General features: G+C 44.9%; 1 protein-coding gene across 3 annotated transcripts; it reads left to right on the top strand.

The window, feature by feature from the left end:
* Nucleotides 1-21,628: 21,628 nt before the first annotated feature.
* Nucleotides 21,629-209,554, top strand: TBP (TATA-box binding protein). Of its 3 annotated transcripts, none has more exons than XM_069235022.1 (8): nt 21,629-21,764; nt 51,217-51,471; nt 96,337-96,665; nt 141,978-142,065; nt 144,462-144,553; nt 180,858-181,025; nt 187,535-187,629; nt 208,986-209,554. In XM_069235022.1, the coding sequence occupies exons 2-8, from the start codon at nt 51,421-51,423 to the stop codon at nt 209,063-209,065; spliced, it is 903 nt and encodes a 300-aa protein (XP_069091123.1). In that variant the 5' UTR covers nt 21,629-21,764; nt 51,217-51,420; the 3' UTR covers nt 209,066-209,554. The 3 variants fall into 3 exon arrangements, with proteins under 3 accessions (XP_069091123.1, XP_069091124.1, XP_069091125.1); XM_069235023.1 differs by having other exon boundaries at nt 21,634-21,662; XM_069235024.1 differs by having other exon boundaries at nt 21,661-21,764; nt 51,275-51,471.
* Nucleotides 209,555-288,358: the final 78,804 nt, after the last annotated feature.

The raw sequence follows: 288,358 nt of genomic DNA on the forward strand, positions 1-288,358 counted from the left end.
GGTGGCCCGCTGGAGACAGCAGACCACCATATCCGTGACTGCTTTTAAATAAAGCAGTTTTTTTTTCTTTTTGCAGCCCGTTTTCCTTAAAGGAAAACGAGCTGCAAATAGAAAAAAATACCGAAACCTTTTGTTTCTTTTTTTTTTCAGAGTAGGCATTGGTCCATAGGACCACTGCCTGCCCTGAAAAAATAATTTTGTGATCATTCACAAAGGGGAAGGTGTCCCATGGGGACCCCTTCCCGTTTGCGAATTAGTTACCATCCACTTCAAGTGGATGGTAACTGTGAGTTGATTTGCGACCGCGATCGCGGTGCAAATCGCAAATAGGAAGGGAACACCCCTTCCTATTTGCGAGTCGGAAACACATTTTACGAGTCGGTTCCGACTTGCAAAATGTGTTTCTGCATTGCGTGAGGGCATTAGCGCCTCGCAAACGGCGTTTTTCGCAGTGTGCGAGGCGCTAATGCCTTGCTACATCTGGCCCTCAATCCTGTATTTTTCCCCTGAGTCCTGTCTCACCGGAGCTCCAATCGAAACTACCAGAAAACCATTTGCCGTGGTGTCACACCACCTTTAAGTACCTGGGCATACAGATATATCACTCAATGGAAGACATCAGAGAAGGTAATATAGACAGAGTTCTTCGCTCCATATGGGGCTCAATGCCCTTTTGGGGGGCACTCACTTTGTCGCCCATGAGCAGAGTGGCTATCACCAAAATGCTCATCCTACCTCGATTCCTATACTACTTTGCAACACTCCGAGTTGTCCTGCCTCGCTCATTTTTTTAAGTCCTTACAGGGTATAGTGACAGATTTCTTATGGAGAAAATACAGACGCCTTGTAGCTTTGACCACGACACAATACCCACAGGTTGAGGGGGGCTTGGGTATACCCAATTTCGAAATGTATTATGCAGCCGCCCAGCTACAATGGCCAGTGGCTTGGTTAGGCAAACGCCACACCCCAGAAAAAACAGTGTTAATGGACACGCTAGCACCGTTGCCAATGCTGGCTTGGTTGTTGGATAGGTCCTGCCCCACGCCACGTGGTAATGTCATGTTGGACACTGTCAAGACATGTTGGCTGCGATATTTTCACGGAAGGAGCTCCAATGCGCAATACTCATCTCTGATTCCTCTGAGGCATCTACCCAAGGCCCAGGCCCTGCTAGTGCACCACAACATGTGGAGGGAGGTGGGCCACGATCCGTTGGTGATTTTTACTCAGATACTACACTACTGACATTTGGCAAACTGATGGAGAACATGAGGATACATGCCAGCAACTTTTTGTCATATTGCACAATATGGCACCTACTGCGTATCACATGTTGTGCGGGTGACGATGAACCCCCGACGTCACAGATCCTCACGTTGATCCTCTCTATGGTTGGCACAAAGGGAGCGATATCACAGTTATACTCCATATTATCGTCTGGGTTTGGAGCACGCGAGATCCCACTGGGATGTGGTACTCCCTGCACCTCTACTGCAGGCGGCCTGGATAGTTGCGCTCTCCACTGTCAAGAATGTTTCTCGGAACCCTAGACTCTGCTACACCCAATTTAATTATTTACACCACTCCTACTTATCCCCCTCCTGCATAAAATGCATGTTTCTCGCGTTGGATCCGATGTACTCCTGCTGTGCGAAGCCATTAGCTCATTTCTATCACATGGTGTGGGAGTGCCCGGTTATCTATAGCTTGGCAACGCATCACTGATACAGTGTCTGACATTACTGACCATGCCTTAAAGGCGGCACCGGAGTCCTGCTTGCTGGGACTGCGTCGCCGCGCCAGAGGGGACAAACAACTACATAGATTCATAGACCTGGCCTTCATAGTTTTTAAATGTTTAATAGCAACCCATTGGAAGGCTACACATACCCTCAGCTATACCAGATGGTTGTGTGATCTACTGCAGTGGTCCTCTGCGGAGGCCCAAACTTTACACTACTTACAGTACAGAGGGTTAACACAGGGAGGCTTTGAAATTTGGGATGCCTTCATTGTCCGCATCGAAGCTAAGGACGACACACGCCCACCTTAAACATTGCTACACTAGATGGGCACATGTTCCCTCTGCTATTGGGTCTTTCAAGCCCTGTTGATGTAAATCTCTTGGCTACATCGGGGCGACTCGCTCTGTAACTACAGAGCACACCGGAGTCTCGTAAGATGGTGTTGGGTGCCCCTTTCCCGCCCCAGCCACACATGGTGTAGTTTATGCTGCTCTCATGTTATTATTGTTCAGCGCCACTCAGAAAGCACAATGGGCAGCTATCGCACGCTCAGGCACCTTGGGATGACCTCCCCACTTGGGTTCAGGGATTAGCATTCCACCCTTGCATAATGCATTGTATCGCCAATTCTCGTTATGTGGCACAGTTAAGTGTTGTTGTTTCAGTTGTATTTCTGTTTGACTGATATAAATCATGTCTCTGTGACTGTGTATCTGGTTTGTTATCTCAGTGTCTTTATTGAAAGTAATAGAGATTTTTTTTTTTAATTGTGTTTTAGGATAACCCACTGGTAATCCTCCACTATGTGTGCTTTCTCTTTGAAATGAGTGGACACTTTAGTCGTAGCCCGTCCACATCTCAGGTTACTATGGTGTTAGCAGATGCAAGTCTTAACCTTGCGGGGTGTTATCCCCACATAATGTAGGTTGCATGGACAAATTATCATGTATTCTGCTTGCTGAATGTTACAATTGGAGAAGTATCTAATGTCTCATGTTGTACTGTCGTTAAAGGTGACATTTTTAGTGACCTTTGTTAGATGGCACACACTACAGTTCCCACGTGGATAATGTCCATTGGGTAGTGGTGGGTAGTTGATATCTTCTGGTTTACTAAGAAGATGGTATGGGCGGATGCGTACATGCATGTCTCTAAGACTCTTTCCCCATTTATGTGAAAACATGAAATGGGCCACTATTGAGGATGCGCCAATGTTTGTTGATGATCTTGCTTACCTGATTGGAGGATATGTTAAATGTTGTGATACATATCGGTCTTTCCTCCTTCTCTTTTTGGGGAGGGGTGTCCAGAAGGGCTTCTCCGTTGTTATTGCTAGCTCGCCTCATGGCCCGGTTGATTATTCTTGGGGGATATTTCCTGGCCTCCAGTTTAGATGCTAGACTCTAGGCTTGTATTTTGGAATCTGATATCTCTCAGCCATTTCTTCTCAATTCGAGATATTGTCCAAACTGTAGGTTCTCTCTCAAATGGCGGGGTGAGCACTATCAAACAGGAGTAAACAGTTTTTGGCTGTTGGTTTTTCATGGGTGGTTGTTTTAAGAGCACCAGTGATGGCTATAATGTTTAAATCCAGGAAAACCAAATGTTCGTGCTCATTGTGTGAGTGAAATTCAAGAACTGGTCCTGCCTGTTTAACCACTCTAAAAATGTCACCGCTTGTGTCTCATGCCCTTTCCAGATAACCAATATGTCATCAATATATCTTTTCCACAATACTATGTTGTCCCTGTATGGATTGGTGGGGTTTAGGATTCTCTCTTTCTCTAGATGATGGATATAAAGACCGGCCAGAATACATTCCGTGGTGTTTGGTAGTCCCAATCTAAGTGAAAGATAACCTCCTCAATTATGTGTAATGTGTCAGGGTGAGGAAGACTTGTGTATAGGCTTTCCAAATCCAGTCCTGTTAGAATCTCATTTGCTGGATCAAAAGGTCTGTCTTTCAAAGGACACAGTACATTCTTTGTATCTTTAAGGAAGGTATCTGGTTTGGACTATGGGTCTTAAAAACACATCTGCAAAATGGGACAGAGGTTCCAAAATAGAATTGATACCAGATACGATGGGTCTAACAGGAGGTGATTCAAGGTTTTTGTGAATTTTTGAGATAGTGTAGAAATAAGGAGTTACTGGATTTGTATTAATTAGAAAATGTCCTTATTTCTGGGAAATCCAGTTGTGCGCAAAAGCTTGCTCCACCATGCTGTGGATCTTCGTCTTTAGGAAATCAGTAGGGTCCTCCCTGAGTTTTTCGTAGTTACGAGTGTCACCCAATAGTCTTAAACATTCTTTACGATAGTTTTAGTTTTCTGCGGTCTGGATTACGATAGCGCCTCCCTTTTCTGCTGGTTTTATTACTATGTTGTTGTTGTTACCTAGTTCCTGTAAGGCTTTTTAGTCGTTCTTGGTTGTGGTATGGAACACCTTCAAAGTGACAGGATTAATCTCGCTGATACCCTTCAGAACCACATTTTCAAAGGCGAGGATTTCTTTTGGGATAGAAGTGTTGGGAGGTGTGAAGGACGACTTTTTGCGTAGACCTGTGTCCCCCAGTGCTAAATTGTCTGCTGGTGGCTGACCTTCAAAAAATAATCTTAGCTTGATCTTCCTAATGAAATCATTTACTTCAATGCACAATCTGAATTTGTCCAGGGGGACTGTTGGGACAAAACCCAAACCCTTCTCAATGGTGCCTATCTGTGCATCAGTCAATGGAACGTCATTAAGATTTTCTACTACACTGTGCGACTGCTTGGGCCTGCTTGATTGTCCGGACATGGTGTACTCTCTATTGTCATGCTCCATGTCGTCATCCTGCCTGGATCTTGGTCGGATGCCCACTGGACCTGGGGTTGTCTCTTTGATTTGCCCCTTGTGATCTCTGGCCTCTTCCTAAAAAAGGAGGGCGGAACTGTGGTAACTGGTCACCCTGGGGTTCCCAATGTTCAAAATGAAGAGAATACATTTGAGGTGGTGGGGGCCTAATGCATAGGGGGCTGGATATATAGAGTAGGTGCCCCTCCCTCTCCCTGTTCTAAAACCAGCTCCAGTGGGTGGACTTGCCAGGTCGAAATAGGCAGTTTAAAACTGCCTACACAGACACTACAGGGGCAGGTCTGAGATATGTTTAAGGGGCTACTGGTGTGGGCGGCACAATCAATGCTGCAGGCCCACTAGTAGCATTTGATTTACAGGCCCTAGGCCCCTATGGTGCACTATACTACAGGCTTACTAGTAAATCTAATATGCCACTCATGGATAAGCCAATTAACAATACATTTTAGACAGAGAGCCCTTGCACTTTAGAACTATTCAGCAATGGTAAAGTGCCCAGAGTCCTTAAGCCTGCAAAAATGTAATGCAGCACACAGTCAAAAATAAGAAGTCAGAGGCAAAAAGTTTGGGGATAACCCTGCAAAATGGGCCATTTCCAACAACAAGTGCATACGTTCTTTAAAGATTCAAAATCAGGATTGAACAGCCTAACACCACGAAATGCTTCTTTAACGCCAAAGCTCTCCGGGCTTCGTCTGTGTTCCAGTCCTTCAGGTATTTTGTACCTCACTAACACAGAAGCCCCACTAGCTAGGGCTGTTGATATCACTACATCAAATGAAGCACCTCAGAAGAAGAGTACTCAGTGTACTATGCTCTTTGGTTAGTCAGAGCACTCAGAACCATCCTGAATAGCCTTAAATAAGATTTCAAAGTCTAAAATCAAAGATTGAGCTGAGCAAGGTCTATAGATGGCAGCCAGTATAGCCAAAGGAGAAACAGAAAAAAATACTTTTCAAAGCGGAATCAGTCTTATCTGTACTGTCTTTAATAATGTTCTCTTCAGACATAAAAGAACTGCCCACCAAGCTTGCCATAGCAGAATTTATATGCAGAGTCAGGCAAAGATGAATCTGTATTCTCCAATGGACATTATTGTGTCATAAATCTTGGTACAGAAATCTTGTGTTGATCTTGTCATTCCTATTTAATGACTTCCACAACAAACCGATGAATAGGCATGCACAATTTAGAAAGTCTCTGAAACTGCATCATACGAGTCCCATCCATAGTACCAGGCATCTCCAATGTAGCCATGTCTCCCTTAGATGGAATAGAGCATCTGATACGAAGTCCAGGTCAGATAGAGGATCTTCCAATCCTGATCCCCTCCACTTTGGAACTGTCCTTTTTGTGCCTAGCTAAAGGTTCCAAAACAATCCTTGTGATCATTTCCTCCTCATCCTCACCTCCTTTCTTTAGCTTCTTAGGAGAGTGTGAGGTTGACATAGGACAGTGTGATGAGAGAAAAGATGCTGACGGCCATGGAGAGACATGTATCCTCTTGTTTGTATGTTTCCCATTACTGCTAGGAGGGAAAAGGACAAAGACAGGCACCAACAGCCAATATGAAGCTAAAAATCAAAACATTAAGTCTGCGAACAGGAATTAAATTCTCCTTATTTAGCCAGCTGAAGAAAGATACAGACAGAAAAAGTACACATATCCTTCGCACAGAAAACGAAAGGATGGAGACCATTGTTCTGGAAATTTATAACCTCAATACACTGACAGCATACCACCAACAACATAGTACATATGCTGAGGTCACAAAATGGTTGAGGAAATTGTCAAACCAAACCCCATTACCGGCTGCTCGCTAAAAGGATTGATTCCCACCTCATGGGTCATGCATGTGGGGGAAACAAATCCCCAACTAGGTTCAAGTCCAGCAAAGACTTTCTGCCTTGTTTCTCATTGCAGTGCTGTAGGAGGCAGGCCTAGTTTGTAGTGGGTACCAAAAGTACTTACACCTTATACCAGGTCCAGTTATCCCTTATTAGTGAAATGTAGTCAGTGTCCAGAAGCCAGGCTGTCTAGAGGTAGCTGTAGGCAGAGCAGCCAATGCTGAACTAGGAGACATGCAATGCTCTTGCAATATCACTATAGTCACACAGTACTTACACACATGAAAGACAATACTTGGTGTTACAAAAATAAAAAGATACTTTATTTTAGTCACACAATGCCAAAAATAATTTGGAGACTGTATTCCCTTAGGAAGTAAATAAATTACACAATATGTACACTAGTAATCAAAAACAGGTCAGTACACAGTAGGAAAACAGTGCAAATAGTGAAAATCACAATAGGTTACAAAGGGCCTAGGGGGAACACAAACCATATACTAAAATAGTTGAATGCGAAAGTCGGTTTCCCACCCAGGCAAATGTAGTGTGTAGAGGGGTGCTGGGAGTGTAAGAAAACATCAAAGGTAAGTAAAATATCCAACCCCAGAGCTCAGGAAAGCAAGTTTCCTAAAACACACTAGAAGTCGTGATAGAAGATAATGGAAGAACCAGAAGAGACTGCAAGACACTAATGATGGATCCCTGGACCTGAAGACCTGTGAAAGAAGGTGACCAAGTCCAAGAAGCACTGAAGAGTCCAGTGAGAACAGGAGCCCCTGCTAACCCGGATGAAGGTGCAAAAGAAGAACCACCGGTGAGAAGACAAAGTCAGTATTGCACCAAGGAAGACAGATGCGGGTTCCTGGTTGGTGCAGATGTACCATGCCGGATGGATGAATGCAGTCTGGTTTGCATCCTGGATTCTGCCAACACGCCTTGGCACACGCAAAGTTCACGGTTAGCGGAAAGTGGCGCTGCCCGGGACCAGGACCAGGACCAGGACCAGGAGGGACCTGGTGGACTCTACCCAGGAGGAGGAGACACAGGGGGCTCTCAGAAACTCAGATAGCCCTCAGAAATCCAGGCAGCACGCACAAGAGTCCCACAGCACGGGGACAAAGAAGGTGCAAATGAAGGCCCACGCAGCACAACACAAAGGAGTCCCACGCCCCCGGAGAACAACTCAGGAAGTTGTGCGTTGCAGGATGGAGTGCTGGTGGCCTAAGCTGTGCTATGCACTAAGAACTTCTTGGAATGTCGCAGACAGGCCTTGGCAACTGCAAGTCACGCGGTGCTTGGGGGGTACTGTCTTGCGTGAGGAGGCAAGCTCTTACCTCCACCAAAGTTCGACAGCTGCACGTTGGGACTGCCAGAGTCACTTTAGTCCACCACCCGTGTTGCTGGATCCACACCTGTCTCAGGAGAGCGGACCCAAGCCACCGGTTGTTGCTGCAGAGAAGTGCCTGCTGAAGCAGGGAAGTGACTCCGTCACTCCACTGTAGATTCCTGCGGTTCTTCTGGTGCAGGCTGAAGAGAAGCAGTCCTCGGAGGATGCACGACCTGGAAACTGTTGCAGTTGCTGGCAGGAGCTGTAGATACAATGTTGCAGAAGTCGTCCAAGCTTCTTGGTTGCAGTTTTGTAGAGTTCCTGGAGCAGTCAGCGGTTGATACGTCGGTAGAAGATGAAGTAAAGGATGCAGAGGATTCCTTCTGGAGTCTTGCAATCCAAATCTGAAGAAACACCCAGAGGAGAGACCCTAAATAGCCCTAAGAGAGGGATTGGTCACCCAACCAGGTAAGCACCTATCAGGAGGGGTCTCCGACGTCACCTGCTGGCACTGGCCACTCAGATGCTCCCAGAGTGCCCCACCACCTTAGAATCCAAGATTTTAAAACCCAGGCACACTCTGGAGGAGCTCTGGGCACCACCCCTGGGGTGGTGATGGACAGGGGAATGGTCACTCCCCCTTTCCTTTGTCCAGTTTCGTGCCAGAGCAGGGACTGGGGGTCCCTGAACCAGGGTAGACTGGATTATGCAGGGAGGGCCCCATCTGTGCCCTTCAAAGCATTTCCGGAGGCTCTGGAAGGATACCCCTCCCATGCCTGTAACACCTATTTCCAAAGGAAGAGGGTGTAACACCCCTCTCCTAAAGGAAATGCATTGTCCTTTCATCCTGGGATTGAACTGCTCAACCCGCAGGAGGGCAGAAGCCTGTCTCTGAGGTGTCAAGAGCTGGGGCTGCCAGAAAAACCTCAGAAGGCTGGTATGGCAGTACTGGGGGTCCACAGTGGAGCCCCCAGAGTGCAAAGAATTCTGCCACCAATACTGGAAGAGGTATTGGGGTACAATTCCCAGTTGTTAGAAACCTTACATGGCTATTGTAGGAAGTTGGCTCTGTATGTGCTATTTCAAAGTAAGGAATAGCATGCACAGAGTCCAAGTGTTCCCCTTAGAGGTAAAACAGTGGTAAAAAGAGATAATACTAATGCTCTATTTTGTGGTAGTGTGGTCGAGCAGTAGGCTTATCCAAGGAGTAGTGTTAAGCATTTGTTGTACATACACATAGACAATAAATGAGGTACACACACTCAGAGACAAATCCAGCCAATAGGTTTTGTTATAGAAAAATATCTTTTCTTAGTTTATTTTAAGAACCATAGGTTCAAATTTAACATGTAATATCTTGTTTGAAAGGTATTGCAGGTAAGTACATTAGGAACTTTGAATCATTTCAATTGCATGTATACTTTTCAAGTTATTGACAAATAGCTATTTCAAAAGTGGACACAGTGCAATTTTCACAGTTCCTGGGGGAGGTAAGTTTTTGTTAGTTTTACCAGGTAAGTAAGACACTTACAGGGTTCAGTTCTTGGTCCAAGGTAGCCCACCGTTGGGGGTTCAGAGCAACCCCAAAGTCACCACACCAGCAGCTCAGGGCCGGTCAGGTGCAGAGTTCAAAGTGGTGCCCAAAACGCATAGGCTAGAATGGAGAGAAGGGGGTGCCCCGGTTCCGGTCTGCTTGCAGGTAAGTACCCGCGTCTTCGGAGGGCAGACCAGGGGGGTTTTGTAGGGCACCGGGGGGGACACAAGCCCACACAGAAATTTCACCCTCAGCGGCGCGGGGGCGGCCGGGTGCAGTGTTAGAACAAGCGTCGGGTTTGCAATGGAAGTCAATGAGAGATCAAGGGATCTCTTCAGCGCTGCAGGCAGGCAAGGGGGGGCTTCCTCGGGGAAACCTCCACTTGGGCAAGGGAGAGGGACTCCTGGGGGTCACTTCTGCAGTGAAAGTCCGGTCCTTCAGGTCCTGGGGGCTGCGGGTGCAGGGTCTTTTCCAGGCGTCGGGACTTAGGTTTCAGAGAGTCGCGGTCAGGGGAAGCCTCGGGATTCCCTCTGCAGGCGGCGCTGTGGGGGCTCAGGGGGGACAGGTTTTGGTACTCATAGTCGTAGAGTAGTCCGGGGGTCCTCCCTGAGGTGTTGGTTCTCCACCAGCCGAGTCGGGGTCGCCGGGTGCAGTGTTGCAAGTCTCACGCTTCTTGCGGGGAGATTGCAGGGTTCTTTAAAGCTGCTCCTTTGGATAAAGTTGCAGTCTTTTTGGAGCAGGTCCGCTGTCCTCGGGAGTTTCTTGTCGTCGTCGAAGCAGGGCAGTCCTCAGAGGATTCAGAGGTCGCTGGTCCCTTTGGAAGGCGTCGCTGGAGCAGAGTTCTTTGGAAGGCAGGAGACAGGCCGGTGAGTTTCTGGAGCCAAGGCAGTTGTTGTCTTCTGGTCTTCCTCTGCAGGGGTTTTCAGCTAGGCAGTCCTTCTTCTTGTTGTTGCAGGAAATCTAATTTTCTAGGGTTCAGGGTAGCCCTTAAATACTAAATTTAAGGGCGTGTTTAGGTCTGGGGGGTTAGTAGCCAATGGCTACTAGCCCTGAGGGTGGGTACACCCTCTTTGTGCCTCCTCCCAAGGGGAGGGGGTCACAATCCTAACCCTATTGGGGGAATCCTCCATCTGCAAGATGGAGGATTTCTAAAAGTTGGAGTCACCTCAGCTCAGGACACCTTAGGGGCTGTCCTGACTGGCCAGTGACTCCTCCTTGTTGCTTTCTTTGTTCCCTCCAGCCTTGCCGCCAAAAGTGGGGGCCGTGGCCGGAGGGGGCGGGCAACTCCACTAAGCTGGAGTGCCCTGCTGGGCTGTGACAAAGGGGTGAGCCTTTGAGGCTCACCGCCAGGTGTCACAGCTCCTGCCTGGGGGAGGTGTTAGCATCTCCACCCAGTGCAGGCTTTGTTACTGGCCTCAGAGTGACAAAGGCACTCTCCCCATGGGGCCAGCAACATGTCTCTAGTGTGGCAGGCTGCTGGAACTAGTCAGCCTACACAGACAGTCGGTTAAGTTTCAGGGGGCACCTCTAAGGTGCCCTCTGGGGTGTATTTTGCAATAAAATGTACACTGGCATCAGTGTGCATTTATTGTGCTGAGAAGTTTGATACCAAACTTCCCAGTTTTCAGTGTAGCCATTATGGTGCTGTGGAGTTCGTGTTTGACAGACTCCCAGACCATATACTCTTATGGCTACCCTGCACTTACAATGTCTAAGGTTTTGTTTAGACACTGTAGGGGTACCATGCTCATGCACTGGTACCCTCACCTATGGTATAGTGCACCCTGCCTGAGGGCTGTAAGGCCTGCTAGAGGGGTGTCTTACCTATACTGCATAGGCAGTGAGAGGCTGGCATGGCACCCTGAGGGGAGTGCCATGTCGACTTACTCGTTTTGTCCTCACTAGCACACACCAGCTGGCAAGCAGTGTGTCTGTGCTGAGTGAGAGGTCTCCAGGGTGGCATAAGACATGCTGCAGCCCTTAGAGACCTTCCTTGGCATCAGGGCCCTTGGTACTAGAAGTACCAGTTACAAGGGACTTATCTGGATGCCAGGGTCTGCCAATTGTGGATACAAAAGTACAGGTTAGGGAAAGAACACTGGTGCTGGGGCCTGGTTAGCAGGCCTCAGCACACTTTCAATTATAAACATAGCATCAGCAAAGGCAAAAAGTCAGGGGGCAACCATGCCAAGGAGGCATTTCCTTACACAACCCCCCCCCAAACGAAAGAGGATGAGACTAACCTTTCCCAAGAGAGTCTTCATTTTCTAAGTGGAAGAACCTGGAAAGGTCATCTGCATTGGCATGGGCAGTCCCAGGTCTGTGTTCCACTATAAAGTCCATTCCCTGTAGGGAGATGGACCACCTCAACAGTTTAGGATTTTCACCTTTCATTTGCATCAGCCATTTGAGAGGTCTGTGGTCAGTTTGAACTAGGAAGTGAGTCCCAAAGAGGTATGGTCTCAGCTTCTTCAGGGACCAAACCACAGCAAAGGCCTCCCTCTCAATGGCACTCCAACGCTGCTCCCTGGGGAGTAACCTCCTGCTAATGAAAGCAACAGGCTGGTCAAGGCCATCATCATTTGTTTGGGACAAAACTGCCCCTATCCCATGTTCAGAGGCATCTGTCTGCACAATGAACTGCTTAGAATAATCTGGAGCTTTTAGAACTGGTGCTGAGCACATTGCTTGTTTCAGGGTGTCAAAGGCCTGTTGGCATTCCACAGTCCAGTTCACTTTCTTGGGCATTTTCTTGGAGGTGAGTTCAGTGAGGGCTGTCACAATGGATCCATATCCCTTCACAAACCTCCTGTAATACCCAGTCAAGCCAAGGAATGCCCTGACTTGAGTCTGGGTTTTTGGAGCTACCCAGTCCAGAATAGTCTGGATCTTGGGTTGGAGTGGCTGAACTTGGCCTCCACCTACAAGGTGGCCCAAGTAAACCACAGTTCCCTGCCCTATCTGGCATTTGGATGCCTTGATAGAGAGGCCTGCAGATTGCAGAGCCTTCAAAACCGTCTTCAGGTGGACCAGGTGATCCTGCCAGGTGGAGCTAAAGACAGCAATATCATCAAGATAAGCTGTGCTAAAGGACTCCAAGCCAGCAAGGACTTGATTCACCAACCTTTGGAAGGTGGCAGGGGCATTCTTTAAACCAAAGGGCATAACAGTAAACTGATAATGCCCATCAGGTGTGGAGAATGCTGTTTTCTCTTTTGCTCCAGGTGCCATTTTTATTTGCCAGTACCCTGCTGTCAAGTCAAAGGTACTTAAGAATTTGGCAGCACCTAATTTATCTATGAGCTCATCAGCTCTAGGAATTGGATGAGCATCTGTCTTGGTGACAGAATTGAGCCCTCTGTAGTCCACACAAAACCTCATCTCTTTCTTTCCATCTTTGGTGTGAGGTTTGGGGACTAAGACCACTGGGCTAGCCCAGGGGCTGTCAGAGCGCTCAATTACTCCCAATTCCAGCATCTTGTGGACTTCCACCTTGATGCTTTCCTTAACATGGTCAGACTGTCTAAAGATTTTGTTTTTGACAGGCATGCTGTCTCCTGTGTCCACATCATGGGTACACAGGTGTGTCTGACCAGGGGTTAAGGAGAAGAGTTCAGGAAACTGTTGTAGGACTCTCCTACAATCAGCTTGCTGTTGGCCAGAGAGGGTGTCTGAGTAGATCACTCCATCTACTGAGCCATCTTTTGGGTCTGATGACAGAAGATCAGGGAGAGGTTCACTCTCTGCCTCCTGATCCTCATCTGTTACCATTAACAGATTCACATCAGCCCTGTCATGGAAGAGCTTAAGGCGGTTCACATGGATCACCCTCTTGGGGCTCCTGCTTGTGCCCAGGTCCACCAGGTAGGTGACCTGACTCTTCCTTTCTAGCACTGGGTAAGGGCCACTCCATTTGTCCTGGAGTGCCCTGGGAGCCACAGGCTCCAGAACCCAGACTTCCTGCCCTGGTTGGAACTCAACCAGTGCAGCCTTTTGGTCATACCAAAACTTCTGGAGCTGTTGGCTGGCCTCAAGGTTTTTGGTTGCCTTTTCCATGTACTCTGCCATTCTAGAGCGAAGGCCAAGTACATAGTCCACTATGTCTTGTTTAGGCTCATGAAGAGGTCTCTCCCAGCCTTCTTTAACAAGAGCAAGGGGTCCCCTTACAGGGTGACCAAACAGAAGTTCAAAGGGTGAGAATCCTACTCCCTTCTGTGGCACCTCTCTGTAAGCAAAAAGCAGACATGGCAAGAGGACATCCCATCTCCTTTTGAGCTTTTCTGGGAGCCCCATGATCATGCCTTTTAATGTCTTGTTGAATCTCTCAACTAAGCCATTAGTTTGTGGATGGTATGGTGTAGTGAATTTGTAAGTCACTCCACACTCCTTCCACATGTGTTTTAGGTATGCTGACATGAAGTTGGTACCTCTGTCAGACACCACCTCCTTAGGGAAACCCAGTCTGGTAAAGATACCAATGAGGGCCTTGGCTACTGCAGGGGCAGTAGTCGACCTAAGGGGAATAGCTTCAGGATACCTAGTAGCATGATCCACTACTACTAGGATGTACATATTTCCTGAGGCTGTGGGAGGTTCCAGTGGACCAACTATGTCCACACCCACTCTTTCAAAGGGGACCCCCACCACTGGAAGTGGAATGAGGGGGGCCTTTGGGTGCCCACCTGTCTTACCACTGGATTGACAGGTGGGGCAGGAGAGGCAAAACTCCTTAACCTTCTGGGACATATTGGGCCAGTAGAAGTGGTTGACTAACCTCTCCCACGTCTTGGTTTGTCCCAAATGCCCAGCAAGGGGAATATCATGGGCTAAGGTCAGAATAAACTCTCTGAACGACTGAGGCACTACCACTCTCCTAGTGGCACCAGGTTTGGGGTCTCTGGCCTCAGTGTACAGGAGTCCATCTTCCCAATAGACCCTATGTGTTCCATTTTTCTTGCCCTTGGACTCTTCAGCAGCTTGCTGCCTAAGGCCTTCAAGAGAGGGACAGGTTTCTTGTCCCTTACACAGCTCCTCCCTTGAGGGTCCCCCTGGGCCTAAGAGCTCAACCTGATAAGGTTCCAGCTCCAAAGGCTCAGTTCCCTCAGAGGGCAGAACTTCTTCCTGAGAAGAGAGGTTCTCTTTTTCTGACTGTGTTGCAGTTGGTTTCCCAACTGACTTTCCTTTTCTCTTGGTAGGCTGGGCCATTTTTCCAGACTCCAGCTCTACTTTTTCACCCTGTGCCTTGCATTGTGCTCTTGTTTTTACACACACCAGTTCAGGGATACCCAGCATGGCTGCATGGGTTTTTAGTTCTACCTCAGCCCATGCTGAGGACTCCAGGTCATTTCCAAGCAGACAGTCTACTGGGATGTTTGAGGAGACCACCACCTGTTTCAGGCCATTGACCCCTCCCCATTCTAAAGTTACCATTGCCATGGGATGTGCTTTAGTTTGATTGTCAGCATTGGTGACTGTATAAGTTTTTCCAGTCAGGTATTGGCCAGGGGAAACCAGTTTCTCTGTCACCATGGTGACACTGGCACCTGTATCCCTCAGGCCCTCTACACTTGTCCCATTAATAAAGAGCTGCTGCCTGTATTTTTGCATGTTAGGAGGCCAGGCAGCTAGTGTGGCTAAATCCACCCCACCCTCAGAGACTAGAGTAGCTTCAGTGTGACCCTGATTTGCTCTGGGCACACTGTTGATCCCACTTGGAGACTAGCCATTCCAGTGTTACCTGGATTGGAGTGGAACTTTTCTTGGGACAGGCCTTGTCTCCAGTTTGGTGTCCAGACTGACTACAGTTTCGACACCAGGCCTTTTTGGGATCAAAGTTTTTACCCTTGTACCCAGGATTGGTTTGTGAAGAGGCTCTGGGCCCACCCTCCTGTGCAGGTTTTTGGGGGCCTGTAGAAGACTCTTTACTATTTTTATTTTTGGCTGTCTCACCACCTTTCCCCTGGGGAGGTTTTGTGACCCCTTTCTTTTGGTCACCCCCTGTGGAAGTTTTGGACACCCTTGTCTTGACCCAATGGTCCGCCTTCTTTCCCAATTCTTGGGGAGAAATTGGTCCTAGGTCTACCAGATGCTGATGCAGTTTATCATTGAAACAATTACTTAACAGGTGTTCTTTCACAAATAAATTGTACAGCCCATCATAATTACTTACACCACTGCCTTGAATCCAACCATCTAGTGTTTTCACTGAGTAGTCTACAAAGTCAACCCAGGTCTGGCTCGAGGATTTTTGAGCCCCCCTGAATCTAATCCTATACTCCTCAGTGGAGAATCCAAAGCCCTCAATCAGGGTACCCTTCATGAGGTCATAAGATTCTGCATCTTTTCCAGAGAGTGTGAGGAGTCTATCCCTACACTTTCCTGTGAACATTTCCCAAAGGAGAGCACCCCAGTGAGATTTGTTCACTTTTCTGGTTACACAAGCCCTCTCAAAAGCTGTGAACCATTTGGTGATGTCATCACCATCTTCATATTTAGTTACAATCCCTTTAGGGATTTTCAACATGTCAGGAGAATCTCTGACCCTATTTATGTTGCTGCCACCATTGATGGGTCCTAGGCCCATCTCTTGTCTTTCCCTCTCTATCGCTAGGATCTGTCTTTCCAAAGCCAATCTTTTGGCCATCCTGGCTAACTGGATGTCCTCTTCACTGGAGCTATCCTCAGTGATTTCAGAGTTGTTGGTCCCTCCTGTGAGGGAACCAGCATATCTGACTATTATTTGTGGAGTCAGGGCTTGAGTAGCCCTGCTCTCCCTAAGTAGGACTGGAGGGGGGGAATTTCCCTCCAAGTCACTATCTTCATCCTCTGAGTTGCCACCCTCAGAGGGATTGGCCTTTTCAAACTCTGCCAAAAGCTCCTGGAGCTGTATTTTGGTAGGCCTATTGTTATTTTCTTTAGTTTACAGAGTGACCTTAGCTCTCTCATCTGTAGATGGAGGTAAGGTGTGGTGTCGAGTTCCACCACAGTCACATCTGTGCTAGACATTTTGCTTCTAAAAGTTGGAATACTTTTTAAGAATCTACAACTAGTTCTAGGTTCTAATTCAAACTTTTAAACTCTAAAAGAAATGCTAACAGGGACTAACACAAGGCCCTAGCAGGACTTTAAAGAATTTAGAAAACTTTTCAAATTGCAAAAATCAATTTCTAATGACAATTTTGGAATTTGTCGTGTGATCAGGTATTGGCTGAGTAGTCCAGCAAATGCAAAGTCTTGTACCCCACCGCTGATCCACCAAAGTAGGAAGTTGGCTCTGTATGTGCTATTTCAAAGTAAGGAATAGCATGCACAGAGTCCAAGGGTTCCCCTTAGAGGTAAAACAGTGGTAAAAAGAGATAATACTAATGCTCTATTTTGTGGTAGTGTGGTCGAGCAGTAGGCTTATCCAAGGAGTAGTGTTAAGCATTTGTTGTACATACACATAGACAATAAATGAGGTACACACACTCCGAGACAAATCCAGCCAATAGGTTTTGGTATAGAAAAATATCTTTTCTTAGTTTATTTTAAGAACCATAGGTTCAAATTTAACATGTAATATCTTGTTTGAAAGGTATTGCAGGTAAGTACATTAGGAACTTTGAATCATTTCAATTGCATGTATACTTTTCAAGTTATTGACAAATAGCTATTTCAAAAGTGGACACTTAGTGCAATTTTCACAGTTCCTGGGGGAGGTAAGTTTTTGTTAGTTTTACCAGGTAAGTAAGACACTTACAGGGTTCAGTTCTTGGTCCAAGGTAGCCCACCGTTGGGGGTTCAGAGCAACCCCAAAGTCACCACACCAGCAGCTCAGGGCCGGTCAGGTGCAGAGTTCAAAGTGGTGCCCAAAACGCATAGGCTAGAATGGAGAGAAGGGGGTGCCCCGGTTCCGGTCTGCTTGCAGGTAAGTACCCGCGTCTTCGGAGGGCAGACCAGGGGGGTTTTGTAGGGCACCGGGGGGGACACAAGCCCACACAGAAATTTCACCCTCAGCGGCGCGGGGGCGGCCGGGTGCAGTGTTAGAACAAGCGTCGGGTTTGCAATGGAAGTCAATGAGAGATCAAGGGATCTCTTCAGCGCTGCAGGCAGGCAAGGGGGGGCTTCCTCGGGGAAACCTCCACTTGGGCAAGGGAGAGGGACTCCTGGGGGTCACTTCTGCAGTGAAAGTCCGGTCCTTCAGGTCCTGGGGGCTGCGGGTGCAGGGTCTTTTCCAGGCGTCGGACTTAGGTTTCAGAGAGTCGCGGTCAGGGGAAGCCTCGGGATTCCCTCTGCAGGCGGCGCTGTGGGGGCTCAGGGGGGACAGGTTTTGGTACTCACAGTCGTAGAGTAGTCCGGGGGTCCTCCCTGAGGTGTTGGTTCTCCACCAGCCGAGTCGGGGTCGCCGGGTGCAGTGTTGCAAGTCTCACGCTTCTTGCGGGGAGATTGCAGGGTTCTTTAAAGCTGCTCCTTTGGATAAAGTTGCAGTCTTTTTGGAGCAGGTCCGCTGTCCTCGGGAGTTTCTTGTCGTCGTCGAAGCAGGGCAGTCCTCAGAGGATTCAGAGGTCGCTGGTCCCTTTGGAAGGCGTCGCTGGAGCAGAGTTCTTTGGAAGGCAGGAGACAGGCCGGTGAGTTTCTGGAGCCAAGGCAGTTGTTGTCTTCTGGTCTTCCTCTGCAGGGGTTTTCAGCTAGGCAGTCCTTCTTCTTGTTGTTGCAGGAAATCTAATTTTCTAGGGTTCAGGGTAGCCCTTAAATACTAAATTTAAGGGCGTGTTTAGGTCTGGGGGGTTAGTAGCCAATGGCTACTAGCCCTGAGGGTGGGTACACCCTCTTTGTGCCTCCTCCCAAGGGGAGGGGGTCACAATCCTAACCCTATTGGGGGAATCCTCCATCTGCAAGATGGAGGATTTCTAAAAGTTGGAGTCACCTCAGCTCAGGACACCTTAGGGGCTGTCCTGACTGGCCAGTGACTCCTCCTTGTTGCTTTCTTTGTTCCCTCCAGCCTTGCCGCCAAAAGTGGGGGCCGTGGCCGGAGGGGGCGGGCAACTCCACTAAGCTGGAGTGCCCTGCTGGGCTGTGACAAAGGGGTGAGCCTTTGAGGCTCACCGCCAGGTGTCACAGCTCCTGCCTGGGGGAGGTGTTAGCATCTCCACCCAGTGCAGGCTTTGTTACTGGCCTCAGAGTGACAAAGGCACTCTCCCCATGGGGCCAGCAACATGTCTCTAGTGTGGCAGGCTGCTGGAACTAGTCAGCCTACACAGACAGTCGGTTAAGTTTCAGGGGGCACCTCTAAGGTGCCCTCTGGGGTGTATTTTGCAATAAAATGTACACTGGCATCAGTGTGCATTTATTGTGCTGAGAAGTTTGATACCAAACTTCCCAGTTTTCAGTGTAGCCATTATGGTGCTGTGGAGTTCGTGTTTGACAGACTCCCAGACCATATACTCTTATGGCTACCCTGCACTTACAATGTCTAAGGTTTTGTTTAGACACTGTAGGGGTACCATGCTCATGCACTGGTACCCTCACCTATGGTATAGTGCACCCTGCCTTAGGGCTGTAAGGCCTGCTAGAGGGGTGTCTTACCTATACTGCATAGGCAGTGAGAGGCTGGCATGGCACCCTGAGGGGAGTGCCATGTCGACTTACTCGTTTTGTCCTCACTAGCACACATCAGCTGGCAAGCAGTGTGTCTGTGCTGAGTGAGAGGTCTCCAGGGTGGCATAAGACATGCTGCAGCCCTTAGAGACCTTCCTTGGCATCAGGGCCCTTGGTACAGAAGTACCAGTTACAAGGGACTTATCTGGATGCCAGGGTCTGCCAATTGTGGATACAAAAGTACAGGTTAGGGAAAGAACACTGGTGCTGGGGCCTGGTTAGCAGGCCTCAGCAAACTTTCAATTATAAACATAGCATCAGCAAAGGCAAAAAGTCAGGGGGCAACCATGCCAAGGAGGCATTTCCTTACAGCTATATTCGAAGGTAACATTGTGAAACTGTACATAGGTATTTACCTATGTGCAGTGCACACTTAAAATGGCGTCCCCACACTCACGAAGTCTGGGAAAATAGGCCTGGACAACGTGGGGGTACCTCTGCTAGTACAGGGGTGCCCTCACACACAAGTACTTTGCACCTTGCCTTCAGGGTCTGAAGGCCTGACATATAGGTGACTTATAAGTGACCTGGTGCAGTGAAAATGGCTGTGAAAAAGTGCATGCTATTTCATACAGGGTGCAACGGCAGTCCTGCAGAAGCCTTTGTATGGGCTCCCTATGGGTAGCAAAAGAAATGCTGTGGCCCATAGGCATCCCCTGGAACCCCAATGCCCTGGGTACCTATGTACCATATACTAGAGACTTCTAATGGGGGGCCAGTATGCCAATTTGGAGTGAAATACTGGGTTACCAGTATACAAGGACAAATTCTGAGCCATAGAAGTAATGCCTGACCTCTGAATTTTCATTTCTACAGATCTGGCTATGTTGGCTAGACTTCTTCGGGGTCAGGCCAGGCGGTTAGACTTGTGAATTCCAACTAGTGGTTGAAGTGAATTTAAAAAAAGTATGGAAACTATAATGTTGTGTGCAAAGAGGGTGGGGTGAGGGAGCAGGGTCAAATGTTTGCCTAAAAACACAAAATATTCTGTGGCGTTTTTCAGTCTTTCACTTTCAGATAGCCACTCATAAAATAAGGCATAGCTTAAATGAAAAATTAATGCAAGTAAATTAATTAATGGGAAATGTACTATAGAACATCAAGAAACCACTATTAGTCAATGCATTTAAGAGGTCAGTGTCTGTAACCAGGCAGCCACAGAAGTGAACCTTGGTTGATGAAGTGGAGAATAGTAACTTGTAAATGTTTAGTGCTATAAGGTCCCAGTCTGTGACAGAAAGCAACGTGCATGTGTAAGTCATTATTTTAAACTTACAGTACACAAAGTAAGAAAGGCTACTTCAAAATGTGCAAAAAGTACTTCCAAAATATAGATTTTAGTAATACCCAGACTTACATAATGCAATTCTGTTTATAACTGTCCATTAAAAGCACACACCGCAACTCAGCTGGGAACCCCCCTTGCAATACCATTCAAAAAGAATGAATCTGTATCAGCAGGCAGCTTCTACTGATTCCATCAATTAAAGCCAATACCGGTTTCCAGTCGCCCTTTAGATTTGCAATTTAATCATATGTACACATTTACATTTCTTTCAGGCAAGCAGGCAGCTAGCTTGAAGGTTTGTTTGGTGTCTGCCGCTCCCTCAGTTTCTCATCCCAGGAGGCTTTTTGCCTTACATTTCATCCGAAGCACTTCAACTCTCGGAATTAATCGTCCCGCGACGGTTCTCTTTTCACAAAAAGTAGGGGAGCTGATTTTCTTAAATTAAAAAAGGGTGAGCGTGTCTTGCTCCTGAGATCCTGACCACTGTTTCAAAAAGTCTATGAGCTATAACTACGAAAGCCGCGATTGTGGTGATGCGCTCGTTGTAGGTCCTACTGCAGCTAAGTTTCGGGAAGAACTTTGACCACACAATTAAATAAAAAAAGTGGACTTTGGAGGGTATTTACCTAATCAACGGCAAGGGCATAGATAAAAAGGCGGGATAATGCTAAAATATTGTGCATACTCCACAAAACAAAATAAAAAAAGGACTTAAACTAAGGGTAATTGGTGGCCATCTTCGTGTGGGGTGTTTACGTGATACATTTTGGAACATTGATATAAAATACCAAAATACCTTTTGTAAGCAGAATAAAAAACAATTTCATCAATATAATACACACTGTTTGATCATACACTTCTCTTCAATGATTACTACACCTGCAAATGAAGTTTATCGTGCATCTTAGGGTTACTGATAGGAGCATGTTAGTTTTTAAATGATATGGTGTGTCATGTGTCGGGATTTAACCTTTATTTAGTGGTATCTTGCGCTTTTATCTCCGTCTGCACTCTCACCCAAATCTATATACATATGACTGCATCTCAGTATAAAACTCAAAATAAAATAAATAAATAAAAATAGAACTAGAATTAAATAAATAACAGTCTAAAATCAAAAATGCAACATTTTAAAGTAAAAAATAAAATGACTGGCTGCAAGTCCAGTAAGTGTAGAGTATGAATCCAGATACACACACATGTTTCGCATAAGTCCCGTACTTTGAACACTTGCACATCACTCTCTTAGCTTGCATGCGTTTTACTGCCATATGACTACTTTGTGTAACATTATTACCCATCTTAAAGCACTTTCGTGGGTTAGTGTTGGGCGTGTTTTAGTAGAACGTGGTCGTGTTTTGGGCTTCTTTTAAAGGGGGGTTGTGCTTGTTTTTGGATTTGAGACCCGGCAACTCTGGCTGTGGTAGGGTTTGCTTGTTGTGGCATTCAATTTCACGTTGTTGTCAATGGTGGCTGGCGCGCGCGGGTTTGTAGAAAGGAAGCAGTGCAGCTAAATAGCTCTCTGGTAAGAGCCTTCATCTGTCTTTCGTGATTCACTAACTGTTTTCACGTTCACGTAACTGCTACCCGAACAGGGGAAGGGGCGGGTAGCAAAGTTCCCCTTTGATCTCACCGCTCTGTCCGGTTGGGGTGTTATTGGCTCTGTTGCCCACTCTCTGGATGTGCTGCGAGTAGTTGAGCTTGTTGTGGTTGCTTCTGGTGGCTTGCTTTTGTGAAATGTAAAATAACTGGAGCTAGGTTTCTGTTAGCTGAAGGTACGCCTCAATCACGGCAAGCTGTGGATAGTTGTGCAATAGCACGAGATTCCTTTGCCCCACCTCTCCCAGTAAATCCTATTGTCTGGGTAACCTTAAGTTAACATGCAGGTTTAAGTGTAAACCTTTTTTCTTTGAAACTCATTGTGTTGAAAGGGTTCTTTAAGGATCACGCCGGAAAGGCCCATTGTAATTTTCTTTACAAAATTATGGGAGTAAAGAAGTTTGGACCTGTAAACCAAGATCACTTGGCCACTATAAGCAGTCTTTACTTTTCAGCTTTACGTTTATATATTTCTCTTTCACGTCACTTGCGACAACTGTTTTCTGTACGAGTAGGGGTAAAAATGCATATTTTCTCATCTTAAAAATGGATAAAACACCCTTTCGGTTTCTTAAGATGTTGCATGAAGTGTTTATATTTCTGTGGGGCTATGTTTGCCCAAATAGGGTGTTATGCGTACCGTTATACGTGGTGTTTATAGATCATGCCGTTGAAGCGACTATCGTTTGAACAGTCTGAGGTTATGTTTTTAGTTTGATTGTAGTATGTACATGAATGTGTTCACGTGGCGAATGGCTCCTTGACAGTGCTGTTTACATTCCATTTTTATATAGCCTTATTACCCTTGATTAGGCTTTCAAGCGCTGTACGGCGAGTAGCACGTTATCTGGGAGCCCAAATTAGTTAGTGCGTTATCTGGGAGCCCAAATTAGTTAGTGCGTTATCTGGGAGCCCAAATTAGTTACTCCATTAGTTATTGGGGTTAGTTTTACATGCTCATTCCATGCACTTACTCTAGTTTCACTGTGGTACTTTATTGACATAGATGGACTCATTAGAGGGGGTGGCTATATAAGAATCAAAGGCAAGTTGGGAAATGATAGCAGTTGTTTTGGTTACCACAAAAAAGGTTAAGGCAATCAGTTCAGTTCAAATACTTTATTCGCTGCATTTCTGAAGCATAAAAGTACAACATAAATATTACAAATACATATAATTTAAAAACCACAAATAATTAGCCCAAACAGGGTACATAGTATAAAAACCTTAAAAAGACCATAATAAAAAGTGAGCAGCTTGGTAAAATAATTGCAATAAAATACAGACGTATTCTGACCTAACAGTTTGACAGACTGCGTTTTAATTTTCAATACTTGCCAGATACAATTCGCCACTAAGTAGCACACAAAGGGAGACTGTAACTGTTCGAGGAATAACAGTGCAGGTTTACAGTGACGAAAGTTACGTTTTTTGTGAAACAGGAGTAATACGAAATTTCCTAGCTATCGTGAAGGAAAGTTTCAATTCTATTAAGGACACGGAGGCGAGGATTATGCAAATCTTTCTTCACTCTTTATTCAACAGCAAGTTCAAAGTTAAACAAAACATGAACAGAAAAACTACAAGTTCCATGAGCCCGCCGCCATGGTAACGAGTATCCAATGAGGTGCCCTCCTTCACGTCAGTATAAATGGCCCGAGACACGTCACACTTCCTCGACTTCACTGCGGAAGGAATCCTGGTAGAGTCAATTGGTCGTAGTTTCGGAACCTAAAAAATAGGTGTAATTAGATGCAAGTCCGATAGAACACAGGAAACCTACCAAAGGCAACAAAGTTATGAACTCCAAAACACATATAAATGAAAAATATATCTGAATCAAGTGTTTTCCTGAAAAATTAAAATATGAGCAGAATAACCAATAAACAAAGGCATAAACGCAAGTATACCACCTTGCTACGCAGATAGATGTAATCGGGAGGGAACATATCCGCGAAATGTATGTGGGTGGGATAATCCTCGCCTCCGTGTCCTTAATAGAATTGAAACTTTCCTTCACGATAGCTAGGAAATTTCGTATTCTATCACAGGACCGGAGGCGAGGATTATGCAAGTTCAAAGCTTACTTACCACCAGTGCGGCTGCGTCGTGAATTGGTTTAAAGTAAAACGTCTTAAAAGTAGACTCTGAAGACCAATCAGCAGCATGCATGATGTCCTCCAATCTGCCCCCCACCTGTATGGCTTTGGAAGCCATAGCTCCCCGAGTAGAATGAGCCCCAAAAACTCGAATATCTATACCTGCCTCAGAGAGAATCCACCGGATCCATCTGGCAATGGAGGGAGAAGAAACCGCCCTAAACGGCTTCTTAATAGAAATCAACAATTGAGTCTCACCTGGGGGTCTACAAGAACTGGTTACTTCCTCATAGACTTTGAGACATCTAACCACACATAGCCTCGGGGAATCAGGAAAAACGGGATAGGACACCGACCTGGTATTATTCTTTGTCCTCCTTGCAATAGTAAACGTGACTCCTTCTGGAGTAAAGACTCGAGCGGAAACATCCAGTGCTCTGATATCTGACACACGCTTACAGGAAATGAGGCAGAGAAGCATGGCTAATTTTGCCGACAATTCCTTCATCGACAAATGTTGGTTGTCCCGCCAAGAGGATAAGAGATTAAGAACCAAGTTCACATCCCAGAGCTCCGAATATCTAGGTTGTGGAGGTCTGGAGAGTCTAATACCCCTAAGAAGTTTACAAACCCAGGGATGTCCCCCAATCGGGAGATTATTCAGGGGAGGATGGCCCGCAGAGATGGCCGAGCGAAAAGAATTGATGGTGCGATACGCTAAGCCGGATGCAGCTAATTCCGCCAGGAAATTGATGATGTCGGCAATGCTGGCCCCCATGGGATCGCAGTGTTTGCCCACACACCAACTAGACCACCTATTCCATGCTGATCTATATCGTTTGCATGTACCAGGGGCCCAGGCCTGTGCGATGAAGTTATTAGCTTCCTGCGAAAGCCGGTTGTTTTGCCAATGATGCCGGAAATCTTCCAAGCTATGAGGGGAAGATGACCTTGAAGGATTAGAGGGTGGCAGCACCCCGACGGATCCAGGAGTATCGAGGGAAAATCCGGGAGGCGAAGAGGACACTCGCACGAGAGTTCCAGCAGAGTCGGGAACCATGCCTGTGATCTCCACCAGGGGGTTATTAGAATCACCGTCGCCTCTTGGCGGCGAACTTGAGCAGCAACCCGCGGGATAAGAAGAAACGGGGGAAAAGCATAACCCTGAAGCGTGCCCCAATGTTGGAGAAACGCATCTACTGCCATCGCTCCCGGATCCGGACGCCAGCTGAAGTATAGGGGAAGCTGGGCATTCCAACGAGACGCAAAGAGATCCTGGAAAAGCGCAATAGTTGTGTTCAGATTGAACATCAACCGAGACCTGGACTGATCCATCAAAAGGATGTCGTCCAGATAAATTATGAGGCGAATGCCTTGTAACCTCAGAGTTTCCACTACTGGTTTGAGAAGTTTTGTGAAGCACCACGGCGCCGACGACAGGCCGAAGGGGAGTGTGGTGAATTCGAACACCTGGTTGTTCCATAAGAATTGCAGGAATCTGCGATGGGGTGGAAAAATAGGGACCGTGAGGTACGCGTCCTTGAGATCTAGACGAACCATCCAGTCCTCCTGTAAGAGGAGGTCGCGGAGCAAGTGAATACCCTCCATTTTGAAATGTCTGTAAACCACCCACTCGTTGAAAGCACGAAGATTGATAACGGGACGAAACCCTTTGTCCTTCTTGTCCACCAAGAAGATGTTGCTTACGAAGCCTGTGGGGTGAAGGGTAGTAAAGGAAATGGCACCTTTGTGAAGAAGGGCCTGAACCTCTAAATCTACGAGTTCTGAGTCGTCTGCCGAGAACGCGATGGGCTGAGGCAGTTTCTCCTGAAATGGGGTACCCCAGAATTCTATTTGAAAACCCGAGACAGTTTGCAGAACCCATGCGTCGGAGGTAATGCGCCTCCAATCGTCCCTGAAAAACCTCAATCTCCCGCCAAAATTTGTTGGGAAAAAAGGGATAAGCCTCACCCGAGGGACCTCCTGGGGCATTATATGCTCCTCGTGCATTTCTGGAACCTCTGCCTCTTCCCCTGCCTCTGTTGGGGAAGAAGGATCCTTGTCTGCCGTCCCTCCAACCGTTGTTGCGGAAGGAGCTGGGGCCTTGCTGGAAAGGACGGCCGGAAGAGCGACCCCTGCCTCGCCCGGCCCCGCCAAAAACCTTGTTGGGGAAAACCTTCTTAATCGAAGATTGCGCTTTATCCAAAGCTGAAAACGTAGCCACAAATTTTCCCAACTCTTTCACAAAGGGATCGCCAAATAAATTGCCTTGGGCAACAGCCCCTGCCTCCGAGTTAGACAGTTCCCCTAACTTGGGGTCGATTTTGATCAATAAAGATCTGCGTCTTTCTGCAGAGATGGCACAGTTCGCGTTGCCCAGAAGACAAACAGCTCTCTGAGCCCATCCCGCAATGATGTCCGTCTGAAGGGGAGTGTTTGCTTGCTTGGCCCGCTCCGCCAATTGAATAATTTGTGTGAGGGGACCTAACACATCAAGAAGTTTATCCTGGCATGCCCTCCAGGAGCGATCAATCCCTTTCTTGGGATCCTTGGTGTACTTGGAGAAAAACGTACACATTTTTGGGTCAATAACTGGCGTGAGAGCGACCTTATCTGATAAAGACGGGCGTGGGCACTCCGCCCGTAGACGAGCGCGCACCTCTTTGTCCAGAGGTTGCCTAATTTTACCGGCGACATATTCAGCCACCTTGAGGTCTGGACGCCACTCCGAGGAACGCGGATGGTAGATACCCTCCGGCTCAAACATATCGGAGTCAGAATCGGCGTGATCCGAAGGATCTGGTAGGGTAGCACCCGGACGCCAAGGGCGACCCGAGTCGTCATCTAGAGATGATGAGTCCTCATCTGAACCTCCCATGAAGCCTTTGGGGGATCCCCGATCAGGGTTCCATAGGTGGTGAAGCTTGTCACCCAGTACTCCGGGCAAACGGTCCTCCCGGGAGGGTACGCGCTTATGCGCGCGTGCACTCTTGGGATTGGGAGAAAATACCCCATCCCCCAGGTGCCCCGCGTCGCGCTTGCGCATTTTCCTGGGGGCTGAAAGGGTAGAGGAGTCACCCTCTGCTCCCGTCACACCAAACATGCCCGTACCTCTGGATACCTGTTCAGTAAGCTTAGCTACAGTATCCCTAAGAGGGGCCAAAGCGTGAGAAATAGCCTGGGAAAACAAAGTGTCCACTCCGGGGGGAAGGGTACGGTGAGAGGGACCCTCACCTGGGGACATGTTGGGAAAAGGTTCATTCTCTTGGGAGGAATGCATAATGAGGACTATGACAGAGTGTACACCCAACAAAAAATATACAATATATAGGGTAAAATCCCTACCCTCTCTGTCACTGACAGTAAGTCAAGAAAATAATGCCTTCCCTAATGGGGTAATTCTTACCCAAACGGGTGTCAGGGTAGGGAAGATGAAAAAAAAAAAATGCACCAGGGTGGCAAACATGCAATAGAGGAGAAACCCTCAAACCTGGGAAGAAAAGCAAAGTGGTTAATGCAGATATGCCTGCTAAGAGACTGAGTGTGTCATCTGGCAGGCCTGGAAATCGAACCCTGCTTGTCTGGGTGAAAGGCAGGAACCTAACTCCCTGGACACAACAGGTTTCCCCAAAAAAGCAAACGCGAAGCGCGAGCCACGCGCTGAAAGAAACGCGCTCTTCGAGTACGAAGAACACAGCGCGCGCTCCCTCTGGTGGGCCCGACGTGTATTAACACGCCGAGGGCCGAAAGGAAACTAAGCGCTCGAGCGGCCCGTCCGTTCCGGACCGCTCGTGGCGAGAAAGCGGCTACAGAAAGCCCCGTAAAACAATTGAGCGGCAGCGCGCCAAGTTAAGGAAAACAAACTCCCAACGGAGGCAGAAAAAGCACTTATCTGAGCAGTGAAGAAAGAGAAAGTGTGACGTGTCTCGGGCCATTTATACTGACGTGAAGGAGGGCACCTCATTGGATACTCGTTACCATGGCGGCGGGCTCATGGAACTTGTAGTTTTTCTGTTCATGTTTTGTTTAACTTTGAACTTGCTGTTGAATAAAGAGTGAAGAAAGATTTGCATAATCCTCGCCTCCGGTCCTGTGATAGAATAGCTTTTTCATAGGTGTTATGCAAAAGGAACAAAAGAACGTGTGTGTGATTGACTGACTGGGTGGATTTACCATCACAAGGACAGCGGGCAAGTTCCAAAAAGTAGTTACACTTCGCCTGGTAGGCCACAATTAATAGCATATAGTTAAAATGAAATCTGGTGAGAACCAAGCAGTGCTGATGATTCTGAACTATTGACAAATACATTTGGATCCCTTCCTAAGGCAATAACATCCTGTGGATGTGTACTGTCGTCTTACTACAATTGGCAGCTTCTCTCGCAGTCAGCGATTTCCCCATATATATTTTTTTCAAGCTTGATTTAGTGCAGCTATTACACGTGTTAGGACGTAGGAACAGCTCCTGTAACCCAGTCTCCTCAAGTGTCACTTTAACATACTCAAGCCTGAGAATCTCCTGGGCTTCAGACAGGTCTAGGTGATCTTTAATGACCAGACGAGTAAGACTCCCTTGCCCAAATGGCCTGCCATTACAGAAGTGAGGCTAATTTAATATTAACCTCTATGTAGGGCATGCTGAGCACCTTGTGACACAAAGTGGTGGTACACCATGTGGGATGCCTAACACATTTCTAAAGAAGGCATTTTCTACCTTCTGCACCCAGCCAATGCCCACCGTTCCCCACATGCCTACCACATACTTAGCAATCAATAGTAATTTTGGTGCGTAGACAGAAACAACCTCTTTCATGGGTTTCATGCCCAATTCTTTACAAAAATTCTGCAGCCCTACTAAGGACTCTTCCATAAGCCTCACTCTGTTTTCCACCATTGGCTTCCAGGAGAGTTTTTATGATCAAAAAGAACACCCAGATAGGAAAAGGTCTCTGCCTTCTCAATTCTGGCACTGTTAATATAAAAGAGTAGGATTTTCTTGGGGTGCAACCCACACCTCATGATAAATGTTTTTTTTAGGATTAACTGTTGGTCAGGTTCCATCATAAATCTAATATAATCATTAATGAGGCTCTGTAATGCTCAACCAGTCTTTGCAACCAAAACAGCGTCGTCTGAATTGAGTAGGATGGGGGAGGGGGGTACCCACATAAGCGGTGCCTCTTGGCCTAAAAGTAAGAGCTGCCTCTATTTTATTAGTATAAAGTGAGAAAAGAAAAGGGACAAGGTCACAGCCTTGCCTAACACCTCGCTTAATATCATCATCATCACACAAGCTTTATTAGGTCATAAGTAACCATCAAATCAATACAAAAAGCACATTAATCCAAAGTTTAAAATCTTTTTTTTAAAAAGGGAGTTAAAATCATAGGTATACATTTGCAATAAGTTAAGACCATTCATTTCTTATCCTATAATATACATATTTCCAGATTTCTAAATATTTAAAAGACGATTGCGTATGTGCCATGCAGCCACAAGGAACTTGCTAACTGCATAGATTCTAGGAGTCGAAATGTCTTTCTTCAAGGTCCTTAAGGCAATAATTGTCTTATGTCCAATTTCCAGCAAACTGAACGAATCCACTTACGTTGGGGACGGGCATACACTTGGCAAAAAAACATAAAATGATCAACAGATTCAGAAACGTCATTACAGCCAGGACACAAATCGGATGTTGATGAAAATCTCCAGCTTCCGGTTAAGGACAATAACTGTAAACATGCAAAACGAAAACAGGCATACAGACTCTTTGCGAAATGAGTCAGGAATAAGATCTAGATAAGATTCAAACTGGGGATACCACTTAAAATTCAGAAATTGGTTAATCAGTTGACCGTAAGCTATACAGATTAAGTGATTATTTCGTACATAAGACCAGTAGGCGGATTTCAGGGATTGTTTCTGGGCCTTTCCTAAATTCTTGTGGGTTCTCCCAATAGCTCTCAAGCCCCAAAGTGCAAAACCATTTTGACACATGCCTAAGCCATGGAATAGAAACTGCATTAGGTCTTTTTAGGATGTCAAGAAGGGAGTTCCTGTAGATGGCAAGCTCTGGAGTAGTCCAGATCCTTACCTAGAAGAGTAGGGCGTCTCAGAGCTATCAGATCATAAATGCGGTTAAACCCAAGGTCCAAGAAAACCGGGATCAAGGGTGTACTACGTGGGCATGTATTGCTCTAGCAAAGCAATTTTCACCCACAGACAAATGATTAGTATTACAAAATCCCCACACCTCAGCACCATAGGCAGCAGCACCCTGCGCACTTGCCAAATAGATCTTAATAGCCGGAAAAACAGTTTTTGTGGCACTACTTTTATAAAAGCACAGGATAGCACCTGACCTATGTTGAAGAAGTGTCACACTTTTGCTAATCTGATCTTCCCAATGAAAGTTGTTTGAGATCCTCACTCCCAAATAATCTATTGAACTAACCTTGCTCAGGGAGACCCCATCTAAAATGATGGTACATCTCCTTACTGTCCAGAACTAAACACCATTAATTTGGTTTTGCTAGCATTTAGTTCCAATCCATAATCTACACAGAAGGATTTAAACCTGTCAATAAGAATCTGAAGACCCATTGGGGTCTTAGAAATAAGGAGTGAGTCATCTGCAAAAAGTAGAATAGGAATTTTGTGTCCGTTCAGGGACGGGGCATCGTTTTGACAGAGGGACAGCTTGTACCACCTCATTTATAAATAGAGTTGGTGCCAGGACACATCCTTGGGGAACCCCTTGTAAAATAGGAATATGATCTGTTAATTCTCCCTGGTTACCCCGTCGCACCTGAGCATAGGTGTTCTCATGTAGCCATTGTAATAAGTAAATTATATTGGCAGGAGTACCCATTCTATGCAGGACATTCCATAACTTTTCTCTAGGGACTATATCAAAAGCGGACCGAAGATCCACAAATACATATACATTTTGCTTAGCAAGGACTATATATTTCCAGTATAAGAGCATCAGCCTGAACCTGGTCCACCGTACATATTTTCGGGCGGAAGTCCGCCTGAAGTGGAGATAACACCTGATTATCTTGAGCCCAATCAAGTAGCTTGTCCAGAAGCTGCTTAGCAAAGGTTTTCTGGAGGTTGTCAATGAGACTAATAGGTCTATAATTAGAAGGGGAACTTGCGTCACTTTTTTATGGATAGGAATTATTTTTGCCCCTTTCCAGGTACTGGATATTGGGCCCCCAGCTGCTATAATGTTTAACATCGTGTTTATGTACCAGGACCATATTACTGGTTCAGATCTATAAAGATCCCCTGGTATCTTATCTGGACCTTGGGCTTTAGCAGATTTTAGGGAGTTGATTGCAGCAGTAGTTTTCCCTATCATGAAAACAATTGGGTCAGCAAGATTAAGAGTATCCTTCCCTTGACCATCAGGGAGATGACATGTTTTAACCATCTGCTGGAGGGTGGGGGGTGGTTGGGGCAAATAATTATAAGGTTGCTAGGTGGAGCATATAGTTTGGTAAAGTGATCCACCCAGCTCTCAGGTTGAATATGAGTGCGGATTGTACTCTTGCCCCCTCTATGTCTATAATACAGTAACTTCCAGAATGTTACATTATCATTATGCTTAATTGCATCAAGGAGGTTCTTCCAGGTTTTATCTTCCCAGCTTTTTTGTGCCTGTGTTGTGGTCTTATTATGGGTAAATCTGGCTGATTTTATTGCCCCCCTGTGAACGGGACATAATGGCTGATTTTAGTGCTAATTTGGCATCGGAACAATCCTTATTAAACCACTTGCTAATTTTATGGTTATCATCCAGGTACTTGATGGTAGTCTTCTTATAGAAAATATTTTGCAATTCCCTCATCATTACTTCGTGGATACTAAGAATTAGAATATTGCTGATTTCAAACTCCTCGTAATTAGCCATAGCATCAACAAACAGTTGGTAAATATCCTTAATCAAGTAAGGATTGGACATTACTTTAGGCCAACTGACGCGAGTATGACTATTATCCAAGAGTGGCTCCGGGACCTCAGTAAGGTGAATTTTCTGTGATCTCCTAAATGCACCACTATTTAAAGTGAGAAACAAGGGATTATGATCGCTCTCGTAACGAAAGTCCACCTTCATGTCTTTTAAGGATGGCCATAGCCTGACATCCACTAGAAAGTAATCAATAACATTTGAGGACTGACGTCACTTAAAGGTAAATGCAGTGCACAAATCGGAGCGAGTACGGCCATTACAGGCCCTGAGTCCATATTTAAAACACAAGGATGTCAACTGTAAGGCAACACGGGATCGAGTACATAATCGCCTGTTCATCAATTGAGGGATACCCCAGAGTTCATCCTCTTCAACCGTTCGATCACTGCTTAAACAAGAGGGTTCAAAGGTGCAACTCATATGCCCTGCAACCACTAATTTGGTAGAGAAATGCAGGGTATCCATATATTCAGACAGTTGAGCTAAAATTTGTGACTCTAAGCCCCGTGAAACAGACATGGCATATACATTAATTATAGTCATCTTAAAATCTCGATCAAATATAAGCTGGATGCCCAATAAATCAGGAGAATCTATTTTTAGCGCAAAATAGTTACACCGTAATTTTGTGCAGGCTGGGCTGCAGCGTAGTATGATTAAAAACCCATCTAGGGAAACTGGGTCCTCTTCCCATGTCTCCTGGAATAAACATATGTCCTGTTTGTTTATATAATTGACCCATTCGGGATCTCCCAGCTTCCTGCCTAACCCAGCTAAATTCCATGACATAATAGAGAGTTCAGAACTAGTTGTCAGTACTCTCGGCCTGGGACACTGAACTTCACTATAATTTTTTATCTTATCTAACACTCCTAATTTAGCCTCAGGGGTCCGAACTAAGGTGATCTGATAGGGATCAATAAGTAGTCAATCATCCTTGGGTAATGTCTGAGAGAAGTTTACTGCCGGAGTCAAGGCACACTCCTGGATATAATCAGACTTCCTACCAGCTAGATCACCATATGATATACATGGACTGCCAGTAGAGGGAAAATGTTTGAACCTAATACCAACCCCTGTATAATTCCTAAGATAGCAATTGCGTAATTCAAAATCAATTAGTTTATCCACCAGTAGCCTGTCCACAAAACAAATAGAAATAAAGTCGAAATTTGAACCAATTTGACTGTCTGCCCACCTCAAGAATATCTGCGCGAATAACTGAAAGGCACTTCCCCTGAAAACGTAGCCAATAGATGACCTTATTTAACAAGGAATCATGGGTTTCCTGAGAGTCAGGGGGCAATTTAGGCACCTCAACCATATAAATGGTGCCTCCCTTGCTCTGCAGGACTCGGCCCGATTCTTTACGGACTGACCGGCTCATGTCAGCCTGACACAAGTCATCGTCTGATGACGTGATGTAATGCTGTGAGTGAGTAGTTACCCCAGCAGGTACCGGAGTGCCAACGGCCCCTCAGGAACCCTTAGTATGATCAACAGGCTTAGCTTTAATAGGCTTCTCCAAACCAGTAATATTCCTGTCCTTTATAACAGCTTTATGCTTCCGCCTTACAGTTGCAGGTGCAACCAAGGATCCCTCAACATACGATGGAGGGGAGCTCTCGGGAAGAGACATTGTAGAAAGCCCTCAAGAATGATTGCCAGCTCAAGGTCTAGCTGCAGGCACATTAGTAGCAGTGGGCAAACCCCGCCCCCCAAGCATTTGCACACACACACTTCTGTGCCAGAACCCCTGTTAATTGGTTCATTAACAGCTGCACCAAACTCTTGACTTCATCCAGCTTCTGAAAGATAGAGGCCAAATCGGATTCCCCACAAGACAGAGGGAGTCTACCCATATTCGGAGACAGTTTGGCCACAATGATATCATCAACACAGACTTCAGGTTGTAGATGTGTAACACAATCATGGGGCCTCCCCTTCTCCGCCAGAGGCCCATTCTGGTTCTAACACGGAATATTTGGAATCACCAGGACTTCAGGGCTGAGTGGTACATAGGGGACCTCTTTCCCTGCAGGAAAACAGTCTGTGTCACAGAATGCAACGTCCAAGTCATTGCGCAGAGTGGAAGTCAATGCAGTAGATGAATTGAGTCTAGGAACTTGGGGTGCCATGTTTAAACCTATCTCCACAGCGGAGTTGTGTGGCTGCATCTTTCTCTTAAATATATCTGTAATTATTTTAGCAGAAGTACCACATTTTATAGGTGGTAAGTTAGAGTTATTGCTCAGAATAGCTTCCACCACTTCAAAGAGGATATCAATCTCTCCTAAGGGATTATCTGTTTGTTTGTCTGACCTTCCCTTTTTTTTTTTTTTTTTTTTGTAAAGTTTTTGTAATTTTTTTTTTTTTTTTTTTAGTTTTTTGTCCCACTGGAGTGGACAGGGACATTCACTGCTTTATGCTTCCCCATCTCTAGCAACAGATGATATAAGTAGACCAATAAATAAAACTCGTGATCACTTCCAGAAAAAAGTGGAAAAACTTACTTCACAGAGGTCAGAGGGGTGCACCCAGCCCGGCCACTATTGGGCAAAGACGGGCCCATCTTGGCCTGGGCGCATGCCTGGCCACGTCCTGCGCTGCGTGGATGCAATAGCGCTTATAAGCGCAGGATTGAAGCAAGACGGCCTGGGGGATGTGGTCCCTCCCCAGGCAAGTGGTGACTGCAGAGTCCCAGGAGCAGTCAGCACATCCCCCGCTTAATATCAAATGGGTCCATACACTTCCCATCCCTACCATAGTGGACCAGTGCTTTCGCTTCTGAATAGAGTTGCCGACTAAAAGTAACAGTATCTTCACCTATACCCATCTCAGACATAAGTGCCCAAAGCTTAGAGTGCGTGACACAGTGAGAAGCTGCTAAGTCCATAAAAGCCATCAACAGAGTACCATTATTATCAACAGTGTATTAGATATAATCAAACTGTGATCTATCGTGCCTATTCCCTTCTTGAACCCATATTGTGTATCTACAAGTATGTGATCGCTGTTTTCCCACTCCTCTAACCTGTGGAGGAAGATTTGTTCCATTATTTTGGCTGTAGAGCCCAGAAAAGATACAGGCCTGTAATTAATTGGGAGGGTCCTATCTCCCTTTTTATGAATGGGAACAATAACAGACTATTTCCAGGAGCGGGATGGGCCAACCTTTGCAAACGCATTCAAAACGTTAGTTAATTATGGGCTCCACAAATCCTAACAGTCCAGATAAAGGTCCACCAGGACCCTATCTGGGTCCGGGGCCTTCCCTCTGCAGCTCCCCCTGAGTACCGTCATTACCTACCCAGGTTAAAACACCAGAGGTGTTAACACACCCAGGTTAATCGTAACCCCTCTGCAGCTCCCTGCTTACATGAATATATATTAGAGAAGTGTTTAGTCCTTTGTACCTCCTACACAAACACTTCCGTAGAGTAGTCAGACCATTCTTTAAAGTACAAGGAATTCAGAACCCTCCAAAAGGCGGCACTATCCTTGGTTTGACTCCCCACCCTGCGATCCTCCCATGCCTTGACCCTGATCTCTCTAACCTGCTCTCCCCTTGCTTTCCTTTATTTGGCCCTGGCCTTCTTAATCAGGTCTCTGTCCCTCGGCTCAGCTTGTAAAACAGTATGAAGTTCAGCAAAGGCTTTGGAACATGCTGAGTTAAACCATCCCGTAGGGTGCCAGTTCGTTGAGTCAGTTACTGTTGTCATTTGTTAATTGAATCTGTAATGTCCCTAAAGGCCTCCTTAATCACACTGGGACCTGCTTCCATGTCAAGGCATAAGGAGAAAGCTTGTTGTTTGTCACGTAGTAAGGAGGGCATAAAGATGACCATATCCACCTTGGCCCACTTAACGGTAAATCAGTTTTTCCCACTAAATATTGGACGGTACCCTACCTAAGTACGGGGCTTCTTTGCTCCCGTCCCTTTCACACTGCAACAGGGGATTGCATGACACCAGTGAATTTAACCTGAAATCTCCCCAATAAGGCTGCTATCAACTCTGAACTGAAAATGTGATAAATAGTGGAAGGACTAATCCTGCCTCAAAAGGTTGGTGTCTTTTAAGGTTGTATTTTACAGCGAAACGGTTGAGGGCATTACCGTACTCATGCCTGAAACATCCAATAAAATACACTGGAAAAAAGGGGACTCATTAAAATACACAGTAACTCTCCCCTAAAAGGACTTTGAAATAAACGAAACCACCCCTCCCCCCCTCCTTGGCCCTGCCTGCCTTAGAGGGTCTTGCAAGTAAAAAATATGTCCGATACCCATCCTTGCCACACATATCAGTTGCCTACGTCTCCTAAAGGCAGATAATTTGGTTCCTCACCCCGAACTCGGACCACTCGGGTCGGACAACTTCTTACTTAGCCCTGTGATATTCCATGAAAGAACCCAGGCATTTAGATTAAAAGTTGTTTATATACAAGAAAGGCACACAGAAGTTAGAAGGAAAACGGAGGTGCATAAAAAAAGTAACAGAAGTGAAACTCTGATACTCAATAGTAGCATTGGTTGAGCATTCCCAGGCACTTCGGGAAGGAGGTAACTGTAGGCTGAACACAGGCTCATAGCTCAAAAAGACATTCAGCAGTCCCAATAAGTGATTATTCAGTCAAATACTTGGTTCTAGGTAACAAATAGTATTTATATACAAACACAAAGTATAATAAGGCACACAATAAATAGTACATAGAAATGTCATACGGCGTGCATTCTAGCATCGCCTGGGTCAGCTCTCAAGTCCCACTTCCTGTTCCATTGAACATGGTAATTACCTGTTTATGTGTGGTGACATCTAAGATGGGCCCGCTAGTGAGTTCAAGTCTTATAAGTTCTACGATGGTTTTGCAGAAGCTAAAATGTCACCATGCCACAGGGCACCCGTTGGAGCAAGTTTGCCTGGAGACCTTGAACTCCTTCTTACCTGCTCTTGCTGGAGTGGCAGTTCAGAGTTCTTGAGCCTGTGTCTGTGGCCCTGCAGTGAGCAGACAGCTGGATGCTGCAGTCAAGGCTGTGTGCATCAAAAGCACTGTTCCGGTCAGCAGTAAGTCTATCTCTGGGTCCAGCAGCAAATCTTTGGGGGCTCCTAGGTTTGCTTAGTTAACTCATGGCTTACTCCACAGGTCACAGCCAGCTCCTTCATGGCTGCACGCTGCTGAAGAGCGATGGCCCTTTCACTTCACCACGGCTTCCATCTGGCATACAGGGTTTGCGGACTACACTAGCAAAGCTACGACCTTCTTAAGGTCATGGAGCTGCACAGGGTGACAGCCCCACTCTTTCTTCAGCACAGCATTAAGGATGACCACTTATTCCGCATTGTGGCCCCCTGTCATACGAGTGTTACAGACTATGCACGTGGGCAGGCAGCTGGATGGGTGCGACAGTCCCGCAGGCAGCCCAATTTGTAGGGTGGTCCTGACAGACAAAAATCTCACACTGTGCTCCTGGCATCCACTTGGCAGAATCCCCACTGACCTTGCTCCCTCCAGGCCACCTCCTTCTCCTTGCAGTGTTGACTGGTCTTAGGTCAAGGCAAGGTCCTGTGTTCTTGATTCTCCTGGGTGATGTCCACTCGCTGAGAATGGGAGACTGGCCGACCCATAGTTTCCAGTCTTGGTCTCACAGTAGATAGAACTTGCCAGAGCTTCTCCATGCTGATGTACAGATTCAGTTTGACAATCTTGGGTTGTGGTGGTGTAAGGGTAGGGGTAGTGCACTCTACTATCTCCACACATTTCTCCCAATAGGCCCTGGAGCCCACAAAAGAGCAACCCCAGGCCCTCATACACTGTACTACTTAACAACAGCTACACATCCCTTAGCACTGCATGCAAACATATATGCATCCCTCTGTATTCTGCACCACTCTAGGGCCCACTCATAAACCAGCGAAATGCACACTAACCCGCACACACTGTCTCCATATACTGTAGGTCTTATAGTTGCACACATATACCAGTGGAGTGCTTTTCTCATTTACTGTAGTGTCTAAAGGTTCACTCAGATACCAGTGCAGTGCACTCACAGACAAACCCTCTACCCCAAGTACTGTAGCACACACAGCCTCATGTACATGCCAGCGGAGTGCACTCGCACATGCTATCCCCACATCTTCCCTGAAGTAGGCCATGGATGAGCTGAGCACACAGCAATGAAATGTCTGAGTGGACCAGTAGGCACCACTCTCATGACACTGGTCAGAAGGACTGGACTTATTACTTGATCCCTTACTATAAAGTCTGTATGCTACCACTTCACTTCTGCAGCTCAGCTCCCGTTGAGGATGGTAGCCAACCCACCAATATGAGGGTTCTGAATAGTGTGCCTCGCCCGTTCTAACCGGACCACAAGCCATGAGACAGGCCTATGTCATGGGGCATGTGCATGATCTTGACCAGACCACGTTACCAACAATTGATATATTACCACAGCTGGGGCACCCGGGTAGGGGTTCACATCTGTTACCATGCAAGGGGCTTTTCTATCGCAACAGAAGTCAATGATTGAGTAGCTGCAGCCACAAGGTGGGAATATTTGATAAAACAAGGAAGAGCCAAGATTTGCAATATTTGTTTTAATTTTTATAAAGCCCATTCCTCGCCTAATTCTCAACAGAAGTAAATGTATCCTAGTATTCAGCACATAAGGCAATGAGAAATTGTTTAAACTATAAATAACATATGACGTAGCTAAGACAAATGCCTTTTAGAGAACCAATTGCTTATGCTTTGATGTAAAGTCATAAGTGTCGGGGTAATTTTGAAGGATGGCAAAATATAATTCTAAGGCCTAGTAACAGATATATAAGATACCAAGTTGAAAGAATTTTAAGCATGAGGGTGTTGATGGTATCTTTTTTAACCTATAAAGATAATAAAATAAAGTGCCTATGTAGGATTGATGGCAGCGTTATCCTCAAGAATATATGAGGTAATGTGCCCCCAGCAGGATCAAATTATCAGTAGAATAAGTAGCATAGTTGGTTAATTAACGCTTCTTGAGTCTGATAATAGATGCAACCAGCCATCTCTAACAAATAGCTTGTGAGCTGCTGGTAGCTCTCCTATGTGTAGTCCAACCTTGTAAACTAGAAGTTTTTGCTTGGTTGAATTAATATATGTATTCCAAAAGAGACCCATTACTAATTACTTGTTACAAATATTATTTCCTTGATGCCAGAGGCATTGCAGCTATTTCTGTCATGTATTAACAATGTAGAAGCAGTCCAAATTGATAAAGACTTTTTCGCATTATGAATGGCAACCTTCTCTGATGTACTGAGGTGATCACTGTGGGTAATCTTGTGTGGAGTAGCTACTAGTGTAATCTTGACTGATAATGACACTGTTACCAACCTAAAAATATTAGTAGCTTGGTATGGTTTTCATTGAACATAAGTCGTCTTATTACAGAAAAGGCTGGTGACACCTAGTTACAACTCATGAAGGTTTATTCAGTTGTTCAAAAAATTTAAAATATTAATTGGCAAATAGGGAATTAGCGTACAGTCTCATTAAATGAAGAAATCAGTAACCAAAATATAGTCTAGAATTAAGCTAATAGATGTCAAAGAAGAAACTTTATTTCGGCTACAAGAGCCATAAAAGCGCATAGCAGCAATAAATACAAATAAATACACAAGGTAATAAATATAATGATACATATAATGATAAAAAAATGGAATAAAGATAAAATACACTCACACAGAGCGATGGGACAGTCTTGTTGGAATCATTAGACAGATAAGAATTTCCTTCTGACAAACCAGCTAGCTCTGAGGAACTTGGCAACGGCGATCACTAGCGTTGGCCTAGTGTCTGATATGAGGATTCGCAGGGCGATTTCAGAGCTGGGGACTCCCAGCAGTCTGCATGCCGGGGCCAGCCATTTCCTACATGAGGCGGTGTATGCGGGGCAGGCATAAAGGACATGAGGGAGATTCTCGACAGGGGCTTTGCAGGCTGGACAGGCGGTTGATTCTTTGTGTGACCAGCAGCTGGTGAAAAGTCTTAATGGTAGCATTCCAGTGCGGAGCTGAAAGTACAATTTCCTTTCCATTGGGACTGTGATTATGTCCCAAAAAGCCTCATACTTGCATGTCTCATTTAGATTAACAAAATCAGAAGATAATATAGTGTGAAGTGCGGCCCCTATATCTTCGTGATCTGCCATTTGCCAATATAGTTTCTTTAGTTCGCTTTTCGAGGGAAAGACTGAGGTGGTTGGTGAATTTCAGAGTTCACTGAGCCCGAGTGAGTAAAGTAACCCCTTGATGTATCGTAGCCAGTGGATTCTGTGAAGATGATCAGCTTTTAAAATAACCTGCAGGGCTTCAGTATAGGTTTCAAGGTCTGGGGTAGTCCAGAGACGCCACCAATGCAGCGGAGAGCGTAGGTGGGCTTTATGACCGATGCGTTTCATGGCAAGATCCTTAAAAAGGGGGAACAGTGGAGTGCTTGGCAGAAGGGACACAAGGTTTCTCAGGAATTTGTTCTCAGTGATGGTTATGTCTTGGATTTTGGCATAACCCCATAGTTCAGCCCCGTAAAGTGCTGAGGTCACAGCCTGGGCTTCGTATATATCTGTATTGCTGGGCGAATTGGTTTTGTGTATGAGAGGTGGAAGTTTTTTGATAGTGCCCCTGTTGTTTGCTTTAGTTTTAAGGATTGCTTTCCTATGTGTGATTTCCAAGACATGTTTTCAGTCAATGTTATACCCAGGTAGCTGAAAATGCCCACCTTCTCAAGTGTGGTGCCCTCTAGTGTAAACTTCCCTCTAAAGGATCTATGGGGATTAAGGGTCATTAGTTTTGTTTTAGAGGCATTGATTTCAAGTCCCCGCGTTGAGCAGAATTTCTCAAAGCACGTGAGGAGTTTCCTTAGTCCGCTAGGGGTCTTGGATATCAGGACAGTATCACCTGCAAAGAGCAAGACAGGGATTTTTTGTGTGCCAAGTGATGGTGCGTCAGCCTCCACTCAAAGCAGGGAAGTGACGATTTCATTGATATACAGAGAGAAGAGGGTTGGGGCAAGGACATACCCTTGCCGCACACCCCTGGATACCTGGATTCTATCAGTTAGTTGCCCCTTGTTGTCCTCGTGGAGCCGTATCAATATTGCTAAGATATGCTCCGGGAATCCCATTCGGGAGAGAGTGTCCCATAGTTTGTTGCGAGGTACTAGGTCAAAAGCAGACTTTAGATCCACAAAAGCAATGTCAAGGCTCCCTTTACCAATGAGAACTGTTTTCCAGTATAAAAATAGGAACCTGAGGGCTTAATCAGTGGTAGATATTTTCTTCCGGAAACCGGCTTGGAGGGGACTAAGGATATCATTTTCAGTCATCCAGTCTTCTATCTTTCCCAAGAGGCAGTGGCAGAAGACCTTTTGCACACAGTCAATTAGACTAATTGGTCTGTAGTTGCAGGGGAGTGATCTGTCGCCCTTTTTAAAGATTGGGATAACAATAGCCCCTTTCCAGGACTCAGGGATAGGCGCCCCAGATGCTATTGCGTTCACTATGATGGTGAGGAATCTTGACCAGGATGCTATGTCGGTTGAGAACAGGTCTGCTGGGACACCATCCGAGCCAGGGGCCCTGCCACGTTTTATGGTGCCTAGGGAATAAGTTATGGTGCTTTGAGAGAACAGCTGGGGTACTTCATTGTGGGTGCTATAGAAGTATTTAGGCAGGGGTCCATGCAGACAGGAGTGGGGCTATCATGGTCATGGGAGTACAGCTTGCTAAAATGATCTACCCAGTATTTCGGGGCGATGTTGGTTGTAATGTCCAATCCACTGCTTTCTGGGCCTCGCGTTGCCAGGGACCAGAACAGACTACAGTTCCTCTCGCACACAGCGTCACTAAGTGCTGTCCACCACTTATCGTCTTGGTCACGCTTGGCTTTGTGTATGGCTGACTTGTAGGACTTTCTAGCTAGGCGGACGGCATCCTTAGATTTAATAGCTAGGATTGAGTGCTTATTTAGGGACCGACACATTTTATTGAACCAGCGGTGCCTACCTATGGGTCTCTTGCCATCATGGGCTGTGGATACTGAGAAGTGGGCTGCGATATCCCTGAAGCATGAGGTGTGGATTAAGCTTATTTCCTTATAGGGGATTGCGGGACCCACCTCTAGGTTCATTAATGTAGTCTTTAGGGTTTTATTGGCTGCGTTGATGAGTGCGGGCCGAGCCGCAACCTTGTCCCACTTTAAGTGTTGTTTGTCGTTAATCAGGCTAATACCCTCTGGTGCTGCTACTGAGGAGTTAATCATGGGCAAGAGGTTGTCCAAGGCTAACGTGTGAACAGAGAGAGGATTATGATCACTTTCAGTTCTTTCAACGATCGTCGTATCGATGACTAGGGGCCATAATCTTATGTCAAATATACAGTAGTCAATTCTGCTGGTGTGGTTGGTTTTGTTGAATGTGTGATGGCCTTTGGCATCTAATTTGGTTCTGCCATTTAATGCCCTGAGCCCGAATTCCATGGTCAGTGACTTAACTTGGACTACGACCTGCGTCCATCTTTTAATGGGTGGAATGGACAGGGCGGGGATAGACCAAGCTTGATCCTCCTCGTCTGTGGACCTGTGATCATCCCAGTCTAGAGGTTTGAGCGTGACATTGAGGTCACCTGCCACGATGGTTTTATGATGGCTGGGGCAGTTTTGCAAAAGGGCTGCCAGGACACAAAGGGTTTTGGAGACTTGACCCCCTTTCCCCCCCCCCCCCCCCGCCCGCCCCGACCCCTCTGGTGTAGATATTGAAAAAGTTCACAACAGTGTCAGGCCCGAATGATAGGCGGATACCTAACAGGTCGGGAGAATCGGTGGGTAGCTGTAATATGACAGTTAAGTGATGTTCTGATCCAAATAGTCAAGCCCCCTGAAGGCCTGCCTCTAGTACTGGGCACGGCAGGGATGTAGAAGTTTGAATAGCCTGTTAGAAAAAGTGGATTGGTTGACCATGTCTCTTGAAGAAGACATATGTCATGTTCATCAATAAAAGAGGTGAAGGATGGAAGAGGGAGAATAGATTTCAAACCTGCCACGTTCCATGAGACAAGTCGTACCCCAGTGAGTGGTTGAACTATCCTGTCTAGTTGCCTGGTATTTACGTGATTAGCTGCCAGAGATTGATTTGGCAGGTATGGTTGAGTGGCAAGAAGCAGATCAATGCCAATGTTGGTCAGTGAGACCTGGGGTGAGTGGTGATGTTCCTCTAGTGGAGCTGACCTGGCCCTGGTGAAGGAAGTGCTTGCAGGCTTGGCTATCGGTTCTTGATTTGGTGGGCAATATTCCTGCAAGATGAAAGGTGCAGTATTGTCATATTTGCACACTAAACTGTCAAAGGTCTTGGGGAATATGTGATGAATGAGAGAGAGAATACTTGCACTGGCAGTGTTAGGGATTGCAGCAGGCCTGGGGGTGATTGATATTAGTTAGTTGCGTGGTTTATCAGCGTAGATTTTAGATGAAGCTTTCAGTCAATCGTTCTCGCCAAGGGTAGATACATTTTTTGCTGGGCAGTAGCTCGGGCAATCCCCGTAGTGTGTAGGCGGCCTAGGGTATTTGAACTGGATGCGCGAATGTGCTGGTGGGCTTGTTCTAGCATCCAGGGCCACCACATTGTCCACCATGGTCCAGTCCTTGAGTGTCAGTTTTAAAATGTCAGTGTGTTCCCGGGTATGGCCATCTTGCTACATTGATTATGTCCCTGCGTATTACAGAGCGACAGCCTCTTACATGGCGTATCCAATGGATTGCCTTGTTTTTAAGAGTCTGCCCCTTCCTTATGTGTCGATGTGTTTAACTTGGGAACGTTGACCATTAGAACTACATTGGTCTCCATCAGGTAATCAATGGCAGGCTGTGCAGAGTATCTTGGGGCAGTATTGCTCATGAGTTTGGGGACTTTGTGATGGTCGTCTACTGTTTTCCCTGCGCCTAAACTGTTGTGCGAAGGAGGGTGGATTAAGTTCTTGGTCTTAGCACCGACTGGGAGGAGGGCATCACAGCTGGGTGCTGAAAGAATGGACAGATTCGTCATGGTGCCTGGTAGGGTTGGGCTTTGGGTAAGGTTCATGGTGGCCGTGCCATCTGCAAGAGTTAACTGTTTTACTATTGCAATTAAGGAGTTAACCATGAGCTTAAGTTCTAGTACTTCCTTTGTTAAATCTTGTATGCATTGAGTGTGCTGTGGGTTTATGTGGGCTGAGTGTGTGCTTGCGGCTGCTAGCCCATCCACCCTGATACCTGGGTCGATGTCATCCTGTGATTCTAGGGCGTTAATTAAAGGATTAAAGCGGTTGCTGCACTGGATGAAATCGTTGGAGCCCAGTGGTAGCTACTGCACTAGAGATGGAGCAGTGTGGGTGATAACATTCCTGCCCTCACCCTGCCCTGTAGTGGCTGTGTCTTGTTGCCCACATTCCACAAAAATCTCAGAAATTTTCTTTGGGCCAGCCCTCCTATTGGTTGGGGAGTGCTCCCCCACAGTGCCGTTAGAATTATTTCCCTGAGGAGTAGTTAAAATTCCCTTGCATTCACCCAAAAGAGTCAATTCTGTCCATAACGCAGTTACTATCTGCATGCTTGTGTCTTTTTCGCTTAGCTTTTAGCACAGCCCCTGCCCCAGCCTCTATTGATTTCCTTTTACCCATCTGGGACGGTTATTGGTGATAAAATGTTCTACAGAGTATCAGTGTAATGAAGCAACATACGGGATGCCTCAGTGTTGGCAAATAGTGCATAGAACTAAGATCAGTGATGCCTACTTGAATGGTCAAATGTTAGGGGGGTGACCCAGACCAGCCTCTTCCGGGCTCGCCTTTGCCAGGGCACGGCCTTCAAGCGTCCCACTCAGCGAAGTGCCCCCACGCGCTTTTTCGCGCTCGGTGTCAAGTGGGTGCAGGTGCTTGTGAAAAAGGCCGCCTCCTGAGGCCTCAAATCAGCTTGGGATATGTAGTCCCTCTGGAGTCTTTAGCGCGTCCAGCGCAGCGAAGTGCCCCAACGCGCTTTATAACGCTCGTTGGTGTCAAGTGGGTGCAGGTACAGGTGAAAATGGCTGCCTCCTGGGGCCTCAAAGCAGCTTGGGATATGTAGTCCCTCTCGAGTCTTTAGCACGTCCCGAATATATGTTGGTTGTAATGTTCAGAACAGCCCCTTAGCTGCCATTAAAGGTCCATTCCAGGTAATTGTGCTCCTTTTGATATTACTCTAATAGTGAATAATACCTGTCCTCCTGCTTGCTTTTCCACCACTGCCCCACACCCAAGCTCCTTGAACAGAAACCTTTAAAAGGACACTTTTGTGACTGCACATGTGGCCATTTGCCATCTAGTCCTAAATATACATTGCAGCGACTAATACTGCTACCTAGCAGTTGATGTGTCCAGGGTTACAGTAGCCAGAATTTTATCAGAATTTTATCAGCAAAGCGAGTATTTTTCTTTGAGAAAGGGTGGTAACACTAGCACTGTGTATTTATTCAATTAACTAGTAGGTTCTACCACTCTGTGGGTATCCACCATCCACATGCTTTACTGTCACGTGATTTCTTCCTAGTGTGCCCACAGCCAAAGGTAAACAGAGTTCCCAAACCGAATTCAGTGTCTGGAGATGAGGAAGCGAAAACAGGCGAGTGTCCCGAGGTGAGGAAAAGGAGGCGGCGTCGGAGGCACTGGACGCTGTCCTTAGAGTCCCAGTCCCATCCCCCTTGTCCCACTTGAAGTCTGTGGCTGTCAGCTGGTTCCTGTCGATCCCCTGGACCCTCCCCGCCTGGTCCGTGGTGGAAGCGAAGCGGAGGTCTCGCTTCACAGCAGCAACACAGGTGTTCTGAAGCTGCTGCAGCCTCACGGGCCCAAACTTGAACTCAGCGCCTGCAGTTAACTTCCGGGTAAGGGGGCTTCACCCAGCTAATAGATGTAGCAAGAGATCTGTCAAATTGGAGTCGGCTCTCACAGAATTAGGAAAGCAACTCTGGCTCACCTACAAAATGAGACCTTTATCATAGGAATATTCACAGCGAAATCGTACCGGGTAAGACGTACAGTTTTTCAGCTGTTATCCAAACCTCATTGTGACCTTTTGTACAACCTGCTGTTTCCCACCATTTCTTTTCATCTTCTAGTGCCTCTTCCCGAAGATCACTCAGTGTGAAGTGGAGTTAATAAGTAACAATTTACGCTGTCATTTTCAGCTCTACATTGCTTTTGTTTTTTAATTGATTGTGACAGATTCAAAAGCTGTTTTTTTTTTTTTTTTTTTTTTTTTTTTTTTTTTTTTGCGACCTCATCCATATATTGATTGTCTGAGGTTATCATTCCATTTCCACTTTTGTGAGCAGCACTCTTAAACACTAACATTTCTTTAGGTTGCTACAGTGCTTCCTTCAGATCCAAACTGTATGCAATTCTGGATTGTGGTACTAGAAATTGTCATAAAACCCCTTTGTGACCACAGTTGCCTAAAATCTGAAATCGTGGACCACTCCAAAGCCATGCTCGATGGCAGTGTAGATTGAGTGTTACAATCTATCAGCTAAATAGTATGCTCTTGTGAAAGCAATTCATTCTGCCTTGTGTGCTGAATTTACATTACAAAGGGATGATGCTTCCATGATATTGGATATGGCGCAAACTGCTTATGCTGCCTTCAGTGTTCCTTGATGCTTCCTTAAATAAGAGCCATCTACTAGCAGAATCAAATCAGCCAGTTCAGGTTTTATATCCTCTATGTCTGGTCTTGGTTTGGTGCACAATTTAATCACATCATTAGTCGTGACCACAATCCTCATCATTAGCTATATTTGCAGTTGGCAAAAGTGTTGCAGGGTTTAGGGTATTGCATTCTCTGGTTGATATATTCTCAGCCACTAGGATCACTTGTTCATACTTAGTCAATTGGCTGTTTGTCAAATGCTGAGATTGGGTACAAGTCTGCAAAATGTCAACTGAATGAGAGAGCAACACCAAAAGTGTAAAAACCATCACAATCTCTTTGCTGAATTACAAGACAAACCACTGCTTCGATTTCAGACTACCAGGAAGTGCTGCAGTTACTGAATGTAACTTGGTAAAAAGTAGGCCATAGGCCTCTTTATTTTACCATGTTTCTATATAAGCACTGAGAATGCTCACCCTTCCCTTTTTAAGGCAGAACAACTAAAAATCGTTTTCCCAGTTAGGCATTCCTAGAGCGAGTGTGATATTGAATTTGTCTGGGTTCGATGAAGGCATTTGTCATCAAACAACATCAGCTCACTTACATTGCTATAAGTCAGCCTCAGTAAAGGGTTTAAAATCAGGGCAAAGTTTGGAATCCCCTGTCCATAGTAGCCAACCTTTCCTAAAATATCCTCACTCGTCTTGGAGGACTCATTGTCAGAATGTAGAAATGCAGTCTTGAGATAGTTTCCTTGCCCTTTCTCAATAAGATGCCCGGAATGGATAACCTCTTTCCTGACCTGTATCAATTAAAAATGACACAAGGTAGCCATTCACTTCCCCACCTGTATACGGGCCTCTCTGATCGACCTTGAGGACTGCACCAAGCATGCAATCCTCCTCCCACATCAGGCACAGTCACTGACTTATTCGGTCCAGTAGGAATTCCAAAATTCATTGTAACCCTAAGGAAGTCCTTGTTAATTAACAAAGGACTTTGTGAAAAACTAGAATTCTTTTGGAAATTAGGCGTTTTGTTTTGAATATTTTGCTGCATCACCGAACCTACAGGCATATTTATATTGATTTGCTTTGAATTTTCATTCTCTGTATAGAAACTAGTTGGACTGGGACTATTGATTGTAACCATCAGCTCTGTGCCATTTGATTTACATTTGCTGCATCTTGGTAGAAAAATAATTTTGAACTAGATGTGAATCCTGTCTACGTTCCTGCTTTCCGTGTCCAAGACACCCACAATTGGTACAGGGAATACTTTTTTCAGCGTGTTTATGTTTGCATTATTCCCATCTGAATAATTAACACACCTTCTACTTTGTGGAACAACATTCCCAACTTGCGCATATTGCACATTATTTCCCTGCTCACTTAACCAACCTGCTCCTTACATGCCAGCCTTTACACTGGAATTCACATTATCACCACCTCCTGTTTAATCTATTGTCGGTTGCTTTGCTGGCATTCTCCACCAAACCTATTAACACAATCTTTGATCATCTGTTAAGATAAAGCCCATGCGGAGATTCTGAGTGTTATCCTCAAGAATGTATGAGGTAATATGACCCTAACAAGATCAAAATCAAAGTAGTAAATAAATATCATAGTTGGGTAAGCCTTCTACCTAGCTCCATCTCCTAAATGAATAATTAGTCCCCTTTTGCCCTAATGTCTTTGGATGTTACAGTACAAATACAGTTACACAGAAAACAATGCCAGACATGAAATGTAGGCCTACTCGGTTTCAGGCAGGAAGAATGGAAGAACCTTGAACAGTTACATTTGAGAGGAAAGCTTCTCCCAAGTTACACCGACATCAAAACATTTCATTTGAACACATTTGAATATGTGAAAAGCGAGCGAGAGAGTATATAAAAATATAGTCATGCTTAGAATTCAAAAATGAGTCTGGCTTAGTTTGGGCCTGCTGTGGCCAACCTTAGGAAAACACAGCTCTTTAAAGTGTAGTAGAATCGTTTTTGATGCAAATCATCCATGTCGCTATGCAAAAGGTATTAACCAGACACATCTCTTACAAGAGCTTTCAGTTTGGAAGACTGCCGTACTTCATGGTATACAGACCTTAGGAGGTTTGAATCTTTGCAGCAAGCTGGTATAGTTGGTGCAAGATGAGGCTTAGTAGGTAAGACTAGGCAGCCTAATTTGCATGCAGGCTTCAATGAGCGACCTGTGTAAAGATGGGAGTTGCATGCTTAAACCTTTGCTACCCAAGATGAGCCTGACAACAGATTGTAGAACTGTGCTCAAACCGGAGCAAGAACTGAAATTAAGCAAGTTTGTCTTTCTTTTCGCTGTGTGCTTACAGTTTTGGTTAAGTAGCAAGCTAGACACCCATAGTTTAAGTTAACCAACAAAGGGATAGGTAACTTTTAAGGTAAGAGTAACAAGACAATACTTGATATGGAGATTCAGTTACTGGTAGAGAAGCGAAGGTGCCCTATTTGGCTTGGACTAAATTGTAGGCTTTTCGACTCATCCAAGCTCATTTGCAGATAGAACACTCCACAGGCTGAACATCTGCTATAGATATATATATATTTTTTTAACATCACTTTTTATTGCGTTTGACTGAATCATTGCCATTGAAGTTGCAGTCAATGCAAATGTTTTTTTTTGTTTTACAAAGAACAAACAGTGGTCAAGCATTGATTCCCTTTCCCCTCCCCATTTGTACCCCATACTGATGGTTCTCTCTAAATCAGAGCGGTGTGACAGCTCCAGGATCAGAGGTTCTGACCCCGAAGTCCCTGATTTCTTCATCCAGCAGTCTGATTACAGAGCCTTTTGGTACCAGGGAAATCCCCTGGCAGTCTGCCCATGCCTGCCAGATTTGGTATATTTTCTGGGGCATCCCCAGGCTATATATACTGTATTCTCAATTCCCGTGCATTGGTCCTGGCCATCGTTCCATTCATCAAGAGGATGTAGCGTCTTCATCTTCGCGTTCTGTCTCTTAGCAAAGGTCTGTATGATGCTCCATTTACAAATAGTTGAAAGGAATATCCTTCCTTCTGACCAGTATTAGAATAAAACCACAAAGGTTTATTAAATATTTAGGGACATTACAGAAAGCAAATAAGTGGCAAAGTCACGTATTCATTCCTCTAAAAGCATGAGGCACGGAATAAAATGCAATTCATAAAATGGCAGAACAGATAATAATGCAGGTCCGTAAATAGATCATGAATCGAGGATTGGACCTACAGTATCATCTTGTAGAGATTAGGGGAAAGTGAGCCCAACACCTTCTGGGTGAAGCTCATTTATTGGGTAACCTACAACAGAACCCACACATTAGGTGTGAACGTGCAAAGACCCATATTTCCCACCCAATCATATTACAGAACGAACGATAGTTTGAAATCATATTGTCTACACCGCCCACAGTCTTTCACAGTACAATTCCTGTACCTGGAGCTCCTGCAACACCTAATGTTTAGTGAGTGTTGTTGCAATCTAGGTCAAGTTCTTATGAGAATTACATTGTGGTCTCAGTAGGTGAGGCCTTGAGAAACCACCCGCTTTGCTAACACAGCACGAGAGAATGACATCTTATTCAAGACATTGTGTACAAAATATATACGCTACTACACTGTATTAAATGTGAGGAAAAGGAATGAATGACGCCTGCTTGCAAGAATAGGATGCTGACAGGCAGCAGCAATCATTTTGAAATCGAGGTCTACATTATGCATATTAAAATCAACACACCTTCGTAAAATCTCAAATTCCTTATGTTAATCCCTTTTTGTTAGTATAAATATGCATCTGTATTAAAGCAATAATGTTTCAGAGTTATGTGAGAGGATCGGTATGAATCCCGAGATACGCCGTAATTTTTTTAATTTCTGTAACTGTCACAACTGTACACTCCATTACATTAAAACGTTTCTGTTGCTGGAGTGGCAATTTCTTTTGATTAATGAACAAATTAGAACATGTCACCTTTCGAGGTTTTCATTTAAAGCATAACGGTTTAGTATCCATAAGGTATAACGTCAAACGCATCATATTTTAAAAAAAAAATATAGAAAACATTGTTTTTTAAACATGTGAATATGGTAGTAACTCTGCAGTAAAATAGTTTAAGTTGAAAACAAAGAAAAAAAATCTTATTTTTACGTACTCATGCACACAATTTTTGAACCGGCTTCAAAACATCCAGAATGAAAATAAACGGGTATATTTAGGGAATGGGTCAAATGGAAAGGGCTCTGCCCGCTTTTCTCTTTTCCTAGTAGTTGTACGTTTTAGGGCAGATTCGCAAAAACATATAAAGGAGTGCTACTTTGCAGTGCATTTATCAGTACAGAGTGAGCCCCAACATGATTTAATATTTGTACGTAAGATAGCTATCTATACATGTACCTGAAGCATTGTTTGATGTTGTGGAAATATTGCTGTTATCCAGAAAGTCGAAGTGTTTACCACATTTTAGTTGTGAATCCATTTTGAGGATATTTTCAAATTTATGTATCGGAGGTTGAAAAATATCATTGATTTGTTTCAGTTGTGTTGTGCCTTGAAGACCTTATTAGAATAAACTTTTTTTTTTCCCCTTTAGGTTTTAATTATAAATTGGTGCCAAAAATATACACACTTTTTATTACATCAATGTTTAGCCCGAATGTTTGATGCGGACTGATGTGACCAGACTAATGGCGGAGATGCTTTATTGGAATGTATAGACGCCAGCACTGCTGCACATCCGTGGTACAGTTACTGGAAATCGTGGTAGTCTCTCTGCGTGGGAGGTAACAACAAAAGCATGGATCAGAACAACAGCTTGCCGCCTTACCAAGGCTTGGCATCCCCACAGGTATGGAAATGCGTTTTGGCATCATGTTTTTCAGTGGGACCTATGGCTCTTTTGTTTGAGACATGAATGACAATATTCGTGTTATTGTGAAGACATCCTGGAAAATTTGACATTGTTTGAGTGTGAGGAACAAATCAAATCTCCTTTGCTAACTTATAACAAATGTGCCTTGTGTGCTGTACCCTTAGTTGAATCTTGGCTTTTCACAGGGTACGGTATTGAGATTTATGAACATTTGTTTGTTTCTTCTTTTTAAAATATTCCCTAGAACTCAAATGGTTTCAGGTTATATCTTGTTCGTTGTCCATTCTTTAGATTTAGTGCAGAGCACCTTAACATTGACAGTTCAAATCCTGGATTACGTTGAACTCTTAAGTTGCTGAAGCTTTTCCAACCCAAGTACACCATATTTTGGCTGTTTGGGGTACTTTGCGCTTCTGCTCCCATAACATTTGTCCACATAAGGTATCCACGCCAAATTTGCATCCCTTTCTTTTTTTCCACCAACATCATGGGGACTCTAAAGGTACCATAGGTCTGTGGATCCCCATTGAGGGGACCTAGAAAAGTGCCAAAATATAGCAAATTTGGAATGATTTTCTCACCTTTTTTGGGGAAAGAAGGTGTCTGTGTTTTTTTTTTTTTCTTCTCTTTTTCAAAAATGTTATTAACGCGAACGGTTTGCTGTTCTAAAACCACAATCTTTCCTAGCTTTCAGGAATAAGAGCTGTATCATTTTTCGAACAGGTAGCCCAGTTTCTTAATTTTTGTACTTTAAATGTACTTCCAGTTTGTGGTGGGGAAAAAGGTGCAGAATCTGTTTCTAATGCCGGAATGCTATACATTTCTGAAAAGTAGACGACATTCTGAATTTAGCAATGGGTGATCTGTATACACCTCAAGATTTTCTCAAAGAAACTAACTGTTGAAATAAAACAAATGTGAAAATTGAGTAAGAAAAACTGCCATTTGTGACATTTTCAGCTGTAACTTCTTGTCACAATGGCTGATTCACAAAAGCAATACACTGGTGCGCCCGCTAGAACCTTCTGGGTGTGGGGACATATAGGATTTGTAGGTTGTCCAAGAACCCGAGCTACCCAGATGGAGGTATTTAGCAACACCTTACAATTATATTTCATTGTATACCAAGTATAAAGCAATTCATATGGTAACATATAACAAGTGAAAAATGGGTATGAATGAAACCTATCTATTTCTGAAATGTACATCAGACGCTGGGTTTAGGAGTAGTGGTTACCTGTACATCTCTGAATTTGTGGGTGCCCATACCAGCATGGGATTTAGAGGGCATTTTGCAAAATGTCTTCTTTCTTATGCTCTGGTTTACATTTGGAAGGCTCAAATGCAGAGAGTTCCAAATGGTCATAAATGTTATGCTGTTTTGTGTTCCGAAGGGTCTCCCGATTGAAGTGGTACCCCACTTGTGTGGCTGCGGCTAGTATCTGTGACACAGTACACCCCAAAAACGTGTCCTGAAGGCATCATATTTTACCCAGCAGAATCCATTAGTTATTTTTAATATTTTAAAAATATGGGTAGTGACCGATCCGTTCCTGTCATGGGCATTAGGCCCAGCCGCACAAGTGGGGTAGTGTTTTTATTGGGAGAAGTGGAATAATGCTGGATGTTGGGGGAATAGCGATTCTCCAAATTAAATGACAAGAGAACCTGAATTTCAGTAAGACACAGAGGCTAACATTATGCATTATTCCTTTAATGCACTGAACACAGCACTCGAAAGTATAAACATCATAAAAGAAATATTCTAGAACAGAACATGCATCACAAAATAATAAGACCATGTTAACAACAATCTGCCTCTTTTTAAATGTCAGTCCCAGTCAGATCCATCACAGTCGGACAGAGGCAAGGAAACTCTTGAAATTAAACTTCCCAAATAATAATCTTCTTATGCCAGTTAACCATTATGAATCTTCTTATTCAAATTAATGGTTATTCTCTGGAAGAGAGAAAACATTGCTAAAGTATCCAATAGGGTAGGAATATTAAAAAAACAAGGCAGTAATAAGCTAACAATAAACTTAAAACTCAAGCTCTAAAACACAGAATAAAGAAAGTGCAATCATTAAACATGTTATTTATTTGTTTATATTTTTAATTTTTTTATGCATATGCTTAAACTATGTCTTCTCCTCGAGGGTTGGGATAATGTTAGCCTCCGTGTCTTTAATGAAAATCAGATTCTCTTATTTAATTTTGAGAATCCCTATTTCATTACAAGGCTGGAGGCTCCCATCATGTATGTCGGTAGCCCCTCAGCATCACATCTGACACATGCTCAATTGGTTTTCAATAAACTTAGCATATATTAAAGCATTAGAGCAGTCTACAGCTCTTAAAATATACTCTAGCCTACCATCTTCAAAAAATAATTTTGCTAGCCATTGCATCCCTCCTAGAATGAGGCTAAGAATCTCTGTAAGTCAATGCTGGCTGATTGCCTAGACCATTTCACCCATCTAGCAGTAGTTGCTGTGGTAACTGCTTTAAAAGGCTTGACAAAGGAGATTAAGAACTGGTCTTTACCGTGAAGATGACATTTGCCCATTCTGTTATTGTATTCCTTCATGCAATCCACTTCACATAGCATTTTGCAGTAGTCAAATCTTGGATGAAAAATGGAATTAGATATAGTTTTAGTTCTTCTTGTAATCTCAAAGGTAGCTCCAAAATTGTCATAAACTCTGTTACTTACCTCCAAAGTTTTGACGTCGTGCACTCTTCTACACGAAATTCAACAAAGTAGAGAGGCTAGCTTCATGGAAAGACTTGTTAAATCCAGAAATATGAAGCCAGGACCTAGGTTAACATCCCATAGAATATCATACCTAGGTTTAGGGGCGGAATCTTCTCAACCTGATGCTTTTAAGCACTTTACAAACTAAGACATTTTTACCAACCGTTTTGCCACTGACCAAACTATGACCCATAGAAATTGCAGACCTATAACAATTTAGTGTTCGGTACCCAAAGCCTCTATCAAACTGCTTTACGAGGAAGTTAACTACCTCCACTATAGATGCTTCCACAGGATCCAGATCCCTCTCCAAGCACCAGCAAACCTATAATTTCCATATCCTTCTGTATCTATGTGGGGTACCTGAAGCCCAGGTTTCCTACTGGAGCTATTCAGTTCTTCCCATAAGGCCTGACATTTCTCTAGAGCTCCTGACTCTCTCCTAGCAAGAAGGTTCAAAGTCCCATTCAGCTCCAGAGGGTGTTCCTGTCCATCTGCATTTAGTAAAAGGCCTATCTCTCCAGGAAGCAAAAAGGGTATGTCACAAGCTAGTTCCAGAGTCATTGGAAACCATGATTGAGAAACCCAAAATGAATGTATTAAAGCAAGTGAACTCACCTTCTGAAGAACTCTCAGAATCGTGGCAAACAGAGGAAACACATGTGCTTTGGTTCCTTTCTGGATCTGAAGAAAAATATTCACTGCTAGAGCACCCAGGTCTGGTATACAACTGAAGTAACTTCAGCTGGTTGGTCAGTCTGCTCGCGAAACTGTCTGTGCGAAGGACCCCAAAACTTGTTCAGTTTACAATCTCTGAAATCTCGTAAAAATCTTGGATTCCAATCCACAGTAACAGTTGCCTTTCCAGCCAAATAGTCTGCTCTCAGGCTGATCTTGTGTTCCAAACAAAATAACCTAACTTTGAAAGGTCCAGGGACCTTGTACCTCAGAGCAATTTATATACGCCACGTCACAAACATTGTCCATTTTAAAACAATACCGCCCGGCTTTGCAAACAATTCTTAAAACTCATTAGGGCATAGAGTCCTGCGGTCAATTCTAAATAATTTATATGATATATTTTTTTTCTGCCTGAAACCATAAGCCACCATTCTCTTAAAGACCAAAATGTGCACTCCAGCAGCTAAACTGGCATTCAATTCCAAAATTGTCTGGAGAACAACCGAAGTTTGCCCTGCCATTCCATGCATCTAGATTCTCCAACCACCAAGACAATTCTTCTCTTGCTTTAGTGTCCAACAATCTTGTCTCTATATCAAAGGCTTTTCCCCTTCATCCTCTGTTAAGCCCGATAGTGTAACGAGCGCCTGAAAAATTGCCTGAATGGATGATAAGAAGCCAATAGTCTGACAAGTTCCCTCAATGTCAAAAATTGTCCTTTGAGGACATAACGTGTCTCTTTCTGGATTGTGGTAATCTTTTTTAGGGGTAATAACAGAAGCAAGTTCACAGTATCTCTTGTGAAGTCCAAGAACTCTAGAGACCTGGATGGGGTAAGAACAGATTTCTCCTTGTTTACAATAAAGCCCAAGCTCTCCGAAAGAGACTTGACCATCCCTGGATCCTTCAAGGTTATGAGACATAATGAGTAAGTGGTCCAAATAAACAATCATTTGAACCCGTCTTTCCCTGATGTAAGAAGCTACAGCCCTCATAATCTTTGTGAAGCGCCACAGTGCTGATGAACGACCATACGGTAGAGCCTGAAATTGCTAAAGCCGACCTTGCTAGGTGAATTGAAGGTAGGGTTGGTTAACACTGCCCATGGAAATGGTGAAATAGTCATCTTTTGAGATCTAACTTTACTAACCGATCTCCTTTTTACAACATGTCTTTTAGAAGATGGATCCCCTCTTTATTGAAATGCCTAAACCACAAATCTGTTCAGTTCTCTCAAATTTATCACGTGTCCACCCCCATTTACCCTTTTTGTTTTTTTTTCCACCAGGAAGAGAGTGCCTACACAAACCATGCTGTCCAGAGGGGCTTGAAGGATGGCACCTGTCTGCAGCAGTGTTTTTACCTCTTCTACTATCTGTAGCTGGGCCCATTTCTTATGGGAGGGTACCAGAAAAGGTTCCTGCCAAAAATTCATCCTGAAGTCAGATGATTTCTAAAACTCAGGGATCTTGTATAATAGATTCCCACTTTCGGAAAAAACGTTTGAGGTGACCTTGCACTTTTGCTGGGGAACATAATGAGGAGAAAATACGGTATTCACCATGGAATCCTGTTTTGCCTTATACTGGTTCTCTAACCCCACTTCCTCGCGCACCCCCTCTCTGGGGTTAGAAGTTTGATAGAAAATCTGGCTCTGTAACAACCTCTCGGGGTTCTGTAATAAGAGTATTGGGACTTCTGGAAGCGGTAGCTGGCAGAAAGTCCCCTTCTGCAGGCCCATTCAAAAACACCTGTGTTTAAAAACTCCATACATATTATTCTGCACCTTGTCTAAGGTGTTAAGGGTTGACACACATTTACTTAGTGTTTTAATCATATCATATCCTATACAACAAAGAAGACTTTGGGGTTTTCCAAGAGTTCTTTTTCTGCCAGATCCCAAGTTTGGGGTTTATTTTCAGCAAAATGACCCTACGTCTCATCATTAAGCCCAGCATTTGCATTGCCAAGAAGCACGATGACCCCCTGGCTCCAACCTCTAAGCAGATCGATATCTTTTGGAAGATCGTTAGAATAAGCTTCCTCAGCCATGTCTATAATCCTAGCCAGAGAACTAATGACATCAAGAAGGCAATCTTGACAAGACCTGAGATACCTCTCCAGGCCCTTTCTAGGGGCTCTAGGCAGCTTAAATAGGTCCTGGACATGAAGCATTCCTAAGTTTGGTGTAAGACATCTTATCTTTTATTGCTGGCCTGGAGCATTCGGCCCTTATCACATTATGTGCTCCCTTACCAAGGGGATTCCGAATCCACTTCTTGATAAACTTGGCCACATGATCAAGGGGCCACCGCTTGGAGCTCCCAGGATGTTTAATCATGTCTGGGGAAAACGTCTCTTCCCCCAAAACGTCTTTGTGAGAAAGCGCAGAATGCAGTTGACTCTCGCAATTAAGTTTGCCATTTGGATCATGTGCCCCTTCTGCTTCAACCCACCACAGCATTGGGCAGTGTATCAGTCTGCCTCAAGCAATGATCATTACTTGTAACATTGACATTTTACACTCACCCAGAAATACATATATAATTGGAGAAATCTGTGCGCACATTGGAGCCATTTATCATTACCATTGTGCCATTCACATGATCATTCTACTGTGCGATGCATACATCACGAGTCAGTGGTTGAATTCACTTTCACCACTGCTTAGTAATTTTGCTCGAGCACACCACAGGGCAGTGAGCTAGCTCACCTGCATCAGCCTCCTAAATGATGTGGCCGTGACGAAATGTGAATGGCTGAATAACTGATGAGTAACTAATGTGGGTTTACAGAAAAAATGGGCATCAAAGTTTGACCTCCACCCCACGAAGGGAAAACATCCATGTTCAAAAATTACCCGGGAGGTGGGGGTGAGGTCTACTATGCCAGAGGAGGGGTGACCCTCCACTATCCAGCCACTCCCCCACCCCACGTAAAACGAGATATCCCTGTTGCCTAGTGTATTCCCTGCTTGTGGTTTGTCATCCAGTAGCGATTCAGGAGCAGGGATCTAGTTCAATAAAGCACAGCTAGAAAGTTGAAGCTCTACCTTCTCCAACTATGCCTTTACACGTTTATTTGTTGCCCAAGAAATCTTGCAAGGCCACGGGCAGCACAAAACCTAAAAATCAATATGGCCCTCACAGGGAAGGAAAAACAAACTGTTTAAACGGCAACTAGCTTTTTAGGGTTTGCTAGTAACTTCCCCTATTCTGAAAACATTAAAATAAAATAATATAAGGGGAAAGGGTTGGGATACTCTGCTCTCAGCCCTTTTTGAGGGTGGGGGGTTGAGGAGGACTCAACCTGGGGCCAAAATTTGAAAAGAAAATTACTTTTTGCCAGGATCCAATGGGCTCGCATAAAAAAAAAAAAAAAAACAGAAATTGGCAGGTGTTGTTTGGTTTTGTTTTGTTTCGGTATGACCTCCTTGGAGTGAATCTGGTTGTCAAACCATATCTATTTAAATGAATAAAACAAGGGTGGAGAGATGTTCCTGGGAATCCCTTCCCAGAGTGGATAACAACCCTGGGACACCAACCTCAGAGCTGATTACAGCCTCGGGACCCAATCGCTGGGACCTGATATGCGCAGCCCTCTTCCCCTTGCCTCAATGTAGCCTTTTAATTATATTATGGGGAGCATGGCATGCAGCCAAAGATCAGCCCCTGGTATCCCATCCCCTGAAACCAGGTCCAAGGTGGGACCAGTATTCAACAGAACACTGCTGTTTTCTCCCAGAGGGAGCGTGCAAGCATACCCTGCCTTCAGTCTCCTGGACAGAACACAGAAGTTTGCACCTCCCCTGGTGAGTGAAAAGGAATGGTGCCAGCTCCTGCCAGCACTCTGTATGGTGCTGGCTGGGGAGCCGACTGGATCTGTGGCGGCCTTGTGGCTCCTCCTGTGGCCCCAAACAAAAATGTAAGATTTTGATGTTGTGGGTGGGCACTGGTACAAAAAATACAAAAAATGAAAAATAGACAAGCTTCAGGAGTCGCTCATTTCTTCACAGCTTCTTGCCAGGAGCACTCTGTAATTATCTGCAAGGGCTTATAAAATATATTTTTTGGAGCCTGGTTGTGTACCTGAAAGGAACAGTGGATTCACCAAGCTTTTAAAAAAAAAAAAAAAAAAAAAAAAAAAAAATGTTTTAGGTCAAGCTTGCAAGCACTCTGGCCTGTTGTAACCTATTTGTGGGCTTTTAACCACTCCCATTGCATGCCCATCACTGTCACTCATTCATGGGCTTGCCTTTCAAAAATCCTGGATCATCGGTAAATGCTTTACGTTTCCCTCCTTGGGGAGGTTTTGTTACCGCCTTGGCCATCGTCCCTGTTACATGGATAATTGCACGTTTGTCGATACGTTTGACTGTGAGTGAACTTCTTTTTCCTTTTGTGTCTCTCCTTCGTGCCCATGCTTATGGCGGCTGTGGTGTTTTGAATTGGCTTGCCTATGTCAACTGTTTTACTTTTCATTTCCAATTTTTATGGCAAATAAAGTCCAGTTAATAATTTACAACAATAAAAGCTGTAACTCGAGCAAACGAGAGACTCATTGTATTGCAAATGCTTGTTTTATTTTTAACTATGTGAGGGTCAGCAGGGAGTGCAGTAGCTCCCCAGCAACATTACAAAAACAGAAAAAACAGTAAGCCTCCTGGGTCATTAAATCCATGAGCCCAGGAGAGTTTACTATTGTTTTAAAGCAGGGCTCTATGCTTTTCCTCTGGAGTGCCAAGGCCCCTTGTGGTTGATATTAAAGCTGCACTAGGAGTCTCTTTTTTTTATTTTTTATTATTTTTTATTATTAAATAAAAACTTATTGCAATTAAAAAATGACAGTCACTTTTTAAAAATATTGCACTAAGAGAATGAATGATTCACATTTTATTATTATTTTTTGTGATTTTATGTTTTTTGACATACACAACCAGTATGCTTGATATAGGTTGATATGCTGACTCCCTTCATAAAGGCAATATGCTCTTTTGGTATTTTGGTGTTCTGATTCATTGACAAAGTCAGTAGGTCATCCTTACTTAAAATGACACTCTTTTAAATTGTAACATCACATAGTCCAGTGTGCACACCTGCAGAAGTTTCAGCGCCGGGCTCTGTGCTCATCCACTCCCTACCGGAGACCATGCCCTGCAGTCAGTACCACATTGGGGTTTTGGTACCCACATAGGGTTGCCACAGTGAGTGGCCAAAGCCCTCGCTTAGTGCCAGTTGGCTGTCTGGTCGGGGTTGATGTAGGGGCTTGGCCTGAGGCCCTGTGGCCAACCCCACGCTGTGCACATCCAAAGGCATGCAGGAGTTTGGGCATTGGGCACCTGCGTCTAACAGGCAAACAACCCCTTGTGGCTTGGGGTTGGCTTTACATCTGGTAATAAAACATAGCTTTTGCATTTAAAAAAAAAAAAAAAAAAAATAGAAGTTCATAAATTTACTTGTCCGCTAAAATAGACTTGTCCTTTTGGTGCCATGGAGTGTGGCTTAAAATTAAGACCGCAATCTCCTCATATAAGAGCTCTGATAACAGCCTCTCTGATCATGCGAGGGCTAATACTATACTCGGGATTGAAATCTAGCAATTTCCTTATTTTCCCACCTTTTGCTGATCCACTTACTGAGGCTGGAGGAAGCAGTAAGCACTAGTTCCAGGGTTGGAATGCCTTTGCGTATTTGCAGACCTACTAGCTCGACTATTATAACGATTTTCCCCAGCTGTCCTCTAATCTTTTCCCATACTGAGAAGTTGGAAATTTAATCCTGATAAAGGCAGAAGTAGAAGTTCTTCCAAGGTTGGGAAATGTGGTGGGAAGTAAAGCAAACTGTAAAAGCTCAATAGATTTTCATTTGAGCACATATACATATGCGTATTTGCTCTTGCTAAAAGACAGTTCACAAATATTTTCTAGGTGTATGATTTCCTGGTCTACTAGGTAAATTCTTGTGACTTCATGAAAGCCATAATTCTGCACAGTTGCAAAGACGTATACCATGGGTGCACTTTTGCGACTCTAAGAAACGGGCCCCTAATTAGGTCTGACATTAACCAAGAACTTTTTTTATTAAAACCCTGTTTCGCGCTCTATCCATCTATCATCAGGCTTTACTGTAAGTAATAGCATTCTGTTCTTTCACAAGGAGCATATTGGCACACAATGTCGTTTTGTTCAGTGCCAGGAACTACTGTCACTGTGCTTTTTTGAAAGCAAAAATATTTTTGCTAATATTTGTTACAATGGTGAGAAACTTGCAGCTCCTACAACAATGTTTTACAAAAGCCATGTGAATGCAAGGCGCATACTCATGAAACCAAAAGAATGACTAACAATTTCGGATTGATTGGCTTTGCCAGTGCTTGTTTATTTTCATGTTTCCCATAATCTTGTTGAAACTGGTTAGGCTGATTTTCTATTATGAATATTTTTTGGAAATACTAGCATATATCAACACATTTTAGTAAATGATACTTGAAAGAAATTGTACCCAACATTTCATAGCAAAACTTTTTTACCCTAGTTGCAGTGTTTTTCTCAACATTTTATTATTTTAATAGTCCTCTTTAGAAGCTTTTGCAAACATTTGCATCTAATGGGAGAGTATTCTGGCAGAATTATACGTTGCCTCTTATTGTTAAACTTTTCAAGCGTGGGTACCCTTTTTTTTTTTTTGGAACCACTGATAGTAGTGCAGTCCGAGCTTACAACATTTCTTTACAGTGCTCACACTAATAAAAGGCTTTGCATTAATGAACCATCAATACAGGTTCGAACATCATTAACATAGAAGCTAAAAGCACAAATATTAACTCAACTGCAGACAGTTCACTTCCCTGTAAACTGGCAGGCAAAGTGTTTGTGCTGCAGAGGATTGGAGCCTACATGTCCCAAGGGCAAACTAAATATGAAAACCTGTTGCCCTTGACCCCCAAACAGTTTGTCCTGGGCATTGGGCTATAGGAATTCCACACCCCTGTTCCCTCAACAGCACCCACAGGAGGACAGCTTGTTGATGTCCTCTGCATTCTTCAATGCATCGTCCTCCGCACTTAAGAGGTTAACAAATGCAAAACTTGATTATTTTAATTTGGAAATCCTGCTGTTGTCTAGGGTAATGTTGAAAAGAACTTCCATGTTGTATTTACCTGAGCACAAATCTCTGCTGCAAGCTCACAAAATTCTATCCTAAACGTCTGTAAAAAACGCAAAAACATGTTGTGTACTGGACATTTATGTACGTAAACTAGACTACTTTATTCACCAGACTCCCACTATTGAGACGCCATTGGATAGGAGCAGGAGCACGGACCACGTTTACAACAAAAAGGGAGTAACCTGAACCTCCGATATCGTGTCATAGTGCGTAAAAGGTGCGCTGTTCCTGTGCAGTAACAGTGCTTCTTATATATTTTCGCCCACGACCAGAGGGGGATGCCTGTTATGCACACCTAAAGGACCTAAAGTGATTACTATTGACAGCAATTTAAGGAGTGCTCTGCTCCCAACTCTTCAACTATTGAGAAAGAAACCAAAGGATAATCAAAGATGTTACAATCCCTACATATTTTGTGGCCATGGAAATCCACACCACATAGCTTAAAGGACAGACTTGTACATGATGTTGAGAAGCAAAGTAGCATCCACTGATTCGCCGTGCTTATGCCCATGTGTGTGGGGAGTGCGTGCGCATCCCAACAAGCTTCTCTGCCTTCTGAGCCTCTTGTTACCCTCTGCAAGATCCCTTGCACCCTGTCTGTACTGACTCCCAGCCCCTCCACACCCCTGTGTTCCTCCCCTTCCTCTATTGTAACTCCAGCCATGTTTGGCTGTGTTCAGCTGTGTCCCTTTCGGACCTCTCCGGTTTCTAGTGAGCTTGCTGGCGTTTCCATGACCTCCTAAGGATGAGAGGTGAGGAAGGGAGTGACAGAGGAATTGGTCTCCTAGAGGGCTACCGCCCACCTCTTCCTCCAGTGAGACCATTGGTGAGGTCCTTGGTAGGATTCTGTACATTCACAGTATCTGGATTTGGAAAGCACAATGAGGAGAGACATTTAAATGAAGGTTAATGGAGCATATGTGAGTAGTAGGTGGGTGCATTTGTGAACTGTGATCTTGTAGGTGGCCTCTGCTGGTGTTTGGGGTCATGTGTTGTGGCTGTGGCTGTTGTGCACTAGGGAGGCTCGGAGTGGCTTCGGAGAGGCCCTGGATCTTGACTGAACCCTAAACAAACTGTTGGGTCAGGTGAGCTGGTTGACAGGTTTAATGGTAGACAAACTCACCTTCTCTCCTTTCATGCTGTTGGCAGCTTGCCATCGTTTTTATCGTGATATTTCCCTACCCCTCTTAAAATTCCTTATTGTTGAACTATCCCTTAAATGGAAAGGAGATAACAAAAGATCCCTGCTGAAAAATCTAAAGTGGCAACGTGATAGCACTTACACCATCAGGAAATGCTGTGCAGGATGTAACCACAGTTCCAGCAACCTCAGAGCTCTTTGCTTCTTTGCATTACCACTCAAAGGCCTTTGGTGTTAAAGACCAATGTCTGATCAGGGGTTGCTTTCAAAGAGGGATAGTCTCCTCTGCAAACGTTGGGCCAGCTGACTTGACCATGATTGATTTTTACAGTAACTGTAGATCTAACCTCACCCGTCTCTGGCACTTCTGACACAGGGTCTATTCTTCCTCCTTCACTATATGAAGTTACTACTACTGCTTTAATCAGGAATATACCTTGAAAACCAGGGGTGTAGAATTTATTAAAATATCTACTTGTCTAGGGGACAGGTTGCTTCTCAAATCTACTTGTCCTGTAAAAAGATCTACTTGTCCCTTTGGTGCCATGTAGTGTGGCGCCAAATTATGGCAGCAATCTCATTATGTAAGAGCTCTTATAATAGCCTCTCTGATTATGCCAGGGCTACTACCATAGTAGGGCTTGAATACTTGCAGTTTCAATCCCTACTGTAGCAATTTCCTTATTTTGCCACCTTTCTGCAGATCTGCATACTGGGGCTGGAGGAAGCAGTAAGCAATAGTTCCAGGGCTGGAATGCCTTTGAGTCTGCAAACCTACTAACCTGCATGTTTTAAAGATTTTCACCAGCTTCTCTCTAATATTTTCTCATAATAAGAAAGGTTGGACATTTACTCCCGACAATGGCAGAATTAGAACTTCTTCCAGGGTTGGGAAGAAAGTGGCTGGAGGGAAAATGAACTTGCAAATGCTCAATAGATTTTCACATGAGCAAATCTACACATGCGTATTTACCCATGCTAAAATACAGTTCACAAATATTTTATAGGGGTATGACATATACCATGGGTGCACTTTTGTGACTTTCTTTAAGAATTTGGGGCCACATGTAGGTAGGTTCAGATTTGCGACCCGCAAATTGCGAGTCGCAAATCCAAATGTAGGATGGTGTCCCTGACACCATCAGTGATTCGCAAGGGCTTCGCAAATGCCCACCTCATGAATAATCATGAGGTGGGTCGCAATTTGCGGCCCCCTTGCGAATGGTGGCCCTCACAGGGCTGGTGGCCTGCTGGAGACAGCAGACCACCATGTCTGTGACTGCTTTTCAATAAAGCAGTTTTTTTTGTTTGTAATGCAGCCCGTTTTCCTTAAAGGAACGTTTTCGTTTCACTTTTTCAGAGCATGCAGTGGTCCGCAGAGCACTGCCTGCTTTGAAAAAATGTTTACAGTGACATTCACAATGGGGAAGGGGTCCCATGGGGACCCCTTCCCTTTTGCGAAAGTGTTAGCACCCATTTGAAATGGGTGCAAACTGCGATTGGTTTGCGCCCGCATTCGCAAAACAATCCTACATTGCACTGCGAGTCGCAATTAGGAAGGGAACACCCCTTCCTAATTGCGAGTCGCAAACCCGTTTTGCGATTCGGTAACCAAGTTACCGAATCGCAAAACTGGGTTTGTGCATCACAGTGTGCTTTTTGCACGTCGCAAACAGCGAAAGTCGCTGTTTGCGACATGCAAAAAGCTACCTACATGTGGGTCTTGGTCCCTAATTAGGTCTGGTGTTAACAAAGACATTTTGTTTTTATTAAACTTCTATTTCTCTCTCTTTCGGCTGGCTTTACTGTGAGTGATCGCATTCTGCTCTTTCACAAGGAGCATATTGGCACACAAAGTAGTTTTGTTCAGTGTCAGGAACTACAGTGGCAATTAGTGACATAACAAACTGGAGGGTGCCCCTTTGCAAAGAACATGGAGGAGCCCCCTCTCCAGACTCACTCAGGGCAGGTGCTGTGCTGAAGGGGCCCCCTGGAGGGCGGCTGCGGGGCCTTTGTTATGCCACTGGTGGCAACGTGTGCTTTTAGAGTTCAAAAAGTTTTTTTTTTTTTTTGCCAGTGTTTGTTACAATGGTGAGGACCTGGTAGCTCCCACAACAATAAAGTGTTACAAAAGCCATGTCAAAACAAGACACGCATTGATGAAACTAAAGGACTTATAAAAATATGTCAGATCAGTTGGCTTTGTCAGTGTTTGTTTATTTTCATGCTTACAATAATCGTGTTGAAAATGGTTACACTGATTTTCCATTAGAAATATATTTGGGAAATACCAGCATGCATCAAAACATTTTACTAAATGACACTTCATTTGCATCTAATCAGAGAGCATTCTGGGAGCATTATACTTAGCCTCATAGCCTAAACTTTTCAAACATGTGTATACACTTTTTTTTTTTTTGTACTGGAACCAACGTCAGTAGTGAAGTGTGACCTTAAAACATTTATTTACAGCACTCACCCTAATAATGAAGGCTTTCAAATAATGAACCATAAATACAAGTTCGAACAGCATTATCTTTTGGAAACACATTACCTCAACTGCAGAGAGTTCCACTCTCTGTAAACAGGCAGCTAAAGGGTTTGTGCTGCAGAGGGTTGGGCCTACTTGTCCCAAGGACAAAGTAGACATAAAAACTTGTTGCCCTTGACCCCAAACAAGATGTCCCGGGCGTCGGGCGAATTCAATTTTGACTTCCACTCCATGTTTGGCGTAGACCCACAATTGGCAATATCTGGTAAGTCTGAGGGCTTAGTTAAAAAGATACAGAGTGATTCACCTGGAAATCACTCCTTTTCTAATTTATTGAATGACCCCCAGCTTGCTATCATAACTGGCAAACCTGAATGAGAACTCCCAAGGAAATGGTACTCCATTCTACCAATACATTACCACATAAAACAACAACAAATATTTCTGCTCTGCAGGAGGTTAAACTCAAGTCATCTACACCTCTGGTCTACCCAGTGTTCAAGGCAAGCAAAGGGGCAATTTTAACAACTTGGCTAAAATGGCTGCCGAAATAGATAATTAACTGGCTTTGCCAAACAAACATCTTCATTGAAGGACATAAAAAATGAACTGTATATGGTACACAACCTTCAGGAGAATTGTTCCAAAAACGTTTGGACAAACTGGAATCCTGTTTATCTAACCAGATGAGACTAGATGACATAGTCCACCAACAGCATGTGTTATCAGAAAGACTTCAAGTAGTCAAATTTGATGCTTTATGATCACATTCTCCCAATCCACAAAATAAGCCAACAGCAGAGGATGATGAATTTGTTAGCAAAGAGGAGAGTAACACGGCTAACTGCCAATCCAACTCATGCGCTTTTAATGATCAACTGACCTCCATCCTACACCAAACTGGGCGGGATGACACACATTCAGAATAACTGTAGAGGCAGAACGTAAAGAAGTCTCAAATGCTTCCATATCAAATGTGACCAAGGTTGACCCTTTCGGGCGTACATCTGCAAAAACTGGTTAAAGAAAAAGTTAAATTAAAACCTGTATTCTGTTTTGTTACCAATACATCGGTGGCCCTTATGTCTAGTAAAACAAAATTTATTTCCCATGTTCAATCAAAAAGAGCACCTCCATTCCAAGAGGTAGAGTAGAAGAATGTCACACTAGAGAGTGAACCTAGCAAAATCGACTTCTGCCTCAAGCAGTGACAAAAATGGACCATGTTTAATATTTCCCCAAACCTTCACCCCCAGACTCCACTAATGACAAACATCACAAGAAGAAGACTCTACAATTCTTGCCAAAACTATAGCGTAGGACTTTACAACTCTGGTGTAGGTTCTCTTGACTGTACCCACAAATAAACATATGAATAACAGTTATCAGTCGCTACCAGCCCCTCAAAAATATCCCCAAGCTCAACAAATATTGGCTGAGTCCGAGGAAACAAACGGTGATTGTGCAGGACAGGATAAGATGCCTGATGTTATAGTAAGGAACCTTTCATCCTCTTCATGTATACCGAACACAACATTGTTGTCCTCTGTGAATTTTGATATTACTATCCTGGATTTCATCCCAGAATATATCTCACATGGATTTCATGACCTTCTCAATCATCAAAATATCTTGAACATATTACTTTATTTTCCAGGCCTGAGAGACATATCTTTTGCTGATGTGATAAGTGTAAGGTTCTTTTAAAAAAAAAAAAAAAAAAATAGCACTCTAACTCTGTTTACTCGAACAATTTGGTCAAATGATCTAGTTATACAAAAGATATTAGAAGAAGAGGCTGAGCTTACATCATGGGGTTTTCAAATATCAAAACCTTCCAAACTAAAATATCCATTTATATTACAAGAGTAACTTGTGCATCAGGTGCCTATCAACAAAATACGTAATTTCCAAGGTCTTCATGTACCAATCAGGATTTAACTTTAGGAAACAATTTTACCAAATACCCAAAGGCTGAATGTACAGTTATTATTGCCAGAGTATAAATGCATCATGCTCCTCAGAACACAACCACACAAACTCTTACCTATCCATGGGAGCATTAGAGCTTTAATCCTAATTGAAGGGATGCTAGTTTGCTCCTGGAACATCAGGCATTGAAAGGCATTTAAGTCTTGAGGAGGACCTAAGAAAATGTTTAAATCAATATCAACTGATGTGCTTTCAGGAAATCTACCTTATGAAGCCTCGTCACTTAACAAACTAGTTCACATGAAATTCAAGCCACTGCAAGTTCCATGGGCCGTTCATCGGGTGGGGCTGGTTGTAGTCATTCATAATAGTATTATCTTGAAAAGCTCTGTAATCAAGACAATCTGCATATATGCTAATAACAATATCAGGGGACAATATACAAAAACAAACTTTGATAGCAAATATTTATTTTTCTATCTCTTTAGTGAATAATAAAAATACACTTGAAGCAGCACTGGATTAACTGAAATGAATTCTTAATCAGAACACCTCAATGATGGTAATCATAATAGGAGATTTTAACAATTTTTATAATTCGATCTCTGTTTCTTTCCTTCTCAGCCTGGAATATTCCAGAACCCTTTGACGGCCAATTTGTGGAAAAATACTGAGCCCAAAAGTTATAATATGTGGGCACTTTTCTTTTATTCAGGTTTCCAAGCTTTAAACAAGAGGTTTCCATCAGACCAACCAGACAAACACACCTTTTTATCTGCCAAGTCCTAAAGCATTATTGATTTTACTCTTTTATACCACAGCTGTATTTCCCTGGATCAGGATTATGGAGGACTACCAAGAAAAGGAAGTGATCATAATCTGCAAAAGATAACCTTGGCTATCATATTTGGAAAGGGGGAGGGGACAAGAACAACTTTTAGTTTGTGCCAGCTCTTCAACTAATCCAAGATCAATTAACTGGAGTACCAGTTGTAATCTTATATTAGCTCCTAAGTAAACACAGCTTTATAAATTCTTATTTTTCACAGAAACCTACTGTTTGGTGCAGTAATTGGATCGATTTGTTTTCAGATATAATTTATATCAATCCATAAAACGAAGACATTGTTTATTTGTCCTAAACACCAAGATTGCTTGATAATTTTAGCCAAAAGAAAGCATCAGAAGCAAGTGAGAGCAATCGTAAAGGAACTGATAACTGCATGAAGAGATATTGAGTTAAACAAGCAAAATAATTGGTACCGAAATGAGATTCAGGAAATCCACTGAAGGAATCTGGCTTCTGCGGGAATGAAACTGCATCACTCTATTAAAACCTGTAATATGAAACTATTCTGAACATAGGTCGGTTCTCTTGAATCATGTAACAACTTCTACGTATCTTATTATGCATGCAACCTGCATGTAGACAAACTCTATGCTTACAGTGGCTCCATGACTTTAAAATTTCCATGCTATCACAATTCTTATCTTTTGATTTCCAAAAATGAAATAGTGGTGTTAATAAATAAATAAAAAATAATCAGGTCCCCCCTTACGCATCGGACCCCAATGGTATACCAATTGAAAAAACAAACCCTTTGCTATGGGGTGAATTGCTTTGATTTATTCACATCTGTCTTGGAATAGTGCATTTTGCCATCTTCATGTAAAGGAGCTATTATGCACCCCCTCCCGGCATTTAAAAAAAATAAATAAATAAATTCAAAGCAGGAACCAAGTTATTACGGTCTAATTGCTTTATTTGTATCGCAAAGGAAAATTCTTTTTGAAATTCATATGTGCTAACCTGTTAAAATGGGCCCCTGATTTTAATCTAATCCCTATAGAGCGTTTGGTTTTTAGACAATGATGTTCAACGGTTAATAAAATAATTGTATTAAAACTTATGACAAATTATACCTTGAGTAGGATCTGAGTTTACATATGCTATGTTGACTGTGACTTTGTGGCATACTGACAAACAAAGTCAGTCAGAAAAAACTATGGGAGAAATTGTCCAAAGGTGGAATTAATTATACTATTCTACAGTTTTTTTCCTATCTGTGCGTGATAAATGGCTTCAGTGTCTGTTGACAGAAAATGCATGCCACCAAAAATTCCAGCAGTAAATGGTCTTAAACAGGGCTGTATATTAACACCACTTTTTAAAAATTATACATTGCAGGTTTGTCAGTTTCTTCATCATCCATAGATATTGTCTCCAAAGCTAGGTGGTAAACCAATAAGTTACTCTGCATATGCTGGTGTTCTTATTCTCTCCCTCCCCCATCCCACCAATCCCCTGCCAAGTCTCCAATTACAGATGTTAAACTTAAAAAATACATAAAATAAAAATAAAGCAATGTTAGATGTTTAATGTAATCTTAAAGTTAATTCTAGTAAAACAAAAGTTATGGTCTGCAGTAAACCTCAGCCCAATGTTAAAAGAAACATCAATCACATTCTGGAAGAAGTCTCACTGCATAATTATTTGTGCCTAATGACATATAGTAGGCTTAGATGGTCGTATCTTCTTTCAAGTTTGAAAACTGAGGCTCATACTTTTGCACAACCAGTAAAGATTTATGAAAGTTCCCTTTGGATATGCAATTTGTCTGTCTTTAAAGGTAATCAAATTTAAATTAGCCCCTGCCTTACTAGAGGGAGCAGTAGCCCTTCCAAGAAAATATATTATTGATTTGGATAAAATGTATATAAAGGATCTTAGTGTTTTTTTTTTGTTTTTTTTTAAATTCTTTTTTTTTTTTTTTTTTAATATTGAGTCTTCACTCATCGATCACACATTGTCATTTGAGACTGGAACTATCTCTAAATTTGCTAACTGCAAGACATCTTTCAGCAATGTTAAATTACTATTGTGACTGCGCAGTTGCTAACAAAGATTTACTGAGAGCGGAAATGAGGTCCCAAATAAGGGTGAATTGACCCCTGAATTGAACCTAGCAGCAATTAATAGAATAATTACGGAAAATAATCTACAGCTATTATCAACCTTATAAAATTGCTGCGCCAGGAGCACAGGAGGCTAAAAAGGCAAAATATGTGGCGGGTGCCGATAGCTTTTCAACATTACTAAATGCTGAATGTAGCCATGTTCATCATATAACAGTGGTATTTTGGTGTAAAATGACAATACTTGGGTTGTAACCTGGATCCAAGATGTAAATTAAAATATTTCAGATTTTGTTTTGTGTTGAATCCAGTATCTCTATTTGAAGGGTCATGGAACACTAACTGCTCACCCTAAAAAGTTTGTCTCCTATATAATTATGAGGAGGAGTTAATCAAGCATTTAATCAGTTTGTGTCCTACTTCATTAGAGTTGAGGAAGAAATATATGAGAAATGCATTTGTAGATCTGTCAAGGAGGATGTTATCTATTGTTTTTCTGCAAAAGACTGTCAATTCAGTAGAACATTGACCAAATTTTAAGATCTTACCTACCATCATCTTAAGGAATTGTAAAACGTTTTATTTAAGTTTTTATATAATTTGTGATTTCCTTAAATGATGATTTTGTTGTATTTTATTATTTTAAGGAATATTTTAATAAAATAAAGATTTATTCATTCATCCTTAAAAAAAAAAAAAAAGTATTGTAAAACAGCTGTCATGCTATTCTGTAAGATTGTCATAAAGCTTAAATTGGAAACCCATTTTCCCTTTTGGCTACAAGAATATTGGAAACCTTTCTTGGTTTTATAGCTTCCTTTTTTGGTGTTCAGAATTGTACACCTTTTTTTATTTTCTCCCATCCTCCTTTGCCATTTCTGGAGAAATGCATTTTTAAAGTAATAGTGTTGAGACAGGATGGTACCTGATTAATGATGAACGAGCGCCCCAATTGCAGCGACATCTGGATCATTGGTACCAATTGTTCATCCTGGGTGAACACAGATTATGCATGAGTGCCATGACATAGATCTGTCTCACGGACTGAGGGGCTCACCAAATGTTACCCTTGTAGGGTAAAGAAATAGTACCCTCACCAGGAGTTAAGTACCTTGAATGCAGATGTGGCAGCATACTATTTATTTTATAATGGTGATCAGTAGAGTGAACAAGCCTTTTTAACTGTGTCACTAGAGTGAGGCTTACAGTCTACAAGCCCACACATGTAAAGTTCTGCTTCTGTGTAGCTAACTCTCCCTTGGCATACATCATTTTAGGATGTTGTGCTGTGCAGCACACTGGATTACCTGTATATGCTGTAATGTATGTGGTACAGCACATGGAGGCCTGTGGATTCCAAATTGAAAGGCATGTGGAGGTGGGGGAGCTGTACAAGACAGAAATATGGATTGTTTGCATTCCTGAGAGTTGGCTGGGACACACACACTGTAGGAAGGGGAAGTCTGGCTTTCATGTTCACTTCAAAAGGATTGTTTGATTTTTGGAAAGATCACGGGTCAGTGGGGCCTGGCCACATCCCTGGTATGTGATGGGGCTGATAAGGGAATGATAAGGAGTAGGGGGGGGGGGGGTCGTTGTAACCTTTTTCTAGGCATGTATCAGTGATGCCAAAATCCAGGTGTGATCTTCTAGTCACTCTCATTAGCCTGTGCTGTCTGGCTATTAAGTTTGAAGTCGCTCTTGCTCTGTCAGACTGCTTCCTGGACAAAGGGCAAGCCAGAGGAGTGAGCATTTCATCAGCTTCAAAGAATAAGACTATATTACATCTGTGTCTGGAAACAGTTTATTAACAGGGGAGCTTGAGTCTCCTAAAACTGTAGATGTGCATCAGAGTGGAAAAGCTCAGCATGACTATTGCCTGTTGTGACCAGTACTGAAGGCCCAGGCCTGCTAGTTTCCCTCCTGGGTAAGGGGACATTACCCAGGACACTCAAGACCCCCTGCACCAGAGCACTAGCATCTGCTTGCTGGCCGAGACCAAGAGGACCAAGTGAGTAGTAGGGAAATGCCCAGAGGGAACGAGGCCCAGTTAGGTTCCTGTTTAATGGATCTTTAAAGTGGAGTGTGAGGTTCCTGTCCACATCTGGTCTTCCACATTGTGTGCCATTGTTTATGACCCCCCATATGCCATGTGCGGGGCGTGGTGAGGAGTAAAGGCCCTCACCCTGCTACAGTGCTGTGACTATAGATCAGAGGTCTTCAAACTGGGGGGCAGGCCACCGTAGGGGGGCCTCATGTGGTCCCAGGATGGGGGTTTGGGGGGGGGGGGGTTGGGTGCCAGACGCTTCTACAGCGAAGCATTCTACAGATAACAGGCCATTGTTTTAAGCAGAAGCATGTCATTGCATTTTTAAAAAGGTAGCAGTACTTAACTGTAATGTTAAAATAGGTCTAGACATGTTTAAACATTGACATCTTTATAAAATAATTGTGAAAAAATTGTGAGGGGAGGCAGTGATCTTTATTATTCAACTGGAGGGACGCAGCCACCTTGTTTAGTGTCCAGACTTCTGCTCATTGCTGGGGCTGCTGACGTTCACCCAGGCCTTCCATACCGTAACTCCTTTGAGAATGAGTGAGACTTAATACCCAGACTGTCAGGCCTCTGAGAGAACTTGCTTTTGACTGAAGTACTAGGACGCTGAGATACTTAGACTTGCCTCAGTGACTATTTTATTTTTTTATTTTTTTTGAAAGGTCGAAGACTTGTACTCGCTAGCAGGACATAGCCTGAATGTTGCCTGGCGTAAACAGGGAGTAATCGCAGTTCTTAGACAGGGATGTGGGTCTCACGATCTAGATTCCTTGGTTTGTTAACCTGTGCCACCGCTGAGACTAGCCTGCCCAAAGGGTGGTAATTGGCCCAGTTCTTATTGTAGGTTGATCCACCGAACTTCAGCAGTAAAAGGCTGCTACCCCCATGGTTGGGCCCAGTAGCTCTTGCTTGCCCCCGTTGCCCTCTGAAGGGGGTTCTGGCAACTATATGGAAACAAATATTTTATTAAATATAACCATCAGATCGGAGTCTTCTGACAGTGAAATCTTGCCTTAATTTGTGATTGCATGTCTCCCATTATGGAATCAGAGCAACCTTTTGGGCTTTCATGTCTACCATTATGGAACCAGAGCGATGTTTTGGGGCCCTGGTACAGGCCTATTTTGGCGCCTCTTTTGGAATGTAGATGTATGAAGGCTGGAAAGTACATATCTAAATCTACTATTAATGATTTGTATTAAATTTGTCATTCTCTTAGACCTCCACCAGTCTGCAGAAATGATCCCAGCAACACATTCATTGAGTAAACCTAAGATTTCATCAGCACCTCATCTATGTTACCCAACAACATCTTTCTCTTCATCCTTCTCAACATCATGAAACTAAACAAGCCGTTGAGCCAATGGGAGCAAATTCAATATTGTAAATCTCGTCTTCATAATCCTACACTCATCCAAATTACACTGAATTGTTGCTATTCAGACAATCATACTTATTTTGCCTCTGAGTAGACAGTCTTCTTTCCCGGGGTCATACTGTGGCAAACTATGCCAAAGAGCTTATGCTGCAGAAGTTTGGCTCTACTTCTCCAGTGGACAGAGTAAACATGGATACTTGCTGTCCTTGACACCAAACATTATGTCCTGGTCATGGAAATTCCACACCCCCTGACCAGCGCCTTAATAATACATACTCCACTGGGCGCAGGGCTTTCTGTTGTGTACACCTTTCAGCTGGCAAGAGTTAGTCAGATATTTACTCTTACTTGAGTCTTCTGTTTAGAAAATAGCTGGTTTGTATATAGTTGCTTCGGTTGGTCCAGTGGGTAAAGAGTTTATTTGCATTGGAGGTGCGCTGCTGAGCTTCGAAGTATGTAGCAAAAAACTATTGCCCTACAAAAGCATTTTTTTTTTAGTACTGGGGTCCACAACTTGATTTCTGATCTCAAGTAAGTGGGAGTCTACTCTAGTTTTAACTGTTTTGCTTGAAACAGTAATTGTCTCAAATTCCTCCCTGCTAATGCAAAAAAATTCATAAGGAATTTAGCAATGATTTTAAGTTTCTTTGTGTTCAAATAGGCTCCAGGTTTTGAATTTCGGAAATACTTTGATAGGAGTGCTTTGTGGTCCTACTTTAACAGTTGTTAGTTGGCGTGTGCAGGTAAGTGCCCTTTTTGGCATGGTTACCTCCCCACCCCACACTTTTTGCCTGACATTGATGCTGATGTGAGTGTGTGCCGGGATCCTGCTAACCAGGCCCCAACACCAGTGTTCTTTCCCAGAACCTGTAGCATTGCTTCAACAATTGGCACACCTCTGGCACACAGTTAAGTCCCTTGTCGAAGGTACCCATAGTACCTAGGGCCCTGTGGCCAGGGAAGGTCTCCAAGGGTTGCAGCATGTGTTATGCCACTCTGGGGGACCTCTCACCAAGCATACACACACTGCTATTGCAGCATGTGTGTTCTGGTGGGGAGAAAAAGACAAAGTTGGCATGGCACCCTTCGAGGGGTCTGTGCCAGCCTGCCACTTCCAGACGAGTTTTTCACCACATGGGGTGAACGCCTTTGTGCTCTCTGTGGCCAGAAACAAAGCCTGCACTAAAGGGAGGTGCTACACACCTCCCCACTGTAGGAACTGTAACACCTGGATGTGAACCTCAAAGGCTCAGGCCTCTTGTTACAATGCCCCATGGCACTACAGCTAGTGGAGATGCATCCACCCCCCTACCCCAAGACAAAGCCCCACTTTGGGCAGCTAGTCTAATGAGATGATTATGGAAAAGGAGTGACCACTTCAGCTGGGACTACCCCTAAGGTGACCAGAGCTGAAGTGACCCACTCTTTGCCAAATCCTCCATCTTGGTTTGGAGGACAGGGACCGATAGGGTTAGGTCTGTGTCCCCCTCCCCGAAGGAAGTGGATACCGTAAAGGGTGTAGACACCCTCAGGGGCAGTAGCCATTGGCTCCTGGACTGCTGGAACGCCCCTAAATCCAGAATTTAAGGGCTCCCCTCAACCCAGCTTGTCCGATTCCTGGTGACCTCAAGAAGAAAGAAGGACTGGTAAGCTGACCCCCAGCAGAGAAGACTGCATACACCAACTGATTTGGTCCCAGCCCTACTGGCCTGTCTCCAGCATCTAAAGCCCTGCTACAAAAAGGGGACTCATCCGGCTGGACCGGCGACCTCTTAGAAGCCTCAAGAGGACCGCCTGCACCCCAGAGGACCACGATCTCCTGTGGACAGCGGCCCTGTCCAGGAAGAAACTCTCCAGCCAAGGACACCAGAATCACCCTGGATTCATGAGTCCTGCCTACTCTTAACCCAACGCCCATGGCCCGTGTCCAGATGGCCCAACCAACTAAAGCTGGTCCCCAGGCGATTCTGACCTAGTGTCCACCCTAAGTTGATCCCTTCTGTCCAACACGAAGCCTGCAGCCTAAATCTGGAGGACCCCCCACAAACTGCGAGAGAACAGGATGAAGATTTCTGACGCCTAAAGGTACTCCTGTTTCTGCAGGCCCTTGGCCTTGGGGAATCTGTCCACCGGTCCAGCAGCGTTCGGCAGCTGGCCCTCCTCCTTGTCCAACCTGTGGTTTTCCACAATCTACACCCGACCTACCTTGCAGCATCATTGTTCTCCGAGGATGTGGGTACTTACCTGCAAGCAACCCTGATTCCGAGGACCCCCAGTCTCCATAGAACTCTATTTGAATCCTGCATCATCTTTCACCTCTGCACCCGGCCGGCCCCATGTTGCTGGTGGTGGGTGTTTGGGGTTAACTTGAACCCCAACCTCTGAGCATCCTAACCCCCGGAGACTGGAACTGTAAGTCTTGTACTTACCTCAAAATCATACTAACTTTTCTTCCCCCACCCAGAACTGTTCTGAAAATTGCACTGTCAACTTTTTTAAAACAGATATTTGCCATTTTCTTGAACACCGTTAAAGTTGCCAAATTGAAACCCAGTGGTGTTGATTCATATGCTTGATACTTACTTAGTTACAAATGTATTTGCCTGCAAACTGAATCTTGTGGTTCTAGAAATAAAGTAAGAAGACATTTTTGGTATACAAAAACAATTGGCTTGGGGTTAGTCATTGAGTGTGTGCTTCATTGATTTTATTGCCTGTGTCTCCAACAAATGCGCTGCACTACCCTCTGATAAGCCTAACCTACTCGATCACTGTACCACAAATAGAACATTACTATTATCTCCTTTAGGCTCTGTTAAGCCTCTGGGGATCCCCTGGACTCTCATTTTGATATAGTGCATACAGAGCTAGCTTCCTACAGCGTGGCTTGCAAGCAATTGATTAGGCAACTGGAAAGGGGATCTCCTCTGCCCCATCCAGCTCCATTCTGATAACCCAAAACTGGGGGTAAACTGTGGAATCGGCCCAAGTGCGAAGGGGAGAGACTACAGGCACTGCCGAATGGAGTCCAACAGCAGCATAACAAATGAGCTGAGAGTGTACTGAAGCTTGCACATTTCAGCCCAATATTGTGGAGTGGAGAGCTGCCCAACTGACCTGAAGAGACGAGACTTGCTGGCTCTAAAAGTGACCCAAGCGTTGGCTACTTGGGCTCACTGGACCTCCAAGATGCTGGCAGGTAGGGGCTGACGACACACCCCAGCGCCCTTCCCTCTTGTGAGGTGTGCCCAAAGGCCCTGTGGGAGAATGTATGAGGAAGATGGTTCAGCACTGGGCCAAATGTTAACATACTGCCCCGGCAGAGAAGGCAGATCAAGGGGAGTGATTACGCTGCGGGGGGAGGGCACTAGCGAGGCGCCAGCGCGAGCACTAGCAACACTGAACCAGTTGGGATGTCCTTCATGGCCTGGGCTGCGTAGCAGACCATGGAAGGCCCAGAGTGCCTGCCTGCCTGCCTGCCTGCGACATGGCTGTACACGAGGTAAGGCCCTGAAGCCTAGGCTATCACAGAGCTCCCGACTAGAGGCCCTTGACACACTGGAAAGCCCCAACTGGCCATCACAGGACCACAACAGCCTATGGTGTGCAGCGCTTCCCCCAAGATAGCTCTAGCAGGCCTACTTGGGGGGCGGGGGCCACTAGCTGATCCACCTGTCCATAGGGTCCACGCACCAGGGGACCCCCGACCATCACTCCCCATTGAAGGGTGCCAGGACTGACAAGTGAAGAGGAGACCCGGGAGGTGGTTTGAAAGTGGACCCCCTTCCCTATGAGTGGCACCCTCTCCAATAAGTGGCACCCTTCCCCCCCCTCCCCCTCCCCCCCCCCCACGGGAAGGATAGGAGACAAACCACGGAACGCATAAGAGGGAAGAGAGTCTGCCTCCCTTCTTAGACTACTGAAAGTAGGAGGAGTACTGCGTGGAGTAGCTTGGAGGCGTGCCCATGAGTCCTCAACACAGAACTGCTTGCTGGGCTCTGAGACTTTGATGGTGGGGAATGAACCGCCTGCAGAAACCCTGGATCGCCACAGCCTCCCTTGTTAACCGCGAGGCCAAGCTGCAATCTTGTGACAAACAGAGCTTCCACCCTGAGTTACTACTTCTCCAGAGCTACTACCTGGAGCACCCTTCCACATCCGTACGAACAAAGCATTTCATACCCACCCAGGGAATAGAACCCACCATGGTCAAAGCGGGAAGAAAGCGAGATAAAGACGCTGCAAGTCTGACGACCGAAAGGTTGGGAGACAACCCGGCAGACCTCCTGCATGAATATGCTTCCTCTGAGCCTGCCTCAAGCCCACCAGGGAATCCTATTCTCCAGGATATTCAGCAGACCATAGCAACCTCCAGTGAGGTCCTTGAAACTAAAAATTATTCTTTAAGAGCATAACTGGAGTGGATGAAAAACGCACTCCAATGGAATCCAAGATCTTCAAATTAGAACTCCAAGCCGGAGATGTGAAAAACAGGTCCTGCCGGAACAATATTCGTGTGGTGCGACTATTGGAATGGATTGAAGGAACTAGCATGATTAACTACCTAAAGATCTGGCTTAAAACAGTACTGCTGGTGGATTGCCTGTCACCATTCTTTGCCCTTGAGAGGGCCCACACGGTATCTGTGCGGGCACCTGCCCCAGGAGCACCACGACAAGGGGTAACCAGGGTATTATTTTATAGGGACTGAGACTAAATACTGAACCAAGCACGCTGAAAAGGTGACATCCTAGTGAACAATAGCAAAGTGCACATCTATCCAGACTTCTCCCATGAAGTCCAGCGACGACACGCTACGTTTCAGGGGGCCAAACAGCAGCTCGGACTGCAATATAGAATGTTATTTCCAACAAGGCTGTGAGTGGCTATGGCAGAAGGCACCCGCTTTCTCATTTCCCCACAAGAAGCCTGGAAGTGACTTGGCCACCACTGCAGCTGAGAACGAGCAGCAAACCTCAGTCACAAAGGCACCACAGACCCAAGAGAGGTTGCAGTAAGAGTACCCACAACCCGGTTGCCCCAACCCAAGAAGAAGCACAGTTGGAAAGATGATGGGCGATGGAGGTGGCGGCCTCTCAGCGGCTCCGGCACGGCCCCGTCATCCCTGGTGGTCAGTGGGCCTGTAAATGATTCTGAACTAGACAGCATTGCCGACTCCTATAAAATTATCACTTATAAAATTATCACTTGGAACATCCGAGGGATATGCTTCATGCACATAATGTACAAATTCGACTCCTATTTACAACGGAGAGGAGTGCAGATCGCAGAGGGGTTGGCCTCACTGTGCAGGTGGAGAGGGCGGCTCTATTACTCAACCTACTTGGCTTATGCACACGAGTGCCCTAGACCGAATATGGTCTAGGGCAGGAATCCTATTTCAGCACACTGGCCAGATCGTTGACCCCCGCCGGTTGCTACGTGATAGTGACTGGAAGACTGGATGGCTGCGATATTATATTGGCAGCATTTATGGCCCGGATGTCAGCCAGTTGAAGTTCTTTGAAGAGCTGTTCCATAAACTCGCTCCACACCTGATGAGTTCTGTACTTGCGGGCGGCGACTATAATTGTGTTGCAGAATTGGAGCTGGACTGCTCCCACCCCCCTCTTTGGGGAGCGCCCAACACATGAGTACCCAGCTGTTCGCGAGTTGAAAGTGGGGTCTGCTTGACTCCTGGAGACAACAGCACCAGCAGTACTGCGACTACTCCTTCCTTACTAGTCTCCAGGGCCTCTTCGCCCAGCTCGATGCTCTCCTATGTACCTTGACGTGCATGCGCTGGTGACTAATACTGAATATTTACCCTGCCCGATCTCTGACCACAAACCTCTGTTGATGTGGCTACATTGGGAGAGGAGACACCCCGAGATACCCACATGACGCCGGTGCCCGGGCTCCATGGACGATCAGGCTTTTAGAGACCCGATCTGAATAAGCATAATACAATTATTTCAAGGACAACACCGCTACTGCCGAGTCCTTGTTATCAGAGTGAGATGCCTTCAAGGAGGTCCTCAGAGGCAGAAGGAGTACAATGGATTCTGCTTCGGGAGACCTTGGAGGAGGAGGGGACCCTTAGGTTGCCTGAGAGGGGTTGCCCGGGGCATTCGGATGTACAATCGGAGTTATAGAGAGGCGACGAAGACGGAAAGGCTGTGGTGCTTTGTTTATCGCTGTTACATGATACAAACGTGCACCGAACATGCCCGTACTGGTCCACTCATGGGGTGTCTTGCGAACCCAGCAAAGCAGTGGTATGTAATTGTGGAACTGACAGCTGACAACTGCTGCAGGATGACCTCAACAGGGAATTCCATGACTAAACTAGACAGCAGGGTGGTGGACCCCTCTGCAACTCGACTAACTCGGCTTCTAGCCCTGCTGCATCTGCCGACTCACCTGAGAAGACGCGGATGCACTTGGGGAGGCAATAACCCCCCCCCCCCCACAGGAGGTCAGAGTAGCAATAAAAGCTATGTCCTGGAACAAAACACCTGTAATGGATGGATTACCTATAGAAATTTATGCTGCATATTCTGAAACATTTACCCCTAAATTGGTAGACATGCATAATGCCGCCAAAACTAGATGTCTCCTCTCGCAGCCCACTCGGGAAGCCCTAATAGTCCCTCTGTTGAAACCAGGGAAGGAGCCTCATTTAAGTGTGGCTACTGACTATCCTTGCTTGATACAGAGCTATTGAGCAGAATCTTAGCCATGCGCCTCTTTCCACACGTCGACCCCAGTGCTTAATTTGAAAATAAAAACGTGCCAGTGCCCAAAGCCATCCTCTTAAACATGTGGGTGCTGCATTTAAATATGCGAGCAAGGAATACTGAGGCAGTGTTAATCCTGAAGCCATCTCTGGCCTCTTCTGTCCATTTAAAGCCACTCCCTGCTCCTTCAGCTCACTTTGGCAGCTTTCTACCTTTTGTGATGCTTTTTCATTTTTCTCCGCCTTTCCCATATGTCTTTTGCTCGCAGCAAATGCTTGAGGCAGAATAAGCGCCGGCCCTCAAAAATAAGTGCCGGTGCTGAGCACCGGAAACAATAAGCACAAATTAATCACTGGTCGACCCCCATCCATAGGGATCAGACTGGCTTTATCCCGGGGTTCAATACAGCCCTCCATATCGGACAGTTGTGCATGATCATGGGAACTAATACTCGAGCTGCGGGGAGAGCATCAGTAATATCAATCGATATAGAAAAAGCCTTTGAAATCCTGGAGTGGCACTTACTTTACAACGTTAAGAAGTGGATGTGCCTGGGTGGGAATTTCATAGTGTGGATGCGTCAGCTGTATGCTGGCCTGGTGGCTAGAGTCCGTACAGAGCAGCCGATTTCGTAGGACTGGGTGGTAGAGAGAAACCAGACAGGTTTGCTATCTCTTGCCCCTGCTCTTTCCTCTTGTGATGGAGCCCCTAGCATGTTTGGTCTGCACTGGAACACTACCAGGGGCTTGGAAGCTGAGAGCCATACCCCTCACATAACGCTGTATGCGGGTAACCTGCACTTGTTCCTCTGGGGTAATCTGAATGCCTTGAGGGGAGACCGCCATATGCTGGACCAATAAGGATCTCTGTCAGGGCTTAGGGCTTAGGGTTAACTGGTGCAAGTCTTGCCTGTTCCGTGTCGAGAAAGCCCCTGGAGGACTCGTGTCCTCTGATGTGGGAACCTGACTCCTTTCAATATCTAGGAGTCTGCATCTTCCACAACTCGGATGACTTGCTGGAGGTAAATACTGGCAGAGCGATCGGGTCTCCCAGGCCCTGCACAGCTTTCTAGGCACTCTCGGTTGCGGGCCAGGTGACCTTGCTGAATATGGTAGTGTTAGACCCCATATGTTTTACACTGCTCGCAGTTTAGATTCTGGCGTCTTACTTTGGTGACATTAACAAAATTATCATGGAGTTTGTCTGGAACTGGGGCCGACGCAGGTTGGCTTTGGCCACCCTGCAGCACTGTGTGATGGAAAGAGGACTGGTGTTTCTCGATTTCGAGGCATACCACCTGGTGGCACAGCTGTAGTGGCTTATGCAGTGGGTGGCTAGCAGGCAGACACCAGATAGTGGTTCCACCATTGGCCCTGGGGGTGTCTCCGCTGACCTGAACTCTGCTTGGCCTTTCATTGCCCACAGCCAGGGACCCCATAGAGTTTCAAGTGGTATGGTAATGCTGGACTTGCATTCTCCGTAAGGCATGAATCGGGGTTCCTTATTCGCTGGATATACTGCTCAAATACGTTGGGGCATTGCCCCATGGGGGAACATGGAATGGGTTGATAGCCTGGCGGGAAGCGGGAGTAACCACGAGGGGGCCCTCTTCGAGCCGAGGGTGCTCCTTTACTTCAAAGAACTGCAGCTAAGATATGACCTGCCCCAGGGACACTTACTGTTACACAGTGTGATCACGGCGGCCATCCACTAGCATTGGGGATCTGGTATAGCAGAATGTAAGGAAATGCCTCCTTGGCATGGTTGCCCCCTGACTTTTTTGCCTTTGCTGATGCTATGTTTACAATTGAAAGTGTGCTGAGGCCTGCTAACCAGGCCCCAGCACCAGTGTTCTTTCCCTAACCTGTACTTTTGTATCCACAATTGGCAGACCCTGGCATCCAGATAAGTCCCCTTGTAACTGGTACTTCTAGTACCAAGGGCCCTGATGCCAAGGAAGGTCTCTAAGGGCTGCAGCATGTCTTATGCCACCCTGGAGACCTCTCACCCAGCACAGACACACTGCTTGCCAGCTTGTGTGTGCTAGTGAGAACAAAACGAGTAAGTCGACATGGCACTCCCCTCAGGGTGCCATGCCAGCCTCTCACTGCCTATGCAGTATAGGTAAGACACCCCTCTAGCAGGCCTTACAGCCCTAAGGCAGGGTGCACTATACCATAGGTGAGGGTACCAGTGCATGAGCATGGTACCCCTACAGTGTCTAAACAAAACCTTAGACATTGTAAGTGCAGGGTAGCCATAAGAGTATATGGTCTGGGAGTTTGTCAAACACGAACTCCACAGCACCATAATGGCTACACTGAAAACTGGGAAGTTTGGTATCAAACTTCTCAGCACAATAAATGCACACTGATGCCAGTGTACATTTTATTGTAAAATACACCACAGAGGGCACCTTGGAGGTGCCCCCTGAAACTTAACCGACTATCTGTGTAGGCTGACTAGTTTTAGCAGCCTGCCACAAACCGAGACATGTTGCTGGCCCCATGGGGAGAGTGCCTTTGTCACTCTGAGGCCAGTAACAAAGCCTGCACTGGGTGGAGATGCTAACACCTCCCCCAGGCAGGAATTGTCACACCTGGCGGTGAGCCTCAAAGGCTCACCTCCTTTGTGCCAACCCAGCAGGACACTCCAGCTAGTGGAGTTGCCCACCCCCTCCGGCCAGGCCCCACTTTTGGCGGCAAGGCCGGAGAAAATAATGAGAAAAACAAGGAGGAGTCACTGGCCAGTCAGGACAGCCCCTAAGGTGTCCTGAGCTGAAGTGACTCTAACTTTTAGAAATCCTCCATCTTGCAGATGGAGGGTTCCCCCAATAGGGTTAGGATTGTGACCCCCTCCCCTTGGGAGGAGGCACAAAGAGGGTGTACTCACCCTCAGGGCTAGTAGCCATTGGCTACTAACCCCCCAGACCTAAACACGCCCTTAAATCTAGTATTTAAGGGCTACCCTGAACCCTAGAAAACTAGATTCCTGCAACTACAAGAAGAAGGACTGCCCAGCTGAAAACCCCTGCAGCGGAAGACCAGAAGACGACAACTGCCTTGGCTCCAGAAACTCACCGGCCTGTCTCCTGCCTTCCAAAGATCCTGCTCCAGCGACGCCTTCCAAAGGGACCAGCGACCTCGACATCCTCTGAGGACTGCCCCGGCTTCGAAAAGACAAGAAACTCCCGAGGACAGCGGACCTGCTCCAAGAAAGGCTGCGACTCTGTTTCCAGCAGCTTTAAAGAACCCTGCAAGCTCCCCGCAAGAAGCGTGAGACTTGCAACACTGCACCCGGCGACCCCGACTCGGCTGGTGGAGATCCGACACCTCAGGCGGGACCCCAGGACTACTCTGATACTGTGAGTACCAAAACCTGTCCCCCCTGAGCCCCCACAGCGCCGCCTGCAGAGGGAATCCCGAGGCTTCCCCTGACCGCGACTCTTTGAATCTAAAGTCCCGACGCCTGGGAGAGACCCTGCACCCGCAGCCCCCAGGACCTGAAGGACCGGACTTTCACTGGAGAAGTGACCCCCAGGAGTCCCTCTCCCTTGCCCAAGTGGAGGTTTCCCCGAGGAATCCCCCCCTTGCCCGCCTGCAGCGCTGAAGAGATCCCGAGATCTCTCATAGACTAACATTGCGAACCCGACGCTTGTTTCTACACTGCACCCGGCCGCCCCCGCGCCGCTGAGGGTGAAATTTCTGTGTGGACCTGTGTCCCCCCCGGTGCCCTACAAAACCCCCCTGGTCTGCCCTCCGAAGACGCGGGTACTTACCTGCAAGCAGACCGGAACCGGGGCACCCCCTTCTCTCCATTCTAGCCTATGCGCTTTGGGCACCACTTTGAACTCTGCACCTGACCGGCCCTGAGCTGCTGGTGCGGTGACTTTGGGGTTGCTCTGAACCCCCAACGGTGGGCTACCTTGGACCAAGAACTAAGCCCTGTAAGTGTCTTACTTACCTGGTTAACCTAACAAATACTTACCTCCCCTAGGAACTGTGAAAATTGCACTAAGTGTCCACTTTTAAAACAGCTATTTGTGAATAACTTGAAAAGTATACATGCAATTTTGATGATTTGAAGTTCCTAAAGTACTTACCTGCAATACCTTTCGAATGAGATATTACATGTAGAATTTGAACCTGTGGTTCTTAAAATAAACTAAGAAAATATATTTTTCTATACAAAAACCTATTGGCTGGATTTGTCTCTGAGTGTGTGTACCTCATTTATTGTCTATGTGTATGTACAACAAATGCTTAACACTACTCCTTGGATAAGCCTGCTGCTCGACCACACTACCACAAAATAGAGCATTAGTATTATCTCTTTTTGCCACTATCTTACCTCTAAGGGGAACCCTTGGACTCTGTGCATACTATTCCTTACTTTGAAATAGTGCATACAGAGCCAACTTCCTACACAGAACCAACGGGGGCAGCTTACTACCGATACATTCTGACGGCACCAGGGACATACAGAGCGGTCACTTGTCTAAATAGATGTTACCGGGGAAATATCCTGATTTCGCTAACTGCACTGAAGGGCATGTGGGAGGAGGTACTTTAACTGGCCATGGATGAAAGGGACTGGGAGAACATCCTATACAACGCCACTAATGCGACCAGAAACACCAGGTTTAAGCTTGTCAACTTTTTTTGTACTACACAGAGCATACCTCACCCTAGGAATTTCAATAGGTATTTTTTCACCAATAGCAAATGGGGGGGGGTGGCTGTGCAGCAGCAGCATCACAGAGACGCCATCCCCTAGTGTAGAGCGCGAGGTCCCTTGCTAGCCTAACACGGTCTTCTGGGGTGGTTCCGGCACACAGTTAAGAACAAAGTTAGCAGACACTTCCCGGACCTGGTGTTCGTCCTTGCTAAGGGGGAGATCGTTAGGCATTGGAAGAGTTGGAGAGGCCCTAGCTTCCATGCATGGAAACAAGAACTTAAAAAATGGGCGGGTTATAAGGCAGAGGTGAGACTCTGGGATGCAAAAAGGGGGAAAGGATCCATGGAGGCAGCGTGGGCTTGGGGGTGGGGTCATTGGTGGATTCCTTGGGGGAACCAGAGATCTAAGGACTAGATGAAGATTGAACTTCTCCATTAGGCAGGCTTCTGAATATAATAAGGGTAGCAGACATCGAGATACTAATGACAATTGGGGAGAAGAGAAAGGGGTTTTTGAACACCATGTTAAAACCATCTTGAAAACGCAGTTTGTTTTTGGAAAAGAGAAAAAAAAAAACTTTCATAGCTGGTTATATTAGCTCCGACGGACAAATTGTATTAACGTATTACTAACTGGTGTGCAATATTTCGAGGAGCATGTCCTCTTAGAAAACCATATTATCAACTTTTTTTTAATATAATTTTATTACATTTTCCAATAAGCAAACAATAATAAAATGTGACGTTTCCCATATAACAAACCATAGTGATGTTTCACAGGGGTCCATGGATACCTCCCACTGCTCTCCATCTAAACACCCCTAATCCCACATTCCTGTTGTGATATCTTTTCCGATCGTACACTTCCCTCCCCATGTGCTGTGTCATGCCAACAGCCCAAAGCCGTTTCTGGGCTTCAATTCAGTCTCTGTGCATAAAGAGTTCGTGGACAAGAACGGGCCAGGAAGTCCAAGAGAATATAATCCTTCCACGGATCAGGTAGCCCCCAGTCTCTTCCTCATGTCATGGCGAGCAGATAGTGTTGTCATTCCCTAGGCCATAATACATCAAATTCTTCTCAATCAGTTTGAAATATCTGGTGTGTATTGTTTCTTCCAATGTGCAGCTTATTTTTGTTTTCCCGCCAGGAGCATCTGTGAAATAAATGCCGACACACACATTGAGAAGCCCTCCCAGTGTGGAGAGTGAAGGCTTTGGATCGCGATCAGAGACTCTGGCAGAATCAGGAACCTATTACCTACTTTATGTGACTCAAAACCTTTCAGCATATTTCAATCTTGGTTTACTACCACCATACATGTAGTTCCATCCCCTCCAACACATACCATCAGTTCGTGGCAGTATTTGTTTGAGTTTACTTGGGGGTAATGTGCCAATGAAACATGATTTTATAACAGGTTTCTTGGACCTGGAGGCTGTGTTTCAGCCCACAGTTCCTCCAATTCTTCTTCTGATATGTCGTTTCCCACTGCCCTCTTCTTTTTATCTTTGTAGGGCTGTATAGGATTAGTGGACATGGTCTTGTGAGTGGAGTTTATTGATGACAGAAGGGCCTTGGAGGATTCATAATGTGTTTAATTCCAGGTTACTCTGCAGTGGAGTGAATCGGGAAAAGAAGGTGTTGAGTTTTGTAGTAGGAGTGCCTGATAGCTCCATATTCGGCCTAATCTGAAACACGTGCTGCAGCTGGTCTGAATTGTACATGCACCTACAAGACCTCCCATTGTCTTTCCCGAGATCCTCTCTTTGGTTAAGCTTAGTATCGCTCTCTTTTTTTTCCGCAATAACCATACAAAAGCCACCCACAATTGTGCAGCAATGTAGCCATACCTCTCGACTTTGTCCTACTGTGTATGACCCTCTGAGAAATGCTGGTTTTACTATTTAACCATATACATTTATTGCAAGCGGCTTCTAATTCTATTACTTCGAGATTAGAGACGACCATCGAGCACCTGAAAGAAATACTGTAATCTCCAGAGGATGTTTATTTTTAGAGCCGCCACTCCACCCCTCCAGGCGATAAATGGGGAACCCCATTAAAGCTTTTAATGTTTTTAGGAGTCTTGGGTAGCTAGCTTTATAGCGATCTTGGCGCGCAGGTGTATTTCCTAAGTTTAAATATTTAGTGCTACCCTTTTCCCATTTAAAAGGGGAAAGTGTCTCCGTCCTGCACTTGGTTGTTTGGGTGATCTGGAGACCCGTCATTTCAGGTTTATTCAAGTTATCCTGGAAGTCCCTACTTCTCACTGAATGGTGTGCATGACAGCAGGTATTGAAAACCCAGGGTTCATCAGTCTTAGGAGGATGTCATCTGCGAATACATATACTTACTGTGAGAGCCTACCAAGGTCCATGCCTACAGTCTCCGGAGTGTGTCTTATTATTCAGACTACGGTTTCAACTAAAAGAGTAAATAACAAAGGTGAAATGGCGCACACCCCACGGAGTGACTTGTGCCGATGGTGCAGCATATCGTGACCAGATACCTTTCTGCCTTTAGGGGGCTATTCTGATCCTCCGCAGAACCTGATGAAACACCACCCTTTCAGTGCAGTTGAGAGCCTCTTCTGCACCGACTGCCAGAATTATGAACAGCAAACACTTCTCTTAAGATTTTTGATTAGGTGCAGAACATGGCAAATGTTAACCCACAAATGCCTATTCCAGATGAACCCGGACCCAGATAAGGCATGTAGCTCTCCAATCTACTGGCTAAAATGATTAGGTAATGAAGATCTTAGTTGAGCAGCGATATACATCTATAAGTTGAACATTGCTCATTGTTTATTAGGCTTATTTCTGCTTCCCCCATCATACCTGGGACTCAAGCTAACTCTTAAATGAGCTGAAGAGGATTGCTAACTGGGGAGCCACTAGTGAACAGATTCTCTTATAGAAAGTATGCATCAACCTACCTGGGCTTGTTGCTTTATTGGAAGATTTTTGATTAATAATTATATCTCCTCTGTCAATTACCCTCTTTAACTTCCTAGTTGATTCTGGGAGTGTGAGGTGGTGTATAAATTCCAAGAAGTCCGAGATCCATTTTGAATGCTGACTGGTGTATAGACGTTACTAGAATGTTTAAGAAGCATCCCTTTTGTGTTTTTCTTGTCTGGGTATGAAGCCTTTCTGTAATGGCTCTTTTAATATTTCGGTAGCCATTTTGGATTGTTGTAAATAATGTACCTGCCTTATTGGCTATTTCGTACTATGTTTGTTAGTCACCTTATAACCCTTCTCTAAGTGCTTAGTCGATAACCAATCTATCTTACTCCTCAAGCATGTCACCTCCCTCATTTAACTCGAGGGTTTTCTTATCCTTCTTTCTCTAATCTCTGCCTTTAGTTTGGTTTTAGTGAGAGACCAAATATGTGGCTGATGTGCCCGTATCACGATTGCTGTGCCCCGAGTCGTGACCTTAAATGCATCCCACAGAACTTTAGGAGGGGGGGTTTGTGTTTGATTGATTTGAAAATATTCCAGAATTTGGTCCCTCAGTTCTTTTGCATATATTCTATCTTTAAGAAATTGTTGGGTCGAAGTGCTATTTGGTTTTGGACCTACAGATACCCCCCTCAAGCAAAGTCCTGTACTATAAGCGTGTGGTCCGATATAGTAATAAGGCGTGTGTTAATTTTAACTGTTTGGGCTATTAATGGGCTTGTTCGCCAGGCCAGGGCAATTCTAGAGTTAAAATCTGTGACTTTGTAAGAAAAAAACAATATTCCTTCTCGTGGTGTTTAATGCCAAACGTGCTAGGCCCATCTTCTGTAGTGGCTTTTAAAGATACCTGGAAATCACTACTCATGAGTATTATCCAGCAGATGTCAATCAGATTTGGGTCATGCACCAAATTAAAATCTTCCACCCAATTCACTTCTCCAATAGCCTTATCATTGATAGTATCTGAACTGTGTAGTATAACACGCGCTTTCCAATGTGCCTCTGACGCTGCCTGAGGAGGAGGGGCTGTTCCTGGGCTGGGAGCCCTTTAAAATCTGCTTTTGCGCTCCCGCTCGCGGGACGCACTTTCCAACGTGCCTCTGACGCTGCCTGAGGAGGAGGGGCTGTTCCTGGGATGGGAGCCCTTTAAAATCTGCTTTTGCGCTCGCGGGACGCGCCCGGGCCAAGGGCAGGCCCGTCCTTGCCCGTCATTGCCAGGAAGAGGCAGGGCAGGGCCCCCCCGATATTCCTCTAAAGACTCTGGATTAGGCAGCTCATAGGCGTGTGGCTGCCTGAAGGTACAGTGTTGGTGTTTCTTCTAAATTTCTTTGTTACCCTGTGATTGGTTTTGACTTTTTAGTACTTAGCAAAGTAAAGTTAAATCTGCAGCATTTTGCTATTATAATTAGGACAGGTTGAACTTTGAACTATATCTGCTGTGGTACTTATATCCTGCTTCTCCCCTTTTTCCTTCTGTGACAACAAACTTGAGGTTCAACCACATACCAAGATAGGAAAGCCAGCAGCAATCCCACCGAGCAGGGAGGGGAAAAGAAAGTCCCTAGACATGCTGCCGAGAATTGTACATTGACTCAAATTGACGATCTTATAGAAGAAGTGGAGAGTTTGTTAGCTACTAAACCCTCAAACCCCATAGGAAAGATGCTACTGCTACTAGGAATGACATAAAAACCTTTTTTGCCCCTGTGAGCAGAGAACCACAGATACCTATATCTCGGGGCTCAAATTTAGAATCTAATAGGTCAGAAAACACAGATAATTTAATAGAGAGCCCCAAACCTAGCCTGCCTAGTCGACAAGGTGGGGTGTCCCCCCCCCCCCTTATAAATTGCAATAACCGTTTTGCACCTCTTGCCCTATTGGCGCCATTCGAATAAGAGAAGATTATGCCAAGGGAAACAGAGGAGTTAATACCATCTTCAGCTACACAGAAGGAACAGTCTGCTGAATCACAGCTAGTACAGATTAGAGCCAAAATTTAGAGTCTTAGAGAGTACCTTACATCCTTTAGCCATATGATATATGAGAAGTTGGATGGCATATCTGCAGTAATTGGAGATATAAGGCAGTCATCTTCAAAATCTGACTCTAACCCTTTGGCAAAGCCAACTCTATTAGCTGAAACATCCATGATAGGGAGGTGTAGGGGAAAAAGGGCTGAAGTGGTAACCTGGAATCCTTACGGGGGTGATAGTGTACCTCCTGTAGTGGGCGCCTTCAACATATGTGACAAAAGCTTGAATAAAGGGGCTAACTGTGAGGTGCACAGAAATGAACTCTTAGAAAAGAGGACTATATGCCCTTTGAGAAATGCCCCTTCAAGTCAGATCAGACATAGTGATTACGATATATACATGACAAGTGTCCCCAAGTTAAGTAATGGACAACAAGAGCAAGGGGATTCTCTTAAAAATAAAGTAATACATTGGATAAGGGGAACAAAGAATTGCAGGTCTATTATAAGAGAGGATATAGTCACCGCACAGAGATACACAAGAGTAGGATCGACAACAGATCTTATAGGGTTTAAACTGACCAGCCAGAGTCTAGTCAAGGGCCTTCTGGCACTGGATGCTAGAGTGAGACCCGGTGCCTCATCCCAAGTGTCACTTGCCCATAAACTCCCTCAATCACTGACAAATTTGGTTCTCCAAGAGAGAAATAACACCTCAACGGCCCAGCATATATGTACTCACAGAAGGGATCAAAAGAATAGCCTAACATCAGCCATTGTCTGACGTGAAGCCCCTATGGTGAAGGTTGGGAGAGACGGTGTATCCAGTCGTGAACTCCTTATGTCAAGTAACCAGATACCGTATATTCTGGGAGCAGAGCCAAAAGTATATTGCAGTGACTTACTAAAGGAGAAGGCCCTGGGAGCAACGCCTCGTCTAAATGAGACTGGAGAGAAGCCACCGGAAATTGGGGATGGCTTAGATCTACCGATCAGGTTTTTATCTTGGAACGTGGCAGGGCTGCTTCACAAGACCACTAACCCTGATTGGTGCAGCTTTATAGATCAACACCATATTATTCTATTGCAGGAGACATGGGCTTCATCTGCAGTTAATAGAGAAGGTTTTTGGACCTTCCAGAAGACCGCGCTTCAATCACCATCTGGCAGGGCCTCAGGGGGTCTGATAATCTGGCTAAAACATGATTTGTTCCCAAAGGTGAAGGAACTAGCAACCCCAATAAGGGATCTATTAGCTGTTGTGGTTTAAATTAGTACTACCAGGGCCTGCTAGTATAATAATTGTAAATATATATGTCAGACCTGGTTCTCAAATGACGCAGACTGTTCTGATGAGTATGCTAACAGACTTCCTTAATTGTCTTCCCGGAGCGCAGGGTTTAATTGTCGCAGGAGATTTCAGAATGCAATTGAATTGTAGAGACGACAACCAGCAAAGTGTAATCCAGTTTGCAGATCCATGGGATAGATCTGGGTCGGTCCAAGTTATATCAAAGAAAGGAGGAGGAGCACTAGACCTACTTGAAAATCTAATAAAAATAAAGGGACTAAGAATAGTAAATGGAAATACCAGATCAGATACCCCGGCGTCGCCTCCATATAGTAGAGGTCTATATTCTAGCCATCTGGACTACATCTTAGTAGATGACGCTCTCTGGAAATCTCTTATTGACATGGTTGTCCTCCCTCGTAATGACAGTGATCATCAAGCTCTGAGTACCTCCTTTTCTACTATCCTATTTAGTTGTAAATCATTGACAACATGGGCCCAAAGTAATGTCTTAGCTATGACCAATGATTATAAAAATGTGAAATGGGAATGGGTGGAAGACGACATAAATTTCCAGCTATCAATTTATAGAATAGTGGTAACAACGCTTTCCCCACTGAAGCACATAAATACGATATTGGTGGATTTGATCTATCTGCATAGTATCTTGATCACCCGGCTAAAACCACATTTTCAGATAACAAGGAGGCGAACAGAGACTAGGACTAGAACATTGAGGTGGTTTTCAAACTCTTGCCGTCTGGCTAAAATACAGCTATTGGGAGCACTTAAGGCAGGGAACTGCAGAGAGATTAGAAAATCCAGGGCTGCATATAAAGTTGTACTTAAAAACGCAAGAAAAGAGTGGGTAACTAAATATTGGAATAGGAGGGTTGATGCACTTCACGAGAAAGATTTTAAATTATTCTGGAAATTAGTGGCAGATAAAAGTAGTTCTCAAGGTGTGGAGAACTTCCCCGTAATTCAGCCAGAAGCTTGGGTGAATCATTTTTAAAATGTATACAGAAAACCTCAAATTAGTAGCACTACTATTCCTACCTTAAAACCCATTGAACTTTTTTACAATACTTTAATGGACGGGAGAGTTACACCATCCAAATTCGACCTGGCTTTCTTCTCCCTAAAAGAAACGACTATGGCTCTTCAATCAATAAGGAAGGGGAAGGCCCCTGGTCTTGATGGCATTCCAGGTGATTTATATTTTTCTCGACCGACAACTTGGTCTCTGTATCTAAATGCGCTCAGTAATGAGATACTGAGGGGGGGGAGGACTTCCTACCACGTGGCATGGAGCTATTATAGTCCCTATCTATAAGAAAGGGCCAAGGGAACAACCTTCCAACTATAGGCCTATTAGCCTAATTGATGTTAGTCAAAAGATATTCAGCAAGCAGGTACTGAATAGACTACAGACACGGATAGAGGATTCTCACATTCTCTCCGATTTCCAGGCAGGTTTTAGAAAAGGAATGAGTACAATAGATCAGGTATTTAGGTTTAACCTCCTATGCTGGAAATACTTGTCACTTAACAAGAGCCATCTATATGTGGCCTTTATTGATCTAAAAGCTGCCTTTGATATGGTACCTCGGGACCTAGTATGGAATGTTATGGAGAGTTATCAACTTGATGGAGAACTACTAAGATTGATTAGGTACTTACATGAAGGGACTTATGCACAGGTACGTTGGTCACAAAGTGGTGATCTAACGGCAGCCATACCTGTCAATAGGGGGGTAAGGCAGGGGTGTATTTTGGCACCAACATTGTTCAATCTTTACATTAATGGTGCGGCGGACCAACTGTTACACTGTAACCATGATGCCCCAAGGCTAGCTGGATCCCCTGTCCCCATTTTAATGTTCGCTGACGACACTTTATTAATTTCAAGAACACCCATGGGCTTACAAAATGAATTGGATGCTTTTTATAATTTCTGTCTTACTAGAGGGCTTGAAATAAATCCAATAAAATCAAAGTTTATGGCCTTTAACCCACATAAATTGTTTAGGGGGAAAATGACCATAACAGGCCAATTTGACTAACTGGGGATCAGGTTAAGTGATGACCAACACTGGTCGGCGCAGATTGGGAAGAGTCTGACAGTACTCAGGCAGAGGTCAACAGCGATAGGAAGGAAAATTGCCAATACCTTAGAAGGGGAGATATCACCCGCTATCACTGTTTATAAAGCAGCAGCAGTTGCAGCTTCAATCTATGGCGCTGAGCTTTGGGGATACACTAATTCTAGGTGTTTGACTATGGTAGAAGACCGTTTCTTGCGGAATTTTTTTGCCGCTACCAATGAGCACCCCTCTCACCCCCCCCTTAGATAACGAAGTTGCAATAAGACCACTTATGTACTGGGTCCGGTCCGTCTTTGGACTTCAGGGGATTTGTCCACCCTCCACGTAGTATTAGATGAGTTTCTCGTAGGCGACTGTGCATTAAAGATCCTTGGTTTAGACACATCAGAGACATGTGTAAACTCCTCAAGATGGAGGAGGTGTGGAGTGCTCCTCATAATTTGACCAAGGAAGTAAAAGAGCGTGTAAAAAGGTGCTATTTGGAGAATATCTTGGTCCAAATCTTGTCTAAGAAGCAAGGAAGTCGGACCCTACAGTTGCTAGACCATAAATGTAGCCCCCCTAAATTTGAGACCTATATGGATAATGTAAATCCTCCCTATACCAAAACACTATTCATCAAATTTAGATTAGGGATTCTCCTGCTTAATACATTTACAGCACGATGGAGAATGGAGGATAGTAACTCAATATTCTGTCATTATTGTCAAAAGAAAACAGAGTCACTTGCGCACTTTATGTTTTTTTATCCTAGATATTTGGTTCCTAGGAAGAAGTGGATTGCGCCGTTATGCAGGGCAGTGGGGATAAGGGAATGTAACACAGCATTACGCCTTTTGACAACCAACACAAATGATAAAATAGTTTTCCAAGTTGCAAGATACCTGCAAAGTGCATGGGCTATAAGAACCAGAGAACTATTATAATTGTGTGTTTTAACATATTGGTCTTAGATTTTATTTAATTAACATAACGGGTTTTAACTGTTTGGAGTTAAGATATAATGGCCTAAAAATTTTACATTTAATGTTTTAGGATTTTAAGAATAATGGTTGTTTTGCACTGTCATTTACAGTTATGTGATATTAACTTATTTAGTGCTCTTAAAGTATAACTGTGGGGTTTCTTGTCCATTATTTTCTTGCTTATAATCTATATGCTGTTCAAATATGGTGTTTTATTGTTAACTTTTTTTCGGCTAAAAGCCATAAAAGTAATTTGGTTTTGGTGTAGTATAAGAAGTGTGTAGTATGTGGGGTTCTTGTTGGACTTTCACAATTTAGGAAACTACTTTTATGGTCCTTGGACTCAATACATAATAAAGATTTAATATCCCACTTCTTGTGCATCTGGAATTTGTTCGGACATGCCAATCTGACATGATCGGGGGAGGGTTCTCCTGACCCTTCCTACATGCCCTCTAGGAATAGGGTCCTAACCCCCTATGCATTTCTGTACTTAGTGAGCATATTGTAGCTCTACTATGGAGCATAAACTTTCTCTTTCTCCCCCCCCCCCCCCCCTTGTTTGTGCTTTAAATAAGACACTCTTGTGGACAACTACTCCACCCTTGTCTTTTGAGATTCCTAAAACGTAGTGTACTTGTAGCTAACTAGGCACCTGTGAATTTTTTCTGCTGAGAGGGTCAATTGTCATTTGAATTATGTCTTGCCTCTGCCGCGTTTCTTGTACCCATGAGTTATTAACTGATTTGAAGAGACCTAATCCTTGCTGATAATGCCTTGTTATCCTAAACGAACCACACACAGGAACTTGAATGTAACGTGTAGTGTTAACAATGATTATTTATCAGGAACTTGTTAGATTAACATTTTCTATCTTGTTCGTACATCTTGGTGTCCAAGAATGTAATTTATCGCATTAACCTTAAGGTGACAGTAAATTTAATATTTGAATATCATTGGTTAAACCAAAGATGAAGCTCCAAGCACTCCTCTGACCAACCGAAAATTGTAATTGATCTTTTGCAAATCAGATGCACCAATCCAGATTATTCAATATCTCATTTAATACAAAGCCCTCTGTGACCTGGTGTAACTAGGGATTGATTTCAATCGTATTTATGCCCTGCAAAGTTCTGAATTACAGCAGTGTTGAGCACCCAAAAATATTCACTGAGCTATCGGGTTTTTTCACTTAATGCTCTTACTCTTCCGGCTTCAGAATTTTGTTGGTCTTCATTCCATGCATCTATGAAGTAAAAAATGATGCTTTTTAAAAGTATTGTCAATCGGTGTGATGTAGCAGTTAGATCTGACGAACGCCGAGTAAGAAATAGGACTTTTAAGAAATGTCCGTACAGAAATGTATGCACCTCTAATGAGACTGAAATAAAAAATCATTCCGTCCATACTGGGTGTCCCCACAGGACTCAGTTTGCTTCACATATTTCAAGAATATGCCATATTTTAACGGCCACAGTAGTGGGTGTCCCTCTAACAGTGTTAAGCAGTGCATGACATTTTCAGCTAAATGTTTTGAATTGTACAGTTATGTTTTTTGCTAATTTATGTATTAATTTTTTGCTGTCGTTTTCAGGGTGCCATGACTCCTGGAATCCCCATTTTCAGTCCAATGATGCCCTATGGGACTGGATTGACTCCACAACCTGTTCAAAGTACCAACAGCCTGTCATTACTGGAAGAGCAGCAGAGGCAGCAGCAGCAGCAAGTACAGCAGTCAACATCACAGCAAGTAACACAGGGACTCACGGGTCAAACGCCACAACTTTTCCATTCACAGGCTCTCACTACTACAGCCCCGTTGCCAGGGACCACGCCACTTTACCCCTCACCAATGACACCCATGACTCCAATAACCCCTGCAACACCTGCATCCGAGAGCTCTGGGATTGTACCACAGCTACAGTAAGTTCTTTTAGTGAATGGTATTTGCATGGCTGCGCAGCACGTGATTCTTAACTACGTTGGAAAGTTTGTGTACACCACTTTCTTCATGGAGAAAAGAAAAACATTGAAAATGAACAATGTTAACCATTGTAACTTTGTGAAGGAATTCATTTGTTTATCATGGTTTTGGAGCATTCGGATAATAGTAAAATTCCAAGGTTCTTATAGGAAAAAATATAATATACCAAACATTCGTCTTCAGGTTTGAATGTGCTGCCAGGATAGTGCAGCTGTGGCAAATGTTGGGGGCTTTGTGTAAAAGCTGCATGTATGTCAATTTCAGTCAAGGGATAGGTTTGAAACTTCTCTACCATGTCTGCCCTCTGAGTTGAGGGAGACATCTTAATTCTGGTATTATGTGAATCTGACAAAATTCTTAGTTCCTGAAAAAATCTGACGATGTTCATCTGCCATAGTGAAATTGAAGAACCACTTAGCGTTCAATAAAATTACTATGCCCGACGAGAAAGCCAACTATTTGTAAAATGAAAAAAAGTAAAAAACTTCATTTGGGACAAAATCAGCAAAGTGGGGTGGGGGGGGGGAGTAAAGCAGCACCATATACGCAGAGCAAATAGAGGGTGGATGGAAAGCAATTGGAGATGAGACATGAGGTAAGCAGGTGTGGTGGTGAAAAGGACAAATGTGGGAGCAAAGGCTTATGGGATTGCCAACTTCAAAGTTAAAAAAATAAATAAATCAAATTTGCTACACGAGTCAAGTATGAGGTGGTTTGGGGTGGATTAGAGGGAAATGAGCAGAATGGGCTGTAACCAAAACTTGGGAAAATGTAAACTCACGGGTAAGATTTGAGGTAGGAACACAATGGGCCCCCTAGGGAAAGGGAAATAAATGGCTCTGGTCGAAAAGGGTGTTCTAAAAGTGTTCTGAAGAGGGGAAATTAGGAGTACCCGCCTCACCCTGTTAAAGTCAAAATGTTTGAAGTAAGCATGATTACAATGGGGAAAACATTAGCAGGAAAAAGAAGTTATGCGTGCATCACACCCTTTTTGCCTTGTAAACGTTTTTACATACTGTAAAATCCATTTTGGCAGCTGAACAACTGAGTAGAGAAATCAATTTATTTCTGAAAGATTAGTAGTTTTGCTACATGACCTCCTTTATCTTGGGTTCAGGCTGGATTTTTTAGTAACTAGCGCCATTTTTTCTGTTGACTGTGATACTAGAAAGATATGCCTGTGAGCCATCTGTAACCTTCCTATTGCCTTCTTTACGAAATAGCTGCCAAGTTCTGTGGATCCACTTTTTTTTTTAGTACGGTACCACCCGGTGTAGTTTTCTTCTTGCATTGTAGAAGTCTTTAAAGAGTAACATCTTGCTGGATTGTAGGTGGGTGCAACATGAGATTATACGTTCATTCATTTGGTATATGACATTCGCTCAGTATGACTCCACATAAGTCTGCAGTGACTGAAAAGGTATTTGGTTTTACATACTTATATATAGTCGATGAATTTTAAAAGGTGTCAGTGTGCTTTCTATATGAAGATAAATACTGCAGCAGAGGAGGCTGGAAGATGGAGTGCCCTATCTGTGCAGTTCTTAGCTTATTTGTTGCCCTGTTGTAAAATTGAAACACTATCGTATTCAAGCCACCATTCACTGGGGTGGCCTGAACCATACAACTGGGTAATTGTTGCTTCTGACATTCAATAACATTTCTTGCCATGAAGGACGTGAATGTTCAAAGGGATATAACAACTGTGATAAGATGTAGGTGTTAAAGCCGTCTAGCAAGGACAATTTAACGTTCTCTTAACTTTTTGGTAATACCTGTAGGCAGTGGTTCATTATTCATGGCCCAAATATTTGTAGTCTGTCTAGACGAGTCGAAACACTGTCTCAGTGTTGGTTATATCATTGGAGCTATATGACACATATCTGCAAACACTGAAAGTTGCTATGGTTTTTGATCTGCCAGGCATTGAGTGATACAGGTGTTCTGTGGTAGCCGGTGATGCAGATGAAATTAAGGTAAAGAACAGGGTGTAAAGGCTAGCTCCATTTTTATGGGGTATGGGTTGGAGAGTATCTAGTTAAAGCAGAATTAAGCCAGTAGATCTTAGGAAACGTTTGGATTTATGTTAATAAAAAGAGGGGGGAGGCAGTGGAGAGGGGGCTGCAATAGAAGTGATGGCTTGCACTTCATCCTTCTATTTCCCTTTTTTTCACATCCTGCACTCTGTGATCAGAAGTGAAATGAAAGGCCTCTAAAAACAGATCGACTGCAAAATAATAGACAAGCCTCAAAAGGATTCTTCTCTATAGCCTGACTGACCACCAAGAAGATTGGGTACAGGAGCGAGAACACTTTCGTCAAGAGGGTCACTCTCGATACGTGGAACAGAACAACATTGAGAAGATGTCTTCTCTTTGGTTCTGAAACAAACCCGGACAGAGGGAGCTAATCATGATTATGATGATGCAACTGATAAGTCCCTAAGCAACTTGTGACTTCTAAAAATGTAAGGAAACCAACAATGACTGTTGGCATGCAGGAAGAAAGTCTGAAAGCGGATTCATATATAACTTGAACAGGCATATTTTGACTCAGAATCCACTTCAAACATTTTTTTTAAGGTCTTGCCTGCACAGCAAATGCACTATTGCGACAGAACATATTGTTTACAGTTCAGTGGGATTACATCCTTCCCACAGCATATTGTTAGTTGTTTTCTTTGCCATTCATTTGCATTCCTTCAATTGCTTAGCTCCTATAAGCTTCCTTTACTTTCTTGTGTTGGCTCCTCCCTGGAGCATGGACCAAGTACATGAGTTCTTCCTTGCCTTTTTGCAAGGCACTATTTTGTTTTATTATAAATTTTTAAGCAGTTCAGTATTATTCCTTTATGTACAATTAGCTTTCCTACTTTTCACAACCCGGTACTTACAGCCACAACTTCACTACTCTACACCACTCCACTGTATACCACTCCACTGCACTCTACTCCGACCAGTGCCACTGTACACCACTCAACGGCACTCAGATTTACGACACTCCACTCTACTATACGCCACTCCATGACACTGTATGCCAAGCAATTCCAAACCATTGCACTCTATTATCCGCCATTCAGCTCTACGCTGTATGCTCCTCTACTCTGAGCCGTTGTGCTCTACCCTACACCCTCTCCTCTAGGCCACACCACTAACTTTTAGCCATGCTGGACAGCAGGCACACTGTTTGGCAATGTATTTTAGCCATGTGTACAAGGACATGGCAAAAAGACATACACAAAATCCATTGGCTTGGCTAATGCTCGTTTCACTAGACCAGCCATAATAGAAGAGAACAGTTGCTTTTAACCCATTCGCTGCCAGGCCTTTTCCCCCTCAGGTGCCAAGCCTTTGTTTGGCCATTTGGGGCAGTTCACGCTTAAGCCCTCATACCTTTTTGTCCACATAAGCTACCCATGCCAAATTTGCGTCCTTTTTTCCAACATCCTTGGGATTCTAGAGGTACCCAGACTTTGTGGGTTCCCCTGAAGGAGACCAAGAAATTAGCCAAAATACAGCGAAAATGTCATTTAAAAAAAATAAAAAAAAATAAAAAAAAACAGATGGGGGGGAAAAAAGGGCTGCAGAAGAAGGCTTGTGGGTTTTTCCCTGAAAATGGCATCAACAAAGGGTTTGCTGTGCTAAAATCACCATCTTCACAGCTTTCAGGAACAGGCAGACTTGAATCAGAAAACCCAATTTTTCAACACAATTTTGTCATTTTACTGGGACATACTCCATTTTTACTATTTTTTTTTTGTGCTTTCAGCCTCCTTCCACTTAGTGACAAATGGGTGTGAAACCAATGTTGGATCCCAGAAAGCCAAACATTTCTGAAAAGTAGAAAAAATTCTGAATTCAGCAAGGGGTCATTTGTGTAGATCGTACAGGGGTTTCCTACAAAACATCACAACTGAAATAAAAAAAAAAATATATTCAAGTTGAGGTGAAAAATAGGCCATGTTTCTCCACGTTTTACTCTGTAACTTTTTCCTGCAATGTCAGATTTTTGAAAGCAATATACCGTACTGCTGGACTCTTCTGGTTGCGGGGATTTATAGGGCTTGTAGGTTCATGCAGAACCCTAGGTACCCAGAGCCAATAAATGAGCTGCACCTTGCAATGGGTTTTCATTCTATACCGGGTATACAACAATTCATTTGCTGAAATATAAAAAGTGTAAAATAGGTATCAAGAAAATCTTTGTATTTCCAAAATGGGCACAAGATAAGGTGATGAGAAGCAGTGGTTATTTGCACATCTCTGAATTCCGGTGTGCCCATACTAGCATGTGAATTACAGGTCATTTCTCAAATAGACGTCTTTTGTACACACTGTCTTACATTTGGAAGGAAAAATGTAGAGAAAGACAAGGGGCAATAACACTTGTTTTGCTATTCTGTGTTCTCTCAAGTCTCCTGATACAAATGGTACCTCATTTGCGGGGGTAGGCCTAATGCTCGCGACAGGAAACGCAACTTGGACACATCACATTTTTATATTGAAATCTGACATGTTTTTTGCAAAGTGCCCAGCTGGAGTTTTTGGCCTCTAGCTCAGCCAGCACCTAGGGAAACTTGGCAAACCTGCACATTTTTGAAAACTAGATACCTAGGGGAATCCAAGATGGGTTGACTTGTGGGACTCTGACCAGGTTCTGTTACCCAGAATCCTTTGCAAACCTCACAGTTTAGGCAAAAAACACCTTTTCCTCTCATTTCGGTGACAGAAAGTTCTGGAATCTGAGAGGAGCCACACATGTCCTTCCACCCAGCATTCCCCCCCTAGTCTCCCGATAAAAATGATACCTCACTTGTGTAGGTGGGCCAAGTACCTGTGACGGGGAAGAGCCAAAACATGTCGAAATTGAGGGGGAACCAAAGCGGGTCCAAATGGGCAGTTTGGGGAAAAAAACAATTTTTAGGCTGACCAGTGCAGCAGAAGTTTTATCGGTATAGATGAGACAATGTTAGGTGGTGGGAATTTTGTGGATTCCTGCAGATTCTGGAAGGTTCCATCACAAAAATGTGGGAAAAATGTGTGATATCCAGCAAAGTTGGTGGTTTGCAGGGCATTGTGGGTAAGAAAATGGTGCAGGCACATGTGACGCACACCACCCTGGAATCAACCAGATGTTTAGTTTTAAGATGTGTCTGGGTCTTGTGGATTTTTCTACATGGCAGCGTCCCAAAGTCAAAAAAGTGCAGCCCTCACCATTCCAAGTGAGACGATTTTGAGAGTTATCAAGCTCTCATGGCCCAAATGTAAAACCAAAACCCAAAATAATCAAATGTCTTCTTGCATGCTGTGGGATAAGATGTTTCAATGTGCGGGGGAGAGCTGAAAGACTGTTACCCCTTCAGTTGGGGTGGGGGCATAACCAGGCCCATACTGGTTGGTAGCCACCACCCCACTATTTTTGGTTTTTAATTCCATGCCATCTAGTAGACTTGCTGCCCCCCGGGGTGTGGATCAGGGGTATTTGCCCCATCTGCCCACTGGTGGGCAGAACATCTTTGGCCCCATTATTTGGGGTGGGGGTATGGCCCTTGGGGGCAGATGGGCCTTCCAAAAATAGGCCAATCTGCCCTCAAGGGGGGCAGATATGGCCAACAGTAATGTGCCTCTATGGGGGAGTGACCCTTGCCCAAGGGGCAGCCTCCCCTAAAGCAAAACACACACATGCACACACACCAATCCCTGGTGTCTAGTGGTTTCTGCCCCCCTTGGTGGCAGATTGGCCAAACAAAAATAGGCTGATCTGCCTAAATACAACTTGCCCCCCAGGGGAGCGACCCTTGCCTAGGGGTTCGCTCCCCATACATAAAAACCTAAAGTTAAAAAATATATATGTGTATGTATGTGTATATATATCTGTGTGTGTATGTATGTATGTATGTATATATATATATATATATATATGTATATATATATATATATATATATATATATACATATATACACATATGTATGTATGTGTGTGTGTATATATATATATATATATATATATGTATATATAATATATATATCCCATTCAGCCCAAGACTATTGAATGGCTGTTAGATATGGGAGACTGGGGGGGCCTTCGTCGCATTCTGTGGGAGAAGAGAGGGGTCATCCCAGTGAGTCACCCCACTGCTGAGATCATGAGCTGTGTTGCATAGCTGGGTAAGGCATCGGCGTTGCGTTGTATCGTATTTACTTCCATATAGTGCTTCGTATCCCTGGTGAGGTTCCGAAGCACATTAGTGGACGAGTAGCAAGTGTCACTGTGTGGGTGCCGGGGCTGGGAGAGCCTGTATCACTCATCACCAGAGAGCCACAAAAACAAGCAAATTTGTGGTGCAAAAAGAAGCAACGTGTAAGTATATTTGTTTACTCAATTTGCATGCTGGTGACTTGTTTTATTGACTTTTGTAATTTTTGTGCAGAAAATGAATTATTCTTTTGGCTGTAATGAGGACAGAGGCAGGGCCTCTTGAGAAGCCTGGGGGCAGGAAACTCCCACATCAGCTGCTCGGGCAAGACGGGTTTAATTGCTTAAACTCACGACAGGATGGAATTAATTCCGCGCTTTACTAGAAATATTGTGGCGTCCGTTCAATTTGGACCTCGAGGAGAGCGTGTGTGCCAGTCTTCTGCATACTGCAGATGGGCAGTGTCGGAATATCCCCGATTTTGGGCTGTGCAGTGGCCACATATGGTTGATAATCTGGAACTGATAAGGTCTGCAGCGTTGTTTGTCCCCGTGAGCGAGTGACAGCCTCAGGCGCTACAGCACCCCCGAACTCGAGACGTCATATCCGGAAGTACCATTTCCTCTTAGCGTGACTTACTAACAATACAGAAGTGATGGCGGAAATGGTTCTGTCGATCTGACTTGGGAATTATTCTGTGTAGCATTTTTATTTCCCTTGTGCCACTACAAAAGAGGTGTACCAACCAGCTTTGGAATGTCCCCTAGACAAGGGGTGACCCAGTGAGAAAAGCAAACACGTGGTAACTATAAAACATTGAATTGGCCTTACACAATACACATTTTTCTGGTAAAGTTTCTAATTCGATCTTAATAATTAATGATATCAGATGGGAGCCCATTTCACAATAAATCTGCAGTGCAGTATCTGCTCATTTGACAGATACTGGGCCTTTCCTTCCAGAGTTAGTGGATAGCCAGAGGTTCTAGTCTGTGATGTAGCGGGAGCTGTGGTGACTTGACATGGCCCATTGAATGCCTGGTCATCAAATCCACATCCACACACACACACACACTAAAGTATACAAAGAGTGATGGATGGAGTGCATGAATTAATCTCAACCACTGGTAGTCCCACTGCTGCATCCCAGTCCATCGTTATTTTGCACACCGTGCCACCTCAATTTGGACCCAGCCATATGCAAATCAGTCTTGACCCTGCTCCAGTGGGAACTGTGCATCCAGAACTGCCAGGCCAGGACTGGAATGCGGCCTGAGTCATTATTACTGTCTGAGATTAATTCAGGCATTCCATCCATCTCTTTTTGTATGATTCAGTGTGTCTCCTAAGTGCAATGGATATGCCAAGACATGGGTATTGTGCTCCCCTTGTCACTGGAACCAAGCTATACCTGTCTGATGAGCCTAATCAAGGTGAAACCGGTCCTGGTTTGCTTTTCCATTTCAGGGAGGACCAGGCCTGGCAATTCAAGCTGGACTGCTCCCATTGGGGGCACGGACAAGACTGCTTTGCAGGTGACTGAATCCATAGAACCCGGAGGCCACCAGAGAGCCCTCACCACAACACCTGCCACACACAGACCGACAAAAACGTATTTGTTGGAAGGAATTTTATTTATATATTTTACCAATTATCTCATAAAACACAAACAGTAATAATTCACCTGCAAAACAATCTTCAAAACATATTTATAAAAACCATTTACAAAAACCATTTCAATAAGGTTTATTCATCAACCATAAATCAATGTGACAGGATCCCTTCCTGTCCTGAACCTCCTTTGAACCACACAGATGATCTGTACCTCACCTGTATCCCTGGGGGGGGTGGGGGGTGGCTCCCCCGACTTCACCGTTCCTTGTCCTCATGCTCAGGGTTCCGCCACCTCCCCAAACACCAATCTGCCGAGGGGGTGTAATGGGGGGCCAGGAGCGGGAGCCCCATGGCCACCCCCGCAATATGGGCTCCCTACCCCTGAAGCTGATGTATACATCCGCAGGTTGGTTCAGGACTTCAGGATCCTACCTCTGGTGTTATCCTGGGGCCCCAGCCTTGGGGACCCCTCTGTTGGTTATGGTGACTTTAGTACTTCCTCGCCAACCTCAAAAACATCGGAGTTGGCGGGTGGGATAACGCTGGTCCCGGTGCTCCGACCGCCGTCCGTACACAAAAGGCAGAGCCTTTCTTGGGGAGGGGGGTACTTAAATAGCCCCCCCCTCTCCAGTGTACGGCGGCTGGGCCCGAAACTGACGCGGCCCCTGCGAGCCCCCAAGTCTATACTTCCGCCCCCACACCTCGTGAGGTGTAAGGGCGGAAGTGCCAATGGCAAGTCCGACGAACAACTAGTGTGGGAGGTTGGGCCACGGCGGCCCGAGTACTAAGGGGCTGCGCTGCCCCCTATTTTGGGGGGGTGGGGGCGATTTACCAAACTGAGGGGACATGGTGTGCAAAATACCAATGGGATGCCCATCTAGTTATCAGTGGCTGAGATTAATTGAACCATTCAATCCATCACTGTTTTGTGTTCCTTCTTGCCTGTCTTCCATCTTGTTCTTTTCCACTTTGTGTCTTTCCCGTTGAGTTTTTGTTTGTTCGCTTCCTGTTGTTTTTCATCTGTTCATTTTCCCATTGGTTTCTCCATCTGTCACTTAACAGTTGTTCTTTCTCTTGTTCTTTCCCTTCTGCTTCCACGAAAAACCTTTAACAAATCCAATAGGCAATGCGCTAACACATATACAGTATACAACACGTATATACCCAAATGCAGTTTGTGGCCTAGCATATTGAAGCTAGACCAGTTGACTTTGCAGATGTCTGCTTCCTAAGGAAAACATTCCCTTCTAATTGAACCCCCGTTGCTTGTTCTAACCCAGCAGGTTGTTCTTCATATCAGCAGCCCTGCAGAAAGACAGCCTGGTCCCAAATCCAAGTAAGGGAAATGGCCGCCAACACCCTGAGTTGGGAAGTAGAAAAACGGCTATAATTGGAGCTCGTTGAGCCTTGAAACCCCGTGCCCCGTTGGCACTGTACCCTCTGCTCCGTGATTGCTCTGCCCGGGGTATCTTAGGCTCTCCGTGTTCTAGTCTCCGTCCTCTCGCAGGACTTTGCACACTGGGCTTTTACTGCCGCTGCTTCTGAAGGCAGGGGAGGGTACAGCTCTTCACTGATGCTTGTTGCGATCATGCACAACTCATCGGTGTCGGTCACAGCTGCCTGTTCCCTCTTTAAAGTAGGGTGGGGAGATATGTGCCCGAGGCCTAGGTAGGAGGATTCGCTACGGATCAGACCGTCAAGCGGAGAAGCACAGAGTTTTAAACTTGGATCCAGAGCTCTGGCCCCTAAATGTATCGTTCCCTCTATTTGCTGTGTGTGTTTCATGGTGAACCACGTATCCAGGGCCAGACAGAACCAAACCAGCGCAGCGCACCACACCTCGCGCATCCATTTGGGAAATAATGATAACTTTAGTGCACAGTGAGTGCGGGGGCTCTCCCGGCGTGGCCTCCTGCCAGGAGACGTGGGTGGCTGCTGGATCGGGCGCCTTCAGATGTTCAGGCGGTGAACGGAGTCACCGCCAGTTGCATGTGTTGTGATCCTTGGCAGGTCACTTTGGCACTGGGTGTCAGCTCGGGAACCATGACGCACACACCTGATAGTCTCTCGGGAAGCCTGGTACTATTCAGCCTCGGCACGGTCAAGTTCCTGTTGCGGGCTCCTGCTCCCCGTCGTTATTCCTCCCGCCACGTTTAGGCCCCAGCTCCCTTCATGCAAACGAGGTGAGAGTCCAGAGTTCCCAGCTGGTTCTGAGAGTTCCCAAGAGGGGAGGGAGTCGAGGGGCACAGACCATGGGAACTTTGAGCCGTGAGCTCGGAGTCACAGGCCCTGAGAGGATGTTACTCGTCGCGGACTGAGCTTCTGAGGGTTCCCGGGCGTGGCATGCCTTAGGACATGACTAAAATGACCCAGATTCTCCGCCTCCAACTCAGGAAACAGGGTCTGCAAGCTCTTGAGTCAAACTCTGAGACGTGCCAGTAGTAGGCTACGAGGCGCTGGCCCGTAGATTGTATTGTACGAACCAGACATTAAGCATTATAAAGTGGGACCTCGGTGTCACAGATCATGGAACCTTCGAGCTACTGTTTCGCAGACCCAGACCCTGATACTTACATCCTGTTTGTTACAGATTCTGAGTTTTTCCATCTGTGGGTGTGAGTAACAGACAATAAGATTTGCATCCATGTTGGCTGAAGTCCCTCCATTAGCAGTGGAGGGCTTGGAGTCACGGCTGTGTGCTTGATGACCACAGACTGAGATTTACCCCTTCTGGGCTCTCTCGGTCAATCTCCAAGGCAAAGCATTTACGTATCCCAACCACAAGGGTTCATCCATCTAGCTTTGAGTCCTTTCTTCAAATCAGCAAGCATGTTGAGTATGCTAAGGACTTGCTTTGTATTCCCACCTCCTGGAATGTTGATCCTATGTTCCCCTTGTTCCTCCTCTACTACTTTTTATTCGTAGCTTCTGGAATGTCGAGCCATTGTTTTCTCAATATGTATTCTGCCACTTTGTATATTCCTAAAATCAGGAATGCTGAGCCGACGAGCTCTCGGTTCATGCTCTTTTACTTTTCATTCCCGGATTCCAGAAGCTCGAGCCCGTGGTCCATTCGTTAATTCTCTAGTACTTAGTCTTCTGAACTTATGGAATGTCGAGCCCATGTTCCCTTTGACGACTCTCTGGTACTTTGTTTATTCCGAACCCTTGGAATGTTGATCTCATGTTTTGTAACTTGTTCCCCGCTGCTTTCTTTTCCAGCAGGTTGATCTAGTTTTCCTAGTTGAAGCCATTTGCCTCCTTTTTGGCTGCTCGCTGTTGAATCATTTGCTGTTTCCTATCGGCGTGCCTGTACTGTAATTTTACCACGTGTGTTGTTTTTCTCACCTTTTACTTGTTCTTCTTTGGAGCACTTCTGCGTCAGTGCTTCCTTTACGGCGTGCTCAGTCTGAGTGACTATCACAGCGACTTGCCTTGTTGTGCTTTCGTTAATCATTTACATGGCGTCTTCTTCCAACATCGTCAATGTCTTTGCGTCTTTAGACACAACAAGTGCATTTGTGCAATTAAAGTAACAACACTTCAACCTTGAATGGAATCCACCGTCCTCGGATTCTTCAGTCTCCAAAGGGCACGTCCCTGAGAGGGAAAACACATTCTGCCAGCAAGGAACACGATAGCCAAGCGGGATAGACCAGCATTCCTAAGAAGTGCCGGTTATATAGCGCATTGAGTCTAGTTCTTCCTGCAGGAACGGGCATGTAACCGGCTGCTAATGGCTGGACTCCCACCCTGGCCAATTAAGCAGTTCATACTAAGGAGCTCAATGATATTGTCACCGAGTTAGAAAACGTAGCACGCGCCCATTAAACTGATCACCTACTGTAGCAAACACTCCACAAAGCCCAGGATAGTATGTTACACTCGGAGGTGTCGAGTACTAATTTCCAACCGGCTGACAATTGCACCTATTTTTCTAAAATCTGTGAAACTGATTATTAAAAAAAAATAAAAAATAAAAAATGTTTTCGCTCAACTCTAGACTTGCCCCATCCCCAACCTCTGGCAAAATACGCCGTAGAAACAAAGCCTGCATATGATTGTGCTGTGACAGAAAATGCCCAGGAAGTCACAAAACCATTGTCAAGGATAACATCCTGCTCATTAGTGACTGTTCGGCGGGCCTGCCGCGTCTCCAGCTGATTAGTCACTCGGATAGGATTAAGAAGTTTCCTTGCAGAGTCCTGAAAGGCATTGTTTGTTCTCTTCTGTTCCTTTGAGATTTTGATGTGAACAGTACAAAGGCTCTGCACCTCGCTCTTAACTCGCTGAGCCATCTTGCTAGCACACAGTACTTGTATTCAGACTATCTCATACTGTTGGGGTTTCCTCCGCATTGTCTAAAGCAGGAAGGGATCCGTGACACATTGTTGTGCTGACACTCAGTGCATTTACATCAGAGTGAATCTAAGTGGAGCTTACTCACACAGTCCGGGGTCCTCCTGAAAATCTCCATTGGGGCCTACCTACCCTGCTGGATCCGTGTTGAACACCCGTAGTTGGGGGTTGCTTCTTTGTCTACTTTTGTATAAGTGGTTCCACCAAATACGAAACCAGTGTTTAGAAAATGTTCCCATGATACCAGAGTCTATTCTTATGTTTTGTTGCAGATTTTTTTTCTTCCCTGTTCTAACCATGAACTCACTTGTGTTCTTTGGCTCAGCACCCAGCCTGTAAATTCTCCATTAACTACATAGATTAGTGTTGGTTCTCTCGGTGGACTTGTGTTTTCAGTCTTCCCTGTAACCTGAGGTACCATCTTGTGGTCAGTCTCTGGTATTCATCTCCAGGAGACCTGCACTCCATTCCTTGAGGTTCTTTCGGGGCCTGGGTCTTCTCCCCATCGCATCGGGCAGAGCTAGACCTGTCATTCGAACATGGATCTATTTTCTTGATCCTCTTTATGTGGATGTGGTGAAATGTCTGCCTTCCTTGCGCCCATGCTCTCCAAGTAAAGTGGACACAGAGGCCACAATCCTCCATCTTCTGCTGTGATTGCAAGCTGTAGGACTTTCTTTTCTTTTGTAGGTATGCGGATGGTTTCGTTTAAAGTTCAAACCATATTTTCTAGGTGAAATGTAGCACACATTATGTTTTTTGTCCTCAAATTCATTAGGGAGAACGTTGCAGATGAGAAATGTTGTGAGGGGACCTCTTTCCACATTCATGTTTTGTCCCTTTTTTCCGTTGAAACATCCTGAACTGTTGCATTCTTGTTTTTCCCTTTCCTGTACTGCCTAGACGTTCTTGTGTTTTTAAATGGGTAACACACGGGCAGTTAGCGATCTCCTTATTTTGGGGTCCAGGCCGTAGAATCCTTACAATGTCTAGACCAAAGGTGCCACATGGGAGTCCCTGACGTTTGTAAATTCCCACATGCTGCATGCCCGGCTGGCCCCGACTTCTTCAGTCACTGCACTTCAATGCCAGCTAGCTTGTTACCTCTCTGTACCGCCCATGGCTGGGGCAGATTGCCACTCACATTGAACCAGACACTTCACATTGAACTTTAACCAGCAGCTGTCATTTCCCACAGTATCTTCAGACACGCAGTTGTCTCTTCACAATAGGATGCCAATCTGGGGTTTGGTGAAGCAGCCCCTGAACCACAGCACGCCCACTAGCCCTACTGCCTTTCTTCACTTCGGTGCTGTAAACACCAGTCACAAGGTGGCATCTCCCTTCTGAAGGTCCACTCTTCACTTGTGGCTGAGCGAGACTCTTAAGATTAAGATGAAAGTAGGGAATAAACTGCAAATCTCACACATTTTTTTTCCAAGTAGCTCTGCATCATGTGTCGCTCTTTTTCATGCTAGTTGAACACAAGAGCACACTAACTTTCCTCACATTGGAGGATCTGTTACCAGCTCACCCCAGTTCCCTCATTGTGGGTAACTGCACTTTACCTTTTGATGCCAGCTGATGTAATGCCAGCGACAAACCTGTGGACTGCCTGCTGCCAAAGACATCTCATACTTTAGAAGCACACGGTTCCGGAGGCAACAATTACGTTAGGAACTTATTTTTCGTATTGGTCTTTTTACAGCGTTTATACAATTTCAACACTCTTAATATTGATGTTGCTTATAATCTGCATAATGGTACTCAATTTAACAATTTCAGGAAGACAAGAAGTTAATCTGGATTTTGTAGAATTCAGACTTGAGACTTTCTGGTCCTTAGATTAGATTCCAGTGGCACTAAATTCTGATATTCAGAACACCACCTAGTTTGTGTCTTTCTCCACATACTTTAAGCCATGAGTGGTGGATCCATGCTAGATTTTAGTGATGTTATCCTGAAAACCTCTATTTTGGTCCTAACTTGCTGGACCTTTGTAGGACTCCCTTAGTTCTAGGGATACTCCTTTCTCTACTTTTGTTTGTAAAAGTAGTTCTCTGAGATATGAAATCAGTGTTTAATAACCAGGTCCATAATACCAGAGGTTTCATGTTAATCAATCCAGCTTCTAGGCTGTCTTATGCCATAGACTGGTGCCAATGCTCTGATGGTAATGTGTCGACCTGAGGCTTCTGCCAAAGTAAATATTATTTTTAATGCTTGGGTCATTCTCCTTGTCTCCTACTCTGGTACCTTGGTGCTGGTTGATTCTAAATATCCCTACATCCTAATTAAATGCACCAAGTTCTTCAGTGAGGCTTTCCACCCATCAGTGTTGCCATAAGGATTCCACTCAAGGTTGATCAAAGTTTTAACCAAGTCAATTGAAATCTCACCAGTTGACTCATTATGTTGGTTCTTGAGGCAGAGCAGGCAGTGTCTAGAGTTTTCAAAGGCACAGTAACTATACAAGTAAGTGGTCACTGTCAGATAATTTCTTTGATCCAGAAGTTCATAGTGTTGCTCAGTTATCCATTTCCTCCGTCCTACCAACGTAGAGACTGTGTGGCACCAGCTGCTTACTTTCATCTACAGTTCTAGTAACTGGATACAGATCTGCTTGTTTGATACGTGGCCTCAGTAGTCATTACTTATACTGCTGACTCTTTGATGGAATAATCAGTAATTGTCCATAGCTCCCTTGAGATCATGAAAACACTCCTCTGAGCATATTAATTTCCAATGTGATGGCCCTTTTCTGAGCTAGGACCATCTGGTCTTAAAATAATTTCTCTTTGGATAACTGGCCGTTCCAGTTTGTCCCTCAGCTCATTCATCTAAAAGCATGTGCCATTCATGCTCCCCAGTAGTGCTCCCATGCCTCGCTTTACGATTAGAGTAGAGACATGCAGTTGCGTAATGTTTTGTGAAAATCGTGCAACAATGATGCCAAGTAATGCTAATGGCTCGCAGTGTAGCTTGTTAGGTATCTTTTGTTGAGACATTTTCTGCTCGAGTCCATCGGCCCATGAGTAAAACATGATACAAAACGTACTAATGTGATCTTTTGTGATTTTTTTTTTTTTTTTGTTGGATATTTTACACTACTCAAAGTAAGCAAATTTCAAAGAGTAATTAACATTTTTCTCAGGCCTGCTTGCAGCCTGTTGGCTTCAGATTTATTCTAATTTCTAGCCAAATATGTCAACTCTTTTACGAATCTACACGAACGTCTCCTACACTATGGAAGACTTTATGACCTTGATAAGAAAAGGACAAGGGTTTCTCTGCCATTATCCGGTTTCCTAATAAGTTTATGATCCAGAGATGTCTGCAACAGCCTTTCAATGAGTTTGGAATGTTTGATGGTAACAAATTATTTGCTGACGAATATTTGAACAAATGGTTGTGCTTTAGCAACGCATCAAGGCTTCTCTGTGTAATGCTTCACTCTGAATAAACACATCTCCATGAAGGAACTCTTTTTATATCAAAACACATTTAGCTGGTATAACTTCTACTGTACCTCGTTTTAGTACATGAAAATTGTAATGCATCCATTACATTGACCTAATCATCATACTGCAAGGCAAGTATATAATTATAATTTTTTTAACACCGCCTATAATAACGTCCTACAGTAAGTACAGGAGGAGTTATGAACCTTAATTATGTGAGCTTGCGAAGAAGTGTTGGCTCATTCCGCAAGCGAAATTTTGAATGCTTCCATATTTCTTTTTTTGTACAAATTCCAAGGATTGTAGCAAATTCCCTAAAACAAAACATGCGTTTTAAATTATTTTCACTGAATGGTCACTTTGATTGCCACAGCTTTGGCTGTCCCAGTTCTAGAAATGTATCCTCTACTGAAACTGTTCAGGGTGGACAATGAATGTTCTGGGGAACAACGCCCAAGTGGCGCACTGCATGAAAACAACTGGGCTATGGGAATCCCGTTGGACAAATGGCTTGGCTGCCAACGGACACTATTTCAGTAGACCTTTCCAGTCTTGAATTCCCTACGAAAGAACAATGCTCTCTTTCAATTTCAAATGCATTTTTTAAAATTGAGTAAAGAAAGTCCAAGCCTTTATGCGGTTTCAAAATCAGGGTTGCCATTTTCTAACCACTTTTTCATCAAAATTGGGAACTATCTGGGGGTTGGGCAGATGAAGAGTTTTGTCCTGGATCCAGGTTTGGAGCCAGGATTAGAATTCTAGTCTTCTGGTTTCATTGCAGACATCTTGTCTACCCGACCACAGTGAGACCAAGGAGGTTGCGAGCACTTGCAATAAATATTTTTGTTCTGGAAACTAACGTTTTTTCTTTGAGTGCAAAGAACCATATGACAAGCAGCAGCCCTACTCATCAGTGTCCAATACTTAATCAATTTAAAAGCACTAAACGTTCTGCAGCCTAAGATTGGCTCCATTTTATTTTTTTGAGACAAAAATCATTTTGGGGTTAATCTCGAAATAATTTGGGGCAAAATATCTTAAGCTGTCCTCTTTACCTGTATTTTATCTGTTTTTCAGAATAAGAGATATACGTGATCTTCTTTATCGTGTTTTACAATGTAGAGCCCAGAAATCTAACCTTAATGTTTTATTGTTTTATTTTCTTAACTCTAAACTTAACACTGAATCTATCACTCGCCAACTAAAATCCCAATTTATACCAAACTCTAACATTGCCCCTTTACCAATCACTCGCCCTATACATTATTCTTATTATTACCCCTTACTTATCCTTAAATCAACCCCACATTTTGGCTCCATGTGATTGACGTTAAACCTACTAAACATTCAATCTACCTAACCTTAATCTCCCTAAATTTATATCTACGTAATGTTAAACCTACTTAAAATTAAATCTGCCAAACTTTAAATGGATGTAACTTTATATAGACCTGATGTTAAATTTAAATTAAAACTTGGCTGACTTTAAACCTAACTCATGGTGAACATACCTATTTTTTAACTCTCCCATCTCTAAACCTCACTAACTTTACCCCTGCATGACTTTAAATCAATTATTAAACTTAACTTTAAACCTAACTTTCACAATAACTATGTAACCTAGCACATGTCTAATTCTAATCCTATCCAATCCTCAAACCTATCCCGAACAATACAACTAACCCTTACCTGGACCTAGCTCCAGGGTTTTTGCCTTCTTCGTTTTTGAAATATTGTTTGTGCTCCAAAATAATTGAACTCCCCAAAGCTTTTGTCACCAAAGATTGGCACATCCTCCAGTCATCTGACACCACAATTGGACTATAATGGAATTACAGCACAGTTGAAAGATTTGGGGCATTGGTTTGTGGTTCATCATAACGGCATCCAGGATTTTATTTCCTAGTTACTCATGCTCACTCTTCGTCTTAAGCAGCAGCCAACAAGCACTTGGTCTATCCATCTGACTTTTCCTGGGGACCTTGCACAGCTCTTTTGTGTTATTAAATATAAACTGAAAGTGTGGTTAGCAAGGTTTCGATCCCTTTTAATGGAAAAGGAACTCATCATGGGCTGTATGACCAATAAATATTGTTCAATGTTAAGCATAATATGTGACTGATTAAATGTGTTTGTCCAATGCTGTATTTGCCCTGAATTTTATAAGGGAACAGGGGTTCCTTGGATAGAGGGTCTATAGATTTAAATACCACATAGCCACATAATTACCAGCTATGACATGGGTTCAAAAATGCCGATGTTAATTGCCTGTAATAATTGGTTTGCCCGGCTATTTTCTAGACTTTGTTGGTTCTGATGGGTAAATCTGGTAACTCGTTTTGCCCCAAGGTCAGTTGGTAACTCGCATGCTGCACAACTGGTTCTATTACTGATAATTTGGTAGTAATTTTTTATTTATTTTTGTCTCCAGTAATTACTGCTAGTTGCCCATTCAGGGCCTTGATTGAGGCTCTTAACTACGGTCGATTTATTGAGGACTTCTTAATTGACAGATGTACCTACAAAGGTTTATTCTGGTGGGTTGTACCATTAGAACCCTCCTGCTGCGCTACTCACTGAGTGATTCGTATAAGCATGGAATGACTTCACAGCTTCATGGCACATAACCTTGCATTGGTGTACTCATACAACAAAAAGTGATTGGTTTGTGTAAGCAGCGATTGGGCTCACTTTTTTGAGACACCGGTGTCTATATACGTTGGTCCTGATTCCTTACTGTTCTAGGACACATTGTGGTTTACTAGCTTCAGTTATCAACCTGATACGAGTGTTGGTACAACATGAGATCCTGCATGGCAAATCTTTTCTGCATGTGATGCATGGTGTGGCAACACATTTATATAATATTTTTTGACATATAGCAATTTTGAATCAATTTTTTATTTTATTTTTTCTCAAGTTTTTTTCTTTTCTCCTTTTTTTTTTTTTTCTTCCCTTGCTTTTAACAGTCCTTGGTTATATAGTCTGCGACTATCTGTGTATCTCAGGCATCATTTTTATGTCTTGATGATGATCCCAACAATCAAACAAGAGATTGAAACATCGACCTTTAGTACTTGGACTCTGTACAATAGGATATGTTTTGACATGAGCAAGAATACTGTAAAATTGTGACTTTAACTGTGCTTTTTGTGACACGGGGTATGCCTGAGCAATTGTGATTTTATGGTTTCCAAAACATTTTTGTTTTCCCACTACACTGTTTTCTTACTTTCGTTTGAAATAAATATACTGATTTATTGCATGTTTTCCATAGGTCTCATTGTGATTTTATGTGGTATTTGAATCTATAGTCCTTTTGTCGGAGGGACCCATGTTCCTTTATAAAATACTTGCCCCAGGTCCCTTAGTACCTGGGGGTTGTCCCTTGTGTGTTTTAAAAGTATTTGCCAGGTATGCACTCATTGGCCAAACTTGTTCCTAGTTCTTGAGTGTGATCAAAAATGTGGGCGGGCTCTAAAAGGGGCGTGGCCTAAAAAGCATAACTGTCATTCTTCTACATACGGTTGACCATGACACCCTAACTCAAAGACTCCACGAAGCCGGCATACAAGGGATTGCTCTCGACTGGATTACTTCCTATCTCCAAAAAAGAGCGAATATCATCCACTCGCCCCCCTTCTGGTCCGGACCCTACCTCACAAAAGCAGGGGTCCCCCAAGGGTCAATCATCTCACCTTTGCTTTTCAACATCTACATGATATCTTTACCAGAACTGATCAATGATTTCCATCTCACATGGTACAACTATGCAGATGACACACAAATACTACTTCAATTAGAAGACCCCAAAAACATTGAAAACTCACAAATCTTCAGTTGCCTCAGAGCCGTTGATCAGTGGATGACCTGGAGCCATCTCAAACTAAATACCTCCAAAACAGAAATACTCATATATGGTGACTGGAAAAATCATGACCCTCTGTGCGTCTGGCCTGACAATCTCGGACCACCTCCTCATTTATCCAAGGAAGTTAAAAACCTAGGAATCACCATGGATTCCAAGCTAACTATGAATGCCCAAGTAGACAAATTAGCACGCACAAGTTTCATCACCTTTAAGACTTTACGACGCATCTTCCCCCACCTCGGATTTCCATACAAGGTGCAAGCTACTATCTCGCTTGTACTATCCAAACTGGATTATGCCAATAGCCTCTACCATGGATCATCTCTATCTGTTATGAAAAAACTACAACGTATCCAGAATTCCGCAGCCAGGCTACTACTACATATAAAGCCGCAAGCCCACATCCCCCCTGCCTTGAGAGCACTACACTGGTTACCCGTTGCCAGAAGATGCACTTTCAAGCTGCTTTGTATCACCCACAAAGCTATACATGGAACAGGACCGCTTTTTATCATAAAGAAAATTACCAAATACATCTAACAAAGAACCCTCCGCTCAAGACCGGCACCCCGCCTTAGAACACCACCATACAAGAAAAAGACTGTAGGTGGTAGATCCTTCTCCGTCCAAGCAGCCAAACTATGGAATTCATTACCCCCAACTATAAGAGCCACAGATAACTTTCTTGTCTTCAGAAAACTACTCAAGAGTTGTCTCTTTCCTTCATAACCACCTTTTTCAAACAACTATGAACTGCATATGCCTATGTGGATAAATATTTTTTTCAGATTATATGTATATTTCTATTTATTTATAGTTTCTTTGGAAAATATGTATTGCTACTGTCATAACAATAAAATACACACACACTCTTTAAACCTGTCTGACTAAGTATTTTTTTACCCATGATTCTAATTATGCATTGTATGTGTGTATTCGTGTGTGTGTGTGTGTGTGTGTGTGTGTGTGTGTGTGTGTGTGTGTATATATGTATATATATATATATGTATATATATATATGTGTATATGTTGTTTCTGTGCTTGGCATGTTCGTTCATTGCATGGCTCCTGGTTTTTGGGTTGTTATACTAGATATCTATGAATTCCTGCTCTCATCTTATCACACTTATCTACTCATCACTCTTATGTCATGTCTCTATCAAACTATCCTCCATTCTCACTCTGACTCATCCCAAATCCCTTCTACCACTTTCATCTCCTAAATATCTCTGCCTAAGCTCTTCCCTCCACCTCCACATCTAACTCACCAAACCTCACTCTACCTCTGTGACCTCCCACACAACCCTACTAAATTCTCCTGCATTCATCTCACCCTGCTACTATGCTCTCCCTAACCCTTCCACATACTCTTCCCCCTCCGCCCCCCTTTATTCATCCCAAGCCTTTGGGTTGAGTAAATGAAGGATATACTCCCAATTAACACTTCTGGATTTCTTTCCTCCTCCACCCCTCCATTACTCCAGTCAATCTAACTAACAAACTCTCATATCCGTGGCTCAAATTAACTCATAATAATGCTAAAACTGTACTCATTATTAAACAATACTAATTCTTGTTGGGTTCCGGAGTAGCGTGCTACTCATTGAAAAGCGCTTCGACGCCTCGTCAGGGGTAGTAAGCGCTATATAAATACGATTACAATATATATTAGTGTGTGTATAATCTATCTATTCCTGGTGTCTAGAGGTTTGTGCCCCCCCTGGAGGTGGATCAGCCTAATTATATTAGGCCCTATCTGCCTCTGGTGGGGCAGAAAAGGCCCAAAAATATTTTGGCCACCCGGGGAGAGTCCCTTGCCCCTTATGCGTAAGTGTAATAAAAAAAAAACCTCCCTGGTGTCTAGGGGTTTTCTGCCCCCAGGGAGGCTGAAATTGCCTAAAGATTATGTGCCCCCCTGGGGAGTGGCCCTTGCCCAAGGGGCCGTTCCCCTCATGTCCTTTTCAAAGAAAAAAAAAACAAAACCTGATGTCTAGTGGTTTAATTATATTAGGCCGATCTGCCTCCGGGGTGGGGTTCAGAAATGGCCTAAAAACAATTTGGTCCCCAGGGAGCCACCCCCTGCTGAAGGGGTCCCTCCCTACACAACCTCCCCCCCCCCCTTGAAATTGAGTAAAAATTATTTGCCCCCCTGGGGGGCGGCCCTTGCCCAAGGGGCCACTCCCCTTATGTCCGTTTAAAAAAAAAAAATAATAAATAATCCCTGGTGTCTAGTGGGCATTTCTGCTGCCCGATCTCATCGCGATCGGGCAGCAGAAATGCTTGCAGAGACATGAAAGGAAAGGCCTTTCCTTTCACGCCTCTGCTGGCCCCCTCCCGAGCGGAAGAGAAATGCTGAGCATGCTTCCCTCGAGGGGAGCACTAGCACTTCCCCCGGGGGCTGGTAAATGGACGTAATGGTTACGTCCATGGAGCCTCACAGGCGCAGCCATGGACTTAACCACTACGTCCATGTCGATCAACGGGTCAAGGAGGCTGTTTGAGGAAATTTGAAAATATGCTGTCCCGAAGTAGTAAAATAAATGAAGAAATAAAAAATCACCCCCAAACGCCACCACAAGCTCAGAGCACGATTCACCAGTCAGAAAAGGTGAACTAAGGAAGATGATCGTCCAAAAGGTAAAAGTGAATTCATAGACAAATACCAGGTAAATTGGTGTAAGGAAACAATGGATATCTATCCAGTTAACACTTCTGCCGCCTTCAAGATCTCAAAGGACCATGCAGATATACAAAAGAACACATTTTATTTTGTTTTGGCAAGTAATAGATATTTTCTCATGGAGACTTTGTTCAAACCGGAAAATAAGCTAATTGGTATCTCCCAAAGTTTTCAAATCAACAACTGTAAACTTCGTGTTTTAAAGTAGGGTTGTTTTTTCTTTTTATTTTCTTGTGTTCTAAAACACTTTATGGTTTGTTATTCAGGGCACAAACACATGAGCCTTCAAAAAAAGGAGGGTTGTTTATGGTTTCCGGAAAATAACAGTTTTACAGCATGAAACAGTTTCTGGATTCACATGCTGTGTGCATTATTCTGGCGTCTAATGGTTGAGTCCGAAGTCGTCTTGTTAGTCCTTTCTCCCTCTTTTTTTTTTTTTTTCCTCCTTTCTTTCTTGGCATTGCCTGTAGCCAGTTGGTACTAGTCTCTCCTCCTGTGATGTCAGACGTGTTCCCCAGGAGCTTCTGTTTTTGAGTGCCATCGGCATGGAAACACACAGAGATTAACGCCTTCCTCAAAAAAAATACAAGGTGGACCCAAAGGACCTCAAGAACTTCCGTCCTATCTCCCTGCTCCCCTTCCCGGCAAAAGTCCTCGAAGGCCCTCAACAGACAATTCACCCTCTTTCTAGAGAAGAACTGCACCCTGGACCCTTCCCAATCCGGATTCCGCAGCAACCACAGCACCGAAAACGCCCTCATCGTTGCCACCCACGACATCAGAACCATACTGGACAGCGGCGAAACTGCGTCCCTTATCCTTCTGAACCCCTCGGCCGCGTTCGACACCATCTGCCACCACACCCTACGCTCACGCCTCAGCATTGCTGGAATCTGTGACAGAGCCCTGGACTGGGTCACCTCCTTTCTCACTGGCAGAGTCCTGAGAGTCCGCCTCCTCCCTTTCTGCTCAGAGGCCACCAAAATCATCTGCAGCGTACCCCAGGGTTCGTCCCTCAGCCCGACCCTCTTCAACGTCTACATGCCCCCGCTCGCTAACATCGCCCGATCCCACAACCTCAACATCATCTCATACGCCGACGACACCCAGCTGATCACTCCCTCATCAAGGACTCTGCCAAGTCCTACCTCCACAACGGAATGAAGGCCATCGCCAAATCGATGAAGAGCAGCTGCCTCAAATTCAATTCTGACAAGATAGAAGTCCTTATTTTCGGATCCACCCCCTCCACATGGTATGACTCCTGGTGGCCTGCCACTCTCAGAACCGCTCAGACTCCCACCGGCCATGCCCTCAACCTAGAATTCATCTTGGACCCCTCACTATCCATGACCCAGCAAGTCAACGCCATCTCCTCCTTCTGCTTCAGCACCCTCCGCATGCTCTGAAAGATCTACAAATGGATACCCACTTGGTTACCTTAGGGAGTGAGGAATTTATACATGGTCTTACAATACATAGCCAGACAGTAATAATTGCAATAGATATCACTGCAATTAACCTAGAGCTTCAATGCATTTTGTGAGCCACTATAACAAATAGCTGAAGACCATGCCCTGATGAAAAGAGAAAAGCCGGACAATGCCAGACCAGATGTCCTGTAGAACAGGGCAACTGGCAAACATATGGAAAATGTCCACCACATGCAAAACACACTTTGGACAGTAACTCTTATTGGAGGCATGGCTAGTAACCCATTAACAAATTCTTCCTGGAGAATAAAAGAGTATACAACTAGTTTTAAATTGTTGGAGCATTAAACTTTCAGAGAGGACAGAGCGATTAAATATCTCAAAAGCACCAGTAATCCTTTGTGTGAATATCCAACTTAAGCCAAGTACTCAATTTATAAGCCAACATAGACCGATCATCCGCTCTATAAGCACCCAGAATCTGATGCAGTGGCCTGATCGACAGCTTGCCTCGTGAGGTACAAAGTTAGGCCAAAATATCACAATCCTCCAGGGCTGTACAACTTGCATATTTATGCAGAAAGAAGTTGCGTATCTGGAGGTACTTGAAAAAAGAATGTTGTGGAAGGTCATATAGGATTTGTAGAGTGGAAAATGAACAAAACCCATTGAGATCCAAAATCTGCCTGGCCGTTTTTTAACCAGTGATTATACAGACATTAGCCACAGGATCGTGGAAAATAGCTGAATGTAATAAAGGCTCATAATTCATTTGGAAGATGCTGTCAACCCCAGCGCCAAGCCCGATTCCCAGATAAGTGGCAGTTGAGACTGTGCATAGAATTGGGCTCACCAATTGAATATTTAGTTGAACATGGGTCTTAGTAAGATTATGCTTACATTCAGAGAGAGCTCTAAACGTTGTAGCCTTGTTTGACACTTGATCAGTAGTAGACATGGGATCTGAGGTGTAAATTGCAACATCATCATTGTAAGCACTGACTTTGACCTTGATACCGTTGAACATAACAGGCTGAATGAGTTAATTGAGGGTAGCAGATCTAAAGTAAGTCTCGATACAAAGGGCACATAAAAGAGCAGCCAATAAGCAACCCTGACAGGTGCCCCTAAAGATCTTAAATATTAGAGAGCTATGACGATCCAAGACTGACCTAGTTATAGGGTGTCTATAAAGACATTGAACCTTTTGAAAAAAGAAAAAAGTCCCTGACTCCAAAAGCTCTTATCATTGACCATAAGAAAAATCCCATGTAACCTGGTCGAAGACATGCTCCGCGTCTAATATCGTGCCAGCCCTACTATCCATTTGCTCTGTTACGTCAAACACTGCAACTGCTGAGTTTGTATGATTGGTAGTGTCTCTGCTGGGTACAAAACCGTGCTGTTGCAGTGAAACCAAATGAACCAAAGGTTGGCAGCCGAGAAGTTAACATCTGGGCAAATATTTTCGCATCGGATTCGGGGAGATAGGTTGGTATGAGCCTCTGTCATCCTGGGGCTGCTCTTTCTTTAAAAAGACACAATATTAGTGAGATTCCAAGAGGCAGGGGGATCTCTCCACCCTTATAAATAGCTTCATACATTCCGGATAAAAAATCTCACCAAATGTTTTATAAAACTATTGAGGGATATCTTCCCACGCTGCCTTCCCCATTGGCAGAGCTCTAACGGCCGCCTCAGCTTTCAAGATAGTTATCCCCCTCCAGAGCTAAAACCTGATGTGGATCAAGGCAAGCAAGCCCTCTGCAGATATTCATTGACCTCAGGCTGTCTGATTAGTTATGGCTGGCCGTAGCTGCCTTATAAAAGTCACTAAACTGTTTCCTATGGCTTGGGAACCATAATGAAAAATACCATCATTGTCCTTAATACACTGTATTACGTTTCTGTATTTTCTTTCTGAAATCTGATTAACTAAGACCCGGCACACGTACTCCCATTATTTATATTGGAGTACCTTATTTTTTATAGCAGCACCCTTCTCCCTAAATCCTAAAATAGATACCTCCTCCGGGCTTTTGACCGAGGCTATTGGGGTATGCTGATACTCAAGCTCCTATATTTTCTGACGCAGCTTAAACACATCCTCTTTCTCTGACTTATTATGAAGTATGAACTGCAAGGTAATGCCACATACGTATGCCTTCATTGTGTCCCAGACAATATTAGCAGGGGCTGAACCAAAATTCATGGTCTTAATTGCCCTAAGCAGCCTGATAAATGAGTTCTGTAAGCTAGATTTGAAAGGATCGATCGGGGGGAATGTGAAATGATACCCCTTCTTGTTGTATTGAGTAGCATCAGTGTCGGCAAGACCAGAGTATGACCTGAGGTGATCTTAGGGCAGACCTCGATTTTAGCCTATTGAATTAGCTGAAGCTCAATGAAGATCATATTGATTCTAGAATACTGCTTAAGGGGTGAAGAATAAAAGGTATAGCCAGGACTTGGAGGGTACAGAGGATTCCATATATCGGTTAAACCATGCACACAAGCAAATTCGAGAATAGAGGCCATTGTTTTGACCATGTGAGGATAGGCAGTGCAGTTAGTAGTATCTATCATGTAATTCATTATACTCTTGAAGTCACCAACAAGTATTAGATCACCCACCCAGTATAATAGTTCTAGGTTCAGCCAGTCGACTAAGCCTGGCTCGTCAGTGTTTGGGCCGTATACAGTGCAAGGTGGGTTTCATTTAAACACAGCAGCTGAGGCTTGTACAGAGCTATTTAGTCTCTGACCAGCTGTCGCTTAAGAGAGCGGTTGATGCCACCCACATTCCACCACATTAACTTGAGCTGAGACATTGTAGACATCTTAGTACATTCAATACCAAGCCAACACTTCTGACTGAAGCAAAGCTAGCCACCCAATCAGATACATCCTTGTGATCATTCCAACTCCGTTTTCCCTGCTCCCTCCCAAAGCCCGATGCACCCCACCCAATAAGATAGCCCTGAACATATATCAAAATTAGAAGGCAAAATCCACCCCCAAAACCTGACCTCTGCCCTCTTCCTGCTCGGCTGCCGGCAATTGTGCCTGGAGGTGGTGGAAATTATCCCTCCATATAGCTCTCCTGTAAACCCAACCCCCTGCACGCTGCCACCGCCCCTGCAGAACACAGAAGAAAACAAAGCCCCTTTCTTACAAACCCGTTTCTTGAGCCCTAAAACAATATGAGCCAAAGGAGAGTCAGCATGCAAAGAACAAGAAAAACCCCATTGGATATACACATCAGTCAGCAGAAAAAAATGTAAGAGGCCACCATTGAGAGCTAGATTAGGTTGGGGCCATTAGCCCTTGCCATTGACTGAGAATTCAGGCCTTGTCTGAATCATTATAACATAACTTTCAGTCCATCCCAAATTATCTTGTACCTGGGCTGGCTCATGAAGAAAGATTTGAGCACCACAGCTCTCAGTGGATCGATCTGACGTAGTTTCCAACACCGATTCATTGGTAACTTGCAGAGAATTGATCGTACAAATGGGGACAACGAGTTGACTGAGATTGGTGCTGAGGGTGGAGCTTTCAAGGAGATTGCCTGTCTTAATAAACAATTATCCACGTAGATCAGTATTGGGTGGGGGTAAGGTTTGCTGCTTTTATTCACATCACAAGACAATGGTCAACGGTGTGCACGTTGAATTTGACAGTCTGTGTCCCATTCCACTAAGTCAGGGAAGGCTCTATACCCAAAAAAGTGACAATACAAACTGCAACCAATTTGGAATTTGAGCAGGTTAACAGACTGAAGCCAAGGTGACTACATGTGGCTGACCTCTAGAATCCAGTCATAATGTGCCTTTCGGGCCAGAGAAATCGTGCACCTATCAAAGAAGACCCTTTTTATATAAAGGGGACAAACTGGCCTTTGCAGTGAGCTACATTCTTGATACCTTCAGTGAAAGAAATGTATATCTCACTATCCTACTCTGAAGCCAAGGGTCATCCGTTACACCCTCCTGGAACTGGCACAATGATCTTAACTCTAGACGGCTGGACACACAATTTTATGAACCACTGTGAATTGGAAGTCTTCTGGGACATGCTTGGCCAAACCGAGATGGATCAGACTTCAACACTGCAAGCGAGAGACTGTTACTCAAGTGTTAACCAGACTTCTGCATCAAGGTAAACTGCTTAAGTTTTATCAGGAACAATTTCAAATCCCACCCCTAAAGCCTTAAGTGGCAGACACTAGCTTGTGCACCACCACCATTGTGCAGGCTGCTGCAGAATCTTTCATCATTGCATAAAGATGAGCCTTTTCTACATCCGATAGTTTCTGAGCGGAAGACACCAACCCTTTGTTCATATCAGGTAGTCCTTGATATAAGCGAGCAGCTTTTTTCCTCTCTTCAGGAAGCCTATACTGAAGAACATTAATTTATAGGGGTGTGGCCAGATATACATTGTACATCAGTGACACAGTTTGTGACTTAGGCAAGGAGAGATGAGCTGATCAAAAAGTGATCTTTAAGGGTCAGGAAGCGATCCATGTTGTACAAGCAGTTAACTACAACAAGAGATTTAGGATATTACCAGAACATACAGCTCGGTACCCTCAGCAGAGGCACACTCTTTACTTATAACTAAAAAATCTATAATGAACATGGTACACTTCAGCGAATGACCTGAACATAATACTGTGAACATAGAGAGAAGGCTGGTAGTCTCTTTGCCTTCCAAATCCAGAAAAAGAGCAGTACGATCTAATATACTGGCCCTCAACACTAAGGATGACCTGCTTCTCAGCAGCCCTATAGCCATAGTGTCCGAATTCACCTTTTTGTATGCAGCATTGTATACTTTAGAGCAGCCACCAGACACAATGGCTCACCAGAAATTTTTCGAGGGACTCAAAATCCCATGACTCACACCAGAGAATTGAGCTGAACCAGGTAGTGTCATAACTGTTGATGAAATAGTGGCAGTGATCAAGAGTTTGCCATCAACAATGGCTCTCTTCGATTATGCATATCTGCAGGTTTTGATAGGTTATAAGCAGCGTCTGCTGTTGGAGCATATTATTCTAGAACATAGTCTCCCCTCTCTCCTTCTCTACCTGGAGGCCCCGTAGCAGAAAACAATTATCCCTGCATCTTCCTTATCACCAAAATGGGAAGAGACCACAAATGATGTGAAAACTATTGGTCGACAACTCTGATATGAAAATTTTGGCCAACAAATTGGAACATTTGATTCCCTTACTGGCCCTCTAAAACAAGGTGCAGTTTGTTCTAGAATGCTCTCGTCTGAATAATTTTTGAATGCTATTGCACCTGCTATGAAACACCCAGATGAGTGCTGAAGAACACTTGGCCCTATTCCTAGACGCTTACAGATCGCTTGACCGATTGTAATGGGCCTATCTGTTTCATACAATAGAAAGAATGGGAATTTGACCTGGCTTGCTACAGCTATTTGCAGTGGCTTTATCACCTGACTGCTGTGGTAAACTGTAATGGATTCTTGTCAACGCCAATTAAAGTCAATAGGAGAACTAGGCATTGATGCCTCCTCTGTTTCCTTTGTTCTTCCAACTCGCTTTGGAGTCTCTGGCCATTGCCGTCTATTCCACCCCTGCGATAGGTCATTCAAACACTTGAATATGAAATAAATGTTTTATGCAGACAACATTCTGACAATGCTGATCTCTTTTGACACTTTTATTCCAACATTCATGGTCCTTATTGCTGCTTTCTCCATTTTCATACCTTGAAGCACAGTTAACATCTGGACTGGAGAAAGGACTGCCCTGGACCTGCGAAGAGAGATTGCATCAGCCTCTAGGCTGCACATGCTGCATCTTGGGATAGCAAAGAGAGGACTGTGCCTGTGGTGCCTTGCAAGTGGAAAAGACTGTCCTGAGCCCCAGACAGAAAAGGTGAAAGGTCAGCCGGGTTACTCTCTTTTCCTGCACCAGTTTAGACTGGTTGGTAGCCACTTCTTTAGAGTAGACTGTAACTACTGTTGTGCAGCTAAGAAGTCCGTGCCTCTTTGCTCAAAAGTTGCACCCGAGTCCTTGCAGTGCAGCTTGGTTGCCCAAAATGGGCACTAGCCTTCGTTAAAGGATACTTCTGGACATGCTGTAACCAGAGACCAGTAGCCCTGTTGTGACTGGACTTCTGCTGGCTTGGAAAGGACTGACCCCAGTGGCCAAAGTTGTGCCACCTCACCCATGGACCGAGGAGTGACCCCCAAGAAGATCCCAATTGACCGCACAGCACTCAAAGCACCTTTTTAGCATCTTTATCATCCTGCATCCTCCGCTTCATCATCACTCCATTAAAGTCTTTCTATCCTTGTGTAAAGCATGGAACTGGACTTCAGACTGCTTTGGTGACCAGGTTACTGTCCAAATACTCCTCAGCAGTCCCTCTAAACCTCTCCCCATCTGAATTAGCCGCACAGTCAGGGCAGGAGTAGTCAAACAAAACTCTTTTAAACGTTTCAGAAGGTTCCAAACTTTATGGTTTCCAATGCTTGTTTTAGCTTTGGATTAGAAAGCTGAGTTTTACGTTACTTACAAATCTATATTACAAGAAGTCTTCATTGGACTCTGCTCATATTGGTGTCAAAGTTAATAAAAATATCTATTTTTATAAATTGGTTTTGGATTTCTTGTGTTGCATGACTTTCTTATTCTGTTTTTGATGCTTCAAAAAGCTTTACACTAGTTCCTTTGTTTAAACCTTGCTTCTCGAAGCCATATCCACACAGGAGCAAGAGGTTTTACAAACGAGTCTGACTGAACCCAAGACGTTTTCGTGGGTGTATTACCAAGTGAGGTCGCACAACCACACCATAAAATATACCAAAATCCTCTTAGTATAGACAGCGAGAATAAAAAGAGGGTTCTGGACAGGCTGGTCTGTTTTGTTCGGTTGTGAAAAGGTAAACATGGAGGCTGATTCAAAGTAAAAATCTAAGGGTCGTTAACAGTGGGTGCTAAGGGTGAGGCCCTTTGTTGTAATTATGGGGGCTTGTCTTTTTTTGTAAGTAAACACCTAAAGGGCTTCCTTGAAACAAGAGGTTGTGTGATTTTTTGTACCACACATTGTCTGCACTTCTACTAAAGCAAAGCTAAGTTCACCAAGTGTGAAAGGAAATGTTTCCATTCTGAGTATTCGCATGGGTCCCATGGCGAACATCAGGTCAATAAGGAGGTCATCAGAGTATAGGGGAGGGATATCTGTAGAGACAACTGTGCCTAATGATTCTATTGGGGTATCAATATCTAATTGAATATTAAAGATTTTAAATTAAGTTTTGTATATGAATGCAGAGTGATAGAACATGTATGCAGTTTTATAACTCGTAAGGTAGGTCCCCTTGAAATAAGTTGCAATTCCAACAGGGTTGTGACTCAGTGAAGATTCATTTGTGGAGTTTGCTTGGGATCCAAGGGGCATTGTGCAAAATCCAGTATCTGCACTGTGCAATTGCTGTTGTGATTCTATTCATGAAGGGGGAGTTCCATGTCTTCCTCCAACAGGTATCAGGGATATCTTGATCGGAGAGGGAACTCTTTGTGTTGTTCCATGCAGACAGTTTTGTGGGCACGATGTGGTGATGAGGATGAGAGTAGAGAGTAAATCTTTGAGGCCACGTAGGCCTCACCTTGTGAACTTTCTTAGCACTGTCTGGAAGTCTAGTTCAGGAATTTTCCCTAGTTTCCTAAATGCAGCTTCACGTTTTAGAATGTTTTAGAAGTCCATATTGGAAATGTTGTAAGTGTGCCGTAAAACCACTTCCCTTCAATCCTGCATTTGCCAGTTGAGTTTTTATTGAGTTTACAAGGTTCTTCAAGTGTGCTGGCAATGATAATTTGTGAGTATTCGATTTGTAGGAGCAAGAGGCTGGAAGCTGTGAGCAGTGCTTGAAGAGGGAGAGGCAGAAGGAGAACTGACCTTATTATGAGGTAAACTGGGACCTTCTGTTCTTTGGGTGTAAACCACTAGGTCGCTTGTCTAACCAGAAAGGCTGACTGATATTTCATATAGTCCGGTGATCATCATTTTGATGGTTTCTAGCCTACCTCTCCAGGATATGAATTTTGGAGACCACTGTGATAACTCTTTCACCTTGGTTATAGCTTCTCCTAATTGGCTACTGTCTTTAAGACCCTTCCCAAACCAGATGGCATTATAGTTTAAGGTTTTTTTATTGCCACTTTAAGCCAGTGTTTTTTGTTCAACGTTGTAAAAGCAGTGCATGTTTAACTAAAATACCCATACATGGGCTCCACAGACCGCACGTTGAAGCAAGTCAACCACAAAAAGCAAAGTCTGGTGCGATTCAAACCATGCTCCAACCCGTCACAGGAGCAGTCTCTGGGGCTAAAGGGTCATGACTCTAGTCCTCGTCAGTTGTCCAGGGGAGAGTGTTGAAGCATCCTAGTGCTGCGACGCCATCTGAACTCTCATCCACAGTTGCACCTTACTTTGTTTTCGTGGTTGACTCGCTCCAACATACCGTCTGCAGAGCCGATGTGTGGGACTGCGGCCTCAGGATGGAATGGGACTAGCTTTTAGACCGGCTCTTGAACTGCAGCAGTGGGCTTACTGTGGGCTCCTCTTCTGATGCTCTGGAGTGACGTGCTTTCCAGGACCTATTAGGTCATCCTGTTCACTTGGTGCACTCAGCTTGAGGAGCCCGTCCATCCGGACCAGACTCTGAGATTCCCTTCAGCTGGTGTATCTGGCTTTGCTCAAAACAGACTGTCTCGGATCCACTGCCCTGGGGAAGCAACACCAGGAGACTCTGGTACCGGCTCTCACTGTCTTTGCTGCTCAAGTGATGCTGACATGAAACTTTACTAAACTGTGGTGGCTGTCTAACAAGAGGTATTGTTTCTGTTGTTACAGTGCTTCCTTGCTACCTTGTGGCCATCGGGGAAACACTGGCAGTACTTTCAAGACATCTCCCAACTGTTGTCAGGTTTAATACAACTACTTGCTTTTTTGCTGAACTTAATCAAGCAAGGCCGGTCTCTGTGTTTGAGGCCTCAGATGAGCATCTGTGACTCAGAAGCGGCGGTCATTTTGTTCCTCTGGTTCTGCTGATATGCCTCCTTAGTCATCTGCCGGAGGGAGTGTAATATCATCTAATGCTGGCTTATCAGTCAGGGTAGAAAGAAAACGCAATGTGGCAAGAGGGACATCGGCATAGCCCTCTGCAATAAGAATAATTCTGCCATGGGCCTCGCTGGGATCTGTAGGAGCAACAAGTGGGGCAGGTACTTCCTTCTGGACTCACTTGGGGCAGCAACCAGGCACAAAGACCAGATGGTACCTCTGCGGGGTCTGTGCTTTTTGGGGTCGTTCGGTCCTTAGAGGACCCTGGACAAGTTTAGCCCTTTCCAACCTGGCACTATTTCCAAGGGAGACAGGCACAAGGTTTGCCTCCATGGAGAGTCTGCTACCTGCCCAGATGTTACTGACAGAGGTTTTGTCTGTGTCGCAATGGTGCTGTGGGCTCAGTGCAGTTCCACTCTGATTCTGATAGATTGGGAGACAAGCAGATGCAACCTGTGAAGCTGATATATAGAGTTACTCTGATGAAACCACCCAAGAATTTCTTCTGTCTGCCAGAGTCTGGGAGGCTCTCCGAGTCAGGTTTCTACTCGGATAATTTTGAAGTTCTTCAAGGTGCCGGAGCATCTGTATCTGGGACCCAGCCTTTAAATCACCGCTCAGATCTCTGGGTGATCTTAAACAGGAAAGGGTATGAGGTGTCTGATTCCAGCACTGCAGCTCTGAATATTGAGCACATTGGATCCCAGGTACCAAACTTACTCCAAACAATTCATTTCCACCAGTCTCAGATCTCACTGAGGCTCTCACAACAGCCTCCATTTCTACACTGGTGATATCTGGGGAATAAACCACCCCCACCAGCCCCCTGCTTTTATCATCAGTTCTATCTGCCATCTCTCTTACTGATAGGGCTACATCCAATCCCCCTACTCATGTTTCCATCTGTAATGTTTTACTGCAACTCAGGGAAGAGTACCAGAAGGACTCGCTGGAACTTAAAACTGTCCACTTGGAGACACAAGTGGTCTTAAGGAAGCTCTTGAAGAATATGGACACTCATCTCTTGACTTGAGAAAGCGCAGGAAAGCCTTCAAACCACTTTTGGTACAGTTCAGACTCTGATCTCACAACAGGAATCTCAGATGACCACTCTCATCAAAGGTTGAAGATTTGGAGAACCAGTCTCCCTGGAATTATCTTAGGTTCTTTGGGTTCCAAAAGGGGCAGAGGGAGATGATCCCAGTAGCTATATAGTTCTTGTTCAGGGAGGCCTTTCCTATGCTGGGAGCCTGGGATGTGGTCAGCATGTTTCAGAGAGTCTGTTGCTATCCATTTTGTTATCCACAAGAGGATAACATCCGCATTACCCATGGGCCATCTTGATATATATGGGTAATTTCCTTTTCTGACCAGATCTGCTTGCCCCAGATCACCAGTGAAGGCGGCCAGAGTATATTGCTTTGTCCAATTGGATTTCTGTCATGAAACTGTGGTTCGGCGATAGCAGTTGAGAGAACATACCCCAGCACTCAATAGTTGGGTAACTGGGAGCCTCTGTTTCCTTGCTGGAGCCTGCAACTCTATGTATTCGATATGAGGGGCAAACATATTAGTGTTTTGAAGCTTTGAAGGTCGAAGAGCTACTGACCACGAGACAAGGCTGAACAAGGGGACCAATGGACTTGGCTGATTGTCATGTCTTCTTTCACAAAATAAGTTATTGGGAGGCTAAACAGTAGACTCGCCCTCCTGGTCCTGCCGAGTACTCTGCTGTTAATCTATGCCCTGCCTCCTAGTTTCCCTTTCTTTTTACTATTTTCTGGTTTATGACTTTACGTTTGGGGGCTGGTAGTTTGATATTTTAGATTGTTCAGGCTTCATCAAGGTCAGGTATCATGATTAATATTGGGATGTATTGGGCCATTGGGGAGGTCTTGGTCCTATTTTTGTATTTGTCTGCTCACTTCCATCCTCGTTTTAGGGCTTGCGGGGAGGGAGGGGTCTGCACTCATGACTATGGCAGTGCTAGTGGCTTCTCTCCGTTTGGTGGGTGGGTAGCCCTTCTTTTGGGCTGTGTTCTGCGTGACGGGGTTCTTGGGAAGACTGGGAATTGTGGGTTGGTCGGGAGGTCTGGGGTGGAGTTGGTGTCACACTTTTTTTTTTTTTTTTCTTTTTTCTTTTTCATTTGGTTTCTTTTTGGGGGGATTTCCGTACAAAATGGCAAAATGTAGGTCTTGGTTGACTATCTGCAGTTGAGAGAGTTGGGGCCAAATACAATATTATGTTGGTATCTCCTAATAGGGTGGATTGGATGTCTGATTGAGTATATTAAGACCTATTTTCTGCGGGGGGTCCTTGACAAGTGAATTTACTTCCTTTCTTGGAATATTAACATTTTGATGTCATCCCACAAGTGTACATTAATTAGAGAAGAACTACACTTTCTACTCCCACATTTAGTTGACCTTCAGGAGACCCATCTCTTGAAGAGACAGGCCTCTCTTTTGGACGACCTGGGGTATCAGGTCTTGGTCTCGGCCTGTTTTTCTTCTTCCCAGAGAGGGCTCGCCCTATTGGCTCCGGATACAGTTGGGAACTTATCGACCGCTGCAGTGTGATGCTGGTGGGTGATGGCTTGTTGCAATGGTTGGGACGGGCCAACTGCACTTTATGGTATGCATACTTTATGGGGCCAACACTGACGGCCCTGTGGTCTTTAACTGTTTGCTGTCGGAGTTACATCAGTGTCTGGAACCTCATATGCTCTGTGGCCACTACTATGTTTAAACCCACTTGTGGATTCTTACGATCACGGTAGGTGGGGGGTAAACTTCCCTTGGTCAAATATTCATAGTTCACAGAAACGGGCTAGGGACGCCTTGTTACAGGTAATGGAATCCTTTGCTGTAGTTGATTTCTGGCGTCACTCTCGGCTGAGCGAACATGGGTTTACCTATTTTTTTTCCCCTCCTCACAAGTCCTTTACCCAGATAGATATGTTCCTTGTTAGCCTCTCTCTTCTGTCCAGTCTTCGGATCTCCTTGAATCCTAGGGTTCTCTGACCAAAATTCACTGTCTTTTTATCAAGGTTGAGGGTGCGCTGTTCAATTTGAAGCCATGTCCTTGGACATTTGATCGGAAACCTCTCCTGGAAGATGCATTTATTTACTCCCCGTGTAAGGAGGACAAGTTCTTTATTTGGAGTGAACTTGGACTCAACATCTGTTCCTATGATTTGGGGTGCTTTTAAAGACTTTTGAAGGGGTCACACCTTACAATATTCTTTCTTCCGCTGAAGCAGATTGCCAAGGCTAGTATTCGGTGTACCCTTACTTATTTAGAGTCCCTTCAGGTCAGCACTGCAATTGCCCAAGATTGGGGGTTATTTGCATCCTTGATTGATCAGTTTGTGATAGCCCAGGCTTCCATTTGGGACCTTGCGCTTATTACTATTAAGAAGGCTCGGGCCAGGCAATTGACTTTCTTCCAAAACAGTAAGGAAATGGACCAAGTACTTTCTTTTTCGGTTTGCAACAGAACTTAAGCATCTGTTATCTCTGGAATTAAGAATTCCTAAGGTAATATTGTGACCAATCCAGCCCTTATTCGAGATGAGTTTCGTAGTTTCTACCAAAAACTCTGAGTAATTAATACCTTCCACGGAGTGTATAGCCCACTTTCTTCGCGTGTATCATCATTGGAAACTGTCCACTGTACAGCAATCTAGGCTAGAATATCTGCTACATAAGTAGAACTCGCAATTGGACATCTGGCACGTGGCAAGGCCTGTGGTCCGATCAACTCCCATTAGGATTGTATGTTGGATTATCGTACGTTTTAGTTCTAGTCTTCTGTGAATTATTCAACTCTTCGAGCTATTGGGGCAGGTTACTGGGTCATGGACTGAGACTAACATTGTCATTTTCCCTAAGAAAGGGAAAGACCCTTCGTCCCGGGTTCATTTCGGGCCATATCTCTCAACATTCTTGACAATCAGCACGGTTTTGTCCCAAGGCTGGACACTACTGCTCAAGTTAAAACTGTCATCAATGTCCTAAAGGCAGGCCGTGTTCAGGGAAACCCCGTCAGAGCGATAATGTTAGGTGCCGATAAGGCCTTCAACCTGGTTTCATGGCCTTTTCTCTGGGCCACCATGGCTTCAGGTTGTGGACCGTGCTGCATTGCTTGGGTTCAACAGCTTTGCCGGCATCTTATGGCTAGAGTTTAATGTCTTGGTTTCTTGACCAAAATAATTCAGATTAATTGTGGTACCATTCAGGGATGTTCACTTTTACAGATGCTGTTTGCGCTCTATATCGAACTATACAGTAAAGCCCTGATGAGATGTAGGAAGATTGATCTGCTGCGGATTCACCAACTTGAGCTTAAAGTCGTCACTTACACAGACCATTTCAATATCTTTACTGCTGCCCCAGAGGATTCTGTAGCATCTATCAAAAAATGGGATGTGTGTATAGGGCAATCTCTGGGTTCAGTCTTAAGCTTGACAAGACTGTGGTATTAACTAATGTTGCTCCTTCTAGGATGACTCACTGTAAAACCTGACAGCCTTAGGATGGTAATCCCCCAATTTTATTCCTGCCTCCCTTCACTGACACTGTTTTTGCTGGTTTTAGGACTCTGCACACTTTACCAGTGCTAAAGTGCATACGCGCTCTCCCTTAAACATGGCAACATTGGTTCATCCCCAGTTGGCATATTTAATTTACTTATAAGTCCCTAGTAAAGTGCACTACATGTGCCCATGGCCTGTAAATTAAATGCTACCAGTGGGCCTGCAGCACTTTTTGTGCCTCCCACAAAAGTAGCCCCTCAACAATGTCTCAGGCCTGCCATTGCAAGGCTTGTGTGTGCAGTTTCAGTGCCAATTCGACTTGGCATTTATAAGTACTTGTCAAGCCTTAAACTCCCCTTTTTTTACATATGTCACCCCTAACCCTAGGTAACCCATAGGGTAGGATGCTATGTAGGTAAAAGGCAGGACATGTACACGTGTTTTAAATGTCCTGGTATTGAAAAACTCCTAAATACGTTTTCCACTACTGTGAGGCCTGCTCTTTTCATAGACTAGCATTAGGACTGCCCTCATACACTTGTTGAGTGGTAGATTCTGATCTGAAAGGGTTAACCAGGTCATATTTAGTATGGGCATAATGGGTATAGAAAATCCTGCTTATTGGTGAGGTTGGATTTTAGATTACTATTTTAGAAATGGCACTTCTAGAAAGTGAGCATTTCTCTGCACTTAAAACCATTTGTGCCTCACCGCCTGTCTCCAATCAACATCTGATCTTTGCTGGTTGACGGCTACCTCGTGCATTTCACCCAGACAACCACAAACACAGGGCACTCAGTCACATCAGAATGCATTGGATACTGAATGGGTCTTCCTGGACTGGAAGGGTGGTGGGCCTGACAATGACATTTCAACGGCCAGTGGCCTGCCCTCACACAAAGGACTTATAATCCCCACAAGACTGGGCTGAAAGGGGAACTTGTGCACTTCAAATCCACTCTTTGAAGTCTCCCCCACTTCAAAGGCATTTTGAAGTAAATAAACTGGGTCTGTGACCCCACCAAAGCAGACCCTTCTAGACCTACACCTGCACCCTGTTAGATGAGCTGCCTGACTGCCCAAAGGACTCATCTGGACTGCCTTGCTGGAAAGGACTGCTGGCCTTTTCTTGCCCTGCTGGCCTTTTCTTGCCCTGCTGGCCTTTTCTTGCCCTGCTGGCCTTTTCTTGCCCTGCTGGCCTTTTCTTGCCCTGCTGGCCTTTTCTTGCCCTGCTGGCCTTTTCTTGCCCTGCTGGCCTTTTCTTGCCCTGCTGGCCTTTTCTTGCCCTGCTGGCCTTTTCTTGGCCTGCTGGCCTTTTCTTGGCCTGCTGGCCTTTTCTTGCCCTGCTGGCCTTTTCTTGCCCTGCTGGCCTTTTCTTGGCCTGCTGGCCTTTTCTTGCCCTGCTGGCCTTTTCTTGGCCTGCTGGCCTTTTCTTGCCCTGCTGGCCTTTTCTTGCCCTGCTGGCCTTTGACATTGCTGGAAGGACTCTGGCTTCTCCAAAAGTGCTCTGCAACAGCTTGGATTGATTGATCTTGCCTCCTGTTTCTGAAGTCTGAGGGCCACCAAAGACTTCACCTCTTCCTGAAACTCCTTGTGCATCGAAAATCAACGCATAGCCTGCAGAAATCGAGGCAAAGCCTGCATTGTGGCTGAGAAATCGCTGCACAGCCAACCAGAACGACACAGCACCAGCTTCCCAACTGGAAATATGATGCAGTGCTTACCTTGCGATGAAAAATTCAATGCATCGCATACCGGATCTATCGAACGCCTGCTCCTTTTTCCAGCACATCAAGGATTTTCAGTGCATCGTCCCTGGACGTCAAAATATCCCTGCATCCCAGTGAGGCACCCAGACTGCATGCTGAAAAAAAATGAAAATCCCTTGTAGCGTGGAAAGAAACTATGCATCGTCTGTGCCACATCAGAAAATCTGACACAACACTTTTTTTCCACGCATCTCCTCCTATGCGGTCTCCTGTGCGTCGTTCATTGTTATGCATCCCAGGTACTGTGTGTAACAAAGAGACAACTGTTTATTTTTAAGGATTGAAACTCTTTTAAACCTTTTAAAAGTGATATTTCAACCTGCGCTTTTTGAATCTTTGTCGTTTTGACCTTATTTTATTCACATAAATATCCTCTATTATTTTTTTTTTTACATAGATTGTGGCCATGTGGCAGAAATGCATCTTGGGGTATAAAACGCACAGGGCTAGTATATGAATGTTGCAGAGGCCACGGCTGGAGGGTGGACTTTTGCTACCAGATTTTCAAGTATACTTCCTAGCAGCATTCATGTTCCGATGAGCTTCAGTGCTGGGGTGTGGACCATGGGGGCTAGGACAGGTGTTTCCACGATATGTTTGGGGGAGGGGGGTGCAGGGGAACATCACTACATATACTGGCAATATCGACACGGTCTACTTCAAGAAGACTCTATTTAAGACACTCAGGGGTTTTTGATTCTGTCTGGGCCTTCCTGAAAATACATATTCGGGGGATTACATTATTCACTCTATATTCCTACTTGGGTTATAATCCCATTTTTCCTCCACAAATCCACAAAAGCTTTGACTGCTGGCAGACATCACACCTATGTGCACAGGGCTCTTTTTATGAGGGAAACTGTTTTCTCTCCTTCAAGACCTTTTCCCAGTGTTATTCTCTTCCATGCTCAGGTTTTGTAAAAAAATGTTTTATTTTTTTTACCACCTACAATTCTGGCACTTCATCAGGGGTCTGCTGGTCTCGGATGTTGACTGTTCTGTCAATGCCTTCCTTGAATACTTGTGGAGTGGTCCATCAAAGAAGGGCATCAGTTGCGTTTATAAAATGATTTTGGCCACCGAGGTTTCACAATAGCTGGATACCTTTCAGACTATGATAAGTGAAGTTGACACCTGTAGGTCTTTGTCATCCCTGATGAAATTAGATGCACAGTTGTCTTCTCACATACAGTTTTGAATGTCTCTCTGGTTAAAACTAACGGGTTCAAATTTATAAATGATTTCTACTACAGTCCATATCGTTTATCTATTATGAATCTGAGGCAGAAATTGAAGTGTTTCTGATGTTTTGGGTACCTGGCACACTCAGTCCATATTTTCGTCACCGGTCTGTCTATCTCATATTATTGGGAGACAGTTTTCAGGAAGCTGAATCTACTTTGCCCGAAAACTCTGAGGATGAATTCTAAAATAATTGTACTGGGTCACTCTCCTTTTATACCTGGCTATTTAAGTGGTATCTATTTTTTTGCTATTGCTGTAGCACGACTGATTCTGGCTCACCACTGGTTAATGGCTCAGGCTCCTAATCCTTTGTTTTGGTGGTATGAATTTATCAACACTGGCCTCTTCGAGGGCTGTTTATAGATAATGACAAGTGGCGTGCTTGGCTCAGGAAAGTCTGGGAGCCGTATTGGAGAAGTCTCTTGCAAATACAGTCTGGTCATGACTGCCCATCTGCTTAGTCTAAATCATCCTGGTTTCTTTCCTCTTCAGTCCCGCTCTGCCTTCGGCATCCTCCGCACGGTCCTGGAGTTGTTCAACTTGTTTGCGCAGTTGTATCAACATTGAGTCGTGTTCTGCTTGCGCCGGTAATAAGGTGGCCAGTGCTTGCTCTGTCATTTTGTCTATGTGATGTATTCAGCTACACCCTCATGATTGTCATTTTTCTTTCAATCTTTGCATTATTACGGATTTGTATTATCATTTATGAACTCAATGATTAATTTTAAAAATAGGAGAAAAAAAAGAAAATACCTTGTTTTTTTCCTTCGTTTAGTACCCTGGGGCCTCTGAAAAAGGATTGATCACATCTATGATATACGGGATTGCTTCATCAGCCTCCTCTGTGATAAAATAACATTATCTGTGTATTCAGCTGCTTTATGTGGGACAGTTGAGAAGGAGATCCCCTTTATCACCGCTGGATCTTATTAAGACAAGGAGAGGCTCAGTGGTTAATAAGAAAAGGAGAGGAGGCAGTGGGCACCCTTGTATATTGTGCTTTTTTATTTTAAATGATTTTGATGGGCAACTGTTAATTCCAACAGAAGATTCTGGACTTGGGTATAAGGTCGCAGACAGTTTGATAAATCTTTCCTCAAAGTAGAAATGTGAAAATCCTGAAGAGACTCTATTGAAGGCCTTTTCTCAAGAATGGTTGGATAGCTTAACGTGTTCTATTATAGGGTTGGATATGCGATTAATGAGAGTGTTATTGAAAAATAATTAAGGAAGAAATTGTGAATGTGTGAGAAGGTGTAATCGCAGCCTGTCAAGTAGTGAATACACCAGACATCTTTAAGAAGGTGCTCTTTACAAAGACTGATTAATTGTGCATGGTATCTGTTAGATCAAAATCTTACAGTGGAGATTGTATCAAGATCCGCATCCATTTAGGTAGGAAATAGTTTTGTTAAAAGATAACTAAAACTTGGGTTAATCGTTTATTGGGGCATAAATATTTACCATATAAAATTCAATATAGGTTTTTTTTTGCCAGTTATTAGCCTTCACCCAGCTTTATCTTTTTGGTTGGAGATCATGCTAATATGGGTTTCTTTTAGAAATTAAAGTTATAACCCCATTTTTCTTTTGCTGAGTGGGAGAGCTTGTACAATCAGTGATCCAATTATGATTGCATTTTAATGCCTCTCTGGAGCAAGTCCTTGTTTCTCATAAGACAATCATGTCACTTTTGAGCTCGTGACAATATTCAATTCTTTCTTTCTTTTTTGCAGGATGGTTTAAACCCTTAGTATTTAAATGTATACCTTTTATGTTCATGCTCCTACTGGAGAACGAGTCAAGCTGTTATGTGTAATGTGTTACGTTACCTCCATTCATGATTGGAATGAAGTGTGATGAATGCAGAATCCACCTACCTATATGGGATTTCATCCAGATCCAGAGACAGGAGAATGGGAAGTGAGAGAAGGGAAGTGAGGCAGAGAACAGTAAACATAGGGAGAACCAACATAAACCATCCCAACAACCCTGAGGAGCAACATAACTCCCTTTCCCACCCCATCTATCTAGAGAGGAGAACATAAGCACCATTAGCTGGGCTCCAAAACCAACTTAACAGTTTAATGGGTAAAGAATTACAGGAGAACTATATAGGAGTTTAAGTAACTTATTAACCTAGCCAAACATTGATAGGGAAAGGAGCCAAAATTATATTGGAAACAGCATGCACGGATTATATTTAACATTAAGGATAATTCTGTGAAGTGTGTTTGAAATCTGTGAGGTTAACAGAAGTTTGAAGCTATTTGGTAATAAAATCGACTTAGACTAACGAACAGCAAGATTAAGCATAACATACCCAACTTATTTCGGAACCATAGAGTTCGAGATCGAATGGACTAGTTTACTACTTTAATAATTGGTGAATCTCGCAAGTATGTTGGGGTCTAAAAGCTTTAGCAGACCACTCCCACTGAATAATAATTGACACAAAACTACCCACCAGTCAATAATTAGACTTTTCTTACAAACTTTGATCTTAGTACAGTTAGAAGCAGAGGAGTGCATTGAAAATGTACATACTACGGTGCATCAGAAACCAATAACTTAGTGAATAAGAATTGGAAAGATGAACAGAGTGGCATGAAGAGAGTAGTTGTGTAGACACAATCCCAAAATGTATGGTTCATTTCTGTGTGGCTAATGCTAGTGAGGAAAGTCTGAAGTTTCTCTGTCTCATTGAATATAATTTCATTATCATTGACAGTGAGTTTGGAATGCAATGGACTGCAAAATATTTGAATAGCAAGTTCACAAAGTTTGTTCCTGAGCAGTAGTAACCCCTTCCTTATTATAAACATGTCTTCGAAGCACTGTTAGTTTTTGCCTCTACCCAATATATGAGCTGGACCCTTTTCATGTAATTGAGAATTTCGTCTGTGAATTTATATCCCAAGGATTTCAATATCAGGTCTCTAGGGTGTTTCATTGTTTTGAGATGCATCTGAAGGTTTTCCTGAGGAGATTTTGTGCTCCTTTTTGTCTTAAGGTTTGTGTGAAGGAGAGACGCAGGCCCCACGGAATCCTCGATTCTAAGAATTCTGTGCAAGAGTTAAGCTGATCTTCTGAACCCTCTAGGAGACCAAAGATCCTTAAGTTTTATCTGTAGTTATGGTCTTAATACTCCATTATTTATTTATACAAGGTTTACATTTCTGCAAATCGAGACTTTGAGTTTAGGTTTTCTCATCTTCAAGCATGAGGGTTCTTGATTTGGCCTCAGATTCTTCTGTCTAGCTCTTTAAAATGTTTCCGCCTGCATTGGACACCTTCATAATGTCCGTATTAGTCTTTGTTGAGGCTGGTCATGTACTAAAGAAAGTCTTTCTAAAATGAGTCATGATGGCAGAATGGTAAGGTTTTTACTTTATTGGGAAGTTTGGAATCAGAGGCTTCGGTATGGTTCTTTTCTGGCCAGCTTTAATGTCTTTAGCTTCTTTTGTATTTCCTTTTTAGACTGCCAAAATCTAAGGATTGTTTCAGATCCCTTGTCTAGATATGAAATGAAATGTCTACATGGCAGACAAAAACACTTCAGAATGTACATTGAGTGATTCAAGGAAGTAGGTCTTAGATGCCATGTAGGACTTGGGGCCATATGTACAAACGCATTTACCCATAGACACAGAATGGGCAAAACTGCTTGCTACATCTGGCCCTTAGTGCTGTAGGTTGTCTTCTGTAGTTGGTGCATCTTCCCAAGAAATTTGTCCTGAGGCGAGCATGGGACTGATAAAATTAGCAACATGGCAAAGACCATTTACGACAAAGAACATGGAGGCTAGAGAAATGAGGGACAAACCTATGCCTGCTAGTCTCTAAAGGGATTTGATAACCATGGCCATATTGTGGATCACCTGGTGCATTCGAGATAGTCAAATATTAACTTTAACCAAGTCTTGCTATGCAAGTTAAAGATTCAATGGCATTGTTTTGTCAGAGTAGCGTGGAATTCTAAACAGAGTAAATGACCCAGCATGGGGTTTATTGGGTACTGTAAAACCAAGTTGGGAGAGTAGAACTCTATGAAGAGCAGTGGATCATCAAATCAGGACATTGCTTCTTCATAGGAAAACACAGTGGGGGGCTGGTGGCGGAGTGGGGCATAAGATGGTAAGCAAAACCTTTTTGGTGCCATTGATCATGCATAACAGGAACTGTACAGTCCTTCTGCCAGGTCTTTGGGACGGGATCTGGTGTTCGCCGCCATTTTGTGTGTCTCCCTGTGTATCTGACATTCAGAATATGTTAGGAGCTCTCCTTTAAGGCAGGCAAGGCTGCGAGTTGCCAGAAACTGAAGGTGCTCTAGTGATCCAGAGAGCCTCTTTGGATTCATGTGATCTGGCCTTGTTGAGTTTACGAACTGGGCTGTCCGAACTGCCTGGTGGCAGCAATTTTCCACTGTACAAGGCTTGAAACACTGTGAAAGCTCACTGGACGTAGGTTGAAACGATGGGTCAAACTGCCATTCCAGCAAAATTCCTGCTTCAACCCCAGTTATATGTTGCATATATTTAATGTACATGCACAATGGCACATTTTTCAGTTTTTGGGAAAAATAGTGCATTGTGGATTTCAGTGGAGGGTAAGAAAGTGCACACAAGAAACCACAACGACACAAGCCGCAAACTGATTGTTATAGGGAAGGGATATACATTGATAGGTAGAGATGAATGGAGTCGTGATAGGAATGTGTGAGCTACAAAATACCCTTTTGATCCCACTACTGGCTTATTAGGAGCTACGGAATGGCAGTCTACTGAATGGAATTGTTAGCATGATACTAGATTTATTTTGTGTTGCGTGTTGATTAGTAGCAACCCTGTATTTTATCCTTTTTTTCAAAGCAAGTTTTTAAAATTACTGTCTGCATAGGTTACTGAGGAATTTTAGGTAGTATATTTTTTACTGTATGGTGATCTTGATATTGATTTCCTTAAATTATTTTCTAGGAACATAGTGTCCACAGTTAATCTTGGCTGTAAATTGGACCTGAAAACCATTGCACTTCGTGCTCGAAATGCAGAATACAATCCCAAGGTAAGATTTATTTATTTGGGGGGGGGGGGGAGAGAAACAGGTGGTCAGCTGCAATAGGCATTGATGGAGGTTGAATAATCATATGGTTAAAATATAAAGAGTATTCGTTTGTGAGAACTGGAGACAAGCATACATTGGGGATCCATTAAATTAAAAAATAAGAATAACTGAATGAAGTGTGAATCGCGCTATTTAGTTCACAATTATAAGTTACTTAAGTTTGCTTTGTCTCGATAAAACATTTGAATGGAAAAGTTATTTAGAACAGTCTATGCACCCAAGGACATTTCAAATAAATTTATGAATGAACATTATTTACGATTTTATCCAAGTATCCTGGCTCTGTGAGGCAGATGCAGGAAGCTAGATCAATTCTCTAAACAAGAGGGTTAGAGCTGAAAAGGCAAACTTTTGAAGCCCTTCCAAAAAAGCAAAATGGTTGGGGCTGGGTTTCAAAAAGCAAGATGATGAAGTCTGTTTTTTGCCCATTAGGTAAGAAAGAGTGTCCTCTTAGTCTAGTGCCTCCTAGTGTGTGGTCTGGCAAAAATAATCTGACCAAGCTGGAATTGAGGGAGCAAAAAAATTACTAGAGATGAAAGGATTTATGTTGGATGGAGCTTGTGACTGACACCTAGAAGCTTAAACAAAATGTAAGGTAATGTAGCCACTGTGAGATGGCACAAAATGTGTACTTTGTGAGGAAGCCCAAAAACGGGTGAAGCTGCAGTGTTCCGGATCGCTTGAATATAAAATCTACATTTTAATGTCATAATTGATGAAGATGGGATTTCTTTCTTCTAAGTTCTCGTGACCATAAGAGAGGACAACATAGGTTTTTCAAACTGGAGTTCATCAAGGGAATGCAGTGAGGCGCCTCCATACGGAACTGGTAAAACACAGAGTAGAAGGAAAATAAAGCAACTTCTTGTTCTCATTGCTCAGAAAGTCTGTGTATTACAGGGCACTTTTTCTCCGCCGAAACCCCATCAAGCAATTGAGCAGGATAAGATGAGACATTGTCGAGAAATGGAGGACCAGTGCTGCTGGTCCATCAGCATCAATAATGGCAGTGTTAATCCAATAAGGCTATCAGCACAGACCCCACCCTTTAGGTGGGGCTGAATAAAATCTTACTGGGTTGAAAATGAATTGTCTTCCAGGTTGATCGAAGACTTTGACAGATTCAGGGATCCTGTGTGTCCAAGGGAGAAAAGGCAATTAATGGATATGGCTAAAGGATCAGCATTAAGTTTGTTTAAAAGAAAAGAGACTAGGCTTTTGGTACAAGAGTAATGACTAGTCAGATTACAAATCTCTGTAAGAAAGACTATAGCAGTATTTGGTGGGTCACTGGAGAAGTCTTCTAAGATTGAACTTAGCTTGCCAAAAATAATATCTTGTGATAAGTAAAATTAGGTAAGAAGCAAATGATGGCATAGTACGATTCTTAACAAAATAAGTGAATAAATTCAGTCTCCGCCGGCTTACATTTAAGTTTGAGCTGTTGTAGGTCAGTGTTAACCTAGTCTGCTTGGGCCAGGTTCTCACTTCAATTAACGTGATGCAATGGGCAGCAGAATTAAATGCACAGTTAATCCCGTTTATGTCGGAGGTTGTGCTGGGATCAGAATACAAACGATTTTATTGAATACAGGTAAAGGAAATATTTTCCAAGAATAATTTGGCCCAACGTCTTTAAAGTGAACTGTGCGAAGATGGCAAATTGGGAATTGCTATGTAAAAATAATGTCCATAAATCCTGGCCTCGTCTGAAAATGGTGGACAGGGACTCTTAAATGGTCAACAACTTATTGAGACTGGTTTAGATATGATCCAGTATGTGACTCGCAAAGAGAATGTTTAGTGACCAGCTTTATCAGTATGTGTGAAGCTGATGCAGCTAGTTAAGTAGATGAATCAGAGTACCGTATTTCTCCACCTATTGAGGAAAAAAGTAAGACAAGTGCAAACCACAAAACCAGCAAATACGGGGATAGACTACAAAGGTGATCTTGTTATTTGCACGCTAACCTGTACAAACCTTATCTAAACTTAACAAAGATAAAAAAAACTTTTCTTTCCTTACAACCAAACACCATCAAATAAACTCAGTTGATTGATGGCACACGTTTATCTGTGCAAAAGACACCAATTGACCAATTTGACAGTGCACTACAAAATCTTACTTTGCAGTAAGCACTGTGCGAATGCCAGTAATATAAATTGACTTATGGATGTGGTCGGCTGAATGTTTCTCATTGCAAGTGGATTTCCCCAGCTTTGTTTACTTCATTATTGGAGGTACATGTTCTTAGTAATGTGCATTGCTGAATTGATCATCATTGATTGCAAGGTGTTTACTGGCCTTTTTTTATTTTTTATTTCTTTGCTTTCAGCGTTTTGCTGCTGTAATTATGCGAATAAGAGAACCACGAACTACTGCACTTATATTCAGTTCTGGGAAAATGGTTTGCACAGGTGCTAAAAGGTATGTCAATGCAAAAAGGTATTATTGCTTATTATTATACCCCTTTGTATTAGCAATTTCATTGTCCAGGGCTGTAGATTACAATAGGTTTGTAGGATTTTGATATTTTGTGGCTTCTGCCACCAGCACTACCTTCTTATGTTTATCGAATTACTAGCCTCCTTTTGCAGTGTATAGGCCTTGCTAACAGTTCCTTTTGTTTTTTTTCTGTCAATGACCTTGTACTATCGACAAATTCCCTATTCGAGCACCAGCATCACAAAGCAACATTTTCATTGACTAAAATGATGGGTAGCTGCCGCATTGAACCATCCTCTCTTCTGTAACCAGAAAACTGCCCTTTTCCTTTCAGCGACCACCAAAAGGTGTCCCTTCATTGGCTATGACTTTGACAATGCATACCTCATTGTTGCAGTGACTAACCCTATAATTCAGAACTCCTTGACAGTGAACAAGCTTGATGTCTACACCCTCGTTGTCAACATGCCAGTAGAAGAAACTTATGTCCTATATCCTTCCATGAGTCTTCCTAAAGACTGCTCCAGATACCATTGATAAGGATGATCTCTTGATAGAAGAAAGAGTGCAGTAGAACTGCACCAAATAAGTGTTGGTTTTTGAATAAGGAGAGTAGTGGATTTTCATAGAAAATGGGTTCTACGTCATCTTCCAAATAAAACTGCTGACGGTAGCGCCACCACTGTCTCTTCTAACCTACCCTATAGTGAGTCACTCCACCTACTGAATCACCTCAAGTATCTCCTACTACAGCAGCACCATATTTTAGCTGGATCAATGCCAAAAACCTAGCTTTGACTTCTTATCAAACATTTAAATTGAATACTGATTTGATTTATAATTAGAACATGGATTACGGTTTTGATGGGGCATCTTTCTGCCCCTTCAGCAGGGGTTTCTTCGAATTGGGGAGGGTGGAACCTGAAAATGTGAGGGGAGGGTGCAGAGAAACAGCAGGACGTTGACTGGATACCAGATTTGTATGTGATGTAGGATTTCAATAGTTTTGTTTCAGACCTTATTGAGGATAACTGTAACTAAGTTTGGACTACATTTGGAACAAATTAAAGAGGCATGAATGTGTTATCCCATCCTTCTGTTTATTTTCTCAAAAAAATACAAATAAAAAAATGTTTACTTCAAATGGCTGCAGTAGAAGTAAAGGTATTACCTTTGTCTTCCCTCAAGTATTCAATTATGAAAGCCAGTGCTTTCAGGTATGCGGTACCTGAACTTCTTTAATTTGAAAGGGAGCAATATAGTCACTTCTCAGTAGCAAACAAGTGCTCTGGGATAATCAGTATCTGCACTGATAATTCCATTCAAAACTCTATTGAAAACGGTATTTCTGCTCTGTAGGATCTTCATCAATAGTCTCAAATTGTTGAATGATTCTGCACTGCTGCATGGACCGGAATTACTTTAACATAGATATTTCACATAGCATGGGGTACCAATGACCAATTTACCCTAAGTTGAATTGCCCTCTTTAACTAAATAAGACTGGATTTTATTTTCTGGAATTAAGAAACACCTTTATTATAGTAGCCTTTTAAAACTGCTCTTCAGCATCATAGATGTAAGAGAGGGCTAAAATGTCAAGGATGTAAGAACTGGTACAGCTTGATAAACCTATATTGTAAACCGAAGAAAGAGCCATATCCACTTACGAGTTACAGGAGATTCTTCTACCCAGAATGAACTGTATTGGCAATTTACCTTACGCAGTGAGTTCTTTTTTTCGATCTCTGAGTTTTTCTATTTTTTTTTTCCCTCAAAATAATATTTATATTTTTTTTGAGATATTACTTAGCTTCTACTCAATGTTTTATACATCTCCCTTACAAGTGGTTGTACCACTATATTTGGACCATGTTTCCTCACTGAATGCCTTCTCTGTTTAAGAGGTGTCCTTCTGGTGGGAGAAAGGAACCCGTTACAGGTCTTCACAAGGTCAGGGTGGTATGCTTTCCTCCATCCCATACTATAAAAGACTGCAGTATTTGCCAAAAAACTCTCAAAGACCGAGAGGGCATCTGGTTTTGAGGGATGCTTCAGAACATGAAGACAGAGGAAGAAAGGGAAAACGAGGAAAAGGCTGGATGAAATAGCCTCCCAGGTATTTCCTCCTAAGAAGGCGCGCTTTGGCAAGGACTCCCAAGAGAAAAGGCAAGGAGTTTATTGTCCATGTCCTCGTTCTTGACATCATTCGATGTTGACGTCTAGACTATTAGCATCGAGACCCCCAGTCCCTACATGCTCGCCTTCATCAGTTAGTAAAATCTTCTCACCATTGTCATAAAGGCAAGGGTAATTGATCTCCAGAGCTTACCACATAGTTGATGTTAAAGACACCAGTATTGGAGGTACAAAGATAGTCCTCTACTTTGCAATAATGCTGCCAAACTCCTTTCCCTTAGGGATCCCAAAGTCAAACCTTGTTTAAGTTGAGAAACTACAATTCAACATCAATTAAGCCATAATCGCTGTCAAGACAACACCCCCTTCAACATTCAAACCCCATTAAACAGAGTCTCCTGAATCTCCTGAGATTCCAGTGGGTCCACCACAGTCCGTTCTTAGCTCTTTCATTCTCTATCACCAGATATCTAGGTTTCAAGGTTTCCCTCTCCGATGGTGTTCTTTTAACTTCCACACATTCCTCAACAGCACTCGTGTACCAGGATTGCCAAATTCACCACTACTGAGGAACTCTACTTTCATGCCACCATGTTTATCCTGAGACCCTATTTTCTCTCAAGGCTTTCAGGCCTATCATATCTTTTGAGGATCTCTTACAAGAAACTCTTCGTCTTCTACAATGGTCTCCTATGAGGATGGTCTCCAAGAACATCTCGATGTCTCTATGTCTACTTTAGCTCCAGTCTCCTTCACCTACAAGGAAACCTAGACACACTCCAGAAAGAAAACAAGCTAACACTTCAACATAAAATAGATATGATTGTTGTTGGATATGGATGGTTCGGACGCTTCATATATTCCAACCTCGCCAGCAGCTTCTCCAACTCATGTCTCCCCTCTCAAAAAAAAAAATAGACACCTTTTATAATAAAGTATTCTGCAGCCAGGACACCATCGGATTGCAGACTAAGAAGTGTAACAAAAGGAAAAAAAAACAAGACAACAGGGCTTTTCAACCTTTGAAAACTGGATCTGTAACAAAGTCCCCGTATCAGTTAGGTCTGCTTGAACACTGCTTCAGTTTAGGAAAGACCTGAAAACCCACCTCTTTGAAGAACACTCCATAAAAATGCGTTAACCACCTGCAACCCAGCTTTGCTGCTGTTTGGCTATGATTTCACTAAAGAAATAACCTATATGCACATACATACATTCCTGTAGAAATTTGACACCAGCAAGACCTCTACACCCAGGTTATAAAAAAAATAATACGTGAAGGTTTACGTCAAGATCTAGACTTTTGAAAACCTGATCTTAACCATGCATCCGCTCCAGAGACTGTTGTACCCCCAGAAAAGTCAGAGGTAGGACTTAGCTGATAATGTGTGTGACACAGCTGCAATTTATTTAAAAATGCTCATGCCAGTGCACTTTAGGGAAGATACCAGAGAGATTATGGACTCTATGAAGTCCCTTGTTGATGACTTGCCCAACTATAAGCGACCGTAGTATGTGGAACAACTGAACGAGAGCTCACAGATATGTCAGTCATCAGTTGTGCCACTGACTGAACCTATCTAGCCTAAACTGCTTACTGCATTGATGTGGCTTTTAGAGCATCATCCTGGTTTTGCATTACATCTTTAAAGTTGGAAGAATAGCTAAAGTCGACAAATATTACATTTACAGACTAATACCTGCTCAGTCAGCATCTGGATGACAAAATGCTGAAGATGAAAACGCAAGAAAGAAAACCCGCATGCAGTGGCCTGAAAGAGAAGAACGAGTTCTTTAAGCAGCAATTCCAGGGAAAGACAAGTTTGCCTACAAAGGGTCCTGTCCCCTTGCTGGGCTTGCGAACATTCCAGCACTGTCATCAGCTAGAAGAGTGGTCTACCCTCACTAAGAGAAAGTGGGTGCGCTGTATTGTATTTCATAGATATTTTCTTCATTTAAAGGTGATTTCACCTTCTCCGCCCACAAAACCATAATTGAAACACCAACTGTGAATTCTAATAGAAGAAACATCTGCTCCATTACTGAATAACAAACTATGGAAATGGTTCCACATAATCAAAAAGGTCAGGGCATATATTCAAGATACTTTCTAGCAAAATAGACAAGTCCAGCACCAGACTTCATACCAATTGCTGGCTTAGGACTACTAAACAAGTTTAACAAAAAAGGAAAATTTAGACTTTTAGATTGTGAATTATTTCTTGTAAATGCCAAAATAATTGGATGGGCTCATTAAGCCTCCAAGACTCCTGCTGTCACATCCCAATAACCCCACATCACAGGATGTTCTTGAGGTTTGTAGCACAGAACCAGCATTACCTAAACACAATCCTCCCCTCATGGATGTAGTCAGTATCATAGATATTTTCAAAAATAATAAAGCCTTACTTAGGACAAGGAATATACATTCATCTCTATGTGGACAACTGGCTTTTCAAGGCAAATGAATAAAGAAAGGTGAAATAAAACCTTAAATGAAATTGCAGTCTGTAATACAACCAAGGATTTCACATAAACTACCAGAAGTCAAGCCTGGAACTAGTCCAAATATTTAAATACCTGAGCACAAAGATAGACACTGTAAAAGAATGAGTGTATCCTTTGGAGATAAGAATGTTATCGATTCGGAAGAAGTGCAACATTCGGAGGAATTTACTTTGATCAACTGCAGGAGAGCACGTTGCTCCTGTTTTTGATGACATCTTGTACCTTAATTGTCCCAAATGCAACGTTACAGACGAGTCCACCCCAACAATGTCTGCAGGATCAAATGCGCCGAAATATGAAGAAAGCTCCTAATGAGTGCTAGATGACAAAGTGCTCTACAACATCTTCAAAAAGTGGAGTACACTTTCTATAGACCACATTGCAAATGCTTGAAATGGCAATCGCTGAAGCTTCACAACTGGGCAACCAGAATGTCTGTCAAAAGGCAATGCCATTTTGATAATTTAGGGCCAGATGTAGTAAAGGGTTTTACCCATTCTGTGTCTATGGGAAAATTCGTTGGTACATATGGCCCTTAGACACAAGATTTTCTGTATGCTTTCCTTCCTTGACCACTGATTCACTGGATTGGCAATCCAGAAATTGCGAAGATCTCCAAGGAAAATGATAATAGCTTTGGAATGGTCATGTCAGTTTTGGAATACAAACCTTCTCCAAATGTGCATCAAACCACACAGGAAGCTTCCACTTGGGCCCAATCTATTGTATAGACTTCTGGGCCAAGCTCTTTACCTGAACCTAACTGTGTTGAGTTTAGTGGCATAGCTCCTGGTGTCAGTCAGAACGATCATCTAAAATTGTCCTCTGCCTGTATGGCAATTTTAAGAAAAGCAAAACTTACTTCCACCAGCCTGTGTTAAACCATAAAGTGTAAACGCTTTTTCATATGGTGTCTGAATAATAGAGAAAATCCAATTACTTGTCAAGAAGACATTTCACTGTCTTATTTGCTTAATGTGGTAAAGTTCAAGTTACAATTTTCTTCATTTAGCTGTCATTCCAGCTTACAGAATGTTTCATAATTAGATCTTTTGCTGCAGGATTCCTGTGATCGGAAGGTGGCAGCAGTGTTCTAGGTCTGCTCCCATGACCCTACAGGTATTTCCTGTCATCCTGCCCATCAGCAACTTATACCGACTCCCCCGTTCTCTCCTTGTTGAAGGGGAACATGTGGCGTTCAGTGTTTTGTGCACTGAGTGGGGACGCACAGGACCAGTGTTGCAGCGATTTCTGCGAGGAGAGAAACGAGAGGGCGGCCACCCTTACACCTGGAGCCGAAGGTGCAGCGTAGGTCCTACGAGAGAAGGCACATCAGTGAGTGAGGTCTGTGCTGCGTCGCCTAGTACCGACAGTCCCTTTTGACATTGAGACCCCTCTCGGGGAATTGGGCAGCCCTCTGCTTCAGGCCTGAGAAGAGGCGTGCCACATTTGAAGCACTGTGGGTTGCTTAAATCTACAACAAACCTCCTGTCTCACAGTGGCTGTGCGCTGAGGTATGTGTGGCGACCACAAATCCATGCAGCTGTGTTTCCCTTTACCTGCAACTATTGAGAGCCTACATTGCCCTCAGGAGTCCCTCTCCTCCTGCCCTGCCCTGCTATGCTCGGTGACCCTTGCCTTTCTGGCTGGAGATGAGGGGAGCTGGGGGGAAAAAGGGAAGGATCCTCTGCTCCCTTGATATATAGGGGGGTGCTTCCTTGAGGACTGCAAGAGGGGCCTAGCTTTGGCCTGTTCCTGGCTAGGGCAGAGTAAGAAAATGTGCGGATGATATGGCGCATACGCGCCCAACCCCCCATTTTTTTCTTTCTTTTTTTACACTTTTTGACCTACCTCGTGACTGGCAATCTAGTTGAGTGCCCTAGGACCGGACTCAGCCAGTCCTGCACCCCCATAATTGGGCTACATTGGAAACCCGGAAGGGTGGCTGTCACAAATAGAAAATGCCTTTCTATGACTATCTAGCGGCATTGGCTGCTCGTGCTGCCCAAAAAGGGCAAGCGGACCAGTGGTGGCTTGATAGTACTTTCTTGACCCAGTTGCTTGGTTCATGCCTGGAGGAGGGGTGAGACGAGACCCCACTGCAGACACCGTTGCAACCCAAATGGCCCAGTACACCACACATACCGCTGGGGCCCAAGGGAACACTAAGGTGCCTCTCCCCACAAGTACCCTCTCCCACTATACAGACCTGCTGTCATCCTCCAGGCCATTTAAGAATCTAGAGAAGCAGTGGAAACCAAGGTAGATGAAGTTCGCATGGCTGTCTTCCCATTGCATGAAGACCTCCATAATGTGGCTGGCAGGGTGAAGGAGGCCAAATCGAGCTTCTCTACGGTGGAGGGTGAGGTGACAACCCTTAAACTTCAAGTCTCAAAGCTGTTCTCCATGACGGCGCCATTGGAATAGAGGGCTGAAGACTCAGAAAATCGATCCTGTGGAAATAACCTTCACTTCATTGGATTTTCAGAGGGAGTTGAGACTTCTGGCGCTGACTGTCTGCTGGAGAAACAGCTTTGTTCCTTTCGCTCATCTGAAACTGTTTAGCTGCTTCATGGTTGACACACTTGGTTCCTGGCCAGACGACTGCCCCCGGACTTTCTCCTTGCCCTTTTATAGTCCGCATCCTTAACCACTGGGACTGGGATGTCATCCTCCGCCAGCCCAGAAACCAACAGGATCTGACCTTTCAAAACTCAAAGGTTATGACCTTATGGACTACACTCAGGAAGTTCAGCAGCACAGGCACCTTTTTGAGGAGGTTAAGCAGAAACTTTAGGCTCTTCAGCTTCAATATATGCTCCTCTGCTTCAATATATGCTCCTCTGCCTACTACAAATGAAGGTGATATTCCACTTGTCGACCTATTTCCTTGACACGCCGGAACAATCCTGTGGGTGAAGAGCAAGGGGCACTCTGTCACCGTGGAGTGTTGGAGGGGGCCGGGTCACGGATGGGAAGTCCATCGCTGGCCGCTCATCTAAGCCACCCTTGAGGAAGAGAGCCCCCCCCCCATGGGGAGGGCGATCTGGCCAACAAAGGGAACAAAGCTCACCAATCCCACCCCAAGATGAAAACACTGCTGACACTCCAGACCTAGAGGTTTTGCTCTTGGACACCCCCACCCTTTTCAGAACCCTGGGTGACAAACCAGGCACACTCACATAATTCCTGGTCAGATGTGGTGAGCAGAACTGCTCCGGTAGAATGATAATAATTTCCATACAGATATTTTGTGGTATCTTGCTAATTACAGTTGTTGATGCTCTGTTTGGGTAGAGGAGGGAGGGTGGGGATTTTCTATTACTTTTTTAAGATAAATGGAGATCGCTGTTGGGCGCAGCAATCCTTATGTGGGGGGAACAGGGAATCTTGTATGAATTCCGGGGCTCCTTCTTGGTTTCTTTGTTTGGAATGAGGCGACAGATGCTTCATGTTTGGAAGTATCTGGTGGGGGTAGTTGGGGTGGGTGGGGGAATGGGTTTTTGCTTTGCTTTGTTTTGGCGTTATGATTTAACTTTACACACAATGGCCATACTCTTCGCTTGCCGTACACACCTGCTTGGACACATCACGTTTACAGTCCCGTTACCCTTGACCCCCATGGCCTCTCTCTGAGGTAAGAGAAAACCCATTGACTCTCCTGTCCATCTCAGATGGTTGAGGTCCTTTCATTGAATGTTAACAGCCTTCTTGACCATATTAAGTGGTCAGCTGTTTTGTGCTATGTAAAGCGTTTCCCACCCAGAAGTAGTCATGTTCCAGGAGACCCACCACTTAGGTTCACAATGCTCCTTTCTTGGTCGCTTTGGCTATGACTGAGTGTTCGGTGCTGGCTTCTCCCGAGGTTCAGGAGGGGTGGCAATTCCGTTGCACAAAGCTTTTCTGTTGGTGGTTGCCACCTCTTATTTGGACTCCCTGTGGAGATACATAGGGGTTTAGGGCCGTCTAGACACCGGAGACGATAACTTCATATTGGCCTGTGTTCCCCCAGCAGAGCTGCAGTCGACGTTATGAACGCTTTGAGATCTACCAGTGGCCTTTCCTCCAGGAACTACTTTCATAGGGAGGGTGTTTAAAGCGGTCCCCAACCCTATGTCTGTAACTCCTTGGCAGGGCGTCCTCCTCCCAATGCTCATTGTAGGCTAATTTGATGGGTGTATGGGATGCATGGAGAGTGTGGCACCCCTCTGGACGAACATATGCCCATGCATCCCCAGCACATAAAACAATGTCACAGATCGATCAGATATGGCTTCCAGCCTCTGACATTCATATCACGCGATGAGTGCAGATCCTCCCTGAGGCATCTCCGGCCACGCCCTGCTCTTCCTAGAAATGGGACCCCTTAGCGCCCTTTGCAACTTATGTGGTGCCTCAATCCCTGGCACCTTGTGGATCCCGACTGTGCCGATTTTATAGAGGAGCAAATCAAGGCATTTTTTTTTTTTTTACTTCATTGCAATACTGCTAGTTCTGAAAACCCACCCTTACTGGCCTTATCAAGGTCTATATTAGGGGCAAGGAGGCATGTCAACTGGCACAGGTGACCTACTTGGCAATACTCTTTGGGTTGTGCAGTATGTTCCCACCCTTCCTGAGCTCTTGATCACCAGTTGGTACTAACGAGATCTACACGAAAGCAGGTTTCCTTAGAAGAGGCTGAGCACTGTTGGGGCATTTAACCCAGCATGTCTATGAACATGGAGACAAATCTAGTCAACTCTTATACTGGCTGGCAACTAAAGAAGCCTTTTCCATGATCGTATGGTCCATCCGTGATGTTCATGGCGACCTCCATTAATGCACACCCAAGATTAAGTCTTTGTGGATTATTACCAAGCACTATATGTGAAGACACCCGTGCCTCCATGGAAACTTGAATCTCCATTTTTAGAGGAGTTCCCCCGCCTTTGATTTTGGGTGGGTTCATGCCAAACAGGAATACCCGCCACGGTATTTGTAGCGTACAACTCACCCTATCTTGAGCACATCGTCTTAACGCCCAACAGCTTTGCTCCTAATTGATTTTGAGAAGGCCTTCGATAGTGTGACATGGGCTTATTTGTAAGCTGTGCTGAGGCACGTGGGCTTTGGGCCTTTCTTCCACAGACTCACTGGCCTCTTATGCACTACCCCTACAGCTCAGATCTGGGTTAACAGAGTTATGTCCCCACCCTTCCCTATCTGCTGAAGCACCCGAGAGCGCTGTCCCCTGTTATTCGCATTGTCGATTAAACCGTTGGCGCGCCTCATTAGATGCAATGTTTGAATATGCAGATGGTCCTGGGGGGAGGCTCTGAGGAGCTCATAGCTCTCTATGTGTATATCTTCCTACTGTTTCTAGGAGATCTGAGTCATCAGGCCCAAGATGCCTTGATATCCTTAACCTCCTGTGGGAAGGCCTCTGAACTGTGGGTGAATATGGCCAAGTCTTGGTATCTGGCGGGGTTCAGGCATACGTTCTTGGCGGATACACTGTCCCTCCATTAAGTACCTAGGTATTTATATTTGCCGCCTCTCAAAATTGGCATGGAATCTTAACTTTCAGCCCCTTATGACCAGACTGACCAAGGACCTGGCAGAAGTGGGGTCAATTGCCCCTAAACCCCCTAGCGTGAGTAGCACTGTTTAAAATGGTCTCTCTCACGATTCTTATATGTCCTTGCAACCTTTCAGCACTCAATTCCTCAAAGGTGGTTTCAGAAGCTGCAATCGAAAATCACTGCCTTGTTCTGTGCAGTTGGTCACCACCGAGTGGCCTTTAGCAATGGCAGGAATGTTCTTTCTGATGGAGGACTTGGAATGACAGACCTCTATGGCTATTATCTCGCCACACAAATCGCAACAATAAATTATTTGTTTAGTGGGGCATGAAATGACCCCCCTACAAGATAGAGATGCACCTATTGGAACTAGACTGTCTCCAAGACCTGCTTTACGGTACTCAAGTTCCTCAATCACGCCCTGTCTGCACCTGGGTAACCTTGCTTTGCTGGAGGGCAGCACTCAGTTTCGTTAACTGGGATTACAAACTCACCGGGTTGACACTGTTATGGCATGGCACGGCACGTGGTTCCACCAAGTGGCAGGCTTTCACAACTTTACAACCTGGGGCAAACTAGGGATTACCTGTCTTCCGGTCATTTGGCATGGGGGTGTGCTGATGGCGTTCCAAGTCATGCAGGAACATTACCAACTTTCCTGTACACAATTTTACTGATATTTTCAGCTACACCATGCCCTTTTTGACCAAATCCCTGGAGGTACCCATAACCCAGTCTTTAACTGCCTCCAATCCAAGATCTTTTTGGGGAGGCTGGCCAAAGGTGCCATTTTGGAACTACCACTTATTGATCATCAATGCTTCTGACCGTTTCTCTGTCTAGTGACAGAGATAGGTGTAGTTGGTGGGGCAGCTGGAAGGTGACGACTGGCGCAAGGCTGAGCTGGCAGAACACCTCAGGCCTGATGTGCTTAATGCTCCTTAATTGAATCAGAATTTTGGCATATGGTTTGGACTTGTCAGGCACTGATCCCTTTTGGGGGGAAAAGTAGGGTCCGAACTTTCTATGATTCTCAGCTGTCATGTTGACCTTGACCTTACCCCAAGGATTGCTTTGCTGGGTCTGTTGGATGAGGTTAGGGGCTGAGGTTGGAAAGGACCTATATTGTGGTGGCTGCCTTAGTGGCCAAAAGAGACATTGCCCACAGCTACAAGTCGACAGAACCCCCTTCACTGATGTGGAGGCAGAGGAGTGTGGACTGGTGTGCTCACCAGGAAAAAAACAATCTATGAGGCACGGGGATGCCCCTGGAAACAAGATCTGGGGCAAGTGGTGGACATGTTATGTGCTGGAAGCTTTGCCTTTAGAACTCTACACAATTTGTCACACTAGTAGGGTAATCATGAGGACAAAATCAATCTTTCCTTCCTAAAGTAATTTGATTCCATCATAAATCAGACCATAGCGTAACCCACATTTTTTCTAAATCCTTCAACTGCAGGAGAAGGATCTTTTCATTCTTTACATTTTCATTCAAACAAAAGCCATAAGAAAGTCTGCTCAGCTTCCAAGTAACTGTGGTCACATTGGACACAGTTTTTCTAACTCAGAATGGTACATTGCTAGATGGAAAGTTGTAAGTATTGCAACTTGCTATAGGCTGTCAAACGAGCCCCTTCCAGATAGATCTGCAGCACACACTGTTAAGAGCTACGGCTGCCACTACAGCTTGGATGAGAAATGTTCCGAATGCTAACATTTACAAGGCAACAATTTAGAAATCAGTTGACATTTACAAGATCTTATTGCCTTGAGATATATATATATATATCATTATTTTCCCTTTGCCCAGCTGCCACTGTTTCTTCCTAGAGCTTGCTATTCAAGTGTTTAACTTTCAGTAAAGATAATACAATGTAGAAGAAAGTTACTTAGTTGTAGTCCTGTTTCTACATCGTAGGTTCCTTCATTGAATTCATAAATAATCAACTCGCCTTTCCGGCATTACGCTAGTGGGCATTGTAAAATTAGATTTTATTCATTTTTCCCATTGGTTCAAAAAGTTAATGGGTGAGGCAAATTGTCAAAATAGTGCATCATGGCTAGAGGAATTTCCCAAAGGGACAGGACTCTCTGCTCTGTTTAAAGTGTAGGTCCATCAGGCTGTAGGTTTTTCTCTAACACTTTACATCTTAATCCTTCTTTTTATCTGTATTGTTGCAGTGTACTTTAACAGTGCTGCTAAGATAAAGCTCTTTGTCAATGCCAGAAAGAATATCTAGGCTCTGATTCAGAGTGCCACCTATCTTATGGGTATTGGCACCCTATGCTGTATTCTATGAACAATACATCTATGCTAAAGCGATCCGAATCCATTCAGACCACACACAATCATTTCAGCATTTCTGGTTTCAACGAAGATTCCTACGATGGAGAACCAGGACTATAAGTAACCTTTTCATACCTTCTCAGATGGACTATTCGAGTTAATTTTATTGGCAAAGCCTTCAAATCAAGTTTTTGTACCCTTACTAGGAAGCTGATAGCACATCAGCGTAATTTGTGTAATTTTGGGAATTCCTCTTTACTCCCTGTAGGGACTTAAAAGTCCCTCATATGATGATGCATGTGTACCCCTGCCTGGAGTGCTCCAGCTGCGGTGATGTCTTGATCTCTGTGTAAGAGGCTGGCTCTTTATATGGTATATCAAAAAGATATATGTTGTGTAGAGAGTCCAGGGGTTCCCTTACCAGTGGACAGGGGCTTGCTCTAGCAAACCCAAGGTGCTCTTTTAAGGGGCAGTGTGGTTAAGCAGCCTTAGGCTTATCAGGGAGGAATGTTAGACATCTGCAAATACACACACAGTCAATAAATGAGACACATGACTCAATGAGGAGATTCATACCAATTTACAACAAGCACTGGCAAAGCCAAGTGGTCTTGGATATGTTGTAGCCATGTTGTATAGCAGCATGGCTGAAAGTCCTTAAAATGCTATGACGTAGCGGGGTTCTGAATGCAGAAATGTACTGTATGTGGAACCTGCAGAGCACAAAGGCGTAGGAGATATGGGTGGTCAGATCAGCATTGAGGTTGGTTATAGTTTTCATCAGGCATTTCCTGCTTAGATAAGAGGAGCAGGCACCAAGAGATTTTTGGCTGGATGCTTGCAGTGTGCCATGCTGGAAAACCAATCAAGACGATAAACCTTTTTGGACACTACTGACTTTGAATTTTGCAGAACAGTTCAAGTTATAAATACTTAAGCACCATTACCAGCTGTTGTGATTGCTAAAGTGGGTTTGAGAGAAATTGTCTACGTATGGTGCATCTTAAAAAATGGATTTGTATTGTCTGTGAACTCCAATGTATAAAGTGTGTGTATATGTGTGCTCGCATCCAAGTGAAAATGGTAGTCACTGTGTTTGTATACTGGTGTGTGCAGGGGACTGGAGCATGTACATATACAGTATATCAGAGAGCTCAGTGCTGATGCCTGTTCTCCGGTGACATTAAAAATCCTTGATGGAAGATGGGTTATGTGACAAATGCTGCAAATCTTTAACTATGCTAAAATCACCGCAGCCACACAATCTCATAATTCCAGTGATCCTGATTATAATCCTGGAGGCAGCATGCCTCGGTAGAAGACACAGCTGCTACGAGAAACCGCTGCCTGGGAAGTAAGCTTATGTACTTAATGAATTCTGTCATCCCAACCCCTTGGTCAAACTCTTGAATCGTTTATTTACTTTTCTTGTATCTGAAGCCTTTTGGTAACACATGCAGAGGGCTCCAAAATGGGGATATTAATGGATTTGGTGAGATAGCAATCTTGTGTGTGACAAATCATAGATAAGTGGAAATGCTGGTGCTTGATCTCCAGTAAATAGTGACTTCACAATGGAACACTAGTGGAACTGCTGCCACTTGATCTCAAGTGAGCAATGACTTTACAATTGAGCACAAGTAAACCTGGTGCCACATGATTTTGAGAAAACAGTAACTTCACAGTGGATCTGTACTGGAATTGCTGGTGCCTGTTCTTTTAATGTACAGTGGCTTTACAAAGGAACATCAGTGGAACTCCTGGCATCTGATCTGAACTGTACCAAAGCTTCACAGTCAAACACCAGGGGAAACACTGTCACCTAATCTCAAGTCAGCAGTGACTTCACAATGGAACACCAGTATATCAGCTGTCGTTTTCAAGTCAGCTGTGATGTCATCAGTGAACACTACAGGAACTGCTGCCATTTGATCTCAGTTAGCAATGATATCACAAAAAGAGCATAAAAGCTGTTGTCACATGGGTCTTAAGTCCTTAATGGTGTGCATAAAGTGCGCAAACAAAACTTGTCACTTTGCCTGAACCAAGCAATGACATCACTTTCACGGACCACCTAAGACTTGAAGATGCTCTAGTTTCACCACACAAGTGTGGTATGATCGTGACAAACCTCAGATCCGACAGTCAGACCGGATTGGTGAATCCACAGGTAAAACCATTGTCTGCTCGTTGTGCAGGTGCCAAGGTCACAAGACATGAGAACAAATGCTCCAAGCACTGTGTAAAAATAGATGCACAAAAGGCAAAATACACCATTAATCAACACCAGATCTCTCAAGGAGGCGGATGTATTGTTTGGTGGTGACAGAGGCTACAGATTGGAGTGCAGATGCCCTGACAAGCAGGTCATTGCTTTTGACCTACGCACCATAGGGGTTCTCTTCTCAGCACTTCAATTCCTGCTCAGGTATCAAAGGTACAGTGTATGTAGAGTAGCCTGTGGCTGTACATTAAGAGTAGGGATTGTGTGCAGGACAGACCGCACTAATCCTACCTCGCCCTCGTGGACTGATCTCCTCTTAGAAACAATGGCTCCAGGAAGCTTCTTTTGCGCTACTGCAGATGTGTACAGTAGTTGCCCTTTTGTTTGCCGGCGCCATCACAAAACTCTACACACCCTGCCACAACCTGTTATTTCCACATGTCAACAAAGTTGTAAAGTAAAGATGACATACTTATTTATGAGAATACCTACAGGAGCCGTGCTGCAGAAAGCAGACATTGTCACTGGCCGAGCATTCCTTGGGCACTACTTCGTGGACTGGGAGTGGTGCATGCACTCCACGCCCCCTTCTGCTGTGGCTGCCTTGTGCTCACGGTTGGGCAACCTGCCTTCCACAGGTTGTGGTGCCCCGGTTGCCAAAGTGAAGTCCTAGTGACGACATAGGATCCCCCTCCCAGCTAATGAGTTTGCTGTAAAGGCATGTATTTCTAGTCATGGGTGTTGTAGTTGTAAACAAGGCGACGGCAATCAGAGGTCATGCAGCCTGGCGTAGTGGGGGTGGGGAATAGTAACTGCTGCACCCCCACAGAAAAAAATAACCATAGCAGTAGCTTTATCAACCATTAGAATCAACAGTGTAAGAAAAAAATCACACTTTTTTTTGCACGCTAGTTACGGGGACACAATCAGACCCAGTCTTTGGGTCCAACACAGGACCAATAGCGGGGGACGCTCTAAGTGACCAGGGCTCTAGGGGAGCTGACACAGCTTTCCCTGATTTTTTTTTTTTTTTGTTTTTTTCTCTCTTCTGTGCAGTGAAACAATAACAAAACAGCACATAACATACTCCTACAGTGAAACCATTCCACAGCCACCATGATCCATTGTCCCTGTCCTTCCAATGGTAGACAATAATGTACAGAGCAAATTAAATGCAGGACAGACTACTAAAAAAGACCAAAAAAATGTTGCCCGGCACTGGAGTGAGTTAAAACCACAGTGCTCATAGCAAATGAAATGCAGGTCAGTCTAATTTTTTTTAAAAAAACCTGCACATAGTGCTGTAACGAATGAAAACGGAGGTGCGCCTGAGGAAGGCTTGTTAACAAACAAAGAAAGAAGTCACTAAAATGGCCCTAAAAGGAGGGATTGTGGAAGGATAGTGTAATGGGTCGCTGCTGTCTAGGAGGAGTAAACTCAAGAAGATGAATGATCAATGCATGCAATGGACAAATAGGTAGACAGAAAAGGACAGCGACGATAGAGCCAGCCAATGATAACCGCTGGGCAAGTCTGCACCCACAAAAGCAGATACAGCATGTCTCTTCAAGACTGCACATGCGCGGTCTACAGCCAAGACCTAAAAATAACAAGTATCTTTATGTATGCTTAGGCACTATAATCAATACGATCAGGTAAGTGTGTTTTGTAATAAAAATATTTACAGTTTTGAAAAGTCAACATAGTGCAATTTGTGGAAGCCGCAATGTTATCCTTTGGAGGCAAAACAAATATGGCAAACGGGTATAGTACAGCGATTTACGGGACCAATCTCCTGGACTTAACACAAGTATTGGGCAAGGGTCAGGACCACACCAACAGGTCACACCAGACAGCCCTGAGATGGCTGGGTACTGAGCTGTAATATGGCACTGGGTGCCCAATGTTAGTCAATGGGGATTGGTCCGATTGAAAAGAGGCTGCAAGTTTGGACAGGGAGTCTAGTAGATGATAACTAATAAGTGGATTCAGGTCTTCAGATGCTCGGGAACGCGGGGACACCCTGCGTTCTCTTCTCTGTGGGCCAGGGGCAATGGGTGCCAAGGTGTCCTGAGATGTTGGGTTTTCTTGACCAGGTGCACTCTTGAGTTGAGGGGGCTTGCTGGCAGCATTGGGGAGTCCACGGTGGGCAAGTCCAAGGTGGGCTGTGACTCTGGAGGGCTCACGCTGGCACCATTGACTCACTTCAACTCTGACTGGGTGGCACAGATTTAGTGGTGCTTTCGGGTGTCCGGTTTTACGGCCCAGAAGCCTCTCAGGTCTCTTGAGGTGCCTGAAAGATATGGCGAAGCATTTCTGCTGTTCCACAGAAATTCCTAGGTCTTTGTTGAAGGCAGGCAGTCCTCCCAGGCTTTTGGAGGCACAGCAGCTTGGATGACGAGTTGACTTTGGTGCAAAGCGGAGGAAACAGCAGACAGCCTGGCACGGTTAGGGCAAAGTCAGGTGCTTTTTCCTCAGACTTTGCTTTCAAGGCTCTTGTGTCGCCTTCTTCGTAGGTCAGCAGGGATCTGATTTCCTGGTGCCAGGGCATCCCCTAAATGCTGAATTTAGGGGCATTTTGGGGTGTGTTGAGTAGTAGCCAATGGGTTACTTACCCCTGGGGTCACTACACCCCCTCTAGGACCACTTGCTTGGGAAGTGGGCCTAATCCTGTCCTAGAGTTCCTAAATCAGCCAACAAGATGGCAGATTACTAAATGTTGTGTCCACGTTAGGCAGCTGACCTGTGGTGTGACACATCTCCTTGACTACTAATTTTCCCACCTGTCCAGGTGCCAAACGGGCCCTGGGGCGGGGGGGCGGGGTAGGACTGGCATCCTCTCCTTTGAAAGAAGCCAGATCTACATATCAAGGGTGTTGAGCTTCTTTGCAGCCCCTGGCCTTGGAATGCAGATTCACAGGTCACCCTGTTGAGAGGGGGGTGCTAACACCTCTGCCAGAGCAGACTTTGTTACTGTCCACCAAGAGCAAAGTCCCTCACCCATAGGGGGGTCAGAAACGTGTCTGATGGTGGAAGGCCAGTTTAAACTTATCATCTACCAAACGGGTAACTGGTAGGTTTTTCAGGGGGCACCTCTAAGGTGCCCTCGGGTGCATATATTAAAAAATCCATCACTTGCATCAGTGAGGGTTTATTAATATGAGATGTTTGACACCGAACATCCCTATTTTCAGTGAAGCCATCATGTAGTTGGGGGACTCCTATTGACCATTGTCTAGCACTTGTACCTAAAATGGCTTCCCTGTCTATTCAATGTGTTTGAGAATCGACAAAGACTTAGTTGGGGCATGTCTGTTCTTGCACATGTAATATAATACACCCTGCCTTAGGACTATAAGGCCTGCGGTAGGGGTGGGTGACTTCTATATAGTGCATGCAGTGTTAGGAGACATGGCACACAGCCTGTGTGCCATGTTGTGTTTTCACTTTCAGCTGCACCATGACACGCAGCCTGCAGTTGCAGTCTGCATAAGTTGGGTGAGGGGGTCCCTGAGTGTGTCACAATAAATGGTGCAGCCCTTGGGAACTCTTTGGTATTTATGCCCTAGGTACCCAGGGGTACCATTTACTAGGGACGTATAAGGTGGCCAGAGGTACTGCCAATTGGGAAACAATTGCACAGTTTTAGGGAAAGAGATCTTACACTGGGGACCTGTTTAGCAGGAACTCTGTGCTCTTTCAGTCAAAACTGAATCATGTACCAGACAAAAAGTGGGGTTGAAAAAAGGGGCACTTATCCACACTCTGATTTTTGTTGTCATGGGCGAACATGGATTGTGTGTATGCCATGACAGGCCTGTCTCATGGATTATGGTCTTGTTGAACCGGAAGGGGCTCACAAAGCACTACCCTCAAGCTCATGAAAGCTGCAATCTCCACCCGCATAAACAGTGCACCCAACCTTTCCATGGAACTCTTCAAATTCATCAACAAGGTTGCCAACCCTACAGCCAAAGAAACCACCATCCACCCCTCTCAGGAATTCTGTGACTCCCTATCTGACTAATTTCACAACAAAATTGCCACCATCTAAAACAACTTTGGCCCCCAAACCAATACCCCTGACTTTGATTGCCTGCCGCAAGCTCAGCCTCAGTCCCCCAAACTGACGTCTTGGACCCCAGTCACCACACAGACCACTGCCAACCTCATGGCCTCCACTCACTCAGGGTCACCCACCAACCCCTCTGCCCCACATCCTCTTTAACGCCAGAGCCTGTGCTATCAGCCCTGTTCTTACCATCATCCTTGTAGGAAAGTACCCTCTTTCTTGGCACGGTTACCCCCATTTTCTTCCTATTTTCAGTATGTTTGACTGTATACTGGGTTCCTGCTAATCAAGACCCCAATAGTTTTGCTCTCTCCTCTAAATTGTACCTTTTTCTTCCTACAATTGGCATACTGGTCCCCCCCATGTAAGTCCCTAGTATATGGTACCTAGGGCACTGGGGTTCCGAGGGATCCCTGTGGGCTGCAGCAGTTATTCTGCCACCCATAGGAAGCCCATGCAAAGGGTTCTGCAGGCCTGTCATTGCAGCCTGCGTGAAACGGGTGCATGCACCAGTTGTCAATACAGGTCACTACACCAGATTACTATAAGTCACCGCTGTGGTAGGCCCTCTCAGCCCAGAGGGGAAGGTGCAGGTACCTATGTGGAAGGGCACCCCTACACTAGCAGAGATGCCCCCACAAACTCCACATCCATTTTTCTGGACTTTGTGATTGGGGGGTCATCGTTGAACGCATCTACTGGACATATGTCACTACTTATGTCCAGCTATGTAATGGTAACTCCGAACCTGGGCATGTTTGGTATCAAACATGTCAGAATCATACCCCAATACTGTTGCACGTATTGGAAGTATGATTCCATGCACTCTGGGAGCTCCTTAGAGGACCCCCAACTTTGCTACCACCAGTCTTGCAGGGTTTTCCGGGCAGCCCAGCTGCTGCCACCCCTCAGACAGGTTTCTGCCCTCCTACTGCTTTATCTGATCAAGCTCAGGAAGGTAGAACAAAAGATTTCCTTTCTGAGAGGGAGGGAACACCCTCTACTTTTGGAAATAGGTGTGACTGGCTTGGGACGGGTAGCCTCCCCAAGACACTGGTTTGCTTTGAAGGGCACATTTGGTGCCCATGTGCATTAACCAGTCCACACCGGTTCAGGGACCCCCAGTCCCTGCTCTGGTGTGAAACTGGACAATGGAAAGGGGAGTGAAAACTCCCCTGTCCATCACCACCCCAGGGGTGGTGCCCAGAGCTCCTCCGGAAGGTCCCTGGGTTCTGCCATCTTGTTTCCAAGGTTGGCAGGAACTCTGGGAGCATCTGAGTGGCCAAGTTTAGCCGGTGACTTCAGAGCCCCTTCCTTATAGGTGCTTCCCTGGTTAGGTGACCGATTCCCCCCCTTTCAGGGCTACTTAGGGTCTCTCTTTGGTCTCTCTTCAGATTCGGCTTGCAAGATTCCAGCAGGTCTCCACTGCAAGCTCTGCTTCGACTTCTGGCCACTGGAACCTCTAGGAACTGATAAACTCTGCTACAACAAAGAAGACTCTTCTGCAAATTTGTTTCAACGTCTCCTGCCAGCTTTGCAACATATACCTGGCCGTGCATCCTCAGAAGACTGCAACTCTTCAGCCTGCAGAAGAAGGAAGAATCTCCCTTGGAATGAAGGAGTCACTTCCCTGCAACTGCAGGCACCTACAGCAAGCGATGACCTGCTGCATGAATCTCCTGTCACCTTGTACTACGTGGATCCTGCATCCGGTTTAGTCCTCTTGGTCCTCTATGCCATCTGTCCAACTTTGGTAGAGGTAAGCCTCTGCCTTCCCACTTATGACAGTACCCCTGTGCACTGCGTCTCTTGCAGGTGCCAAGGCTTGTTTTCATCTCCTCCAAGGGATCTTTAGGTGACGTGTAGCTCCAGCACTAGATCCTGCATAGCACAGCCTCCTGCGTGGTTTCTTGCGATGTGGAATGCTCTCTTGTATTGCTGTGTGGGCTTCTTTTGCAACCTCTGTGTCCCCGTCCTGTGGGACTCCTGTGGGTGCTGCTTCGTTCTTGTGGACTCTGTGATGCTGAGGGTCCCCTGTGACTTTCCCTCCTGGTTTGAGTCCTGCTGGGCCTTGCTGGTCCCCCGAACCAACCCTTTTCTACCAACCCCGAGTTTGCCTTTGCCATGGCTTGTTGGTGGAATTCCTGCACCTACACTCATCTGCAATCTTCCTTCCATCGTGGGACTTCATCCATCAGAAACTCTTCTCCGGCTCTAGGGCTGCAGTGCTGACCTGTTTTTCATCACCGTCAACCAACTCCTGCATGCACAGCTGGGTGGGTACTAGCTCCTTCTCCTCCTGGGCTCCACTGTGACCCTTGGACTTGTTCCCCTCTCTCCATAGGTCTTATTTTTTCAGGAATCTACTGATGGTTTTCTTGCAGGAAAGCCCCCAGAGACCCGTAAGGGTGACAGTGCTGCGTCTTACAAATCCCTGATTGAGTAATAGTTTTCCACTGTGCATGCACCTGTCCCAAGTGCATGGAAACCAATCGGTGCAGTGCGATATAAAAGGGAGACTAAGGTGGTCATTATGACATTGGCGGTCAGCTGACCCCCATGCCAGTTATGGTGGTAGGTCCCTTGCCAGTTTGGCAATGAAGACCACCAAATTATGACCATGGCGGTGATCCCATAGACAGCCAAAGTACCACCCGAACAGTCAGTGTGGTCGGTCCACTGACCACGGTGGTGGCCATCTTCAAGTTGGCAGAACACGCCGTGCCTACCATATTATGACATAGCGGACTGCTAGGATTTCCAGGACTGGACCACCGCCACTAAAAGCCTGGTGGAAACACATCAAATGAAAAGGAGACACTCCCCTCCAGGGACACAGCGGAGTCCGCGGGCGCCTTGGAACCCGAACTGGAAGTCCTGCCGGTGCTGTACCACGTGATGGCAGTCCAGGAGCAGCAACACCGATGACAATGGTGAGTACAGCCGCCTATTACACAAAGGAGGGAGGGGAGAGTGAAACACCCACACGCACAACACACACCATACACCATACACACTTACCACACACCGAGAACTATCTGTAGAGAAATACAACCACAACATAAGCCAGGAGCAAAGAAAGCCACAACACATACCTTTGGTCCAACCACTGTAATTCTGTGGGAACAGCGACCTCAATAAAATAAATGATGAATAGAAACATATATACAGAAAGGGCCATTTGCCAGTCCAATGTCAGTGAAAAGCCACAGGGCAACGTCCAAGTCCTAACTTAACTTGTGACAGCCCAAGTCACTCCACTGGGCAGGGGCATCATGCTGCTGGTTAGGCTGGCACTTCGGGGTAGTGGGGAGATGGGGTGTTTGGGTGGAGGGGTGTGGATGGGGGTGTTTCTTGGGAAGTGGGGACTTGGACTTGGGAGGGGGTGGGTCCTTGCTCCGTTGCTTAGGGGGCAGAGGTCCTGGCTTGGGGGGGGGGGGGGTGCCAGAGTGCCACTGTTGTGCCCCTTAGTGGCAGGTTTAGCTGCAGGGGGAGGAACATGAGTGGACTGGGAGCTGGAGGTACTGGGCTGGGGAAGAGGGTACTTCCTCTTAGGAGCAGGACAGGGAAGAGGTCAAGGCGCGAAAGGAAAAGTTTCTTCGGTCCAATCGTCCGGGTTGTGGGAGGTGGTTTGGGAGTGGAGTAAGAGGGAGTGGTTGTAGGAGGAGTAGGTGTGCTGGACTGGGTTGCAGGTGTATGTACTTTGTGCATGTGTGAGGTGGATGGCTGTTGAGTGTCTGAGTGGGAGCGTTTCTGTGTCTTTGGAGGGGGCAGACAGGGTGGGAGAGGACAAACAGGACGTATGTATGTTGTGGTGTCTGCAAGTGAGATCGGTGTGCTGATATGAGGTTGTGATGGTGACTGCATGTGGTGTACAGGGTGCTAGTCTGCGTTTCTGCTGTTGTGGTGACTGTCAGCAAGGGTATACAGGTGGCACGACCTGGGACTGAAGATGCAGTGCTTGCAGGTGCAAGTGTTGGTGTGGCTGTGAGTGAGGAGGGAGAGGGCTGTTGTATGTGCTTCTGTGTGTTTGCTGTGTGTGTGCCTGTGGAGTGAAGTGTGGTGCCTGTGAGGGGTTCTGTCTGTTGTCTTGGGTGCATGCTGTTCTGATTGTTTGCGTGGGATGGGTGGGGGGAGAAGGCTTTGGGACTGGGAACAGGTAGTTGGGGGGGTGGGGGGGCAGAACCAGGGACACTGGCTGCTGTCAAAGAGGAGGCCAGAGCCTGAAACGATCTCTGTAGGGCAGGCAAGCTACCATGAATGCCCTTCAGGTAGGCATTGCATTTGTACATCTGGGATGCCAGCCCCTGGATGGTATTCACTATGGTTGACTGCCCGACAGAGAGAGATCTCAGGAGGTCAATAGCCTCCTAAGTATGGGCAGCAGGGCTGACTGGGGCAGGGCCCGAGGTTCCTAGGGCAATGGAGAAGCCCACCCTTCTGGGTAAGCTGGCAAGGGCAACTGGCTAGAGGGCTACTGGGAGGGCAGTACTGGTACGGGGGGTGGCAGAAAATGTTGTAGCTGGGGTGCGCCCAGAGGTGTCCGCCACCACCAGGGAGCTTCCATCAGAGGAGGAATCGGAGTCAGATGTAGCTCCTGTCTCTCCCCCCCCCCCCCCCCCCTCATGGTGCTCCCCTCTCCCTCTAACCCACTGGTCCCCTTGGCATTGTTGGACTCTGCCTCCTGGGTCCTGTGGGCTGCAGCTCCCCCACTCGCCAGTGCCACTGCTCCTTCACCAGATGATGCTAATGCACACAAGGACAGGATGAGAAAGGGAGAGAGAGTGGGGGGGAGAAAGGGAGCACAGGGTCAATCACCATAACAACAGCATATATGGCATACACATTGCAATCACTCAATGAGACTAACACTGTGCAGTATGAACCACAATGACAAACCATTACCTGGGAACAACAGCAGAAATTAACCCAAACACTACCATCTGCACACCTACTGGGACTCACTAAGCCATGTCTGTCATGGTATGCCAGCCACTTGCCATTACCAATACACGTATCACCCTACATTGCTAAGCAGGACTCCACAAGATTAGCTAAACCGGCATATTGCGGCATCCAGTGACTAGAACCTTGCACCCAAAAACCATGGCAAGCAACAAAAAAGAATACTACACTGTGTGTACTCACCACCTTGTGTCTGCGTTGCTGCCCTCAAGCGCCCATCCAACTCTGGATTAGCCACCGACAGTATGCAGGCCATTAGAGGGGTCAAGTTCCGACGGGCACCCCCTCCCTTGTTGTGAGGCCATCCCCAGCTGGGCCTCCGCGGTCTTCTGGGCCCAGCGTCTCAGGTCCTCCCACTGTTTCCTGCAGTGGGTGCTCTGCTGGCTATGGACCCCTAGGGTCTGCATGTCCTTGGCGATGGCACATCACAACCCCTTCTTCTGATGGGCGCTGACCTGCATAGGTAACTCAGATGAATGGACACCATGAACTCAACACTCCATTATGTAACAGAAATGGCTCACATACCGCGTAGATCTTAATTCAAGCCCACACATGACCCGTACCTCTGCATACACATTGCATGCAGTAAAAATACACTCCACACACACACACACACATACACACACACACATACACACACACACACACACACACACCCCACACACACACACCCCACACACACACACCCCACACACACACACCCCACACACACACACCCCACACACACACCCCACACACACACCCCACACACACACACCCCACACACACACACCCCACACACACACACCCCACACACACACACCCCACACACACACACCCCACACACACACCCCACACACACACCCCACACACACACACCCCACACACACACACCCCACACACACACACCCCACACACACACACACCCCACACACACACACACCCCACACACACACACACCACACACACACACACACCACACACACACCACACACACCACACCTCTACCTGTTGGTCTGGAGGCCCATACAGCTGCCCATTCAAGGGTAGAACCACAAGCTTCTCCAACTCCTCCAATGTGAAGGCTGGGGCCTTTTCCCCTGTACCACGGGCCATCGTGGGTTCCAGACACAGGACACAGCAGCACACGCAGTAGAGATGTTGACCTGTAGAGAGTCTGGAATCAAGTGAATTGGGACAGAGAAAATGGCGGTCACGTCCGCGGCGGTGAACTCCGTCACCGCCAGCGTTTTTCATAATTGGTTCCTGTGCTCTATAGTCCTCCATGTTAACCAATGAGGATTTGCACGGCGGAGCCGACCGCCTTCCGCCATGACGCCAAATGCCAGCTAAGTGATGTCACTTCCACCTGTCCCTGCACACAGGGCAGGCGCTTGTCTAATCCTATTGCTGGTACTCATGGCGGACAATATAATGTGTGTCAGAGTTACTGATGGTACACACCAAGACAATTCCAGTCTGCTACATACATTCATGCTCTGTGTACTGTGATATTGTGCGTCCATACTTTCTGTAGTCACACACATCTCATGTTTGGTTTACCTAGATACCTACCCCTGCGGAGGAGGAGGCAAGCACCTGTGTACAGACCCCTAGTGTACTTTACTACACTGGAGGAACGCCAGATCATTATGACCTATCGTCTGGACAGGGTCACAATTACTGAACTGTGTCAACAATTGGCGCCAGATCTGATTGCTGCTATCTGTAGCACTACAGCAATACCCCTTGCAATACAGGTACTGTCTGTGCTCCACTTCCTGGCAAGTGGTTCCTTCCAGGTGACTGTGGGATAGGCTGCAGGAATGTCACAGCCAATGATTTTGAATGTGCTTGGAAGAGTAATGGCGGCCTTGCTAAAACACATGAGCAGCTACATCTCATTGCCCCAGGTTGAAGACTTGCCCACTGTGAAGGCTGGATTCTATGCCATAGGACACGTACCACATTTGATTGGGGTAATTGCTGGGACCCATATTTCCTTATTCCTGTAGACCTGCTCATTTGACCTGGGAGGGACCAAGAAGACTTGCCACTCTCTAAATGTCCAGATGGTGTGCCTTGCTGATCAGTAAATCTCCCACGCCTCTGCCAAGTTCCTTGAATCTGTGTATGATGCCTATGTGTTGAGGAATAGCAGCGTTCCACAGGTGATTGCACGACTACAGAGGCACAGTGTGTGGCTCATAGGTGAGCTTGAGTATTCACCCAATGTATGTTACTGTATGCCACCTAAAGTTGTACTGTGTGCCCATTGTACCTGAGTAATGTGTGTCCCTCACTACTTCCATGTGACTCCGGCTACCCAAACCTGTCCTGGCGGTTGACACCAGTGAGGCATCCGAGGACAGGGGCAGAAATTTGGTACAATGAAGCACATGGGCGTACCAGGAGGGTTATTGAATGTACATTTAGCCTACTGAAAGCCAGGGTTTGATGCCTCCCTGTAACTGGTGGATCCCTATTCTATGGCCCTAAGAAGGTCTGCCAGATAGTGGTGACTTGCTGCATGCTGCACAATTGGGCACTCAGACGCCATGTGCCCTATCTGCAGGAGGAGAGGGGTAGACAGTGTCCCTGTGGCAGCATAGGACACTGAAGACAGTGATGAGGAGGAGGATGTGGACAACAGGACATATGATCCAGCAGTACTTCCACTGACACTCGGGTAAGACTGTACTTCTGTTCATACCTCCATGATAGTTCAGTGCTGTGTGGTGCCAACCACTACCCTTATTTCTCAATTAACTGTCACTTATGCTTTCCCTTTTTGCAGATGTTGGTGTGGGCACAGCTGTGTACTGATGTGATGACTACAGACTGCTTACACACATTTGTTGGATGGATTCACACATTACAGGACATTTGCGCAGGATAATGACGTTTAAGACATTGCATATTGTTTGACGATAAAACACAAATATTTCAGTTGTGTTCAAGGGTGTGTATTGAAGTGACGAAAAGGATGGGATAGTGCAATAGAGTGAGGTGATGGTGGACCTAAACTTTAGTGTAGTGGCCCAGTTGGTTTGTTGCAAGGTCCAGTATCCATGGGGCCATAGGAAAAGGAGCAATGGCAGTCCAAAGTTGAAGGGGCCCGCTGGTGTGCTGTGAACCTGCACATCATGTTGACCATGTCACCTAGCACCCCTATAATGGTGGCCGTGTTGGTATCTAGGGCCTGCAACAACTTCATGATCTCCTGGTGGTGTACCCCCTGCAGCCATAATCACCTGGCCCATCCTGTCCTGGGATTGTTGGTAGGCCCCCAGGACGTGTGAGTGCCTCCTGGGCAGTCGGTTCCCCGGGTTGGGCTTCCCCCGGTGCACAGCTAACCTCCCACTGGCCATGGCCCCCTGCACCTGTGTCTCCTGAACGGTGTTCCCACTTCCACTTAAACCAGGATCTTCATTGTCTTGCCTGTGTGGATTTGACTCTGGTCCCTGTACAGGTGGGAACACAAGTTATCGTGTCCTGGGGACAGAGGTTTGGGGAGGTTGGGTGGCTGCTGTGGTGCTGGAGTGGGATGGGGGTAGTGGGCCCTGTGGTGGACTGGGTGTGGGATGTGGAAGCCGACTGACCATTGGTGCCAGATGAGCCAGGGACATTCAAGATCAGGACATTCAAAGTTGCTGTCATCACTGAGGGCCTCTTCTGGTGGGGGTCTGGGTTGCCGTGACACATGCACGTCGCTGACATTGGCTGGGGTACCTGAGGGCATGTGAAAGATTTGTTAGTTATTGTCTGTCACATATTCAGCATTTCTGGCTTTCCCTGTGGGTTGTGTGTTGTCCACCCACCTTTGGTAGTGTATGCCGGTGGATTGTGGTTGGTTGGACTACATGCTGTCCATGTATTACTGTTGTGAGTGCATGCACAGCTGGGAGGGGTGTGCTTGCAGTGGGCAGGGCAAGCAGTGGTATACCATAGTGGGTGGGTATGGGGGTGGGTTACTGTATGCAATGGAGCAGGGTGAAGGGGTCAGGGTGAGGGGGAGACATACCATGCAGTTATCAGTGGTGGTAGGGTAGTAATGGTGATTTACGAGTGTCCAGCCCTCCATTGACTCCAGTAAGGCCCTCGGGATGCAGGATTGCCAAGACATTCTCCTCCCATGCTGTCAACTGGGAGAAGAGGTGGGGGTCCACCGCCAGTCTTCCTGATAGCAGCTTGGTGCCTGGAGGCCACTGCACACACCTTCGCCCATAGGTCGAGCCGCCTCTTGCGAATGTTGTCCCTTGTGCGTGGATGTGTTCCTAGGGAGTTCACCCTGTCCATGATCCTCCGCCATAGCGCCATCTTCCTGGCAATGGATATCTGCTGGACCTGTGCACCGAACAGCTGTGGCTCTACCCTGACGATTTTCTCCACCATCACCCGTAACTCCTCATCTGTGAAACTGGGAGTCTTCTGTGGGGTCATGCCTATTATGTGGTGGATAGTATGGTATGGTATGGTATGGTATGGTGTGTGATGCATGAAACGTGAATAGGTGGCTGTGGTTTGTGTGTGCAATTCTTGTATTATCTTTTGCTGGCAAGGTGTAGCAGTATTTTTGTGTTTAAAAAGGATTGTGGGTGCTGTTGGTGGGTGTGTACGATATGTATATGCGTCAGGTGTGGGTTTTTCAATCTTGCCAATGTTGGCTTCTATTGGTGTTGGGTGCCCAATTCTGTTGTGGCGATGTGCACCGCCAATGGCTTGGCTGACCACTGTTGAATGTCTGCTGTGTTGATTCTTGGACCATAATTTGGAGGGCAGTGTATTGGTGGCGTAGCAGCTAGGGTGGTGGGTCCGACAGTTTTTCGCCTCCGTTGGGTCTGGCGGAATTATTGTGGCTGGTTTCTGTCGGTTTTGTGTTTGGGTGTCATAATGTGGCAGGCGGATTTCCATCTCCGCGGTAGTTTGTTGGTGGCCGTCACTACAGCGGTCTTCGGAAAAGACAGCTAATGTCATAATGACCACCTAAGTGATGTAAAGTATTCCCTTGATGCATAGTGGTATTGGGTATTGAAGATGGGGCCGTTCATTATGGAAGACCAAGGTTGCCGCCTTAACATTGTAACGTAGCCTAATGTAAAGAAAGATGTTGGTTCGCCCCCCCAAAAAAATCAGCGCAGGATATAAAGGAGCACCCCCGATCTAGATTCCCCACCCCCATCTCATTGAAAGACATTCTTTTCTAGCATCAGCCGACAAGTCTCATTCCTGACCCGGAACAACGGGTGGTAGGGAAGTATTGTGAGTGGAGAATACACGAGTGACTTGCTCAGGTTCCGCCCCAGTTGCACCACGCATTCTAGGTATATCCTACTGTGGATTTGTCCAATGTGGACGCATCAGAGGAGTTGGTCAAAAACGAGGATCGAGGAGATAGGAGCAATATATCCCTGCTCCACTGCCAAATGAGGGAGGAATGGAACAGCTTTGTATCAATATACGGCATGAGCCTGAGCACACAGATTGTACAAATCCATGTCCAGGGCTTCCAACCCACCTTTAGAAAATGGCAGTGTTAGATTGTCCCACCGTATTTGGGCCTTCGTAGCTGGTGATGGTAGAAATAGCAACTGCTTCTCTGAGTTGATCTGCACTCCTGATAGGCCAATGAAACAGACACACTCTCAGAGGAACCCATTAAGAATAATATGAGGATCATGCAAAAAAAGAGTCATGGCATCCGTGCAGAGGAAGATCAAGAGGTGCCTTGTAGGGTACCTAAGCGCATAAACACAGGGACATTGGCGTAGTTGGGCTGCTATCTGCTCTACCGCAATGCAAAAGTAATGGTGATAAAAAACAACCTTGTCTTGTGCCTCTAGGGATGGCAGTGGGGGAGGAAACCAGTCCGTTGATCCGAACCCTAGCTACTGACTTAGAGTATAGAAGTGCCACCCAAGCCAGAAAAGAGTTAGAAAGACTCATCCACATAAGTCATTAAAAGAAATATCATTCAATGGAGTCAAAAGCTTTGGTGGCGTCTAAAAAAACAAAAACCGCCACCACAGCTTGGTCGGGGTCAATGCCCTGCACCACTGCAAATAAAGTACGCAAGTTGTAAGATAAGGATTGTCCGGGGACAAAGCCTGATAAGTCAGGTTGTACTAAAACAGTCATGAGAGGAGACAAGTGAGGAGTAGTTTGCCAAAATTTTAAAATTACAATCAATTACAGGAAATGGGCGGTAGAATTTGCAGCTATCATGGGGCTTGCCTGGCTTGAGAAAAGTAATGAGCAGAGCCTCCTGCATAGGAAGGCTGGGGGTGACTGGGCCCCCCTTTTTGGCTTCCTGGAAGACGCAACCCAGAACAGGCACCGAAAGGTCAGCATAGGCCTTATAAAAATTGGCTGACAGACCATCAGGCCTGCAACTTCGCAGCCTGTAACAGCATAACTGCCTCCCTGATCATTTCACTAATAATATCTTGGGCCAGGAAATTTCTTTGGGCATTGCTTAACAACCCCAGTGTGATGTCCTTCAAGTAGAAGTCCGAGTCAGCGGGCTCCAATCTTCCAGTTTTATAGAGGGAGCAATAGAATGATGAATAAGTACAGAGTATAACTGGGGTATTTCTGTGGTTTCCTCATATCTTCCATAACTTTTCAAAATATTAGTGTCAGAAGGTGATTTCCTGGTCAAGTTGGCAAGTGTGTCCTGCGTGCTCCCCCCTCCCCATATGCCCACACCTTGGCATACTTGCTTAAGTATCTGTATTCTCTTTCAGCTATCGCATGAAATTCAGCTAGTGTTGTCCTAATTTGTGGGGTCACCTAAGGATCTTCCAAGCCTCCCAGCTGTGCTACACACTGTTTCAGTTTTCCCTCAAGTCTGCCCAAATGATTACGCAATGAGCGCCAAATACCCCCACTCTTGGCCAGACTTTTCAAGGTTGTTAACTTTAAATGCTTCCCAAACAGTGCCCATCTTGGGCACCGGGTCTGTATTTCTCTGAAAAGAAATCAGATTGGATGTCGGAGTTCTTCCTGAAATTGAGGCCTTAGGAGTACTCGCAGGGAGAGATGCCAGTTTTTGTCTGAGGGAGTCTGGGCAGGACTGGGTAGCACAAGGAGGACTAGAGTGGTCAAAATATGTAGTTGCCTAATATGACCGCCTGTACCCAAGGTCTTATGCCCCTCAAAATAAGCCAAAAGTACAGTTGAAACCAACTACCATGAAACTTTGGATGAAAGGTGCCCTCTCTCTCTAAAGGATGAAGAGTCCTCCAGGCGTCCAGTAAATCATGCTTATGCATGATATCCATAAGGTTACGATGCTGCGATAAGTGGGTGGGGCATAAGAACGATCAATTTCTGCCTCTAGGATGATGTTAAAATCACTTCCTCAGAAGAGTAGAGACTGGCCTGTACCTCTCTCTTGGCACCACAGGCAGTCAAAAAAAACGGGGTCATCTGTATTGGGGGCCATAGCGATTCACTATTGTGATGGTGTGAGAGTATAATCTACTCCATATAATCGTATGGCTGCCCTGTGGATTACATATTGCCCCGTATGGGATGTATGGTACCCCCTTGCAAATAAATGTATGTGCCCCCTGGCATAAGAGGAGCCACAAAGGTTGTACCAGAAGTGTCATTTGGCTGAGTCTCTTGCAAGAGTGCTATGTGAATGCCAATTTGATCCGGGAAGGATAATATATGCCTGTGTTTGCACAGATTTCCAAGATCCCTAATATTTTATATTATGCCCTTATATAATGTCAGTCAATCAATTAGCAATTTGTATAGCACTGCTTATCACCCATGGGGTCTCAAGGTGCTGTTGAAGGGGAGTCAGTCAGTCAGTCAGTCAGTCAGTTGAAGAGCCAGGTCTTGAGGTCCTTCTTGAACTGATTCAGCGAGGGGGCCTGCCTGTGGTGGGTAGGTAGTGTGTTCCAGGTCTGTGCTGTGAGGTAAGAGAAGGATCTGCCTCTCACAGTGCTCTTCCTGATTCTAGGGGTGGCGGCGAGGGCAGGCTGAGAGGATTGGAGTTGTCTGGTGGGGGTGTAGAAAGATAGGCAGTGGTCACAGTAGGCTGGGCCGATGTTGTGTAGTGCTTTGTAGGTGTGTGTTGGGAGCTTGAAGGTGATGCATTTGTTTATGGGGAGCCAGTGCAGGTCTCTAAGGTGGGCAGAGATGTGGCGGGGTTGCCTAATATGAGTCTGGCTGCTGCGTTCTGAATTCTCTGGAGCCTTGTTTGGAGCTTCTTCATGATTCCGGCATAGAGAGTGTTGCTGTAGTAGAGTTTACTGCTGACGAGTATGTGGGTGACCATCCTTCTATCCTCAGTGGGGAATCCACTTAAAGCTCCTCAGGAGGAGGCGAAGAGTGTAGAAGCATGATGATAAGACTGTGTTGACATGGCGGGTCATGGACAGCATGGAGCTCAGGATGATGGTCAGGTTGCTTGCGGTGTTCGGTGGGTAGGGGGACACTTCAGAGGCTAGCTGGCCAACAGGCGTCATCCAAGTTGGAGGGAGTGGGACCCGGGATGAGGATCTCACTTGTCCGAGTTGAGCTTGAGGCAGCAGTTTTTCATCTAGTCGGCGAATGCACTCATAGTCGGTGTAGGAGACTATGTTGCAGCCGTGCTGTCTGATGATTTTGGCAGGCAGAGCCATGTAGATATTGAAGAGGGTTGAGCTCAGGGAGGAGCCTTTGGGTACTCCACAGTGGATTTCTGTTGGTTCTGAGACCAGCAGTAGGAGTCTGACTCTCTCTGTCCTTCTGGTGAGGAAGGAGCGGATCCATTCCAGGGCCTTACCGTGGATGCCGGCATTGTGAAGTTTGGTGCATAGAGTGGTGTGGGATATGGTATCAAAGGCAGCGGAGAGGTTGAGAAGGATGAGGGCAGCCATGTCTATGTGGTCCAGTATGCTGCGGATGTCATCTGTGACTGCAAGGAGGGTGGTTTCAGTGTTGTGGCTGCTCCTAAAACCGGATTGGGAGGGGTCCAGGATGTGGTTTGCCTCGAGGAATTCTGTGAGCTGTGTGTTAATGGTCTTTTCCGTTACTTTGTTAAAAAGGGGAGAAGAGAGATGGGTATTTAGTTTTTCATATCTCTAGGATCGGCGGTGGGTTTCTTTTAGTAGTGGGTTGATCTGTGCGTGCTTCCAGTCATTCGGGAAGGTGGTGGTTTTGATGGAGCTGTTGATTGTCCGGCACAGCTCGGGGCAGTGGTGGCGCTGGCTCGGTTGAAGATGTGGTGTGGGCATGGGTCCGAGGGTGCCCCCGAATGGATTGAGTTAATGAGCTTTCGGGTGTCTGTGTGCAGATGGTGTCAGTCGGCCTGGCAGTGGAATCCATGGTGGTGCTGGTCCGTGGAGGAGGTGAGATTTGGGTCTCGAACCCTTTGAATATGCCCTGGATTTTGTGGTGGAAAAGGTGGCAAGTTTGTCGCAAAGTTCTTAGGAGGGGGTGATGTCTGGTGTCCATTCCAGTGTTTGTGAATTCTTTGACTATGCTGAAGAGTTCTTTGCTATTGTGTGCGTTGGCGCTGATGCGTTGCTGCATGGGATCCTTTTTGAAGGCTCTGATGCGTTGGTGCGTGGTGACTGTGTCTTTGTATACAATGCGGTCTGCCATGTTTTTGCTGTTCTCCATTTTCGTTTGAGATGTCTGCAGGTGCGTTTAGTATCTTGGAGGTCGCTAGTGAACCAGCTGGGTTTCCTGCGGTGCTGGTTTCTGGCAGGTTTTCTTAGGTTGGCTATGGTCTTTGCGCAGTCGGCAATCCAGGGGTGGAGGCTGCAAGCTGAGTTGTTTGCAACCGTGGTCTCCGGTGGAGGGGAGAGGCTGAGTGCGTCTGTGAGCTGGGCTTTGATGGCTTTGCTCCAGTTCCTGCAGGGGTGGGCGGGTGGTGTGGTGGCGTATGGTGCTCTTAGTGAATGTGAAATGGACGCAGTGGTAGTTGGTCCAGAAGTGTTCGGAGGTGTGAGAGAGGGAGATTTTGTTTCCTGCTGAGAAGACTGGGTCATGGATGAGTCCTGCTGAGTGAGTGGGTAGGTTGATAAGTTGATTGAGTCTGAGAGTGGCAAGGTTGTCCAGGAGGGTTGTGGTGTTTGGGTTGGTGTGGTTTTTGAGTTGAAAGATTAAGTCGCCAATGAGGATGAAATAGGCGGAGGCGATGGTGTGAGAGGGCGATGAGGTTGGCAGTGGCTTAGCTGAACTGGGGGTCCGGGAGTTCTGTAGAAAAGGATACTGCGGAGAGAGGTGTTTGGGTCTATCGGAATTTGGAATTACAGGTGTTCGGCGGTGGTTGTCTGGGTCTGGGCCTCGGTGATGGTCGGAAGCCAGAGTGTGTTTCTGTAGATCATGACAATGCCTCCCACTGGTTAGTTGACGCGGTCTTTGTGGACGATTTTGTAGCCATCTGGGATGGCATTGGCGATTGCCCGGGCTGAGGTGGGGGTTATCTAAGTCTCTGTGCAGAAGGCGACATCAGGGGAGTTTGAGTCAGGGAGATCCCATACTTCTACTGCGTGCTCGACAAGGGAGTGGGAGTTGAGAAGTATGCATCTGAGGTGTCCGGCTGAGCTTAGGGTGGGGCACTGTGGCGTGCAAGGGCATGTGAAGGCGTAGTTGTGGCAGGAGAAAGGGCCGTCCGGCTGAGCTTGGGGTGGGGCACTGTGGCGTGCAAGGGCATGTGAAGGCGTAGTTGTGGCAGGAGAAAGGGCCTTCCATGTCCTTCGGAGAGGTGTTGTGGCATGCGGCAGAGCCTCTGGTGCTGAGGGTGCGTAGGGTGCAGGCGTTGTACTGATGAATGGTGCGGGGACCAGGGTCTGTGGCGCTGGGCTTAGACGGGCTTCCTTTTGTCTTGCCTTTGGCTCGCCAGCTGCATGGCTGCCATTAAGAAGGGAGGTGGGAGGGGTCGACCAGCTGGGCGGCAGGAGGCTGGGAAAGAGCGTTGCAAGGAGGGGTGTGGGCCAAAGGGGCAGCAGCGATGAGAAGCAAGTACGAGAAAAATGAAAACAGCAGGAAAAAAAAAAAAGAGGAGAAGAATAAAGAATGGCAGAAAAAAATCAATGTGAAAGGGAAAACTGTTCGCGCTAGTCATTGCAGACACGTAAGGTGGGATTGGGGAGACCAGGCAGGATTGCGTAATTGCACAATCAGGGAGTCTGTGAGCAAAAAATAGCAACACTGCATTAATAACAATAGCATACAAATTTCAGCACAATAAGAAACATCGAACAAACACATTGCCCTCCCACACTTACGCCCCAAACCCGCCAGAAATGACTTTGCTTAATATCTTGCTGTAGAGTCCCAGATGTCTGGGCTCTTGACATTACGGGCCGAGTTTTTACCCCGGACAGAGAGACATTCCATATCTCACATAGAACGAAGTCTCATTACAGGGTGGTCTCTTACGCAGCGTTTGATAAATCAAAGTTGTGCGTGGTGTGATGTTTGAAGGCCTATAAGAGCATGACTGAGGAATTTTGACCTCCTGGAAAGAGGCACCTGTTAATTTCCCTCAAGAAAACATTCAAAGATGTCTCTTGTCCAACAATTGCCCGGTCGGTTCGTTGGGTCATGCAAGAAGATTCAATTAACTTTTTGAATTTTGGTGCTCACTTGGTGAGAGGCGCCATGGCTTTGAAGGCATTAACTTTGGGTGGCAAGTTGGAGGATATCCTTAATGCGGCCAATTGGTCGTCGTACTCCATGTCCTTGGTAGTGGACAACCTTTGAACAAGCATAATCCCTGCCTCTCGCCCTAACATAGAATGAAAAATTTGCTAGCTTTCCTAAAGAAAAGTTTCAATTCTATTAAGGACACAGAGGTGAGGATTATTCTCACCCAAGGTTTCTGGGGATACGTCCCACCCTGTTATAAGAGTATATCACCCATTAGTTAATCTTTCTTCTAAGGTGGATTTGAATGATTTGTTCCTATCCTGTTATTATATTTATGAAGCCAGACTGTTGTTATGATATTGGTCTGGTTTTATCTGATGGAAAATAATGTTTTGGGTGTCAGTCTCGGTATGTGTTTTTTTTTGGTTATATTCCAGATTCCCAGTCCACTAATGGAGAATAAAGAATTTGTTTGCAGTATCTACTGTTGCATGAAAAAAGAGGAAGTTAAAGGGGGAGATGTTGTTATGAGAACAAAGAGAGACTGTTCATTGGTGAAAGGTTTTTGTATTTCGTTTCCTGTGGTTTGATGGGGAAGGTAGTTGTATGTTGAATTGCTGGAGTTTAAAAGAAAGCAGAGCATAATCCTTGCATCCATGTCCTTAAAAGAATTAAATCTTTCCTTCACGAATGGTAGGACATTTTTCATTTAGATCAGAACTATGATTGTAAATAAGGAACTTTCCTTGATTTGCCCTTAATTGCATTTTTTTCAATTTATCAGTTAATTTTCCAGCCACCATTCACCTAAGATGTAAACAATTTTGCTTTGTTGATTTCTCGTAAGAATTTCATCTAGCTAATATTTTAAAGTAGTGACTGTAGTTTGCCACCTTCCTTCTGTTACGTGTACAACTTGCTACTTTTCTTTTGTCTCTTTGCAGTGAAGAACAGTCCAGGCTAGCAGCAAGGAAGTATGCCAGAGTTGTTCAGAAGTTGGGGTTCCCTGCAAAGTTCCTGGACTTCAAGATTCAGAATATGGTAGGAAGCTGTGATGTGAAGTTTCCAATAAGATTAGAAGGCTTGGTGCTTACACATCAACAGTTCAGCAGGTATGAAACGTTTTTCTTTCTTCCCCAGTCGGTATAATTCCTTTAAAAAATAGTGTTCTTATTTCGTACTACTGCACCCTATAAATCCAACCCATCTAGTTACCATTGGTGGCAAATATGTTTTTCTTTTACTGCTGAAGTATTCCCTAGGCAACCATAATTGAGTGACCTCCTGCTGGGTAAATCCATAGCATTCAAGGAAGAGTTTTCATGTTTTTTTTATTTATTTTTTTAAATGGAGGAATGTTCGTGGCTGGGTGTGTAGTCTGAAGCAGTCTGTACACCCCCTGCAACTGAATGTGATAGATACAGCATTTTGAATAGCTTTTATTCTCTGATTTCACGCAGCAGTTAAAACAAACTCTCCTTCAATTTGCCCTACATTTTCTACCAGAAATATGCTTGCATAATATTGAGTCCTTATTGGGTACTTACATTATTAGAATTTCCTTAAGTGCATGGAGCGAGGTGAGGACTCGAAAACGAAAACTTCAACAGCATATTGAACAAGCATGGCCTAAGCCAATATCTCTCCTTTCATTTTCACATTCTGTAACCTAGAAGCAGATCTGATGTTCCATAAACTCTCATATTGTCATTTCGACCCAGAGTATCACCAAAGCATCAAACTGAAACTCTTCAACTTCTGTCTGTCTCTTGAACTCAACCATATGCTCTAGGTGAGGTATTTTTAGGCACCTTTTAGGAGGGAATGTTGATACTGATTCAATCCCCATGGATTGAGCCCAGTGACTGGTCAGAATTTAGATCCTCATCTCACTGATGAAGGCACGCTTTGTATTATGTTTGAGAATGCCTTTAAATCCTAGAGTGCTGCATAAACAATCGATATTTCCTCTCTATGCTGTTTTTTTTTTTTTTTTTTTTTTACATTTCCTTTTGCCATGCTGCAAACTCCTTCAGTTTCTGGGGGTTCTTAGTATAGACTTACTATTGGGAAAATGCAAAGTCTGTTTCTTTATTAAGTTCTATGTCTGGAATAGGGACCCTCTTATGAGAGGAAATGCAAGGCCACCCTAAAGCTGATGTATCGTTGATGTTTTCAACTTGAGACTGTAACATGTTCTGAGCTCTATCAAGCACAGTGGGAAATTACTCTTCTCTTCCCAGCAGATTTGATTAGTCTTTATTGAGATGGTCTTTTCCATCTCATTCATTCCTTACCTGATTACAACCTCATTGAGGCTCTGTCAGTTGTGCTGGGAGACTCCCTATATGACTTATCTTTCCATTAGGAAGAGTAGCCCTGTCACAGGTGAAAGGAAAATGTCCTGATTAACACTGAGGCTGTAGTTGTTGGTATGTGGATGTTAATTTTGTGTTTCACCCTCTTTGAAGCCCAGGCTGATAATATTCAGATAAAATACTTGGACAGTGTAGTCAATGGATGCCCCCTGGAGTACTTTATAGGATCAATGGCTGTTCTTCTCAGATGATTCAAGCCATGCAATGTCTGTACCACCCAGTAAGATTCCTGGGTTTGGTTTGGGGCTGCTTTAAAGATGTGCACACTGTTGGAGTAGCACGAGACATGCTATCCTGAAGCCTGCTCAAATACCACTTGCCTGATGACGACCTACCTTTTTTGAGTTTGGCGAGGGGGAGAGGGCTGCCAAGTGGGTCTGGGCTACCTTCAGAAATTAATGATCCCCCTCTAGTTTCACAGCTTGAAGTTGTCTTCCAGATTAGATAAGATGTTCCAACATGTCCCCCAGTTGCATCGGAAAGTTCAGGTCTTCTAGAGCACTGAGCAAGGGAAAGGGGTATTGTAGTACTGGTAGTACTTCATAAAAATGTTTTTTGTATTTTAGATTTTAAGTCCTAAAATTACCTGCTCAAAATATTTTCCTACATTCCTGTTCTCAAATCCAATTCTAGAATACAATTCGAATGCACCTGGGGGAACTCTAGACCCTTTAGATTCATGTTAGAGTTGTCATGGACCAAGGACTGTACTAACCTTTTCCAGCTCAATTTTAGCACGAAGCCTTGTATACCACATACAGTTGCTACATCATAACCATGGAGGCATGGTACTTGATGTAAGCAAGGCAAATTTGATGCAGTACTAAAGGCAAAATGCCTTAACATTCCTTCCTTTATTTGTAAAATAATAAATTGGTTAAAAAAAGTGAGAAATGTTTGCCTAATTGGATATGCCAAACAACATCTTGGCCTGACTTTCACTTGATGGGAACGACATTTTCATTTACATATTTCAATAGATGAGTTGTTGATGAAATTACCTACTAGAAGTTTTTTAAGTTGATGTCTTATTGGTTGGTAAAAACTCACAGATGTACCACAGCTTTCCCGGAGAAGACGTAGCCTTGCTTAAGTTCCAGGCGAAATGGGAAAAATATGGCTACTGGCAGCACCAGACTACCCCTGCATTAGTACACACCTATTGTACTGGGCAGTTTATGTAGTTCAGTCCCTGGTTCCATATCATTAACATGGTACAAAGTTGCTTCCTTAAGTTTATTTTTCATTAAATCCTACTTTATTGCTCAGGCATGCCAGTTCTAATGACCCCTCGCTAAAGCCTCTGATCTGAAATAGAATAATATTCAGACCAGTGTTTCTGGGTGCTCTGGCGAAGGTTGCCCCCGGATGGGCCCCTGCACACGTCTTTCTATCAGGAGGACGTCTGCTAGAGAGGCTGAAAAACGAAATATTTTGTTGTCCTTTTCGATGGAGCCTCATCTTCCACACAAAGGCCACTTTTCACATTTTAGTCTGAAAATTCACTTCTCTTCTCACGTGGTCTCTTGTTTCTTCCCTCTTAGTTGTGCAGCGTCACAGGACTGCCTTATTTACAAACAATTGTTTACATGGCAGAGCACCTTGTAATTTGTGCCTAGCTAAAGGATTGTTCAATCAAAGAATATGTCCAGCATTTCTTCTTGTGACGCCTGATTAGTAAGTAGGGCTTAAGACAGGTGACGTTCAGAACCATCTACATAAACTGTTTAGTTACAGGATTCATTATATGTAAGATGGATTCTGGTGTTCTATGATACGACCTGCTGTTCCTGGGCAGTGTGCATACGATTTTCCTGAAAAACGTTGTAAAAAAAATCCACAGAAGAAAAGACAGGGCCAAATATAGATGCAGTACAATTTCGGGTCTCAAAGTGCCATTTACAGGTCCTCATGATGCAGGAAAAAGGCATTGGTGAATTACTGGTAAGCGGAGTTAGAAGAAGATGAAATTTAGATGGAAGTTACTCTTCTGACTCCTGTTCTAAGTGGAACGACACAACTCAACAGTGCTAAGATTCAAGAGGTTCAGTGGATGTGGAGATGCAGCTCGCCCTGTGTGGAGGGCAGGTAGCCTGAGCCATTGCATAGCCTTCCAAGTTGCCTAGTATGCTTGTAGGAGGTGCCTTTTGATGCTGGGTAAGGGGGAACAAATGTTCTCAGCTGCAAGGTCAGAGGATGAATAAGATGAAGTTACTAGGTTAGTATACTACTATTTCACTATATTAACCCTAAAAGTATGTTGCTCTTCTGAGACCCTATCTTGCAGCCGTCTCCTAAACATTGTCAATGGTTCGAGTTTTATCTTTTTTTCTGGAACTAACATGCCTAAGAAGATGGATTGTTTACTCAATTTCTGGTGCATTTAACAGGATCGATGTAGCTTTTATCTGCTAAGGTACATAAATATAGGGAGTTCTTAATTGTTCCTGAGCTAGAACTTATCCTTGGTTCTAAGTGAGATCTGAGTTGAAACTAGAATTGGACGGTTTTGCGATTCAACGTAAACAGTGACTGTTGGACAGGGAGTGGACTCTTTGTAACGATTAAGGTAGTGTTGGGAGGGGTGCGGGTCTGCTCATCTCAGCAGCAGTTTACTTAATAATCTGGCCTAGAAGGGATTCCTGGTGTGTTCTCTCCTGACATTGTCAGTTTACAGAAGGTGACTGTGGGTGCGGACCAGAATGTGTCTGCCAGTGGGTTTAGGTACTTACTGGTTGTACGTCAGGAGGGTAGCATTAGGTTTTTGTCCGAAGTCGTTGGAGCTAAACCAGTGGAACTGGACCAAATTATGTATGGAGGAAAGTCATCTGGATCAGTAGGAGTACTTTCTGTTTGCATGTGCACAGGCTCTGCAATTGTATTCACTTGAGTGCAGAGCATAGTCATTTGATATCTGCCACTAACGTGGGGAATTGCGCAGTTTAAATATGCCTCTGTTGAAGCAGAGGTGTTTTTTAGGCAAAGAGGACAGTGAAAGTTATGGAACTATTTAGAAAAAGTCCTTGTGCTAAGGTGAAGTTTATTGCTTCTCTAGACGACTGTGGGCAAAACAATAAACAGGACGTATGTGCAGTGACAGCATGTCATTTATTTGTAAGGTGCCGAAGAGCCATATGCATATATTAAAATGTTTGTTGCTACTCTGGTATTTGGTCCGAGTTTAATTTACTCATCTGTCGTCATGAGTCTTGATTGATGAATCTCGATGATGAGTTAAAAATATTCACAAACCGTAATGGGCAAAGGAGGAGGAGCCTCTAACTAGTCCCATATTCAGAATAGGCTTGGGTGAAATTGTAATTATACCTTCCTAGTTGGTGTAATTTTATGAATTTTGGGGTACGCTTGTGACGCAAAATTCCACCATTTTAAGCCTTTCACTGTAAAAATTACTGCAAATGGATGGGAACAACAGAATGCAAGCTTTTTTTGTGCCCCGTCCTTTTGTTCAAAATGTGTACTTGTGTCAAAAAATTGACGCAATAATGTAAAATATTAAGATAAGTGATGGATTACATTCTATGTAATTTTGTGTAATTTTTCTAAACTTAAGCGTAATTGATCAAAACCAAATTATGTGAATTTAGCACACTTAATCTGGTACGGAGTTGCCTTACAAATCGAAGTCTGCATGGTATTCGTGATATACATTTAGTACTTTAATAAACTAGGCTGGGAAATAGGTCAAATCCTATTTCTTCATCAACTTTGTCTCAGCATGATGTATGGCATCCCCACTAGAATGGTAATTTCAAGTTAGACGTCTTTTGATCTGGGTTTAGTCCACCGTATAGAATAAACTTATATAAAAATGTATAATCCACATTCAATAATGCACTTGAATGGTTTGACCTACAAACCTGCAAATCTTTACCATAGAACAGTTACCATGCCCCCCTTCTATGTGAAGGGGGGTGGTTTCAACTGAGAAACTGAGTTCTAAAATTTTTATACAGTTATCCAGTATCTCCTTTCCCCTTGCACATTTACTGATAGTAGCAATTTCATTGCATACTGATCCCTTGTGTAGTAAATGTTCTTCTTAGATTACCCTATCCAAACCTGCGTTCAACACATCTGCTATATCCTTTTCCGAAGAGATCATCTTTTCTCAATTTAGTATTCCGAAAATTCTGCTGTACATTCGGATTCTTCTACAAGCATGCCTGCCTTGATATCCTTTATGCACTTCATTTGGTTAGAAGTGGACCTAGTCTTAATTTTACTGGCAAGTTATCTGTTTAATTTATTTGAACGTTGTAATATAGTCTAACAACGTACTATTTCCTGATTTATTCTAACTTGCTTAATTACTTTCCTCAATATATTTAGCTCGGAGATATTTTCCAGACTGGAAACATTTGCAACTTTTGTGCGAATCCAATTTTCAATCTTTTTCTCGTAGCTGTTATGTAGTTATTGACTTAGGTCTGCTTCATTTTATCACCCACAAAACTTAATCCTCCATCTTGTTTATTCCCCCCCCCCCCCCCCCCCAAATGTAACCTGCTTTTAGATTTTTTTTTTTTTTTGTATGTACCCGATAGTTCCTGGTGAAGCCTTGTGTAATGCGTTGCTGCAAAGCCAATACAAACTGGATTTAGTAACGTAGCACAACAATGAGTGATTTTTCTTATTTAATCTGTTTGCAATTTGAAATCAGATTTTGCTTTTTAAAAGTACTCGGACTATATTTTACAGAGTTCGGGTAGATATAGACCGAGGTCATACTTTAAGTTTATATTTTATAGCGTAATAAGAGTATGTGGAGACATGTTACAGTGCTAATGCTATTTATAGCAATAAAGTGAGTGCACTTTTATACTTACAAACTCGATTAAAAGATTAAAGACAACAATATGTATCCAAGTTGTGTTGGAATCCTGCAAATGTAGAAAAAGCAAACTAATGAATAATATAAAAGGACATATTTAGTTAAGTATTGTTTCTATTTTATGGAGCACATGCCCACCAATTGCTTGGCCCCTTAGCACACTTACATGCAACTATATAATTCTGTGGATGTAAGGTTGCCTACAGAGGAGTGGACTAAATATGGCAATATGAAGGAAAGACATTTTCTTTGAATGCTTACTAGATTTCGCACTTGTAAAGATTTTTGGCAGTTCCTAAACTCCAAGGATGTTTCAGAACTGATAAGACTAACCAAACGTAATGCTTCCGTTTTGGCTATAACTAATGGCCATTTTTTTTCTTTACAGTTATGAGCCAGAGTTGTTTCCTGGTTTAATTTACAGGATGATCAAACCAAGGATTGTCCTTCTTATTTTTGTTTCTGGAAAGGTTGTATTAACTGGTAAGTTTTTTACACATAGAATATTTGTAGTGCTTCTATTGGAGACGTTTGTGCATTTTGTTTTTCACTCAATGTTTTTCCTGCCATATTTTTATTTTTATTTTTATTTTTTGAAGATTTTACTTATTAACTTACCTTATTACATTCCACTAGCAATATTAAAACATACATAAGTGCCATATCATACCCTGATGGACCATCTGGCATAGACAGTCTTGAGAACAGCAACATAATGTCAACAGTTTAGCAAGACAGGTTCTGATCCAGCACAGTGTAGGATATCAAGGATCATTTGTCCGACAAGGAGTTCTTTAAAGGGAACATTAGCTGCTACCAGTTGTAAGAGCAAGTCAGTCAACATGGCAAGGCCAGAGCATTCGGGCTCTATCGAGGGCAATACAGTTCCCAAGCTTTAGTCAGCAATCACAGTCCCAGGGAAAATATTTATATCCACAGAACGTGCCACAACATCAGTAACACCATTAGCAGTGTCCTCACCATGGAGTAGCAATTACTGTCTGAGGGATTCTCAAATCTCCTAGGCCGAGATGCCTAAGTAAGTCCACATGGTGTTCCAACTGTTCATTGCAGTATACTTGCCAACATAATAGACACTGTCAGAATTTTGTTCATAAGGGGTATGAAGATTCTGCACGCAGCCCAGCGATCAGGCAACTGGTTCAGCATGCACAGTTAAGTCCGCCATGTTGGAAAAGGGTTACCACACCTCTGTCCAGTGTCCATAGACAGCACCACAGGACCATGCCAGATGAAGAAACCCTTTGTCTGGTGAGCCGCACCAAGCACAATTCACATCCTCTCTTGGGCCAAAGCTATGAAGGCCAATTAGGTGTAGAATGCTCTCTGAAAACATTTATAGTGGATAATATGGAGCTTACTACTTGAAGAGACCATACCTGTCTGCGTACAAATGAATCCTACGCATTTCATCACTGTGCCCGCCCTAATCTTCCTCCCATAGAGTGCATGAAGCCTCACTATGTAAAGCCCTTCTTCCCCTGTGAAGCAAGATACATTAGTGTGATTAAGCCCTTAGTAGCAGTCGCATCTAGTAGGCATTCCAGTGGCGGAAAGGCACATGGCTCTGCTAGGAACTCTGGGAGGGAGAGCTTGTAGCTACCTTGTTGTATATTCAAGAAGAGGTGCAGCATCTTGGGAAGGATCACCATTTTCCTAAGGCCTATGCAACCAGCCACAGAGAGGGTAAGGGGGTGATCAAGCAAGATATCCTCTCTCTGATTTGGTCAATCGAGGTGCCATAATTGCCTCTGTCCTTATTCACCACATCCCAGTGTATTTGACAGAGTTAGGTCACCATCTTAAGGGAAACTCTGGCACAAATTGTGGTGTGCTAGTCTTGAGAGGCAGAATATGGTATTTGTTCCAATTAATAATAAATAACACAGAGTATGGGGTTTCATGTAGGTACAAAATAAAGTTAAAGTGTACTAGACCGTCTGTATCCATGGCTGGGGAGGGAGTCGGATTAGGTGCACCAGCGACCGTCACCCTTTGGAGTAAGTGTGACTACAAGGGGACACTCCCCCCTCCCTTAGACCAGGGGCTATTTGCCCTATAATTACAGGGCCCCTCCTGTTAAGCAATCCACAGTTAGGCCCTTCTCATTATATATATACTTAGCCACCTCCTATTGAGGCAGGCCCCGGTGTTCAGCATATGACTCTTTAGTGCATGAACTTGGGGATCCTAGGCCCTGATGAATGCTCCAGACTGTCTTTGGCTCTAGTTAGTGGGCAGAAACATGTTGGCCAGTGATTTATCGGTGACTCTTCAAGTCATTATTCTATAAAAGGGTCCTGCTTTGTTTTTAATCTCACCAACAATCACCACCAGTAAAGGGGTAATCCCGATTTTATCCAGATAAACTTTATCTCTGCACTCCCTCCAAGTTCTTTTAACGACGAGGTTGAGTCCATCAAGGTGATACTACCCTACCTGGATGGGGGTAGGTTGTCATATGATGAAGCATGACACTATATAGTGTGTGAGGACACCTAGTCTGTAAGGAGAAATTCCCCTCAGACTTTTCTGATAACCACATTCAGCACACATATAGGTCCCAAAGTCCGGGAGATACAGATGGTCTAGTACAATTTAACTTTGTTTTGTAACTACATGAAACCCCATACTCTGTGTTGTTTGTTGCACACCCAGGGGAGGCAGTATGGGGTTTTAAATTCTTCTCCCCTCCTCTCCCGTTGTGTTAAGACCAATGAATCCAAATTTAAGATTTTTGCATGATGGCATTAGGACTCCAGTGTGGTCCCCAAATATAAAGGGTCATGTTATCGGCATACACGGAGATCAAAATGGTGGACCTGTATATCATGGGGGTACTGAGCATATTTTTGCAGCTAGCGGCGACATAGCCAGTGCAAAGTGAATGGGCTAGATGGGGGCTATCTTGCCTCGTGCCCCCATCATGCCAAAAAGTCAGAGTAGGTATTGTGAATGCACTCTCTGACTGGGGGAGATGCATAAAGCAATTGCATCTTACCATATAATTTTACAGTGTTAAATAATTTTTCTTTTGTTTTTCTATCCAGTTTTTCTGGAATGCCCGAGATAAATGTTAAATGTTATTTAAAAAAATCTGTTTTTATTTCCATGCCATATTTCAAGTTTTTAAACTATTTGAATTGTCTGTCCAGAAAGTTTGGGCCGGTAAAAATCTAAAGCATACAGAAACATGTTACATCACATGTTATATCACATTGGTAATATGTAAGCACATACAAATCAATATCATTACAAGTTTACCACACATCAAATCTTTTTATCATTGAAAGTATGTTAGAATCTAATTTTTCGTTTCTTTAAAAATATGTACATATTATGTATTGGCTATTATATTAGTCTTGGTATGTAGGTCTAGAACACTTTTCGTCCAGTACACCAAATTCTTACAGGTTGAAGAATATTGCATGGTCTAATGCAGAGACTCGCCCTCTGAAAGCTGATTCAGGCACAATTTTAACCTGACCTCTTTGCCAAATTTCAACAATAAAATCAAAAACATGTACAACAGGTGAACCAGTCGCCTGGGAGTTACCAGTAGCTCTCAGACACCTTCAAAGTAGCTTGTGCTCCTGAGTTAATTTTTAATTAGCATAGAGTCACATTTTCCTTTTAAAGTTAGGGGAAGGGAGTGTTTATTTTACCTTTTCAGGTTGTACTTAGCAGGGCGCGATAATGAACAATGCTCAGTCAGATTTACAACCCAGGCTGCAGCTGGGGCACAAAGGTGAAAAACTAAAGCACTGAGGTATTTAACTCTTAAATAAAAGTCCTTGTTAACTCAATATTGGAGGGTGAGAACAAAATGAAGTTTCTGAATGCAGCTAATTGGGAGAAAATGAAAAGTTACCTTAATGATTACGTTACCTCTTAATTTATATTTTCTGCATTTTCAGAGTCACATTCACAAATAGCAGGCCTCTTGCTCCTAGTGGTCAGTAGAGACTGTGCCATATGTGTAACTCTAAAATCTAGAATTGTATTATAAATGGAAGAAATTTAAAGCGCAGAAAAAAGTTCCATATTTTTTACATTTATGCAAAACATTTTCTGCTATTTAAATTTATCCCATAAAAAAAAAAATGGTTGTATGTCTGTGTTATACATATAACTGTGCCACATATGGTGAAAGGTATACCCTGTGCCACAAGTACATACAAGACCGGCTAACAGTCACCCATACACATATATCCAAATCACACGCACACATTTTCATACATCCCCCAAAGACCACACTCTCACGGACACACATGGCAGCCCTGTCAAAGTTCCTCTACTCAGAGTATGTTGTTAAAACTATAGTATCTGGCTTTATGGACATTAGGCTTAGAGTCATAAAAGCTGGCTGTGGGGGTGTCTGGTAACAATGCGCAAGTTGTTTATCCTTCAGTATCTCACTATGATTTTCAATATTCATAAGTATCTCTCACTTTAAAAATGGTTGAAGATACATGATCTACAATGACTTAAAAAAACAACAGAACCCTTGGCGATCTCATTGCAGGCTAGTAGGTGGCAGCATTAGCTTCCACTTGGCATTGTTGGCGTCCTCTGGGCCATATGTGACATGAACTGGGGCCTATATAGCCACCACCCCAGGGAGCTGACCTCGGTTTGTTCTTTTCTGCATCATTAGTGCTGATCTGGACAATCTCATGTCAGTTACTTTTTTTTTTTTTTTACTAGACTCTTTCAACTGTTTTGTTGACTACTATTGTATATTTTGTTTTTCTCATTTTTTTTTAAATGCCCCTGAAGAAGCCCACCAGGTTTAAACCTTGTGGAGTCTTTCATCGACAGATGTCTGTGATAGACCCCCCATTTGATGTGCCTGTGGTGCCTGGAGAGAGACCATGACTCCACATTGTGTGTGGAGTGCAGGACCAATGACCCCTCTCCCCCACACCAAGGCCATCAGCGAGAGAGCCACAAAGCTTTTGGCTGCTTGCCCTACAACTCCATGCTACTCTAGGTCCTGCTCGGTTGGGGAGGGGGGGTGTCTTGGGAAAGCTCCCAGTGTCGCTGTCATTAGACCTCATTGCATTCCAGGACTACTTCTGGTATGTCCCATAAGAAAAAGTCCAAGAAGTCGAAGTGCTCTTTGACTTCTCTGCTTATCTCTCCACAGATTTGGGCTCCGCTTTTTGGTTTACCCGGTGCAGATGAAACAGGGTCTGCTCCATGCTTTCCTGAGTTCACCGGAGTGGCCCCTCCCCAATTCTGAGAGTCTTGAGACCCTGGGCCTGATCTTCAGGCAGCTGAGCACCTCTGGACACCAGGCGTTCAGGAGGGTCTTCAACTGGGACTCCGCCAGCAGGTCCATCCCTGGCACCCATCGACCGCTCCGTATCAGTTACTGGATCCTGATTGGCTCCGGCCTCAGCTTCCTGACTTCCTCCGGTGACCGTTCCAGTGCCGGTAACAGCACTGCTGACGCCCATCTGTGGTGCCGAATTCATCATGATTCCCGACTCTGGTACAGACTTGTATTATGAAGAAGAGGGCGTTTCCGTGTAAAAGTACTTGTGATAAGTGCCTGGGTGACTGTTCATCTGGTGTTAAATGGGATCAACTTAAAAATCTTGTGTAGCCTTTGCAGGATGTGAAAGCATGATGAGGCGACCACATTGAGCTGTCTGCTAATGGAAAGATTAGTGTCCAGGATGATCCTGAGGTTTTTGGCATGGTCCATAGAGGTGGTTGGGTGGGGGCGAGCTGAAATTTGAAGGGCCACCAAGAGGCGTCTCAGGTGGAGTGGTTGTTGCCATAGATAAGGACCTCGATTTTGTCTCTGATGATCTGGAGGCAGTTGTTTTTCATCCAAGCAGCAAAATTGCTCATGCAGTTGACAAAGTTTGCTTTGTCGCTGCTGGTTAAGTTGGTAAGGGAGAGGATGAGCTGTTTCAAAGTAGGATACGATGTCTGCAAGGGGCATTATGTAGACACTGAAGAGTGTTTGGCTGAGGAACGATCCTTAAAGGACTCTGTTTCTTGGATTTTGAGATGTAGGGGGATGTCTAACTTGTTGAGTTCTGTCCGTGAGGAGGGAGGGATATTCACTTGGGGGCCAGTTTGCAGATACCAAAGTGCTGAAGGTTTCTGATGAGTGAGGTGGGGAGGCCAAACCAAAAGCTGCAGAAAGTTTGAGGACGAGTGCAACAGTTTCTCCTCAGTCGAGGATGTTTCTGCCATCATCTGTGGCCGCAGTAAAGGGTGTTTCTGTGCTGTGGTTGATGCGAAGAACAGATTGAGAGCCGTCTAGGAATTGGAGTTCTAGGTTGTCTGCGAGTTGGGTATTGATTGCTTTCTCCATGAAATTAGCTGGAAAAGGCAAGTGTGAGATGGACTTCAACTTACTGAAGGTGTTGGTTTCCTAAATAGGGCATTGACTGCATTTTCTAGCAAGTCGGAAAGGTGGCGGTGGTTGTTAAGATGGTGTTGATAGCAGTGAGTGCGAAGGAGATGATGGTTCTTCCAAGGTTTTATATTAAGTGGGGGCAAGGGTCTGAGGGGGGGGCCCGAGTGGATGGCATTCATCAGGTCGGTGGTGTCTTCATTTGTGAGGGGCTTTCAGTTGCTTAGCTGCTGTTTGGCAGTGATGGGGCTGTCCTGCTGGGCTTTTGTATCGGTATGCTGTGGGTCAAATGTGTTGTAGACCTTCTTTTCGAAGAAGTTTGAGAGGTTGTTGCAGAGTGCTTAGGATGAGATGATGTTGGCAGTTGCAGGTTGGAGAACACCTTGATGACATTGAAGAGTTCTTTGGCGTTGTTGGGGTTGGCTTCCAGTCTGAGAGTTAGACATTTTTTCTTTGCGTTTCATAGTTGATGGTAGAGATTGGAGCACAGCTTTGTCTGTGGATCTTGTGGTGATGTTTTTGTTGAGTCTTAATTTTCTCAAGTTGTTTGCAGTGGCACTTGACTCCTGCGGTTTTGGAGGTCTTGTTTCTGGTGGGAGCGGTGGAGCTGGTGAAGTCAGTGAGCCATTTATTGAAGAGCTTGGTTGCCGCATTGAGGTTCTCGTGGTTTGGTGGGGATTTCTGTAGGGCCTTGGTCCAGTTTTCTTTAGATATTTTGCGCCAGGTCCTGCTGGTCGTTTGGGTTTTTTCTGGTGGGGTGACTTGGTGGGCAGGTATCTTTAAATGTATGATGTATTGGTCAGACCATTTGAGCAGAGTCATGTGGGTGATGGTGAGCATATTGTTGGAGGAGAAAATAGGGTTGAGGGTGGAGCCTGCTGTGTGGATTGGTCCTTAGACAAGCTGGGTTAGTCTGGGGTTGCGGAGGCTGTTGAGCAGGACCATGGAGCTGGAGTTCATGGTGTCTTCTGGGTGGAAATTGAAGTCCCCAGGGAGGATGTAGTTGTTTGATCTGATGGAAAGGGAAACAATGAAGTCTGCAATATGGTTCGGGACGGGAGGCAACAGGTTCCCTTAAGGGTGTTGTTGTAGTCCGTTCGTATTTTGAAGTGAAGTTGTTCCTTAGGTTGGTGTAGGAAGTTGGCTCTGTATGCACTATTTCAAAGTAAGGAATAGTATGCACAGAGTCCAAAGGTTCCCCTTAGAGGTTAGATAGTGGCAAAAAGAGATAATACTAATGCTCTATTTTGTGGTAGTGTGGTCGAGCAGTAGGCTTATCAAAGGAGTAGTGTTAAGCATTTGTTGTACATACACACAGGCAATAAATGAGGAACATACACTCAGAGACAAATCCAGGCCAATAGGTTTTGTTATAGAAAAATATATTTTCTTAGTTTATTTTAAGAACCACAGGTTCAAATTCTACATGTAATATCTCATTTGAAAGGTATTGCAGGTAAGTACTTTAAGAACTTTGAATAATTACAGTAGCATATATACTTTTCACATAAAACACAAATAGCTGTTTTAAAAGTGGACACAGTGCAATTTTCACAGTTCCTGGGGGAGGTAAGTTTTTGTTAGTTTTGTCAGGTAAGTAAATCACTTACAAGTCTCAGGTTTGGGTCCAAGGTAGCCCACCGTTGGGGGTTCAGAGCAACCCCAAAGTTACCACACCAGCAGCTCAGGGCCAGTCAGGTGCAGAGGTCAAAGAGGTGCCCAAAACACATAGGCTTCAATGGAGAGAAGGGGGTGCCCCGGTTCCGGTCTGCTAGCAGGTAAGTACCCGCGTCTTCGGGGGCAGACCAGGGGGGTTTTGTAGGGCACCGGGGGGGACACAAGTCAGCACAAAAAGTACACCCTCAGCAGCGCGGGGGCGGCCGGGTGCAGTGTGCAAACACGCGTCGGGTTTTCAATGGTTTTCAATGAGAGACCAAGGGATCTCTTCAGCGGTGCAGGCAGGCACGGGGGGGGCTCCTCGGGGTAGCCACCACCTGGGCAAGGGAGAGGGCCTCCTGGGGGTGACTCCTGCACAGGAGTTCCGTTCCTTTAGGTGCTGGGGGCTGCGGGTGCAGGGTCATTTCCAGCCGTCGGGAAATGGAGTTCAGGCAGTCGCGGTCAGGGGGAGCCTCGGGATTCCCTCTGCAGGCGTCGCTGTGGGGGCTCAGGGGGGACAACTTTGGTTACTCACGGTCTCGGAGTCACCGGAGGGTCCTCCCTGAGGTGTTGGTTCTCCACCAGTCGATTCGGGGTCGCCGGGTGCAGTGTTGCAAGTCTCACGCTTCTTGCGGGGAGTTGCAGGGGTCTTTAAATCTGCTCCTTGAAACAAAGTTGCAGTTCTTTTGGAGCAGTGCCGCTGTCCTCGGGAGTTTCTTGTCTTTCTTGAAGCAGGGCAGTCCTCTGAGGATTCAGAGGTCGCTGGTCCTTTGGAAAGCGTCGCTGGAGCAGGTTTCTTTGGAAGGCAGGAGACAGGCCGGTAGGACTGGGGCCAAAGCAGTTGTTGTCTTCTGTTCTTCCTCTGCAGGGGTTTTTCAGCTCAGCAGTCTTCTTCTTCTTGTAGTTTCAGGAATCTAAATTCTTAGGTTCAGGGGAGCCCTTAAATACTAAATTTAAGGGCGTGTTTAGGTCTGGGGGGTTAGTAGCCAATGGCTACTAGCCCTGAGGGTGGGTACACCCTCTTTGTGCCTCCTCCCAAGGGGAGGGGGTCACATCCCTAATCCTATTGGGGAATCGATTTCTAAAAGTTAGTCACTTTAGCTCAGGACATCTTAGGGGCTGTCCTGACTGGCCAGTGACTCCTCCTTGTTTTTCTCATTATTTTCTCCGGCCTTGCCGCCAAAAGTGGGGGCCGTGGCCGGAGGGGGCGGGCAACTCCACTAGCTGGAGTGTCCTGCGGTGCTGGCACAAAGGGGTGCCAGCCTTTGAGGCTCACCGCCAGGTGTGACAGCTCCTGCCTGGGGGAGGTGTTAGCATCTCCACCCAGTGCAGGCTTTGTTACTGGCCTCAGAGTGACAAAGGCACTCTCCCCATGGGGCCAGCAACATGTCTCGGTTGTGGCAGGCTGCTGGAACCAGTCAGCCTACACAGATAGTCGGTTAAGGTTTCAGGGGGCACCTCTAAGGTGACCTCTAGGGTGTATTTCACAATAAAATGTACACTGGCATCAGTGTGCATTTATTGTGCTGAGAAGTTTGATACCAAACTTCCCAGTTTTCAGTGTAGCCATTATGGTGCTGTGGAGTCCGTGTTTGACAGACTCCCAGACCATATACTCTTATGGCTACCCTGCACTTACAATGTCTAAGGTTTGGCTTAGACACTGTAGGGGCACAGTACTCATGTACTGGTGCCCTCACCAATGGTATAGTGCACCCTGCCTTAGGGCTGTAAGGCCTACTAGAGGGGTGACTTATCTATACTGCATAGGCAGTGTGAGGTTGGCATGGCACCCTGAGGGGAGTGCCATGTCGACTTACTCGTTTTGTTCTCACCAGCACACACAAGCTGACAAGCAGTGTGTCTGTGCTGAGTGAGGGGTCCCCAGGGTGGCATAAGATATGCTGCAGCCCTTAGAGACCTTCCCTGGCATCAGGGCCCTTGGTACCAGGGGTACCAGTTACAAGGGACTTACCTGGATGCCAGGGTGTGCCAATTGTGGAATCAAAAGTACAGGTTAGGGAAAGAACACTGGTGCTGGGGCCTGGTTAGCAGGCCTCAGCACACTTTCAATTAAAAACATAGCATCAGCAAAGGCAAAAAGTCAGGGGGTAACCATGCCAAGGAGGCATTTTCTTACACAACCCCCCCCCCCCCCCCCTCAAACGAAAGAGGATGAGACTAACCTTTCCCAAGAGAGTCTTCATTTTCTAAGTGGAAGAACCTGGAAAGGCCATCTGCATTGGCATGGGCAGTCCCAGGTCTGTGTTCCACTATAAAGTCCATTCCCTGTAGGGATATGGACCACCTCAACAGTTTTGGATTTTCACCTTTCATTTGCATCAGCCATCTGAGAGGTCTGTGGTCAGTCTGAACTAGGAAGTGAGTACCAAAGAGGTATGGTCTCAGCTTCTTCAGGGACCAAACCACAGCAAAGGCCTCCCTCTCAATGGCACTCCAACGCTGCTCCCTGGGGAGTAACCTCCTGCTAATGAAAGCAACAGGCTGGTCAAGGCCATCATCATTTGCTTGGGACAAAACTGCCCCTATCCCATGTTCAGAGGCATCTGTCTGCACAATGAACTGCTTGGAGTAATCTGGAGCTTTTAGAACTGGTGCTGTGCACATTGCTTGTTTCAGGGTGTCAAAGGCCTGTTGGCATTCTACAGTCCAGTTTACTTTCTTGGGCATTTTCTTGGAGGTGAGTTCTGTGAGGGCTGTCACAATGGATCCATATTCCTTCACAAACCTCCTATAGTACCCAGTCAAGCCAAGGAATGCCCTGACTTGAGTCTGGGTTTTTGGAGCTGCCCAGTCCAGAATAGTCTGGATCTTAGGCTGGAGTGGCTGAACTTGGCCTCCACCTACAAGGTGTCCCAAGTAAACCACAGTTCCCTGCCCTATCTGGCATTTGGATGCCTTGATAGAGAGGCCTGCAGATTGCAGAGCCTTCAAAACCTTCTTCAGGTGGACCAGGTGATCCTGCCAGTTGGAGCTAAAGACAGCAATATCGTCAAGATAAGCTGCACTGAAGGACTCCAAGCCAGCAAGGACTTGATTCACCAACCTTTGGAAGGTGGCAGGGGCATTCTTTAAACCAAAGGGCATAACAGTGAACTGATAATGCCCATCAGGTGTGGAGAATGCTGTCTTTTCTTTTGCTCCAGGGGCCATTTTGATTTGCCAGTACCCTGCTGTTAAGTCAAAGGTACTTAAGAATTTGGCAGCCCCTAATTTATCAATCAGCTCATCAGCTCTAGGAATGGGATGGGCGTCTGTCTTGGTGACAGAGTTAAGTCCTCTGTAGTCCACACAAAAGCTCATCTCTCTCTTTCCTTCTTTGGTGTGAGGTTTGGGGACTAAGACCACTGGGCTAGCCCAGGGGCTGTCAGAGTACTCCATTACTCCCAATTCCAGCATCTTGTGGACTTCCACCTTGATGCTTTCCTTAACTTGATCAGACTGTCGGAATATTTTGTTTTTGACAGGCATGCTGTCTCCTGTGTCCACATCATGGGTACACAGGTGTGTCTGACCAGGGGTTAGGGAAAAGAGCTCAGCAAACTGTTGCAGGACCGTCCTACAGTCAGCTTGCTGTTGGCCAGAGAGGGTGTCTGAATAGATCACTCCATCTACTGAGCCATCTTTAGGGTCTGATGACAGAAGATCAGGGAGAGGCTCACTCTCTGCTTCCTGATCCTCATCTGTTACCATTAACAGATTTACATCAGCCCTGTCATGGAAGAGCTTAAGGCGGTTCACATGGATCACCCTCTTTGGCTCCTGCTTGTGCCCAGTTCTACCAGATAGGTGACCTGACTCTTCCTCTCTAGCACTGGGTAAGGGCCACTACATTTGTCCTGAAGTGCCCTGTGAGCCACAGGCTCCAAAACCCAGACTTTCTGCCCTGGTTGAAATTCAACCAGTGCAGCCTTTTGGTCATACCAACACTTCTGGAGCTGTTGGCTGGCCTCAAGGTTTTTGTTTGCCTTTTCCATGTACTCTGCCATCCTTGAGCGAAGGCCAAGTACATAGTCCACTATGTCTTGTTTAGGCTCATGAAGAGGTCTCTCCCAGCCTTCTTTCACAAGAGCTAGTGGTCCCCTTACTGGTTGGCCAAACAGAAGTTCAAAGGGTGAGAACCCTACTCCCTTCTGAGGCACCTCCCTGTAAGCGAAAAGCAGACATGGCAAGAGGACATCCCATCTCCTTTTGAGTTTTTCTGGGAGCCCCATGATCATGCCCTTTAATGTCTTGTTGAATCTCTCAACAAGGCCATTAGTTTGTGGATGATATGGTGTAGTGAACTTATAAGTCACTCCACACTCATTCCACATGTGTTTTAGGTATGCTGACATGAAGTTGGTACCTCTGTCAGACACCACCTCCTTAGGGAAGCCCACCCTGGTAAAGATAGCAATGAGGGCCTTGGCTACTGCAGGGGCATTAGTCGACCTAAGGGGAATAGCTTCAGGATACCTAGTAGCATGATCCACTACTACTAGGATGTTCATATTTCCTGAGGCTGTGGGAGGTTCAAGTGGACCCACTATGTCCACACCCACTCTTTCAAAGGGGACCCCCACCACTGGAAGTGGAATGAGGGGGGCCTTTGGATGTCCACCTGTCTTACCACTGGCTTGACAGGTGGGACAGGAGGTGCAAAACTCCTTAACCTTCTGGGACATGTTGGGCCAGTAGAAGTGGTTGACTAACCTCTCCCACGTCTTGGTTTGTCCCAAATGCCCAGCAAGGGGAATATCATGGGCTAAGGTCAGAATGAACTCTCTGAACCCCTGAGGCACTACCACTCTCCTAGTGGCACCAGGTTTGGGATCTCTTGCCTCAGTGTACAGGAGTCCATCTTCCCAATAGACCCTATGTGTTCCATTTTTCTTGCCTTTGGACTCTTCAGCAGCTTGCTGCCTAAGGCCTTCAAGAGAGGGACAGGTTTCTTGTCCCTTACACAACTCTTCCCTTGAGGGTCCCCCTGGGCCCAAGAGCTCAACCTGATAAGGTTCCAGCTCCATAGGCTCAGTTCCCTCAGAGGGCAGAACTTCTTCCTGAGAAGAGAGGCTCTCTTTTTCTTGTTGTGTTGCAGCTGGTTTCCCAGCTGACTTTCCTTTTCTCTTGGTAGGCTGGGCCTTTCTTCCAGACTCCAGCTCTACTTTTTCACCCTGTGCCTTGCACTGTGCCCTTGTCTTGACACACACCAGTTCAGGGATACCCAGCATGGCTGCATGGGTTTTCAGTTCTACCTCAGCCCATGCTGAGGACTCCAGGTCATTTCCAAGCAAACAGTCTACTGGGATATTTCAGGAGACCACCACCTGTTTCAGGCCATTGACCCCTCCCCACTCTAAAGTTACCATAGCCATGGGATGTACTTTAGTCTGATTGTCAGCGTTGGTGACTGGATAAGTTTGTCCAGCCAGGTATTGGCCAGGGGAAACCAGTTTCTCTGTCACCATAGTGACACTGGCACCTGTATCCCTCAGGCCCTCTACACTTGTCCCATTAATTAAGAGCTGCTGCCTGTATTTTTGCATGTTAGGGGGCCTGGCAGCCAGTGTGGCTAAATCCACCCCACCCTCAGAGACTAATGTAGCTTCAGTGTGACACCTGATTTGCGCTGGGCACACTGTTGATCCCACTTGGAGACTGGCTATTCCAGTTTTAGCTGGAGTGGAGTTAGAAGTGGTATCTTTCTTGGGACAGACCTTGTCTCCAGTTTGGTGTCCAGACTGACTACAGCTACGACACCAGGCCTTTTTGGGATCAAAGTTTTTACCCTTGTACCCAGAATTGTTTTGTGAAGAGGCTCTGGGCCCACCCTCCTGTGCAGGTTTTTGGGGGCCTGTAGAAGACTCTTTACTATTTTTGTTTTTGGCTGTCTCACCACCTTTCCCCTGGGGAGGTTTTGTGACCCCTTTCTTTTGGTCACCCCCTGTGGAAGTTTTGGACACCCTAGTCTTGACCCAATGGTCCGCCTTCTTTCCCAATTCTTGGGGAGAAATTGGTCCTAGGTCTACCAGATTCTGATGCAGTTTATCATTGAAACAATTACTTAATAGGTGTTCTTTCACAAATAAATTGTACAGCCCATCATAATTACTTACACCACTGCCTTGAATCCAACCATCTAGTGTTTTTACTGAGTAGTCTACAAAGTCAACCCAGGTCTGGCTCGAGGATTTTTGAGCCCCCCTGAATCTAATCCTATACTCCTCAGTGGAGAATCCAAAGCCCTCAATCAGGGTACCCTTCATGAGGTCATAAGATTCTGCATCTTTTCCAGAGAGTGTGAGGAGTCTATCCCTACACTTTCATGTGAACATTTCCCAAAGGAGAACACCCCAGTGAGATTTGTTCACTTTTCTGGTTACACAAGCCCTCTCAAAAGCTGTGAACCATTTGGTGATGTCATCACCATCTTCGTATTTAGTTACAATCCCTTTAGGGATTTTCAACATGTCAGGAGAATCTCTGACCCTATTTATGTTGCTGCCACCATTGATGGGTCCTAGGCCCATCTCTTGTCTTTCCCTCTCTATCGCTAGGATCTGTCTTTCCAAAGCCAATCTTTTGGCCATCCTGGCTAACTGGATGTCCTCTTCACTGGAGTTATCCTCAGTGATTTCAGAGAGGTTGGTCCCTCCTGTGAGGGAACCAGCATCTCTGACTATGATTTGTGGAGTCAGGGCTTGAGAGGCCCTGTCTTCCCTAGATAGGACTGGTAGGGGGGAATCACCCTCCAAGTCACTATCATCATCCTCTGTGTTGCCATCCTCAGAGGGGTTGGCTCTTTCAAACTCTGCCAACAGCTCCTGGAGCTGTAGTTTGGAAGGTCTGGGGCCCATTACTATTTTCTTTAGTGTACAGAGTGACCTTAGCTCCCTCATCTTAAGATGGAGGTAAGGTGTGGTGTCGAGTTTCACCACATTCATCTCTGCACTAGACATTATGCTTCTAAAAGCTGGAATACTTTTTAAGAATCTAAAACTAGTTCTAGGTTCTAATTCAAACTTTTACAAAACTTTTAAACTCTAAAAGGAAATGCTAACCGGGACTAACACAAGGCCCTAGCAGGACTTTTAAGAATTTAGAAAAATTTCAAATTGCAAAAAAATCAAGTTCTAATGACAATTTTTGGAATTTGTCGTTTGATCAGGTATTGGCTGAGTAGTCCAGCAAATGCAAAGTCTTGTACCCCACCGCTGATCCACCAATGTAGGAAGTTGGCTCTGTATGCACTATTTCAAAGTAAGGAATAGTATGCACAGAGTCCAAGGGTTCCCCTTAGAGGTAAGATAGTGGCAAAAAGAGATAATACTAATGCTCTATTTTGTGGTAGTGTGGTCGAGCAGTAGGCTTATCAAAGGAGTAGTGTTAAGCATTTGTTGTACATACACACAGGCAATAAATGAGGAACACACACTCAGAGACAAATCCAGGCCAATAGGATTTGTTATAGAAAAATATATTTTCTTAGTTTATTTTAAGAACCACAGGTTCAAATTCTACATGTAATATCTCATTTGAAAGGTATTGCAGGTAAGTACTTTAGGAACTTTGAATAATTACAGTAGCATATATACTTTTCACATAAAACACAAATAGCTGTTTTAAAAGTGGACACAGTGCAATTTTCACAGTTCCTGGGGGAGGTAAGTTTTTGTTAGTTTTGTCAGGTAAGTAAATCACTTACAAGTCTCAGGTTTGGGTCCAAGGTAGCCCACCGTTGGGGGTTCAGAGCAACCCCAAAGTTACCACACCAGCAGCTCAGGGCCGGTCAGGTGCAGAGGTCAAAGAGGTGCCCAAAACACATAGGCTTCAATGGAGAGAAGGGGGTGCCCCGGTTCCGGTCTGCTAGCAGGTAAGTACCCGCGTCTTCGGAGGGCAGACCAGGGGGGTTTTGTAGGGCACCGGGGGGGACACAAGTCAGCACAAAAAGTACACCCTCAGCAGCGCGGGTGCGGCCGGGTGCAGTGTGCAAACACGCGTCGGGTTTTCAATGAGAGACCAAGGGATCTCTTCAGCGGTGCAGGCAGGCAAGGGGGGGGCTCCTCGGGGTAGCCACCACCTGGGCAAGGGAGAGGGCCTCCTGGGGGTCCCTCCTGCACAGGAGTTCCGTTCCTTTAGGTGCTGGGGGCTGCGGGTGCAGGGTCTTTTCCAGCCGTCGGGAAATGGAGTTCAGGCAGTCGCGGTCAGGGGGAGCCTCGGGATTCCCTCTGCAGGCGTCGCTGTGGGGGCTCAGGGGGGACAACTTTGGTTACTCACGGTCTCGGAGTCGCCGGAGGGTCCTCCCTGAGGTGTTGGTTCTCCACCAGTCGAGTCGGGGTCGCCGGGTGCAGTGTTGCAAGTCTCACGCTTCTTGCGGGGAGTTGCAGGGGTCTTTAAATCTGCTCCTTGAAACAAAGTTGCAGTTCTTTTGGAGCAGTGCCGCTGTCCTCGGGAGTTTCTTGTCTTTCTTGAAGCAGGGCAGTCCTCTGAGGATTCAGAGGTCGCTGGTCCTTTGGAAAGCGTCGCTGGAGCAGGTTTCTTTGGAAGGCAGGAGACAGGCCGGTAGGACTGGGGCCAAAGCAGTTGGTGTCTTCTGTTCTTCCTCTGCAGGGGTTTTTCAGCTCAGCAGTCTTCTTCTTGTAGTTTCAGGAATCTAAATTCTTAGGTTCAGGAGAGCCCTTAAATACTAAATTTAAGGGCGTGTTTAGGTCTGGGGGGGTTAGTAGCCAATGGCTACTAGCCCTGAGGGTGGGTACACCCTCTTTGTGCCTCCTCCCAAGGGGAGGGGGTCACATCCCTAATCCTATTGGGGAATCCTCCATCTGCAAGATGGAGGATTTCTAAAAGTTAGTCACTTCAGCTCAGGACACCTTAGGGGCTGTCCTGACTGGCCAGTGACTCCTCCTTGTTTTTCTCATTATTTTCTCCGGCCTTGCCGCCAAAAGTGGGGGCCGTGGCCGGAGGGGGCGGGCAACTCCACCAGCTGGAGTGTCCTGCGGTGCTGGCACAAAGGGGTGAGCCTTTGAGGCTCACCGCCAGGTGTGACAGCTCCTGCCTGGGGGAGGTGTTAGCATCTCCACCCAGTGCAGGCTTTGTTACTGGCCTCAGAGTGACAAAGGCACTCTCCCCATGGGGCCAGCAACATGTCTCGTTTGTGGCAGGCTGCTGGAACCAGTCAGCCTACACAGATAGTCGGTTAAGGTTTCAGGGGGCACCTCTAAGGTGCCCTCTGGGGTGTATTTCACAATAAAATGTACACTGGCATCAGTGTGGATTTATTGTGCTGAGAAGTTTGATACCAAACTTCCCAGTTTTCAGTGTAGCCATTATGGTGCTGTGGAGTCTGTGTTTGACAGACTCCCAGACCATATACTCTTATGGCTACCCTGCACTTACAATGTCTAAGGTTTGGCTTAGATGCTGTAGGGGCACAGTACTCATGTACTGGTGCCCTCACCTATGGTATAGTGCACCCTGCCTTAGGGCTGTAAGGCCTACTAGAGGGGTGACTTATCTATACTGCATAGGCAGTGTGAGGTTGGCATGGAACCCTGAGGGGAGTGCCATGTCGACTTACTCGTTTTTGTTCTCACCAGCACACACAAGCTGACAAGCAGTGTGTCTGTGCTGAGTGAGGGGTCCCCAGGGTGGCATAAGATATGCTGCAGCCCTTAGAGACCTTCCCTGGCATCAGGGCCCTTGGTACCAGGGGTACCAGTTACAAGGGACTTACCTGGATGCCAGGGTGTGCCAATTGTGGAATCAAAAGTACAGGTTAGGGAAAGAACACTGGTGCTGGGGCCTGGTTAGCAGGCCTCAGCACACTTTCAATTCAAAACATAGCATCAGCAAAGGCAAAAAGTCAGGGGGTAACCATGCCAAGGAGGCATTTCCTTACAGTTGGTGTTTGAGTCCTTGGAGGTGGTGCAGTCAATTGTTTGTAGATGATCGCAAGTACTTGGCCTGGTTTGAGGGTTCATTCCTGGTGTATGATTTTGTAGGCAGGCAGGATGGCAGTGGCAAAGTCTGGGTTGGTGGCTGGGTTGAGCCATGTTTTGGTCAGGAAGAGGTGGTCCGATGTGTTGCTGTTGAGGAGGTCCCAGGTTTTGTTGGCGTGTTTCTTGAGGGATCAGATGTTGAGAAGCATGGCAAACAGGTGGTGTGGGGGTGGTGATGTATCGGTTGTTTGCAGGTAGTGGTGTTAATGTCTGAGGTGTTGCAGGTAAAATCGCAATGGGAGCAGGAGAAAGGTCCTTCCATGGTGCTGGGGGGATGCACAGCAGCAGTTGTTTGCTGATGTGTGTTGTTGAGGGTGCAGAGGAGGAGGAGGAGGAGGAGGAGTAGTAGTGGTGGTGTGTTTGGCTCCAGTGGCAGCTGTTTGTATGGGGTTGTGTTGGATAGTCATGGCCGAGGTTCCTGGCGTTGGGCCCAGTCCTGGTGCAGATGGGCATGCTTTTGGTGGGCTTATGGCGCAACAGCAGCATGGTCATGCTGCAGCCTACTGTAAGTAGGTCCTGGAGTGGGCGGGCTTCTGTTTGCAGGAAGAATGGTGAGCAGGAAAACCTGGGTGGGGAAACCCGGGCAGCAGTGATGTTGCTTGGTAAAACAGCAGCAGCTGGATCAGGGTGGAAGCTAAAGGTAAGTAGGCTAGGTGCTCATGTGCTTTATAGCATTGGATTTGCAGGACACATTTTCCCATCATGCCTGTCCACAGGCTCAGTTCAAATTGCTCCTTTATGGCATTGCAAGCACCCCTCTGGTGTTCACGAAGGTGATGCGGGTAGTAGCAGTTCATCTGCAGAGGTCATTAATTCCATCCTTCCCCTACCTTGACGATGAGCTGTTGAAGGCGGGTACCCCCCAGGCAGTCGTGACCCACCTTCAGATGACAGCAGACCTTATACTTGCTGAGGTTTGTGATCATTGTGCCAAAGTCACACCTGACTCCCTCTCAGGCGCTCCCTTTCATCTGAGCTGTTCTGGATAGAGTGCAGTTTTAGATTTATCCTCTAGAACAGTAAGTCCAGAATATTAGGGCTATAGTACTGATGTTTCAGCCTTTATTCTGGATTTTAGTGAGAGACTGGCTCTGATGCTTCTGTCTAATCACCTCCTGCATCCTGTTGGTGAAACATGCCCATTGGCATATGAGTACTCTGCAGTGTGACTTGAAGACCCAGTGGGCACAGCATTAGGGAAATCTCTCCAACTTGCTCTCTGTACTGGAAGGAACTGCGAAACGCCTGCGGTGGTGGCTCCCGGGCCGTAATTTTGGTCGACAGCAGACCTCTTTCTCTTCACAATCCAGAACTCACTGCAAACAGATGCACCACTCCTGGGTTTGGGCTGACATCTGGAAGAGGTGGAGATCAGAGGACTTTGATCTCCAGTAGAGTCTCAGCTCCACATCATCCTATTGAAACTGCAAACATTTGTTCCTTCCATCAAGAGGAAGGCTCAATCGGGTGTTCATGGACAACATCCACAGCCATGTGTTATTGTGACAAACAGGTCATGGTGGGGGTCATGGACCCTATGTCAAGAGTCTCTGGACACAGCTGGAATGTCTGGACATATTCCTGGTGATTCGATATCTGGCAGGCTGTCTGAATACCAGAGCAGACAAGCTCCGCCGTCGATGCCTAGTGCATCAAATGGCACAAATGGCATATCCATCTGGAGGTGGCACAATATCTCTTCCAAGATTGGGAAGGATTTGGTTAGATCTGTTCGCCGCCACAGAGAACGTGCAATGTCAGCACTTTGTGTGCTAGAGTTTCCAAGGTGGATCTTGCTTAGAGACATATTTTGTCTCAAGTGGAGCTCAGGACTCCTATACACCTTCCTGACGATACCACTCCTGTCCAGAGTTCTCAAGACGACCAGGCCCGAGTCATCTTAATGGCTCCAGACTGGGCAAGGAGAGTATGACACCCCAGATTCCTGAGCATGAGCATCTCCTCCAGTCAGGCTTCCCATTTCATAGTAGCCGGACAGTGTACTGCCCTCAAACCTGTCCACTCTCCACAGTCTTGTGGAGCTTAAGCAACGACAGTTGAGGGTGTTTGATCTCCCTCCTGAACTGTACGCCATTCAGGCAGCCAGACGTTACTCCAATAAAACTATTTGTCTGACAGTGGGACAAGTTTGTGGCTTGGGGTACATCTACGATCCTGTGTCTGTACCCTTGTCGGACGTTCTCTTGTTTATTCTATCCCTGGCCTGGCAAGACTTTGCTTTGGGCACAGTTAAGGGATATGTCTGCCATGTCTGCCTTCACGTGGTTGCCATACCAAGCTTCCATATTTAAGTCATCTGTTATGACTAGATTCCTTTAAAAGTTTGCAACATGTTATGTTTCCTCCCACACCCTGCATTATGCCCCCAATGTGACTTGAATTTAATTTTCACTTTCCTCATTTGTTCCACATTTGTACTAATTCTCAAGACTGCTTTCCTTGTGGCTAGTACGGTTAGCGTATTGCAGGCGTTTTAAATTAACCCTTCACTTCATTATTCCCAGACAAGCCGCTGGTTCTTAGAACTTGAGCATTCTTTTTGCCAAAGGTTATCACACCTTTCCACGTCAGGCAGACGATCATCCTGCCTAACTACCCCCCGCCCCCACCTCCTCCTCCTTCTAAAGAGGGAGAGACTCTACAGCTTGGATTCAAAAAGAGTATTATCGTTCTTCATTGATCATACCAAAGAATTCTGTGTGTACAGTTAACTTTTTATTGAATTTGCAGGGGCAAAGAAAGGGAAGGTAATTCAGAAAAGAAAGCTCTCACAATGGATTATCCATTGCATTAAGATATGCTGTGAAAAAATCAGCCCCCTGAGGACTTAAGAGCTCATTCCACCAGAGCTAAAGCTGCGACTACTGCGTAAGCTAGAGGAGTTCCAGTCCTGGACTGGTCAGGGAGCTACGTGGGCATCACTGCACACGTTCGCTAAGCACTAGTCTCGACAATTGTGTCTGGTGAGATAGCATTTTGCCTGTTGGGTCCTCTAGGGCTCCTTAGTTTAAAACAATCCGCAAACCCATGTCCGGGGAGTGATTGCTTTGGTATCTATTCTAAGGTAAGGAATCTGTGGCTAGATGTCTCTATCAGATGAACAAGTTAATTAGTTTAGGTAATTCCTTATCAAGTAGAGACTCTATCTGCCCGCAGATTCCCTACTAATAATCCCCATTGTACAAACTGTCTTCTCCCAAAAGAGATCCTTGAGGACCTAACTTTTGGCACACTAGGCATTCCTCCTAAGCATGGCTCTGTGCTTCTGGTGAAGAAAAACAGTCAAGAACCAAGGCCAGCATGCTGGGGTGGGTGGCACCTATAGTGACACCGCTCATGTGTGATGCAAACACCACCACCTACCAGTGAGCAAGGGGAATGCTCAAACATTTATGGAGCCAGTCTGACACCTGGTGAATATTCTAAGATAAGGTATCTGCAGTTACAGTCTCTTCCAGAAAAGGTGTTAGCAAATATAAATAACTTGTTCATTTCTAGTTGTGTGGCCCAGAACCAGGTTATTAAATATTTCTGTCAACCATTAACCCTGTTAAAGCTGTTGGTTGTAGATGGGTATATTGATTGAGGTTCCAAAGTGGGTTCATGCTCTTGAAAGTAGACTATTTTGTTGACATAACTATTCAGTGCACTGGCCGTACTTCAGTACATATCATAAAACTGTCTTTCTTAATACTCTGTCATGGAATGTAGTATTTATGACAAACAATGATTTTTAATTTGTTGAAATTGTTGATCTATTTTAGGTGCAAAGGTACGAGGAGAAATATATGAAGCGTTTGAAAATATATACCCTATTCTAAAAGGATTTCGAAAAACCACGTAACCCCATCTTTACATTATGAAAAAGGACTTTTTTTTCTTCTTTCAAATGGGAGCTGCTGAAATGACCTAAAAGAAACGGACTTGTATTGCACACAAGTGCACTATTTCAAGTGTTTTCCTATTTGTGCCTGCTTCGTGTCATTGAGTACATCAGAATTCCTGCTAGTTGATTTTAAGTCTGGCTTTGGGAATGTCATTGTCATTTTATTTATATTGTGCTTTTTATAGGATTTTAATGGCTTCTATCTCGTGCTAAAAGCAGTATATCTGAACACTTAACCATGTATATAACAAGTGAAGTTTTGTCAATTAGTGTAAAATGTTATGTTCAGTTTCTTCCTACAGACATTTTATGTTCTAGTCCCGTTTCAAAACTGAGCGTTTTAAAAATGTTTTATTCAAAATTTGAAATTTTTAGAATGTTTTTAAGTACAGGCGACATTCCCTTTTTCCAGTGTTCAGGCCAGAATAAATTAATAATGACAAATGGTTTCCTTTGCCTACGATTCTCTCAATGTTGAGTCATATATGTAGTAGGCTTCTGGAAATTAAAGATGCGCACAAGGCAGTTGTTTAGTAGCCTTACTCGTTTAGTATATGACGCCTCTGGATAGGTTTGCTTCTGTAGAAATGTTTGCACTCCTGAATAAGTGCTGGCTAGTCACCAGAGAAATGCTCTGTAAAGGTGCAAAACACAATCTAAATATAGATATATTTGACTTTCAAAGACAGCTACACAGTTCAGTTTATTCTCAACTAGTAGGTCCAGACTGAAGCTTTTGTCCCATTTCTTTATTAAGGGTCCTTAGGAGAATACCAAAGGTCACTAGAATTGACTATTGACTAAGCCAGTTGCCTATTTTATTTTTTAAATATTTTGTAAGTTAATCATCATGTATTTTATCTGTTCTTTTATCATAGTGTAAATTAGTTAATTTTAAAGATTATATAGCATAAGGAATTGGAACTTGCATTGTATAAGTAGTTGGTCCAATCAACATTTTATAGTTGTGGCAATGTGTAGGCTCTTTTTAAAATGGTTAGCCCCACTTTTTTGCCTGGTATCTGATGTGGTTTTGAGTGAAAGTGTACTGGGTTCCTGCTAACCAGGTCCCCAGTGCCAGATCTCTTTCCCTAAACTGCAATTGTTTCCCTAGTTGGCAAGTCCTTTAGCACCCTCTGTAAGTCCCTAGTAAATGGTTCACCTGGTACATAGGCCAGAGGTATTAAAAAGGGTCCCTAAGGGTTGCAGCACAAATTGTGCCACCCCAAGGGACCCCTCACCAAGCACATGACCGGCTGCTGTTACAGGCTATGTGTCTTGGTGCAGACAAAAGTGAAAACACAGCATGGCACACATCCTGTGTGCCATGTCCCCTAACAGTACATGCAATATATGCAAGTCACCCATTTAGCAGGCCTTCCAGCCCTAAGGCAGGGTGCATTATATTTCATGTGAGGGCATATCTGCATGAGCAGATATGCCCCTGCTATGTCTTTGTTAATTCTCAGACATAGGAAATTGCTAAGGAAGCCATTTTAAATGCATTTGCTGTTTGGTGAACCCTCACTGATGCCAGTGTTGGATTTACCAATACCTGCACCCAGAGGGCACCATAGAGACGCCCCCTGAAATGAAACCCTACTAGCCTTTGGTGTGCTTACTGACTGGTTTCTGCCAGACTCCTACATGAGGTGCTAATCTGACCCCCTAGGTTGAGAGCCTGTGCTCTTTGGAGGCTCGGAACAAACACCTGTCTGGAAAGAGGGTGTAACGCCCCCTTCCACCGGATCACTTATTGGTTAGCCTTACTAAGGTGGCAAGCCTCAAAGGACTTCTGCCTTTGAAATACAAGACTAGCTTCCTCACAGGAGAGGAAGCAACCACTCCCGTCCAGGGCACCTGGACAGGTGGGAAAATTAGCTAGTCAGGTAGACGTGCCACCCCAGGCTAATACCACCCCTAAGGTGGCCTACTGCGAGGTGGACACAAAATTTCAGAGGTAGTCATCTTTGTGATGGCATACCTAGGAATCCTGGGACAGAGTTATGCCTCCTTCCTAAAGGAAGTGGTTGTATGGGGGCATAGTGACCCCACGGTCAGTAGCCCATTGGATACTACCCTCACACCCCTAAATTCAGTATTTTGGGAAGCTTCTGGAACCAGAGAGGCATATCCTGATGACCTAAGAAGACCAAGGACACTGAAGAGCCTAAAAAGCAAAAGAGGAGAAAAGAAGCAGCTGACCTGGTACCGACCTGGCCAGCCTGTTTGCTTCCCTCATCGAAATCTGTACCATAGTTTACTCCCCCTGCAGCTGTGACTCCAGAAACCGAGAAGGACTGCCTGCCTTAAAGACTCCAGACCTCCTGTGAACATCAGACCTGTTCTCCAGCAGACTCCAAAACAAGGCACTCTGAAGCCTCTGGAACCACTAAAACCTGACATCTGAAGTCGCCACTGGAACCTGAAATCTGAAGTCACTACTGAACCCGCCTTCTCCCACCCGAGTTGAAGTGGACCAGCAGTACCCACAAGGCTCCCAGCTCTCCATAGTCCAAATCCATCATGGTTTCACCTTGCCTGGACTCCCTGATAACACCTGCAGCCTCTGCACACAGCCCCCCTCCACCACAACCTCTCCAGAAAACATGGCGCCTCTGCACCAGTCACCCCTGCGCTGTGGAGAAGAGGACCAAAGTGTCTTACCTGTTCCCGAGCCCCGAAGTTGGATCACCCCAGTGGCCTCATGAGTAGACCCTACAGCCTTTTTTTAGCCGTGGCTGATCTCCATTGGAGCACATTCGGAACCCAATGCTGTTTTGCACTCTGCACCTGGCTGCCCCTGTGCCACTGAGGGTGCACCGCTGGTGTTGCCTTGGAACTTGCCCACTACTCACTTTCACCCCTGGGGATTGGTCTTGTAAGTCACTGTACTCTACCAGTTTGCATAACTTGTTTATATTCTCATAGGATAACATTGCCGAACTCAGAAATTGCACTTCGCCCACTGTTTAAAGTGAAAAGATTTCCTATTTAAAAAACGTACTTACCTGAACGATTTTTCTCTGATGCCTAAACATGCATAAAGATACTTGCTATTTTTATAAATTGGTGTGGCTGTTTCTTTTTTTGTTTGAGTCATGTCTCATTGACTATTGTGTGTATATGTAGATGTCTTGCACTCCTCTGTGTTAATCCTATGGCTGCTCGACCACACTACCCCTAAATAGGGCCCTTTGAGATTGCATAGCAAGCCCTGTCCACTCACTGGGGAACCCCTGGGCCCTATACACAGTATTCACGTACCACATAAAGGGCCAGCTTCTTAGACAATGGTATAGGTTTTCAAAGCTAGTCAGATCCATTATAGTGATTGAGATATGCAGCTTCATAAGCCTGTTTATCTCAGGGATATATATATATGTTCGATGGCATGTGTAGCTGCAGATACACATGCTGTGCACAGTCCGCCGTCTGGTGTTGGGCTCGGAGTGTTACAAGTTGTTTTTCTTCGAAGAAGTCTTTTTAAGTCACGAGACCGAGGGACTCCTCCCCTTTCGGTTCCATTGCGCATGGGCGTCGACTCCATCTTAGATTGGTTTTTTTCCGCCATCGGGTTCGGACGTGTTCCTTTTCGCTCCGTGTTTCGGGTCGGAAAGTTAGTTAGAATCTCGGAAAAAATCGTCTGTATTGTTTCGTTCGGTATCGGGTTGGTTAGCACAAATCGACATCGAATCTTGAAGAGCTCCGGTGGCCCTTCGGGGTAATTTCAATCCCCCGTCGGGGCCTGGTCGGCCCGACCGCGTGCGACTTCAAGACTGATGGAACGGACCCCGTTCCGATTCTGTCCTAAATGCCATAATAAATATCCTTATACGGATCAACATTTGGTCTGTAACTTGTGCCTGTCCCCCGAGCACAAGGAGAATACGTGCGAAGCCTGTCGCGCGTTTCGTCCGAGGAAAACGCTCAGAGACCGAAGAGCCAGGAGATTGCAGATGGCGTCCACGCCGACAGGACAACAACGGTTCGGGGAGGAAGAAGAAGAAACTTTCTCCATCCACGAGTCTGATTCCGAAGAACTCGACGCCGAAGAAACGTCAACCGTGAGTAAGACGTTGAAACAAAAAGCTCACGAAAAGACTGACAAAGCCCAGGGGACGCCACCGCCAACAGGCCATGGCTTAACCCGAAAAGTAGGTGACCGTCCATTGGCACCGAAAAAGGGCGGGCTGGTGCCGAAGTCATCCGACTCCGGTCGAGATACAGGCACGCAGCACTCTCGGGCCCGAGAGAGTGGCGCAGAAAACATTCGGCACCGAGACAGCGGCACCGAGATTGGTCGGCACCAAGAGGGCACGACGCAGAAAAGAAAAAAGATTTTGTCGGAGCCGAAAAAATCAGTAGAAAAGGTTTAGGTGCCGAAACATCCGGCATCCGAACCGAGAATCCGTTCCTACTCAGAGGAACAAGGACTGTCCTCTCAAATGAAAAAACACAGATTTGAAGAGGAATTACAAACAATAGAGCCAGATCACACGCAAAAGCGGCTCTTTATTCAAAAAGATACTGGGAGGATCAGCACTCTTCCCCCAATCAAAATCAAAAGGAAACTTGCCTTCCAACAAAGAGACAAGCAACCACAAGCAAAGGTGGTAAAGAAAGTAACTCCACCACCTTCTCCAGCACCATCAACTCATGCATCACCGGCGCAAACTCCACCATTAACACACTCGCCAGCTCATACCACAATGAGCCAGGATGATCCAGATGCATGGGACCTCTACGACGCCCCAGTATCAGACAATAGCCCAGAGTCGTACCCAACTAAACCGTCACCACCTGAGGACAGTACATCATATGCACAGGTGGTCGCTAGGGCAGCTGAATTCCATAATGTATCACTACATTAGGAGCCTATTGAGGATGACTTCCTCTTTAACACCCTGTCCTCCACCCATAGCCATTATCAAAGCCTTCCCATGCTCCCGGGAATGCTAAGGCACTCGAAACAAATATTTCAGGAGCCAGTTAAAGGCAGAGCTATAACTCCAAGGGTGGAGAAAAAATATAAGGCACCACCCACAGACCCTATATTTATTACAACACAACTGACACCGGACTCAGTAGTTGTGGGGGCAGCTCGTAAGAGAGCCAACTCGCATACATCAGGCGACGCACCACCTCCGGACAAGGAGAGCCGCAAATTTGATGCAGCGGGAAAAAGGGTTGCAGCACAAGCAGCAAATCAGTGGCGTATCGCCAACTCGCAAGCACTCTTAGCGAGATACGACAGGGCTCATTGGGATGAAATGCAACATCTCATCGAACACCTACTCAAAGAGCTCCAAAAAAGAGCGCAACAGGTGGTGGAAGAGGGACAAAGTATCTCGAACAATCAGATACGGTCTTCCATGGATGCAGCGGATACAGCTGCACGGACAATAAACACTGCAGTCACAATAAGGAGACACGCATGGCTGCGCACATCTGGGTTCAAACCTGAAATACAACAGGCTGTGCTCAATATGCCGTTTAATGAACAGCAATTGTTTGGGCCAGAGGTGGACACTGCCATTGAAAAACTAAAAATGGACACCGATACAGCCAAAGCCATGGGCGCACTGTACTCCCCGCAGAGCAGAGGCACATTTCGGAAAACACCTTTTAGGGGAGGGTTTCGAGGTCAACCCACAGAAACCAACACCTCACAAACAAGACCACCTACCTACCAGGGACAATATCAAAGGGTAGGTTTTCGGGGACAATACAGAGGAGGCCAATTCCCAAGAAATCGGGGAAAATTTCAAGGTCCCAAAACCCCTCAAAATAAACAGTGACTCACAAGTCACACAACCCCTTCACACAACACCAGTGGGGGGAAGACTAAGCCAGTTCTACAAATCTTGGGAGGAAATAACAACAGACACTTGGGTCTTAGCAATTATCCAGCATGGTTATTGCATAGAATTTCTCCAATTCCCTCCAAACGTCCCACCGAAAACACACAATATGTCAAAACAGCATATAGATCTTCTAGGACTAGAAGTTCAAGCATTACTGCAAAAGGACGCAATAGAATTAGTACCAAGTCTACAGAAAAACACAGGAGTTTACTCACTGTACTTTCTAATACCAAAAAAGGACAAAACTCTGAGACCAATACTAGATCTCAGAACACTAAATACCTACATCAAATCAGACCACTTTCACATGGTCACATTACAAGACGTAATCCCACTGCTCAAACAGCAAGACTACATGACAACATTAGACCTAAAAGATGCGTATTTCCATATAGCGATACATCCTTCACACAGGAAATACCTAAGGTTCGTATTCAAAGGAATACATTACCATGTCAAAGTGTTGCCATTCGGAATAACGACCGCGCCAAGAGTCTTTACAAAATGCCTAGCAGTAGTAGCTGCACATATCAGAAGGCAGCAAATACACGTGTTCCCTTACTTAGACGACTGGTTAATCAAAACCAACACGCTAACAAAGTGTTCATATCACACAAAGTATGTCATACAGACCCTTCACAAGCTAGGTTTCTCCATCAACTATGCAAAGTCACACCTTTTGCTGTGCCAAACACAGCAATACTTGGGAGCGACAATCAACACAACAGAAGGGATAGCCACTCCAAGTCCACAAAGGGTTCAAACATTTCACAAAGTAATACAGGCCATGTATCCAACACAAAAGATACAAGCAAAAATGGTATTAAAACTCCTAGGCATGATGTCTTCATGCATAGCCATTGTCCCAAACGCAAGGTTACACATGCGGCCCTTACAACAGTGCCTAGCATCACAATGGTCACATGCACAGGGTCAACTTCTAGGTCTGGTGTTGATAGACCGCCAAACATACATCTCGCTTCTATGGTGGAACAGTACAAATTTAAACAAAGGGCGGCCTTTCCAAGACCCAGTGCCACAATACGTCATAACAACCGATGCTTCCATGACAGGGTGGGGAGCACACCTCAATCAACACAGCATCCAAGGACAATGGGACATACATCAAAGGCAGTTTCACATAAATCACCTAGAACTGTTAGCAGTATTTCTAGCGCTAAAAGCATTTCAGCCCATGATAACCCACAAATACATTCTTGTCAAAACAGACAACATGACAACAATGTATTATTTAAACAAACAGGGGGGGACACACTCAACACAGTTGTGTCTCCAAACACAAAAAATATGGCATTGGGCGATTCACAACCACATTTGCCTAATAGCACAATTTATTCCAGGGATCCAAAACCAGCTAGCAGACAATCTCTCTCGAGATCACCAACAAATCAACGAATGGGAAATTCACCCCCAAATACTGAACACTTACTTTCAAATTTGGGGAACACCCCAAATAGACCTATTTGCAACAGAAGAAAACTCAAAATGCCAAAACTTCGCATCCAGGTACCCACACCAGCGATCCCAAGGCAATGCTCTATGGATGAACTGGTCAGGGATATTTGCGAACGCTTTTCCCCCTCTCCCTCTCCTTCCATATCTAGTAAACAGATTGAGTCAAAACAAACTCATACTAATAGCACCAACATGGGCAAGACAACCTTGGTATACAACACTACCAGACCTGTCAATAGTACCTCATGTCAAGCTACCCAACAGACCAGATCTGTTAACACAACACAAACAACAGATCAGGCATCCAAACCCAGCATCGCTGAATCTAGCAATTTGGCTCCTGAAATCCTAGAATTCGGACACTTAGACCTCGCACAGGAATGTATGGAGGTCATAAAACAAGCAAGAAGACCTTCCACTAGACACTGCTATGCAAATAAATGGAAAAGATTTGTTTGTTACTGCCATAACAATCAAATTCAACCATTACACGCATCTCCAAAAGATGTAGTAGGATATTTACTACACTTGCAAAAATCAAATCTAGCTTTTTCTTCCATAAAGATACATCTCACCGCAATATCTGCTTACCTGCAGACTACTCATTCAACTTCCCTATTTAGAATACCTGTCATTAAAGCGTTTATGGAAGGCCTAAAGAGAATTATACCACCAAGGACACCACCTGTTCCTTCATGGAACCTCAACATTGTCTTAACGAGGCTCATGGGTCCCCCTTTCGAACCCATGCATTCTTGTGAAATGCAATACTTAACGTGGAAAGTTGCATTTCTCATTGCCATCACATCTCTAAGAAGGGTGAGTGAGATTCAGGCATTTACCATACAAGAACCATTTATTCAAATACACAAGAATAAGGTGGTTCTAAGAACAAATCCAAAATGCTTACCAAAGGTTATCTCACCGTTCCACTTGAATCAAACAGTAGAATAACCAGTGTTCTTCCCACAGCCAGATTCGGTAGCTGAAAGAGCACTACATACATTAGACATCAAGAGAGCACTAATGTACTACATTGACAGAACAAAACAAATTAGGAAGACAAAACAACTATTTATTGCCTTTCAAAAACCTCATACAGGAAATCCAATTTCAAAACAAGGCATTGCTAGGTGGATAGTTAAGTGTATTCAAACCTGCTATCTTAAAGCAAAAAGAGAGCTGCCTATTACACCAAAGGCACACTCAACCAGAAAGAAAGGAGCTACCATGGCCTTTCTAGGGAATATTCCAATGAACGAAATATGTAAGGCAGCAACCTGGTCTACGCCTCATACATTTACAAAGCACTACTGTGTAGATGTGTTCACTGCACAACAAGCCACAGTAGGTCAGGCTGTACTAAGAACATTATTTCAAACTACTTCAACTCCTACAGGCTGAACCACCGCTTTTGGGGAGATAACTGCTTACTAGTCTATGCACAGCATGTGTATCTGCAGCTACACATGCCATCGAACGGAAAATGTCACTTACCCAGTGTACATCTGTTCGTGGCATGAGTCGCTGCAGATTCACATGCGCCCACCCGCCTCGCCTGTAGCCGTTTAGAAGTAGATCTTAAACAATTGTACATTTGTAAATATATTACTCTAAACCTTTATTATGTACATAAGTATTCATTCCATTGCATGGGCGCACTATTACTAATATACACAACTCCTACCTCACCCTCTGCGGGGAAAACAATCTAAGATGGAGTCGACGCCCATGCACAATGGAACCGAAAGGGGAGGAGTCCCTCGGTCTCGTGACTCGAAAAGACTTCTTAGAAGAAAAACAACTTGTAACGCTCCGAGCCCAACACCAGACGGCGGACTGTGCACAGCATGTGAATCTGCAGCGACTCATGCCACGAACAGATGTACACTGGGTAAGTGACATTTTCCATATATATATATATATATATATATATATATGTTCGGTGGCATGTGTAGCTGCAGATACACATACTGTGCATTATCCTGCCATCTAGTGTTGGGCTCGGAGTGTTACAAGTTGCTTTTCTTCGAAGAAGTCTTTTCGAGTCACGGGACCAAGTGACTCCTCCCTTTCGGCTCCATTGCGCATGGACGTCGACTCCATCTTAGATTGTTTTCTTTCCGCCATCGGGTTCGGACGTGTTCCTCTTCACTCCGTATTTCGAATCGGGAAAGTTAGCTGAAGTATCGAAAATTCGACGATATTGTTATCGCTCGGTACCGGGTTAGTGTTAGTGTATTGGCACCGACATCAAAACCGCTTCGGTGGCCCTTCGGGGCTTCCAAACTTCACCAAGGCCTGGTCGGCCCGACCCCACCCATCGCCCCAGACTCATGGACCAGACCCCCTTCCGTTTCTGTCCTAAGTGTCACGCAAAGTATCCTTATACGGACCAGCACCGGGTCTGTAATCTGTGTTTGTCACCCGAACACAGAGAGGATACTTGCGAAGCTTGCCGAGCGTTTCGATCGAAAAATACCTTGAGGGATCGACACGCAAGAAGACTGCAAATGGCGTTGAAACCGAAAGAACAGCTCAACGTCGAAGAGGAGGAAAATATCTCCATCCAAGAGACTGACTCGGATGAATCCGAAGTTGAACGACCCTCGACGGTGCAACGAACCGTGAGTAAACCTGCCCCGTCCCAAACTCAGGGTCACACCAAAACACTTGAGGCCATGGGGACGCCACCGCCAGCAGGCCATGGCTTAACCCACCGAAAGGAAGGTGACCAAACATCGGCACCGAAAAAGGCCAAGGAGTTGCCGAAGACTTCCGACTCCGGTCGAGATTCCGCCACCGAACGATTTCGACACCGAGTGATCGAATCGACAAAACCCAAAAAGATCACCTCTGAACCGAAAAAGTCAATAACAACTGAAACTTTGGTACTGAAAAAAGCGGCCTCGGAGCCGAAAAGAAGCTCTTATACAGAAGAGCAAGGACTTTCCAGCCAACTCAAAGAAAGACATCGATTCGAGCAAGAGTTGGGTATGGAAGAACCTGACCATACACAACGGATGTTACATATCCAAAAAGAGACTGGCAAGATTCAGACTTTACCTCCACTCAAATCGAAAAGGAAGCTTGCATTTCAGGAAACAGAAATGCAACCAAAGGCAAAGGTGGTTAGAGACAAATCACCACCACCAATGGTCTCACCACAACCATCCCCACTGCACTCGCCACAATTGTCACCAGTGGGAACACCTATAATGCAGTCACCCACACATACCGGGATGACCCAGGATGATGCCAATGCATGGGATTTATATGATCCACCAGTATCGGATAACAGCCCAGAATGTTATCCAACTAAGCCATCACCACCAGAAGACCGTACTGCATATACGCAGGTACTATCCAGGGCATTCCACAACGTAGCAATGCACCCAGAGCCAGTGGAGGATGACTTCCTTTTTAACACTGGCATTCACCCACACATCCTATCAGAGTCTGCCAATGCTCCCAGGCATGCTCAAGCACGCGCAGCAGGTCTTCCAGGAGCCTGTAAAGGGAAGAGCTATCACGCCTAGAGTTGAAAAAAAGTACAAGCCACCCCCAACAGATCCAGTGTTCATAACACAGCAGCTTACGCCAGACTCAGTGGTTGTAGGGGCAGCAAGGAAAAGAGCAAACTCTCAATTGTCAGGAGATGCTCCACCACCTGACAAAGAAAGTCGGAAATTCGACGCTGCAGGCAAGCGAGAGGCATCACAAGCAGCCAATCAATGGCGAATTGCGAATTCACAAGCCCTACTTGCATGCTACGACAGGTCACACTGGGACGAGATGCAAGACATCATACAGCACTTGCCCAAGGAACACCAGAAACGTGCACAGAAAGTAGTTGAAGAGGGACAGGCCATATCTAACAACCAGGTAAGGTCCGCACTAGACTTGGCAGACACGGCAGTACGAACTGTCAACACGGCTGTAACCATTTGCAGACATGCATGGGTGCGAAGTTCTGGATTCAAGCCAGAGATTCAACAAGCGGTGTTAAATATGCCGTTTAATCAACAGCAGTGTTTAGGCCGGAAGTCGATACAGCCATTGAAAAAATGAAAAAAGACACGGACACGGCCAAAGCCATGGGCTCGCTCTATTCCTCACAAGTCAGAGGCACCTTTAGGAAACAACAATTCAGAGGGGGGTTTCGACAACAAACATCAGAACCTTCCACCTCTCAAACCAGACCCACCAATAAATCACAATACCAAAGGGGTGGGTTTCGTGGTTCCTATAGAGGACAATTCCCAAGAGGAAGAGGAAAATTCTAACCAACCAACCAACCAAACCAAGCCAGACCAAGCAGTGACTTCAATGTCACAACACACCCCAACACTTATCACCAGTGGGGGGGGGAGACTAACCACATACTACCAAAACTGGCCACATATTACCACAGACGCATGGGTCCTATCAATTATCCAACATGGTTATTGCATAGAATTCACAACATTCCCTCCAGACGTGCCACCAAAACCGCACAGACTGTCTCAGCAACACTTAGACCTATTACAAATAGAGGTCCAAGCACTGCTACAAAAACAAGCAATAGAGCTCATACCCAATCACCAAAAAGGAACAGGCGTCTACTCACTATATTTCCTGATTCCAAAAAAGGACAAAACATTAAGACCCTTCCTAGAACACTGAATCTATTCATCAAATCAGATCATTTCCACATGGTAACACTTCAAGACGTAGTTCCCTTACTAAAAAAGGAGTAATACATGACAACATTGGATCTCAAGGATGCGTATTTCCACATACCCATCCATCCTTCTCACAGAAAATACCTAAGGTTTGTAATGCAAGGCATACACTATCAATTCAAAGTGCTACAGTTCGGGATAACAACAGCCCCCAGAGTATTCACGAAATGCCTAGCAGTAGCCGCTCACATAAGGAGACAGCACATGCACGTATTCCCATATTTGGACGACTGGCTAATAAAAACCAACACTCAACAACAATGTCATTTTCACACGCAATACGGCATAGAAACTCTACACTAACTAGGGTTCTCTATAAACTACCAAAAATCACATCTGCAACCATCCCAAATACAACAATACTTGGGAGCAACACTCAACACACAAAGGGCAATTGCCACTCCCAAGTCCACAAAGAGTCCAATTGTTCCAAAATGTAAGATCAAGCATACAACCAAACAAACACCACACGGTAAAGTTTGTAATGAAACTACTAGGCATGATGTCCTCATGCATAGCCATTGTCCCAAATGCAAGATTGCACATGCGGCCCTTCAACAGTGCCTAGCAAGACAATGGACACAAGCACAGGGCCAACTTCAAGATCTAGTGTTGATAGACCGCCAAACACACTCCTCGCTTCAATGGTGGAACCCTGTAAATTTAAACAAAGGGCGGCCATTCCAAGACCCAGTGCCTGAAGCTATTATCACATCAGATGCTTCCATGGTTGGGTGGGGAGCACACCTCAGCAATCACAGCATACAGGGTCAATGGCACAATCAACAAAAACAACTTCACATAAATCACTTGGAGCTGCTAGCAGTATTTCTAGTGTTAAAAGCGTTTCAACCACTAGTAGCCCACAAACACATTCTTGTCAAAACAGACATGACAACAATGTACTATCTCAACAAACGGGGGGGGGGGGGGGGGAACCACTCGACACAACTGTATCTCTTAGCACAAAAGATTTGGCATTGGGCAATTCACAACCACATTCGCCTAATAGCACAATACATACCAGGCATTCAGAATCAGTTAGCCGACAGTCTCAGTCGGGATCACCAGCAAACTCACGAATGGGAAATACATCCCCAGATCTTACAGGATCGCTTCTACCGCTGGGAAACACCAAACTTAGACCTATTCGCAACAAAAGAAAACGCAAAATGCCAAAACTTTGCGTCCAGGTACCCGCACCCTCAGTCCAAGGGCAATTCTCTATGGATCAGTTGGTCAGGGATATTTGCTTACGCTTTTCTCCCACTCATTCCTTTCCTAGTCAACAAACTGAGCCAAAACAAACTCAAACTAATACTCATAGCACCAACGTGGGCTCGCCAACCGTGGTACACCACACTGTTAGACTTCTCAGTAGTACCTCACATCAAACTCCCAAACAGACCAGATCTGTTAACACAACACAAACAACAGATCAGACACCCGAATCTAGCATCGCTCAATCTAGCAATCTGGCTCCTGAATAATTTGGCTATCTAAACCTTTCAAATGAGTGTATGGAAGTCATTAAACAGGCAAGAAAGCCGACAACAAGGCATTGTTATGCTAATAAATGGAAAAGGTTTGTTTTCTACTGCCAAGCAAACCAAATCACACCGTTAGAGGCCTCCATACAAAACATTGTGATTTACTTACTACACCTACAAAAAGCATATCTTGCTTTTTCTTCCATCAAAATTCATCTCACTGCAATCTCTGCTTACCTGCAGATTAAACATACAGTCACTTTTTAGAATCCCAGTTATTAAAGCCTTTATGGAAGGACTAAAAAGGATCATACCTCCAAGAACCCCACCAGTACCCTCGTGGAATCTTAATATTGTACTTACACGACTCATGGGCCCACCTTTTGAACCCATGCATTCTTGCCAAATCCAGTTCTTAACTTGGAAGGTAGCTTTTCTAATAGCCATCACTTCACTACGAAGAGTTAGCGAAATACAGGCGTTTACTGTCGAAGAACCCTTTATACAAATACACAAACATAAAGTGGTTCTCCGTACAAATCCAAAATTTTTACCAAAAGTCATTTCACCGTTTCATCTAAACCAAACAGACTCGGTAGCAGAAAGAGCACTGCATACATTAGACATAAAAAGAGCGCTAATGTATTACATAGACAGAACAAAATCATTTTGTAAAACTGAGCAATTGTTCGTTGCTTTCCAAAAACCCCATGCTGGTAACCCTATATCCAAACAGGGCATAGGCAGATGGATAGTCCAATGCATTCAGACCTGTTACCTCAAAGCTAAAAGAGACTTACCCATTACACCAAAAGCACACTCCACGAGAAAGTAAGGAGCAACAGTGGCCTTTCTAGGGAATATACCAATGACCGAGATTTGTAAAGCATCCACATGGTCTACACCTCATACCTTTACTAAACATTACTGTGCAGATGTGTTAGCAACACAACAAGCCACATTAGGACAGGCTGTACTAAGAACATTATTTCAAACAACTTCAATTCCTACAGGCTGACCACCACTTTCGGGAGGATTACTGCTTTTGTCACTTACCCAGTGTACATCTGTTCGTGGCATGTTGCGCTGCAGATTCACATGTGCCCTACCACCTCCCCGGGAGCCTGTAGACGTTTAAGTTGCATTTAAATTGTATATATGTAAATAAATATTCCTTTACCACTAACTGTACATACATATCTATTCCATTGCATGGACATCTTTAGTATCCTCGTTCTACCACTCCTACCTCACCCTATGCGGGGAAAACAATCTAAGATGGAGTCGATGCCCATGCGCAATGGAGCCGAAAGGGAGGAGTCACTCGGTCCTGTGACTCTAAAAGACTTCTTCGATGAAAAACAACTTGTAACACTCAGAGCCCAACACTAGATGGCGGGAACAGTGCACAGCATGTGAATCTGCAGCGCAACATGCCACGAACAGATGTACACTGGGTAAGTGAAATTTTCTATATATATATATATATATATATATATATATATATATATATATATACACATACACACACACACAGAAAACACAAAGGTTAAGTTATAGTTAGGTTCAGATTTTAAATACACAAAACCATAGAAATTCAGCATTATAGTTACCTCAAGTAATTTTAAGTCGTGCCCTAAGGTAGCTATAACCCGTCTCGCCATGCAGTTTTCTCGTCAATAATTTCACTGCAAATGTTGCAGTGATGTTTTCAATGGTATAGCATGGAAGATGTCATGAGTGATGCAATATTTAGGGTAATTAGGAGTGCATGGCGAGGGCATAAGTTAGTTACCTTTGGGCACGAAGATTACTATAACTGCTGAATTTCTGTGGTTTTGTGTGTGTAAAATCTAAACCGAACTACAATGTCCCTGTAACCTTTGTTTTTTTCCAGTGTATTGCTATGGTTTTTTAGTGATATTTCCTAACTACAACATCCCCGTCACCTGGTTGTGAGTGTTTGTGGTGGCTGTGAGTGCATGTAATGGGCGTAAGTGATGTGACTGGCTGAGTGGGGCTGTGAGTAGGTGTGAGTGGCTGTGTGCATGGCTTTTTGGGTCTGGGAAGGGGTGTGTGAGTGGCTGTGTGGGTGTGAGGGGTTGTGTGGGTGTGAAAGTGGGTGTGTTAATGGGTGATTGGGTGTGTGTGTAGGTGTGTGGGTCTGGCTCTCGTAGTGGCTTTTTTTTTTTTTTTTATGTATTTATTTTCAATGGGTCTAGATCTACACACATCTGCCCGAATCAGGGTGGATCCTTGTGCACTAAAAAATGTTTTTGAACAATTTCTTGCCCATGAGGGGTTTCTCACAAGCCCCTCCACCAGTCCCTTGGGGTCAGGGAACCTCTACCTTGCACTCTTCTATCACATTTTTTTATTTATTTTCCTCACAGGGAACAGAGTTCCGATGAACAAAATGGAGGCTGCAACTTTCCTTTCAGGTTGCAGCTAGTCAGTCACAGTATAACTGTTGGCACATGGATCCACTGCAGATCTGATGCTCTTGATACACATAAATCTTTTTTCTTTATTAACTCCAAACTACTGAGCAGATTTACTCCAAATTACAAGAAGAAATCTTTCTTCACCAAGATGTAGCTTTCTGCCAGAGTTGGTGTAATTTCTTCAGCGGTTCAGGGTGTAGTAGTGTCTAAAATCCCTAAGGGAAATTACATAGAAAAAACACATTTTGGCCCCTAGTTCTGAAAATTTCAGGAAGATTTCTCAAATGGCACCAAAGTTATTAGCAAAACAAAAAATGCTTTTTGTATTGAAACTAGGTCCTAACTACTAACGACCGCTAGTAGGTAATAAAAATACCTAATTAGTTAGGTCCATGTTCCCACAGAAAGTGTTTTTTGACTTGCCTATATCTTTGGTACTGTTTGAGGAATTTTCACGTTTTTGTTTTTTTTAAGAATTGGCCCGGTGAATCTTGTTCTACATGGAAAGTTCCAGGGTGGTCTGTCAAGTGGATGCTGAGAAAACATTGGGGGGGTGTGAAAAAAATTCTGTTTCCCATGTTAATTCCCATAGGACATTTAGACACAACTACAGACCGAACTGTTAGATGGAATTGCACCAAATTTGGCAGAAAGCTAGCTTATTTGGTGATAAAGTAAAGGGAAAATAGATTTGCATATTGGTATTGGTCAAACCCCTGTACATGCCATAGATGGTAATCGGATGACTGAACTGAGGAAAAAAAGGGGCTAGATGGATAATTAGATTAAAGACTATAGAATTGGGTATGAACTTCGATAATGAGATGCACCATTTCTTATAATCATACATCAATTGAGGAAGTTATGAATTAAATACATCAGATAACCAAAAAAATTATCTTTGGTGATATGTTACTGACAGGACTAATGAATGAATGTAGTTAAAATTTATCAGTGTTTATGAAATCTATGGTTGTTAGAAATATGGAAATGTGTTATAAGTATGAATAATGGAGATGCATATGAAGACAAGGCTTTTGAAAAATCTTAGAAAATATATCAAAGTGTGCTCCAGTCTAGAAATTATGTATATTTGTTTTTGCATGACACCTCGTTTTACTATTTAAGGCGTTATTTTTAATCTTCTTACATATATATAAAAAAAAAATTCTCTTGATTCTTCTTCTTTATTCTCCTTATTTCGGAGATTGTGATACTATAAATCATGCTCTGTGTTAGTCCCAAATTACAATCACATTGGGACTAATTTTTGCTTATTAAGTATAGAGGCGATCACTGGAACTTGTGATGCGATCAGTCAATCAATGCATTTGTAGAGCGTGCTACTCACCCATGAGGGTCTCAAGGCTCCTGGGGGGATGGGGGGAGGGGAGGGAGCTGCTACTGCTCGAACAGCCAGGTCTTGAGGAGTCTCCTGAAGGTCAGTAGGCCCTAGGTATGCCGTAGGTGAATGGGGAGGGTGTTCCAGGTCTTGGCTGCGAGGTAGGAGAAAGATCTGCTTCCGGTTGTTGTCCTGTGGATGTATGGGACGGTGGCGAGGGCGAGGTTGGCGGAGCGGAGCTGACGGTTCAGGGTGTAGAAGGTGAGATGATCGTTGAGGTATGCTGGTCGGCGTTGTGGAATGCTTTGTGGGCGTGGGTTAGGATTTTGAATGTGATCTTTTTGTTGACGGGAAGCCAGTGTAGGCCTCTCAGGTGGGCTGTGATGTGGCTGTGTCGGGGATGATGAGGATGAGGCTGTTCTGTATCCGTTGCAGTCTTTTCTGGAGAGCTGCTGTGGTTCCCGCTTAGAGAGCATTGCCATAGTCCAGTCTGCTGGGCTTGGGTAACAGTCCTTCTGGTTTCGGTAGGGATCCACCTGTAGGTTTTGCGGAGCATGCGTAGGGTGTTGAAGCAGGAGGATGAGACGGCGTTGACTTGTTGGGTCATGGAGAGCGATGAGTCCAGGATGAAACGTAGGTTGTGGGCGTGGTTGGATGTTGGTGCTGCTCCCATCGAGGGCGGCCACCAGGAGGCGTCCCCAGCAGAGGGGGTGGGGCTGAGGATGAGGACCTCTGTCTTATCGGAGTTTAGTTTTAGTCGACTGTTCTTCATCCAGTTGGTGACAGCCTTTATACCCTCGTGAAGGTTGGTTTTGGCTGTGGCGGGGTCCTTGGTGAGGGAGAGGATCAGCTGGGTGTCGTCAGCATAAGAGATGATGTTGAGATTGGATGATTTTGGCGAGCGGTGCCATGTACACGTTGAAGATTGTCGGGCTGAGGGAGGTGCCCTGTGGTACACCGCAGCTGGTCTTGGTGGCTTCATATAGGAATGGAGGGAGGCGGACTCTCTGTGTTCTGTCGGAGAGGAAGGAGGTGATCCAGTCCACGGCCTTGTCGCAGATCCCTGCATCGAGGAGGTGTGCGCGCAGGGTGTGGTGGCAGATGGTGTCAAAGGCGGGCGAAAGGTCCAGGAGGATGAGGGCTGCTGTTTCGCCTTTGTCCAGGAGGGTCCGGATGTTTTCTGTGGCAATGATGAGGGTGGTCTTGGTGCTGTGATTGCTGCGAAAGCCCGATTGGGACGGGTCTAGAGTTATTTTCCTCCAGGTGGTTGGACAGTTGCCTGTTGATGATCTTCTTGAGAACCTTTGCCAGGCACTGAAGCAGGGAGATGGGCCGGTAGTTTTTGAGGTCCTTGGGGTCCATCTGGTGTTTCTTGAGTAAGGCGTTGATCTTGGCATGCTTCCAGTTTTCCGGGAAGGTGGCAGTCTCAAAGGAGCTATCGATGATCATATGGAGTTGGGGGGGCGATGATGTAGCTCGCTCTGTTGTAGATGTAGTGCGTGCAGGGGTCAGATGGGGAGCCGGAATGAATGGTGTTCGTTACTTTGATGGTGTCAGCTTCGTTGACGTATGTCCAGGAGAGCAGGAGGATGGTGTGGTTGGGGGGGTGGGGGCGATGAGTCGGAAGTGTTGGTGGCTGCTGGTGGGGTCTTGTTGTTGAAGCTGCCGTGGATGCCTGTGATTTTGCCGTGAAAAAAGGTGGCGAGGGAGTCGCAGAGGTCTTGCGAAGGTGGGATGTCGCTGGAGCTGGGGTTTAAGAGTTCCTTCACGATGTTGAAGAGCTCTTTGCTGTTGTGCACGTTGTTGCCGATACATTCCTTGAAGGAGGAATTCTTGGTGGCCTGGATGAGCTGGTGGTGATTGCAGATGGCGTTCTTGAGGGCTGTGTGGGTGGCTGGTGTCTGTTCCTGGCGCCACTTCCTCTCGAGTTTGTGGCAGGCCTGTTTGGAGGTCCGGAGGTTGGTGGTGAACCAGGTGACCTTTCTGATGGTGCAGTTGTGAGAGGGTTTCTTGATCGGGACGAGTGTGTTGGTGCAGTCGTCGATCCGTTGCCTGAGGTTGCGGGTGGCTGTGTTGGTGGAGTCAGCTGATGGGGCTCGGGCGAGGGCAGAGATCAGCCGGTCATTGGTGATCTTGTTCCAGCTGTGGCAGAGGAATGGTTGCAGGTTGTAGGGGGTGGTGGGTTTATTGAAAGTGTAATGGACGCAGCGGTGGTCGGTCCAGTGGAGTTCAGTGGTGTGGCTGAAGGCGATGTGTCTGCTGTTGGAGAAGATGGGGGTCGAGCGTGTGTTCGGCGGAGTGGGTGGGAGATGTGGCAAGTTGATTGAGTCCGAGGTTGTCGAGCAGGGCGAATCGAGTTGCTGTCATTGGTGTTTTCGAGGTGGAAGTTCAGGTCCGCGAGGAGGATGTAGTCTGTAGATGCAAGGGCTTGAGTGCTGATGACGTCGGCGAAGGAGTCACTGAACTGAACTGAACTGAGGTCGAGGTCCGGGGGGGGTGTCTGTAGATGTTTGAAACAGCGATGTTCGGTTTGCTGTGAAGATGCAGTTTGATTGTGAAGGTAATGTAATTAGTGTTTGGGGATGCGTTGTGATCTTTATAGGATCTCATAGCTCGTGCATTATTTGTGTTTGGAGACTGGCCAATACTATCTTTCGTTGTTGAATCTAGGTCAGCCCTAATTTATTGCTTGGTGTTTTGGTGTTTGTGTGTTACTTACCCGGGCTCTGTGCCCATTCCAATATGGCGACCGATTTTAGGATGGTATTTTTTCGATTCTTACTTTGACTAGCAGTCCGAGAGCCTTGTTTGAACCCCCTTGGGGTGAGACCCTTTGTGCTTTCTGAGGCCAGAAACAAAGCCTACACTGGGTGGAGGTCCTTAACACCTCCCCCTGCAAGAACTGCAACACCTAGCAGTGAGCCTCAAAGGCTCAGGCTCCGTGTTACAATGCCCCAGGGCATTTCGTCTTCCATAAATGGGGTCGTGAAAATGGCCTTGGAGTTGTGTGGCTAAGTTTCACAAAGAATGACAAATAATACAGGCAATATACTTTGTAGGAAAATGGCTCCCTTTTGCAGTTACCCCACCCCCTCACTTTTTGCCTAATATTGATGCTGACTTGACTGAGAAGTGTGCTGGGACCCCTTCTAACCAGGCCCCAGCACCAGTGTTTTTTCACTAAAAATGTACCATGGTTTCCACAATTGGCACACCGATAAGTCCCTTGTAAAAGGTACCAGTAGTACCAAGGGCCCTGTGACCAGGGAAGGTCCCTAAGGGCTGCAGCATGTGTTGTGCCACCCTAAGGGACCCCTCACCTAACACATGCACACTGCCATTGCAGATTGTGTGTGTTGGTTGGGAGAAAAAGGCAGTCGACTTGGCATCCCCTCAGGATGCCATGCACACAAAATACTGCCTGTGGCATAGGTAAGTCACCCCTCTAGCAGGCCTGACAGCCCTAAGGCAGGGTGCACTATACCACAGGTGAGGGCATAGCTGCATGAGCAATATGCCCCATACAGTGTCCAAGTCTATTCTTAGACATTGTAAGTACAGTGTGGCCATATTAAGTATATGGTCTGGGAGTCTGTCAAAAAGAACTCCACTGCTCCATAATGGCTACACTGAATACTGGGAAGTTTGGTATCAAACTTCTCAGAATAATAAACCCACTCTGATGCCAGTGTTGGATTTATTACAAATGCACACAGAGGGCATCTTAGAAGATGCCCCTGTATTTTACCCAATCCTTCAGTGCAGGACTGACTGGTCTGTGCCAGCCTACCACTGAGACGAGTTTCTGACCTCCTGGTGTGAGAGCCTTTGTGCTCTCTGAGGCCAGAAACAAAGGCTGCACTGGGTGGAGGTGATGAACACCTCCCCCCTGCTAGAACTGTAACACCTAGCAGGGAGCCTCAAAGGCTCAGGCTTCGTGTTACAATGCCCCAGGGCACTTCAGCTAGTGGAGATGCCAGCCCCCTGGACACATCCCCCACTTTTTGTGGCAAGTCCAGAGGAGATAATGAGAAAATCAAGGAGGAGTCACCCACCATTCAGGCAGCCCCTAAGGTGCCCTGAGCTGAGGTGACCCCTGCCTTTAGAAATCCTCCATCTTGGTTTTGGAGGATTCCCCCAATAGGAATAGGGATGTGCCCCCTCCCCTCTGGGAGGAGGCACAAGGAGGGTGTAGCCACCCTCAAGGACAGTAGCCATTGGCTACTGCCCCCCTGACCTAAACACCCCCCTAAATTCAGTATTTAGGGGTGACTCTGAACTCAGGAAATCAGATTCCTGCAACCTGAAGAAAGGACTGCTGACCTGAAAGCCCCGCAGAGACGATGGAGACAACAACTGACTTGGCTCCAGCCCTACCGGCCTGTCTCCATACTCAAAGAACCTGCAGAGCGATACATCTGACAGGGACCAGTGACCTCTGCGGACTCAGAGGACTGTTCCGAACCTAAAGGACCAAGAAACTCCCGAGAACAGAGGCACTGTTCAAAACCTGCAAAACTTTGCAACAAAGAAACAACTTTTAAAGAACTCTCTTCCCGCCAGAGGCGTGAGTCTTCACACACTGCACCCGACGCCCGAGGGCTCGAGTTCAGGAGAACCAACACTGCAGAGAGGACTCCCAGGCGACTACGATGAGGTGGGCACCCTGAGTCGACCTCCCTGCACCCCCATAGCGATGCCTGCAGAGAGGATCCCAAGGCTCCCACTGACCGTGACTGCCTTGTAACAAAGGAACCAGATGCCTGGACCAAGCACTGCACCCGCAGCCCAGAGGACCGAGAGGAAACACCTACCAGTGCAAGAGTGACCAGCAGGCGGCCGTCATCCTAGCCTAGTCAGTGGCTGGCCAGAGAAGCCCCCTCTGCGCCCTGCCTACATCGCCTAAGTGACCCCCTTCATTGCTTTAAATAGCGAACCCGACGCCTACTTTACCTACTGCACCCAGCCGCCCCTGTGCTCCTGAGGGTGCATTTTGTGGGCTTGTGTAGCCCCCTCCCAGTGCGCTACAAACCCCCCCCTGGTTTGCTCCCCGAGGACGCAGGTACTTACCGGTAAGCAGACTAGGACCAGAGCACCCATGTTCTTCATAGGCGCCTATGTGTTTTGGGCCCTCCTTTGACATCGGCACCTGACCGGCCCTGTGATGCTGGTGCGGTGGCTTTGGGTTTGCCTTGAACCCCCAATCGTGGGCTGCCTATGCCCAGGAGACTGATTGTGTAAGTGCTTTACTTACCTGAGAAACTTAACCAACCTTACCTCCCCCAGGAACTGTTGATTTTTGCAGTGTCCACTTTTAAAATAGCTTATTGCCATTTTAACCTAAATTGTGTGTACTACTGTTTTAGATCAAAGTTCTATACTTACCTGTGGGAAGTACCTTGCATTTTATCTACTTACCTCAAATCTTGAGTCTTGTGATTGTAAAATAAATTTAGAAAAGATATTTTTGTATATAAAAACTATTGGCCTGGAGTTAAGTCTTTGAGTGTGTGTTCCTCATTTATTGCCTGTGTGTGTTCAACAAAAGCTTAACACTACCCTCTGATAAGCCTACTGCTCGACCACACTACCACAAAATAGAGCATTAGTATTATCTAATTTTGCCACTATCAGCCTCTAAGGGGAACCCTTGGACTCTGTGCACACTATCTCTCACTTTGAGATAGTATACAGTATACAGAGCCAAGTTCCTACATACTCTTTGTAAGTCATCAATGAACTTTTGGAATAATGAATCTTTGTCGAAGCGCAAGTGCGAAGATTGCGGCATCTTATGTATCCATATCACTTTTTACAATGGAATTCACAAATTATTTCAAGTGCACTTAAAGCAAAAGACATGGAGGTGATTTGTAGGAGATCTGTGCCTTTTCAATATGGCAACTGATGTTTTGGATAGCTTGGGCCTTTGCTTCTGGTTGGTGACGCACAAATCGTGCCTTGTTTGGATTCTCCGACCTTTAAAATGGGGCTGTTTCGTTTAGTCCGGGTTGGTCGGCGGGTGCTCTGGACGTTACGTTTGATTCAACATTGAATGCCGGAAATAAAGGTAAAGTTATTTACAAAGAGTATGGGCTGTGAGAATGATCGGTTCCAAATTACAAATGATCTGTCGCTTAATAACATAAACTTGACAGGGAGTACCGTACGAGATTGATCCAAACACTACTGATAGTGACTCCAACACAAGTGCATTAACGTGTATAATGAAATAAACCACAAGTTTAGGCGATCAAAGTGAGTAAATGATAGCAGTATGGTTGGATTCATTTTTAAAGAAGTTAAAAACGGAGTTTAATATAAATTGTATTGGGTGCTAAATGCACATACTGGGCAGACATTCTTTGGAATGATATGTTATTTATTTTGCAGAAAATTAGACATTACAGAGTCTCAATATTTTCGCATAATGCTGATCTGGACCGTTTTGTTGTTTGCCTATTTCAGATGCATATATGTGAGGTACTTAAAATTTAGACTGGTATTGATATATGTGAACTCCACCTTGGGAGACCTTGAAGGAAAAAAATATTGCGCTCCATAGGAATTCTGCTGAATCGTGCAATAAGAGCACAAGGTTGGTTTGCTTGTGGTTGGACACTTTTTGGTGATATAGTTTAGGATGTGTGGTTTTTGATTAATTTTCCCTCTCTCCTTTAGTGGCTTTTGGGCTGAGATGGACTCCTTGAGCAGGAATGAGGTATAATTAGTAACACAATCTCTACTTTAAGGGACATTATTGCCCTACAAAAAGCTAACTCTCTACCTCTGCTATTTTATTACATATGGATCACGAGGTGTTTACTCTTTTTTTCAATTTTGTCATGTTTTAAGTGGACATTAGGGTGTTGGAGCACTGTTTAACTTGCGCATCTTTTTATAAGAACAAACATTTTAGGATATGGTTAAGGTATGGTGATTTTGCGGCACATGGTGCTCTTTAGTTACACTTTAACCCCTTCGCTGACAGGCCTTTTCTCCTCCTGTGCTGAGCCTTTTTTTGGCTATTTGGGGCAGTTCTCGCTTAGGCCCTCATAACGTTTTGTTCACATAAGCTACCCATGCCATATTTGCGTCCTTATTTTCCAGCATCCTAGGGATTCTAGAGGTACCCAGACTTTGTGGGTTCCCATGCAGGAGACCAAGAAATTAGCCAAAATACAAAAAAATAAATTGTGTTTTTCCCAAAAAATTGGAAAAAAAGGGCTTCAAAAGGCAGCTCGTGTTTTTTTTCCTGGAAAGGCATCAAAGGGTTTGCGGTGGTGAGATCATCATCTTCCCAGCTTTTAGGAACAGGCAGACTTGAATTAGAAAACCCAATTTTTCAACACAATTTTGACATTTTACTGGGACATACCCCATTTTTACTATTTTTTGTGCTTTCAGCCTCCTTCCAGTTAGTGACCGAAATGGGTGGAAACCAATGCTGGATCCCAGAAAGCTAAACATTTCTAAAAAGTAGGCAAAATTCTGAATTCAGCAAGGGGTCATTTGTAAAATATTGAAATTGAGGTAAAAAAAAAAACAGCCATTTTTCTCCACGTTTTCCTCTGTAACTTTTTCCTGCGATGTCAGATTTTTGAAAGCAATATACTGTTACATCTGCTTGACTCTTCTGGTTGCGGGGATATATAGGGCTTGTAGGTTCTTCAAGAACCCTAGGTACCCAGAGCCAATAAATGAGCTGCATCTTGCAATGGATTTTCATTCTATACCGGGTATACAGCAATTCATTTGCTGAAATATAAATAGTGAAAAATAGGTATCAAGAAAAGCTTTGTATTTCCAAAATGGCCACAAGATAAGGTGTTGAGAAGCAGTGGTTGTTTGCACATCTCTGAATTTCAGGGTGCCCATACCAGCATGTGAATTACAGGGCATTTCTCAAATAGACGTCTTTTGTACACACTGTTACATTCGGAAGGAAAAATGTGGAGAAAGACAAGGGGTAATAACACTTGTTTTGTTATTCTGTGTTCCCCTATGTCTCCCAATAAAAACGGTACCTCACTTGCGTGGGTAGGCCTAGCGCCCGTGAAAGGAAATGCCCCAAAACACAACGTGGACACATCACATTTGTACAAAGAAAACAGAGCTGTTTATTACAAAGTGCCTAGCTGTGGATTTTGACCTCTAGCTCAGCCGGCACCTAGGGAAACCTAGCAAACCTGCACAGTTTTGAAAACTAGACACCTAGGGGAGTCCATGATGGGGCGACTTGTGCGGCTCTGACCAGGTTCTGTTACCCAGAATCCTTTGCAAACCTCAAAATTTGGCCAAAAAAAACACTTTTTCCTCATTTCGGTGACGGAAAGTTCTGGAATCAGAGAGGAGCACCCAGCGTTCCCCCAAGTCTCCCGATAAAAATGGTACCTCACTTTTGTGGGTAGACCTACTGCCCGCGGAAGAAAATGCCCCAAAACACTATCTGGACGCATCAAAATTATCAAAAACAAAACTACCTCTTTTTGCGGGGGGCACCTGCATTTTTGGCCCTGGGCTCAGCAGCCATCTAGGGAAACCTACCAAACCCAGACATTTCTGAAAACTAGGTACCCGAGGGAGTCCAGGGAGGTGCGACTTGTGTGGATCCCCCAATGTTTTCTTACCCAGAATCCGCAGCAAACCTCAAATTTAGCTAAAAAAAAAAATCTAATTTTTCCAACATTTCTGTGTAAGATTACCGCACTGGGACAAATTTCATACCACTCAACGTTCCCCTCAGTCTCACAGTAAAAATGATACCTCATTTGTGTAGGGGGGCCAAGTGCTTGTGAAAGGGAAGAGCCAAAACATGTCAATATTGAGGGGGAACCAAAGGGGGTCCAAAAGGGCAGTTTGCAAAAAAACATTTTTAGGCTGAATTTTTATCGGTATAGATGAGACAATGCTGGGTGGTAGGAATTTTGTGGATTCCTGCAGATTCCGGAAGGTTCCATCACAAAAATGTGGGAAAAATGTGTGATTTCCAGCCAAGTTGGAGGTTTGCAGGGCATTGTGGGTATGAAAACGGTGTGGGGTGCATGTGAAACACACCACCCTGGAATCACCCAGATGTTTAGTTTTCAGATGTGTCTAGGTCTTGTGGATTTTTCTACATGGCAGCGTCCCAAAGTCCATAAAGTGCAGCCCTCAACATTCCAAGTGGGACAATTTTGAGAGTTAGCCAAGCTCTCATGGGCCAAATGTAAAACCAAAACCCAAAATAATCATATGTCTTCTTGCTTGCTGTGGGATAAGATGTTTTAGAGTGCGGGGGAGAGCTGAAAGACTGTTACCCCTTCAGTTGGAAAGGGGTCATAACCAGGCCCATACTGGTTGGTAGCCACCACCCCAATATTTGTTGTTTTTTAAAATTTCCTGGCATCTAGTAGACTTTCTGCCACCCCCCCCCCCGGGGGTGTGGATCAGGGGTAATTGCCCCATCTGCCCACCCTTTGGTGGGCAGAACAACTTTGGACCCATTTATTTGGGGTGGGGTTTTGGCCATACTCCCACCCTCTTATTTTTGAAAAAAAAAAGTTCCCTGGCCTCTGGTGGGCTTTCTGCCCCCCCTTGGGGGCAGATGGGCCTTCCAAAAATAGGCCCATATGCCCCCAAGTGGGGCAGATATGGCCAACAGTAATGTGCCCCCATGGGGAGCGACCCTTACCCAAGGGGCTGCCACCCTAAAGAAAACACACGCATACACACACATCAATCCCTGGTGCCTAAGTGGTTTCTACCCCCCATTGGAGGCGGATTGGCCTAAAAAAAAATCAGCCAATCTGCCTTCAGGGGGGGGGGGCAGAAATGGTCTAAATACAAAATTGGCCCCACAGGGGAGCGATCCTTGCCTACAGGGTCACTCCACACCACTAAAAAACAAAAACTAAAAAAAAACCTAAAAAAGAATTTCCCTGGCTCCTAGAGGTTTCTGCCCTGTCCCCCCCAGGGGCAGATATGCCTAATAACAATAGGCCGATCTGCCCCCGGGGAGGGGCAGAAATGGGCAAAATAAATTCCCCCCCCCCGGGAAGCGACCCTTGCCTAAGGGGTAGCTCCCCTTGCGTGACATTGGCACAAAAAAAAGGATCCCCGGTGCCTAGTGGTTTCTGCCCTCCTTGGTGGCAGATTGACCTAACACAAATCGGCCGATCTGCCCCCAAGGGGGGGGCAGAAATGGTCTAAATACAATTTACCCCCCAGGGGAGCGACCTTTGCCTAATGGGTCGCTCCCCATCTCTAAAAAACCAAACAAACAAAAAAAAAACACAAAACAAAATTAGCCCTGGCGTCTAGAGGTTTCTGCCCCCCCCACCCCCGGGGGCAGATCGGCCTAATAACAATAGGCCGATCTGCCCCAGGGGGGCAGAAATGGCCTAAAATAAATTTGCCCCCTGCCCCTCCGGGTCGCTCCCCTTGGGTGACATTGGCGCATAAAAAAAAGATCCCTGTGCCTAGAATCGGCCAATCTGCCCCCAAAAGGGGCAGAAATGGTCTAAATACAATTTGCCCCCCCAGGGGAGAGACCCTTGCCTAAGGGGTCGCTCCCCATCTCTAAAAAATAAAAAAAATTAAAAAAACACATTTTTAAAAAAAATAGCACTGGCGCCTCATAAAAATACGCCAATCTGCCCCCAAGGGGGTCAGAAAGGGCCTAAGTATAATTTGCCCCCTAGGGAGTGACCCTTGCCTAAGAGTTCGCTCCCCAACAAAAAAAAAAAAAAAAAAATCCCTGGCGCCTATTGGATTTTTCCCCCCCCCTCTTGATAACTTTTGAAATGGTTGACATATGGGACAGGTTGCTTAATATTATGGTTATGTGCTGATATTCAATCAGCCTTGAGAAAGTCCTATAATGAGACTAAACATGTGTCTGCTGAATCTTAACATAATTTGTGGAAGTACCTGCAGATGCAATCTTATCAATAATTGTTGGAGTATATGTGAATGTTGAACAGCAGCAAATCTTCAGCTATGGAATTATATAATCTTGCAGAACCAGCTAGCCTGTTTTCATTTGTTTGAGTTTATGTAAGTTTATAAGGCCATATACAAAAATGCACATCTCTGAAAATGAGTAACCTTTGAAAATTAGGAATGTGAATTTTGTAATGAGCATTTTCTTGTTAAATAAATCAGTAAAAAAATCAAATAAAAAATAACAACTTGATATACACCCTGATGTCTATGTATTGATATCGGTTATTTAAAAAAATAAAATAAAAATGTTGATACCGAATTAGACTATTTTTATGGCTACACTAAATTTTAGATTTATAAGTAGACGCTTAATAAACTGAGTTTGTGTGTGCTCCACTAAATGTTTTTGTTCTGATATTAACTGGTTTAGGTTTCCGATTCCAGTTTACACACCTTGGCAACAGAGGTGTTTTAGTGTTTGAGCAGCATTAATGATTTAAGTGCACTGTAGGGATGTGCAGCTAAATGAAGTAATTGTTGCCTTGAGTCTTTTGGTATCTATCTAGGATGGTGCTTATTCTTGGTAAAAATGTTTATCCAATTTTAATTTTGCACATAATTCATAAGCATTTAAATTTGTTGCCTCATCCTCAGATTTAGTAGGTGTTCTATGACCTCCTGTCCTGCTCTTAGGCAATGTGCGAGTAGGGCTACCTTCTGTTGATATTCTCATTTGGGCTACATACTGTGAGATAGTTATTAAATACTTTTTTTTCAATTTACTCCCCAACATTGGGGGTTCACCTGGCATATTCATGAAGAATGGATGAGGTGTGATATTCTGCATCATGATCAATTATACACAACTTAGAACACAACAATTAATGTACCATAAATTAATTTGTACAGTAACTTGCTGCAGGATGTAGTAAGCCCAATATTAAATAATGTACAGTTTTATAGTGTTGTACAGTTAGTCAGTAGGGCAAAGTGTGTGGATCACTGTTTCTTGCCGTGTGGTTTACATTAAGTAGATGAAATAGATGGAAAACCCTTTATATGCTGGATTATCGTAGTATATGAATCACTGTTTGCTGCTGCGTGATCTGCTGTTTTTAGCCAGTGTGTGGATCATTGAAAATTGTACATAATTTTGTTGGGAGAACATCTTGGCTCCCAGTAGGTAAAGTTTTAATTCTGCATTCTTTAATACGCGTTTTGGTTTTATTAAACCTGATGTGCCAGGAAAGGGAAATAGTGAGTCAGGGCAGATGGAAAGCAGAAGCACTGCCCAAAATGTCAATATTCTTTCTGTTTGGACCGGGAGGAAAGAGGAGTGTTTTGTGAACAGTGTCAATTGAGAAAAAGAACAAAAAAAAGCTTCAAAATAGCACCAGCATCTTGTTGAACATTTAACGAATGTCAGTTCCTACAGGATTGCAAAATGCGCATGAACATACTAATCGCCTGCTCTGCTCTGCTGGAGGGAGTGCACAAGGAATGGCACTGCCCTTCAAGTGCACCTCCGCACAGGTAGCATCCAGGCAAACAAAAACAAGCCTTCTGCCACGGGGCCCACTGGGTTAGACTTGACACTCTTTACCTTCCCTCTCCTCCCCACCATACAGACACACACACAGACATCCCCCCTCACCCTTCAAACAAATACCCCCCCCTCCAAACAAATACCCCCCCCTCCCCCATCAGCTCGGAGGTGCCGGGCATTACCACATTGCTAACTACGATGCAGGTTGGGGGATGTTCCACCAATAGCCACATGTGAGAGCAAGGAGCTCACTGCTGGAACTTGAGGAGAGTTCCTTTTAGAGTTTGTTTTTCCAATCAGCACACCACTAGTATTCCGTCTACTCCGTGTGCATGTAGGATAGGTGTTTTCAAAGCCGCACCCCACAGTGGGGAAAAAATACCATCACCCCTCTCTCCCCTCAGAATTTTTCACTATTATTCTTTAAAGTTGGCAATAATTAAATATATCTAGGCTTATTTAAACATTGCAGTTAAGTTCTGTTATCTTTTAAAAAAATGCAATAAATGTATCTCACACACACATACACAAAAAATCACTTGAGGGCCACCTGGGGAGGCCGTCTCCCAGTTTGAAAACCCCTGATGTAGGAACTGCAAAAAAAATATTACTTAGCTCGTGCTCCTTAACTCATTGAGCTAGTATGGTACCAAACAGGCTAGGGTAGGGAAGAAGTATGAGGCAGTCAAAAAATGATGTGGCACTGGCTTGTCACTATACATACGGCGAAACAGCGCACAAACCACCATACACACACCAGGTAAGGGGTAAAAGGGCACTTTAATAGAACAGGTCTGGCAAATAACAAACAGCATTGGCATTAAATTAAGCCTCACAAAACGAATACTGTCCTCATTAATTCATTCACAACTCCTAAACCTCAACCCCTCCCTCCAATTAAGCTTACCCCCCAACGATGACACTAACAATCCCAACCATGTACCCAAAATCCAGTACCCCTTGTCCCTCCATCCCTTTGATCCTTGCCCAATATTCCTGACCTAATTTGTCTGCTTTTGTAAATCCCTCCCAACCAAGAAATGGCTTTAAAAGCGGACATCCAGGAATAAACCCATAGGTGTTTTCCTGCCCCACCCAACTGTACAGACCTACCCACTGATTTTTATTTTGTCTTCTTCATCCCAGAGTCTTTCTCCCACAAGATCTGCAAATTTTAATCTTAATTCCAATAAGTAGAACTCGTTTCCCAAAAAAGACAAATGTACCTCATCCTACCTATACAGGAACCCATCACCCTGAACTATTTCTAGGTGTTGTAAAACCAAAATATCCTGAGCTCTACAGAATCCTCTCATTTCTCTATTAACTTTCTTGTGCTACTTTTCAGTATATTTCTTGCTGCTCACTAATAATGCCTGGGCACCAACTCCACTCACCAACCTCTTTCTAAATCCTCAAGTCCACCTTCATTGCCTTCAATAAACCAATGCCCCAAAAAGACACTAAATCATTCTCACCAAGATGTAAAACCAAGTCCTGACTAAGCTCTGCAGTCAATTTCCTAGAGAAAACACCCAGCAACTCACCCACCTCATGCCACTTTTACCACCCCACCAAACTTTAATCAGAACCCCATTCAAACCCAGATGACAACCAAAATGGCTTGAATCTGCATGTTTTTCTGCCCAATGGATGGAGTGCTCAACTATCCAAACTGTGGAGATTGTGTTGTTGGGCCCCTCAACACAACCTGAAAAGACAGAAAATTATCCCAAGAACCAACTGTACAGTAACACCAATCACAAGTTTATTCAAACAGCAAGGGACTTGTCAAAATGTAATGATTAAATTATTGTGGCCTCCAACACTCCATATGCATGATAACCCTGTCAGAAATGCTTGTCCTCTTGGCTTCAGGGGTGGCCCTAATATGAAAAGAGTGGGTTCCATAATCTCTGGGAGAGATACCCAACTTACTGAGCGATTTCCGTGGTACTGAAAGGGCCTGAAAAGAAGTCAATTGGGATCCGTCCTCATGAATAAAGGCATCCTTCAGATCAAAAAGTAAAAAAGGGGAAAAGGAGACCCAGCAGAATAGTAGACATGGGGGTAGAGGCCCCCTGCAGAACCTCTTCATGGCCTCTACCCAACTGATCAGTCTTGAATGTAGCCAACCAAATTTGGATCCCACCGTCACAAACCCTCACATTAAAATGCATTACACTGATATTCCTCTTCGTGCCCAGCAATTCCAATATCTGGAAGTTACCATAATATAACCAAGACATGCACATAGAAAATAATGCAGTTTACCATGGCGAGAAACAAAGCACTTGCAGCACAAGCATGATATCCCAGAGTAACTTACCTGAAATGGGATGCCTCCTATCTGCCCCCTAAACCCCCACCGCCCCCGCCTGCAACATTTCTTCGGCAAATCTCACCCTGCAATGGATCGTATCCCCAGAAATACTTAACATAAAAGGAAATGCCTGACATCTTACATGCTGTGGTGACAGCTGAAAGTCCTGCTTCAAAATGAAGTGTACGCATCCTCACTTCTGTATGACAAAACCAAAGCACTATCCACTCTCCTAACTGCACCTGAATGAATGAATTCAGACTAGGCCTGATCATAACTCTTGTGAGTAAACGGGGCTATTGACTGCTGAATCAAATGCAACATTCTCAGTCTCCCAGTGCCGATAGCTCCTGCAGCAATGCTGTTTCCTGCGCATCCCCTCCCGGTGCAAGCCCACAGAATCTCTGCCTCTGTAAACAAGAGAGGGCATCAGTGATATCATTATTTACACCAGGATGTTATCTGGCCTTGAACAAGATGTTACAATTTAGGCAACCCACAAGAAAAAGCCTCAGTAATTTCAGAACCTTCTCATCGCGCGCTTTCTGAGAAATTACCCAGATTGACCACAGTTTGGTTATCAACATAGAAAGCAACTCGCCTGTTGGCCAACTTCTCTCTCCATAGGACGAAAGCCGCTACTAAAGAGAAGAACTCCAAAAAGGCAATGCTATGTTGAGAAGACTTCCAGGCCATTGGACAATCCTCAGCTGCCTAATGACCAACCCAAAACCCACCAAATCCATGAGCGCCAGGGTTGTCTGAAAAAATGTGAATCTGCCACAACCAGTCTTCCTCATCTGTCCACATTATAACACTGTTAGTCTTTGAGAAAGGAAAACCACATTCTGAGGTCTGCCTTGATGCTCGTGTGAAGTCTTATTCGGTGATGGGGTGAAACAGCACCTTTTACTGCAAATCAAGCCACCGGCAAAAAGCACGAAGAACTCTCACAACCCGACAAGCAAAATTCAAGTGACCTAACAAGAACTGCCCCTGTCGTAACTCCAGTTTGGGCTTACACACCACCTCCTCAAATCATATTGTGTACTTTATCAGCAGGTAAACGTACTTCCATCGTGTGGGAATCAAACTGCCCCAAAATATTCATGCATGTGGTAGGACGCTCTCTTTTATCTGGAGCTAAGGGAACACCCACCTCCTCCATGGATGCCTGAAAACTTTCCAGACCTTTCTTGTCCCACCAGGAGAAATTCATACAGATAATGAGTAACATCACGAAAAACACTGTGATATTGAAAAAAACATTGTAGAAAAGAGCTAAAGTTTTCGAAAAGTGAACAGGACACAGGTCAACCCATAGGCAACATCCTATCTATGAAAATAGAACCATCAAACTGCAAACCCAAAAGAGAAAAGTCATCCGAATGCACTAGCAACAGTCTAAAAGTGGATTGAATATCAGATTTTGCCACCTCTGCTCTTACTCCTCGACACCTTACCAAGGCAATGGCCTCATCCACAGATGCTTAATACACCATGGAATCCACCTGCGCTATAAAATCATGTATGGATTTCCACATGGGCCAAGACAAATGAAGAATAAGCTTAAATTCACTTTTTTGCTTTTTAGGTAGCACAACCAATGGTGAAATGTTTAGATCTGGCAAAGGCAAAGAATTAAAGGGGCCCACAATCCTCCCCTGTTCCAGTTCCTTCTGGAGCTTGACTTTCTTTACTTCTGTCCTTTCCAATGTGGACTTCAAACTGTTTGCTCATCTATGAACCCTGGGTCCTTGATAACAAAAAACAAAAGTCTTCAAAGAACCCCCAATACAAAGACTTGGTCTCTTCTTTATGAAGATAAAACTGGAACTAGTAATTTAAAATATGCAACTTAATAGGAGTAGGGCCCTTTTCCCACCACCCGCTGCATCTGACCCCTGCCTCTACCTTCTCCCTCTGCTAGAACTGACTGCCTTAGCTTGGTCATCCCCCAAACGTTTTGCCCCCCTCTCTCCATTTTTGTGACAGTGGCTTTGCTGGTTTTAGCACACTTTACCACTGCTAACCAGTGCATATGCACACTCCCTTAAAACATGGTAACATTGGTTCATCCCCTATTGGCATATTTCATTTACTTATAATCCCTAGTAAAGTGCACTACATGTGCTCAGGGCCTGTAAATTAAATGCTACGAGTGGGCCTGCAGCACTGATTGTGCCACCCACTTAAGTAGCCCCTTAACCAGGTCTCATGCCTGCCATTGCAAGGCCTGTATGTGCAGTTTCACTGCCACTTCGACTTGGCATTTAAAAACACTTGCCTTAAGCATTCCTTTTTCTACATATGTCATCCCTAAGGAAGGACTTAGGTAACCAATAGGGCAGGGTGCTATGAAGGTAAAAGGCAGGACATGTACACATGTGTTTTAAATGTCCTGGTAGTGCAAAACTCCTAAATTTGTTTTTTCACTACTGTGAAGCCTGCTCCTTTCATAGATTAGCAGTAGGTCTGTCCTAATATACTTTTTGAGTGGTAGATTCTAATCTGAAATGGATAACCCGGTCATATTTAATATGGCCAGAATGGTAATAGAAAATCCGGCTGACTGGTGAGGTTGGGTTTAATATGACTATTTTAGAAATGCCACTTTTGGAAAGTGAGCATTTCTCTGCACTTAAATCCTTTTGTGCCTTACAGCCTGCCTCCAATTCACGTCTGGGCTCGGCTGATTGACAGCTCCCTTGTGCATTTCACCCAGACAACCACAAACACAGGTTGCTCAGTCACACCTGACTCATCTGCATACTGAATGGGTCTTCCAGGGCTGGGACGGTGGAGGGCCTTGCACATACTTCAAAGGCCAGTGGCCTTCCATCACACATAGGACTGTGAGGGACCCCCCCCACGGAAACCTGACAGGACAGGGCTGAAAGGGAAACGTGCGCTTCAAAACCACTCTTTGAAGTCTCCCCCCACTTTAAAGGCATTTTTGGGTTGATAAACTGGGTCTCCGACCCCACCAACTTGGAACCTTCTGCACCTGAACTCAGAAGACCTGCCTGACTGCTCAATGGACTCTCTGGACTGCTTTGCCGAGAAGGAATGCTACCCTGCTGGCCTCTGACTGTGCTGGAAGGACTCTGCCTTCCCCCAAAAGTGCTCTCCAAGGGATTGGATTGAGCTTGCATCCTGTTCTGAAGTCTCAGGGACAGCAAAAACGTCAACTACTAGCTTTTTGCTAGTACCTGACTCCAGCGACCCCGGAAAGACTTCAGCGACACTGCAGCCTGCTCCCACTCCATGGACCTTGCTGCACGGAAAGACCACGGCCTGCAACGCAAGTCCGACATTGCTGCAACTCCGTTGACATCTCACAGGATCATTGCGACACTGCAAAGTCCACACCTCACGTCCTGACTGACCGGAACAAGCATCCCTGCCGGGTCACAAGGAATCGACACATTGCGGACGCCAGCTGCATCTTCCCCCCCTGCATCCGGACAGAACCGACGCCTCACCTCCATCTGCTTCGCAGCGTGGAACTGATGCCTCTTTCCTCTGAAGCTGTAAGGGACTGACGCTGCACCGACTCCAGCAAAGCCTCTTTCCAACTCCGTGCGACGTCCTTCTTCTTCGTTTTCAAAAGGTACTGTACCTGGGGGTCTGTGTGACTCAGTGACCAGTTGGGAACGACTCTGTTATAGCCTTAGTTGGAGCTATTTTGTATCTAGGTGCTTCAGTTGGATTACATCTTTAACAAATCATAACTTTGCTTGTGTACAATGGATTTCCCTCATTGCAACAGCATTGTATTCAAGTACATATTCTCTATTTTTCTAAACCTTTGTGGCATATTTTTGTGGTGTTTTCGCTTTGTTATGGTATGAGTACTGCACAAATACTTTACATATTGCCTTTTAAGTTAAGCCTGACTACTCCGGTCCAAGCAACCTGAGGGTGGACGTAGGGTAATTTGGATTGTGTTGTGACTTACCCTGACTAAGATTGTGGTCCCTACTTGGACAAGGGTGTATATCTCTGCCAACTAGAGACCCCATTTCTGACACCCTCTACCTGCACTGCCTTGCCAACTGCCCTGTACTCTTCCCCCCACCCATACCAAAATAAACAGGACCGAGGGGTGTTTTCCTCCAAAGTTGGAACAATCATCCCTAAACTTAGTCGAGTACATGCCCCTCTATTAAAGGAGCAGCAGGACCCATTTTGTGGAAACTGCCCTCTTCCAAAACTTCCCACCCCACATTGGGTGGGGTGCTCCTGAAAGAGCTTGTATTGTAATGGTAACCTGCTAGCATTAAGGGCTACTGGAACATTCTTGGCAGCGGGAAGCCATTCCATTCATAACTCGTTATCTATCTCCTGCCATTCCTTCTCTGGATTAATTGCTAATCTGGCACGGAACTCTTTGTTGTGCCTGAACCATCCAAAACCTCCATAATCCCTCTGCACCCTACATACCACATCCATGTACTTGAAGAGAACAACACGGGATGGTAGAAGTACAGTTTTCCATAGTAGTGGGCACCTTTGGCCTACGAGCAAGCTCCCACTCTTCCTCTTTTGAACCTTCCTTTGCCTGCACCTCTTTGGCAATAATTTAAAAACGCCCATGCCCATAAATTCCCTCTTACAGATCTTATCTTTCATCTGCTGGGTGAGATGTCCCCCTCCCCCAAACAACATCAACACCCTCATGTAGGGTAGCTTCTAATTTTTATTTCTACCCCCTAATGTGTCACCCTCAGTCTTACCTGCCATTTTACCGCCTGAGCAAGACACTGTCTGTGCCCCCACAAAACTTAGCATTCGAAGCTCCACCTGCTGAACCATCCCGATTCATAGCATCCGGAGTATCACTTTTATGATCATCCAAATTTGTCTGAATAGCCATGTCTTTGTTGTGTAGCCATTTTAGTTATAGCTCCATGCATGTTAGTTTAATACACCAGTTTTACGGTCTTGTTTTAATTTCTTCTATCTAACTGTTTTGCTTAGCCCAGCACTGTGTTCGCAAACAAGACATTCTTGATCACTTTGTGCTTCAGTGAAGGCTACAGTTTGGTACATTGCCGGTGAACGTGGTAGAAGTTTAGTCTCCAACATTCATAGAAAATACACATCCTTACGTACGAACATTTTCTTACAACATTAGCTGTGTTATTATAAAAACACTTCCTAGTCTCATTACACGTTAAGAGGGAGATTCCAGCCAGGGAACCACAACTGTATGCTGATTGCTGAATGCTTTGCTGCTCATGCTAACGCAGACTACAGGCTTTTGCTCAGGTATGAGGGTCAATGTCCTCCTGAGCGAACCTGAAAGGCAGGATTAGAGCTGAACATGCTGTGCTCAAATTATGATTCAGATAGAAAATAATCCATTGATTCTAGTGGCAAATATGATAGCGTTATTCTTATGCTTCACTCATCGTCATTATTTTAATAGTCATGTTTTATCGTTCTGGTTATTGCAGCTCACGCTTTGCTATCTAAAATGCAGTTGTTTTATTAAATCAGTCTTTAAAACTTATACTGCTTTAATTGTCATTTATATATGAGACATAACTGTGAATGAGAGAACCCGATGCGACCGGAGTGACCACGACTTCCCTGAGAAGTATGATATGTCATGTGCTCGGCTGCCCAATCATATCTACCTTTCGGGAGAGACGAGGCACTGCTAGTTTGCCGGAGCTAAACCTGGATTTGGAGTGACAGGTGTCACCCACTGTTGGTCAGACTCAGTCTCCTACACTGTGGACTATCTTGCTGCTCAAAATCTAGTAGTTTCATTAGAATAATGAGAGCCTGCATGACATGGCGCCGCCAACGTTTGGTCAGGCTCTGATTTTCGAGTCCTCTGGAGTATCTCTGTCTCATTATATATAATGACAGCTTAATGCCGTATGCTGAGACGTCCGTCGTACTGAGGATCTCCACCACAGCTGTGTATGTAATCCTACTACAACTGGCGGTTGTTCAAGTTTGAACTTTAAAAAAAAAAAACATTTTGGTGTGCTTTCTCTGAACTAATAGTGTTACTATCATGGCGAATCCCCAACATGTACAAATAGCTGTTAACATGAGACAACCTCTTACAGCACACTTACTAGCAAATGGCCTAACGGCCCAGGGAGGTCCAGTCACATTTGCGGTGGACGCCCATGCAGCTTATAGAACAGAACTTTTTTACTCTTGGGTCACATTTCCAGCAGTTGATGGGAACACGAATACATTTCACCAATATACACCTGTGAACGCGCCTAGAAAATACAGAGCATACACATGTTTAGAGATACCTCTATCTTATCAAGAACATAATAATTGGCTTGATGGCGCCCTACCCCATACAATATTACAAGTAAGGTTAGGTCCACTAAGTAATGACGGTCCTACCTGGCCTTTATTGGCCACCTATACACCACATCCTTCAGATGGAAATTTAGCAATAACTGAGGTTCGTCGCTTATACATTGAATTAACAGCAACATATAGATGATTAGTACAATTTGTGATGCAAACATTAAATACAAACCCAGGTCGTGCTGCTCCAGCTCATCCACATGCAGTAACGGCAGGTCTAAATCCTGCGACTGTACATTCCATTATGGGTAAAGTACCCGCCAAACGAGAGGAAACCTTTTTTGGTTAGCACCGAAAATTAATACGCTGGGGGCAGTATTTCCCATACGGGACCTCAGGCTAAACATAGAATATTAACGATGTGCTTGCCCTTCGGGATGGTCCCTACAGTAGAAAACTGTAATACCTGGGGCACAGTATTTGCTGCGCTCTACACACCGACACTTGCCAATTTACCGGAAGTGCTGAAACAAATTAAAGATGAATATGGGGCTGCTCCGGCCCTAGATTTGGGAATGCAATTGATGGGCAATTTTGCCACAGTGTCCTCAATCATTTTAAGTAACGTTAAAGAGGAAGCAGTCGCACTTGCAGTGCGCATGTGGCTTTGTGACGTTCCGCAACAAGATCAAGAACGGGAGCTGCCTAAAATAATAGCAGAGACCTATTCAAGTATTGGATGAGATAGCCTAGGGGCCAGACCACAAAAAACACAATTTCAGGGTAAATCTAATAAATATAATGCCAAACACCCGAGGGTAATAAAAAACGCTGGGATAAAAAGCAACAAACGCCTGAAAAAGAAAGGGGAGAATCTCCACGTCCGGAGACCCCACAGAATAGGTATAATCTCAGAAATAGAGATAATATCAAAACGTCTGATAGATATCAATATACTGATACAAGCCAATCTCGTTCCTTTCAGGACTCATCGGAAAAGAGAAATGAGAGAGGTGAGCGATCAGAGCGAAGAACAGAGTATGTGAAACCGAGACAGGACTCACAACGCTCTTTGGAGGTTTCTGTTAAAAAGAAAGAGAAGACCTGCCCAACAAAAACAACAATTTAAAAAGAATAAAGTGACAGCAGTCGCAGTCCGACATGCCACACAGGAAGAGGGACCTCTTGAAGAACAAGAATTGGGCTCTAGCATTGCTAGACAGCGCAGCAGAGGTCACAATAGTTCGCCAGAATCTTCTAGAGCATCTGGAGGTGAAAGCAACTGATGACTTTATATAAGTAAAAAACAGCGGACATGCGTGTCTCCAAGCCTGATAGGATGTACAAAGTAACGCTAAAATTAGGAGACATTGAACGCACAATAGACACAATCTTTTGGGATTGCATAGTAAAAGTGTATGATGTCTTGTTGGCCGAACAAGATTGGCCGTCTGACTTTGTCCGTACATGCCCATATAGAGAAGATGTCATTAAGCCTTCCTTCTCGCCCCTTGTTCCAGAGGACCTAGCTGAATCCTATTCCATTGAATGGGCTCTAGCACAAGCGCCTGCATTATACAGAAATCATGTAGGATGGAATAAGGATTCCCCCTACCATGTAATTCCCATTAAAAGTGAACCTCAGCCACAACCGCAGTATCCTATAAAACATGAAGCAAAAACACCAGTGAGAGAAATACTCACGCAATTAGAGTAGCAGGGTGTGATTGAACCCTGTGTCTCACCAATGAATAACCCTTTATTCCCCGTAGCCAAACCAGACCATTCACACAGAATAGTCTTAGACTACAGACATTTAAATAGTCATACACGCACCTATGCTATACAAAACTCAAATAGCACTGCACTAATGAGCAACATAGTGCGTAAAAAATATAAAACAACACTAGACATTTCCAAAGGGTTTTTCTGCCAGAATATAGCGGCTGAAAGCAGAGACTTAACAAGCTTTAGCGCACTAGGCTCTCAGAAAAAAATCTGTAGTTTACCTCCGGGGTATAAGAACAGCCCAGGACTATTCGTGGCTCGTGTCACTGCCATCTTACACAAGATCGACCCTGAAGCATTGTCCTATGTAAATTATATATATCTCACGGATGATGAATTACTACAACATTTAAGATGAGTCGCCCGCATTGTTGTAGGGTTTGCCGAATTCGGCTACAAATTTAATTAAAAAAAAATAAAAAATAGCCTTCGCCACCGTCCTGTTTCTAGGATATGAGCTGTCAAGTGAAGGAAAGAGCCTAGCGCCACAATTCTTAGAAAAGTGTGCACAGTTACAACCACCGCATACGATTTAAAAAAACTCCGATCATTATTGGGTTTCTTAAATTTTGGCAGAACCTACATTCCAGATTATGCTAGCACGTAAAACCTTTATATGACCTAATACGTCCCAATTTTTCAAGTAAATTCTGGACAACTGAACATAGACGTATTCTTAGAGAATTGCAGCACAACATTTACACACAAGGGACAACAAAACACATTTGGTCATCAGGGTAATAGCTGGGGCCATCGGTTTCACCTATGTGACATTTAATGAAGGTGAGACAGTCCAGATTGCATACAAATCACATTTGTATTCAGCAGCTGAACAACGCTTTGCTCCCACAGAGAAAATTCTCACTGCTGTACAGATGGCTGTCATTAAAGAAAGACTTCTTGCCCAAGGAAAACGCATTATTGTCGTTTCTCCAATCCCAGCCCTAGAGGCTGTTACAAAAGCCAGCATTCCGAACGCAAAAGCACTACATCCACGTTGGATACAATGGGCTACGTCTCTGACAGCCACTGATGTAGACTACATTTTTGACCCAAAGTTACAAACTCAGGAATTCCTACAATATGAAGTAGAATACCCATTGCCAGCAAATACCTTGCCTATTGATCAGTATCATAGAGTCATGTACACAGATGGCTCTGCACAACCTGCAATTGGAACTAAACATCAATATTCTGCTGCATGCGCAGTTGTGAGCGGCTATATGGAAGGGGATACATTTTGTCCTCTACATACCTTTTCACAGACCCTAGGGGATTGTACAGCACAATTGGCTGAGCTAAAAGCTCTGCTGATGGCACTGGAACACACGGATCCGGCACAGCCTACGCGGATTGTGATTCATATTACTGTGTCCAGTCCTTTAATGATTACCTGCATTATTGGTGCCAGAATGGGTTCAGAGACTCCAAAGCTAACACCATTAAACACGGACTACTGTGGGGGGAAAGTAGTTGACCTGAAAGAGACGCTACCGAATGTCCATGTTGTACATACACTTGGACACCAGCGTGTTGGAATACATGTTGCTGGAAACACATTGGCTGATGAAGCCGCAAATTCAGCAGTGGCAGTAGCCACTGTAGCTGCAGTGACTCGTTCGAGTTCCAAACCAGACGCAGTCATTTGGGCTGCCGTGAAAGCTATGGCTGATGGTACGCCCCATCCTAAAGGATTTCCTAACAAATATCATTATCATATGGGAAGTATGCTGAACGCTGAAGTTAAGATACCAGGAGTAGGCGTACGAGTCATCCCTAACAAAAATGTAAGACCACATTTGATTATAGCAGCGCATGAGGGGGGTAGCATCTGCACATGCTGGTGTGGTGGCTACAATTTCAATCTTACAGTCCCGTTATTGGTGGCCAGGTCTCTACAAAGAAACTAAGCAGTATGTCCTTTGTTGTGACATCTGTCAACAAATTAAAGTTTCCACGGCCAAGCGCCCGCCGCAGACACCCCTCTTAATTTCCAACAAACCATTACAGTGTGTGTACTTGGACCACTGTGGTCCTCTAACACCTGATAGTGCATACAAATATATACTAGTCGCTGTTGATTCATGCTCTAGATTTGTATGGGTGTGGCCACAACTCTTGGCTGACGCTCGGACTGTTAGTAAAGATTTGAAAGCCTTTATCGGTACATATGCAGTTGCGGCCTTCCATTCGGACCAGGGTCCTGCTTTTGCCTCAAGGGCATTTAGGGGCATTATGGCTTCATTTGGGGTCCAACTCCAGTACTCCTCTCCATTTCATCCCGAGGGAAATAGTGTTGTGGAGTGATTAAACAGCAATTTAAAGCAATCCTTAACAGCCAGAGTGTTAGGTACGGGTCGTAGTTGGCTTAATCACCTGTATGGAGTCCAGAGAGCACTAAATAACCTGCCTAGAAGGTCCATGGGGGGTTGTACTTCATATGAGTGCCTGTTCGGAACTCAAATGTAAGTTCCGGATCTTGATGGTCCTGACGTGGAGGCAGCAGAAACACCTTTTGACATAAATGAATGTGTCACTGTCTTACAGGAATTGCAACAGTTCCATGATGATAATTCTTCCAAAAGTGCCACCTCCACAGGAATTAAGGATGTGCCAGTAACATCTACTGGCTGAATTCCCAGAGTTGGGGATCTTGTACGTGAAAAAGTCGCAGTGAAAAAGGAATATGGCCCTTCTTATCGAGCACCAGTCCCTGTACTAGGGATACACGGTACCAGAACTGTTATTCTACCACCATTGGCAGGTGCCAAAGAAAATCATTTTGTCTCTATTGACAATGTCAAATTACACCATGTGGCCGATCCTGCACAGCCGACCAAGAGGAACATACAGTAGTTCCTGAATCCCTCTCACTACTGGCAAAGAAGTTCCACTACAAGTTGTTTATACCAACACCGATACCTCTCTGAGCTTGGGGAGGGTGGAAGATGATCTTACATTAGTTCCACTAACGTCAACTAATTTACAAACATTTGACCAAGTCAACTCGACTAGAAGCCGACCGGATGGTGCTGTCTATATTGTGCCACCACAGGAAACACCAACTCCACCACTGACAACGGCTACGCCATTTGCATGAACTGCCTCTGTTTTTTTTCACGACTTCAACGATGATTTCTGAGACTCATTCGCCTCTTCGACAGTTGATTTGTCAAGTGCACGTAAGCTAACAAACTGGCTTAAAGAAACCTATTTCATTTTTCCATGGAACTATATATGGCTTTTTCTGACTGTCCTAGCCTTTCTACTTTGGATTGGTTTTGTTATTACTTTTTTTCATATCAATACATGGTCATTTTCTTCCTGAAAGATCAACAGTTGAACAGGTGGAGGAGGTTTTGAAACCACATTTTTCGTCACACAAAGGCTGAAGAGATTTATCTTTTGTGAACATTTCTGCAGTGCCAATTCCTGATGGGATTGTTAGGGACAAAGTAATGTTTGATATATATGGTCCCACGGAAGTTATTCAAATACCGTATGTGTTCAAATTATCAATGAATGCTATAGTGATACCAGGCATTGTATCTGATGTTTGGGATGTGAAAACAGTTGATTCTATGATGACAGAATTGCAGTATTATACTGTCTTTGAAAACGAAGATGCTCACCAATCCAAGGAAAATTATGGTGATATGTTTTGCTATAATTATTATGAGCACCACTTCATACATAGAGCGAGCAGTCCCAAAATTACACGCAATGGGAACATTGTCCAACTCCACCACAAAGGAGTTCTAAAAACATATTCCGAAAAGTTTGCATATTTTTCTGGGCACAACCAAAAGAATGCTGAGTCGTATTACTTTAAGGTACCACCTACTAAGGGATATACACATGTTATTGACTAATACAAAATGTATATATTCGGAATCTTTTGTTTCCCGGCTATCGATAGAAGGCTATGAATATTGGTCCAAATCAATTGATCTGAAAAGTGTCTGGGGAGCAAAAAATTGGCAAATTAAGGGAAAAGAAACATTGTTTAGAGCATGTCTTATTCCTGTTCAAATGATCTTTTTAAATGAAACAGTGCAACAAACAAGCTGTTTAGGCTTAGCAACAATCAGGGAATTGAACACGCCCAGTATACCTGCCCCTATGAAATTTAAAAAATGGCAAAAATACACGAATGCAACTAAAGATGAGCTCGATGAGTGGGTCCAGAATGGTACGTTTAATGCTTCACTGACACGTCCAGGCGGGTGGTTATTGTGGCCAATAGATACCAATGGGTGTCATCAACGTTTTATTAACTCCTCGGGGGGTTTTAGGACGAGTAGACCAGAGCCTCCCTATATATCTCCAGAACATGCAGATATCATTACAACATATAGTGTAGGAAATTTATGCCAACAGAGGCTAAAATCATCCTCACTGAACGCGGTTAAAGAACACTTCAGTCTCCTGTCTAACTCCACTGACTTACAAGATTTCATGTCAGGGCCCAGAGCACCACGTAGGAAGCGTTTCTTATATGCAGTATACAATGAAATATGGAAACTCTCCGAACAAGATGCTGCTGCCCGTTTAAGGCAAATAGATCAGGAAAATCTAAAAAAAGGCATTAACTGTTGTGGATAATGGGATTAATACCTTGTCCGACCGGATATATAAAATTATCAACATTGTATAATGTCTATAGCAGAAGAGACAATCTGATATGTCTTCTTTATACCATGGACAGAGACAGATCAGGTCCATTATGCAGTTGGGTTGGACGCTTCAAGCATTGAAGGAGGGTCGCGTTCCATGGCAGCACGTCAGTGCAAGGGAGATATTTTCTTCTTTTAATCTAACGCGACAACTACTACTAATAGCTAAGAAAGAATCGACTTATGTCATGCTTAACATTGAGAAATTAGAAAAGTTGCCTTTTACCGTGGCCGAAATACCATCGGCGGAGTGGTTAATACATGGGGTTATTAATCTGCCTATTTCAACATTAAAATTCACCTCCTGTTTAAAACACATTCCGGTAGGCAGATATGAAAAGCTGGGAGATAGTTACATCCATGAGGTGTGGGAGCTTCCCTTCTCGTAAAAATGCTTCAATGGCATGAAAGAAGTCTTTCTTAGCGGCAGTGAATGGGAGACTTCAGTCTGTCAGTCGATGATTTGTAAACAGCTGTCCTTGCATGGGGCGTGTAACGCCTAGGCTGCAAACTTGGCTTGATATCTTATGGGAGTTCCAGTCCCCTTGATCAGACCTACGTTCCAGGTGCTTTCAAACGGTCATCAGCAGAAATACAGTCCCTGCTAAATACGAACTTTTCGAGACACTTTGGTGAACTCGTGGGAAGAATATTTAATGCGTCCAGCATGACTGGAATAGCACATTTGTTCAAAGCTGTTGGTTCTGGTTTTGTTAACACCTTCTCCTCCGTATTCGGTTTAATACCTTCAGCTATCCACTCAATTTTTGGTAGTATTTTTGGGGGATTTCCAATAACTTTGGCTTCATTAGCTGGCATCCTGCTGTTGCTGTTGTTTATGCCCAATGGCTGTTCCGCCGCAACAAGGAGAAATGACGGTGCTCCCATCAGCGCAGCTGTGTCGTGAACGTATTATGATGCAGCATTTTGGATCAACACTCCTGGAGCATTTGGGGTGTGACTGGTCTTTGTCATTCAGACTGGCTTTGTATTGTGTGTAGCCTGTATTCCGGTGCCTCTGGTGCTCTTTCGAACATGCACTGCAAGTTTGTCTTTCACGGCAGCGCCCCCCGAGCAATAGATGCTGATCTGTTGATGTTCTCGCTGAGGGTTCATTACCAGACATGCCCACTGAGGCTGTGCTTGCTACATGAAGCTAATTATGAGTTACCCTTCCTGGAGGAAGTTGCCAACAACTCATCAACGGGCACTTCACGGGATGCCGCCTTGGTTGACACTGGGGCTATGGAACACACTTGCTCCTCAATCATTTTTGGCGCAGACTTTCTGGTTCTGTCACCTGCCGAAGTGGAAGATCCCCTGCTCTCCATGACTCGTACTTAATTTGGAACTTTTCTAAATTGACATTATCATTGAATTTGGTTATAAGCCACAAGCTCATGTTCTAAATTGCCAAGTAATGTGCTTGTGTGTCATTTTAACTTTTCGAAATTCACTATGGGTTTTATATGTAGTTTAGGATTGAGAACTTTTAGTTTTGGCTTGAACCACTTTCAACCGACAAGGGGAGCGTGTTGTGTAGCCATTTTAGTTATAGCTCCATGCACGTTAGTTTAATACACTAGGCCGCTGTGCACTTTGACCTAGATATATTTTATTCAGCTTCGCATTCTAATTTTTACAATGACCAGTTTTACGGTCTTGTTTTCATTTCTTCTATCTAACTGTTTTGCTTAGCCCAGCACTGTGTTCTCAAACAAGACATTCTTGATCACTTTGTGCTTCAGTCAAGGCTACAGTTTGGTACATTGCCGGTGAATTTGGTAGAAGTTTAGTCTCTAACATTCGTAGAAAATGCACATCCTTACATACGGACATTTTCTTAGAACATTAGCTGTGTTATTATAAAAACACTTCCTAGTCCCATTACACTTTAAGAGGGAGATTCCAGCTAGGGAACCACGACTGTATGCTGATTGCTGAATGCTTCGCTGCAGATGCTAACGCAGACTACAGGCCTTAGCTCAGGTATGAGGGTCGATGTCCTCCCGGGGGAACCTGAAAGGCAGGATTAGAGCTTAACATGCTGTGCTCAAATTATGATTCAGATAGAAAATAATCCATCGATTCTAGTGGCAATATGATAGCGTTATTCTTATGCTTCACTCTCATTGTCACCATATTAATATTATCATGTTGTATTGTTCTGGTTATTGCAGCTCACGCTTTGCTATCTAAAATGCAGTTTGTTTTATCAAATCAGTCTTTAAAACTTCTCCTGATTTCATTGTCATTTATATATAAAACCGAACTTTGAATGAGAGAACTGGATGCGACCTGAGTGACCACGACTTCCCTGAGAAGTATGATATGTCATGCACCCGGCTGCCAATCATCTCTACCTTTCGGGAGAGACGATGCACTGCTAGTTTGCCGGAGCAAAACCTAGATTTGGAGCGACAGGTGTCACCCACTGTGGGTCAGACTCAGTCTCTTACACTGTGGATGATCTTGCTGCTCAAAATTTAGTAGTCTCATTAGAATAATGAGAGCCTATGCAACATCTTTACCGCTCAATGCACCTATGTCCTTCTTTGGAGCTTTGCCAGGCCTATCACCCACAGCAACAGAAACTAACAGGAGAACTTTGGGTTTCTCCCCCACATTACTCATCCCCAAAAACCCTTTCAGCTTCCCTCTAGGAAAAGAAGGGCATAGAACTGGCAACTTTTTCTCCCCTTTTCCTTCCCATAGATAGCACTGGACCTTCTTCGAAATTGCATTCAGCAAAACACCAGCACTCTTTTTGTTAGATAAACACCCACTCCACAATGCTTTTATCTTCTCCAACATAATATTATCATCCTTTTTCACTATTTTGCCTTCCTCCAAATTACCCCCTTAATCAAGTCCAGAGGCTGATCCTCCAACCCAGCAATGCCCATGATGCCAGCAGCACCCCAGCTGATGCTTGGCTGCTCATCGATGACCGCTCCTCCAACTGAATCTGCTGCAGGTCCAACAGGCTCTTACGATGTCAAGCAAGTCGCTCCGGATCCCGCTGTCGCTTCAGGGATCCACCGACCCTCACCAGCATCCTTACATTGGTGGCACAAAAAACATTGCACTTTTTTAAGACACAGCTCCTCCAAGCCACCCAGCCCGGAGGAGGTGTCACACATAGGTTGAGTACAGGCAAAACGCACTAGAAGTTAAACAACGACCTATCATGCCCTCATTGGCTAAATAAGGCCAACCTACAAAACCAGGCTCCCAACTAACTGCTTCACCTGTCAAACAAACACACACACACACACACACACACACACACACACACACACTCACACATGGCACAAAACTGCTTCTCGGCATGAAGCAGGGACCCATTCTCTACTGCCTTCCTCTGTACCTTATTAACCATCGGGTTCACCCAGCTAGCCACCAAAGGAACATATCTGCTGTTACCATCTATTAATCCTACCTGCCCTCAGTCTAATAACTCACCTTGCAATGCAGTAGCAGTGTGGGTGGCTTCTTCCTCAGAACCCACATTTACTATCACTTTGGTAAGAATTGTGGGCGTCGCCATCTTGGTAGGCACACCACAGTGCGTTTTCTTGTCATGCAGCTCCCATTCACCTGCAGACATGTCACTCTGCCCCAAAACACCTGGTCCTTTCTTTATTTCTGTTGTGCCTGCCACAAGCACGCGCACTCCTCCTATATGTCCCCAGGGGTTGTACAGATGTCACCGCACCTAGCCCTAACACACCTCTACCCTGCCCACCGACACATGCCTGAACGACGCGCCAAGCGGGGGCCACCACTCAAAACCACTGAAGCGCTGCATAATGGCTGACTTGTGGGCACAGACAAGACCTTAGAGACAGGTGGAAGCCGAGGTGAGGAATGCGCCCACCTCCCTTTCGCACTTTTTGCCGAAACGTCTTACGTTTAGCATCTGGTGAAGTGCATGCTAATACTGCGGCTGCTACCCCCTCAGCAGACACCCTTTTTGGGGTGTTTCAAGCCCACCCAAGCTTACTCCACTACTAATAAATCCTCCCTACCCTCCTCCTGCAAGATTCTCAATGCTTATATACTACTCTGCTCACCTTAGCCATGACAGAAAAATTAAACTACAAACACCAATTAAAGAGAACCACACTGAATAAGTGCCTTGGCCTATCTCTAGACTACGATGCCAGCAAATGACCACGCCCTACTCCTTAGTGTAACAGCAGCCAAAGAGGCCGCCCACACCCCACCACTCTCTTAAAACCTTTCCCATGTCCCACCCACTTGGGCCCTAAACCAGTAAACACTCAGGGACATGTTTACAAGCCCCTAAAGCCACCTTGCACCGCTCTAGCGACATTTTTTTTTTACGCTAAGGCAGCGTTAAGAAGGCCTTTCTCATGCGCAATGCTTGCACTGCACCACTTTGTACACCCTTGCGCCATGATATGCCTGCAGCAGGCATAATGTATGCAAAGGGGGTGTTCCGATGCAGGGAGGCCCAAAAAAATGGTGCGGTGAAATTTACAACATTTCACCGTGTAATTTTTGTTCCTGCAGGCGTTAAAATGATGCACCCATTTTAATCAATGGACCTCCCTGTGCTTTGCTGCACTAGCATATTTGGACAGAATTAGGCCTAGCCACACAAAAAAACCTTATATAAGATTTAGAATTGGCAACTTACCACTTAAAACGTTTACAGCTAGATAGGCTCATCAATCTATGTCCTTCTGTCCTCTAACACCAGAGACTGAGGAGCATTTTTTAATTTTTTGCCCTGGCTATTTAAACGTCAGGAAAAGGTGGATTGCCCCTATATGAAGACGAGTATGCACTCAGCACTTTTGGGAGGCCTAAAGATTTTTGAGGTGCAACACAGCAGAAAAGGTTGCTTTTGCTAACTTGAGGCATTTAAACTGGGCCTGGCAAGCTAGACCAAGGAAAATTGTCAAGAGGCATGAAAACTAGCTGTGATCAAACAAACAGTGTCATATATTCCTTTTCAAAAATATTTAAAAATTCTAGGAAATAATTTATTGTAGAATCTCAATGGTATACTTATCCCTTATAGTGGAATCTGTGGGAGGCTGTGGTATCCTACGGATGATGGGACTATGCTGAATGACACCCTAACATGCCAGCATCAAATGTCTGCACTTCTGCTCAGATGATATCTGGTTGGGGACCTGGAAAAAGATGAAAGGCCCTTCAAGATGTGTTTTGCATGTGAGGCTGTATTCCTATGGGGGCTTGGAGGGAGCTGGGCTAGTTTGGTGTCTGTGATGCATTCCATGACGCATTTAGTGGCATATTTACAAGAAAGTGGCGCATAGGTCCAGATGCACCACTTTTCTTTACAATATGGCGCACCATGGCGGTCGTTAGGACAATAGCGTCAACGTTTTTGACGCTACTGTGGCACTTTGCTGCCGCGTCCGGATATCATCTTATCAAAAGTGCAGACATCTGATGCTGGAATGTTCGGGTGCAATATTGCTCAACATAGGGATGCATTTGTGGAGAAGGAATTTTGCAGTGAAGCCCTCACCACTTTGATCATTCCATATCTTAAGTAATGTACAGTCCCAGTAAATATTATTCATCTAACTGGATATACCTTTTACCATTAACATAGGTGTCTGCCACAGGTCCTCCATTTTATTAAATATACCAACGTGTATATACCAGGGAGTGACTACATTTTTGTCTCTCAGGAAGTTCCTTCAGAGCCTCATGGTACGGGCCCAATTCCATTGTTGTCCATAGGCAAACCCAGTATTTTAATCTTTTTAAAAGTATCACTAAGTCCACCCCGTTCAGTGCTAAGTCAAAGTGGATTGGTAAATTCAGCAACAGCCTAATACATTTATTTTTTTGCCAAATCCAAAGTATAGGTATCAGTATTGCCCCATATCTTTTTTTCATAAGTAGCCCAGCAAGGGCTACTGCCCTATAGACTTCAAGGACTAATGAAGCTGTTCTGATGGAAGTGGCTTTACATTTTCTTAAAACAGCAGTGACCCTATGTTGCAATAAAGCCTTGTTTTTCCTCAGTCTGCAGGCTCATGACCGATTGTCCACAAGTCTGATACCAAATTAATCGAAGCTGTTAACTTGTTCAATAGGAACACTGTTAGAAATTGGGTTTCTGGTTGACGAGGTATGGACCCTCTCCAAGAAGGACCACAAACCTAGCCAGAATAAGTCATAAGTGCACCCTTGGTTAACCTGTGCTCACCCTCTGGTATCTTTGCACACAGCGGTCAGGCTTAATTTAACAGGCAATGTGTAAAGTATTTGACAAACACTTTAAACAGTCAAATTGTGGAAACACCCATCAAGATACCACACCTGGTTAGAAACATAGAGTGTAATTTATTAAATACAAGACCAAAACTACAAAAATCTAACAAGTAGAACTTGAGATATGATTTAAACAAAAAACAAAACAAAACTGTGAAATAGCTCTTAGAAACCAAAAGTGCCAACTGGGGGATATCTGGTTGCTCTGGATGAGGACAATGTAAAAACTCAAGCTAATCCCGATGGAGTGTGGGGCGCCACAGGGACTCAGTGAGGCCTGCTGAACAAAAGTACCTTAATCCTGGTTGTGTCGATGTCGAGGATTCAGGGAGCAGACTGAATTGATGTGTCAGTGTCAATCCCTGAAGTGGAGGCAATACATTGATCCTTTCCAAGCAGCAGCAAAGATGCATCAATTTTCTCTATGTAACAGCAGCTATGCATTGTGACCAAGACGGGGCGGTTTCCAAAGGTGATGCACTGAGATTGATCTGCGCTGGTGAGGTGATGCATCGAGTCTGATCCATGCAGTGAGGCCGATGCACCAGTTCCGATCCATGCAACAGAGATGATATGCCAGTTCCAATCTGTGCAGGAATGCATTGGTTCTGACTGGAGCAGAACTTTATACCCACTTTCAGGACCCAGGACTGGATATCAGCACATGGCACGGCAAGACTGGCAGTTGGCAGAGTCCAGGTGCTGTAGCAGGTGAGGTTGACGTCTTTTGTGTCCCTGAGTCTTAAGAAAACAGGAGGCAATACCTTGGTGTCACTTTGGTTTTGGGTTGGAGAGATGTAGGTCTAGTCCTTCTCACTCCAGGGAAGGAGGGCAGCAGAGTGGCAGTCATTTCAGCAGCACATCAGTCCTTCCTAGCAGAGTATCCACAAGTGTACTGAGGTGGTGGTGTCTGAGTACCAGTACTTATATCCAGTTGTGCCTTTGAAGTGGGGAGACTTCACAGTGAGACCTTTGAAGTGCATAGAATCCCTGCCCTGGCTCTAGACTCACTACTGGAGGGTTTGCAGCCCTTTGTGTGGGGACAGGAGACAGCCCATTCAGGTGTCAGCGCTTCCCTTCCATGCTGCCCAGGATGGCTCATCAGTCACACCTAAGCTCTGTGTGTGGCTGTCTTGAGTGAATGCACAAAGCCCAGCTGTCACCCACCCCAGATGTGTGCTCCAAGACAGGCAGAAGGCACCAGGTGGTTAACATAAGAAAATGGCAACTTTCTAAAAGTGGAAATTCAGAATTACAATCTGAAATATGACCACCATAAGTTGTATTTTCAGATTGTGATTCCAGAGACACCAAACTTGGGGGTCCCATCTCTTTCCAATTTTAAATAACCCTTATACAATGTAATATGATATTCCCAATGTTATCCTATGGGAGAGATAGGCATTGCAGTAGTGGAAAAACGAATTTAAGAGTTCTTCTATTACTAGGACATGTAAAACGTAAAAGTACATGTCCTACTTTTTAAATACACTGCACCCTGCCCTTAGTCTGTCTAGGGCCTACCTTACGGGTGGCTTGTATGTATTGAAAATGAGAATTTGGGCCTGGCATGGGGGTTACCTTGCCAGGTCGATATGGCAGTTTAAATCTTCCCACACTGGCTCTGCAATGGCAGACCTGAGACATCTTTAAAGGACTACAAAAATGGATGGCGCAATCAGTGCTGCAGGCCCACCAGAAGCATTTAATTTACAGGCTCTAGGCACATGTAATGCACTTTAGTATGGACTTATATGTAAATTAAATATGCCAGTTGGGGATAAGCCAATGTTGTCATGTTTTAGGGAAACAGTGCATGCACTTTAGCACTGGTTAGCAGTCCAAAAGCCAGCAAAAATGAGGTCAGCAAAGCAGGCGGTCTGAAGACAAAAAGTCAAGGGAAACCACACCAAGGATGCCAGGTCTAACAAACACCTTCTACTGATGGCTTTTCCCTAAATGAGCAGTAGGATTTTATTGCCATGAATTTGTATTTTGCAGTATTTATCTCAAGGCCCTTGATGTCATAGAAGGAGGCATACCAGTCCTGAAGGGCCTAGAGGCACATAGGGTCTTGGAGAGGAGCAGTGTGTCGTAAGCTAACATCAGTATTGGAATACTGGTGCCTGCAGATTTCAGGGTGTTGTGATTGTAATTTACCATCCACTCCACAGCTCCATTAATTTATAGGTTGAATAATTTGAGGACCAAGACCACCCTTGCTTTACTTAACGCTTGATTGGAATTTTGGGGGTAAGATTTCTATCAGTGCGCCATCGTACTTGCTTGTAGGTTTCTGTGTGCAGGATTACTATAATTTACAAAAGCAGTCATGGATTCCATAGTTCCCCAACACCTTCCAAAGATTTTCCCTCTGGGCAAGGTCAAAACCGGCCCTCCAGTCCATGAAGGCCACATATAGATGGTCCTGCTTCAAGTTAACATATTTCCAGCATATTTTCTAGAAGCGGAACACCTAATATAATGTACTGACCTATTTTGACTGCGCTCTGAAGAGCTTTCTTGGACAAATTTCACCCTTTAATGTCTCCCTGGTAAGATATTCGTTTAATTGGGCCAATAGTTTGCAGTGCAGACTAACAATGTTGATCAGGTTTTTATCAGTTTCTTTGTATGGTTCAAGAAGTTTCTCAAACGTTTGATACATTTGACTCACAAGTGTCATTCCTAACGACATGTTTGTTCATTATTATATTCTATCCACTTCAGTCTTACTTTGCATTGAGCTAATCCCACTTAATATATTCTGCATCATATTGCATGTTTTAAGTTGAGCTTCCCTCCTCTATAGGACACCCATCAATAGATGTCATTGCCCTGGCTAGTTTCCTCTTACAAAACTCTCTCTCTGAAGGTAAACACTGGCTTGAGGTTTTGAGATCATATTACTAGTACATTGGTGTAACTTGAGCCTGGCATAAGATACATTTTTCTGATAGAGACTTCTGACCACATATTCCTTACGTTGTGAATATCCCCTAAATACCAGACTAGAGTTGGAAGCTTTGTAGAAATGTCCTTGCCGCAAAGCTCTGTTAGCTCCATCTGTCTCAAATGTGCTGTTGGAGCCTTCTATTGCACCATCTCCGTGTGCTGACATCAGCCTTTTCATTTAACATCTTCTGACAAGTATCTGAACGTAGCAGTGCTGTTATTGACAGACTCACTCAGGAACAAATGTTAAAATTCTATCTCCATTGTGTGGATTCTGGCCCCAAAACAGTTTTCAAGCCATGGTGTGAATGTCACCAACAGATGTTGGTGATGGACACCAACGCCATCTGCATCTGGTGCCTCTGCACGTCATACAACATAAAGTTGTTCTCTTGTTGTGTGAAAAAGAACCTAAAGGTGACTCAAGATCGTAAAGCCAAGCTCGCCATCACCTACCTCCAGACTTGGTTTGAGAAGTACTCTTGTGTGAGATTGAGAGCATGGACACACTCTCACTCCAGGGGACGATCTCGGCACTGCTGCACATCAAGATCCAGGACCTCTGGTGAGTCACATAAACACTCAAGAAGTCCAGACATGGGTTGCTGATGTCCTATCACACACAGTGAGAGTTGGGCGACGCCCCGGGTACCTCACAATGTTCAAGCTGACTCCCGAAGTGCTTCCAACAGAGTTCCTGCATCAGCAAACAGTTATAGCAGACCGAATGAAACGTCAGAAAGAGGCCATAGCTGTTAATTTTGGTACCACACTGAATCACTCCGGTGTGCCTCCATGCCCCAAGGATTCGAGGAGGCAGCCTATCAGATGCCTGTCTGCTGATCTGTCACCTACCCGCCCGCACTTCTTGACACCTACCTGAGATCAGCCATGTCACTGAGCCCTGTCCATCTCTGCCAGCTGTGCCGAGACTGACCATGCAGGTACAAGCCTGAAAACCGGCACAGATGTAACTGACTCACATCCAATAGTTTTATCAGATTCTGAAGCTCAATAACACCCTGAACAATATATTACAATTTCTCAGATGCAGAACAACTGTGTTATGAGGATAATGATGAGGATCATATTTATGAAGATGCCTACATTTATTAAAACCTTCAGTATGCCAATGGGTTGGACACTTCCCCTGAGATCAGTCTGAATTCCCCTAAACCTATGTCCACTGAAGGATTTGGTGGGTCATTATGAACCCCGGCGGTTCGGCCCACCACCGGCATGGCGGGCTGAACCGCCATATAATGAACACATGGACGGCCGCCATAAGTGGCCCTCCTCCACCGCCAGGCTGCCTCCAATAGGCAGTCTGACGGTGGAAGGAATCATTATCCGACAGGGCAGCGCTGTTGCCCCTCGGATAATGATCCCTACTGCCCCCAGACTTTCCCTGGTGGGTTTCCCCGCCAGGGAAAGGCTGCTCCGGGGCCCCTCTGGGGGCCTCTGCACTGCCCATGCACTTAGCATGGGCAGTGCAGGGGCCCCTGTGCAGTGCCCCATCGTGCAGGTCACTGCCTGATTTACGGGCAGTGATCTGCGCGATGGGTGCAGCTGTCACCCGCCGCACAGAGGCATTGACAGCGGCTCCATGTGGAGCCATCAGCAATGTCCCGGCCATGCATTCTGCTGGGCCGGCAGGGTCCCAGGGGGGGTGGCGGCCAGTTAAATGACCGCTAGCCTGAACACGGCGGTAAACACTGCTGTGTTCATTATGAGGGCCTCTGTCTCCTTTTCAACTGACATCAGGTGGGCAGTGGAAGTACTTTAACACTGCTCATGGAGGAGGTCAAAACCAATGTCTTGATAGAGGTCCTCAACTCTGCTACAACCACAAATGAACCTCTCCCCCACCTTTCACAAGACTCACAGATATACTGGGGTGCACTTGGATGACACCAGGATCTTGCCCCACAGTGAACAGACAGGGAACAAGATGGCCTTGACCTGTTCCTAGAACACAGTTTGCTTACTTCAGCACCCTACCTTCGAGTAGTCTGGTGGTTCAGGCATTGTCAAGATGCCTTAACACAAACCCATTCCCTACCACTCCGTCAGACAGGGAATCCAAAAGAATGGAACATTTTGTAAAACACATCTTTTCCAGTGCCAGCACTGCATATCGACCAGTCAATATCTCCTGCATCTGGACATGGTTTTCACACACCTTGTGGGACAGGATGGCAGTTGTCTTGCTAGTAGTCCTAGAGGATGTCAGACAAACCCTCAAATGTCTGATCTTCGATGGCCAAGATGCTGAGAAATACACCATCCTCTCTGGCCTGCATGCAACAAACTGCTTGGGTAGAGCAGTTGGGACCTTCATAGTGTTAGGGTGACAAGCCTTGATTCGCTCAACAGGCATTTTCTTTGAACATCTAACAATCTCTTATTGCAATGCTGTTTGGTGGCTCAAAACATTTTGGGGAGAAGGGTGACTCGGCCCTCAAGAAATTCAAAGAAAGCAAGACGACCTCTAGCTCTATAAGCACAGCTCAGCCTGTTCGGAAGTTCCTCCAACAACAACTCCCCTTTTGTGGCTTCGACAGTGGTTACCAACAGAGAAAACATCAATACAGGCTTCATCTGCAACATACCTTCCATCAGTTTCGAGCCAGAGCCCAGGAAGCTAGCTTACAGCGTTCAGGTCCCCAGGGGCAGTACATAACCCCAACACCTCCACAAAACCACTTTAAATTGTACTTTGTGGCACACAATCACCCGGTAGGAGGTAGTGTCACCTTCCACCTCCCCAAATGGCAAAGCATCATGTCTGAACAATGGGGGTGCCAGATTGTGGAACATGGATATTATCTACCTTTGCTATCCTATACCTCAGACATACCACCCGTACCACAACATCTCTGAGGACCACCTGCCCTTACTCAGTGGAGCCATTTAGTTTATCGTGACCGAGAGAGCGAGAGAGAGGGCGCGAGCATCTGAGATGAGAACTGGTTGTTACTTCTGTTATTTGTGGGTGCCGAAAAAGGACTGAGGCCTCCATCCCATTCTGAAGCTTCACCCTCTCAAAAACTTCTTCCAGAATGAAAAGCTCAAAATACACAACCTGGCCTAAGTACTGTCTCCACTAGATCCAGGAGACTGGATGGTAGCATTGGACTTGCAGGATTCATACTTCCTCATTGCTGTCCTGCAGTCCCACAGGTGTCACATTCTATTCCAGATAGGCCACAAGTACTTTCAGTTCTCTGTGCTCTCCGTGGCTTTACCAGTACACCTCAGGGTTTGACAAAGGTGATGGTGGTGGTCTCTGCTCCTCTGTGGATGTTGGGAATATCAGTCTTTCCATACTTCGACTGGCTGCTGAAGGTATGCTTGCCTCCAGATGATGGATGGCCTGTTCAAATTGTTGGTATTCTCCATCAACCTGCTGAAATCACACCTAACTCCTTCACAAAGGCTTCCCTTGATTTTAGCCCTCAACATTGTGCTTTTTTGGGGCCATTCCACTGCTTCAGTGAGTCCAGGAGATTTGGGCTCTGATTCCCATGTTTAATCCTATGACCTTGGTCTCAGTGAGAGCAACTCTGATGCTTCTAGATCTTTTTTGACTGGATCATGTTTGTTGGTGATGCCAGGTGGTGAATGCCAGCTGTGCAGTGCAATCTGAAATCTCATTGGGCTCAACACTGAGGCAACCTCTCAGACACCATCCAGGTGTCAAGGGAGATTGCAAAAGACCTGCATTGATGGTTGCTTGATCACAATTGGATCAGCAGCAGACACCACTCCCTATCCCATCCACAGCTAATGGTTGGGATGGATGCATCATTACTGGGTTGGTGAGGTCATCAGGGAGAGGTGGAGATCAAAGGACTGTGGTCTTCATATCAACTTGCTAGAGTCTGTTAGCGATTCACTTCACACTGAAAGTATTCCTCCCTGCCATCAAAGAGGAATGGATACAAGTACCCAGGGGCAAACTGACTGCCATGTGGTATTGCAACAAGCAGGGGGGTGTGGGATTGTGGGTTCTGTGCCTGGAATCTCTATGTTTCTGGAAGTGGCTTACTGCGCAGGGCATTTCCCAGATGGCCCAGCACCTGGCAGGTTCTTTAAATGCCAGGGAAGACAAACTCCGTTGACATTACCTAGCAGATTATGAATTATGTTTACTGTCGGAAGTGGCACAGGGCATTTTCCAGCAATGGGGGGGAACCCTGGATTGATGTTTTAGCCACTGCAGAGAAAACACAATGTGAAAATTAAATTTAGTGCACTTCTAACTCAGAAACACTTTTGCCAACATTGGGGATTGGGGCTCATGTATGTCTTTCTGCCCCTCCCTTTCGTGCCCTGCCCTGAGTACTCATGAAGCTTGTGATACCACACCCAAGTCCTCCTTGTGATTTGGGACTGGCCAAGGAGAGTGCTCCTTTTGCCCTTGAGCATATGTCCTTCAATCCGGCTGCCCACATGGGAGAACATTCTGTAGCAGCAGCAGCAGGGTCATATCTTCCTCCTGAGCCTGCAAACTCTACACCTCCATATTTGGAGATTAAGTAGTGATAATTGATGGCTTTTGATTTTCCTCCATAAGTGGTTGGTGACAGCTTAGCAGCCATGCATTCATCAACCAAAGTGATTTATGTGGGACACTAGGAGACATTTGTTGTCTTGTACTCTTCCCAGAACATAGGACCCCGCTTGTGTGCATATAGTTAAAGAATACCTATCAGCTTTGGGCTTTTTATATTTAGCTGACCACACCTCCCTCCCCTGCCCCACTTCACATCACTGGTTGTGATGCATTTGTGTTTTTTGAAGGTGCTGGCCCATAAGGTTCCTGTCAAATCCATTTGTTACAGTGGGACCTTTATTTGGTACCCACCTATTTCATACGCACTCCCTTCAAACTCATGTGCAGTTGCTCTCTTCGCCGCCTTTCCATTAAGACAGCTTCCTCATTTCCATAACATTGGCCAGATGAGTGAGCGAACTCCAGGTGTTACCTGTTGTCGCTCCACATATATCTTTCCCCCTGGACAAATTAGTCCTCCGGAGAAAAAGCAGCATTCCTGCCCAAGGTAGTTACACCCTTCCACATATGGCAGGATATCATATTGCCAGTTTTCTCATCTCTCCTAGGCGGAGGAACAACTTCATTATCTCAACCCAAAACGAGTACTTAGCTTCTATGTGTTCCGAACCAGAGACTAACAGGACTATCACCTTTTCATCAGTTTCTCTGGGGCTAAGAGAGGCACAGCAGTATAAAAGAGGACAGTTAATTAGATTGTCTTATGTATCAAGATCTGTTATAGGCTAGTCAAGAAGCAGCCCACAAAAAGCTTATACTCCTATTCAACCAGATAAAAGGATGCTACCACTGCGCCGGCTGGGGATGTCAGTCATGGGCACCTGTCAGGTCGGTACGTGGATGTTCCTCTACATGTCAAAGCACTTTGCTTAATCCCTCCTGCAGTATTTCCTGGTCTGATCTATTCCACAGACCACCACCAGAGAAGGTGTACTGATTTGGGATCTATTTACAAGGTGAGGAATCTGGGGTTATAAGTCTCTATCAGAAGAACAAGTTACTTACTTTAGATAGGGCCTTTTTTGATAGACTCTGTATAACCACTGTTTCATCACTGACCCACCCTCCTCCCAGTTCTGTGAAATGGACTCACATAGTCCTTTAATAAGATGTCAAATATAAAATATCTGCACACTGCAGTATCTGATTTCCATGACTTTGAGTCCGATGGCATGGACAGATCAAAAAGAAATGGATGTCAGTGCACAGAGATGGTGCATATATAAGGGCTCTAATTCCGCCCATAGATGCGCAAGGGAATTACTGTAAAGTTTCTGGACCAAGTCTGACTCCTAGGGCGGATATTCACAAGGTGAGGAATCTGTGGTTAGAACCTCTACCAGAAAAAAGGTGTTAATGAACAAGTTACTTACCCTCAGTAAGTAAGGTTTTTTTTTGTTGAAAGCACACTCCATGCTGCAAGTCAAAGCTTTACTATTAATACGGAGTTCTCTGAGTAACAGGTCAGTCAGTTGGTTTCTCGACTCATCTTTATAATGGGAGTGCTCACTGATTAATCATAAGTCTTTGTGGCCTTTCTATCTTAACTATACAAAGTTGAAGTCCTTGATAAAAGTTGGGGTATTTAAAGAGGGAATCTTCACTCCTATAATCATTCCTACATTTAGTCTATAGATCTAGAAAGTCTAGAAATCAATAGGCATGTGAAGCCATCGAGGGAATAAATATCTATTGTGTCCATGTTTAAATATATACGGATATGCAACCCCTCTCCATAACCTCTATGAAAATGTAGAGATTGGGTAATCCCATTAGAAATAATGTAGGGTGGATAAATGATATATACACGAAATACATATTATTCCAAGCTCATATGTTGATTTTGGCAATTACAATGTTAGTCCTCTATACTGTCATTCAAGAAATATACTAAAAATTAATTTCTTTTATGAGTACAGCCTCCAAATTTGAATCATGACTAGTTAATTTTAACTACTGGAATCCCAGACCTTTGTCAAGAGACCTTCGCTAATTGCCATGCCTTCATATAGGAATCTGTCAGAATGAATATTTGAGGACTGGCATTTAATCAGAATCTCTAACTTCATAGTTGAACTGGAATTTGTGTTTTCTTAAAGATCTGTACCATTTAGCTGACAACGATGGTGGAGGGTTAGACAAAAGCACCCTTACTACCAAGTCCATCCAAGAATACTGTGTCAGCAGTGTGAATACAGTGGTGGCTGCCACTCAACGTTTTTTTAATTTTTTTAAAAAGCTTACCTGAGGGAGAGATGTGTTCGTCTCCCCTCCATCCTCTTCCTGTTCCCAAGCTCCCAGTCAATCATGATGCTGCTGTCATCAGCAACAGCAGCATCGTGATAGGTCTGAGCAGCCTGCTTCGCTGCTCAGACTAGGAATTGGAGCCTGGGCATGTTCTCCACTCGGCTGTGCTATACAGCAGGGTAGAGGACATGCAAAGTGCCCATGTCTTTTTAGCTGGCCCAACACAGCCGGCCAAATGGACATGCGCACTTTGTGTGCACATAGCCCTCCTCCGGCCCCCTCCCTCCAGCCCAGCCCCTTCTCCCAGGAAAAATAAAATGATGATAATGTAAGGTTATCATCATTTTATTTTTCCTTTTTCCCCAATCCAGTGGGCAACTCTCCTCCGTCTTAGCGGAGGAGCTACCCCTGTGTGAATCTCTTCTTGTCCAGTCCTCTTAATCTCCACTCTTAACTTCATTACATCGTATTTACAAGTCTCTTCCTAGTGCATACAACCCTGTGTTTGGTGATCCTTTCCTCAACTTTATCTAGGACATTATAATAGAACATCCCACACTTTGCTTACAATTGGAAATCAGCTATGATTTTATAAACGAGACCTGTTGAATACTAACGATTATCTGCATACTGAATGGGTCTTCCTGTGCTGGAAGCGTGGAGGGCCTGACACTTACATTTCAAAGGAGTGGCCTGCCCTCACACAAAGGACTGCCAAACCCCATACTGGGACCCTGGCAGACAGGGTTGTACTGAAAGGGGGCCTTGTGCACTTCAAAACAACTCTTTGAATTCTCCCTCACTTCAAGGCACTTTTGGGTATATAAAGTGGGTCCCTGACCCTACCAAAGTAGACACTTCTTGGGACAGACACTCTGCACCAGAACCTGCAGCCTGTTAAGAGAAGCTGCCTGGCTTCCCAAAGGACCCACCTGGACTGCTTTGCTGTAAAGGACAGCTGCCTTGCTGTTCCCCTGTTGCCTTACTGGCCTCTGGCTCTGCTGAGAAGTGCTCTCCAAGGGCCTGGATTGAGCTTGCCTCATGTTCCTGCAGTCTCAGGGCCAAAAAGACTTCATCTCTGCAAAAAAACTCCTTGTGTGGCAAAACTTGACGCACAGCCTGCCAGAATCGATGCACAGCCTGTCTAGCGGTGAGAAAATCACTGCATCGCCAAACCGGAACGACGCAGCCCGGGTTCCTGAGTGGAGATCGTTGCAGTGCCAATGTTGTGGCCGGAACTTCAATGCACAGCCCACCGGATCGACACATCACCGAGCTGGAATGACGCAGCCCAACTTCCTGCGAGAGGAATCGACGCAGCGCCAGCCGTGGGGCAGAAATTCTCCTGCATCAACCACCGGATCGACGCAACAGCTGTGACTTTGTACTGCACGCCCAGGATTTACACACATCGTCCCTGGGCGTCAAAAGACTCTGCATTGTAAAGAGGATTCAAGACTATGGCCTGGAATTCGACGCAAAGCCCTTGCCGTGTGGAAAAGAATCGACACATCGTCTGTGTGCACCCAGAAAACCGACGCACACCTACCTTTTTCCACGCATCTCCTCCTCTGCTGTCTTTGTGCGTGTAATTTTGGCGCAAACCAGGTACTTGGTGCTTGCAAGAGACAATTGTTGCTTTTAAGAACTAAGAACTCTTCTTATCATTACAAAAGTAATATTTCAACTTGCGATTATCAAATCTTGATCATTTTGACCGTAATGTAATCAGATAACTATCTTATATTTTTCTAAACCTGTGTAGTGTCTTTCTGTGATGTTCTCACTGTTATTGCATGATTTATTGCACAAATACTTTACACATTGCCTTCTTAGTTAATTAAGCCTGACTGCTCAGTTACCAGAGGTTGGGCACAGGATAATTTGGATTGTGTGTGACTTACCCTGACTAGGATTGTGATCCCTATTTGGACAAGGGTGTATAGCTTTGCCAACTAGAGATCCCATTTCTAACACTCCCGCTTTCTCCTTGGCTCTTTAGCCCTCCACATCCTAAGTCCCTAAATACAGCACCATGTTTCTCCTCTTTAATATGTACAGCAGATTTCTTCCTCATCTCTTATTTGACTTCCACTCCTCCATATCAGTGAGATCTCGATTTTTCAACAAATGGCCAGTGCAACAAAGCTCTAGTGGATGCTATTCAGCTACCATGTTGAAAATGGCCCAAGTACCACAGTTTAAAACCTCTGCATGTGCCATTTTCCACCTCCCACACCCTAAGAACAATTAGGGAATTTGGCAGTGACAATGGCCTAGAATTCTCTATTGTTTCAACAGTTAGCAGAGGATCATTCTACATTATGTGATGTTGAGTCAATAACAATTAGTTTGAGCAAACTGAATAACTTACTAGCCGCATAAGACGTGTACTGGCTGCAACTCTGCTACCAACAATTAACTACAGTCAGGAAGCCTACCCAGGTCAGTTAGTTCACATTTTGGAAAAATATCAGGTCAAAGCGCACAAAAGGGACTTTGGACTTCCATCAAATCTTTGAAGCTGCTTGATAAGGCTGGAATTCAGGCTGGTGGCTCAAACATGGGTGAATATGGCATCTTTCATAAATTATTATTACATGGTCATCAAAGCTCCCTTTACCACCTTGAAAGATGCTCTTCAATCCATGTTTCTCCAAAAGGGGAATCCCTGGTCGCAATATGTACAGCATTCAATGGACACCCTTAAAATCACTGAGACTGTATTGAACCACAGCTCTCATGTGCCGCACTTAAAACCGTATTCAGAAAATAAACAAAAATTATATTGAAGGCACGCAACATGACCAAGCTTACCAAATTAAAGGCCAGGTTTACAAAGCCCTAGTGCCTCTTAACGCCACACAAGTGTCATTTATTTTACTCTAATGTGGCGCTAAGGAGGCCATTCTCCTTTGCCATATTTACAAAGTGGCATTATTCTGTCATTGCACCACTTTGCGCCACATTAGTCCTGCACCAGGCATAATGCATGCAAGGAGGGCGTTCCCTCGTACGAAGGTCTGTAAAAATTGCACAGTGAAATTTACAACATTTCACTGCGCCATTTTTAGCATCATTTTCAACACCTGCCCAGAGCAGGCATTAAAATGACGTGCCCATTACTTTCGATGCGCCTCCCTTTACTTTTCAGGATTAGTGCTACAATTTATGGCGTTTATCCTGCAAACTACCACAATAGCATCATAAATGTTGATGCTATTGTCCTAACGTGCGCCATGGTGCACCGTATTGTAAATACGGTGGACACATGGGGGCATATTTATACTCTGTTTGCGCCGGAATTGCGTTGTTTTTTTTGACGCAATTCCGACGCAAAACTAACTCCATATTTATACTTTGGCGTTAGACGCGTCTAGCGCCAAAGTCCATGGAGTTTGCGTCATTTTTTAGCGTGGACACCTACTTTGTGTTAATGATATGCAAGGTAGGTGTTCCCGTCTAAAAAAGTGACTCCGAGGCATGTGCGCCGTATTTACACTCCCGGGCAAAATTCACGCCCGGGAGTGGGCGGGTCAAAAAAAATGACGTCCAGCCGCTTTTGCGCTGTTTTTTAGCGCCTGGACAAGGCAGGCGTTAAGGGACCTGTGGGCTCGGAAGGAGCCCAGAGGTGCCCTCCCATGCCCCCAGGGACCCCCCCTGTCACCCTTGCCCACCCCAGGAGGACACCCAAGGATGGAGGGACCCATCCCAGGGACATTAAGGTAAGTTCAGGTAAGTATTTTTTTTAAAAAAAATTATGGCATAGGGGTGCCTGATTTGTGCCCCCTACATGCCACTATGCCCAATGACCATGCCCAGGGGACAGAAGTCCCCTGGGCATGGCCATTGGGCAAGGGGGCATGACTCTGTCTTTGCTAAGACAGGAGTCATTTTAATGGGGGTTGGGAGTCGAAATAAATGGCGCAAATCGGGTTGAGGCGATAATTTTGCCTCAGCCTGACTTGCCCCATTTTTTGGCGCCCAAGCTCCATATTCCCCTACACCGGCAGCGCCGCCTGCTAACGTCATTGAATAAATACGGCGCCCGCATGGCGCTTCAGAATGGCGTTAGCGCAGTTTTGCGTCAAAAAGTATAAATATGGCCCATGGTGTCATTAGGGGGGCACAAGAGGACACAAGAAAAGTTGCATGTCACAGTTGATGCACCACTTTCTTGTAGATCTGGCCCTACTTATCTTGCAGACGGTGAGGCTGTTATATGCCAGTACACAACCATATCTTTCCAGTGCGCTTCAAAAGGGCTGCCTTAAACAAATTATGATTGCAAGATTAATGGGTCTTCAAATTAGGGTAGTAAACCCACGATAGCTGTCTCTCATCAAAATGGTACACTGTAGACTCTGCAACTTTTAAGAACGAGTCATTCACCCATATATTATTATGTTGTTCGTTGCTCTTGCAATTGCGTTGTAGACTGTTAAAACCACTTTTTCTTTTCAAATGGGACTTGTACTTGTAATGAGGCCAAAACTTTGGTGTTTAGCATCACGGAGCCAACGGAACTGGCAAAATTAGTAAAATACACTAGTATCCTGCAGCGATACCTAGCAGAGACAAACAGCTGAAGTACTTTTACCCAGAGACAGTAGGCTATGGAACTGGCTGTTCACGACAAATAACAATGCACAGATTGCTTGGTTGATATATCTTTCACCAGGAGCTAAGGTACTCTCCTACATCCGATAGCCTGTGGGGAACGGACTCTAAACTGCTATACACTCTCCTTTGACGCTCTGAGTAACTTGGTGGTGAGAAACGAATGATGGGCAGATTACTGTAAGTACTTTATTCCCAGCAAAGCACTTTAAGGTGATGTTTATTTATTTATCTACCATTGCTGTAGTGTTTTTTTTTTATTCACCTCCACTGCATTCTACATTTTGTATTTTAACCCGTTTTAATGAGACAGTCGTTTTTTTCAGTCGAGCGTGCAAGTGCTTTGACATATTGTAATTATTGTGGGCTTTAAACCACACCCTTCTCACGCCCATCACTTTCATTCGTTCCTGCGCTTGCTTGTCAAAAATCACTTTATGTCATTGGTAAATGCTTTTCGTTTGTCCCGCCTTGAGGCTGTTTTTGTCATGTTTTGCAGACCACTCCTGTTACAGGGAGTATTGCATGATTGCCGATACACTTCAGCGTGGGGAACTATTTTTTAAAAAATTTCTCTCCCCTTTGTGCTGCATGGCAGCCATGGCGCTCACAGTGCGAACAGGCACAACTGCGTGAACTCGATTGGTGATATTGGAACTCTGGTCACATTGTTCACAGTTATCTAATCAGTCATCTCTTGTGTCTCTCCCCTTAGCCCCTAAATTGCGGGCATCGGCCACTGGCCGATGTCCACACTACCTCGCTGGTGCGGGTCACGACCAGTGGCCGACACCAGGGAGGGGGCTAAAAATTCCTCCGGTGCAATGCACTGGAGGATTTCTTTTTTTTATTATTACCTCGGGAGACAGGGAAGAACTTCCGCATCTCCCCCAACCGCCCATGACATTGACGTCACATTTTTCCCCACTGGAGCAGCGGAGGAGCAGGTAAGCTTCCTCTACCTACTCCGGTGGGGAAAAAAAGGCCAAAACGGCCTCTCCAGATGCCAGGGAGGCATTGATGGAGTCATCGATGGAGTCTCCCCTTTCTATCACTGCCTTCCTGGAACCGTTTCCTGGCCATGGATTGCAGTGTGGCCCCTAGGCACCAGGGATCTTGTTTGGGGGGGTCGGCCCCTGTGTAAATGGGCCAGCCCTCACCCCGTGGGGGCATAGATAAAAAAATAAAAAAAATATTTGGGGTTCTTCTGGGGGGCGATCACGCCCCCAGACAATGAAATACATGCATTTTTTTTTTTATACATGTGTGTTTTGCCACGATCGGCCCAGGGAAAGGACACGTCTTTAAAAAAAAAATTGTGATGTAGAGAGTCAGTCTCTCTTTATATATATATCATATATATATATATATATATATATATATATATATATATATATATATATATACACATTTAACGAGAGACACATCTCTCTCTCTTTCTCTATATATATATATATATGTAAATAAATATATATATATATATATGCAAAAAACAAAGGAGAACTCTGGGAAGTTCCCAATTTTAGGTGGAGAGCAGCTCTAGTAAGGAGCACCCTGCAACACCAGCGACACTCTAGATTTCCTCACCTCAAATGTCTGCTTATCTAGCAAAGGTTTTAAGCATAGGATCAGCACAGTGCTATCCACGCCGAGCTAGATAGTGACAAAGTCTTTTGCCATTTGTACAGCAAAATCTTTAAGCATAGGGTTGACACAGTGTCAACCCTGCCGAGCTGTAAAATGACAAAAGCCATTTACCATTCCAGGCACAGTATTACAGCTTTGGACTGGTCAAATACCGTCCAAGCCAACCTGGAATGAGTAAAGCAACCCCTGATATGTGTTTCACTCTCATTAGAGCTCTTCAGAGGGGTTTAGCCTTGTCCAGACACAAGGGAGCACCCAGTATAAGTATATAATATATATATTTTTTTACACGCGTTGTTTTCCGGGAGCCACAATCACTCCCCCAGGGAAACCACACATATATAAAAGTGATATATATATATATGTATACAGAGAGAGAGAGAGAGAGAGAGAGAGAGAAATAGATCTCAATAGATCTGTCTTTTGTCTAGTGGCAGTGTTGACGCCATAAAGTAGCTCAGATGGTTTATTTGCCTGCTGCATATGTATTTAGCTGAGTGGATTAGTAAAGCTAAGCGTTACCTGCACTTTAAAACAAATGAAATCTATGTACGAGGAAGACTGTGGAGATATGAGGGGCAATTGTGCTGGGTGGTACTGAGGGAATAAGGAGAGGAGGTCCTGGGAGGCAGAGCACCAAAAATGACTGTCACACTGGGTGTCACCAGCGCTAAAGGCTGTGAATTAAGACTGTGTCTTTTTGTTTTTTTAAGTGTCTTCAGAGAATCTGCTGAATCGGAGAAGAAGAAAAGGTAGGGGGATGACATTTACTATTGGACACATCACACACACCCACGGCAATTTTGTGGCTCTATCTTTCTTCTACGAAGGCTAGTCCTTTAGAGGGACAGTTTAGCCAGTAGCAGAGATGGCGTCTTATTGGATGACTGCTGCTCCAGCCCTAACTCAGGCTATGGAGGATAGCTCTGAGGCAGGATCAGAGAGTGAGACAGCATCTGAGGGAGAGGACAATGGGGCAGGATCTGGAAGTGATTTTTCAGTCTGCAGAGTCCCATCCGATGACACCTCTTCCAGTGATTCTGAAGGAGACAATGATGACAGCTGTGCTGTCCCATCGCAAGCACAGTCTGTGCAGCAGGACAACATCGGGTTAGCCAAACCCAGAGAGCAGGTGCATGCGGTCACAAGCACAGTGAGAGTACTCTCTCTTGGCAGCCCCCCTGTTTAGTCCAGCCCCAAATTCCACCTTTTACTGGTTACGCTGGAGGTAAAGTCAAAACGGCCAACTTTTTGCCAGTCGACTACGTCCATCTATTTTTGGATGTTGACTTCCTTCAGGAAATTGTGCAGCAAACAAATTTGCGTGCAGACCAATTTCTGAGGGAGCATGGAGGCACTCTAGGGCTCAGTTCTAGGGCATGCCAGTGGACTCCCACTTCGCTGGCGGAGCTGAAGATACTTTTGGGCCTTATGCTCAAAATAGGGTTAGTACAGAAACTCACCTTGCAGTCCAACTGGACGACTCGCACGATTTGGGTAACCCCTATGTTCCCCCAATACATGAGCAGAGATCTTTTTTTGCTACTGTAGCACATGCTACATTTCAGTGACAATTCTGCTGCATTGCCCTGGGACCATCCAGACCATGACAGGTTGCTCCAAAAGTCGGCCAGTCATGGAACATTTGTCTGCCAGGTTTCCAGAGATCTATACCCCTGGAAAGAATATAGCCGTCGATGAGTCCTTGATCCTGTGCAAAGGACAGCTGCTGTTCAGACAGTACATTGCGAGCAAAAGAGTTTGCTATGGCATAAAGCTGTACATACGGTGTGAGAGCTCTTCTGGCTGTGTTTACAGCTTGAGAGTGTATACAGGGAAGGACTCTAGCCTAAACCCTGTAGGTTGCCCTCCCGCGTTAGGGGTCACATGTAAGATTGTATGGGAACTTGTCCAGCCACTTCTTCACAAAGGTTATAACCTTTATATGGACAATTTCTATACAGAAGTAGAGCTGTTCAATGAGCTCTACAATGCTGGCACTGTGGCCTGCGTTACAGTTCGCTGTACCCATAAAGGATTCCCGCAGGAGCTTGTTTGCAAGAGGTTCCAGAAATCCCTGAGTACTGCATTGCGTTCCAACGAACTGCTCACAGTCAAGTTCTTGAATAGGCATGACGTATGAGTGCTCACTAGAATTCATGATGAGAGCACTTCGCCCATCACGGTTTGGGGGTCAGATGGCTGAAGTCCACAAGCCCATCTGTATAATTGATTGCAATAAGTACATGGGCAGAGTGGACAAGAACGCAAGGTTCTTCAACCATACAATGCGTGCCGTCAAACTCGCACTTAGTACAAGAAACTGTTTACCCACCTGATCCAGATGGCAACATACAATGCATATGTTGCTTAGTCAGACAACCACAGTAAGACTCCTTGTCTGTAATTGAAAGCCTCACTGCTGTTACAGAAGCAGCAGCAGCCTCCACCTCATATGTTCTGGAGGATGTGGCAAGGCTGCAGGAGTGACACTTAGCTGATCGCATTCCTAAAACACCCAAAAAGGATCATCTATGTCGTCGCTGTGAAGTGTGCTCGAAGCATGGAAAGTGGCAGGAGAGTCGGTATTACTGTCTCCAGTGCCCATCTCAACCAGGCCTCTGTGTCCCTACTTGCTTTGCATTGTATCATACTAAAACAAAGTTTTGGGAAATCAACTGAGGTGGAGCTACCGTTGGGTAATCCTTTCAGTGGCTGTGCATGGATACCAAATGTCCATGAACCACTGCTTTGTTAGACAAGCAGCCACAGAATTTTACTTCATCTACTTCAGGAAATCATGGACTTCCTTATGGTCTGCTTGAGACCTATATCCACCGTCAGAACATGGTAGGTGTTCTGTTCAATAAACGTGCATTATAGTCCCCATACTGCACATACTAGTGTACAGAACATATGCCACATTGTCACAGAGTACCCTGTGGACCAGAATGTTAAAAGCATGACTGAATTTTGAAGTGCTTGTTAGGGAACTTATGTGTGCTACACAAGGACCACCATGATTGCCAACGAGAACCAGAGTAAGTGTAATGAGTCAAACAAATGTCCTATCGGACACATTCACCAACATTTCTACTTGTTTGAAAGTGTGCAAACTCAATTTGTAGCTTCACTTTCAAAGCAAAAGTAGAAGTGTTGGTGAATGAGTTCCACAGGATATTTGTTTGACTTTTTACTTTACAGACCTTAGGATTTCTTCACCAGCATGTCTGCCTTAGTTTCAATGGTAGATATGCTCGCTCATTTCGAGGAATAGGCCTCCCAAGGCATACTCGGACAACCCCAACTTGCATCCACAAACTAGTACAGGTTCACTTGGCAATTATACAGGATTAGTCAGGACTCTGATGAGAACAGAGACATGAATGGGTAAGGAAAGCTTATGGTAGGTGTGCCTTCACAGGGATATTGCACAGTTAGAAGGCAGATAGTAAAGGTAGTACAGATGTACATTATCTACACCTATGGATTCAAACCCATTGGTGCCATCGTGGCACTGAAGGACAATGACACGTATGGGTCAGTGTTTGATCTGCTTTTCATGTTCATCCTCCATCAGAACTTAGTAGATGTTCAGTTTGCTGTGTGATAAGTGCATTACAGTCACAGCACTGCACAAAATGTTGGCTGAGGCATATGCTACATTCTCACGGACTCCCCTGCGTGCCAAACACTACCCTTTTTCAGATAATATCGCGAGAATTCCCCAGCATGTCTCCCTTAGTTTCAAAGGTAGATATGCTCACTAAGCTTGAGGAATCGCTTTGTATGGCATACTCGGACACCCCCAACTTGCATCCACAAACTGGAAGGAGTTGGATTCAGCACAGTGAGTGCGCTAAAGGCGCATGAAAAACATGTCTTCCTGAGCCTCGGGTGGCAGTCATGGAAGTCATTAGTAAAGGTTCATTATGTATGCCTTCAGTAATGTTCAGAAAGAAGGAGGCGATTACTTGACAGGTGTTAAAATGTAGTCAAACTTATTCCATCCTGTGGCGTATGAATGTGATGGGCCCGTGTCTGGCAGCATTGAGTTAATGTGAGTGCAGTGATTGGTTGGATTGGGACCATGGCCGGCGGTATGAAATGGTTGTTTGTTGTGCGTGAATGGCGTGTGAATGGGCCTTAAAGAGGTTGGTGCCTCGATTTAGCTTTTTGAGTATTCATGCTTTGAAACCTTAATTTCATGCTTTGAAACCATAATTTCTGGAGGTGCTGAAACCAACCAGTGTGACTGGTGTATTAACTTTAACATAGTAGTACTAGGGGAGTCCAAGGGTGCAGGACTTGCGTGGCTCTCACCAGTTTTTCTTCACCCAGAATCCCCTTGAAATCACAAAATTTGCTTAAAAAACACTTTTGCCTTGCATTTCAGTGAGCGGAAGTCCTGGATCTGCAGGCAGCCACAAATATTTTACCACCCAGCGCTCCACTAAGTCTCCAGGGAAAAACTGCCTCACTTTAGTGAGTGGGCAAGTGACCACAACAGGGAAGTACCCAAAACGGATTGAAGAGACATCAATATTACCTACCACAAAACATCCTTGTTTTGTAAGACAGTCACCTGAGTATTTGGTCCTGGGCTCGGCGGCCATATAGGAAAGCCTTCCAAACCCAGACATTTCTGAAAACTAGACACCCGAGGCAGTCCACGGAAGTGTGGTGTGTTTGGATTTCACAAAGTTTTCTCACCCAGAATACCCTGCAAAAGTTAAACGTTGATTAAAACACTATTTTTCCTTGCTTTTTCATCGCAGAAACTATAGGAATGTGCAGAAATGTACAGGGATCCACAAAATTCCTACCACCCAGTGTTTCTTCACTTGTCCTGATAAAAACTACCCCACTTGTGTGCCTGTGCCTAGTGCCTGCGTCAGGAATGGATCACTCCAGGATTAACAGCAGCTCTCATGCAAGAACTACCATTGACCCTTGTGTGATCCATTCCTGTCGTGGGCACTAACCTCCCCACACAAGTGAGGTACCATTTTCATCAGGTGACATGGGGGAACACATAATAGAAAACAAGTGTTACTGCCCTATTGTCTTTCTCTACGCTTTCTCCTTCCAAATGTAAAACAGTGTGGAATAAAGAAGTGTATTTGAAAAATGCCCTGTAAATCACAGCTAGTATTGGGACCCCTGAATTCAGAGATGTGCAAATACCCACTACTTTTCAACACCTAATTCTGTGCCCATTTTGAAAATTCAAAAGTTTCCTTGATACCTATTTTTCACTCTTTATATTTCACCAAATGAATTGCTGTACACCCGGTATACAATGAAAACCTATTGCAAGGTGCAGCTCATTTATTGGCTCTTGGTACCTAGGGTTCTTGATGAACTTATAAGCCCTATATATACACCCCAAACCAAAAGATTCCAACAGATGTAACGGGGTATTGCTTTTGAAAATCTGACATTGCAGGAAAAAGTTACAGAGCAAAACGTGGAAGAAATGGCTGTTTTTTTCACCTGAATTTCAATTTTTTTTTTATTTCAGCTGTTATTTTCTGTAAGAAAACCTTGTAGGATCTACACAAATGACCCCTTGCTGAATTCTGAATTATGTCTACTTTTCAGAAATGTTTAGCTGTCCGGGATCCAGAATTGGTTTCACACCCATTTCTGTCACTAACTGGAAGGAGGCTAAAAGCACAAACAATTGTAAAAATGGGATACGTCCCAGTAAAATGCCAAATTGTGTTGAAAAATGTGGTTTTCTGATTCAAGTCTGCCTGTTCCCGAAAGCTGTGAAGTTGGGGATTTTAGCACAGCAAAGCCTTTGTTGATGCTATTTTCAGGGAAAACACCACATGCTTTCTTCTGCAGCCCTTTTTTCCTTTTTTTTTCGGAAGAAAAAAAACAAACTTTTTGCTGTATTTTGGCTAATTTCCTGGTCTCCTCCAGGGAAACCCACAAACTCTGGGTACCTTTAGAATCCCTAGGATGTTGGGAAAAAGGACATAAATTTGGCATGGATAGCTTATGTGAACATAAAGTTATAAACTACCCCAAATAGCCAAAAAAAGGGCTCAGCACTTGAGGGGTGGGTTGGCCCAGCAGCTGAAGAGTTAAAATGCTTGAGGTTGGTAAATGCTTTATATAAAACAGAACTCCTCAAAGCGAAAGCGGCTCTGCCTGGATAACGGGAGAACCAATACTACAATATTCACTGCACCTGGAACGCTTGCCCCATAATGCTTTGCAGGGCATTACTTTAACAAAACATTTTTGTTCATAACTCAGATTGTAGTGATTGTAAGACAATGGGACCACCATCGACACACACTTTCTGTCTACATCATCTCTGTGTCCCCAAACTAGGTTAGTGGGGACTCCAAACTAATAACCCCTACCACCATTCATTATCTTTTTTTGTTTTAGCCCTCTAATGGCTGAAAGCTTTGTTTTACAACTGAGAGAAGTTATGTTTTATGGTCCTTGTTTGTAATATCATTGCAATAGGCCTGCTAGCCTTGCAAATGTGTAATGTGCTATGCCCTCTATGGCTAAATATATGGTCACAGTGCATTACTTTCTCTTGTTTTGTTCATGGGTTAATGCCTTTTAGGGGCTAACAGTATAGTTATATGATCATGTTTCTTACAAATTATATTTTTGTTATGGTGTTTTGAGCATTACAGTCTAATGCCAAAAGTTTATTTCTGATAAAGGTTTATATGATAATTGTATATGTTTTAATAATATCTCTTTATTTCAAATAAAACCATGATTCAGGCCAACTTAACATCTTTATTACCCCTTTACTGTTTGAACATTCTTGATATGTTTGGGTGATCCTTCTAGTTTATTTCGCCTCTGTGGCTGTCTTGTGTCATTTTTTGGGGTGAATTGCATTAGACAGTCAGCAACTCCGATGGTGGGGTGGTGAAAGTGGTATTCTACTAGAAATAGCATGGCAGATTTAAATTAGGATGCTAAATAGCAACATTTTTATTTTTTGCTGCTGATAGAGGAAGAAGGTAAATGGAAGTGCTTTAGTTTTATGCCAGGCCACTGGAATTATATGGCAGGAAAAGACGACAGGGTTGACCAATTTATGTGGTAAGAAAGGTCCAGTTATGAATTTACAATGCCAATAGCTCTAACTCAAGAAAATGCAAGACCTATTGCATTGCAAATGCTTGTTTTTATTTTATTTCTAAATCTGGTCGATCCGGACCGCTTTGCTCCTGACCACTTTTTCATTTAAAAAATCCGACTGGAAGAAGCTTTGCAGTACAGACGGCAAGGATATGAACCTTAGCTGGTGCTAGAATACAAATAAGGGACAACCACTTGAAACTGAAGAGCATTAAAGTCTGTCTCCTAGTCGGCATTTGTTTATTAGGAAACGCATACCTATAATTTAAAACGCATTGGCTGTAAACATTTGACTTTACCAATGTTTGTCCGTAGTTTTAATAAACTTGTTCGGCGTGACTACTTTTTGTTTATAAGTATACATTGTTCCAGAACAGAATGCCATCATCCACTGATAGGCGAGCAAATGGCTGAGGGAGCTTGACTCTCCCCTATGCTGCATAATATGGTGGGCGAGACAAACATGAATTCTACACTAACAAATGAAGATTGCTGTCCGAAAGCCTTCATACGTTTATGTTATTTCTATAGTTGTATTAAAATCAAAAGGTCTTGGCTAATGCCAAAAACGAAATAATGCAGGTGTCTGAGGGTGGGACTGTCTAATGGGAAGCTTTTCTGAAGCTCTTCATGCTAAAACCCTGCTACTTCTAGGATGCAACGTTTGCCGAACGCCTCGCCTAACAACTCTATATCATCCTTATTACCAATGGCACCCTGTCAGCCATGCACTGTAGAAGCCGAGGTGAATCGCAGTGCTTCATGGCGTCATCAGGGGTACGAACCGCGTTCACATTTCAAAATACAATCTATAGCTACACCCTACTTGCATCTGTATTAATGCATGCTTCTGCTAACGGCGATTCCCACATCTGATTTTGTCACAGTTCTATTGAAACAGCAGATCTCGATGGCCAAGGCCATCATCTGGGATTTGTTCCAATTTAAATCCTCAGGAGAATTTTTCAAACTCCACTATTTCAGTTACCAGTTGTAAGTTCACTAAATTGTTTTTCCCATAGAACGGTATGTCGTTGGCACACATATTTGGTATTGTAGTTGGGCGATAAACCTGCCAATGGTTTCGATGCCAAAGTGAAAAACAGTGGTATAAAGAATAACTCCTGCCTCGCCCCACTGGATAGCGTAAGGCTGTCAGAGCTAAATGGGATTCGAACACTTCTGATACTGTATCACAATCACTTATAGAACAAGCATTTGAAATGCATGGGTCTCGCATTTGATCGATTTAGAGCTATTAGCGTTGTTAACTCCTAACAGGACTTTTCTTGCCACATAAACTGAAAATTAAAAGTAAAATAGTTTCACGTGAGCGAGCCGATTCACAGCGCCACGGCCGCCTTGAGCATCAGCGTGAAGAGACACAACAGGACAAAGAAGTTCGCTCGCAGTCAAACTTATTAAGTGCAATTAGCCATGTAACAGGTGTGATGGCCAAGGCGGTACCAAAACCACCCCAACGAGGGACAAACGTAAACCATTTACCACTGTCATCAAAGGATTTTTGAAAGGCAGGCGCGCTGACTTCAGTTATTTTCTTTCCGCACCAGACAGTACAGATCCAGGAAAGGCTACTTCTTCAGTAACTTTTTGACTGAGATTTTTCCAATGTTTTGTTGAAGCTTTTTTGAGGTTTTCCTCCTGGGGTGGTAGAATGTCATCTATGAAGACCAGCTTCAGCCCCTGCAGTGTTTGTCACCGGCCGATGTCAGTGACGGGCCCACAGCTTGGTTGCCTGTGGTGCCTCGAGTGCGATCATGTTGCAGAGTCGACCTCCGTCTGCCACGCAATGAATGCGGAGGCTTTGAGGGAGCACTCCCTCATGCTAATGGCAGCCCGTCTTGCTACTCCACACCGGTCAAAGTGCTGGTTGAGAGGAAGGTTTCAGCATTAGCCACTGAGGCCAAGGTCATCGTCCCATTCGAAATCTTCCGGACACTCAGGCAAGTCCAAACATGAGAAGAAGTTGAAGCGTGCTTCAACTTCTTGGCATCAGTCGAATGATGAGACGTGAGAGCTTCCACATGCTAGGCCTCACTCAGCAGTTGATCCCGCACCTGGGTCGACTGAGCTTCCCAGAGTTTCGAGGTGCTGAAGCAACCCCAACTTGAAGAATTGTATGACGCTATTTGCACCATATTGGGCAGGCTAACTCCTCTTGTATGCCTTTGGGCCCCGTGGGGTCAGCATGGCACCAGTAAGGCCCCAAGAATCCTGATGCCAATGTTCCTGGTGTGGCCGGTGCCCACCCGGCGGCGGCATCCCCATTTTTATCCTGGACTCCCATAAAGTGATGGTGGGTTGTTGCTCCACGCTGTATCTGGGGCTTTGCCTCCCAGACTGGATCCTGAGCACTATTGCTATGGGCTTGGCCTCAGGATGGGATTGGAGGGATCATTAGTCATGAGTCCAGCGTTATGAACATGACATGGACTGGTGTGAGGAACTGGGTGAAGCCAGTGGCCTGGATACTTCCCTGATTCTCTGCTGTGGTACAGAGGAGGGAGCGTCTTTTGCGATGGTGGTGTAGAGGTCCTCACCCTCCAGTTGCCCCTGGTCACGGTCAAGACTAATTTCTTGACAGAGGTGCTTCAGCCGTGAGTCTCCCCATCTGAACACCTCAACCCATTTAACAAGACATTCACAGATATCCTTTTGGGTAGCAGGTCCAAAGCCACCACAAGGGCTCCTGTGAACCAGACTATCACCCATCGCAACCGCCCAACCCCAGGGACCCAAGTTTCCTCACGCAACACCCCAGAGAGTTTGATGGTTCATGCTTCCTCCTCCCATGTCAACCCTGGCGCATTCCCTACCGCTCCTCCGGATAGTTAATCCAAGAGGCTGGAAAAAGTTGGGAAGAACTTCTTCCGCCCACTCGACATTGCGGTCTATGAACACTGCTTGCCTTTTGGGCCACTACTCCCAGGCTTTGTGGGATATGGTTGCACAAGTGCTGCCTATGGTCCTGGTCTCCCAAACAGTAGCAGATGGGAGAGATGCAGCAAAGTTCACAATTCGATGTGTACTTAACTCAACTGACTCACTAGGCAGATTGGTTTCTTTTACGGTGGCTATTCCAGGCCCACACTTGGCTACAAACTACTGGCTTATTGGGAATGTCATTCCATCTTTGATGGACAAGCCCTTCAATGGCTCCCATCTCTTTGGAGGCATAGCGGACTCAGCACTCAAGAGGTTTAAGGACAGTCAGGCTACAGCCTGGTCCTTGGGCTTATCTTCCTCCTGCGCCATCTTCTGCCCACTTTTCGCTCCTTTTGTGACAACGGAAGGGACTACTAATTGCGCCACTTTCCATCCATCCACTGTGGCGTGAATCCTTCCCGACCCCTGCATGGCCAAGGACACAGTATCCACAAGCCTTGTGGATCAGGCAGTCAGAGGCCAGGTCAGTCACCCCACCCCTACAGCTGCAACCTTCAAACCCTCCTAATCTGCCCTCACACCATTATGGGCACCCAGTTGGTGGCAGAATACATCATCGCCTGCCCTACTGGCAGTTTTTTCAGATTGTCCGAAAGAGCTACTCGCTCCCCTTTCTGACTACTCCTCCCCCCATTCCACCATCTCAAAAAACAGGCTGACAGAGGATCATCTTTCTCTTCTCCGCAAGGAAGAGGCAGTGGTCTTGGCCAAGGGAACAATAGAAAGGGTCCTGATGCTAGATGTTGGTTGTGGTTGTGTTTCCTGCTACCTTCTTGTGCTGAAGAAGGATGGAGGCCTTTGTCCTATCCTAGACCTGCGGCCCCTCAACTACTTCCTTAAGAAGGAGAAATTCAAGATGTTCACCTTGGCTCAGGTTCTGTCTGCCCTGGACCCAGAAGACTGGATGGTAGCGTTGGACTTGCAGGACACATATTTTCATATTCCTGTCGGAGGGAACTGTGAATGATCTGCAGGGCTAACGAACCACAATTGGGTCAGCGGCAGATCCCTCTCACTTCCCCAACCAAATCGTACAATAGTTACAGATGTGTCACTCCTGAGATGGGGTGGCCATCTCTGTGAGGTAGAGACCAGAGGACTCTTAGTCAACTTGCTGAAGCTCCTAGTGATCTGAATGGCGTTGGAAGCCTTTCTATCCTCCATCAAGGGAAGGCTTGTTCGAATGTTCACTGATAACACCACTGCCAAGTATTGCAACAAACAGGGCGTGGTGGGGTCGTGGACCCTTTGTCAAGAGGCTCGCCATTTCTAGACATGGCTGGAACATCAGGGAATATCCCTGGGGTTCAACACCTGGCAGATTCTCTGAATGACAGGGTGGATAAACTGAGTCGACGATGCCCAGCAGATCACGAATGGCGCCTCTATCTGGAGGTGGTGCAAGGTCTCTTTCAGCAGTGGGGAGAGCCTTGGTTAGATCTGTTCACCACTGCCAAGAACACACGTCAGCGGTTTTGCATGCTGGATGTTTTCAAGGCCTACTGTATGCCTTTCCGCCTATACCACTTCTGCCCAGAGTTCTCAAGAAGATCAAGAACAAACGGTCCCTAGTTGTTGTTGTGGCTTTGACTGGCCATGGAGAATCTGGAATCCCGAGCATGGCCAACGATCCTCGAATCAGGCTTCCCCTTCAGGAGGGTCTTCTGTCACAGCAGCAGGGAAGGGTTCGCCGCCTAAACCTGTACAGTCTCTGCCTTTTTGCGTAGAGATTGAAATGCAGCAGACTTTCCTACTGAAGTCTGTGATGTTATTTTGGTAGCCAGGCGTTCCGCAACCAAGACTGTATATACCTGCCATTGGAAATATTTTGTGGCATGGTGTGCAGAAAAATAAATTGATTACCTTTCTGGCCCACTTTTTCAGGTTCTTCTCTTAAATCTATCTCTTGCCCACAAGGCTCTGCTCTGGG

This window comes from Pleurodeles waltl, chromosome 5, assembly GCF_031143425.1.
Source record: "Pleurodeles waltl isolate 20211129_DDA chromosome 5, aPleWal1.hap1.20221129, whole genome shotgun sequence".
In the NCBI taxonomy this organism is placed as follows: Eukaryota; Metazoa; Chordata; class Amphibia; order Caudata; family Salamandridae; genus Pleurodeles; species Pleurodeles waltl.

Excerpts from the sequence above, each read along its gene's own strand:
- TBP (XM_069235022.1), top strand. The coding sequence starts at position 51,421 with ATGGATCAGAACAACAGCTTGCCGCCTTACCAAGGCTTGGCATCCCCA. Across the intron at positions 96,666-141,977 it reads GGGATTGTACCACAGCTACA|GAACATAGTGTCCACAGTTA; the intron begins GTAAGTTCTTTT and ends ATTATTTTCTAG. Across the intron at positions 187,630-208,985 it reads TGGAAAGGTTGTATTAACTG|GTGCAAAGGTACGAGGAGAA; the intron begins GTAAGTTTTTTA and ends GATCTATTTTAG.